Consider the following 288,358-nt stretch of genomic DNA (forward strand, 5'->3'; position numbering starts at 1 on the left):
ACCTAATCTCTTCGTAGCAACTTTTATAGCTTCGTCTCAAGTGTTTTGCGACTGTTTTATAAGCCAACAATATAGTCGTATCACAAGGAATAAGAAAATTTGTCGTCGGCTTATCTTGTCTAAATTGTCCAAAATATAGCAGTTAGCCATCGGAAATACATCTTCATTTGTTTGGAAAGAAAGTTGTAAGAAAATAAAATTCTCATTTAATAAGCGTTTGGCGAGACAATAAACACATCGCTATGAACACAAAAAATATAAGAATTGGGTAATTAATATTGTAGGCAGATTATTCAATTATAAATTTCACCTTCAATCCAAATTCACCACACGCGCTGGCTTAAAAGGTTATTTCTCAGGTTGTCGCAGCTACGTTTTAGGATGTTTCAAGTGGTAGTAAATAGGAAAGAATGTGGTTTAAAGTAAATAAGGTGCTGTTTGGGGTTCGTCCTATTAATTTCGTTTTAGCCCTTCGTTCTTTTGGGACAGCGATCAGAAGGAATTTTCTTCACTTGGATAACTTGTTAGGGGAACAAGGAACAAATGGTATCGAATTTTACATTTCAATAATTTCTTCAGGGCTGGGTGGAATTTACAGGTTTGGAGTCACGGATGTCCATGTAATCAATTTTGGATTCATGTAAATCATTTTAATGCAAAGTTTGGCAAAACGATTCGAAATAATATTAACAGTTCATGACTGGCTGAATGGACTGGAATTTTAGCATCCCTACTGAAATTATTCGGTCATTTCACTTGTCGTTTCAGTTCAAATATTCTGGCATATGACCAGAATATATGATTTGGTACCCGTGTCATAAGTGTGCTATAACTTTTTCACTTGCTTTATTGAAAACAAAAAAAAAAAAATACGCCAAGCGAAAGTATGTTATCTGCAATACATTCCTCAGTCGGTCGACGGTGCGCGTTGGTTGAAAACACCTGATTTCTTGTCCCGTCTGAGACGTGAAGAAGCTTTATCAAGACTTTTCATCTGAAAGTGAGTTAGCACCGGTCTTATATGGTGGTGAATGGTTTTTTTCCCAGAAAACACAAGTTTTCCATCCCGCAAAACAGACAAACCAGCAAGAAGAAGAAGAAGACACACAATTCATAGTCATAGCTCACTAAAGAAATAAGGATTAACCATTCCATTGATTCGGATTTGGTTTCGAAAACTTGCTTGGTGGGTTGGTTGGGGGAAGATCTACGCGTAAGTAAAACAGAACAGAGACCAGAATAGAACCGAACAGTACGTTTGATAAACATGATTTCGGTTAATTCAGTGTTATGATTATTCTATAATGCTATTACAAAGTGTCCGTTTTTATGATTGTCTGCAATTATTTTCTTACTTGTTATCCAAGTGTTTCTTGTTGGTCTACCTGTTTTGCAGGAAGAAAAAAGCCACGTAGTTTCCATCTCTATGACTTCGCCTTGAGTTGAAAAAGTCCTTACAATATTACCTCGCATTCTAGACGAGATTCGAACCGAAGTCTTTCCAACCGAAATAGGCCATGCGACAATCTATTTACTTCACCAACTTTTATTCGTGAAGATATCTGATCCATAAACCCATCTTCTGTTTAGCACTAACGATATTTGGTCCGTTATGAGGGATCAGTGAATTTTAAATTATGCATTAAAGAAATATTTCAAACAGGATCAGAGTTTACTGCATTTACTTTGAACTGAAGAGAGTCTCTCTTGCCATATAAGAAATAAACTACTCTTTTCTTTGGTGCAGAATTAAGATGTTCCTCTTAAAAATCCTTTTAAAAAGCAGAGACTAAATATGTCATCAGAAGATCGAAATCGCAACAAATAGAATTCTTTTCCTGCCCGTTTCCAAGAGGACTTATTCATCACATTTTCTTTCTACGATTATTCAAGGCATTCTAAAAATTTTCATGCATTTTTCTAACATTCTTTTGTCTCCATTTGGAGATGAAAGAATAATAATAATGTTAAGTCTGTTTTTAAGACCATAATTTACTTGCTCTGTCTGAAACTTTGTCATTTTTGGTCATGATTGATTGCCTAAATAAGTTCAAAAATCCATACCTAGTATAAAGCATGAAAGATCTACGTTATGTGTTTTGTATCTCAATTGGAAAGATCTAGGTTCGAGTCCCGTTGAGAAAAATTTATCTGACGGTGAATTAGGCCAGTCGCATACTAAATGGAAAGCTTTTCCTTCTGTAAAATCTCTTCGCTGCTTCCATTCCCCAAAACACTCAAACCAGCCCGAGATTACACTTAATCAATAGCAAAATGCATTGACCTCATAATCTTAGTTACGTAGGCCTCATAGCCGGACTTTATATCTTATACCAAATTTGATCAAATTATATTCTTTAGTTTATTATTATAAACTTAACATGCATTATGCAAGGAAAAATACTAAATAATAACGTTGGCGTATTGCTTTTTACATTGTTGCCGAAGTACAACAACTCATTCCCAACAATGCCGTAGATTGCTATATCATCTCATAAAAGTGATTTTTACATATGCAATATTCATGGAAGACCTGAGATGTTAAATCCCATCGTCAACAAAATAAATCCGTTGAATTTAACAGAAGAAATTCTCTCACTCCTTAGCACACTTTTAAATATTTCACAAAATAACGAAGAAGACACCATCAGAACAGCTTTGGATTTATTCAGCAGTTGGAAGGAAGAAATAAAAGCAGATGGTAGATGTTGGGAACTTGTAGAGAAACTGATCTTTCAAAATTCTTTCAGTTATTCCCTAGCTAAAGTGTGTTTCTGGAACAATATAGGTGACGTTAACCTCGTGACTAAAGTTCTACTATGCATGAGAGAGGCCGACCGTTGTTTGGAGCTTAAAAAGCAGGAGGATGTGTATCCACGAGAGATAATGGCGCCATGGAAGTGGCGTGGACATGATTTTAATACTAGAACACCGAAAGACTCACCCCTGTCGTATTTTCTCTATGCGGCCAATTCGACTAAGTTAGTTCTTAGTGATTGTCGAAAGTTAGGTATAGGGTATGTTTACCGGTTTGTTGATGTTTTCTGTACCGAGAGCAATATTTTTTATTGGTCTCTTTCATCTAATACAATGAAAACAATACTAAGATATGGCGCTAAACAACCGTTAGCAGATTTACCATGTACCGAATATTCAGTTCATGTAATATGTTCTTATATTATAACTTATTTATACGAGTTATTTCTGAGCGAAATGAAAGATTTTGATGGCGAACGCCTGAACCGTTTCCGGGACGAAGTGACGAGTGTTGAAATTGTTCTTCGGGTTTCTCCTCAACTGTCCATCAAACATTTCCAACGCCTTATAGAATCTGATGCGAATCCAAAGTTGTCTGTAAGGCAGTTCCTTTGTGGGACGTTCCCTTGGTTGCCACAGCTGAAACAACGATGTCTGGGTCCATCCGAACTCACTCATCTCTGCCGATGCGTCATCCGAGATTGTCTCAATGGAAACTGGGAACTTCCACGTGGTATTTGGAGCCTTCCCCTTCCTGAGCATCTTCGCAAATATCTTGATCTCCAGTGGGGATGATACTTTATTATATGTTTAAATTCAATTTCATAATAATAAACTCAGATCTTGACGCAATGTTATATTTCTTCCAACGTGCATCTTTTTGTTACTATTCTTTGCAAAACATCTGCTGCAATGTACCTTGATTCTCAATACCGAGTTTTACAATAAGGCAAAATAATTGTCTCTTGTTATATACATTATTTGGAAATAAGTTTCGCACCCCACTAGTGTTAGGATCCCACTTTAATAAATTGTCGGGGGCTCTCCTCTCCCTCCAGAATATCTTGCCACCTTCTTGATATTTATTTTCTATGTTCATACCAAAGTCTTACCATGATGCGATAACTAAAGCAACCCTACGGGACACATTTTCACAAACGCACTGCCGTCAATGGGAATTTTGGACCATTCTTCCTGTCGGCATGTAATGAGGTGCTTGGACGGCTGTGGGGCTGACGCCAACTTGACCTCAACCGACACTCCAGTTCATCCCATAGATGTTCAATAGAATTGAGATCAGGGCTCTGTGGAAGCCAGTAAAGTATGGTGACTTCATGTACACAAATCACGCAGCTTTATGGCACTGTGCATTGTCTTGCAGAAAGAGACAATGGTCAGTTTTGTAGAAACTACACAAAGTAGGAAGCACTGTATTGTCAAGAATGTTCAGATAGCCGCCGGAGTTCAACGTTCGTCGCATCATATGCAGGGATCCGAGGACAAACCAAGAAAAACATGACCATACCATCATGATGCCACCTTCGAATTTCATAGTTGATATTAAGCAATCTGGTAAGAACGTTCAGCGGGCATTGACCACACCCATATGCGTTCATCTGCTCGGTTGAGAGTGTATCGTGATTTGTCGCTACATAACCCAGCTTTCCAAGCTTCCACGTCCCACAGTACATGTTCTTAACAAGGAAACCCATGCTGTGAGCCTCGGTTCTGAATGTGTTTCTGCAGATTCGTGTTTCAGTCCATGCCCGGAACTCCTCATTCAACATGTAAGGTGAATAATGGTGATTGTTATATATTATCCTTCGTAGCATCCTACAGTCACGTTCGGTGAGCGTGGTAGGTCGTCCACTGCGGTTAGCACTTACAGTTGACTCCCTGCGCTTCGATATTAGTATGGTATCACTGATTGTTCATCTGGGATGGCCCAATTTGTCAGTAGGCCTCCAACATGGCATTTTATCGCGACGTTCTTTCTAACTCCGTCAATTTCCTTCTCGCAGCCATTTCACCCATACGCAGTTGCACTGACTTGGGAGTATCATATACCTGCAATTTATACAGGCTACAAATACATGACTTGTTACATGGCAAGATGCACCTTGCCCATTGGAGTGTCCCTTGGCTTCTTTCCAAGCAGCGTATTTCAACCATTGAAGAAAGGATCCTACTCGAAATCGGACCTTGTAGATGGTTATTAGTTATCATCATCATCGTCATCATTATCATTGGTAGTCACTGATGAATGAGTAGAATTATCTTCCGAACAGCTACCGGCAAATCCAGCGATTACTGATTGCTATCAAGGAAAGTATTCCAATTTGCACAGTAATAGGGTGTGGTTTTAGGAGACACTGATGATGGGGAGCATTTTCCCATGCGATTGGCCCTCTTTTCTTCTTCTCTTCTTCTGGACCTCTTTGGTATACCTTGCAACTTTATTGACTGTTTTCTTAAGACGTCGCTGCAATGGAGAAAGCTGCTTTAGTTGTGTGAACGGCAAGGGTTGTAAGATCGTATGCTATTTATTTATTTATTTTATTTTACTATGGTTCTTTTTAAGTTATCTCTCTTTTTAAAAACTTACTGTATGATATACAACCGATTTTTATCGATTGTATCTGATGGTTTCAGAAAACTAATTAAAACTGCGAAACTTTACCTAAAATTATTAGAGGATGCATACATAAACTAAAACAAACAAACGGAAATAATTACTAACTCGTGAACCTGACAAAAAAAGTTGTAAATAATGAGAAGCTACCATAATTTGCCTATCATGATTATAAAAAACAGACTTTTAAAAATAAATTCTGTTTTATTTCATACAACTGAGACAATCATTATTTGGATATTGGTTTCAGAGCGTATATTCAACTTTGGTTAATTTATTTTGTATATAATATAATGCCTGTTGCAGTTGCACAGAGGGAAGTTTTTGAGTGTAGCTTTCAGAACGACTTAACTGGTTGGTTAGAAATACCTCAAGTGATAGTGTTTATAAAGGCTTTAAAACTGAATATTATATATAATATTTATAAAGTTCTTTTAACAAGAATCTTTGATATGTTACTATCCAGAAATACTGGTAATTTATATTAAATATTTTTCCCATCTTAAGAATTTATTCGTACTTTGCTTGTTATATAGCACGACACGGATACTGAAACACTAAATGGTTAAAAAATCATTTTTTTTTGTCCTGTTTCATAGCTTTAACTATACTGCGGTAGATGATTTACGCCTTTTCAAAAATAAAATAATCCTTTAATTATAGGAAGTCATGGATGAGCAAAAATATGAACAATAATTCTATTAGTGTTTTCCAACAATACTGTAATACTGTTTCCTCACCGGTCTAAAAGAGAGTTCACCAATCCTAACAATGAATAAGTGCGAAAACAGAACAACCATGAGTTAGATACAACGAACACTGATTTATAATTCCCTAGTAAGTCCAAGATGGCTGAGCAGTCGACTTCGGTTAATTCCACCGAAGAGCTCTTTAGTTTATCTGAAGAAACTCTTTCAGTTCTTAACACACTACTAATTTCTCTAGTAATGCAAGAACTATCGCAGATCTAGAATTTAGAAACCACCATCAGAATTATTCTGGATTTATTTCGCAGGTGGAAGAAGGAGAACCGATCTTGATAGGTTTTGCATAAATGTGCAGACAGAATTATTTCCAAGATATGCAAGTTATTCTCTGGCCAAAGTGTGCTTTTGGAACAATATTGAAGATTTTCATCTGGTGAGAGAAATACTAATATTCATGATGACATTTCCCTGTGAATGGTACCGTACAGAAAAAAGCTTCTGGGAATGGCCCAGCTATGGCGATCGTAATAGAACAGCGTCAGAGATTCCTATCTCATATTTTCTGCGTGCTTCCAATTCTAGTAAGTTGGTGTTCAACAGTTGTTGGAGAATGGGAGTCGGTAATGTTCGCGATTTGTCGATGTTTTGTGCACAGAGTCTGCTTTGTTTTATTGGTCTGTTTCGTCTGTTATGATAAAGGCTGTGCTAAATTACGGAGTCAAAATTCTGTTGCACGAATCTGTTGTACGACCTTACTGCCGAGATTCAAGTGTCCACATATGCACTTACGTTTTGAAGTGTTTCATACTCGTCATTTGCGGATACGTCAGCTACGCTGGAGGCGAAGGCCTCGACTACTTACGCAGAACACAATGAAGTGTGCCGAATTCGCTCTTCGTGTTGCTCCCGAGTTGTGTCTCGAATCTCTTCGAAGAGCCATAGATTACGAGGTCTATTGGAAAGGAAACTTCGAACAACAGGTTTGGGAATTTTCAGCTGCACAATTCCTTGACACATCCTCCTGGTTGCCTTTGTTGAAACAACGAACCTGAATCCATCAGGGCTCACTCATCTTTGTCGGTGTAGAATCAGAAGCTGTCTGTATGAAAATTGGGAGCTTCCAGATGGTATCCAGCGGCTTTCCCTTCCTCGTAGTCTTCGTAATTATCTTAATCTACAGTGGTGATAATAATTCAAATCAATCACTTGAATTACTGATTTATATCCGCTTTTAATAAATACAGAAATGCTAGCATGTGTGTATTTGTATGTGTGATATAAATACTTATCATTTCTCTTTTATTTCAATACGCTCTACGCAGGAAAATTGCCATAAAATTATTTAAAAAAAGAATGAAATTCTTAGACCGTTCTCGTTGCACTCCCTCCTTCTCACTTCGCCACTAGGACAAACACGAGGAGGGTACAAAATATTGACACTCCGTATGGGTTTGTGTTCGATGCTTTTCAGAATACTTTTTGCTATCCGATTTCGCATCCGATTTGGGTCTCTAATGAAGAAGAGATTCCTTAACAGTGTAGAATGCCCATACACCTAATAGCTTTATTGTTCTTAATGATACTTTTTCCCTATTAAAAAGTAACTTCAGTTCTGCAGTAAATACTTCGCACAACTATTATTCTGTATTAACATTCCATCGGTGTTGACAGAATTATAATCAGCAGTGTTGGATTAAGACATATAATTACTATGCTTATAAATATAAGTATGTAACTCAATAGGCTGTGGAATTGACTTCTTAGCAGCCTTCCTTTGTGACTTTTGTGCTGTTTTGTAGACTATTTATTGATTAAAAATAATCAGTGAATGATATTTCAATTAACGTGTACTTGAAAAGGAATAATGTTGAAACAATAACTAAAATAAGTAATTCTCTAACCTCATCTATTTCCGAAGATGATAGGAAGCCGAATTTTATCATTCAATCATCACCGATAGTGAGGTCGAGGCCATCAATGAATTAAAGCCTTGAGGGCAGAGAATGGGACGGAAAAGTGCCTCCATGTATTGGTACTGGTAATCTAAATACGTATATATTTAGATTTAGGAAAATACGTATATATTTAGATTTAGGACTCATTATATCTGAAACAATTGAATTTTGTGGAGCTGAGGGATTAAAAAATCAGATGTGTAGCAATGAAAACTGTGTTTCATCTGCTAGAGTTCAGCTTCCTCAAGATTCGGTAAAAAAAAAAAAAAAAAAATTGTTCTTTACTAGATTGGATGACTAGATTCGAACTTACGGTGTTTCTTTTTTATGAGATGTTTAAAGCAGTGGACGGAAACGCCATTCCACCAGCGTTTCTCAGACAATATTTCAGAAGAAATGAACTTTAATAACAATGACGATACTTCATGAACATCATTAAATCTTACATTCTATGCCAGTCATTATGGCGACGGCTGGAAAACAAATGAAATATACGAGTACGTTAATGTGATCAATGTCGGATTTATCTAATTTTATTTAACTAACGAACTAAATCATTATTTCTTTAGCCAGTAAAAGATGTTCTTTTTTTTACAACAAAGAACTAAAATGTTGCTTCAAATTTGATAAACAAATCAACTGATGCTCATCGTACTCTATGAGAATGGTGGATTTAGGTTTATTTTATATGTATATATATATATATACAGGCCGGCGGAAGCGGGCATGCAGAGCAGGCGGGCGCCGCCGCCAGGGCACGGTTCATAGGTTCATTTTTAAGACACATAATTTTTACTATAAAAACAAAAATTCCTAGAATGATCAATATTAAAATAAATAAGGCCTGATACACCGAATAAAAATTTAAAAAAAAATTGTATATTGCCGCCTCTTTGATCAGCCGGCTGTTTACAATTTGCAGCGAGAGCAGGCTAAATGCTTGCCTGCAGAATGTTATGTCTACTACAGTCTATCTAAAGTGAAACGATGAACGGTTTTTATGGGCAGAAACGAATTTTCGTACAAAACATTTGTTGCTAGTTAACCAGTCATATGGTACTCATCTCAGTAGGCTATTGACAGTAGCGCAGTGCGAACTATTGTTTCGTCTCTGTGTCGTGTTGTGTAATAATTTCTTGTGGGTATAAAATAGAAATGGAATCAAAAATTTAAAAAAAAAGTTATCCGGTGCACAAAATTGTAAGTCATGCTGAAAAAAGCAGATATTAAGAAACAAACTTGGGCTCTTAATAAATTTGTTAAAATATTAAAATATTGTGATGCAGATTGTAAACAACTCGATACATCAGAAATCAGAGTTAAGAACCGTGCACATCTTTTAATTACCCTATATCATGAAAGACCTAATCTTTGGTTTGAATGTATGCTGTAGGAATAAACACTCTTTATAGACTTATCAAAAATTAATTTAAAGAACTTTCTGTTTTAAATTTGAAAACGTGGAAAGGAATACATTAAATCCAAGTAAACGTTTTACTCTTTTTTTTTTTAAAAGGTGTGAAAAAGTCGTGTATCGTTATTAAGTAATGGCATTGTGCTTTGTTGAATTCGTTAAGAGGAAAAAACTTATCATGTTTTTTTTTGTCAATCTTTATGCGTGACATTGCAATAACTACAAATAAATCATAATACCAATAAAATTAGCAACTTAAACACATATGACAAAGATACGTCAAACTCGTAAGCTAAATGATGTTCTCTGGAGCTTCTCTCACAATCCGCTTAATTATTCTGATACATGTGATATCAAAGTTTAACTATAATTAATACATTTGCTCAATCTGTAATGCATTACCGAACCACGATCAAGTTGTTCGTTCAGTAATGTATAAAAGCTTTCAATGTCTTCGATTCTACTATATGTCAGAGCACTTCATATTTTGTCCGCGGGATTAGCCTAGTGGCTATGCGCTTCGCAACCATATGCCTGGAGTAGGAGTGTCCTAGATTCGATTTCCGTCGGCGACGAGTTGAGCTTAAGGGTCTTCCTCAGCCATAGCAAGTTAGCCGGTCTTGGGCGCGGACAGCAGGGTTCTCCCCCCACCCCTAGTTTATCTGGGGTTTTTCATCCCGCAAGCAGGCAAACCGGTCCCGTGAACATACACGGATACAGTCAAGAATACTTAAGACAATCCCTCCAGCCATACGTCTGAATTGTCAGCTATGCCAGTCCCGAATCCGGATAAAAATAGGGGGATTAAGGTGGTGCCTTACCTCCCCGTAAAAGGGGCTCACGGCCGTTGAATCACCATATGAATGAATGAACTTCATACTTTGACATGCCACCGGGTTTAATGTGTCCACTCGTCTAAACTCACCATGTACCCCAAAAAGCTTAATTAATTCTTAAACTATCTCATTCACTCATTAATTATCATTCTTAAACTCTCTTAAACAGATCTATACTGACAGAACGAAAAAAAGAAAAGAAAAAAGAAAATACAAGTGCACACTTTTAATATTTATTGAATACACTCAGGCTTATTAGGTATGAACAGAAAACGCATAAAAATAACGTCATTATTAAATTTGGATAAAAATCAGTCGGCATAGACGAAACCCTTTGGTCTGAAAGCGTTTGGTTCGTCAGTGACGTGAGGAACCTTTATCTGGTCTCTTTCGAGTTTCGAGTAAAGGTGAGTTAGCCGGTCTCATGCGGAGGTAAAGGGTTTTTCCTTCGGAAACTCTGGTTTTTCGTCCTTCAGAACAGGCAAGCCGGTCAGTAGAACACACGCAATTTACAGGCAAGAATACTTAGAGGACTCTGTAGACCTATCACCTGCAAGTTCGAATTGAAAATGATTAAAAGATTTCAAACCTCAACACCGTAAAGGTAAAAGAGGAGGAGGATTAAGAAAAGAAATAAATAAAAATCACTTCTTTTAGCAACACTGCAAATTCAGAAAAAACTTTGCAGAGTTGAAAGACCAGTTTCTAATAGTGGGACATATTGCCTCGATAGAATCGGTGCAATTTTTGATTTGAGTGATGTTGGTATTTAAATGGTTGCTATGGGCATCACTCAAGAAAAAGTTCGATTGTTTTCCAAATTATCTTGGATTCTCCTGATTGTGATTTCTTTTAATACGGAAATATGATGCATCACAATAGCCACACCTGACCTTAATGCTTTACTAATGCAAGCGAAGATCAGTTGGGAGTCCCAGAATTGCTGCAGCGTTCAGATCATTGAAATAAGAATACTTTCCGTGCTATATTCAAATCACAAGGTCATCATTATCTTGACTCATAGGGTTGTCCTAACGAGGTACAAGATCAGACAGCGTTGCTTTCAAGATCATAAGAAGATATTTTCTTCTGCAGCACAAAGTCCATAGGAGAGGAAATGTATTGCTAAAAATAATGCCAATAAAAATGATAAATGATATAGCTAATTAAATTCCATTGTAAGCTTAAGGAATACCAATTATTTTTAGTGAAAACAACGCTTTAATAATTATATAAAAATCGATTGTTATTATAAGGTCATAGGTTGGACACTGTCCTAAAGTTGATTTTCTGAGGTCATCGCCTCATCTGGAATGTAATCGTCTATTTGCTATTCTAAACTTGATGAATTTGATAGAATTCTGAGCACATGCAGCTTTCTCTATTTGCAGCTTTTTAAGAAAGGTTTCATGAATTAAAAATCTACAAAGAATAAGTGATGCATAAGTTAAAGACAATTTGTTCATAGTGTGAACAAAATGCCTTTATTGTGTTGAAACTCGAGATGCTGCGAATAAAAACTGTGGCACATCTCATGACTGTGAGTGACAATTTTCAGGGATGTAAGAACCTACGAATAACTAGTTCAATTAACTGTAACATATAAAATCACGGGATGAAATAGTTTTCCATATCATAAGAAAAGTTTCTGCTCACTTTACTACCGCAATTCACCCTTTTATCGAAATTAAATATGATACAGATCAGTAAGAGTGATTGATAATTAGGACTTATATTCAGGCTTTTCTTCCAGAGATAAACAGAGCGCAGTTAAATTAGCAGTACGTTTTAATAATAATAATACAGTGGCATTTGCAGAGCAGCATGATTAGCGACTATTATTGTTAAGAAATGCTGCTAATAATGCTGATTTATAACGTTGTTAATAATGCTAATTTGCAACAATGGAATATTTATGAAAGGCAAATGTAACGAACGTTGTTTCAATAGTTTTTAGTCACACATTTGCTGTAAGGCACAATCATTTATCAGATGAAATTAGCCCGGCTCTTGAAGAACTTTTAAACTCTGCAGAAAATCACTGCCAACCTGAAACATAGTCTGCAGAGGACTCTATCAGGAATCTTTTGGATTTATAATTACAAATGGAATGATGAAAATCCTATTAACTGCGTGGAAGTTTTAATTTCTGATGAAAGAATAGATTCATGGTTATTTCCAGAATATTTAATTTATTCTCTAGCTAAATTGTGTTTCTGGAAGAATATCAGAGACATTCCCATCGCAGTAGAAGTTCTGATGTGTATGATGGATTTTGACAGTGGTGGCAGACTTTACGATCAGAAAACAATTTATCCCAGGACAATCACTGACGTGTGGGCATGGCCAAGAAATGATGATCCCAGTGATATAAGACAGTCGCCTCTTTCTTATTTTTTACGTGTGGCCAATTTTGTCAGGTTGCGAGTTCAACATGATTTAATGGGAATTGGTTATCTTCACCGGTTTGTCGATGTATTCTGTTCCAAAACGAGTGCGTTCTATTACCAATTTTCCTACAAAATATTGAGTTTAGTGTTAGGGTACGGAGGGACAATAATATTAGATGAATTACAAGACGTGTGTGATAATGTATGCACGTTTATTGTTAGATGCTTCTGTGGACTTATTTCAAATGAACTTAGGGATTTGGATGGCGAAGACCTCGACCATTTCCAGGAGAAAATCAAATGTGCTGAATTTTCCCTTCGTGATGCTCCTCCAGTTTCGCTTTAATTTCTACAAAATTCCATCGATTTTGAGACTCCTTTAGAAAGTGAATCAGAAAGCATTTGGGATTTCTCTGTTAGGCAGTTCCTTGATGTGACATTTCCCTGGGTGCCCTTTCTGAAACAGCGTTGTTTGAATCCAGCTCAACTCTCCCATCTCTGTCGATCTATAATCAGAAGTTGTCTATATGAAAACTGGCAGCTTCGAGACGGCATCCAAACACTTCCCATTCCTCGCTACCTTCAGCGTTATCATGATCTTCAATAGGGTTAATAACTGATTGGCAAAATTCAACAAAATTTCAACATTAACGTGAATCATCCAACATATTTTTCTACATTTATAGGGATTTCATTAAATACTTTTATAAAGTCAGTAAAGAAGTATAGTATTACGACAGTTCTGCTGGAACACATTTTGTCTGAAATGTTTATCTATTCAATGATTTTTATTAATGTAATAAATTCTCCTGAGTTTTTTTTATAGTTGTTCATGTCTTTGGTTTTTGCTAGGGTTTCCGTGGTTTCCGGGATAAGCTTCATTTCTTTGGAGTGAGGAGCGCATTTCATCTATAATCATCAGGTTGTTGGAGATTCAGATCCCACTGCAGGAATGGATGCTTTGTGTGTTTTGGTGGGAAATAATTTTCATGGTCAGTGTGAAACCACTTCTCTTAATAAAGTCATTTGAAAAGATTCGGCTTCAGCAAAGGCTGAAGTTGTTGACTTCACCCTTTGCAATCGACGTTGCCACACGACACTCGAGTTGCGGTTAATCATGGATCGAAAACTCAGGTCGAATTCTACTCAAGACGACTAGTTATAGTCTTGAGTATCTATATATATTATTATTATCATGGATGGTTTGAGAACAAGATAATCCTGAAACCTACTCTGTCAAACAGAAAATTTTCGAGCCACCTTAACTTCAATAAGCAGAACATTCACACCGGCCGATGAAAATCATCTAACATCTCCATTCATAAATAACCATACCGATTTAGAGGATTCAAATTTGCACTCTGTTTTGCAAGCTAAGCGAAGGAGACGCATTCCACTCAGTCAGCCAGGCTAGTGACAGGAAAGTTAATTATCTGATGTAATTAGGATAACTGGAAAACAAGGCAGTGAGCAATGGCCTATTTTGAGTAAAATTGACTTCCAAGATAGAAATATTAGTCATTAAAGATAATCTATCAATACTGTCTGTAGAATGCATCTGACATGAAAGAATCACGTGTTAGTTGAATAGTGAAAGAGAGAAGTTAGCAGCCACCACTTTTCAAAGTTTGTTCTAAATAATACTTCTAAGCTAAGTAAACATTTTCTGTTAAAATGCTTAAGACTTTTTTCTTTAATTTATAAATCATCGAAAGAAGAATTAAATTCAAGTAGTAAGTGGATTTTCATTACCAGGAGTGGGACCACCACCAATCTGCTCATTGTTGATCTGAATTCACTTGGTAAAAAAAAGTTTCATATTAGGAATATTGAGCAGTGTTCCTAATAATATAAACTTACTTGCCCATAGCAAAAAAGTTCTTTACGTTTCCAACCTACCATGAATGTTATTAACATAAAAATCACAAAACTTTATTGAATGCAATGTTTCATAAAATCATTTTAGTGATTGTTAAAAATTGCAATTCCAGCAATAATGCGTCCTCGTCAAAATGGTAGAAATTTATATTAAGTAGATACATCAGTGAACATTACTGTATCAGAAAGAAGAGAGTTCGCTTAGTTTAGCCTTTGGCGGAAAAGCGATAATATGACTTAAAACTAAACAAACAATATGCTCTTTGAACTTCTTATTGGAATTAATAGCATGTAAATCTATTGTTTTATAACTGGTTCAATTGATTTATTACCATAAAGAGATAGAGTTCATAGGAAAAATATAAATAAATCAGTAAAAAATGAAATAATATAAATAAATTAATAAAAATAAAATAATATAAATACATTTAAAATAATATAATATAAAAATCAATAAAAAGAAATCATATAAATAAAACTAATCTAAAGCTTTTCTTTTACATATTCTAGAAATGCTGCAGCTTTCTTAACCCGTAACTAATTTTTAGAAATTTGCGGACAGCCAAACTTTACCGGTTAGCTGCCATGAAGGCTATTTTGTTTATTTTCAACGCATCGGGACGAGAGTATAGACGGTTGCCAATGATGATCCTAAAGAACAAAAATTCGTATTGTTGTCTGAAACAGTGAGAGTCTAGTCAAGTTAACTCCGAGAAAGACGGCCGAGTAAAAAAATAAATAAATAAACAGGAAAGTTCCCTCGAGTCCGCGGAGGATAGAATCGATTATCATTTTTGCTGACAGTTTAGCATTATAAAATCAGAACCGTTACCAAAAAAAGGTATATCTACACTGACATTCGTAGTGTGTATAGTAGAAAAACTTTCCTTTACAATTTTATTAATGCCATCAATGGGAAATCTAATTCCCTAAAGCCATTTGCTTATTTACTCAAGATTTTATATCTAATGTATAAAAAATAAATATGAAACATCATCATCATCAAATTCCTGCCATGTACCCACAAGGGGTGAACAGGATATGATAGTACTACATGAAAAAATTACATCATTACTAACTTCCTATCTACAATTTTCTTCCAAATCAGTCTGTTACTTGTCAAGACTCCAACATTATCAGATTTTATATTTCTATCGTCTAAGGCACTTTGTACAGTATAAATCCACCTATATCTTGGTCTTCCTCTGGGTCGTTTTGCTGCCAACCTGGCAGAGAACACTTGTTTTGCTAATCATTCCTCGCCCATTTTGTTTAAGTGACCATAACACCCGAGATTAGCTAACACATTCTTAGATGCTGACAAGTTCTTTCGTAATATCCTCGTTTTTAATATGATATTGCCATTGATGCCAATTCTAAGGATTCTCATATCTGCGTTCTCTAGTCTTTGGTCAAGTGTTTTACTTCTGACCCAGCTCTCAGATCCATAAGTTAAAACTGGTTTGAACACTGTCTTGTATACAGCTAATTTAGTGTTAGGAATAATTTTGCTCTTATTCCATATGAATTTATTCAATTGACTTCCCACCATACCAGCTTTGCTGATTCTGTTGTCTATTTCCATATTTAATTTACCATCTTCAGTAAAAATCGTGCCTAAGTAGCTGAAATGTTTTACTTGTTCCACAGGTTCCCCGTTCACAACACAGTTGATATTTTCAACAATTCTACCTATTTTCATTGTGTTTGTCTTTTTATTGCTGACCTTCATACCATATCTATTACAACACTTACTGAATTTAGTCAGGGAATCTTGTAGACTTGTAGCAGATTTATTTAGAAGTATAACATCGTCCGCATAAAGCAAAGAGCTGATATTAACATCTTGTATATCAGGTTTAATACCACTTTCCTTCATAATGTGATCCATATATATAATGAATAACAAAGAGGATAATGCAGATCCTTGTCTCACACCAGATTTAACATTAAACCACCTTCCTGAACTTCCTTCAATTCTAACTGCTGACTTACAACTCAAATAAAGACTAAGTATTGCATTATATAATGTCCATTGACACCATATAACTGTAGAGTATTGAATAGCTTCTCTCCTTGCACCTTATCATATGCCATTTCCAGATCGACAAAACTTAAATATCAGATCTTTCTTAAATATATACCCATGATTTCTCGACTATTTGTCGTAAAGTGAAGATCTGATCCGGACAGCCTCTATTTGGCCTGAATCCAGCTTGTTCTTCACCAAGCTTTTCTTCCACAATTCTTCTCAACCGTTTCTCAAGTATATTAGCATAAATCTTACCAGGAATACTCAGCAGGGAAATACCTCTGTAATTCTCACATTCAGTTTTATTTCCCTTTTTATATATGGGTACTATGAAGGCTCTACTCCAAGCATTGGGAATTCGTCCATCTGTCCACCCCTTCTGAACTATGCAGTGCAGCAACTGTAAGACTTTTATACCACCATACTTAAGCATTTCTGGTCGAATATCATCTACTTCTGCTGCCTTTCCACATTTCAAGCATTTGATGGCTTTTTCTACTTCAAGAATGGATATGTATTCCTGCCAGTATGCCTGTTGAGTGTTTTTTACCATTGTATTATCACTGCTTGTTTTATTTAGCAATTTTTCGTACTAATTACTCCATACTTTGAGGATATCTTTTCTCCGGTTTTCAATTCACCTTTATCATATCTATTTCCGTGTACAGTACACTTTCCTCCATTTCCGAGCTTCTTCAACAACCTCAAGAATATCTTACCACCTTCTTGATATTTATTTTCTATGTTTTTATCAAAGTCTTGCCATGACATTTGCTTAGCCAGTTTTACACATTGTTTAGCTTTCTTACATTTGTCTCTGTATTCTCTAAGAGCACAAGCTGACTTATTTGCCAGGAACTTTTGATATGTTTTCTTCTTTTCCTTCACTGCCTCTTTAACTTTCTGTGTCTACCAGGGAGTTCTGATTTTTCTAACCTTGCAGACAACTTCACCACATGCCTCTCTAGCTGAATCAATCAGGGTTTTCTTCAGAGCTTGCCACTGAATCTCCAAGGTTTGATTCCTGTTCTCAAACTCTTTCATTTTTTCTTGAATAATGTTTGTATATTTTAGTCTGCAGTTCACATGTGAGAGCTGTTCAACTTTTATTCGTTTTCAAATTTTCTTACATTTTCTTCTTTTCACTATGAAATTCAATTTTATCCTCCTTAACACTAAATGATGATCACGTCCAATTTCAAATCTTCTGTACACTCTGGTGTCCTGCATCAGGGAGAAAACATCACTATCAACAATAACATAGTCAATGAGACTTTTCTTATTCCTTGTCTCTTCTCTCCATGTGAATTTGTGCACATTTTTATGTTTTAACATGGTGTTAGTAATAACCAGTCCATGTCCTGAGCAGAAATCCAACAGATATTTGCCATTATTACTAGCTTTGCTCTTTTCTTAAATTTTCCCAAAATATTTTTTATGTCCGACAATCACTTCCTACTCTGCTATTTAGATCCCCAACAAGGCCCAACTTTTCATTTCTCGTTGTGTCAGCAAAAAATTCCTTCACTTCTACCTTAGTAGAACCTTCTGTGGGAGCATAGGCACAACTAAGTCTCATTGTCCAATTCCCCATTCTGATATTTGCCCACATCACTCTACTCGAGACTGCCTGCCATTCAAGAAGATTAGCCCCGTATTTAGTGTTGAATACTATAGCTAATCCTTCTTTTCCTTGATTGTCATTGCCTGAATATAACATTTTGTATTTATTGCTCAGAAAATCTCACCAGTTTTGGTCTTTTTTGTTTCAGTCACCCCTATTATGTCGATCTGGTACTTATCTAATTCATCAGCTAGCTCCATTTCTTTGTCATTCAGGATTCGTATGTTGATAGTACCGATCTTTAACTCTGGTGATGTTGAGTTGGGTGTGTTTTCAGATTTGTTCCAGTAGCTGAGTTTTCGCTGTTCGCCCTGGTGCCCTTGGGAAAACAACGGGTGCCTTGTTTAACCAGGCGACACTACAACCGGCATGAAATATTTGGCATGTTGTACCATCATTTTCTGTATTGGTTTAAGCCAATAAGAATACAATTTGGTCGGCTAAATCCCAAATTGCCAGCCCATCCTCTTTCGTTCAGTATGCAGGTTGACACCCAACAGGGTGCACCACGAGAAGGTGAGGATTGGGCATTAGGTCAGAAGCTCTGGTCGGTTCTCCGCATTCTTTTAAAGGCTATGTGGACGTCTCCTCTCAGTTTTACATCCTTAATTTAATAGATCCTTTAAGCTATTCGTCCCATAAAACTGCCCGTTTTCTCTACTTTGCTCTAGAATAGGCAAATTTCCACTCGAGCTCTATCTATAAAAGGCATTTCGATATGTCTTTCTAAAATGTATGTAAGAATATATGGTGATTTTTCAATAACTGCATAAAGAATTTCCGAATGAGAATCCCCCCACCCTCCAATGAGAGGAATCATGTCCTCACGTATCTCTAAGTTATAGTGGTTTCTTGTGAAATTGTTTTGGCGACAATAAAATAAGCAACCTTATTTTATGAATTTTTCTTGTAATTAGAATTTATAAACATACTGCATGCCTGTGTTGCCTATTTCATCATTATGATAACGGATATAAACCATATTGGTCTGTTCCAGTCTCATTATCCATCTAATATCCTCTTTTATGGTCTACTCGACCTTTTCTCTCCAACTGGCTTATATTTTATTATTTGTTGAGGATATCGGATGTTGGCCGTTCACTTTACATGTTCTTCCATCGAATTTTGTTTGTAATTGTTTCGTTTTTCTTCTATTAATTTTATTTTTAGTTCTTTTAAAATAACTTGTACGTTTTTTGGTCTAATTTCACTTATTTTTATTCTTTGTTTAATTTGTTTGTTTACTGCCCAAATTTCGCTGCCTTATAATAACGTAGGCACTGCTAAAGTATTGCATGTTTTCAAGCGTGTTCCATTTATCAGGCCTACAATCTGTAAAAAGTTTGAAGTTTTTAATTTTCTATCTTTTTCTCCTTCATATGATATTTCACATCGAAGATAATTGAAAGCATTTTCTCTGCTATATATATTTTATAGCATATACAAATATAATATACAGTATATATATTTTATTATTAATAACTATTTTACTTTTGGCTGGAGTTTGTCCACAAAATGCCATTGTTTTAGTTTTATCAATCGATATTTTCATTCCAAACTGTTCTACTATAACGTATAAATCATACCTTGCTCTTGTAAATTGTCTTCTTTATCTGATATTATTACCTGCTATCTACAAATAACAGCGTATTTATTTTGTTATTCCGGGAAATCTCAATACCTTCATTGTTTAAGGCGTTTTCCACTGTATTAATAGTTCATTAATATAAATATTAAAAATGTTTGAGACAGAGAACACTGTTTTATCCCTTGATTGTTAGATTATTTTTCAGAACTATTTTGATTTCTTATTATTTTTATGTCATCATCTTTGTATATTGCATCTAGTAAAATAGTAGGCGTATTTATTCTTTTTAATATATCAAACAGTATATATCTTTTTAAATTTGTTAAATGATTTTTCATAATATATTAACGATAGATGAGTTTCTAAATTAAATTCTCTTCTTTTTTTCTATAAGTAGTTTTAAACAGAATGCTCCATCCATTGTAGAGCGTCCTTTTCTAAATCCATTTTGACTTTCTAATAATATTTTTTCACTGTATAGTTTCAGTTTTTCATTAAGTATTCTACTATATATTTTGTAGCATGTATTCAATAAACTAATACCTCTGTAATTAGGAAGTTTTGTTTTATCCTCCTTTTTAAAAGGTATTGCTATACTGGTTTTCCATTCTATTTGCATTTGTTCATTTCTATATGTTTTATTTAAAAATTTTAATAATCAGTGATGAATGTTTTCAAGCAAATGTATACAGTTCAAAGTTTATCCCAACTTCTCCTGCTGATTTATCATTTTTTTTTATTTTATTGTACTTAGGTTGTCCTTTGATTCTTTCATTGTCATTATAATTTAAAGCATTTTGTATGTTTTTGATGTATTTTTTATGTTAGTATTATCTGTCCAAAGATCTGTGAAGTAATCCAAGAATTCTTTTAAATATACTTCGCAATTGATACTTGCAGTTTCTTTTATATTTGTATTCATATGCTTTATTATTTTATGCGCATTGAATCTTATTTTATATATATCATTTTCTAGATATGAAAGTAATTTTTCCTAGCTTTTTCTGTGTCTCTTTCTGGTTTCTCTTTTGACTATTGCTTGCCTTTTTTTTATATTCAAATTCATCTTCTTTTTTTTTTACTTAATCATCTTTTAATGGCCATACTTTTATTTTCAATTATTCTTTTCATTTCATTTTCCATATATATAATTTTTTTATTTTTTTATTTTTTGTATGTCCCTAGACTACCTTATGTTGCTGATGTAATAGTTGGTTTTTATTCCATTCTTTCTCGATGTCTTAATTTTCTTGTATTTTTTTTCAAAAGTTATTAATCCTCGGTCGGTATAATTTTTTTTATACTTAAATTGTTTAGTAGTGTTACTCTGTAATTATATTTTATTTCTCTAATTTGTTTATTTTTTTCATATTTTTTATAGCCAATTTGGTGGAAACCTTAATTTTGCCTGCACTGATTTGTATATATTTCTTGTCCTCTCATGATCTTTGCTGTTTTTTCATTTGCTATAAACTAGTCTATTATTGATGTTTGTTCTCTTGTACACCCTGTATATTTTTATGTTTGTAGAATGTATATATTATTTTTAAATTATTATGTATTATATAATCAATGAGTCGTTTTCCATTTTTGTTTACTTTTGGTTTTCAAATCTCTATACACTCTTACTTTTGGATCTCGAAATTTTTCTATATTATTAATTTTTTCATTTCCATTCAGGCATTAAGATCTCAAGCTAGAATTGTGCGCTCTGTTTTATTCCATTTTTCATATACAAGCTGTATATAAAAGTCATTTTCTTCTCTTTTTCCTTCTTCGGCATACACTCCAACAACTGTTACATTTTTTTTTTTTTAATCGCACTTGTAATATTCTTTCATGTCAGAATGATGATGAGTTATTTTGCTAGCTTTTTCATGTACTTGTTCATCTACTCCCTATATGATATGATAATTAATTTCTTTTGTTCTTTTAAGTTTCTTTTTTGTTCTAATTCTTCTTCTTTATGTGCTATGCTTCTGTTTCATGTAGCATATTGCACCATGTTTTTATCTATTTCACACACACACACACACACACACACACACACACACACACACACACACACACACACACACACACACACACACACACACACACACACACACACACACACACACACACACACACACACACACACACACACACACACACACACACACTTTCAGGATAAATGTTTTTTCATCGGTATAAAGTCTGCGCGGTTAGCCTAGTGGCTGTGCGCTTCGCAACCACATGCCTGGGGGAAGGAGTGTCCCAGGTTCGATTCCCGTCGAAGACGTGAGGAATTTGAGGATCTTCCTCAGCCATAGCCAAGTTAGCCGGTCTTGGGCGCGGGCAGTAGGGTTTTTTCCGCCAGTTGATCTGACGTTTTTCATCCCGCAAGCAGACAAACCGGCCCCGGAACACATACGGATCTACAGCCATAAATACTTAACCTCCCATGAGGGGGCTCAACTCGCCCCAATAGGGACGGGGAAGAAAAAAGGGAGGAAACTCCATACGAATAAATAAAAATAAATCGGTATAAAAAATATTCCTCTGTGCCTCAGGATTTACTAGATTTACGTCTATATTTTCACCTTCGCGGGGATGTAACTGCTCTTTATTAAGCATCATGAAATAATTATTCTAGGAACTCCAAGGCATGTGGATGTTTGCCAAGTATTATCGGACTGCCTCTTATTCACGACTTCTCGAATCGCGTTAATATGCATTTTGTATTTAACGTTGCGTTAAGCTGCAACATTAAATGATTCAGTGTCATCCAAATGTCGGCGTATATCAATAAAAGTCTGTCCACTTGTTACGACACTGATAGCTATTATTGATGAATAACGACTATAAGCCTGGATATGAATCCGCGTTGCCATTACGAAAATGGATGGCAGCGTGCTTCTCGTTTGAAAGCTTGGGCTCCATCTTTTCATTAAAAGTCCACAATTAACCACGATCAACCCATTAATACTTAGAAAGCGGCTTAAAAAACTCTTGGAAGACAGCGTTGCATCACCAGAGGTGACAATTAGTGAGATGACATTATCTCTACCATCTCCCGAAATTGAGCGGATGTTCATTAAACTTTTTTTCCTTACAATGTTTAAAGGTTGATAAATGTAGGTTTATCACAAGCGGCAGTCTTTCCGTCCAGAATGCACAACGGAAAAATCTTTCTCTTTCCGTCCAGAACCATTGCAACAACCTGGAATAATTTGAAAGCAGCTTGAAATGCATTTGAGACACTCACCTCGATAAGTCTTAATACACCGCAGTGAGTGTTTCAGTCGAATAGATTTTACCTTTCTAAAAAAATATCAAATTTTAACTTCCGTAAACTATTTCTTTAATTGCATTTCTTCAAGCTTTATTAATAACCAACAGGCAATCAGTTCGAAACCTTCCACTACATGAAGTGGCTTCAAAGGTGCGCACCAGGACTTTTATCGTGCGTGATACATTAGATTTACGACATTCTTGAATTATTCCCATTAAACAAAAATAAATAAAAATAAAACGAGATTCATCTTCAGTCTGATTTTTGATTTCCAAATTTTGAAGGTAAATGCATATTTTTCTATTTACATTTCCGTATATTTGTAGATTAGGAAATTCTGATGAGTAGTTTTGTTTAGAAACTTTCATTTATTCCATTCATGCACGATTAGGAAACCAACTCCTAAAATAAACTCAATCTTTAAACAAAATTAAACTTTTGGTCATTCGAATTTATGTTATAAATTAATAGTAATTCACTACAATGAATCTTTGTATTTTAAGAAATATCTTCGAATATAAAATCTAATCCAAAATAGGATTTCCTGCTAGATAAATGTCCATGAGAAATTTTTATTTTCAAGAAGCACTAGCTCGTGATTGGCGCTGAGTACATAATTTATTGGTATAAACAGCAAGTTCTTACTCTTCGTGCTTTAAATAATGAATGTCAATATTCTGTTATCAGATCATCTCGTATGAGCCTAATGATCAAAAATGAAATGCTGAGAAAACGTATTAAAAAATTATGCCAACAGGATGCATGATAAGTATTCCCTCCCTCATACCTCCCATGCACATTGTGCATTTCACATGCTAAACAGTCTAACTGCACATAATTAGAGGTTAAAGCTGTATTCCTTGAAATCGAAATGGATGAGCAGTAGTCGTATAACGCTGGTTAGAGGAATCTAGCCATAGCGTTATACGGCTATGGTTCGATTCCTCTACCCAACATATGTTAACCTTATATAGATCCAAGGCCCAAACATCATCGAACTCCAGACATCATCAAAGTCAATCTCCTTTCCCGGAAGGCTATTAACATAACTATAAGCATCCCCTTAGTGGTTAAACATAGAAGCAAAACACATGCGCCCTCATCCTCATCCTCGTCCACTTGAAAATGCAGCACGAATTTCTTGAAGCAGTAGCAAAAAGAAAATCCACTGGACAAGACTCGAGCCAGTGTACTCCAGTATGTTAATTCATACTGTCGTTTACTGTTCCCTATCCTCGAGTTGCGACTAGTATCTCAAGCAAATTAGCTTTCCCTTTCTTACTGCCCTTTGAATACTAAATCGCATTTCAAGCAATATGATGAACCAAAATGACCTTATTTATAGGCAGGTTCTTTGTACATCACAATATATGACGTCATAATGTTTGAAAGGTTCTCTCTTTTTTGTATACTGTGTGATACATTGTTATGGACTAATTTTGTTACGCAACAATATTCGGTAGTTTCATTGTATGAAAATATGAGTGCCATAAATCTGTTGGTTGGTTGGTTTTATCTTTCTGCAACCTAGAAAAACATTTTTATTTCCATCAAAATATGTAAACCATCTTACAAGCCTTTAGAGGGAGTCAGTGAACATAGAAATAAATACTAGAGATAGTTAAAATATCTTATTCGAACGAGAAAAGTCATAATTAGGTTCAGTAAACAACTGTAATATAAATGATGGATAATGAAGATAATCAAGTTAACTGGAATAACGTTTGACGTACTTACTTGTTTGTACTTGGATAAGTTATATAAAAATCTGAAATTCTCAAACATTAAACTCTGTATTTAGAATATTACCATTCTCGATATCCCCAAAGCAATCTAGCAACCCTAAAGTAACTTTTGAATCTCCAGCATGAAATCCAAAGTGATAATGAGAGCTTATCGGATTTCCCATAATAAGTGATTCCAAAAATTACCATCCTGGTTGTTTTATTACTATGGTTGGTTTACGCAACTATCTATTCGTAAAGAATAGAAAGTTCCGTTCTTAGTGAAATTTTCTCGGCATTTGTTCTATTTTCATATGAAAATATGATTAGTGTCCAAGAATACATTTGGGTATTTTCCATATTACAATAGAAAAAAAAACAAAAAAACTCTGCATTAAAAAATCTGTTTATTTTCTCTAGCTAGTCCTGGAAGGGAGCGGATGTTTCCAAGGTCGCTCCTGCTTAAGGTGATTTTATTTTATTATTTTTCTGTATCTACATAAACGCAAACATCTGATCAATCGCGTATAAAATTCGTTCTTTTTATTTAATTATTTTAATTTATTTTTACACGTGAATGTAGCAGTTATTTTAGTTTTGGTCACTTTCTTTTGTCATCGCTACACCGGTGTACCTTCGAGTTCCAGGAAATAGTCATAACATACGCTTTTCCGAATCACCCGAAAGTCGAATAGCTAACAAAAGTTCAACCAGTACCAAAGTTTCAGCTTTAGCAACAGTCGTCCGCCCTAGTTTAGCAGGTGTTGTTCAGAGGTCGCAGGATTCTGACAGACATAGAAACAACTCCAGCCATAGCCTTACTCACAGTAACGGCAAAGGTCAGTGGTTCCTCCTTCTGATGCAAATATAGTTGCTTTAAATAACTCATGCGAATTTCTTCCGCTAGTACGGCTGCCGCACTTCAGATTAACGCTCATGCAAATAACCGCATTTCCCGAGACAGTAGAATACTTATTTTTGCCATTGACAAAACATCGCTAGAGCAATATCTCGAACTGGAACGAAAGAAGTTTCACCAAAAAGCATTAGTACAACACGCATCTGCACAAAAGCATTCAAAATCGAGGCTCAGAAAATGGGTTTCCATGATAGTACTGCAATATGCAAGCCCAACATTATCCAAACAAACGTGTAGCATCGTCTTCAGCGGTGCGAGGAGCGTGTAGCGTGGGATGCGGATGCTTGAAAAGCTGTGGTGACGAATCACGAGCGACGAATCACGCTACACCTCTCCCGAGCAGATCGACTGGTGTGAATATAGCGGATGCTCAATGAACATATTTTTACCAGAGTACGTAACCACAACTATGAAATTCGGAGGTGGCAGTGTGATGGCATGTTTATCTTGATTTGTCCTCGAACCTCTGTTTGTGGTGGCACGAATATTGAACTCCGAGAGGTATCTAAACATTCTGGACAATGCAATGCTTCCAACTTTGTGACGTTACATCAGGACTGATCATTGTCTCGTAGAAACGTGTATTTTTATAGCATTGTGCATCATAAGGCTGCTGCTGTAACTGCGTAGTTTGTGGATGTGGATATCACCACACTTGACTGGCCTCCACAGAACTCTGTTCTTCAACCTATTGAACATCTGTGGGTGAAGCATCGGTGAGGTCAAGAGACGTCACCCCCACAACAGTCCAGGACCTTATTATATGCCTACAGGAAGAATGGCCCAAAATTCCCATTGATTACTATCGTACGCTTGCGGAAAGTATGGCGTAGGATTGCTGCAGTCATCGAAGCGAAAGAAGGTTCTACATCTTATTAAGATGGTCGCCATGGATGTTTGTTCCTCGCACTATGGTGTCCGTTGACTTCCTTCCAAGCGGTGTGCTTGATCACTGTGCAGAAATAGTAATGCTGCAGGAAATTAACGTCCACTGCATAAAAAGATCTTCCTGTGGAAACATTGACCATGCAATTTACTATACTACCACAGAACTGCATGGATCAGGAGCCGCAACTGATACTCACCACAAAAGTTTAGAAAATTAACAAGTTATTGACACCTTTCCTAGATGTATAGCCTAGGTCTGCATCCAAAAGCGAAATAAGAAACCAGCCCACCTAATGAACATTTACTTACCACAGGATGAGCAGCTGGCACTTCACATTCTAGAATTCATACAAAGTCACCTTCACAACATCAACTACGATCACGTGATAGATGCAGGAGATTTTAACTGCACTCGAGTCCAACAATACCCGACATCAACGTCAAACAACATCTAAATTTAATCCAATTTCTACAAGAAATAATCAACAGCCATAAATTCACAGATATTCAGACAACAAAATCCACACAAAAAGGTGTGGATTTGCTGGCTTTCCGTTGGCTCTTCAGGAGTATATTCTACTGGAGAGCCAATGGACCGCGAAGCAAAGCACTATATCAAATGCGTCTTGAGAGATACTACACCTATAAGCACACCATACCCTTAGAAAGGCATCTCAAATTTTCCATGAAAGGTATCTGACCATGATTCTATCTTCAGTGATTGCATTCGTGGATAGCACAGCAGGTGGAGTATACTCGATGTTTAAAAATAACCTATTTCAGGATGTAAATTAATTGATAAGCAGAAGGAATTACATCAGCGCGCTCATAACTAACATGCCCATGAAACAACAAATCATTGCGTGGTGGGTGTTCCTCAAAACTAAACTCAAGATATTCGCTCAGAAGTCATGAGCTTTTAAATCTGAGCAACAGGCAGCATTACCTTAATTCAGCCGTCCCTGGAACTTTTTTCTGCACCGGGCCCAGACCAACAACATTTTTCTGTTTTGTGATTTTTCTCCCTTTACGGTAATTATGCCTATATTATTGTGTTATTATTCAACAATTGTTTACAGTTTTGAATGCATATATGAAGTAAATATCAACAGTCGCTGATTTCAACAAATATTGCAAAATTATATCGAAAGTTATTGCTAACAGGATGAAACCTGCACTAGAGGGGATAATAGAAACATACTAGAGTTACGCCATCCCAAACAGGGATCTAATAAGTCTTGCTCACGTGAGCAATGGGAACATGGTCATGTAACAATGAATCAATTTGGAAGCCTAGAAGCAAAGAAATTTAATGTCCACATATTGTATTGGGTTCACCCTTTATTAAACTACAATTCTGGTTAACAATTTGTATGATAAAAGACTTTAATATACACTGAAAATGTATTTTTTTAATCGTCAATTTTTTAGAATTTTGATTCTCAACCCATAATTTTTAAATTTAAGTTTTTATTCACGAAACAAAAGTATTTTAAGTCGATCCGATTATTTTTACCTATTTCACCGATTTTCAACAAATCCAGTATGAGTATCCAAAAGGACACTTATATTGGCTCTGCCAATTTCAGAACTTGAGTTCTGAGATTTTTCTTTTGCATGCTAAATTCAACTTATATTTTAATAATTAAAAACATAATTCATAATTTGGAATTAATTAATTCTAAATCATAATTAACATTAAATCAACTATTTTATACTTAAATTGAAATAAATATTTTATTTCAATTTCAATTTCAATTTCAATTTAATTAAATATAAACAATGTTTATATTTAATTAATAAATTTTTCTTGTTCAATTAATACATTTTTAATAATTCATTAATTAATATATTTAATTAAACATAAATTGTAAAATCATAAATAATTAATTATGTAATCTATAATTAATTTTATTATAAAATTATAATTCTAATTAAGATTATAAGAGCTAACTTTAAATGAGGATGTAAAGCGAGAGGCGTTCTTCCATTTCATTTTTGTATAATTTTATTTTTTAAATTTATTTTTGTATTCTTATGAGCACGGCATTCTGTTTCTTTCAGAAAGTTTTTGAAATGATGTCAGCAAAATGTATGCCTACAGCAGTATGCATACTATAAGAAGAAAACGCATTTTTGCACTGAATAATGCTCAAGATACCCATAAAAACTTCCTTTTACATTAGTGTTTAAAAAGCAACAAATTTTGAATGTTGTAGAATATCCAGAAAAAGCATTAACAAGTAATGAGTGAAAACTAGCATCTAATTGCCAAAAATACAATAATAATCTGGTACGACGCTTAATACTATATTAGACACAGAAGACAAGGCATCGAAGAAGTGTCACTGGGAAGGGAAGCTTATGAACATCGTTTGGAAGTTGGGGTTTTCATACAGGCAAGTTATGATGAGTTAGCTTAGATAGATAGAGATATCGATGTTTTAGTAAGGATGAATATTCAAGTGTCACATCAAGAAACTCCCTTGCAGTGATAACTATCTATTCACTTCGCCATCTTCTTCTTCTCAGAATCCATAATTACGATAACGCATTCAACAGATGACTACAACCAAGGCCCAAAGTGGACAGTTTGGACGCACGTGGCTCTTTTATGGAAGGGCAGTGATCAGAACTTCCTCCACCTTTACTACGAGTCGTCCTAGCCTGAACCAGTTGTTGGCTTACGCTTGGATCGGCCGAAACTTTTATAGTTTCCATATATTCGGCATGCACCTCTTAGAGTCTCTATCTTAGAGTTTCTATACTAGGCTTGGAAATAATGTTGGATTCAATATCCACTTAATTTGTATAATATAATTTTACATCGCCGAAGTAAAGCCTTTGTGGCTCTTTATTTCAGTATATTTTTTCTGTTTTTCATCGAGATTCTGCGGGTGTTCAAAGTGACATTTGAGATTTGATTCATGGCCAGGATTGTACCCACAAATAACTTGTCTTTATTATTTCCATATTTTAGAGACAGGAGAAGAAAACTGTCAACAGACTCCAAGGCTAGGAATATGCAATGCCATTAGGAATGATAATTAGAAATAAATGAAATGTGCATCGTCATCAGAAGCGATCCTCTTGAAGATTGCCGCTATAATAATAATAATACAGGGTGTCCCATAAGTTCTAGATATTTCAATAATTCATAAAAATCAGAAAAAATTGGTGTATTAGAGTGCGGTTTGCACGAAAGTGAATCGCAAGGAGGTTTTTTTTTTTTTGGAGGAGAGAAAAAATATACTTCACATTTTTAACGAAAGAGGCCGCTGCACCACATGCGTCATTTGCAAATACGTGCAAATGATGTTCAATTACGTGCAAAAGAGTTCTATAAAGCTGACAGCTCGTAATGAATGCGTGCAAATTCCCATCATTAGAGTGAACAGAATTGTGTTTGTGAAAAGAAAAATTTGTTGCTGTGATGCTTACTTTGATGGAAAAGATATTAGTGAAGTTGTCTTACGCAAGTGGGGAATCGGTAGCCGGAGTTTTACGAAAGTTTCGAACTCAGAAAAGAATGAAGAAAGGTCGAGGTCCTATCACTCCTGCCAGAATACCGTCTCTACTACGACGTTTCGAGAAAACTGGAAATTTGTCACATCGCCCTTGAACATGCAGACCAGTATTATCCAAAGCCCGTACCAGCGTTCGGGCTTTGAATAATACTGGTGACAGTAGGGCAAATGAATGCCCTACTGTCACAATCAACAAGCGGTGTAAGCAGTGCACAGGAAGCTGTGCACTGCTTACACCGAATCACAGGCATAGCGAAATTGTCACTATTCCGCATCCTTCAAGGATGCTTAATCATCCCACCACCACCAAAGTAATCATCACAGCAACAAATTTTTCTTTTCACAAAAATGATTCTGTTCACCCCCAGTGACGGGGAATTTGCACGCATTCATTACGAGCTGTCAGCAGTGCACCCTGCGTTTTATAGAACTCTAATTTGCAGGTATTTACAAATGATTCATGCGCACTCTATCGCACAAAAATTACTTCAAATGATGAAAATTTGAAGTAATTTTTTTCTCCACACCAAAAAATAATCCCCGTCCTTGGGATTCATTTTCGTGTAAACCACACTCTAATATACCAATTTTTTTGAATTATTGAAATATCTAGGAACGTATGAGACACCCTGTATATATAAAATAATTCGGACTCAGCAGATTCCTGCACTACTGTTTTATTAGGAATATCATGATGAGAACATTGTTGGAACTGAACTGTTAGAAATTTAGAATATAATTTCTCTTGTTCGCGAAGTCGAAGACAATAATCCCAGTGATACATACTGCTCAGAAAGTCGCCAATGAGGTTCGTATATCCAATATTCATCCAGCAGCAAACCTTGATATGCATTATGTTATATGATACTTTCTTAGAATTCATAATTATGATATATTTTTCCGTCTGTTACATGAATCCGAACATTTTGAATGTTACATTCTGAATGTAACACCGCCTCATGGCATTAGCTCTATATAATCATGATCCCGAATACCATGGTAACGTGCTTATGATTATGATATTGTCACTCTGACGAAGTCATCAAATCGGTTAATTAATTGGCTTGCTGGTTTACGGATGGATACTTTTTTTGTTATACTAAAATATTCAACAGTATTCAGTGTATAAATGCTGACTTCTCGCAATGATTATTGGTACTACTGTATCCAACAACGAATATGTCATTGGTATGCTGTTGTTATAGCGACACAATAATGCGAAGTCGTTTGGCTACATGAAACTTCAGTAAATTCTCCAAAATACTAAGACATGCTAAATGTCTTTCCCTCTGGAGTTCTTGGGGGTTAATTTAGAGGGGGATGGTCTCATAGAACGTTCGCCACCGCTGTTAATTTATATCTGGGAAACATGCTATGTTAGTGTGCTCACAGCCTTGCTCGAAGCGAACAAGCTATATGACCTTCGTAATGAGCGTCATCACATCCGAACGCTGTTTAGGGTGTGTGTGCGTTGTAAATGGAACCCCAGCATCGGGGACTATTCCGAGGCCTGTACACGCACGCGGGTGATTTATTCCCCGATAACATCACCATAATGGTCTACACACGCTAATCCAGGGCAATAAATTAGTTTAAATCTTCATTCACTCCCCAGAGAGAAAATTTCCCTGTGGCATCTCGTCCTGCATTCTGTGACAGTCAACATGGCTGCCTTTACTCACTATGAGCGCTGGCAAATTATATTCTACCTTCCTGCTTAGTCAATGAAAAATTATTAACATACCCTTACGTGGTAGTCGTAGTTCTACGTTGTCTTGGATCTCTGGTACCAATGGTCTGTTTACAAAACAGACCATAACGAACGCATCAAACATTATTATTATTATTATTATTATTATTATTATTATTATTATTATTATTATTATTATTATTATTATTATTATTATAGTGCAATTTTGAAAAACAAAATAACAGCATAAGTGATAAATCCACGAAGTAATGTTTATGAATTCACAGGTCTGACCTGCGGAAGGGTATTTTTAATCTGATGATTAATGCAAGTTTCTAAACTTTCCAGAAAGCATCTTATAGAATATACACGTATATGAAAAAAAAAAAAAAAAATCATCAAAATTCATGAAAATAGATCACAGCTTTACTGCTTCGATTCTGTTAGCGACTTTTTAAAATTTCTTGTAATATTTTTTCCATTTTTCATCCATACTCCGATATAGCACTCGATAAGAAATGACGATTTTGGAACTTTCTCGGTCCAAACCGAAGCTTGCGTGGTTTCCAGCACAAAGGTTGCTTCGTGTGGTTACCATGGAAACCACAGCGTGGAGCAGCGAAGAAAGTATGTGTGCAGAGTTCAAGACAGGAGTCTTTAGCCGGAGTTATGGGGCTGATGGTAAAAGACTGCAACCATTCCTCTCCTGTCATAGCCAGATGAGTGACGCTGCCGGCAGGTAGAGTCACACGTGTGTTTGACACCCCTCTGTGTAGCGCTGTGACAGCAAAATGAGTGGCTGTCAGAGAGAGCGATGATCTGCTGTGTCTCACTTACTTCATCGCGCGAGCTGTCTCCTTCGTCCCTTGATATGCGTTGTTTGTCTTACAGGGCTGTGTTTTGACAGAAAATTGAGGGGGTCGATCATTTCGGTCCGTTGTTAAAGACAGTGTGATTCATGGTTATGTCTTGTGCATATTATGAATTTATATTTTAATGTATTTATATATTATACAGTGCAGTATGTAAATTCTGCATGAAGACAAATCTTTCAAACTATCAATGTTAAATAACTATCTGTAGAAAAATATTCCCTTGCATTTTTTTGAGTTGGTCTAGATCTTCAAGGGAGTCTTTAGAATTCTAATCAATCGTAGAATTTCCTTACTTATGGGATTTTACCATTTATTTATTATCCCTCAACTTGGAATATGTTCTACTGTGCAGTTTCTAGTGCTTTCAAATGTGCGAAGAGAAGTATTCGAGCGAGCTTCATTGATTTTTCACAGTACAGTTATTCTCAATATGTTGCTTTCTAAAACTTTCGAAGCTGAATATGCAATAGAATCCATAAAAATGTTCAATTTATTCAACATATATTCAATATGTTCGCATATTCTAAAGCTTATGAATAAGTACTGGCATAATATCTTCAGTTCAGCTAAAATCTTTGAGGCTATAATAAATATTTATTTATTATTATAAATAAATAAAAAAATCGTCAGATTTTCTCTTTGTATACGTTATTAAGGATTTCTTAGAGAGATGATTTCCAATGGACGATACCACAGTATTCAGGCTTATCATCTAGAGTGAAGGACAAGTTACCATTCCCTTTCTAATTATAATATTGACCTTTCAATTTGTGACTTCAGTAATAAAAAAAATAGACAAAAATACAACCCGTAATGCCATCTATAATATTAGCCAATCAACTAATATTGTTTACTATGTGTAAGCGAATGCTAAATACGAAATTACCATTCATAAGTTTGTTCCCAATTCCCATTTTTCCTTGCGTGTTATGTTCCACCGTCAAATAGCTGTTTCTTTGGAAACCTGTTAAATGCTCTAATAGGGCGGCTAATCTTATCAACATAAGGAATTATGGCTGTTAGTTGCGTGTATTCTTCTGCCGATTTTCTTGTTTATCAAACCTAAGTTTCCGTGATATATCATTTATATACATATAATGTACAGAGATTTGAAAGATGGTCTATACTCTTGTAAAATCTTATTTATTAGCTTAATTCCAATAATTCAACGTTTTTAAACCACTATCATTAAAAATCGTGTTGCGGATTGAACAGCTGTGCAGTATTTTCAATATACATAATCGTAAGACAAAAAGAGATTTGAAAGGCCAAGATTCGAAGCTCATCAGGGAGGGGAGTAATATTTTATGTATAACTTTGAAGAGAGAAGCGGTCATTGAGTTAAGTGGAGGTTGGAAAGTTCTCCCCAGGAACAGGAAACTTGAGCCTCCTTTCGCGAAAGAGGCAGACCTGTTTACTCACACTTTCAAATGATTTCATAAATGCATTCGCATGAGTGCATGATTATAAATATCAAAATCATCATGATTTTAAGCAAACGAATTTAAGATTTATTGCTAATCACTATTGGTGAAACATTTTGCTTGCGACTCCCGCTGGTACAGTATATTTCATTCTTGACTCATGAAAACCTTGGGCTGAAGTTTTCTTGCATAGACGAAATTTAATACGGGAAGTGTATTTTATTTGGAATCTCTACACGAATATCAAAGTCGATAGAAGAAATGAAAGTTAGTACTCGGTGTATACACAAGATATATCCTTAAGACGTTTAGTATCAGTCACGCTTGCGTGAAAACCTAAAAATAGATGCGGTTATTACGATTCAAACGGCCCAGAAATCATCAGATGAGTAACAAAAGAAATGTTGCTAGAGGAGGGTAACACTCTGAAGTACTACTGGAAGTGTACGCAAGAAAGGTTTTCAGAGGGGTTTTCTTATTGGAGAGAAAAAAAAAGGATCTTGGCCAAGCGGATGTAAAAGTGCTGTCATTGCTTGTCAAGTATTCTTATAACGGCTATTTCGCGTCTTACAAATTCCATTAACCACACAACATTCGGGCTTTATCGTTTCTTTCCCTCTTCCTCCCCGTTTTAGTTTCCATGGAAATAATTAAACAGGCAGAGAGCATCTTCCGCGCTGTAATCGAGTTTTTCGCGAAGCACTTAAATACACAATTAAGCAGCTCATCGGAACGGTTCCTCCGAGGCATTTTCCGTTGCACTTGCAAAACCTTACACCGCTTTTAGACAACCTATTTTTATGGAGGATGAAGTGAAGGAAAAATCTATATTAAGCCTCAAGGAAGCGGTTGATTTCTTGGAAGAAATGAGTTTCTTTAAATTCCCTCCTGAGGCTTTGGGCGTCATAGAAGAGTATTTGTTAATATTTCAACGCGGTCTGTTCACGTTACCATAAAGAAACTGCGTTGAGTCTCGAATGTCGTTAGCGATAAGTGGTGGCGACTTTGATCTTCGTTTACACGCTATTTTCTTTGCACCATTTCTTCCCTCAACTCCTATTGGAATTCGGTCCAATCATCAGCAGCTGTAGCAATTCGGCAACAAGAAACCCAAAGGGTTGTGTGTGCTGTGAATAATAAATGGGGCATCATCGCGTCAAAGGAATCAAAAATTTTGACTTCGAAGATTTTTTCTTACTTTAAGCGCAGTTGGCAAGAAAAACAGATTACCCGAGAATAGTTTCTTGTTTATTTAATTTCTCTTCCAATGAGAAACCGAGTTATATGGAATATCATTAGAAATTGCTAATCTTGCTGTTAGGTTATCCATTAATTAAAAGCAGAATTAGCAGCCTTTTAATGGAAGAACTAAAACATTGAATAGAGAACGACCACAGAGAAAAACAAATGTGATATTTGGTGACAAATAAATGCCCTTAGAAATATATTTCCTTTGGTATTAGTGCTGTCAAAAATTAATAAGCGTTTTAAAATAAGTACTAATTCAATGTACAAATGCTGGATTAAGAGCTGTATTACTAAGTAAACAAATGCAGTAGAGACAACTTAATCCTTTGTCTTCATCTCTTTTACTTCTCTTCTCTTAATGCTCGGCAGATCAGCTCTTGACCGCACGTCATGATCATCCACAGTGCGTTCGTCAGGTAATCAGTTCCGTGTGTGGAGTCAGTTCACGAGAAGTTAATTACAGAGCTTCTTATTTGTGTTCTCGGTGGCGTGATGTTGACGCCTTTCCTCCGATGTGAATGAGATTAGTGGTGCGAGTCATTCGACAGCAAGGCGTAACGCTTTCGAAGTAATCTGAGAGTATCCGGCAGGCGACTTCCAATCCTCCACCCCGCTGCCAGTGATTGGTTTCGGGCATCGTTTTCTTTCTCGTTTAATTTTAGGCCACCAGGTGCCTTTCATGGCTTCCTATGATTCATATAAATTGCATCTGCACAACACACGATGAACATTCCACAAGCCGAGATGCAATATTGAACGAGGAAAACTCAGAGAAGTAAACATTAATTGAGAAAATTACAGCAATTTTATTCTAATATTAACAATCACTTCATAATACACTGCGTAGGAAGAGAGTTCTTTAGAAAGCAGAACAAAATTAAATATTCAGTAAATATTCACTAAAGCGGATATCAATATCTGTCTCTTCGTGGAGGATGCTGTTTTGAATGCACAGGTTTAAGGCACACAGATGTTTTAAAGCGTGGACTATACAAGAGTTTTTTTTTTTAACTTTATAAGGACTTTTGAAATAAAGATCAGATAGGCTGTCACATCCAGAGAAGTTTTTTTTTTTTTAACTTTTGGAAACTTCAATATTTCATTCATCCCACAAAAGAAAACTCGCATTAAACACACATGTTACGTTGACCTCATAGCTTAGTTGTTCCAAACGTAATTGAACAACAATTATTGTTGCTGTTGCCATTGTCATCTGTGTAATTTTTTTTAATGATGAAAATTGGTTTATTACAATCTATTTAGGTAAACTGATTAGTAAAATGTTTTATTCTTTAGGTCTTCATAAACTTTTTTTTAAAAAGCTATTCATCCTCAGGGGACTTTTCTTTAGTACTAGTATTTATACAGAGAAATGCATACAATTAAAAGTACTTTTCATAAATTTAAAATTTATTTTTTAAAAAAATATTAAATATGCTTTGTTTCTAAAATAAGATTTGGAAAACCACAAAATATTGCAGCATGGTAAGTGACCGTCGTTTATCGACTGAGAAAATCTTCATCATCATCAAAAACAAAAACAAAAACATATCTACGACAACGGATTCTCGTGATACAAGCCAAAAATTTGATAATATGAGACTATTATTCAGGAAAAACGTAAAATTGACTACAATTGTCGCTTGTTGTTTTTCCATAATCTAACGAAGCCAGTTATTCCGCTTTTGTAGTCAATTCTGGAATAATACAGAACAGTGAGACAAATAAATATCCATCTTTGTATGAGATTTTTAGCAGCCAAAACAATATAACAACAACAACAAAAAATAAGAGAATTTGATATTTATTTATATCTTCCAAATTTATAATCCATAACACGTACCTTTGCTGTTTTATCATTCAGTGAAAGTGATTGATTCATTCAAGAATTGATATATTTCTCACATGCAAGTAATTAAAAGATGTATTTTCGTTTTGTTAAAATACTCTAGATTGCCGTTATTCGAAGAAATATCTTTTTACTCGATGACAAAGAAATTTAAATTGTTACCTAGTAAAGGATTTTTTCCCTACTTCTTTGTGTTTTGTAGATAGGAAAACTATAATTTAATGATCTATTAGTCATATAATCAATATTATAGACTAATTTAAAACAAAATACATCAAACATTTACGGGAGTAAATCGAAACTTGAATCTCCCTTTAAATTACGTTTCTGCACTCTATCAAAACTATAAATTTATGAATTCAAATTGCAATTATAAACGACCAATGAGTTCTCATTTTATATTAACGAATTCAGCAAAATCCTGACTGTTCAAAATTAATCAGAAATGATCCTTAAAGAACTAAAATCCGAACTACGCTAAGTCGTGATCTTACATTGAACTAATTTATAAAATGCGAACTATGCCATTGCTTCAGAAAGCGAAGGCAAAAAGTCTTTCGTCGGAACACCCTTTCTTGACGAAAGGCTTTTATGTGTGGTTTATGTCATCATCAACGATTCCTAATATTTGCTTTGTGTCGAGTCTAATCAAGTTTCCCCTCCACCAGAAGGCATTGTCCGCATTCTCTTTTTCTACTTGAGACACGGGTTTATGGAAAGATTATCAGAGGGTAACAGCTGACAGTGAAAGCTTCGTCTCTGACTGAAGTCATTGTGTGGCTCCTGCACATCGCTACGGGCGGTTGACACATCGTTTCGTTTGACAAAAGCAGCATCCCCGCCCCCTTGGACTGTTCTTCATTTAATGCGATGCTCCTAGTTAAATTAAAAACTCTGATGGCAACACTCAGGGGAATCATTATTTTCATGAATATTTATGAAGCTATTTTAATTCTTAATATTCGTCTCAATCATTCTTGCACCGTTAATTACATTTTGGTGCATTGTGCCACAATCTATAAACCACTTTCTTTACCAAAACTCAAATTATAGGCCTGCAACTCCTATAGAAGAGCGCACGCAAACATTTAAATACAAATACATGTTAATTCGTACACATCGAAAAATTAAATATTAATTCACCTTAACTAACTCATATTAAGAGATTCATTATAGTTCTCTCTGTTCTATGGAGATGTTACCATGATACACGAGTCATGAGAGATCTCTTACCCGTCCTCACCATAGCATTACTATTGGTATCTATCAACCACCAAAGGTACAATATTCTGGTGCCAATGGTATAATATATCATTACAGAGTACAGAGGATGTGCAGTAATTGGAATTCTAAGGCAAGCTCATACTTGTGCTGAAAAGCTGAGGTTTCTACTTAAGTAATGTACCAAGCATACACGATCTGTTCCGCTGCATAATTTAGCAGATTTCGGCGTATTTAAAAATACATGGTATATCGTGTATCTTTCCACGATATAATCAGTGGTTTACGACAAATAAATAACAGTTACGGTAACTCCATCTGGAGGAAGGTTGAATTATTAAAGCAGGAATAAACGTCCGTTGATACGAATGTCTACTTCTGTTAGAAATACTTTTAATTTTCGGGTAATTTATTGTTTTGACTTTGATAATTTGTATGTCACTGAAATAACGTCGACAGTCAAGAGAGTTTCAATTAATCGGCTTGAGAAAACCTAGAAAAGCAATTCGGTGTATTTCAACCAACTACTTCTCACTCTTTCCTTTGCGTAAAATAAAGCTACACAATTAGTGATGGAAGCTGTGCATTCACTAAATGACAAGTTTTCGTACGTGAGAAGGATTGGATAATACCACAAATGGAAATTGATGGTGCTGGAGTGGTAGAAACTAATCTCATTAGCCAACCATTACTGTTAGCTGTAGTTTGAATATTATTTCTAATTTACGTGCACAGTGAGTCGCTGTGGTTGTTAATTCTCTTTTAATTCTCTCTAGTATTCCGAGATGAAATTATATTTATAGTTTGCGCCCTTCCAGTTTGGTCTTTCTGGTCTTAATGCGAAATTAACCTTCGAAATGCACATTGGTCACCAAGAAGTACTCTGTGCACCGAATATCGTAAAGACATCATTGAAAGAATCAAAATAATGATGAATCCCTGATTTGCAGTTAATATCAAAGTTTCGCTCCTTTCTATGAAGTCTTAGATGAGGATATTCAGGAAGAATAAGGCGAAATAATTGGATGATAAAAAAAAAAATGTAGCTAAAACTCAACTTGCACTCACAATTCTCATTTAATATTTTTGAGAGCAAGCCTTTCGTCTCCTCAAATGCAAGACGAACCATTAAATTTGAAATATTTTTAATCGAAAACACCTCGTCTTCATTTATACAAATAAAAATTAAAGCAATTAGAAATTCAAATACGACACTGCATTCGATGATTTGTAATTCCCTTAAGATCTTCTGGGAGGAAACTAGATTGGAAACCATTGAAACGTATAAGACAAAACACGGTCTTTGACTGAATACTGAAAAAAAAATCTAAAATAATACAGTTGGATATTTTCATAAATTTATTTAATATTCAAGATTTTGAAAAGTTTCCGAGCGCCTCTATACTGCTCCTACATGTAATAGGGCTTGCATATTTAAATTTCTAAATTAAGGATAGACGGAACAGTAACATCTAAAGAATTATCTGGAATGCTTTTAGCATGTTTACCATTTGTATGCTGAACGGATTCAATTGACATCATTATTGCTGATAACACAAACCTAAATATTTTTGAAATATTTTTTGGTGTTTTTTTCAGAAGTAGATCCCAGGGGTGGAAAGTGCCCCGTTTTTTCCCCAAGTGTCCCACAGAACCTTCCGCAGAACCCTTCATGAATCTGGAGAGCACACAGTGGAGAGACCAACCATCAGATTTTTGTAACTGAAATACATGAAATATACACAATGTTGACAAAATTATTTGGACACCTAGTTATGGTAAAAAATGCATTTTAATTACATTTCTAGTACCAAGTGGGACAACCTTTGACCTGAATGACAACAATTAGAATTCGAGGCATGTCCTCAACCAATTTCTGATACCTTGAAACAGGAATATTCTTCCATTCCTCGCGCAAATCTATCCCCCACTGTTGATGCTGATGGCGCCTGTTATGGTCTGGAGCGAATTCTGCGTTCAAATTCGCCCAAAGATGTTCTATGGCGTTGAGGTCTAGAGTGTGAACCAGCCAGTCCAACACTTCAACGTTGTTTTGTGGAAATTAGTCTAGGAGACACAGTGCAGTGTGGCATGGAGCAATGTTGTGCTGAAGCATGCAAGGGTCACTGTCGAAGTAATTCCACAGTGTCGGAAGTATGAATTTGTCCAGGTAGCCATCAGACGTCATGGTTTTGGACACGCTCACAAATGGATCAATCCCCATCAAACTGAAACACCCCAATACCATTATCGAGCCGCCTCCACCGAATTTGACAGTTCCTGAACCGTTCCACTTTCCACAGCAGATCCAAACACAATCATCAGAGTGAACTATTTGGATGCGTGATTCATCACTCCGCAGAACCCTTCAGGAACGGTGTAAAAGACACCAATCCAAAAGTCGTTTGGCGTTGAGGAGGAGGGTGATGTGTGGCTTGTTCGCAGTTGCTCTGCTGTGATAACCTATGTAACTTTGCGCACAGCTCTAGTGCAGACAGATGTCCCTGAATCATTTTCCAGGTTAACTGCAAGGTCCGCAGCTGATGACGTGTGGGATGCTCGAACATTCCGAGACACATCTCGTCGAGTGAGTGTCGATGGTCTCCCGGTGGGGGGGATTTCTGCTCTGATAGCACCATCAGCTTTCCATCTACGATGACATGAGCAACTGTGAATTTCGGTATACTGAGACGGATATCAATGTCACGGACAGAAAGACCACTGATGTGACACCCAATTACCATTCCACATTGGAAGTCTGTCAGTTCGTGTAAACGTGGCATGTTGACATCGACTACAATGCGAAACATGCAGCACTTTCCACCTTTTATTAACAGACTTACGCAGACACTCCCTGAATATTTACATGTGGTAGGATCCGAGATTTGCATTAAATATCCGAATTTAATTTCTTTTTATACGGTCTAGCGAAGTTAGGATTGCTGCTTTATGACATGGTGCTGTAGTCTTTGTTAATCTCGTAACAGGGATATAATTTCTGCATTGCAGAAGTTAGAAGAACCCTCACACTATTCGGTGATAACATTCTTGACATTTTACAATAGTAAAATGACATTAATAATCATAATATTCTTTTTCTGCGATACGTATCTCATTATGAAGTATTTCCTCCCGGAAAATTAGACCTTTTAACCTGCCAAACTCGAAGACTGGCAGAAGAATAGGGTAATTAACAAACACAATATACTAGCCTCATAGCCTTAGTTGCTTCACTAGTATTTCCAGTCAATCAGATCCAACTTCTCACTAACATCTTCCTTTCCTGCATCTTGTTAGCATCCTAACCTTGATTATTGTGTTGTTCTTTGACTAATTTTCAAAATTGTTACAGGCATGCATATACAGATTTACAGTATAGTTTTTCTATAATCATTCATATCATTATTTAGTTGAAAAGACAGATGAATAAAGCATTCACTTTTTTTTTGACGAAAAGATCCTAAGAAATACATGCATTTGAAAGATTATAAATAAATAATTAATCATCTGGCTAAACTATTGGCAATCTCGTGGACTGCATACAGCTTTTGAGTCTATTTTAATGAAGTAAACAAAAAATTTCAAACCAGTCTGGTTGAAGAAATGTCTTCCGAAAATTGCTTCTAGTTCTTTCCACTCACAAGTACTCACTACTCAGCAAATGGAGAGAATTCTTTAGGAATTGTTGAATGCTGAGGAGCATTTGTTGAATAAAATTTCGAAAACGATATTTATTTTTGGATGAACGGTCCTGGATCCTGGGAACACTTGTAGGATCTTTTTAACCGATTTATTGGATTTAAACAGTTGGTTACAGGTATTGAAAGGAATAATGTATACAGTTTTATAATGTAAAAAGATATAAAAAAATAAATCCTACTCAAACAAATGTACTTAAAATATTTTAGGTGTATGTTGTGCTATCAGAAACTTAATGTCTTTCTTCTGGCCAACACAGAGAATTTTAATTAATTTCTTTCTGAGGAGTCTTGGTGTATGAGTTTCTAAATTTAGACAAGAATGCAATCATATTGTACTGGTGTTTACATTTAGCACCCGATGTTCATTCTCATTTATCTGGTTCTCCTCCGACGTGTAAATATTGATTTTTTAATAAATATTAATTTAATGATGGAATAAATTAACAAAATTCTATTCATTTCCCATCGAAGAGTCTTTTTCGTCGATTTGTAGAATAGATCCAAAAGGGTTTCTGTCTTAAGCGATGTTAATGAGAGCCTTAGAATTAGATTAGTGAAGATGTCCAGATGGAAGGTATCAACGTACTTTCTTGTTGTACATTCTTGCGATTAAATGTCTTTTAACTTCGCTTTCATGAGGTGGTTTGATTTATGAAGAGAGTTAAATAAATTACCGTGAAAGGTGGGTCGTTAATGAGTTTCAGGTAATTAATTAAGAACGCCATGTTGGACTTTGATGTGGTTCACTAATGGTCTCAAATGATCTGGAAATTTTTTGTTTTTATCTGAGTAGGTTTATTCTTAAAGAGAAGCTTGGCTTGCTTGATGATGGTCCCATGGCAACAGCTATAAGAACATCTGTAGGTTTACATTACTGAGAGCTACAGTGAAAGAAGAGCCACTAATTTCAGTATGAGGTCGGAAGGAAAAGCAATTGCAGCTTTTTTTACACAAACGTGAACGCAACGTTTATTTGGATTACAGATCGGATAACAATATAATTGTTATCCAATGTGTACAAATTTCTGACTCTGAGCTTTGTTGTTTCTCTGTATAACCTTCTAATGCTTTTGTTGTTTGTTTATCAGCGATGATATTATTATCAGTTAACTGCATGTGTTCTAGGGTGGTTGACCTCTTCAGAGAGGTCAACAACCCTGGTTTCCTTGCTAATAAAAGCCTCCCCCCCACCTTCTACGAGACTACTATGCCTTCTTACTTAAGTTTTGAATACAATTTACAGCTAAGTGTTTCTAATCTTTCCAAGTCTTCTAATTCTTTAACAAAAGAATACGTCATACTTTTATTCATAAATACTAGAGTTACACACTAAAAAGGGATAAAGAATTCTTATACTTAAATCTGTTGAATGATGATATGTTGACTGACGCATGCGAAGAATAAGTATCAGAAACAAAGCATTTCGACAGAGAGAGAGAGAGAGAGAGAGAGAGAGAGAGAGATGCTAGTAGACACTGGTTATTCAATGTTTGATATCATTCCTGTTATTATAGATTTCATCATATTATTTTCTATTCCCTATTATCCTTAGTTCTAACCCTTTGTGTTAATTATTAAACACGTGACCAGGAGCGAAAATTAAAGGCTTCAAGAGAGCCAACAGTTCCGCCTTTTGTGGAAAGATGCTCCGCATCAGGGGGACTCTGCCCCCCTGACGCTACGGCGCCCAACCCCCGGAATTCCGGACTGGTAGGCCGGTTCTCCTTGAATCTTATGACTCGAATTTTGAAGACTCGAAAGGGGAGTTCCTCCCCCTGGCGCCTACGGCGCCCATCCCCCCGAGTTCTGGACTGGTAGGCCGGTTCTCCTTGAATCTGATGAATCGAAGTTTGAAGACTCGACACTCAGGGTAGCCCCTGAGTTTCAAAGCGTTTCAAATAACTTGTCAAAAAACGTGACACAAAAACGTTACAAAAAAAGCTTATCATTTTATATTATAGAGTAGATATATATAGTAAAACGAACAAAAACCCTGCACATCTTTAAAATGTTCAATGTGCTACCTAAATTACATAAGCTTAAGCATTAAAAGAATGTTTCCATTAACGTTCAGATTGTCACAAACTCTCATAAACAAAAGCTGTGTTTATCTGACATGCATTTTATACAAAATTTCAATACGATTTTGAAAGGAAAATGAGACATTTCTTTAGATATTCTAATCCAGCGCACCATCTGGTTGCCAACTAACAATGTTGCAAAATATGAAATTCAAATATTGAAACAAATACCACTGATTACTCAGACAAAACGTAATAGAAACAAAGATTATATTTCCTGGGGCAGAATGAATTTTAAACGGAATAAATTGGCCTTCGATATTAAACAGTAATTATAAAGACATTTACGTGTCATTTAATCTTCCACTGGGTGCATTTGGAATCCTTGAAGCAATTCCTTCAGATTAGCAGCAGATGGTCGATAATAACATTAAATGAATTAATTTAATGAATGCAGTGGAATATTCACATCTTTTTTGTTTTCTTCTTTACCCATTCAGAGAATGAGTAATGACGTTCGTTCTGCACTTATAGACAGCGAAGATTTTGTTTCTTTCACTTTTTTTCCAACTTAAATCTTTTAGAAAATTTCTCGAAGTCTTGGAAGATAAAAAAAACAACAACTTTCAATGCATCTCTAATGAAGAAAAACCATTTATTTCCAATGCTGACTTCAGATGTGGTTTACTTGCAATCTGCCAAGAAAGCTTTCTTTGGAGAATCTGTCATTGCCTATGAGATAATTACTTCAAGTAATTACGAGGATTAAAGTTGTTTTCATACAGTTCTAATTTTTTTAGTGTTCTTTAGATCCAAGTAATAGCTAATGGCCAACACAAGAGAAGTAAAAAATAACAAGAAAAAAAAAAAGTATTATTTTCTCCGGCTAAATAAGTCAACTATCATTAAGATGTTCATCAGGTTTTCATTACCGCAGAAATTGGCAAAACGTTAATCTAATGAAAGGAACTGCTGCTATATGGATTTTTGCCGTTGGAAAAAACTTCATGTTTTGATGTGATTCAAATCTGTTTATAGAAATCAAGAGAGGGCATTGTTTGCCTAATCCAGTGAGTGGATTTTTTTAATTCTGTCTTTCCTTCTTTTTCTTTTTTTGAGAAGTTTTTGGCAAGATTTCTTGTTTTCAGAAAAGAACTCCTTGCATGCAGAGGTCTCTCTACCTCTGCATTCCAAATACTTTCAAGTCACTGATTTAAAATTTTAATACAATAAATAAAGTAGATAATAATGTCCTCCGAGCATTGGCGCACCCAGGGGAGGGGGCCAGGGGACCCTGGTTCCCCCACCCCCCAAAAAAAAAGAAAAAGGAAAAAATACTAGAAAATTTTCAAAAAATCTTTTCCTAATTAAAATTCTTTATTTTTTTATTTATGTTGTGTCGTATCTTCTATTTCTGTATGAATTAGCGGTCACAACATAAGGGGAATACCCTCTGACTCTCGGGAATCACGGCCGTTGTGAACTCAAGGCGAACGAAGTAGTGCTCGGGCGATACTTTGCCCGAGCCGGGACAGAGATCACGAGTATCATGTATTTGCGATCACTACAATGCTCAGTCATAGGTCGTATGCAATGCGTTGTGTGTATTCTCAAATTGTCTACTCAACTCGGTCCCCCTCCAAGATTAAATCCTGAGTGCGCCACTGCCTCCGAGGCTCAAAGTGTGGCATAAAATCTCTTTAAATAAGACAATTCTATAGCGTACACTCTGTAGTGAACAGATTAAACATTTTGGAACTAGGACTAAAGAGTGGTTATTAAACCTATACAACCCTTGCCTCAGAACCCTAAGGATACCAACTATCTGGAGGCATACCAAAGTGGTGGCCTTTCTGAAACCAGGGAAAACTCCAACAGGAAGCAAAAAATTACAGACCTATATCACTACTCAGCAACCTCTTTAAACTCTATGAACGATTAATTTTGAATAGGCTACAACCCCTAATAGAATCCCATCTTACTGCTGAGCAGGCTGGCTTTAGACCAGGCAAATCCTGCACATCACAAATTCTCAACCTCACTCAATATATAGAAAATGGTTATGAGCAAAAACTAGCCACAGGAACAGTCTTTGTAGACCTAAATGCAGCATATGATACCATAAACCATCTCACACTCAGAAATAAATTATACAGAATAACTAGAGACTATCGCCTTATCCTCCTGATCCAATCACTCTTGGAACACAGACGCTTTTACATGGACCTTGGGGGTAGGAAGAGCCGCTGGCACCACCAAAAAAATGGCCTCCCCCAGGGAAGTGTGTTATCACTTTTCAATATCTACGTCAATGAACTCCCCATCTTTCCAGGAACTAGGAATTTTATCTATGCTGATGACCTTGCCATAGTACTCCGTCAAAAAATTTCAAATCCATTGAAACTATCTATCACTTGCCTTAAATAGTCTAACCACATACTATACCAGCAATCAACTAAAACCAAACCCCTTGAAAAACCCAGACTGGCCTTTACCACCTTAACAATAAAGAAGCCAACAGGAAGCTACACATTCCTTGGGAAGGCTCTAATATATAGAACATTCCTGGAAACCAATCTACCTCGGTGTGACTCTCGATTGCACCCTCTCCTATAAAACCTACATAGAAAAAACAAAGGCAAAAGTGAATGCAAGAAACAACATACTAAGGAAGCTTACTTCATCCAAATGGGGTGCATACCCTAGCACACTGAGATCTTCTGCCTTGGCCCTTTGCTATTCTTCTGCTGAATATGCCTCTCCAGTATGATCCAGATCCTGCCATGCTGAAAAACTTGATCCAGCATTGAATGAAAGCTGCCACTTAATTACAGGATGCCTGAAACCAACACCACTAAAAGACCTGTATACTTTGGTTGGTATTGCATCCCCTTCAATTTGAAGATGTGCATTCTCAGCTGATAAAAGAAGCAAACAAATGAATGATGAACGCTACCCACTATTCGGCCAGACCGCAGTGCCCCAAAGACTAAGATCCCGACATAGCTTCCTGGCAACTGCTGAACCACCTAAAAACTTCCGAGAGACAAGACTTCAACAATGGCTTGCACTATATCCTGAAAATAATACTGGTATTCCAACAGCCGAACATTTTCCACGTGGTGCCCACTTGGACTGGAATACTTGGAAAAGCCTGAACAGACTTCGAACGACAGGACGCTGCAAACAAAACCTCAATCAAATAGATCTACCTCACTGGCCCATACAAGTGTGAGTGTGGGACAACCCAGTACATGGAACACCTTCTTTCTTGCCCCTTTCTTCCATCACCTTGCACAAAGGAGGACCTTATATCCTGCACAGAAAGAGCAGTGCAAGATACTGGAGGAACATCTGACCATATTTATTGTATATAAGTTAGCTATAGTTTCCTTTTTTTCATATTTAATTATTATTTCCCTGTATAATTCAAAGACCTGTGTAGCTCAGTGGAAGTGACGCTTGCGTCCTCTGCGCTTGGTCGCTCGAAGTCAGACTTAAGTTCAAGTCTAGTCGCCGAATGGAGGAACTTTTTCTAAACCTTTCTTCGACCGATTCCCGAGTTAGTCGGGAATCGGTCGAAGAAAGGCACTGGCAAGCGGATTTTTCCTCCTGGAAACTTGGGTTTTTTATCCCGTAAACTCAAGAAAATCGACCGTAGTACCCACATTATTTCAGACAGTAACATATCCTGTTAGGGTTAGGTACCAAGAGATGGCAGCACTTGTTTGCCAGCCTCTCCATCGGCGGCTGCTATAATTAGTGATAGACATGGGCCAGCTATCTCTGATTGTCTACCGGTGGAGATTGAACTGCCCACTCAGTCTCCAAAAGCTAGATAGGGTATAAAGGCCTCGCCTACTTCCGGTAAGGGAATAAAAGGCGTTAGCTGATTTATTTATTTATTTTTATTTTATAATTCACCTACCAAATCTAAGCTGATCTCATTGTAATATATCCTAATTTGTTGTTAATCATGTTGCACCACTTACTTACTACTGTGCGGCTGTGCCACTCGTGTTTGGATACGAAATAAATAAATAGAGTACACGCCTATTAGTTGAACGTCTCTAGCGCATTTACGAAAATAAATCCCTTCGTTTGGAAAGATCTATGTTTGAATTCCGCCTACATTTTTAAGGGATCTTTAATTGATGGTAATTTTTGCCATTCTCACGAGGTATTGCCAGACACATTCTTTTCATACACTTGGTTTCTCCTTTTAGCATTTAAAAACATACATCTAAGGAATATATTTAATCACAAAAATTCATTGAAGATACTTATAGTAGTCTATATATAAAACTCAAGTTGGTCATACAGTTCATTTTTTTGGAGCATTAGTTAACTGAAAGAATTTCAGGCACTCTAAGACCACAAGATTCGCTTCAGGAATTAGGAAACGGAAACTAATTCAAATCACACATTGAATTAATCTACCTTCAAGAAACTCGAATATCCATGGAAGAAAATGGAAGAAAAACATGCAATTCTTGATAACATTATACCTCCTGATACGGTCGACTAATCAATGTCAGAATATTTATCAGGTGACCGACAATGTTTTATGTGTTGTTGAGTGCAAGAGGATGACGTAAAATGCTTTTTAATTTCCTGGAACGATGGAACAGCTGCCTCCAAGGGGGGGGGGGGCATTAGAAATTTATGGAGTCGTAAAGTTAATGGACGATAAAGAACTTCGATAATTACATGAAGTACTTGTTGGCTTGAAGTTGCTTCAACCTTAAGTCATTGAATAACTTCGCATCCGCGTACAACAATTTTATCTTTCATGCTTTTAGATCAGGGTAATGGGTTGTAAAAGTTGCTTATATCTTCCACCCTTCCACCTCCTGACATCCTTGCATTAGGACGGTTCCTTAATGTGTGTTAGTCAACCTATTAATACATTTTCATTTCTTTATGCGCAGAAGCATTCTTTGTGGCCATCAAAAAAGCTCCTGACTGTAATACAGGAAACAATAAGCATTTTTCACAGGTAAATTACCACTCCCTAACTGATTCACAATTTTCAGCACGAGTTGGAACACAAGAGTTTGGCATGATTGTTACGTCATGCAGGAATACTTTTGAAATCAATGCATATTATGCTCTTGAATGATGAATTTTTGATTGTACATATAATAAATGTTCTTCTATTGTCTTGGCGATAATTTCCAGTACCTTGGATGCGATGTTCCTTTCCAAGAATACTGTGATGGCACTGAATAGTCAAGGAAAGTAGGCGTCTACATTATTTGTATTCGAGTATTACTGAAGATTCTTTGCTTGCTTTTTTTGTCGGCTGAGCTAACGATAAATAAAATTTTATTCACGCGCATGTGTAAGTCACATCTTACTTATTTAATTCAATGCAGAGTTATAATTCTTACAGTTCAATTCCTTTAAAATAATTATTTTCTTTTAGTTATTGACGTTCCGTTCCTTTCAGTTCATGAGGTTTATATTAACATGCTTTCTGCAGTATTTTTCTTAATATTCTTTTTGTGTTCGTTGTACACATATCTATAGATTTATCGTTTTGCAAAGTTTAATATGGATCTATGGCGTCATTAGCAAGTGACGCAAAACGTATTTTTTAATTATTCAGTTTTAAAATGTCCACCTTTTTATTTTTTTAATACTGAGATTGAATTCCTTATTTTAAGCAAAAGCTGTTCAATTATCGTACAATATACACTTAATTCAGCTCATCAATGTCGATTAGAGCGCCATCTACCCAACTACCTGATTTGTACTATAACCTACTTAACCGAAAATCAACGTGGTAAGATCGGTAACATATTATTTTTATTTTATGTGTAAAGTGATATAAAGTATTTGGCTATGTAACAAATACGCACTCTTCGTTTCCAGAATGAAAGAAACAATTCAGTTTTTTTTTCTTTTAAAATAGTTAGAGAGTTTAATCTTCTAACAAACAAGAGATGTAGTGAAGGGGATTTAATCGACTAAAATGAAAGAATCTTTGTCTTTTTTGAATCCAAAGAGAGAATGAAATACTCTGCAAGGAGAGCATGTCTGTAAAAGTTTAACATGTTTAAATAGTTAATAGTTTTATGATGCTTGGGGAATTACGAAGGTCAACGATCGACTTCTATGCAGACTATGAGAAAATTCAAATGGGGTTGTCTTCTAATAGGAGCGTGTTGCACCGTATGTAGTGAATGTTGATCGTATAAACATTTCCCGTGCATTTTAAAAGTAAATATCCTAATTTCCAAAGGTAATAAGTCACCTGCTCTCTTAACGTGGCGTAGCATCGTGGGAAGGAACATCCAAGCGTGTTTTAATTCAGGTTTTGTATATCATGGAAGAATTTCAGCTTATGTAAGAGAATTCCTTAGAGAAGTATAAAGGGTGGAAGGAAAGTAGATTAAATATGGGGTTAATATGAGAGTAGTAAAACATGTAAGTTTCCTGCATGCTAGTAATTCCTGCTATGGTTCTCTGTGGACAGCTGTGATGTGTTTGTTTTATGATTCCCCCGAGACTTGACTCGCGATAGCGAGACTTTTAAGAGTACCCTTACATTATCTAAATGCAAGCAACCCTTCTGTCATTACCAGAGTTTTGTCATTTGATTAAGTATCACACTAGGGACAATTTTAACGGATTTTTCAGGAAGAGTACAGAATTCTGAACCAAGCGATATCTGAAGAATTGCAAATATAAGCAAATTCGGTGAACGAAGAGTCTTTTTACAAACACGACGCTGAAGATACTGTGGATATCAGATCGGATGCACAAAACAGTCAGGTGCCCTCATCGATTAAGCAGCGTTCTCTCTTCTCCTCTGGACCGCTTGGTAACAAAAGCAGTCTCTCCTCCAGTAATTTATTAAAATTTCCAAACTTTAATCATACCACATTTTGCTATTATTCCAAACTTATACATTCATATTCTGCACTGAAAGTACAGCATAATGCTTGTTAAGCAACATACGATAACGGAAAGAAAGTACTAACAAAATTGTTATGGTTGTGCAGAATATCCCCAGAGGGCAGCTGTGTGCGTGGTGATGAAAACTATATGTATGGAATAAACATCGACCCAGTTAACAGAACATGAAATGGTTAGCATATCCGTTCTCCAACCAAAAAACTGCAGTTCGAATCACGCCAGGGGGATGGACGTTTGTGATTATCCTACTAAAGGTATGGGAGTGACCAGACCTCACAGGGGTAGGGAGTGAAACCTGCTGCTTGAGGCAATATTAGGGTCACTTTCCGCATAGATTTATTAGGATAATCACAAACGTCCATCCCCTGGCGGGATTCGAACTGCAGTTTTTTGGTTGGAGAACGGATACGCTAACTACTCGGCCAACCAGGCTAGCAAATAAAGAGTTAGAATAAGTAATTTCATGTTTTAGGTATTTTTCTTCGTTATTGAGTCTTGAGAAAATTAAGAGTTTCTGAACTCCCTTTACGGAATACATTCAGAAACCTCAACCACAGGACCAATAATCCATGGATATCGTTCATTCTCGAAAACCACCGTAGGTCAGTCAGTAACGACGATGTCCTTGCGCTGGAAAGACATAACTTTTAATTCTGTCTAAGACGCGAAGACCATTATAAAGGTGTTTCAGCTGTGAGGTAGCCGATCGGAAACATCTCATCTTTACGAAGATGAAAATATGTTTCCTTCTCATTTCGCAGCAGAAATCTTCCAAGTTTCGCAAATTTAATTAAAAAACAAACAATAAAAAATTTCCAAATAATTTTGAACGGATTTGGAATAAAATTAGAATCATTAGAATAAAATTAGAATCTCTCTCTCTCTATCTCTCTCTCTCTCTCTCTCTCTCTCTCACACACACACACACACACACACACTACTATTCGTGATTTTCTTCGCTACTACTTAATATATAAAAGAATGACCTATTCAGAGCACCTTGTTTCGGTTTCAGTATTCTCAAAACAGTCATCATTTTTATTTCGAAAATCAGCATTTTCTGTTTGAACAGCACAAGTGTTAATTTTATTAATTACATAAAATCAATACGAAACCAATAGTTACACTGCGTAATTGAAAACTGCTTATTTAGTTAGATAGAATTGTGTTTTGTTTTAAGTTCGCTGCACGAAATTAAGCCAATGAATAATAGGCGTCCCCTAAATTAAATTTTATTGTTATATTAATTTTTTGGGAAGTAATTCGACTTTGACTAAATTTTTTCAATGTTTTCAATCTTTTTTAAAATCATTCTTAATGTCAAAAGAATCATATTCTGTTCAACATTCCACACAACATGCATAATATTCAACACATATTTCTGATGCAGTAGCATTCAGTACGAAGCGAATTTTATTTATTTTTTTATAGATTTTCCTTAGGTATTCCTAAAATGCCGGTTTGGGCATTTTAGGGATACTTAAGTTACGAAAAAATGAAGTTCTTATTACTGGTTTCGATTTTCTTAATAGCGAAAGATTTTTTTTTTCAATTTAACTATTACATTTATAGCACCTTTATCTTCGAAGTCCTGTCGATGGCAACTAAAATATAAATCCAAGGAATTTTTTTTTCTTTCTTCCTTGATAAACGCGCTTGTAGCGTCATCTAAGAACTGATGAGCTCTTTCAAGAGAAGAGACAGAGTGGCTGAAAAGTTGACACAAAGTAATTTTCACGAACCATTTTCAGATGCGTTTTTTCGGTAGCGCTGTGACCACTGGAGCAGTTTGTTTAGTTCCATTCTTCCGTTCACACACACATAACAGTAACGCAGTGCGTGGAAATAACAGTGTCCTATGCTTCCTCTCTCGCTCTCTCTCTCTCCACTTGTTTCTGGTTATGATAAGAAACTGAAGATTTCTTTCCTTGGTTGTATTTTTAGACTTTCGTAGCAATCTGATAATGTAAAAAAGTAATGAAATTGGATGTTTGTCTGCTCTTTTTCTAATCTACTTGTAGTGCCAACTTCCTCTCAAGTAAAGGATGTCCAGTTCGTTTCCATGGCAATGTTAAGCCCACAGCCACTTTCATTTGTAACTGAGAAAACACGTGGTTTATCTGAGTGCCCAAAGCAACTGTAATCATTTCACGTCCTTTGTTTTGAAGGCAAGCGGTGTTAATTTCCGAAATTGCTTACAGGAGCTAACTTCAATATAACGTTTGGGATTTAGAGAGTATAATATTAGAAAGTCTTTACAAATACAGCACTTTGATATAGTTTATTGTGGAACAAATATAATTTGAATACTCTATTTCAATGGTATAAGCTAATATTTACGGTTGTAATACATGTGAGCGAATGATTTGTTTGTCCTCTTCTGCACAAGATGGATTAAATTATGAAGATAAGTATTTCTCATTTTAACGCATTTCCCTTAATATTTTTCTAACTTCTGAGCTTAAATAAAGAAGTAAAACATAACGTCTTTCTGGTAAATTTTCTAATCCTACTTAGTCAAACTAAGCCAATTATTTTCTCACATTCTTGAGGTTTAAACAGTTTTTTTACAAAATCTTCAGGCGTTATTCTCTGATTCTTAAGCCTTGGTGAACTTATCCCGCCTAGGAAGCAAAGAAAAACCTTTATCACAACTTTTCAGCAAAAGATGAGTTAACAGGCCTTTATACGGAGCTGGAGCACCAGCAAACTTGGAATGTTTTATAAAAAAATATTTTAAAGTATAAACTAATAAACTAGAGAATTTTTTAAAGGGAATAGTTAGAAATTTACCTTTAAAACTAGCATGAAATTTTATAATTATATCCATTGGTATGCATCTCATTTCTTCCTTGGGATGTTCGCTCTGGTAATATATTATCGTCAAGTCACCAGGCTTTTCCGAAATCTAATTTGCACTATGATAGGATGGTTAATTCTTTCTCTGTAATCCACTATGTTTGCCAGTGATTCCCTGGAATCCCTGGAAAGGTTTTACCTATTTTTGAAGAGAATACTACCAGATTTTCGAGAGGGAAAACTCTGCCGCGAGTATGAGATCAACGTTCTCTCACGGTTCATTAAAAGTCCATTTTAATATACCTCTTGTCTTAGATTCATTCTGACTCAAGTAATTTCAATTATAACAAGAACAACGCAACGAAGGCAATTACATTGACATTAAACTTTCCAGTATATCTAAACATTATTTATTAGAAAAGCATGATTTGAAACGCAAATAATTCTTTAACAACGCATGATTGATGTTATCAAAAGCCAAACAATAACGGTACTGTTGAATTGAGAGTCAGTTTCTCTGGAGATCAAGATAGCTGCGAAGATGCTCAGGAACTGGAAGTGTCTGGATACCATCTGGAAGCTGCCAATTTAGGTAGAGACAACTTCTAATTTTATATCGACAAAGATGGGCGAGCTCGGATGGATTAAGACATCTCTCTTTTAGACGTGGTAGCCATGGAAACGTGATATCGAGAAACTGTCTTGCAGAAAACTCCCAAATTTGTACCAAGGAGCCTTGCCACCGAACCTCATAATCAATGGCATCTTGTAAAGATCCGAGGGACAACTGAGGAGCTACACGAAGGGCAAATTCAGCACACTTGACTTTATCCTGGAAGTATTTAATCCCCTGACCTCCATGATCTTCGATTTTATTCGTTAGGAGGTCTATAACGCATTTCATAATAAAAATGCAGATATCAACTCCTGTATTTTGATATTTATGTCGTAATTCGTCTAACACTACTTTGCCTCCATATCGTAGTACTTGTCTCAGCACTTTTGAGGATAAACAGAAATAGAACAAAGAGTTCTTGCAGCTAAAAAAGTCAACAAACCGATGACCATTACCTGTTTCAAAGCAGCGAATGCTGGCAAATACCAGTCTAGTGAAGTTAGCGACCCGCAGGAAATAGGACAAAGGGGTGTCTGTCCTTGTTTTAGTATTGGGATTGTCATGTCCAGTCCATGCCCAGAATTCAGTTATGACTGTTGGATACTGACGCTCTTGTTCATTGAGTCTAAAGCAGCCATCAAAATCTTTCATGCATGTTAGAACATTGGCCACGAGCTGCATGTCGCCAATATTCTCCCAAAAGCACACTTTAGCTATTGAATAAATTACATCTTCTGGAAATCGCCACACGTGTATTCCTCTCTCATTTCTTAAAAACCTTATAGAAACCCACGCAGTTCCATTTTTTTCCTTCCAGCTATAATACAAATTCAAGATATTTTGGATCATTTGTTCTATGGTTTGGTGAGAGTCTTCATTGGACTGTGGAAAATTTAAAAGTTCGTTAACAGCCGAGCGAATTTCGGATATAATTAACAGCTCACCATTAAGCTGCATTGAAGTTGGTGGATCAGCCATTCTGGTTAAATTAACAATTGTAACTATTAAATTTTGTTTGAGGTTCATTGTTAAGAATATTAATTGTCAATTGTTGGCATGCACATCAACAACAATTGAAATGTAATTTTCATCAATCTACTTTTACAGTACTTGCGGCAGGAATTGCATTAGAATCTAATGCAATTCCTGCTTTCCATTGTATCGAAATGGAAAGCAGATCAATCTAATCTAATGAGTAGATTGATATTCTTTCCATTTCGAGAAATAAAATAATCAGTTATCGCTTTTAAAGAGGTACATTTTAATTGATGCAAAGAATTGTTATAATTATTTGTTCGAAAAACTCTTGCATTGTATAAATATTGATAATTTTTAGGAATGTTACATCTCGCTTCTTGATTATTACTGTGTAATAGCTTAACAAAAATGTTAAAGAAGCTAGTTTACCGGTACTACGAATTGATAATTTGCACTTTCGGTGCAGGGTCAGAAATTAAATATTATAGTGAATGATCAAAACTCACACGTGAAGCAGTAGACTCTTAAGTCTGCGGTTATATTTCTGAAATGGAAGTTGGAAAAAAATATTTACCGATATTTCTATTTGTGTTCGACATTAGGCTTGTGTTGGATTGTTTGGGATTACAGTTTAAGCAACTAATGCTACGAATGGAAAACATTCGAAGGGAATCGTGAACACCGACTGACTAAGGAGGTTCGTTGTTAGAGATAATAAATTTAAGATCACTTTGGACGCGACAGTTATTGATATTATATTTAATTTTGCTAAAATAAAAAAACACCTTCTCTATTATTACAATGTGGCGCTCATAGGATTTATGAAAAGAATGAGATAAAGAGTGTAGTATAGTTTCGTGAAAGTATTGAAATACACGTTTATACTTGATCTTCTAGAGAATGCCATTATTTGAATTGATGAGGACGACCAGATCATAGAAATAATCTCTAAGTGATTATCTTATACTGAGAAAAGACACCTTTGGGGTGTGGCAGTTCTGTATAATGACCCATAAATCATTCTTATTGTATTAAGTAATATCAATTAGTCTACAATCTCCATTCAGTTAAATCGTTAAAGTTGATAATGAAGTCTCGTGATCTTTGTTAAAGGTAACAAGATATCAATTACTCTTGTAGGAATGCATAATGAAGCGATCCTCTACGATAGGTAAGGATTCATTTGCTAAAATAAAAGAAAAAATTATTTCCAAAAATTTCCTTCCGTTATTTCACATTAGCTTCATTCACTCATATGAAATTTGTTTAAAATGATCGTTTAAAATTCGCTTAGAATTTTATCAACTTGTAGAGGTCGCTCTACAAGTTAATAGAATTTTCGATCGGAAAATAAATCTGCATTTCATCCTCCCCGTGTTTCGTATCATTCTTCAAACTCCCACTGGCATATTTCTTGCTTAGGAATCCAATTCCTTGTAGAGAGCTAATTACTCACCATGGTTATCTTGGTAAGCAGACAATCATCCAGGCTAAAAGTATTGTCTCTTCTTTCATAAAAATGATCCTTTAAATCATCCTTTTTCAGTGCGATGTTAAAGCATTCTTTAAGTGTAATGCTATTTATTTTCACTACGCTCCCTTCTCTTTATCCTTTTTTTTCCCCAAAAGACAAATGGTTTAGATTTCCGCCCCTTTTTGAGTCAAAGCTCCAATGAGAAAACAGACGAGTATTATTTTTATTTGTCTTCAAGAAGAAGGAGAATGACACGACTCTTAAAACAGAATAATATTCGTTGTTTAAAGAATTGCCAAAATAATAGTTCCCATATCTGCGTTTAATTTACGATGTTATAATTTTCACATCTTTATTAAACACTTAATCTTTTGTGCAGTAGCATTGTGAATCAGATCATTCAATAGAACAAATAACTTTATTAATTAATTTACTCTCATTTAGCAACTCCTAGTTAAAGAACTACATTCATTGCCGATATCGTTCAGACAATAGTGGAAGCATGCAGTGGTTACTCAGCGCAAGAAGAACCTGTATGAATTACATCCATCTTACTCAACAACAAATAAACGAAACTATTTTCTCATACAGAGATAAATTAGAAACGCAGCGAAGGCCATCATTGGAATTATTTTTACAAACGTCACATTAAATGGGTGAAATTGTCACAGACCGATATTTTACAAAATATTTGTAGAGCAATCAGATTGCATTCCTGATACAAGGGGTCATCCTATTAAGCTCATTTTGATGTCAGGGCAAAGTAAGTAAACGGATTTACTTCGTAGGAACCTAATTAAAGCTCTAGAGGGATTATTTCTGTTTGCATAGGCTGATATATCTGTCGATAAGTGATCTGTACTCGGTTTGTAGAGGAACTCTTCTAGTTTTGTATGATGGAATGGTTTCCTCACTTCTAAGAAAACCGCCAGTGGCGTAGTTCGAGCTTTTGCCGCCGGGGGGTCCCTGAGTTTGTTCCTCCCTCAATACACACCAAAAATACTACTAAAAGTCAAAACGAGGTATAGGGTAAGGTTCAAAGTGCCCCTCGGGGGACTATCCCCCCTAGCTAAGCCACTGAGAACCGCTAACTCACTCCTAGTTTAAAAGGCTCCCTGAAGCCTCTTCACGTTCATGTCGGGCATCGAAAAAGTCTTTGCAACTAAAGGGCATCATTGACTTCCTCATGAGGGCTGATATACTGCAAAAACTGATATGTCTTACTTGGAAGGACACATATGATATGAATAAAATTTTTTTCTGAGAACAAAACTTGGATTTAAGACAGACATCCAAGAAATTTTGAAATTTCAATTTTAAAATTTCTTCACTTTCCCATTTAATAGTTTACGTTAAAATCTGCAATAACAACAATAATTTGGTAATTTTATTTCCTGCCGTGAAGCACATTCATTTAAAACCATATTATTACACGTTGAAATGATCATATGCTGACATTGCAAAGAAGCATTCATAGTTGCAGAAGTTTAAAGTCACGAAGAAGCTGGGCTCGCAAATCTGAACTTCGACTGTACCACATTCCTTGGAGATCGGAAATTCGGTGTAACATTCAGAAGCCACAAAAAACAGCAACAAACAAATTAAATAAATAAAATACGTGTAAATACACTGCCGTTTGTTATTTCTCTATCATGGATTCAGAAAAAATACTATATTTGGAATTTTGGTACAGCTAATACCACCTATTAGGAAAAAATACGGAGATCCTAAAATAGTCATCGCATTACAACATATCAATTAACATTTTTGACAAAAACTTGTGGATATACTCTCATTGGAAATACTTTACAATTTTGTTTAAAAGTACGTATACACGTCCATCTGCAGCAATACACATTAAAAAATAATTGACAAACATCCCTGTGCAACCACAAATCTTTTAAATGAAAACGGAAAAAATTTTGCACAAAGTGATAAGAACTTTTGCTTTTCTTATTTAAGCGTTACTTCGTTGTCAAACTAAGAGGGCGGCATTCTGTTTTGCATTTTACAAACAAAACAACAAACAAGCGAGCAAAAAACACAGTGAGGTTGTTACTAACGAATTCTATTCAGCTGATGGCTTGTCTTTATGACAAACCCATTGCGTTGTCAGTCTATGTGAAATCCGTGTAAGATGAAAGAGAAGATCTGTTAAGATGACATTCATTCCCCTCAATCCATGCATAATGTGTGCAGAATATATAAATGTATTTAGAAGAAAACATCTAGCATTAGTCGTGTCATGTCTTGTCATCTCGTTCATTTCAAAGGGAAAAAAAGACAAACATGCAAATTTGTGCTGTCTTTATATTCAGAGTTAAAGACATCGAGATATTATCTGATTAAATATTTAGTTCGCAAACATCACGATGAAAGTTCCTCCTATAAATTTTCATCAGGCTCTCTTGTTTAAGCTTGTCTGTTACTAAATGTTTGACATTGCAACGCCCTCTTCCTTATGGTAGAAATTTATAATTATGAATCTACCCAAACTGCTTAGCATTTTTCTGAGTTATCACAAAATCAGTAACACCATTACTTGTGACGCACTGTAAGAAAAATAAAAGAATGCGATATCGATTTGATTCATAAGTAAAAAACGCATGTTTTATTTTGAGATTTTTACATTAATTCTTAGAACACGCCATCTTCTCAAGGTATAAGTGCCTCCATAGCTAAGTTAGCAACACCAATGCCCGTTGGTTGAAAAGACTAAGGTTCGTTTACTAGCTTAGCTACCGGTCAGGAGGAAGCCAAGAAATATTATAACGGCTTTTTTTAACTGAAGGTGAATTACCGGTCTCATATGTGGATTGCTGGGTAGAGTCTCCGTAGTTCGGTCGGTGTAGACAAAGTTTGGTAGGAAAGACCTGAGTTCGATTCCCATCTATGACGTGAGGAACTTTTATTTGGTCTCTTTCGATAAAGGTGAGTTAGCCGAGCTCATACGGGGGCGTAAGGTTTTTTCTCCCAGAAACTCGGGTTTTTCGTCCCTCAGAACACACACTTCTGCAGAGAAATTCTACTGGCCCGTGAACACACACTTCTACAGACAACCCCCCCCCCCCCCTAACGTCAGGGTCTGCAATAAGTCTGTTGAGATCACGCGTAAAAGTCGCATCATGTAAAAGGTTGACCCCAAATAGATGGAATAAGGCAAAAGAAGAAGAAGGAGATATGTGGATTGCTGGATTTTTCAACCCGCAAACCATCGCGAAATAACATGCAACTAATTAACATATAGCACACGGGCCTCAGAACCCTTCTTGTTTTGGACGTAATTCTGAGCAACGCAACTGTAAAAATCAAGTGAATTTTAAAATAAATTCTGTTTCATATGAGCTTAAAAATTTGAAATGGGGATTTTAGATACAAAACCCATACAAAATAGGAATGATTCCTTTTTTTGTCTCTCGTGTTCACAAACTGTGTTGGGTTCGATTCCCGTCCATGACGTGAGGAACCTTTATCTGGTCTCTTTCGACTAAAGGTGAGTTAGACGGTCTCATACGACAATTTTGTAACTAGGGCCTTTTAACTAATAATTATATAGCTAAATATGCCCGTTAAATTGCATTTTTGGCTTTTCACGCGAATTATTTGACATAATGGTAAGATGGATTTATCTTTTTTTTTTTCATCCGCTCATGACTGTTTGTTTTTGATTGATTATACAGTATAAATATTTTTTTCATTTTTAATATCGTATTTTAAAAATCGGTAGTTAAAACAGATATTAAAAATTGATAGTAAAAACAACTGGTAGTAAAATCAGTAGTAACGACACGCTTAATTTATGAAATATATTCAGATGAATGCAACTAAAAAGGATTTTTTAAAGAAAAAGATGCACAGAGGGAGAGAAATATTGTCTTTTTGACACGAACAAAGAGCCTTAATTAATATGCATGTTGTTCACCATTTCAGAAATACTGCTCAGGACTAACGGTATTATTAGCACAAGAAATACTTCACAGATTCTTTCTTAAATTAAGAGAGCAAGAGCGTCACTAACATATGAAACCCAAAATTATACAATAATAAATTATTGAAAAAATTTCTCTAGTGGGCGGAGGCTAGTGGCAGCTAGCTTCTACTTTAGTCTCTTTAGTCAATCATAGAAATAGCTGGCCCGATACTATTAGTGATTTTAATTGGCATCTAGGGATGAGAATATGGCAGGCCACGACCACCATCTCGTGTTTCCTAACCTTAACACTGTATACTATTGCGTGAAATACTGTGAGTTATATAGTCCATTATCTTAAGTTTATAGAAAGAAAACCCACTTGGCCATGCCAAAGGCCGACCAACTCGGGAACCCTCGAATAAAGGCTAAGAAAAAGTTCTAGTCGCTGACTAGAATTAAACTTGAATGGTCTTTCTTTGGGTTGTCCTATACTATTGATACAAACTACTGATACACACTAATAAATACATACATACATACATCTTCAAGGCCCACCTTTCCTAATTGAGTTGTGGGGGGGGGGCAACAGCTGCAAGAGGAACTTCCAATGGTAACGATCCTCTGCCACCAAGCTCGGGTGTTCTGGTGGGATTCCCAAACGTGTCCACCTAAGGTTTTGGATATAATCTATCCTGCGAGTCTTGGCCTTCCACGTGGCCTCCCACCCTCTGGCTAGGCAAAGAGAGCCTGCTGAGGGAGCCTCTCTTGTGTCATTCTGACCAAGTGCCCGTACGAACTTATCTGTGATCTCTCAACACGGAGAAGCAGCGGTTGAGTATTGACGGTTTCCCGAATTGCAGAGCTTCTGATTCTGTCGAGCATTTTCAGCCCCGCAACTCCTCGAAGGAACCTCGTTTCAGCCGCTTGGTTTCATGTCCGCATTCTTTCGGTCATTACCCAACTCTCATGACCATAGGTGAGGATGGGGACATAGAATGTATTGAAGACAGCTAGCTTTGCCTTCTGGCTTAACTCCCGCTTCAATATTACCGAACGGCCAAGCTCCCGCAATATTGAGCTTGCTAAGCCAATTCGAGTATCTAGCTCTACGTCCCATTTTCCATCATTCGTGAATATGGACCCAAGGTATTTAAACTTCTCCACCTGCTTCTCAATGGGACTCCACTTACATGTAGAGTGCACTGGGATGGTTGTCTTGAGACCACAAATGTTTCAATTTTGGCCACACTGTTCTTCATTCCGGCATCTGCACCAACAGCTACAAACCTATCCAGGGTCCGCTGGAGGTCATCTATGGAAGAGCTAAGAAGAACTAGGTCATCTGCAAAAAGCAGACGTCCAATGCTACATCTTCCAATTCTGACACACTCACTGCCTCGGCCGTGCCTATCAATCCAGTCCATAAATATAATGAAAAGGAGGGGTGACAGAACACACCCTTGGCGGAGGCCAACGGAGACTGTGAAAGGTTCAAACTTTGTGCTATTTATCCCAACCCAAAACTTTGGGCATTCCTACAGGGACTTGATGGCAGCTAATAGTTGGACATCCACTCCATACTCCTGTACTACTTGCCAAAGCGTATCCTGAGGAACCCGGTCATATGCCTTCTCCAAGTCCGCCAAACATGTTTAGACATTCTTGGCATATTCCCAAGATTTCTCAAACACTTCCCTTAAAGTGAAGATTAGGTAAGTTGTGCTTCTACCAGGACGAAAGCCACATTGTTCTTCCTGGACCTTTGACTCAACTATGCTCCTGCACCGTCTTTCCAAGCACTTAGCATACACTTTCCCAGGCAGGCTGAGCAGAGAGATGCCACGATAGTTACTGCAATCCTGCTGGTCTCCCTTCTTGAAGACTGGTATTATTATGGCTGTCTGCAATTGCTTTGGTGCTCGCCCAGATATCCAGCAGCCTGACACACTTGAGTCATCCAGAGAACACCGTCTCGATTTAAGGCTTTTAGCATTTCGGGCCGAATTTCATCGAATCGAATTTCATGATATCGAATTTCACCTTGCCCGATTTTAGCGATTTTATTGCTAAATGGACCTCTTCTGCTGTGAGACTAGTCATTGCCCCGATCTGCACCTCTTGGATGTCCACAACTGCTGGGCCACCCTGGTTAAGAAGGCTCAAAGTATTCCCTCCATCTGTGGAGGATATCCTTCTCGGTTGTTAAAAGTGCACCATCAGAGGCCTTAATTGTCCTTGCTGTGCACGATTTCCTCCCTCGAAGGCGGCGGATGGTCTGCCAGAATACGTTGTTTTCATTTGCATAGGATGAGTCTAATCTTTCTCCAAAGGATTCCCAAGTCTTCTGCTTTGCTGTCTTTACTGCCTCAGCAGCAGCTTTTCCTGCCTCAGCATACCGCAAACGCATCTCAGGTGACCTGACCTTAAGCCATGTTAGGTAGGACTCCTTTTTGCCAGGCCAATTTTTTGGACTTCTTGGTTCCACTAAGGTGCCCTTTTCTCACTGCCCGTTGCCACGCCGAGCCGCTTTCTGCCACAGCATGAGAGTGCAGAGGCAGTGACAGCTGTTCTGAACAGCCTCCACTCCTCCTCAACATATGCAGTATGCTTGAGAATCTCTTTGAACACTAATAAATTGTTAACTTTATTCGATTGATAAAGTAAACAAAATTTCACTCCATCTATTCACAAGCGGTATAAAAGAAAATTTTAAAAATGTAAAACGTTAAGAGCTTAAAATATTGATTGCATTTAAAATTTTTTCTGAGAAATACTGAATTATTCAACTTGCATTAAAAAATATCTTTATATTCTTTATATATCCCATTAAACTAATCCTTTTTTTGAAAAGATTTATTTGTTCTTATTTTCATAGATTGACAAATACTACTAAGTATTACCAATTCTTTCTATTTATGTTGAATAGAATTTCTGTTCCTGCTGACTTCGTGTTGACAGTTCATTATCATTTGTATTTTGGTATTTGCAAACCATCTTGCCTAGTTGGATCTAAAAACGGTCTTGCTGAAGTCAAAATTAACATAACTCGACGCATTTCAGTAAACATTCCAAATATCAAATCTGAATTAAAAGTGCCGACTCACAGTGAGGTTATTATGCACATTCTCATGAAAGGATGACTGTGGAAAAAAAAAAAAATGAAAACTTGAATCTTAACAGATGCAACGTAAGAGGCGCACTGAAATACGCTATTGTTAAGAAAATGAATGAATGAATCATAATGAGTTCACTCTTTCACTGTTTCTAAATGGTTTCGGGATGTTTAAATATTTTAAAACTTTTATTTCCTTCATGTCTTCCTTTCTCCTACATTATTCTTTCTTTCTATGCCTGCATGCTCTATTCACAGCAGTGACTATAAATCTACAGTTACGAGTCACTGCTAGAAACAAGGAATCCCAATAGGCATAGGATCTTTGGCTTATAGAACTCCATAGATTAGCGCGCGCGCGCACGCACGCACGCACGCACACACACACACACACACACACACACACACACACACACACACACACACACACACACACACACACACACACACACACACACACACACACACACACACACAAATTTATCGTTGGCTTGAAGTGGCTTTAAAATAGAATATGTTTGTAATATCGTAGCACTAATTAAGGAAAGGAGTGTACAGTTTGTGAACATTTTCAGTATCCAATACCATTGGCATACCCTTTAAACAAAGCAGCCAGCCTGGTTAGCCTAGTGGATAGCGTATCCGATTTCTAATATTAAAGTCCTAGAATGACTGCAGAAAGATGTCTTTAGTCTGTAGAGCATGGTTTACGTTTATATAACGCTTGTCACAACTACTAGTAAACTAATGTTCTCTAGATTAATAGCCTTTTTTGACATATAAAATATATACACTTTATTTTTTATGAAAAATTACTGCTTTTAGAGATGCTCTGCTCTCCAGAACAGTCGTAGTTTCCGCTTCCATTTCCTATTCAACCCTGTGTAGACTGTTACTGTACATGCACTGAGGATATTTTCGATTAAAAATTTAAAATGCGTTACTAATAAACTCCCAATTTCAAATATTCAGTAAAGTAATTAATTTCTAAAAATTAAATTGTTCTCAAATATGAGCAACCATAAACCATTGCCAATGATACCGACAGAATAATACCAGTTGCTCCAATCACACGGAGCAGCTGGTATTATTCTATCGATCGGTGAGTATTGTCGCCACACTTAGTGATGTTGCCCATGCTTTGAGAAAGAGGGAATGAATATGTTAATAATGAAATCGTGATTTCTTAGACTGGGAACTTCGGGTCAGTGCCTTTCCCCCCCTCTCTCCCCCCGCCAAAGGATAAGCAGTACAGATAGCGCTAGTCAACTTATTCGTCTATATTCAGTGGCGCAGATATCAGCAAGCTTTTGTCCTGTAATATCTTCAACAAATGCTTTCTGTTTGTATCATATTCACTAACAAAATGATGTCTGCTATCACATGATTAACATAAACTTGACTACACTTTGTGAGTAGCAGAGAAAATGTTATCAAAATAATAGCTTGAATAATATCATTCAAATATTGGGAATATCTAAATGCTAAAACGCAATTGAAAATCCTTCATCACTAGAGTCTCAAAACAAAGTTAACTGACCGGGAAATATCAAAGTTGGAAGCTTCGTAACTCTGTCGATATCGATGATGCCCTTTCGTCGGTCAGACACTGGTTCAAATCTCGTATAGGATAAAAAAACCTCAAAAGGGGTTTTTCTTTCTTTTCTCAAAGTGAGTTAGCTGGTCTCATACAGACATGCGGAAAGTTTTTCCGCTAGAGAACTCTATTTTTAAATCCCCCAAGCACACATTGTTTACAAGCCTAATACATGCATGTAAACATGAAGCAACTAAGGTTTCGTGACGTCCGCCAAGCTTTAGCTGCTTGGCGTCATTACAAATAACAATAACAGCGACAATAATGCCACAAGCTGAATAAATTACAGAGTTTCGACACGAAATATCAAAGGCTAACTCTGCATTTAAATCGTCCCGATTGGTATCTTCACGAACGGGCAGTCGTCCATTAATATGTGACAAAAACGCGATGTGAAGGTTAATGCAACGAAGTCGATAGTGGTATGAGCATGGGGAAAGGATGTGAACCTCTCGATAATCTTTTAACCATGAGTATGCGCCTAGCAGAGCCTCCCTAGCTCAGTTAGTATAGACGAGCCCTTCGTTTGAAAAGATCCGGGTTCGAATCCCGTTTACGACAGGAGGAACCTTTGTGAGGTCTTTTCAATTAAATGGTGAGTTAGCTGGTTTCACATGGAGGAAGAGGTTTTTCTCCTGGAAACTAGGGTTTTTTCGTTTTTCAGCAAACCGGCCCAGTAAACACCCAGATGTGCATCCATAAATTACTTGCCCTTAGGAGCTGTATTAATTCGTCGTGACCCCTAATCAGGGGACTACCTGTCTTAATGAACAGATGGGTTGAAGAAGATGCATTTAACATTGAAAACACGGGAAAGATCCCTGTTAAAACCCAGCGAGACGTAAACTCAATATATGTCGAGTGGAAGAGAAACAGATTTGTCTCCTGATTATTTAGTAAGAGCGACTTTGTTCAGACTTCAGTAATGAAACAAATATGGTTAACGATAACAATTTGATAGAAACAAATTAATATTCACAATTCATGCATTGAATAAACTTAATCATGATTAATTCCAAGACAGCATGCACAGTTTAGAGACTGTACACCTGGTTGTCACGTTAGCTTATTTGCATTATTCACTTCTTCTTTCGAAAAAGAAATTGATGCACCGAAGTAGTGTCGATTACCTGTTTTAATAAAGAGTGTAATTAACTGCGAAGTCGGCTGTTACTTAGAATGTGAATCACAGAAGTTGCATTGAATACAGTGGGATAAACTTGGATTGAAGGGTTACTATGTCATATGTATGTTACAGTAAAATATTTTATAAAGAATGCTAATGGCAAACAAAAAATACACTGGGATAAACTCGGTGGCATCTCATAGAAGTAACAGAGCACTAGCTGGAAAAGAAGTTTTTGATTCAATATGCCACATATGAAACTAAAACTGCAGTAAACGCAGACTCCTTGTTCAAAATAGCGAAATCTGTTCCTTCCATTATTGCATTAAAAGGATTTCATTACATTTCTTTGCTTACGTGATCGATACTTTTTTTGAGATAGATGGATAAATGTTTGAAAGAGAACTTTCTAAAAAGAGATGCTGTAAATGTTGTAGATAATAACAACAACAACAAAAAGTTTTACTTAAGTCACTTTCGACTCAGGGCTGTTTGAACGCTTAATCCTCTCTCTGGCTATGGATTCCGAAAGCAAAAAAATATTTTCTCTTATCTTTAAAGTTCTTAGTAAAAGCGAAAAGCCGTGGAAACCACTGAAAATCATAAACATCCCTTTGTGAAGAAATTGGATAACAGATTAAAAAAAAAAACAGGAGAAATCACTTTGTTGAAAAATGTTATAAATTTTGGCCAGCCAGACAGTTGTCATAGCAACATTCGAAAATCGCAAAGAAATATTTTTGAAGGATCAACGAGATGAAAAGAAATAAGAAGGACATCTTCTGACCTCATTGGCTAGTTAGTAGAACCAAAAGTTTTAAAATAATGACAGAGATTAAGATCGTTTATTTTACCTCTTAAAATCTATTTAATTTTTGGTGTCGTGCCTAGTTTCTGTTTGGCAGTATGTTATGAGTGGAGGTACGTTTGTTAACATAAACATATAAATATTCTGGGAAAAGAATCCCTGTCACTTCCAGAGAGGCCTCTGTACATAGCCTCTCAAGATAAGCAGGAGGTAGTATTGTGCACATTTGGAAGCATAACTAAATATTAAAGATGAATCAGCTTATTTGTATCGACTGAATGTTTATATTTCATTTGTATCGTTTTCACTCTACCCAGACAAGTAAGAGTTGATCAACATGAGCGAAGAAATTCCCCGTGGGTTAAAATTTTGAGTCTGGACAATAACGAAGACCTAATGTTCCATAAGTGCAGATCTTTAAGAAATATTTCATTAGATTTCTTTGCTGACTACGCCAATACTTTCTTGAATCGGTTGATGAGCTCTGACAAATAACGAGTAATGTCTGCTAATGTCTGCATTAGTTTCAAATGTTCGTAGAAACTTAATGATATTCACGTGCACTTTCTACTCGCTAATGAGTTGCTGTGAACTAGGAAATGGAAGAAGGAGGAGAAGTTTAATGTTCGTGTCTTTTTAGATGGCTTTTGCAGCAGTTTATGTAAGTCATTTATATCTTACGCAAAAGAAGTTATCGAGATGTTATTTCAAGAAATGCTTCGTTCATAGTTTCTGCTAATGGTTCACCAGTTCAAGTGTCGCAACTTTCTTGATCGTTAAATTCAGGACAAAAACCTTGGGCTTGATTCATAGCAAAGGATCGCATACTGTAATCCAGGCACATGTCCTGGACGATGTGAAGGGCTATGAAAATCAGGTAACGTTGTGTAATACGGCATACCTCATAAATGCATACATCGATGCATGTATTTGTGTACTATAGTTTGTGTTTCAGGTTTCTGAAACATGTCTTCGAAGCCTTCAAAAACTTGAAACACTTTTCGGATTTCTGGAACCATATATTGCGCTGACTATAATAAAGGAGGAATCAGAAATACAAGCTATGATAAGTAAACATCCAATAAAAGTGGTTCCACTAACCAGGTGATCTTAACTCAATGCTGAAGCTAAATTTTTTCTGATATGTGACTTGCAAAGGTTAACACTGATCTGATGATTTTCAATTGACGGCAAACTAAGATTTACGGGAAACAAAAGAGAAAAAACTGTCCACAAACTTTACCTCATATTTCACTGAGGAATTTGTGAAGTTCTCATGATTGGTCAGAAAATGCAATTAAAGCACCCACTAAATTGCTTCTTGTTGACACAAATCATTGGATATTACTTCCATTGTCCTGCCAGGCAATCCTCAAAGCCGCACAATCACATACGTAGATGATTTATCGCAGGGTGGTATCCGACGCCATGTAAAGAGGGAGAACTGCACGCACGAGACGGGATAATAGTGATTCATTGAGGTGAAAGTTATTAAACTTGAACCTTCTCTACAGCCTCGAACAACATCTGTTTAAAATCCTTATAAGTGGGGGGGGGGGGTGCCAGCTCCACGTGAAAGTGTTCTTATGTTTTGTCACAAGGATTTATGCGGGAGAAAGTTGTCTACTAACCCTTAAATTCCCACCTGCGTTATTTTAGTCCTGAAAGTGAACTTTTATTTTGTTCGACACACACAATTGCGTTTGATTAAACAAAAGCGCCACCTACAAATTTTAGTTAGTATTTTATTAGACAGGGCGTTATTGAATGTTTTAGGTGGATTTGGAATTCAGCTTTTTTTTTGTCTTTTTAACAAACTAGTAAGAATTTAGAAGAAATGTTTCTGAACAGCCTTGACGATATAAATTTATGCATTTCTCAGCGTATGCGAAGGTCGAAAAACATGAAAAGCTGCCTTCCCACTTGAATTACTTTAATAAAATATTTCCGTTTCTCGGGAGGGCGCTACAGAGTATCAAAGCTTACAAGATACTGAAGAAATCTTGAATCCGTGCATGAAGACCGCACGCGCTTGGAAAACTTTCTCAGTGCGTGTATATTTTAATACTCACGAGAGAAAGGCCGTTGCAATCCCACCGCCCCTCTAGAGTATCCAGGCGGGGGATAGCAAGGAAACGTGCAGACGAAGCTGTTATCAGTATGAAGGATTCACGGCAAAAAAAAAATATTTCCTGGGGGTCTTGAATTCATCTGCAACGACATGAAGAATATTCCCAGCGGATGCTTCCCTGTTCCTTCAGTTCTTGCAGTCCTCTCAACCTAATTTTCTATCTCATTCGGACGGAACATTTCTTAAATCTCCTCTCTGTGTTTGGCGTCTGAATATGCGCCCAGTGTTCTATTGTAATCAGCATTGCAAACAGCGGTGCCTGTTTTTTCGGCTTATTGGTTGAAAACACGCAGAATATATTTCTTGCAACTAATGGGAAGGATCAGTGCTAAGCATTGAGTAGGCTTTTTTAAGCCACATCGATTTTTTTCCATCAGTTCCCATTCAAGGTTCTACACACTTAAAGAAAAGCTTCTGCTAATATTGGTTTGTATTTTGAGAATATTTTTTATGCATTCGGTATTTTTTTCATGTGTTATAAACAGCATTATAAACTAATATTTCAGATTTTGCTAGTTAAATGCTTGCAAATTTTCATTCTGAACAACGGAAATTGAAATCAACAGCGAATATTAATAAGTTCTGAAAACATTGTACACCACCTTTTTGTTCTCGTAAATAATAGTTTCGTGTTTATTTCAGTTTCGTAAAGTAATGAAGCACGTGCGCAATATAATGCGTGAGTGCACACCTTCTTTATTTTTGTTAGGATAAGGAGGAAACAATGAATATCGGCTACTTATATCGGAGCAATCTGTTTGGAATCTCCACTGCAATACAACGTATATTTCCGCTGCAAGTACCAATGCTTGCACTTCAAATGTAAGTTATACTGCTGTTCCGCTTCAAAATGTTGTGGAATTTTGTGGAAAAACAACATGTGTGTTAACAAAATCAACAGAACAAAATGTTTAGAATGAATATTTTTAAGCATCTCCGAAGTTGAATATTTGATGTAATAGACATTCTGGCATGAAAATTCAGAGTATCCAATAGAAAATGACTCCCACATAAAAGGTCCCCAAACAATGCAAATTACTCATGCCTATAACAAAAATTTGTGACCACATGACTTCATCTCGTTTTTTTTTTTTTTTTTTTGGCTTGCTCAGTGGATTAACTACATCTCGCATCTCCAGTACCTTCAGAATGGCTATTCATCATTGAATCTTTGAGATGGCATGCTATTGGAACACATGAAGACAGGCAGCAGCAGGAGCAGGTGACATGTTGGCTTAATGCGTCAAGGCGTGTCGTCTCAGCACTACGCACGTAATTTCTGGTGGCTGAGTCAACCAAAACTGACCTCTACCTATCTTTAACAGAAAGAAAGAACCCTACGATGGCCTGCCACCAACTAATCCTTGAGTTTGATGACAGGACATCGTAATAACATTTCCAATCTGATTGGTAAGATGGTCAGTTGAAGTAGACTCTACGCAAAAAAACTAGGAGTGCATATCTAGCTAGGAGAGCCAGTCTGAACTGGTGCCATATACAGGTGACCTGTCCATGGCCTGACAAGTGGGATTTAATTATTTTCACTAATGAATACCAATTTACCCTAAAAACGGATTTCAACTTTGTTTGCTGAAGGAACGAGAAGTGTAGTACCGTCCCTCTGACATCAGAGAAAAGGACACTGTCGGTGGAAGCAGTTCTCGTATGGGACAGAAGAATGATCAACATCCTCACGTCTCTCTTTTAATAAGCATAATGTAACTGCTCAAAGGTACCGAGAACAGATCCTCGGACTCAATGTGTGATTTTGTAAGGGCGCAGGTTGTCAAGATTTTCTTTTCATTCATGATAATGCCACTAACCACAGACTCAACTGATGGAAGAGTATATTGAAACCGAAGATATCCAACAACTACCATAATCAGCACGATCACTAGACTTAAATACGATAGAACGTGTGTGTGTGTGTGTGTGTACGTCTTAGCCGTTGCATTGAACACCAACAGCTACTGCCTCGGTTATTTGGTGGGCTAAAGGTTGCTCTAATGAAAGAATTAGATTGGTTGCTACAGAATCTTATGGACACCCTTATATCGAGCGTGGTCCACCGCTGTCAGGCCTATTTAGTAACGAGAGGGGGACAATACTGCTTTTCTGATATTATGTGAATATATTTTCGAGCATATTGTGCATGATCTTTTTTGATTATTCTTATATACCCCTATGTAAGTTTCCTTATACTTGTCTGAGATTTTTCGCTTCGTTGTTATTCTATTGTACCAAATATCTTGCTTACTGCTTGAGTTATACAGATCTTCAAAGTACTTTGTTAATTTCGTCAGGAAATGTACAACACGCATATAACAAGGACTTGTCTATTTAAACAATTCTTGATGACGTAATGAATAACTGAAACTTGAAAAGAAAAAGAAAAACGAACGTATACCCAGACAGAAAACATTTACTGTAACATACACTGGTGATGATTCTAGTACGTACTGTACTGTATATATTTCTTGTCAATTCTGGAATGTTCTATCATTAACATCTAAAGATCTATAGTATGAAGGAGAAATGATAAAATGTTACACTTTTAATATTTTTATTCGAATATCTAAAAGAGTTTGTGATATCTCTTGAAAAATGTGTGCATGATAGGAAAAGAGTTGTCATTTTCGTGTTTAGCCTGTATCGGCCTGTGTCATAGGAAAACAACAAAGAGATGAATACTGCACGATATCAACAATGCAAGACTAATCTAAGCCACAAATTATTACATTTAAAACGTTTTCCAGCCTTTTTAAATTGAGTTTACATTCAATATTCTGGAGATGCATAATTACAAGTGCGAAAATCATATAAGAAAACGTCATAAAAGAAATTTAATTAATGACCTATTTAATTAAACTGAATGACTAAAGAATGATCCGAGCATATTTCAAAAACGGATCTTTAAAAAATATAAGCAAACACCGGTGGCTTTTTTTTTCCTTTGGAAGTTCTTTAATCTGTTAATGGGTACAGAAGTACGTGCAAGTTAATCCTCGCCTGATCCACTGCTTGTGATTGATGAAACTATTTGGTGGCAGAAAACATTACTGAGAAAGGGCTTTGAATGATCGAACAACTGTGCTGTAATAAGAACCAAGAAGTTGCACATTGTTCAGCAAAGTAATTTTCTACGGAAGGCACGCGCGCGTGCTCATACAACCATTAATTAAAGCAGCTTATGAAAGTTTTTCAGAACTGAATTCCTAGAGAGAAAGTGAATGTTGAATAGTCTTTCATGTGCACGAAATGTAATTAATATTCATGAGTATTATTAGCCAATTAATTAATCTTCCTATTCCCTTATGCCGGACGTAAATTCCTTCGAAGCTCTTGGCCGTCTTTCAGTGCTATATTTCCGCCTCATTTTACATACAGCTTTGTAAACAACGCTTTAGCTTATAAATACAAAAATGGAGTATGGACCTTCTATAAAAAAGACATGCATATTTTTAAAATAAAATCTCATTTATAAATCCTGCTTTACAGACAGTTTGTTTAATCTTTAAACAAACTTAAAACAAGTTTGTAAAATCAAGGTCGAATATATAAATTGGTTATTATTTGTTGAAAGGGCACTAATCAATGTTTGTTGTACCTACAATAGAACAGAACACAAACGTTCAACAGTCAATAATTTCGAAACTTAGTGTCTACTTTGTTCAATGCGTCAAATGTCAAATAGTCATGGACATTGTCATGGATTCTGCCATGGTTTAATCCTGCAAGATAATACGTAAACCATCTAGAGGAATACACGAAATTAACTGGCATAATACGCTGGTCTCATAGATTTAGTTACAATGGTTGTAATTCCATCGAAACCAAACTAATCCAAAGTGCACCAATTGATAGATGTGTAATCCTACTTACGACCATTGATAATATTATTCAATACCATGAAAGCAGATTTTAAAAAAATAATAATTCGGAATATTGCATCCATAACTGAAAAAATTGCATAGCAATTACAATCGCGTGGTTTTCCATTCTTGCTACTGTAGGTTACATGTTGCTCGTGTAATAATTTAAATTACTGGAACTACCAATTAGCACTAGTATTGTGTTTTAATTAAGCATACGAGTGAGTGTTTTATGTGTAAAATTTCCACAGCAATAAAAAGTCATGTACAATGTATAATGCTTTAATTTTGAGAACAGAATATTTATCATCATCATCATGATTATTTGTCGGTATATAACGTGACTTGTTTCCAATTAACCATTCTGATTCCAACCTGGATCGGAAAGATCCAGGTTGGAATCTTCATGTATGACATGAATAACCTTACTAAGACTCTTCAATTAAAAGTAAGTTAGCTGGTCTCGGTACGGAGGTGGAGGTTTTTCTTCGGGAAACTCGGGATTTTTCTCCTTCAAAAGAGGCCCCGTGAACACACATACCAACATACAAAAAATACTTGCTTTTGGGGATGCAGAAGAGGAGTGACCAGCAGGCTGCATGAATTGGCTATAACATCGAATCAAGAGACTCAACCCGTCTCAGGCCGAGGGGAATTGGGGAAATGAGGAGATTTAAACAGCAATATCTGTTTTGGTATCTCCCTACCACATAAGAAAATATACGAGGAGGTCCGGAAAGTTTTGATAAACACTTAGAAAAAAAATGATATTAAAACAAATGATATAAACACAAGAAAGAACATAAGAGGGTATAAGAACATAAGTTACCTTCATAACTTTGCTACTGGTATGTTCTTTCTTGTGGTTATATCAGTTGCTTTAACATCATTTTGTTCTAAGTGTTTATCAGAACTTTCCAGATCCCACGGGTAGTTGTTGTTTTTAAGATAATTACAATATATTTCATTGCGTAAGTTTCTGTGGAGATAGGACATTGTCGAAATATTTTATCCAAAATGTTTTATTGTATGTTACTTATTTCATTCGTTTACCGAAATTCGGTTTTATTGGAATGTTTCTCATGCGAATATTGTACTCCTGTAGCATTCTTAGTTGGCCATTTTTTAACTGTATAATGAAGATTGGAAAGCGTTTCCAGTTCAAGTTATAACAGCCGCTGGATAAAAAATAAAGAAGAAACTAGATAAATGAAGGTCTTTCAAAAAATCAGCCTTCTTCTTCTTCTATAAAGATAAAAAGGCACTTACAACATCATATTAATTTGAATAAGCGTACGTTGTCGGCATAGTTAAGCCTGCCAAAAACTCTCCACGTAATATTCAGCAACGGTTAAGGCATCTATCACCGCATTAGACGCACGTGCAGACACGTAATGCTTATAAAAATGATTACAATGCTATCAAGAACCCATTAGCCTAATGAAGTTGTTTAGCTCCATCTCCTTAATGGGAGAATCATCTAACCCTAAAATGGCCGCTTAAGGGAAGCTAAAATAACCTTTGGGAACATTATCAACACTTTTCGGGATTAAAATTTATGTCTGCTTTATCGGCAACACACTCTCAATGCTATTTATGGAATTCATTATGAACCTTATGCATTAGCCTGATAAAACAATCTTAATTGTTATTTGTGTTTCAACGCTATTTATGGAATTCATTACTATTATAAACGATTCAAATTTGTTACTTTAAAACTACAAAAACTGCTTATTGAATTGTTAAACGCTAGATTTATAGCTACTGTCTATACTGAAGTAGATTAAACTTGATATTTTGAATGAGTTAATAATAAGCGACCTTTAAACCCTACATGTCGGTCAACCGAAGCGGAATTTATTTCCATGTGGTGGAGTTCCTTCTTGGCCCATGGCCCCCACAATGCAAATCAAGCAAGATACACCATTAAGAACTGAAAAGGTATCATTTACTTGTTAATGTATTTTGAAAACAATCTATTTTTATACATTGATTTTAGCACGCTTTATACACAGAGAAGAGAAATATAAATTATTATTATTATTATTGTTATTATTATTATTATTATTAAGAGAGACCTCTAGGTAATCAGGAACTCATCGAGGAAGGCCATACCAGCTGTCATACCTATTCTTGAATTCATTCACACTGCTTGCACACACAACATCCAATGGCAATTCATTCCAATCGCGCACTACTCTATGACAGAAAAAAATCTAGTCTTAACCTCCTTCTTGACAGCATTCATTCTCAACTTTCATGGATGCCCTCTCGTCCTTTCCCCACCCTCCATAAATCGAAAAATTCCATCAATTTAAATCCTGTATGACCCTTTCAGAAGTTTGTATGTCTCAATCATATCACTCCTCTTTTTCCTGTTTGCTAGTGTCTGCAGTCTACAAATTCTCGATCTGTCTTCATAATCAGTATTCCATAATCCTGATATCATTTTAACACTTTTCTTTGCACTCTCTCTCCAATATATCAGAATCACAACGGAAACCAGGAGACCAGACCTGCGCACAATAATCCAAGTAAGGTCTTATCAAAGCCTTGTAAAATGGCAAAATAACTTCCTTATCTTTGCATGTCAAGGTTCTTTTCAGCATTGCCATTTTTCTCTGAGTTGTAATTACAATTTTTGCTATACGATCCTTGAACTTGAACTTCCTGTCTACTAAAACTCCAAGATCCCTCTCAGAATGGAGAATGCTACTCATACACTGCATATGAGCAGCATTCCTGATTACCTTACCTATCTTTACATCATCAGTAAATCGATGTATGTCGCATGTCAAATCCTTCCCAATGTCATTAATGTACAGATTGAATAACAGTGGACCAAGGACTGATCCATAAGGCTCACCACTGATTACCTTGAATCTTGCATATTTAAACCCCCACATATACCGCTTTTTGATATCTCTCAGTCAGCTATCCTCTTGTTCACGTTAATGATTTATAATCCAAATCCATTTATGGAGCAGTCTTCAACGATGTACTCTGTTAAAAGCCTTAACAAAATCCAAAAGTACCACGGTGTATCCATTCCCCATGTCGAACTAAATATGGATATATTTAATTAACTAGCAGTAGTTATTTAAATATTACGCCAAGAATAATTATAAAGTGGCTAAATCATTTTCAAGGGATATAAATTGACAAACAAGTTAGCACAAACTGCAAAGGATGTTCAAATGTATGTTGGTATGCCTAAAACCATAATATGCACAATTAGCATAACTCGGTATGATTACCGGAGCTAGCGGTGTAGGCGTCCCAGTGGCACTCATTATAAACACAGAAAGAAGTAAAGCACTAGCACGTGCTTTACTTCTTTCTGTGTTTATAATGAGAATGGTGACTAGTAAGTTGCTTTATTAAAATATCGCTTAAGAAAACATGAAATCATTTAAAACGTGGATGGTTACGAGATCAGTTTAATGCATTCGATATATTGGTCAGTTAATTTTGTTTTGATTATTTCAATAAAATAGGAATGCAGATTTGCGTTGTGTTAATAAGATATTTGAATAATGGTTGCTGAACTTTGTTAAAGGCTTGTTGAGCTTCTTGCTCATTCGCGTCAGTAAATATATTACAACCTCTCTATCTTTAGCATGTGGAATTCCCATGCCTCCCCCATCAAATCCTCTTAAGTACTGGAAATAATCCTCTAGGGACCACAGGATACTATCTTCGCATGAAATAATTGCAACCACTTTGCTAATTTCAGCCTTGCACTCGTTTTGTTACACTTTTTCCACCTTTCGAGGACCTAACAATAAACGACCGCCACCAAACGTATCAGGAAAAAAACAACAGACAAACACGAGATACAGTGACGGAAGGGCATGTATTGCTGCAAATCACAAGCTAAAGCAACAGACACCAACCACGCTTGCCATTCCATAACCCATATGATGTCTTTTGCTTGGTTTAGGGTAATTAACACAGAAGTGTTTAATATTGTTGGATCGTAGCTTCTGCTCAATCATGTTTTATCGTCTTTTAACTCTCTCTCTCGTTGGTATTTATTGGTTGTAGGCTGATATATCAATCGAATATGAAGAAAATTTATATTATACTGCGCCACTCCATATTCATAAATTGCAAGAGCAACTTAGATAAATCAACCTTCAACTGTATCAGGTTATCATAAGTTGATTTTAGGCCGAGGTTTTATTTTTATTACATAGGGTTCCCGCTGAGATTCGAATTATTTTAATGGCGGTGCAATGAAACAATCAGGGAAATACAAGATTCAATTCAAACAAAATTATTTAATGCAGTGTCACATAAATTACATTATAACACAGTATTCCAACAGGGATATTACAATTAAACGAATATAAAACTCTCATTAAGATTCTAGTATACTAGTCAGCTGAGCTTAAACTTTATAATTAAAGATTATATTTAACAGATCTTATCCTTCTTGTTACAAAGGACTTCTATCATAACTTTACTCTGGTCAAGATTACGTTTCATAACATTTTAAATATCAAATCAGTTCAAGATATTCACAAAGAATACAACTCATGAACCATCAGACATTCATTTGTAATTCTCTGAGCTCAGTTAATCAATTTTAGTTCATGTAAGTTCGAGATTCCTAAATTACAACAAATAGGCTTCATAGTATTCTCATTCACTTAATGAACACTTAATTCAATAACATAGCGTTTATCATTTGAGGCGGGAAAAGTCTTAGCACATCACATTTTAAATCTTGACTCGCTGAATACTGCAGCTAGGAACAATTTACTTTCGGAGGAATTAATTTTCGTTACTTCTCAGTAAGTATAGTAGAGGTAATCTTACCAGGATATAGCTTCAACACATAAGTAGATTGAACAACAAATTTTAAATCCTTGCTGACTTTTACTTTCTAATAACGCAGACTTAAAAGAATCATCCACTTCCGCGACTGATTTATAGACTCGGGAGAATTATAACCTTTATGCACTTGGTTTAAATTATCATCTATTTCTTCTTTTTCTTATACGTATTATCCTATTTCCTGCACTATTCCACTGTTAGGCATTAGGAAGTTTTGGTATAAATCCAACTCAGAAAAAAGTAAGTTAATGTACCAAGCGAGTCCCGGTCCTTGAAATTCCGTTTTCGGCACACATCAAAATTCCCTTCCAGTCTCCAACTACCGTTCTCTATACTTCCCTACTCGATTCTCTTTTTATACTTTCGTTTTCGTATCCACTTCTTACTTTTTCCCGCTAAAAACTGGTTCTCACCGGTTAGGCTCACATCAAACTCGCCTTGTGCATAGTAGAGAGTAAACATGCGCTAACTAAAAATAACATAATTTCTCATAGCAACCAATCAAGTGATACCACAAAGAATCTTCTGGATATATCAAAATTACATATATTACAGTTTCTAACATTAAATTAAAGGAATTAAATTCACGAAATTAATTATATTTTAATACACAGCTTTTCATAACTGTAATTTATCCCAAACATATATAAATAAATACATATCGATTAACATAACTTGAAGAAATTACATAAATAGCAAATTATGAGCATGAGACTATTAGTTAAAAAAAAAAAATGTTGCTCAGGGAATGCTGTTGGAATGTTATGTTGGACTCTGAATGATATATTAACAATTTCCATTTCTCTTCATTCAGAATCCAACAATATAAATTTTATTATTATTAATATCCCTTAATGGGTTTAGGTTTGTAAAATATACGCAAAGTGTAATGTGTATTAACATCTGAACAGGATTAACCGGTCCGAAGGAATCCTTCCTGTGCATGCGCTTTGACTTCGAACATGACGAACATTATAGACGTGTAATACTGCTGTGATTAAGACTAAGCTATTGTACAAATGGATATGTTTATTTACAGTAATTTTGTGTGTTGATAATAGATGACGGGGTGGATAAGAATCCTATCTGTTATTCAGCAAATTAGGTAAATACTGAGCACTCGAATAACATTATACTGCTTCACTATCGGATTGCTTTGTTGTTGTTGATCTACTTGATGAGGAGAGTTCAAATCACAAACTTGGACATTTTTCATTTGCCCTTATCTCTGCCCTTTTTCCTTCGCATCATCACACGCACATCTTTTTGCAAAGTGTTCATTGTTATTCTCGAAAGCAGGGTTCCCGATTATGTTAAAAATAAATAAAAATGCAAACAAAAAATATAAAATTAATAAAAAAAAAAATTAGAAAATTCGCAGATTACCCGCTGTAAACTCCGTTTTCTGGAGAAATGAAATGTTTAATAAAATTAAAATTTGCATCAAATGAAAGCAGAGTTTTAAATTTTTAAAAAAGTACACAATTTTTAATTTAATTTCATTAAACTACTTGCTGTATGTTCAAGATGTTCAAAGCAATATCTGCACTCTGGGAGACAGAATATCTTTACTTTGTTTTGTAGGATCACTAGTAAAATATATCTAGTAAAAGAGTAGATTTTGGCTTGTATTGCGGAAAAAATTGGAAAAATGATAAACATTATGCTACAAATGACAGTAAATAAACCGTCTGCACTATATCAGTCCAAAACGGCCATATTTTTGGTTGTAATAATGAAAGAAGATTTATTGGTTGCATCTGCGAAATAGAATTTTTATAATTATCTCAGATCATTTCCCTACTTTTATATGTTTATCTTAGAGTTTAGAACCTTCATTTGTGTAAATGTGCAAAGCTTTTTCTTCTTTTCCCCTCAATCTTAAGATCATTTTTCATGAATTTAAATCTTTCAAACTGTTTACAAGAATATAGAAGATATTTATTCTGCAATGTATTTTGAGATAGACTAAATCAACTAAAAATAAACTCACGGAATCTTACCTTATTTAATCTATGTACACGCCAAGAATTCTTTAAGGATGTGTAGCTCCTTATCTTATTAGCGTGCATTCTCTAATCTGTCGATAATAATTAAAAAAGGGGTTGCCAGCTGAATTTTCGTTTGATTTTCATAGACAGTCCATCGCTCGAAGTTCAAAAAGAAATTCATTTCAGGTCCACGAATCAATTTTATATAATTAGTTTCTGTTTTCAGTAAAAATTAATTAACGAAAACCGCGAACTCTTAAACACGATATTTTTAATTAGTTGAGGGCTCTTGTTCAAACTGAACTCCTATTGGTTATTTCTATTTCTTCTGTTTCTCTCATAATCTGACGGCTCACTGCATATCTGTTTAATGCCAGCGGGTCCTAACAGAGGTCACCTTTGCTTTTTGAAAATCATGTACAAGTTTATGAAGGCTACAAGACACACTGAGGAGTTGGAATATGCAAGTTCTTCCTTGATTATCCTTTTATTATTTTAGTTTTGCAGCTGACACAATAACAACAATGCTTTTAGTTTCCATGGTTATTTTCTTCTTTCACAGAACTACTCAAATGCAAAACACTTTTTGTCTGCTTTTATAAAAAATTATTTCAAACGTCGATTTTATGGAAAACAGCGATTCATAAGAGTCGTTCTCTCCCAGCTTTTGCGTTTCCAAAGAGAACGAAAAGAAAATTTACTTATTTTTTTCATCTTCAATCAAGATCTTATTTACAGTTTCTTTTCCTGCCTTTGTTCCAAGTTTTTTTGTGGGCAAAGTGAAGTAATTCTTGTAAGACGCTTGCATTTGGAAGTCAAGATACTTTTAACAGAGATTTCTAACATATTTACCACTAGTGAACGCAACAAGCCGAACGTACTTTATTATGTTGGCATCGCATTATCCTTTGATTGTTTCAAGAATAGGTGGCTGTAAAACAGGTGAGATGGGAAAGCGAGAATGCAATACTTACGTTACTATCCTGTTTGTCTTTTTGTTTGTATATAAAAAAACTAGTAAATGCAGTCGATTCTCACCTATAGCAAACTCGTAAGGACACAACACACTAGTTCTTTTTTAGCTGATTGGATCGGGACTTTTCAGTGGTTTGTTATACTGAACGAATTTGATATAGTAGCGTTTTTTAAAGTGAGAATCAACTGCATAAAAAAATGCGATCACATAAGATCGTCTCACCTCCTTTTTAACTGCTCCTCTAGTTCTAGACGAGATTCGAACCCTGGTCTTTCTTAACAAACTGTTATTGTTGTTATTTTAAATTATTGCTAAAGCAACTCAGTCTATGAAACTAGACTATTCCCCCCCCCCTAAAAATTCCATTAAAAACAATAAATAGAATTTCTTGGGGCGGATAAACAAAGCTCAAGGAAGAGCGCTATAGAAAATAATTATAAGACCTCTGGTTGGCTGAGGGGTTAACGCAGTGTTTCTCAACGATTTTTGGATCATGTTCCACCTCAACACCTCAAAGATTTTGATGCTCCCCTCCCCGCTCTAGCACAATAGTCAGCCAAGTTATGAAAAAGTATAATATAAATATGTACTTTAAATAAAAAAGGTAAAATTGTTTTTAATTTGGCTTTCTTCAATTAATATATATTTTATATTACACTTTGTATATTATAAAACATAAATTGAACTGAACTCGGGAAAATAAAATTCAAGTTAATACGATCCTTGAGTTTGATGTCTGCTGCAAAGATATTTGAGGTACTAATTTAGTCATTTTAAATCTCAAATCCCCATGGTTTGTGATATCCACAGACGATTTCTTTTTTCAGTAGCAAGTCATTTAAAGCACTAAAGCCACGTTCAACTAAATATGATGACGGGAAGGCCAACAGTATTTTTTTTTGTTTTTGCAAAACTAGTTGAATTTCGGTATTTCGTTTCTGTCTCGTCAGAAAGCCATGCCATTATTCTTTTTATGTTGAATAAAGTTCTAATAGACTCATCATTTTGCTTTTCTGAGAATTCTTCTTCTTACTGTATTTATGTTGACTGCTGTACTAGTGATGTCAGCTTTTTTTTCTTGAAAAGTCAGGGCTGCAAAATCGACAATTTATCGTCGACAATGGTGAGTGTTTTGAGTATATATCGGTGATGAGATGAGGAATGCATTTCTAATTCTAATCATTTTCTAATTGCCCCCCCCAAAAATATTGAAATTGTCCCCCTGTGGGGGCGTACGTCCCACTTGGGAAACACTGGCTTAACGTATCCATTCTCCACCTAACAGGGCTACACGTTTGAATTTCAGTGTAGGTGTAGATGTTTTTGATCGCTTTTAGATGGGAGATGAACATTACTGTCCGGTGTGAGACCACCACTCTGCTTGCTGGAGACCTGAAATAGATCGACGAAAGTTCCATGTTTGGTCTCTAAGAGGTAAGGTTTGAGTTTCCGCACCAGCAATGGAATTGTATTTTCCCATCAAACGCAAAAATTCTAAAATGAATTAATAAAAAAAATTTAAAAAAAAAGAAAAATCCCAAATCCATATCTCACTGATATTAATGCACTATAGGCTTATAACCTTTCTGAATAAGAAACGGACCAATTGTAAGTCGGACTGAATTACAAAACGGTTAGATAAAAGAGAAAATAAACTTGATGGAGGTCAACGCTGCACTTGGAATAAAAATTAACCCATTTTCCTTCAGGATTTTGTCCTGAACATCTCTTGTATCTGGAACAGTTATCTACAATGAAGCTAGAGAGAGAGAGAGAGAGAGAGAGAGAGACGTTTTTCTGTAACTGTCTGACGGCTTCAAGGTGATTTGGAAATCCTTTGCTGACATAAGGATGAGATTCACATTTTAAAGAATAGAAGTTGCGCTTTAAATCTTTATTTATGAGAAGGGAATTCCTTTATTTATATGGATTTACCTTGCCATTATAGATCAGTTGATGGCGGCATAGGTATTAAGATGGAGTTGATTTTTAGAATAGCTGATAAAGAAAGACACCTTTAAAGGCGACTATACCATCTGCAGATTTCGACAGAAGAGAACTGTTCATAATTAATGAAGCAGTAGATGTTTAACTCTGCGTGCTTATGATACTATTTCTACTAGGTAGGCAGGCGAGTTGTAAGAGTGTTTAATTTTTGAAACACATTCTGTTGTTTAAAGTTTTCATTATTCCGTATTCTGTGAAATAGTATTCTCGACTGTCTGATAGCTGAAATATTTAAATATGGCTGTTTAAAAAAATTCTAAAACATAACCGTCTTCATTTATTTTTCAAATAATCCAGTAGTAAAAACAAACGTTTGTTTTCTGGAGTAATTCTGATATTCGTCAAGACATATGAGAATTATTGTGATTCTGCATTTTTTTAAGGCAAAGATATTCATGACTAAAACAATGGTCAGTTCGCATTCTCAGTTAGGGTAATCAGTTTTTAGAAATACTTCGAGCAAAACAGGAAGCCATCTTGTTTGAATTTTATGAAAAACTAGCAAAAATTGGTTTGTGCAAAGCTATCAGTGGCGAATTCTTCATGCTTGCTGTGCAAGCTCATTAATTGAGAAAGCAGTAATATTTGTTTGTTAATAAATGCATGCATTTATAAGCATTTCATTTAGGCTTTTATTTTTATAGACAGAAGACGTCTTAAGCTTGCGCGGCAATAATTGAGCTTAGCGTTGTGTATCGAAGGCCGATGCTTGCTCGTCTAGTCAAAGCTACCTTGGCTTGCTCGGTTGTAGGAGCTTCTAGGTCCTCGCAGCAGCACTGTGATCATGCGCGTGCATAGCCATTTCCGCTCCCTTCACGTCGTCTTAAACATAAGGCCATACGCAGTCAAAGTAGCTCTAGCCAGCGAGCTTCAGCCAGCCTTTACAAGTGTGCGTGTTGCTTGGGAAAATTAAGTTACAACCAACTTTTTTATGACGATGTTATTGACCAGTTCATAAAAAAGAACCGTAGGGTAGAATTTGTATTCAAGTAGATAAATTAGATAAATCAAGTAGATAAATGCACATAAATGTCTAAATATATAGGTTTCAATGGTCAGTAATTCATTATTCCGCTAATCAGACTTCACTCACACCTCTCGCTCCCTGAATGATAACAAGAGCAAGCGTGAATTTCAAGACCAGCATTCGTCCCTGAAAGCTATAAAAATTTCGAGAGAGCGATATCTACATACGACTGGCGAACTTGCTTACCTCCACAAGGTGCGGGGGGGGGGGACTATCCACGACGTATAATTAATTTTTATTACCATAAGCGGAACACATAATTCTTTATTAGTGCCACACTGCTAACAGTAGTAACATGCTTGCGACAAATAATATGATAAGAATATCAGACAATGTTATTGTATGGGAAATGTAGCAAAATATATGTTAATTACTGTGTAAAACAGTTCCAAATAAATAAATAAATAAAATAAATTGATGCACTTTGATGCACTCCTAGTTCAAGACGAAACCTGGCCATATAATGCCGATTTTATCCACAATCTCAGTCACTGGGGATGGAAGGTTATTCATCGCTTTCGTATACCAGATCTAACTGATAATAAATGTCACGCGATGTGACATTTTGGGGACACTAAAATCTCACAATGCTTCGTTATTTCTGTAGACAGAGATAACAAGCACAAACTCCATATTTGAAATTTCATGACAGCAGGTGCAGTGCAGCCACCTACAGAGAAAATGATAAGTAACATATTATGGATTCGTCTTTTATTCGCGTATTTGAAATATTTATAGCACTATAAAAATTCAAATGCATTTCGGCATGCTTTTAATAAGATTCGATGGGATTCATTTCACATTGAAAACAATACAGTAGTTCATTTCACACAATATTTTGTTCACCTTATTAAAATTAAGAAAGTCGTGTTCTGGTAATAACACTCGTAGACAGCACTTGTTTAAAAGAATTTGCTTAATAAACATCACATCCGAGAGGTTAGCCTAGTGACTATGCGCTTCGCAACCGTATTCCTGGGAAAGGAGTGTCCTGGGTTGGGTTCGATTCCCGTCGCTGACGTGAGGAGCTTGAGGATCTTTCTCAGGCATAGCCAAATTAGCCGATCTTGGGCGTGGACAGCAGGGTTTTTCTCTCCAGTTTATCTGGAGTTTTTCCTCTGGCAAGCAGGCAAACCAGCCCCGTGAACACACGCAGCTACAGCCATAGATTATACCGGGAGATATAGGGCTAGTCACTTTATCCTCGGGACGGGTACGACTTAGTAGGGCTAAGATAGCTGTGTAACAGGCCAGTAGGCCTAACACGCTGAACAGAGAAAAAGAAGAAGCATCACTATTTCTAGAAAACAATAACGATGCTTCACAAATTTTACCAGTAGTAATGTTTCGGGCAATAGATAATAATGTCGAGATTTGCTTTTAGTTCCTTTTGGCGAGTACAAGCCAAGTGATATTAATTAGAATACAGTGAGAGTTAATGACTTAATACAAAAACTACATGTAAATAAATGAACTAGAAGTACAATTAAAAAATTATATCTTATCCTACGGATAGGAATCGTCTAGGTTTGCCTTAACTGATGAGCCTTCCTCGAAAAGATCGGAACTGTCGAATGATTTGAATCCATAATTTTTGGAAGTGATCCTGCAAAAAATTCTATCGAAATCATTCTGATGATTTAGGCTCTATTACTAAATTACTGACAACAGCATAAGGATAGAAATAAATGGTTCTTTATGCGCCTTGTTTTAATTGGAAGGACACGTAATATTATTCAAATTCAATCAGGCAAGGTTTTAATTACTTTTAACCAATCGATATTTTGAAAAATTCTATTTAATTATATTAATTATTGACGATCGCAAACTACGCATTCGGATTCAACGATAAATTCAACCTCGTTTAGCTTCTTCTGCTTTAACCGGATAGAAACACATCGTTATTCAGATAGACGCGCACGAGACGAGAGCAGAAGATAATTTCACGAAGCATTTTAGGCTTGATCTGAGATATTTTTGGTGGAAATGAGTAAAGCGTCGTGCAATATTCATATCAACTGGAGAACGTTTTTTGGTCCGAATGCAGAGTAATACATTTATATTCATAAGGCAATTTATACTCTGTTTATAGAGTACATTTATTTTCCCTTTCTTTCTGTTCATTCTTTAAAAAGGTTGCGCGGTTTTTCATCTTCGTGCATTCATTGTATATTATGATCAGTTACAAAAACTGAAATCGCATTAAATCTTGTATATAAATGTCCGCATTTGCCAGTAAACTAAATCGAATCTTTTACTCTAAGGAAATGGAAGAATTCCGTAATTCAAGATGCACTTTAAGAAATGACGTCAAATGTAAGGCAATGATTACACGTAACTCTGATAGAAGTTTAGACTAACCTTTGATAAGAGGAAAGTAGATTTTCTGGTAAGTGGACGAGTAACGTAACGCTTTTCAATTCCTCGCCCACTTACTGCAACACTGAAGCGAAGTTTTCTCATTTTCAGCATCCATTATAGAAAAATGGAAAGCAAAAACAAGTTCTACTTCGTAATGGCGTCACTAAATTTAAGAAATCAAGAAAAAAACCTTTTTTTTTATTTTTGTCATTCGCTGCAAAATTCGTAAACGAATCATTATTTATGTTTAACATTAAAAAAAAAAAGACATTAATTAATGATTGCATTCGACAAACAAACATTATAATAATACGGACTTCCATAAATGTCGCTATACTCTTCACATACATCGTGTTCATCACTGGTAACATTAGCATCACAGAAATTAAAATCACAGAAAGCACTTAAAGATATTTCTGTTTTAATATTGCTCTTCAATTTCTTTTTCTTTTCAAGTATGCAAATATTTGTTTACCTTAAAAATATAATATATTGTTGCGTCAGATTTTGGAACGTGGAGCACTAACAATACTAGATCACAACCAATGTTGATTGCAATCAAGTATTGTTGGAAAATTTTATATTTCCAGTATTGTTATAATTGGAATTGTTTAGCACACCTAAAAAATAATTTGCTCGTTCAAAGCTTTAAAATTTATCATTCAAATTAATTTGTAAATAAAAATATATAAAAAATGTTTGTAGCATGGATTCATAGCTTAAAGATATGTCTACCCAAAGCTGTGAGCTATACCTTTAATAGCGTGAATTCTGTAGTTTTCTGTGATGCGGTAAAAAATCGCAGTTTCTGAGAGAAAAATTCTCTGTCAGAAATCGACTTACTTGGGAATTGGCTGATAAACGATCAAGAAAAAATTATTTTAGACGGCTACTACTACTGTAGAATCGAATGTATTTCTCCTGCCAGTCTGGTGTTACGGTACAAGAAGCCGAAAGTACGCTTTTAAATATGAATGTTCTAAAAGGTTAACTATAAGTGTTCTTCGAACCTAATTCTTGATTCTACTAATTCTACTATACTTGAGTTGTGTGATGTATTTTGAGAATGTTTCTATTATAAAAGAAGTGCGTTTTTGTTAAAAGGATACACAGTAGATTAGATTTTGATATCTCCTTTTCGCAAAGCTCCGCTTGATTTGTAATAAATAGATAACTGTCAAGAACACTTGAAATTAGTTTGAATGTTATTATTGCCCAAAACGTTTTACTGAGAACAAGAAGCAACAGCATTGCTTGTTTCCCAGAAACAGACACACTCATTAAAATGTCTTTACAGCAATAAGTCCCTGTAAAATGGTGAGACAAAAACATTTTGACAAAAGATTTCTGAGAAAAACATTTTACAGGAACTTGTCCCTGTAAAAACGCTTTACAAGACTTTAGGTTAGAAAGACATTTAAAAAACATTTTGCGGAGACATTCTAGGCAGTTAAAGTATGAAAATGATGGATTGAACTTATTTTGCAATAGTATTCAGTTAGGCTGAATACTATTGCAAACTTCCCCTTGAAGTTGACTGTTCTACTTCTCTTTATGCTGCCCACTTGTTTGCTTGCCTGATTCTTGTAATTCTCCATTGGCTCTTACGAAATATACCGTCTCTGCCAAAGAACGAATGGCTGGATTGATGTTTTTTGGTTGCAAGGTCATTCCTAGAACTGTGGACTGAAATTGCAACGAAACCTGCACGGGCATCTGGGCCCTACAATCATAACACTCAAAAACAGTAAGGGGATCCAAACGTAATGCGACGTACCTAATCAACTGCATTCTTTATTTATATTTTCTTACTCATGAAAACGAAAAAGTTAAGTATGTAAGCAAAAGGAACTATCAGGTAAACAGTGACTAGGATTGACAAACGATGGCCATCAGAGAAATACATTTTTAATATGATTGGAGGGAAAACCGAATGTATTTTCCATATCAAGAGAGAAAGCTAAAGCATACTTTTTTAAAATTTATTTCTTTATATTTATTGGAAAGGAAGTGAATTTAAAATATCCTGTGGCATATAAAAGGACCAGTTAATTCTGGCTTCGTTCACTAGATGGCTGCACTTTTGACTTTAGCGCGTAATATCAGAAAAAATCTATTTTTTAAATGTTTGTTTATTCAGTTGGTATATTTTACCATAATTTTCTTAGATCATTTGTCGAGGAAGAGATATTTTGTTGACGTTATCCTTCATCGTGGAGGCAGAAAGAGAGATATAAATGCTGGTTGCTACACGTTACGTAGATCGAGTCAGGCTTTTATTCACAGGATACACCTGTTGATCTAAGGGAATTGCAGGCGGTTCTGGTAAGTTTATCGTTTTCTTATAAACTTCACGACGTTGGTAGCCATCCATTTCTTGTGGCCATCGTGCAGGAGAATATTTCTGTTGTCATGGGACAGAGTACGTTAAACACTCCAGCGCAAACGACGAGTGGAGGATATCGCTGTCATGGCAACGCGTACAGCGGTCACTACAGCAGGCTTTCTATGAACGATTTACATGAGAAGCCGAGTTTGAGAGATGCACAAGGTAATCCACTTGTGTCCGCTACCCTCGCATGACGAACGACGCTCGTGGGAAAGATGCATCACTCAAATGCGATTGTGATAACCTTTTAGCATCAGACACTTTCTTCAAAGTCTCGCGCTTTCCAAAAACCCATCAATCTTGCAGCAATAGCGGATTACAATTTAAACGTGTTTGGGCGACCACGTAAACATTTACTTAGACGCTCTGACTTGACCTTCTTGCGAGACGTTTTTCAACAAGAAAAATAATTGCTTAACAGACGGTGGGATATGTTACCGATCATTTTTCAAATATTTTCTTAATCGTGTATTAACCCCACGTAATCCAACACATCCGTTCGTCAGGTATATAACAGGTAATCATCAGCTTTTTAATGAGAAATTAAGTCGTTCCCTAAAGAAGTGCGATGTCAACTTTGAGCTTGGACTTGTGTCTTAATCAACTCATTAGTGAAGAAAGAAATTCTTAATCGAGTACTTTTTCTGTAAACCAGAAAACAAGAGCGCAAGAAAACTTCAGACTCAGCCTTGGTACAACGAAGGTAACCCGAATTAAGAGATTTTACTGATTTAAGTGTTCATATTCATTCAAACTGGCACGCATTAGTTAAAGGATGCTTGCTGCAAACTCATAACTGCTTAAACAGAAAGAGAGATCATTATAAGTAACAATACGAAGGACGTCCAGAAGGTACGTTTCTTTTTTAAATATTTTCACTGCAGCGCTGCGATCGCAATGATGCGCATGAGTGCTGAGTTTGTTGATTCCTAAGCAAGGCGTTGGTGCCATTTTCAGACAATCTCGCAGTGCGTACGCTTCTTGGCGTGTGTTTATAATGTCTAAGAAAATCGAATCACCTACCGCATGTGAAATTAGGTCAATTACCCGTTTCTTGAATGCGAGGAACGTTAAAGCAGCTGAAATTTATCGGCAAATTATTGAGGTTTATGGAGAACACGCAATGAGTGATACAATGGTCGGCGTAACACAACAACTTCTAGCCACCTTCGGCTGGGAACAATTCCATCATCCCCCATATAGTCCTGACCTCGCGCCAAGCGACTTTCACCTTTTCAAACATCTGAAATTTTTCCTTGGTGGCCGGCGGTTTCAAGACGACAACGAGGTCAAAGAAGCAGTCAATACATGGCTTGCATCACAGGCGGCAACCTTCTATGACGAAGGTATACAACTCTTGGTGCCCCGTTATGATAAGTGCCTGAGCAATGGCGGAAATTGTATAGAAAAGTAGTGAAAGATGTCTACTTTAATTTCCAATAATTTTTTTTAAAGTATATTTTTGTTTTTCTGACAGCCAATTTCATTAATATATTTATGAAAAGGAATGGGCAGATGGATAATAATCAGTTGAATTATGAATTACGGATGAGGCAACTATGGCTTAAGGCCAATATTTGGTTTGGTTATCTTGTAAAAACACAAGTTTTCGATGGGAAAAATTTCACCACCTTCATATGAGACTGACTGACTTAATATTCAGTTCAAAATCTTTACAATGCTCATTCACGTCATCGATGGGACTTAAAACCAAGTCCTTCCATTCGAAGGAAAAATTACCCATAAAGCAGATTTGGTTTTAAGCTTTGTTTCTAATTCTTCCGTTTTTTACTCTTCTCTCTCTCTCTCTCTCCCTTTTTTTATGATTGTTGCACATCCTACAAATATGTACCTGTTTCTAGTTTAATCAGTGAGTAACCTCATCGAACTATTCTTTCAGGTGTAAGTGTGTGGGAAGCACTGCCGAGGCAATGCCTGGGAAGATCCTCTCGTTTTTCTTCCACATATGGCAAATCTAAAAATTAGTTCATTGCTAGCTACTTCCTAATGTTCAGATTTTCTATAAATCGAACACGGCAATACAACTGGATATCAACAAATATTCTGCAGGAATATTTGTTGATAAAACGAACCATTTGTTTGTAAAACGAACCATCTAACAGAAAAATCCACAACTCCAAGCGGTTCGCCCACCCCCATAAATTCCTCACAAACGGTAAACCAAGATTCTTCGTCTAAATTTCGACCTAAGAGAAATGTATTTTATTACCTCAAAACAATTTATTTTTCTTGACCCAAATCGAACTTTCTGTTAGTCTAGTAGCCGGACTTTTCATCGTTCTTAATGAATCTTTCCCATAAAAGAAGAAATATATCAGTAGGGTTTCTTCCGCTGTTACATATGTGAATATCCATCTCTCCAATTTTTAGGTCATGCTTTGCTCAAAATGCTGGTAACATTTTCTATGTCATCTTGTTTCTTTTATTTTGTTTTATCTCCTCGTAACTGAACAATCATTCAGAACAATGGAGTGCAAAGTGAGAAAGGGACAATCCAATTACAAAATACAGAAGACAGATCCTTGTGTATTGGGACTTTTATCCAAATGTGATCAAAACTTCAGAGATATCAGTATTAACCACTTTTGAGCTACTCTGAACTTTTCAATGACATTTGAAAGTTCAGAGTAGCTCAAAATCGATAATGCAAAATTGGACCAGCAATCATTTATTAGTTAATGAGGTCTTTGCGAGGTGTAGAAGTTAAAACTGATGGTGTGAATTTCTCCATGAAGTAATCTTCAATGATAAAGAATAATTGTGTTTCTCTGGAATACTGTAAAATGTTTTCCGTGTTCGATTTCCATCTCTCAGGAGCCGAATTTTCAGTTCCAGAGTCTAAACATGTGACTGTTTAAGTAAGTTCAGGCTGGGCGGTTGTGTTCGCATCATGCGATGATTATCTAGTATGTTATCCACTCGATGAGCTAGGCCGACCATTGACTAATATGGTGGGCCTAGCGACACAACAAATTTAATCCAAGAAAACAAGAGTGTCATCTGTAGAGCAGAAGTCTGAAGACTTCTAGCTGAACTAAAGTTTTTGATATTATCCAGAGTCTATTGGTCTCTTTCAGGCAAAAAACTGAAAAGTGGCATTGGGTGTCGTATATTGGAACAGAGGAATTGTCGGCTTTAGAAGATCCGTTAGTAATAATCTAACAGAATCATCTTTATTCAAAAAAGAGGTGAATACAGTTTGGTCAAAAGTCACATCAACTAATTAGCCATTTGTACATGAAGCAGTTTGCTGCTGTAAGTTTCCAAAATTAGTTTTCTATGTGATCCTAATTTGCATTAATTTTGCATTAATACAGACGACAAAGGAAGCTGAAAAGTTTGATGAATAGCAGTGGCAATGAGATCCATTCTTATCTTGGAAATGGGTACACATGCAAAACACAGCTTGCAGATTATTTACAGCGAAATTATTCTCATTTTAATTATAATTCATTTGGACGATTATTAAAGCTCTCTATTTGACCTGGTCCATACTTTCGGACTCCATTATCGACTTCGTGGTGATCTATCTTTTAGAACAGCAGTTTAACAAGAACTCTTTGACTGATTGGCTGATTAGATATTCCCACTCTCTATCTAATAAACTGTGGGTTTCCACTGCCGCATGGATGTTTTCCAAAGACTTTAGATGGTAGAAAACTTTCATCGCCAGGTATGAGACCACTGTCCAACTGGTTAGAGGACTTCTTTAAGATTCTAAAAGTGCTATGTTTTGTCTTTAGAAGAAGCGAACCAGATTATCTAATCTTATTTACTGACGATATTAAATGTACGACAGCATTACAACACGGGGTGGAATATTCAGTAGAAATCTTTAGACACTTAATTTTTTTTTAAAAGTTATCTGTTGACTCACTTTTATTTGTTCAAATGGGAACATACACAATGATTCAGCGTTTGGTTCAATGAGAGATTTTTTTTTTAACTTTTTTCATAATCACATATAAGTAGAGCTAAATATTAAATATAGTTTGCTAGTTGGCTAACAGCCCGCTAGAGATTACTTTCATTCTTAAATTGTAGTGTTTTCTTTCTAACTAAACAGAAAATTGGCAGACTTTCTGAATACATAGATGAGAAGGGAAATTAGAAAAGAAAAATCGGTGTACCTTCCTTAATGCCTGGGGTACCCTGAACACAACTAATATTATATAATTGAAGAACTGTAGATTAAAACAAAAAAACTATTTCAGACTTTCCTCTAGAGGTCTGCAGATTGTTTTAAAAGAGAAAGAAGCAAAGTGCTTGGTATACTCCAACTGATGAAAATTTCATCTTCGTCTAGTTGAAGACATCTCCACAAAAAAGGACAATAAATTGCCTCTCTGCAAGAGATAGATTGATTTTTTTAAAATTAAATCTTGGTTAAAATATATATTTGATTAGCTCGAAACGAACAATATATTTACACTTTAAAATGCATATTAATGCATGTTACGTATAATATAAAACCAACCATAGAATTAACATAAAACATAAATACACAAGCATAAGTCACAGGCCCAAGTCGGAAGGATGAGAACCTTTTCACATTACCACGAAAAGGTAGTACAGTTTTAAAGGCGGAGGGGGAGGACTGCAGTTCTCGTGTCGTTCAAAAGTACATAATTTTTATGATCCGTACACCCTTCGTTTATTTGTTTATTTATTTTTCTTCTACATACGGAGAGTCACGTAATCTTCTCCAGTCAGTCGAAGAGTACCTTCAGTTCCAGTTGAACTGGTTTAGAGATCCCTGTTCTTGGTGGTGGTGGTGATATTCCAGTAGCAGTCGGTTGTTCAGCTTCCTGCGTAGGCTGTGCATGAGATGTTGCTGGGATTCAGTAGCTGAGTGATAGATGAAACATGAAATATAGATAGGTAGTATGGAGAGGTAGCATGATAGATGGATAAAGTGAGAGAGAGAGAGAGAAATAACTTTTAAAATTTATTGTTTGCAGTGATAAGGTTTTAAACGTTTTAACAGCATTACCAATTAAAATTTAAGCTTTCCTTATTTTATCGGATTAAAGCAATTAAATCTTTTGAGCTATTGAAGCCAGGTATAATGAACAACAGTCATAGCTACGGAAGTAAAAAGAAGGCAGAATTGGTTGGAAGTTTGAGAGTAACCCGACACAGTTAAAGCGATTCGGAACACTCGAAAGATCCGGGTTGGGAACAACCTTCATTAAATGCTTCGGTCAGTTTGCTGCACACAGCAAACTCTGTTTGTCCGTATAAACCTTCTCGGACGACAGAAACGTTTCTAATTCTGTGGCTGGTATGTGTATATGAACTTCTTACATATTAACTATGATAATTAGCAATAATGGCGAGATAAATTGATGTGCAGGTAAATTGATGTGTTCATCTCAATATATGAGTAATCTGTACAAAAATTCAATATTCACTAACTTATATTTAAAACTGGAAAGTGATTCTTGAGATGCATGACAATACAAATCTTAGTTGGTGACACGAGACTGATTGTAAATCTCTTTACTCTAAAAATAACAGAAACTGTTAATAACCGGAGAGGTCCTTGGCAAGCTCTGTCTGTTTTGAAGATTACTTGAAAACACTGGAATTTTCCAGTATATGATAGAATTATTGGGAATTCTTCCTAAAGTAGGTAATAAAAGTCATTCAAAATTTGAGATTTCTCGTGTAATGTGTAGTTTGCTTCTATAGTTTTAACAAAAGATTGACATAACGTCATTGTGGTTGACATTCTTGGTGACATTCTTGAGTGAGATAATGATCTTTTTCTAATATATATATATATATATATATATATATATATATACATATATACAGGGTGTTCGGGATAAATTTGACATATTTATAATTAATTATATTTTTCCGTAAGTTACATGTATTAACACACACTTCTCTTCATTTAAAAGTTTGGACCCTTCTTCATTCATATACAAGATGTCAGAAAGGATGGATAGCTGGAACCCACCTGAATCATGGAAGAGAATAACTTGTATCATGATGATTCGTGCCCGCCATCAAAATAAGGATATTACGACTGCTGCCCAATGCTCCCTGAATACAGTAAAAACAATCAGGCATGAGAGACTTGCAATGGTGACTACGAGGATGTAGCAAGAAGAAAGATCCCTAGCAGACGATCTGATTGCGTTCGTACAGCAGAATTCCTCGCAAATCTGCAGGAACAGGTGTTGAAGAACCCTGGCATTGGAATTCGGGCTTTGTTCGTGGAGTTGCTAACTGTAGTCAAGCCCTGGATAACAAGGGTAGCCAATGGTAGGCCGTATGTATGGCAGCAGGATTCGGCCCCTTGCCACACCTCTGGGAAAAGTCAAAAATGGTTGTCTGAAAATTTCTACGACTTCACCAGTCCAAATGTTTGGCCTCCAAACTCCCCAGACCTTAACCCCATGGTTTATTTTGTATGGGGCGCAGTTGAAAAAGACACCAATCGCACTTCCAGTAATACAAAAGCCCAGTTAATGGATAAAATTAAAACAGTTTTTGCGGCCCTTCCCAGGGAGACTGTAGCATCAGCTTGTTCGAGGTTCCGAAGCAGAATTGAAGCTGTGATCGATGCTAATGGTGGTTATTTTGAGTAAATCTTGTTGATAGTATTGTGATTAACTCTGCCTGTAATGTTTTTTTGTCAATTCATTAAATTTAATAGATACAAAGAAGATTTTCTTTTTCCTTACGAAACTGTCAAATTTATCCCGAACACCCTGTATATACGTAGGCTGTTCAATAAGTAATAAGACTATCTTTATACAGAAAGCAGATTACCTTTAATCGTCATCATTTACATGGTCTTTTTCGAAGAAACTACTGTACGCGATGCATTTGTCCCAACGTTGCGTCCACTTCTTAAACACATGTGAGAGTCCGTTTTTTGAGAGTTCTTTCAAAACCGCCTCAGCAGCTTTTACACATGCTTTGTTGCTTTCGAAATGGCGGCCTCTGAGTGGTTTCTTGAGCTGAGGAAACAGCCAGAAATCGCACGGTGCGAGATCAGGACTGTTTAGAGGGTGTGGTAGGATATCTGTGTTGCTCTTCTGCAAAACGTCCACTACACAACCAGCAATATGTGGCCTTGCATTATCGTGGTACAATAAGAAGCCATTCTTCAGCAATGGACGCTTCATTTTGATGTGCTTGATGATAATCGCTGCTGTGTTGATCATTGTCTCTGTGATGGACGTTGAAGGTCTTCCCTCACTTTCAAGGTCTTCCACATTTTGCCTTCCTTCCTTAAAAGGTTTATTGCCAGCGAAAAACACTTGCCCTCGACATTGCTTCATAGTGGAAAGCTTCGCATATCATGTTAAAAGTGTGCGATGCCGATATTTGCAAACGAACACAAAATTTAATCGCATAACGCTGTTCCAAGGACGCTTCCATTTCGAAGACTGGTCCCACCTCGTAGGCGCGCCGATGAGCACTTGCGTTTAGTCACGTGACACTCTGGCACATCAGCCCGTATACGCCATCTATCAATCTCTTTTGTTAATACATACAGCAGCATTTCTTTATTCCACAGGAATTAATATTGTGATGAGTGGTTTCACCACAGCAAAATTAGTCTTGTTACTTATTGAACAGCCCACGTATATATATATAGCATGGCCTATATTCGGGCCTTAGAAGTCATCGTTGAATCGTTTAAGAGGACGTACTGGTTTTCTTTTTCCTAATGGCTTGTACTTGAAGGCTTGTTTTGGTAATCTTTCTATTTTCAAAGAATGAAAATAGAAAGATTACCATTTATGTTATATTTTTTAATTTTTTCTATTACTGGTTCTTGGTTTAATTCTTTCATAATTTCTCCGTTTCTTTTGTGATCAAATAAAGTATACTTTTCAGTTTTCTCATAAATTTCATTTCTGCTGTTGTTAATCTTTGTTTGTCTTTTTGTTTTATTGTCCAGATTTCGCTTCCATACATTAAGACTGGTAGGGCTAATGTATTGTATACTTTTAGCCTGGTTTGTTTTTGAACTAGGTTAGGTGTAAATGTAGAGTTAATTACACCTGTTATTTTTAAATATTTTGCAATTTTACGTTTATATCGTTTTCATTTTCATATGTGATCATACATCCTAGGTAGTTAAATGAATTCACCTGTTCTAAGATCTTGTTATCTATTATTATCTTAGTTCTTGCTGGATCTTGTCCTTTAAAGGCCATAGTGTTTGATTTTTCTGTTGATATTATCATTCTATAATCTTTGGCTATCTCATTTAGATTTAAAATAGCTTTCTGCAAGTTATCTTCAGCATTTGTAATTATTATTTGGTCGTCGGCAAAACGTAGAGTGTTTAAGTTCACTGTAGGAGAAAGTTTAATTCCTTGATGTAAATTTTTATTCCATTTTATTATTATTTCATTTAAGTAGATATTAAAAAGAGTTGCTGAGAGGGGACATCCCTGTCAGATTCCTTGGTTTATCTCTCTCGTATATGATAGCTCATGATTTAATCTTATTTGTATTTGATTATTTTCATATATACTTATGATAGCTTTTAGGATATTATTTGGTATTTGTCTTTCTTTTAATATGTTAAATAATATGTTTCTTTTAACTTTGTCAAATGCTTTTTCAATATATATATATATTACAGTTTTTATTCATTTTTTACTTAGTCCTGAAACTCTTGTCTGGAGATACATGAAACTTCTTCAAGCTGCTTCAGGCCTCCAATAAGCGGTGAGGGAGAGGGGATCCCGCTCTTGGCGATAAAATTCATCTACCACCTAAAGACAATCACAAACATCCACGCGCACTGCCGGATTCGAATCTGGAGCCTGTTGGTTGGAGAGCGGGTACGCTAACCAAGGTCAGGTGACTTGGTGGACAGCAAGTTTGTCATAAAAAGCAAGTCATGATGTATTCATATAATCTGAGAGTGCACACTGTCCACGTGATAGTTCATGGTGTCGCAGCGAAACATATCTTGAAAAGACTTCCGATTGGAATTTTCCGATGAATGCAAGTATCGTCGCTGTTCCAGGTGGTAGCTGCCCATAAAATGTTTTAAACAGAGGGCTCGATCTTTTATTACTCCTTGAAAATTTCAAATAAAACGTTCTACTTATTAATGTTAGAAGTAAAATGGACCCTTTGACTTGTATCTGTGTAACTGCATCAATCTTGTGACAGAGAACGTGATATATACTGTATGAATATTATATTTATATTATTGGACTACCTATTTGTAGAATAACTGATGGTATCATTTTTAATGAACAGAATACGCATTTCGAATTGGAGTTACCTTCTGTTTTTGTGTTATATTACAACTGCTTTACAAAAATCCTGTTTAAATGGTTCTTCCAAAACGCTCCTAGAAATAAGTTTACTAAATTGAGAGGCAGCATCCAAACAGGATGCAGTTTACATAAACTGTATACAGCTTAAATTTCAAAAGTCATTTAGTTTATTGACTTATGAAATTCTGCAACTGTAGAAATTCTCATCATATCTTCACAGATTGGAGATAAAAACGGAAATGAAGACTTCATCCTTGCTTTGTCACAGAAGATGAAGCCTGGCAACATTTGCAACAGCCTAGCTAGCACGACATCCTTGTTCGCGTATGTATGTATGTGCATGTGCGTGTATGCGAGCGAGCTCGCGAGCAGGAAACAAGAAGTCCATTACTTGGAGATTGGAAATCACGCTTCGCCGATAGCCTGTCCTTCTTATATCCGGTTCGGATCAAGGAGTTGTCGGAAACAAATTACGAGGATACTTCCCTTGCCTGGTACCAATCGAATCCATTGCAGTGCGTCATCCAGTATCAGATATTCAAGAAAAGGAACGAGAATCAGGCAGACACGTGTAACGCTGGCTGCATGCATGACAGCATCCCGAGGACACACCATACGTTCTACACCCACGGGGGATTGCTAAACAAGGAACGAAAGCCTAGCAACGATATACGCTTCGTCATCACCATCTCAAGCTTTGAGTCACTGCTTATATTTACTCATGAAAACATAGAAAATGAAGAGCCACTAGATGTCGCTGAAGTGTTACTTTTCATTTCAAAGGAAAACAAACAAAAAATCCTCTGAGGAATCAAATTAATTACACATATTTGAAAAGTAATAAATATAAACCACATTTTTATATGGCACTAATTTTCGCATGCTCTTGCATTTTTGTTAAATATTTATTTTGTACTTTTTATTGATATCTTGACAGAAATTCAAAAGAAGTGTTGCATTTTATAGTTTCAATTTTTTTGTGAAATTTACTCATTTTGAATTTTTTCAGATTCTAAGCACAGATTGCTTTGAATTAAAATTGCAATGACCGGAATATTTAAAAACACAGTTTTTAAAACACATATAATCAATACACGTGCATCTAGTTTTTTAACTTTGGACTAAATAATTATAAATTAATTTCTTGAATAATGAATGATTATTCTTGAATATTTTCTAGAAAGTAAAATTTGGATTTCCAATCCAGGTTCAGCAGATTTTGCCGACGAGGTATTTGTAATTTCGAAGTACTCTACACTTAAATATAATTTTGGAGAATAATATATCGTTCACTTCTAAAAAACAATGAGAATGGACTAAAATGTATAAATGCCACATCTATCAACAGATTTTCTTTTGCTAAGATATTTTATGTGAGACGAATCATAGTGATAACAATGATAAAAGCGGCTCGCTTAATGTTCTACATCCGCTTGCATCGAAGCTTGAAGAAAATTATGTTTTTCTTTTAGTCAAGCCAAGCTATTCTGCAGCGAATCATTTATAAACAAAAATGCTAGTTTTAAATTCAAGAATTCATGGTTTCCTTATTTTATAATTATGCTGACATCCAAAACACTTATTAAAATATTTTTCCTTTGATAAACACTCCCACAGTGCAACTGGAAGAATGACATTATCGTTGGCAAATACGACTCCCGTCTACTACGCGAGGAAAATAACAGCTTGTCTGCTGAAAGTTGTGAAGACAGTGGATTTTGTCTTTTTCTGATTTAAAGCACCAAAATCATCGGTAATTGTTTGTTGATTTTTGTTAATGAAGAGTTAAGGATTCTGAGAAAAAATAAAACTCAAAATTTGTAAATTTTTCTAAAAAAAGAAACAAAAAGACGGTACTACTACTACTACTACTACTACTAATAATAATAATAATTATTATTATTAAGAGAGACCTCCAGGGAGTCAGAGACTCATCGAGGGAGGCCACATACTACACGCATCAGCTCATACTTATTCTTGAATTCATTCACACTGTTTACACTCACAACATCGAAAGGCAATCCATTCCGACCACACACCACCCTCTGAGAGAAAAATCTAGCCCTCACACCCTTCTTGGCGGCCTTCATTCTCAGCTTCCAAGAAAAGTGACTTAGGAAAAGATTTAAGAAAAGTGAGCTGTTCTTTCTTTCGGACAACTGGTTAATGGTCACGTAATATGTGGTAGGTCTACAACAAAGTTAGGTTACGGTATTTGTTTGGTCCGAAGTAAAATTGCGGCAAAGTCAGTGAAAGTTGACCTTTTAAAGTCAGACAGCGCATAGCAGTACCACACATGAAGAATGAGAAACGTTGACACAAGAACCATTAGTACACTAAAAAGCAATCGTTAGTGTTCTGTTTCCGTGATATGCCAAACAGCAAATATTACCTTAATATTTGCTGTTTGGCAAATATTAAGGAAGAAGGATTTAAAGCTGTTTCTTGGCTCCTGTTTCTTTCATAAGAATTATTATTTCTTACTAAGAACCAGCAAAAAATGAACGACTTTTGTTCACTTTTAGTTAAAAGCTGCTAAAGTAAATTTCGAACCTCGAATTGCAAACCTCGAATTTCTGTGGAGAAAAAAGAAAAAACAAAAGGACACCACCATATGAGACTGGATATCTTCCCTTCAGTTGAAAAATGTGTGTAAATCATGTGGAAGTAGAATGTGCTTCTCCTGCAAAACAGGCAAACTGGACAAAGAACACACACACACACTGAACCGACAGACGTATAAGGTTACTGTAATAGTATTAACCATCCTGTCATATCCATAGAAACGCTTAAAACCAGATTCTTTGGCCGCGAACTCAAGAAATTCTTAGACGAATCCTGTTGGAAATTTAAAATAATATCGCGATTAGAACGAAAATCATTGCTGTTATTCTTTTACCGTCTGCATTTCGTTTTGCATTTCTGACAACGTGCCTCGTTTGTCGGTTGCCATTTAGCATTTCTTGTCCAATTTTCTCTGGATCACGGTATAGAATGAGATTTATCTACACATACCAACCGCTGAATTAGAAACCTTCATCCAGATATACGTAAACGTCACTTTATGCAGCATTAATGCAAAATACTTCTTCACGAGCGTCACCACGGGTTAGGCAACTAATTATGAAAACTGCAACGGGTTAGGCAACTAATTATGAAATCTAATAGTCAATAGTGACGATCGCAATGGGAAAAACAAAGATCTTTCGAAGTGCGATAAAATGCTTATTCTGGGTGCCGGTCTGGCCTGAGCTGCGATTTTGAAAAGAGCAGAGCTGACTGATTTCTCAAAAGGTGAGATATCCTGGGTGTTTAATCAGTGGAAAAATAACCCATTTGCTCGTTTAAGAGGCGTATCTGTGGCCCAAAGACAGTCTATCAGGAACAATACCGCCATCATCTGAAAAGGCTTGTACGGGCAAACACGACTTCCTGTATGCAGCAGTTGACCGAAGCATACTTAATGAAGGCTGTTTCCGACTTATATCTCACCAAACTATGCGCAGATAATTGAAGAGAGTATTTGCAGTCGCATGCGTATACGGAAACCACTGATTTCTGCAAAGAACCAGAATGTTCGCCTACAGTGATGTCAGGAACACCTTAACTAAACTCTGGAATACTTTAGAAACGTCATATAGTCCGACAGGTCAGGTCACGGTACACCTTTTCTATAACGACTGTGGGCAGAGATTTTGTCGGGAGCCCCATGCAGCAATGAACCCGGTTAGCCATGTAAGCCAAGTTCAATGTTCTGGAGGTGGTGTCATGGTTAGGAGCATATTCTGTTGACAAGGAACGTTACCCCTGATATTGCTGAAACTTCGGCTGTCCTTCAAGGACTATCTGAACATTGTTGGAGATCAAGTCCTTCCTGCAACGTTGACTTTTAATCTAGCAGGTAACGATTGTTTCATGGACTACAATGCTACTGTCTATTACGCAAGAATTGTTTAGCAGTGATTCAGAGCATGACAGCGACTTCCACCATCTTTCTTGGCTATCACAAACTCGAATCTGAATCCCATCGAGAATGCATATGTCAGTAAAGCAGATCCAGGATCAATGTCCTTTTCCGTGAAAACGGTGCCATTTAAAGAACTGTCTGGTGAATGCCTGATATGTTGTTGACGTAGATTCAATCCAGTACCTTGTGGAATCTTTGCCAAACCGCATATGTGCGGTAATTCGGGCTGAAGGAGGTCCAACACGATATTAAATAAAAGTTTCTAATTCATTGGCCTGTATGTGTAGTAATTAAATTAAACAGAACACGCAGTGAGACGGCTTGTTAATGTTGACAACACTTAAAAATGAAAGTGTAAAATTGCTATTTTGGTTCACGAAAACATCTTTCTAAATAGTTTCAAACTGCTATTAAGATTCCAGTTAAGTATTTGCTTCATTTCAAAGTTAAACACACCATTATATGAACAACGTCTTCATATCATTTCAGCGTACCCAAACCACGACTTTCAAACTATGTGTTTACCATTAACGTTTTCCTCACTCTCTCCTTCTGTCTCGCTGAACTTCCTTAGCTCAGCTGATATAGATGATGCATTTTAGTTTGAAAATCTTGACATCCCATCTAGGAAGTAAAGTGAAATATTTTCACCTGGAAGTGAGACAATGTTTTTCATACTCAAGTTTTCCTAAAGGTGTTTACGGTTTCTCATTCCATAAAACAATCCACCCGGGAAGAGAACACAATTAAGAGATATACAGTATGGCGCAAAAATAGTACTGAATAAGTACAAGGATATATGTTACGTAGCGAACGAGTTTATTAACAAAAAAAGTATGTTTACACCTGATGATATGTCCATCCACAACTATCGGCGGAATTTTGGTTGAATAAAGCAGTAATGATGGTACATTACGTGCTCGAAATGGACCCTTGTCTTTCAAAAACCGGTTTAGTAGTGCATGCGAAGGTTCTCTGCCATCTTGGAGAACAAGTGTTGGGGATATCTGTTGGACACATCGTGCATTTTATCCCTTAGTTCAAGGTTTGAAGTCTGGTCAATGGTGGTATACCCATTCCTCCAACATACCCACAAAGAAAGGCATCAAGTGATATGAGATCAGGAGAACCTGAAGGGTACGGGAATTCTCTGAACCTCGAAATGAGCCTCCAGGGGAAGTGTTCGGATAAATATGCTCTTGTTACACATTAGGTGGTTGTACATCACGCGGTCCGAGGTACCGGACCGTGTGATCTAGAACGGGAGTGTTCTGCCGCAATGCAACGGGCATTCAGGAAGACCACGAATTGTTAATATGAATGGGAATCACAGGCGTGTGTGTCAACACCGAACAGCGGTAAAAACTGGGATGCCGAGGGTCGCTACAGAGAATCCTTAAGGAGCTGGATGCCTTTTCGTACGTCATTCAGAAGGGACAGTGTTTAACAGCAATAGATTACGCTGCGTGGCGGAAATACTGTGCACACTTGCTGGCCAATATCTATGAACATCCGTCCTTCCTCCGATGAGGCGCGCAAAAAACATTCCATTTCGTGCACTGGTATTCCAACAGGACGAAATGAAATATTTTTTTGCACTAATCATCCTATGCAAATCCTGGGTGAACGGAATCAACACATTCTCGATGTAGCGTTCGCTATTCAAGGTCACGGTTACACCGCCGTCACATTGAAGTAAGCCTCAATTAAGCCATGGCCGGAAACGGCAAACCATGCGCGATCTTCTCGCTGTGAAGAGGTTTCTCTTGGGCAAATTAAGGTCTTGAGAAACCGAGGAACCTGTAGATTTATCTGTTTACATGACCGCTTAGATGGAAATGTACTTCGTCCGAGAACCAGACATTATAGGGGATGGATGGATGGATCTTCATAGGTATTGGCTAGCATGCGTGCACAGTATTTCTGCCTGTTGCTGTTAAACACTGACCCTCCCACCTGAATGACGTACGAAAAGGTACCAACTTCCTTAGGGATTCTCAGTAGTTACCTTCTCGGTATCACAAGTTTTGCCGGTGTTTGTAGTTGAATGCGTTTCTGAGACTGTTACACTTGCTGCAGCATACGCTCGTGATTCTCATTCCTGTTAACAGTTCGTGGTCTCCCCAATGCCCTTTGCATTGTGTTAGAACATTCCCAGCACCTCAGAACCTCTTTATTAAGGCAATGATGAAACTATTGCTTTGGGGATGCTTACGGAAACAACGAACAAGCTGCTCATAAACAGCTTGTTCGTAGAGCTGGACGATTTGCTCTACTAACTCCGTATGAACGAAAATGATTCCCAACAATAAACGTCTTTTATTACATCGTCAAAACAATTGCTACATCTAAATGTAATGGCGAACACTCTACACGTGCTCTACTGTTAATGTGCATGCAGTCGAACGGCATATCCCATAGCGCGTGTGCTGAAGGGGGGGGGGGTTGAAATTCAGTACTATATTTTTGTGCTATACCGCATTTCGTTGACTCATAGGTTTGACTGTAATGATGTCATTCCAGACAAGAACAGCAAGGCTTTCTCTTACTGCTCTGTAATGTTTGCATAATATTTGGTTTCATCATAAGATAACTATTATTATTAACAGAGAAATGAAATTCTTATAATACACAGCAAGCTATACTCTTTGGGAAGAAGTATAGCTTGCTGTGTAGAAAGTATTTCTTTTAGTATTTCTTTGCTTCTTTGCGAAAAGAAGCAAAGAAATACTCAAAGAACTACAATGTCAGTAAGTGGACAAAATATACAAATATCGAAAGAAGTGGATCGAACATGTGGGGAGAATGGGCAATTCAAAACTACCCAAATCCACACCATTCAGTTGAAGAACGTAGAAATCAGGAACGACTAAGGAAAAGACGGAATGTATAAATAACCATCTCTATTTTAACGTGATTAATAAAATACAAGAACCTCCCGGGATAAGTAAATATACTATTTTAATTCCTCGATAAATCGTTGAATAATCCGAAGGTACGAAATTCCAATCAGATTGGTCTCATTTATGAAAACGCTTCAGTTTAAGAAACAGCTACATTGCTTTATTTTCTGCAAAATACATTGGTAATAATTTTAACGGCGTAAATGCATAATTGTTAATAATAGAGAAGTGACTCCACTTCTAGGAAAGTGGGAGTCACTTGAAGACAGATAGTGGGTAAAAGTAAAATTCCACCTTTATTCCTGCCAGCACGATATATGAAAGGTGAAAGCTGTTGCTTTCCCACAAGTGATTTCACATTGAAAACGACCTTCTTTTCTAAGAGAAGATGATTGATTGACTGATTATCGTTTTAATCTGTTGATTGGCAGGGCGTGTCGTTACTTATATTTAAGAATTTGTTTTTGCAGCTCATCTTCACACACACACACACACACACACACACACACACACACACACACACACACACACACACACACACACACACACACACACACACACACACTATATCTGGAGGATGTTAACAGAAAAGCGGACAAGGAAAACAAATAGGAACGAATGGAGAGCTTCTTTGATTAACTTGTCTTCAGCACACATACGGAATGAATACTCAATTAGACTGTGAATTTATATCGAATCGAAATAACACCTGACTGCATCACTTCTTAATTGTTACCGATTTTATGAGTCGCAAATTATTTCAACAGTCGTACGGTTTGTATTTACCTGTGTCTATTATCACAACATCACGTGCACTCCGTCATCACGATCTGTTCAATAATTGGCCAATTACCTTTCCTATTTACGCTGTCGCTGAAATGTTTTATCGCAGGCATATCTCGTATAAACTGACGAGAGGTGAAAGGTCAATGCCGCACGCCACGTTACCCTTCTTCCTTGTGCACGCAATATCAGTAGTGCGTCTCACGCTACAGACATTTCAATAACGCTATTAAAAGCCCATTGTTCATCTCGTTACTTATCATTCTATAATGATTTCATAATTAAATCCGATCCATTAGAGATAATCGTTTATGCGTTCTTCCGAACTATCTGCGAATTCATCGTCGACAATTAATTCCCTATGTCTCTACTAATCAGGGATTTGACTGAATGTGCAATGAGTAGCGGTGATGACAGAGGTTTCATTTCCAGTAACTGAGGTTTTTTATACCGCAAAACAAACAAAAAAAACTGGAAGAATGCACGCTCTTGTTCTGAGAGAATACCATGTCAGAAGAACAACATAATACACGGCCAGAATTTGTTCGTCTGACATTAGACTCAGTTGTTTCAGCAGTAATTCCAAACAAGAAAAATAGTGCCCGTCAACTGTCGCTGTAGATATTAACGGACAGGTGGACAAATGAGACTGCATTCAATCGAATTTTTTTGGACATATTCTGTCCAAAGGAAAGCTGAACTTATTCCATAAAAATGATTCAAGAGTTTCTTATTGTTGGTTTTACTAACTATCCAGCTTTGTGTGGTTGTGAAAGCCACAAAGGATCGTCGCCTATAATTCTACAAAAAAAAACGACAAAGTGATCGATCATTAACGTAACTTAAGAAACGGCGTTCGAATCTCGCGCATATTACCTTCGCGGTTTTCTCATTCTTCTCCGGTAAGCTTCCACCATTTTTTATCCGTCTGACTTTCGTTACTGGGATTGACGATTGCTCTAATAATAGTGATTAAGTCCCTTCGTAAGAAAGACATCTCTCTCTTGAACAGCTAGCGTGGGGAAGGTGCAGCCATCCATCTTCATTACGTGTCACTAGGGGGTTGAGAACACAGGTAAAGAACTAATAAAAAGAAATCTGCACCCCTCGCCAGCTCAATACGTGTTGAAGAAATCGTTGCTTAGTCCTCATCGCACAGATCACGTGGGCGGTGTTCAGATGTCGACAATTACCGATGCTCACGTTCGCCTGATGTATGACGGGAAGTAATGGGAAACCGTCGTGTGCAGCCGATGGAAAAGGGATCCATAACGAAAGAAACTGTTACGTTACACTACACGCACTCTTCTTGCGACTGTAGTGAATCTTCAAAAGTGGTTAGCTAAGGCAGGTTTAAAAAGACAGATGAAGCAGGATGTATCAATGACTTTACAATTCTGAATCTCATTTGAAATGTTTTATTATTCTGAATTTTTTGAAATGCTTTTGTTATTCTAAGGTCTTTAAGAGTATTTTTAATTCTAAGGTCTTTAGAGAATTTTGCTATTCTGAAGTATCATTGGAGTGCTTTTGTTATTGTGAAGTATCATTCAGCAGATTACTTGTAGTATTTCGAATCTTCTTTGGAGTACTTTATATTCGGAATCATCCTTGAAATATTTTATTATTCTGAATCTCATTTGGAAGACTCAGAATTTCGACTTCTCATTTGTAATGTGTTTGTTATTCAGAAATCTCATCGTGTTACATTCTGTTTGGTATTTAATTTTCAATATTTTGATTGTTGCATCCTTAAATTATACAAACAGCAATAAAAGAAAAGTAAGCAGTAATTTGTGCGACAAATATTAACTTAGAAAGAGAAGAAAACTTGGCATTATCTCCCTCTCTGGGAATGCTTTTCCATGAATATACGATACGATAAAGCAATGGAAGTTATTTTTAAATTTTATCCATCGTTGTTTTATTTTTTTAAAGAACTATCTTACATTGATGTCATTCTCACATCAGCATACTTTAGAAATAATGTTGACCGTTTCTTTAGTTTTCCTATATATAAAACGTTTGTTTCATTTACTTCGCACTGTACAAGAGCCTAAGTAACAAATGACGGAGCTTCCTATCTCCGAACAGCCATAGTGAGGATGCGTCAAATCATTATCTTATCCACAACATTAAATTCGGTTATTAATTTCTTTATTCGTTCATTAAACAGCTCATTAATTCATTTTTTATTACAGAAGACATTAAACATCGTTGAACACCCGTTCGGTGGTTGTGACAAGGCATTTATTTAAGGCATCGATAATGTTTCATTGGACATTAATGATAAACCTGAATAATGAATTTTTAGAGGACAAAGAATGTGTGCTGCCAGCCTCCGGTCATTTAGCATTTGCACCGTACTTTCTTTTAGACACCAAACGAAATGACAAATGTAATGTGCAGCATAAAAAAAGAGGTAATTATAATTCGTTGTAGGAATTTAATATGTGCTTTAATAGAATTCGTGTAATATATTTGTTGATATTTTAGTACTTCCACAGCGCCGTAAGAAGCGATGATACCGTTGGACTTGAAAGATCCTAGTTCAATTTATGTTATATTATGAGTGAGACATTTTAAGGTCTTTTCAACTGAAGTTAAGTCGATGGTCTCATATAAAAACTTTGCGGAGATCTTTGTTCCGAACAGTCGGATTTTTATCCCCAAAACGAAGAGATATGCTCTCATTTCGTAGTATTTCGGAACAGTCTTAGAAAACAGCTAACCACTTCTTATGAGATTAAATAAAAGGATATATACCTCTTTATAATAATGCATTTTTAAAGGAACAAAATACAAGGAAAATATATATAGTAATGCGATTTGAGAGATGATTCTTACACAACTGAAGAAATAGTGGAAGTAACTGGCACTCCAACTGGAAACGTCGCTGTCCAGTTCGAGTGCCCATTTGTTCTAATGACGCTGTTGTTGAAAAGCTTAGTAGAAACAGCTAATCAAAATTGTTTTCCTAAAGAATCTTTGCTTGAGTCTTTATACGACATCCTTGAAAATAGTTATCTGATTATACTTTCTGTTTGTAGTAATTTGTTCTTGCTACAAATAATAACGACTTTCCTTTCCGTGTTCGTCTTTGTGTTCTATTGCTCTCTTTGCATCATCCGAACATCCCTTTATCTCATTACACACAAAGACCCAAGGAAACGCGTGTCAGTGGAAAGCTCGTTCTCCTTAATTACTCTCACCTCCAGTTACAAAGGTTTGTATTTGACAGGCTGATTGGAGCAATTACAGTTTGGAATGCTATTTCCGACAAGAAGACGCATCGTTTTTCGCAGTACACGGAAAAGGAAGATTCAAGTCAGCCAAGTGTACCATTTGCGCATGATCAGCTTTAATTTCGTTATGGAAGTAACAATCTACTAAGATTCTTATGCCATCCAAGCGAGTTCATTTTGACAGATTCGATACGAAGCAACTGCTGTACTAAGTTACAATCTGAGTGCCAGGTGACAGAGGAAGCAGGAAAAAAAGTAATTATAGAAAAACAGAAAAAAGAGAAAATTAAAAAAAAAAATCTGAAGTGAAATAATGAAAATATACTAAATGAAACTTCAAGTTCTGTTTATAATAGCTTTTAAAGTTAAGAGGAGTTAGCAGTTATTATAGAGGTGGCGAGGCGTTTCTTCCAGAAACTTGGATCACACACAAGCATTGTCAACAGGATATACTTGCATCACCGCCTACGTCACTTCTGAGTGATCCTAAACAACACATCTCACTAGATTCTCCAGTGGTATCCTAAATCAGATCTTTCGTATATTGAATAGGATTAAACGAGTGCTGTAAAGATCTGCAGCTTAAGAGACTCAAAGAAATGCAAGTATTTGCCTTGCATGATCTCTTTCAGCACGATATCCCTCCTTCCTTAAGCAGAGTACATTTTCTTCAAATAACTTAAATCTTTATTTAGCAGGGCATGTTAGGGAAATACCCTACCTTTGAACTGGTACATCTCCAACTGAGCTTCACTCTCGTAAAATTAATTTTTCTATAAGAAGCAAAAATCAAATTGTTGCAGTGTCAAAATTTACTCACTTTTGCTTACGTTTTCATATCACTGCAACTGACGGCGAAGAATCTAAACATCCGTAAGCATCAGACTCTCAATAAGATTAATATTAACAATAATAATAATATTATTATTATTAATATTAATAATACGAACAATGGACAAATTGATTTAGCCAATTGAACAGCTCAGTATTGAAGTTTATCTTTAAGTTTTTCAGATAAAAACACGCATTCAAATATATAGCAGTTGTCTTATAATTTTCAATTTCTTATTGTCCATACGTCTCTGTAACTAAAGTTTTTAAATGAACTTCTAGAAATGGTCATAACATAGCTAAAACGATGTTAAGGTAAAGTTGCTGGCATCTATTGGTCAGTGACTTATAGCATATGCATGTTGCGAATCTAAAACGAGTTTAACATGCTATTCACAAATGTTTATCATTTGATAAATGCTTTATCTATGACTGCTACATTTTTTCCGATCAGTAACTCATATTTATGAATATTTGGTTTCTTTCTTGTCAATCTATAGCAGATGTGTTTTGCGTCGTAAAAAAGACCAACTTATGTTAATTTTCATTTCAATATATTCTTTATTATTTTTGTCATTTTATTAGAATTGTCTTTTTGTGAGAAAAAGTAATTCTATGAAGCAAAATGTAAAAATAAAATGAAAATTGTCAGCTAAAGTGTCCATGTTTAAAAAGGAAAAAGAATAAATGAATTTAATCGCCAAGGATGCAAAATATTTATATTTCAGCAAGTGTACTTATGAACATCTGTACTTGAAGAGGTATTGGAATTTGTTTTTACGCATTATGAAGCGGCCGATATTTGTTTCTTTTCAATTTTCCTCTTTTTTTTATAAAGCAAACGAACAATAACATATGAAAATGAACATATTTAATTACTTGTTCCGTAAAACAGCGAGCATATTTTAATTAATGAATAATTTATAGAATAGGGAATTTATATTATTAATAAATTCCTACTTTCAGATTTTTAAGATTCTGTTGCCAAGAAATTAATAATCTCAGTCGAAGATTGAGTTTACAGCTACACAACTCTGAGGATAGATTAAGCTTTGTGATGATGGAAATTAGTAAAGAAATATTGGATTACTTGGCAAAGCAGGAATGACATCCGGTTGGTGTGTTAGTGTAAAATTAGGAAGCAGTGAGACTTTATCGCTTATGGACATTAAGAATTCGTTGCAATGTCTAATAACGATTCTAGCAGCACCCAAGTAAATGGTCTGGAGTGCGAGAATCACTTAAGAGGAAATATGTAGATCGTGGTGTTGCATGAAGGTAATAATTCTTAGTCCAACAAAATATATTGCTTGTTAGAAAAGCCATTTCCAAAGAAAATAAACAATTCTAAATGTCTCCTTACAGTTGGATGCTTAATTCAAAGCGCTTTAAATGTAATTGTATTCTCCGTCTCCTTTAATACACTTTCTGAGTGCTTGCTAGGATCGACTAATTACAATTCTTCTCCACTTTAATAGCTTTTCCCTGCAAACATCAATAAACAGCAAAGAGGAAGGGGAGACTGATGGTTTCAAGTTTCATTCCATTGTGCTTTCTTTTGTTCTAGTAATTGATTTCACATTTTGAATTCGTAGTAACATTGAAATAATAACCGAAGAAATAGAAACACGAAACGAAAATGTTACTTCTGCCTCACAAATCACAGGTAAAGAAACCCGATGGAGGCCACAAGACGTGACATGTTTAATTTAGTAGGTAAGAAAATATTTAAATCGTTTTCTATATTCAAAATCTGCGTTTAATGTTATACATTAAACGTAGAATTCAACTTCCTGTTTATACACATAAACTGGAAATATTTTATACGTTGTAGCAACAGGAAGTTGAATTCTGCGTTTAATGTATAACAAGAAAATTTAGTGTTTGAGTATTTATGAGATTAAGTACATCCAGTGGCTAGGAAAGAAAAAAAAAGCCTCTGATGGTTCATAGGAAAATTTACCGTAGAATTCCACATAACAGTTACACAACCATTCCATTCCACATAACAGTCACGTGATATGAGACTGTTTGGAAAGTAGGATGGCTGCTACATCAGCGGTTTCAATCATGTTTTCTATACTAAAAAACTACATAAGATGAAATATAATCGTTGCACTTGTTTACTTAAATCAAATAGCCTTCAATGAGGGTTAATAGTTCAAATGAGATAGCAATGGATTTACACTTGCAGCTATAATAATGACCTATTCTATGTTTGTTTGTATGTCTATATAAACTTTACAGGAACTTTACATTTTGTAGGCGATCATTTATTTATATTTGTGTCTTGCTCAAAAAGGCAAGATTGTCATCGCTCACCTTCGTTTTTTTATTTATTTTTTCCAAAACTGAAGTTGACACTACTGAAAAAGAAGAACAAGATTTAATAACATCATTAAAAGTAAAAAAAAATCTTAAGACTCTATTTGACAAGTTTAAATAGAGTCTTGAGTCACAACACAGGATGTCTACAGATATTTACAACAATGGCACAGACTTCGGGGTAGCCATGTAAAATCACAAAGAAAACATTTCGAACCTAAACGAATGAAAGCATGTAAATGGCATGGTTTTAGAGGAAAAAAAAAGCAATCTGGAAACGTTTGGTTTGCATCTCATACAGAATTTGAAAAACTGAAGGATTCATGCTTAGAAAAGGCATGCTTAGAAAAGGGAGTTTGTTCTGAAAATAGGACGATAGGTAGAAAGGAAGATGGATGAAAGAAAATTTTGTAATTTAAGTTTTTGGTGTTTAACTGTGAAATGGGTGATGATTAGGTGATACATGTATCTACTAAGTTGAGCAAAGAGGGTCGTCATCATGTGCCCCGTCAAAGGGTACATAGGATGATGACGATGATGAAGATAGTTGTTGGTAAATATGATTATACGCCGCATATTAAGTGTTGATAGAATAGTTTCAGTTAAATAAATTTAACTCTTTCATTTTTATTTAATTGGATTGGTAGCTAGTATCAGATACTAAAAGAATGGCGGTTTTAGTTATGTAGGATAAAAGTTTTGAGAAATATGACTTTACCACTAAATCATTCGGTTTCGGTAAATTATAATTATAATTAAAAAGTAAACACACATCAAATTTTTAATAATGATGGACTTCAGTTTATAAAGCGCAAAAGAGCGAGTAAGTCAGTTTCATACAATGAAGTAAAGATATTTTTAGCTAAAGAAGATTTAAAAAAGCACCACTATTGTAGGCTGGATATTTATTCCCTGATGTGGAATATTAACACAAATGCAAGAACAATTACACTTTTGATAGACAAATAAGTGGCATATGTAATGAAGAAAACTGAGCATAGTAGGATTTACGAAACAGATAGATGAGGATGAGTTTCTATTACAGTGGAATAGTGTTCGAAATGAGGAATAGATGTCACTGATGTTGGAATTCAGATCACATATTAGAAAGCAGATCTGAAAGATTTGGGGAGAGTTTCATTGTTTTGGTATAATTTTATGTGAATCCCACCGAAGAAAGGTCATAAATCTACGCTACATTATTACCATGGATTGGTTATGAGTAAGTTGATACGTGAACTTTACTCTAAACATAGTACAACATGACACCTTCTTAAAAAAATTAGCTTTCAATAAGTAAGGTGATAGTAGCAGAGAAAATGCATCCTATCACTTAAAGATATCTACAAAGTCCAGGACCTTAGTGGGATTCAAACCCACATCCTGTTAGCTAGAGAGCGGAGAAGTAACCCACTCCTCTAACAAGCAGGTACGTAACCTTTTCTAATTTTTTCCCTCTTGGCTGTCTCGGATAAGTTGCAGTTGAAAAGGATACAGAAGTTGTAGTGATGAATTCTTTATTATTTAGACAGCATAGACAGGTAAAAGTTTTACACATAATTTTATCAATTTCCTTCCATAATAGAAACTGGAGTGTAGGTAACTGTCATGATTTAATCTCTTGAAGCTTTCCTAGTAACCTAAATAGTCATCGTACAGAAGGAAAGATAAATGAACTTCCTTGGTGTACCTGGAAGAAGCTTGTTAAGAATGTTTTGTGGAAATTTTCTGTAGTAATTACTACAGAAAATTATTGAATGTTGAAATATATTTAACCATTCTGTTGTTATATGGAGACATTTCATTGGTTTCTTATTGAGAACGCGTTTAAATTACATTTTTATAATCTTTTTTTACAAGTATTACAAATACTTCAGTGACAATCCATTCTCTTTTAGAAATTTTTATTTACAAATGTTTCATCATGTGCATAATTATTCCTGTAATAAAAATGAGACTAAGTCAGATAGATAAATAACATAAATAACACTAAGTTTTCCAATAAAACTTTATTCAACATTTGTGAAAGAACAACCACCCACTTCATGATTCAGAAATCAAACAGTTATAACATTTTTTTTTCTTTCGGAGGTGCAGATCATATGACATCTGTCTGGATGTTCGTGTGGAAGATGAGTAGAAAGATCATCCCATGATATCGTTTAAAAAATGAAATGGTTCATGCCATTTATGATCTAAATGCTGTCCAATGAAAATTACACTAAAACGTATAGAAACATGAATAACAGATGTGAAATTCAATTCACCCCCATCATAATCGTCACAGTCTATCAGCAGTGAAAAGATGCATACAAAAATGTGTGTGTTTTCTTATGAATTGGTTTTCTTTTTTTGGATTGCCTTAGTTAAATATATATTAATAAATAAACTGAGTTGCTATTATTAATTGTATTATTATTATACAATACAAGTGTATATAACATTATGTTTACTTATATATCGAGCGGATTCGTATCTTAAAAAAAGTTCTAATGATGGGTAAAAATAGTGATTCGTATTTATTTATATTTTTATTATTCTTTTTTTATCAACTAGAATAAATGTTTCCCATTTTAGCTGCGTAACTACTTTATTTCTGTATCTTCTTCATAGATAGCATTAAAAGGCGAATTTAAAATGCATTAAAAACTCTAAACTCTGTTGACTCCTTAAAACGTTAACACACGAGTGTGTGTGGGTGGGGGACAGAGAGAGAGAGAGAGAGATTTGATTTTGTAAAACTCAAATTTATAAAATCACTTATTGCAGTTAAATAACATACGGACTAATTTTAGAAATATGGCGGTTTTGGAAATTCAGAAATAAATATTTGCATAATTATTTTTTAATTATCACGAAACTCTTGGGAAAATTAAAATTAAATAAAACGATTTTGATTTAGTTCTTTTGAATTAATTTGACAAATTTGGTTGTAATCTAAAATGTATAAGCATAATTGAAATTATCATGATTTCAGTAAAAAAAATTAAATCATTCATTACTATTCTGTTAACGATACACTATTTTTATTATTGTCATGAAAATAATTTGAACATTTTGATTATCTTCGTTTATTGTTTGCATCAGGAAATGTTTAGTCAATTATTTTATACAGAATATTGTATAGTTTTTATTTATTATTTCGAATGAAAGCACTTAAGGCTGAATTCTCCTATTTCTACGATCAAGTTTCATGTAACTTTTTCATTATAGAAACCGATTTTATCGAGTTTAATTTTAAGATTACAAGGTCCGGTGAGAGTATTTTAGTGCACTTTTCAATTTACAGGAATAACAATTATAAGTAATTTATATCATACATAATAATAATTAATAAAATGCATTCTTTATCATTTATTATACTTATAATAAATTATAAATTACACTAAAGATGATCTTTTTAAATGCAGTCATTTATTTAGTTCATAGTTTGTATCCGTAAATACGACACTTAATACACTGGTGTATTTTAGTATATACAGCGAATAATCAAGAAACAAAATCACGCCTTTTGATATTTTTTTTATTTTTACACAATATACCATTCACTAAGGAATGCCTTGGTGAATAATTTTATTACTTTCTAAGGAACGTTAAATAAATATATTTAATATGAATTTATTTCAATGGATGGTTATTATTCAATAGATTTAAATTAGGATTTTATCACATTTATAAACTAATTCATTAAAGCCAATAATTATCCTACGAATAAATACTATCAGAATTAAATGTCCGATTTTTAAGTAATTTTTGCTAATATTGCGCACTATCTCGCGATTTTAAATTTAAAGGTTGATTACTGTTTTCTCCAAAGTGGTGCACACAGCATTTTAATTATGCATGCATGAAAAATATTTTTTCGCGTTATAGCTGAGTAGTATTGAATGAAATGGCAGCTGATCCTAGCAATGAAAAACTGACAGAAATGATTCAGTAGTAGAGTCTGCTAATAGAATGAGATCGCTTCCATGTTCTTGAATGATTTAGAACAGAATGGCCGAACTGAGTCCATGTTGTTCTTGATTGTTCGAAGACATTCTCGCTTGGAAAACTACACCAAACAAAATCTTTTACATGAAGTGAGTTCGGACTACCTTTTAAAGTGCTATCAATTATGGGCAACCAACTCAGTGAGAAATGATTCGAACATCTCTTTCATTTCACATAAGCTCAACAATCAATGAAAAAATGCTAATCCCGACATGCTGGTAATGAGACGGGATGTGCATGCGAAAGAATCCAGAAACATGTAACGATAAGGGGAGGGTTTACACGAAAACATTTGTAAGAATCTGGAACTGAAGTCCTTCTCGATTTCTGGCAAAGAGGTCTGTACAAGTAGAAGAAATAGATGTTGTGTAGCAATCACAGAGAAAATGATTAAACTCTTCCATATTTAGCCATCGTAGAAATATAAAGAGGACAGTGAAAGACTCTGCTGGTCCCTTTTTTCCTAAGGGTCCTTCAGGGAATGGCCGGCTCCGTTTCTAGACTGATTTTCTTTCACTCTATGTACAAGATCGACCTGAGTCACACAATTCAGTCTTCATTGTAGGCACTGAACGAAGGGTCCTCGTCATTGTCACCGCACGAAATACAAACAAACTAAGACCATCATCAGTAGGATGACCAGACAATAGTGTCTTCTGGATCCTTTGCTCATCAAGTCTTCACATTCGCCTAAACATGAAAAGAAGGTTGAAATCTATGACAAGAAAGAGCAAATGCTAAAATATAAATGCAACGTGAGTTAAAATCATTCATCAGAATTTTTTGCTCCTAGAGAACTTGTCTCTAGGAGACTAGTTGTCACCTGTCAAAACAGATATGTTAACAGAAATAGCAAAAGGAAAACTGTCTTACCTGCAGCAGTTATATTAAATGTAAGATTTCCATGCACTCCTGGGAGGATATTTCTCTGACAAGTGTCGGAAAACCCAGACAGACTTGTCACTTTTGGAATTGAAAAATAAACCTGTTAACAGAAACACCATTAGGTTTTTCGTTTGTTTGTTCCATAGCATCAACAATTTCATAGAAAAAAAAGTTTTCCTAAAATGTGATAAAACTCTTAATAAAAGGATAATTTCGTGAAATGACTCTCAGGCAGGTATACAAGTATGTTATAAATTGGATCGTGCACTAATAGTAAGTATAAATCATCACTACTAGAAAATGACTGAAAAAGAAGAGGAAAGAAACTAAATGATTTTATACTTTGCTACATCATCCGTCGCAGTAGTCAGATATTAAAAAAATCCTTGATCAGTTTAATTTGACCACTAGACAAGGATAAATCCATTCATGATTAGTTTCATAAGAAGTCAATATCGACTTTACGTTCATTTGAGAATGCGATCCTAATTTAGAAGTTTTGGCCACAGGAAGTAGAGTTATACGATACTCGATGTGTCCATTCAACATCCTCGATTGTCTGGTCAGTTTAGGTTACCATGACAATGTGAATCATTATATGGATATAGATTGGCTAGTAAGAGGACATCCTCTTCCTCTACTTCCGTAATATCTAGAATCGTTTTTTTTTTATTCATGTATGAAGACAGCGTTGAAAGGTCAGTAAAATAAGGAAGATTGCCCTACTCCTAGAATAAATTCATAGAAAATATACCGGTGTTTGCAATTTTAGTATTAACTGCTTATTGCTAGTTGAGCTACATCATATGTCAAAAATATAAACGGCACCTAAAGATTTCACAAACCCTTTTTGCTTATTTATTCATACTCAGTCTACTTAGATAATCTTTAACGGAGAGCGATCGCATGCTTCTGTTCGGAGCAGACTTTCCACTAACTGTTGAACGGACACTTATTCTGGCAGGTCGTCCATTAAAGTCACAGTCATTTCCTGCAGCAAAGTTAGAAATGTTGTCTTGCCCTCAGCTGGAGTTCTAAGTCATCCTAATAACTATTCTTTAGCATAGGGACAATATACTCATCAACTTAATCTTTTTACTTTGAGTTCGGCATAGTATACGGTCTTTGCAGTTTAATTTGCTGTAAGAAAAGCAGCAGCAGCACATTGGTTACAGATTGCACTAACGTCCAGTGATGGTGACGATGGCGACCAAACGATTTTCCAAAAGTTTGCAATAGAGAAGACTGCTTATTTTCTTTGGAGAGCGACAAGACGTACAAGATTTATTTATTTATTATTTTAATGGATATAATAAGATTACAGTTTTCACTATTACAAGATTTCTTATTTATGAGAAGAATTCGAGTATTGTACTGTTTTGTCAATATTATATGGGAATTTTCCTGAAGGTCACCACATTCTAAGAATCGGCTGGGTGCGGTTGGCTAGAATTAAGATCAAAGCAATGAAATCTATAAGACTAGTGTATCACAGCTGTTAACAGCACGTGCTCTTCTGGGATGAAAAAAAAACGGGCTTCCGGAAAAAAACTTTGTAACTTCCTCATTGGACTCGCTAATTCACTTGCACTTGGAAAGTCCTTGTACGGATTCCTCGCATCCTGAAAGAGATTCAAACACATCTCCCCAAAAGAAGGGCATATGTCGCGACATCATCTTGATTGCGGCTTCTAAGAAGTGATTAGCTTTTTTGTTAACGAAACTAGATGTTGTTATGTTAAGAATCGTATCTTTATAGTTATCATTATAACTATACCTGAAATATTCCAAATCATTCATTAAACTTTTGAAGTTTTAAAGTTTGTTTAAAATTTTTTGAAGTGATTTTTATAATTTGTGACCCAAAAGTACATGAGAAATTTTAATGCAAATAACTGCACACGAGAGAGAGAGAGAGAGAGAGAGAGAGAGAGAGAGAGAGAGAGAGAAAGAGAGAGAGAGAGAGAGAGAGAGAGAGAGAGAGAGAAAGAGAGAGAGAGAGAGAGAGCAATTATGTCCGTGGATTTCGCTTATTATAGCGGATTATTGATTCCCTGCTGCAAGAAGTAGTTGTATGTGAAATGTTGAATCACTAAGATGGAAGGATAATTGATAATTGATTTTTGTAAATTTACTTGAACTCTACATAAAACTTATTCCCTTTCTAAATAATTGTACGCGGAATTGGTTTCAGAAGTGCACAAGCCTTTTTTTTTTACTTATAAATGTTTCTCTTCGTTCCTGGTGGTCAAGTCATATTTATAATTCTATAATTTTGATAATGAAAATGAAAATTCAATGATGAATCAAACTTAGCTAGCAGAAAGTAAAGAGAGGATAAAATAAATGCATTCACAGTTATAATTACCCTAATCTTCTTTCCTTTGATGATAATACATTGAAATAAATACCCACGCATTTGCCAATACGTTTTCTACATCCACTTCAGTTTTTTTTTTTTTAATGAAAGTTCTTTGTTGTAAACATTCTGACATTTTATTAATCCATTTTATTTGAGGATTATATTTTATTGCAAAATGTACATTCTTAATATGTAAACTCTCTCGGCAATTTATAAAATAAACGATTTTTGCCATTATAGTGAAAATGTAATACTAAAAATTTGCAAAAGAAATTATACTTTATAAAGAAAGAATTGTACATTCGGAAGAACATCTTAGGCATGAATATTTTTTATTATAATCCTTAATTAAGATATTGCCCCAGTAAAAAGAAAGCATTACTGACAAAAGAGCGCTTCGTAATGGATCTCTTATATGAACTTATGATAGCAAAATAGAAACGTTTTGAAGCATTTAATGGCAGTAAACTATGTTAATTTTGAAGTTATTGCAAATTGAAATACTTAATTGCACAACATATCACAAATAGTGGATAACTAAATACCACTTTCACTGCAAACACACCTTCTGCATAGTCTGAGAATGGCAGGACAGAAGTTGGCCATTAATTCGTACTCCACACAGACACAGACCGAGATGACCGAATAATGTTTCCTGTGAATGTTCCAACAGAGAATAATGCGAACATTTCATCCTGTTTAAGTGTGATTCATGATCGCTGGGTGATCATTTCAAAGGGAAACTTAGCGCTATATATGTTTTGTAATGTAAATCTATTTATGCTCAGACCAGGGTACGAGATTACACCAATATGTGCTCAGCCAGGCGTTTAGTGTGCAGCACTCCAGTTAATGTGACCACTTCAGTTCTATCTTCCCCCCAAAATTGTCGCACGCGAGGACCATTATGTTGGGTTAAGCGTAGTTTGTAGCCGTAATTTGTTTATATCCTTCCTTAGCATTCATCATGTGTCCGAATATAGTCAATATTCTCATAATCTCAGTCATAAGGGACATGCTACGTGCTTCTAGTTGAATTATTATTGCATGCTACAATATATTTCTTTCATAAGGATATGACGAGTCATGATTGATAAGCGTAATAGCTCCTTGCTATAGAGACAAGCTATTAACTGGCGCAAAACTTTCTGTCCCTTTCACACAAATTAAAAATTCGAGGTAGAAAAACTTTGTAGAAAGGGACTATCGTTTTCTACATTGCATATCTTCAATAATAATAATAAAAAAAACATTATATGGGACATGTTTCAGTGGACACTCAAGAAAAGGTAGTTTGATCTCTTTTCTTCTTTTCTCTTTTCATGTCAGTCTCAATTGGTCTTTCAGGGATAAGTACTGTACGCCCACAGATGCGAGAACCTTCGACACTTCTGCGCATGTCGGAAGAAGGAGAATCCATTGCGATAATAGGGTAATCAATCCATGAGTTGTTTATTATTACACGTCGGAAAACTTTCCTTTTATGAATATTGCAGTTTATAAAGTGGTAACTATTTTGCTTGTATAACAGTTCCAAACTTTTACGTATAAAGCACGTGATCTCGCGTGTTAGTGACCAATTCGTACATCGTCTTATTTCTTTCTCTCCTTCAACATGAATTGACTCTTCTTGGCACCCAGCCAACTGTGCTTCTCGTATCTGTGGGCGGACAGTAACTTGTCTTCTTAGAAACACAATACTAGTTATGTTAGGATGGTTAATCCTAACTAACTACATTTGCGCTATGACTGAATATCGGGTGTGCTCTTCTGGCCTGTTTGAAGGATAAAAAAACAGAATTTCCAGAAGAAAAATCCTGCCATCTTCGTATGAAACCAGCGAACTTACCTTGAATTGAAAAGGTCCTTGATAAATGTTCTTCGCATCTTAGACAGGATTTGAATCCAGGTCTTTCCAACCAAAGGACTTCGTCTAGCTATTGAGCTACGGAGCATGAAAAGGCAGCTTCTATTTAAGAAATAAACGCATATTATAAGAATCGAAATATCCAGCACACTATTACCTAATAACAGAAACAGTCAAATAACGAAGAGCATTTTTTAGAATACTTACAAAACAAAATTTGGCCATCGAGCCTTTAAGACCGGCGATGAGGTAATTTCTTCCGTTTTCTTCCCAAACACCTTGACAGTGGAATGCTTGAAAGTAAAGTTTAAAATTTTTGAATGTATTCAGAAATAATCATAATAATTATAGTCAAATGTGAAAGGAAAGAAAAACCAAAACACCCAGATAATTAAAGAATAAAGCGAATCGTTTTACAAGAAAGTCATCTATTTCAGTGTCCAAAATACAAATTTTTTAATAAATCATTTAGATGTGTATAAATATTAGCTAGTTTTAAATGAATCTTGAGGAAAGGAATTAACAGCACTCTAAGACGACTAATATAAACTCAATAAAAATAAATTTGTCATAAAAATACTCACTCATGCGCTCTCTAACGGCAGAACATATAACTAGAAAGTCCAATGTCTCTTCGCTCCTACATCCCATGACCAGAGCTTCATTGTCTACACATAGTTCGGATCTTATCCGTACGTTACCTGACTGGATCCTGAGTCCTTCTGTATGTACCAGCTCTGGGCACAGGTTCGACGGGACGGACGGAGCTGGCAGAGCAAATTCAAGAAAATACATTACACTATTATTTCTGTAAATCATTACTTTCACTTTTCATAATGTGAATAGCATCGTTTGTAAGATAAAAATGAGAGAAAGAGATAGAGAGCTTTAAATAAATATTTACACAGTATGTAGCGATGCAATTATTTAGATCTAATAATTAAAGCGTTGCAGTTTAAAAGTATGTACAGTGGAGTTTAAATAAAAACTCAAATCCGGAGATTTAGATTTCCGGATTTGAGTTTTTATTTAAACTCAAATACGGAGTTTGAAAGTTAACTTATAATTAGGTTAACTTTCAAGGGTTACATTCTTGTAATTTTGACTGAATGAAATTATCATTATTACTCTTTGCAATTTTCAATGATAGATATTTTTGTAAAAACAATAAAGGAACATTGTCTCACTTATATTTAAAGCAGTATATATTTAAGCAGATAAAAAATCTTCCGTGAAAGAAGTTGATTAAAAGCTGTTTTTGACATCATTTCAGTAAAAAAGCACATTTTAATTCTATCATGGATATCACTTTGACTGAATTATAAGAAAGGAAAATTTAGGGAAGAATTTTTGGCATACCTCTACGGTAAGTTCATTTCTTAGCACGTACGTATGTATATTACTTAATCACAAAATATAAACAAATAAAATTAAAAGTTTTTATATGGGCAAGTGCCCATAGAAAAATGAACTTGTTTGGCTCATCACCCTCGACACTAAGAGTTTCGTTAAATATCAAACATATCCTGGTATTGGCAAATTTTTATTTTTTAATTTTTTTCTATGAGGTCCAGTCACGTTGCTATTTCAGGATTCCGATATTTCACACATCGTAATTACAGGTTATCAAAATGTTCCCCTAGATTGCATTTCCTTTATCTTCTCGTCGTCCAAATGGTATCCGGAGAGTTCATCGAAAAACAGTTAATCAAAAGACAATTCATCGAAAAGGCAATTAATCGAATAAACAATTCATCGAAAGACAATTCGTCGAAAATGCAATTCACCGAAAAATTTAACTTTTCGAAAATGTTATGATAAAAGTGATCCATTGAGAACAAATACTGACCTTGCAGAGTGAGGTAGCAATGCTACTTTAATATGGAATAATTATAGAACAATATGGTTTTTATTGTCTTTCTTGTCCGATAACTGTTTCACGTCTGTTCATGGGACTGATTTGTTTGATCAGCTATATTCCGGGCAACAAAGAAATAACGTGTCCAAATTATGTATTACAATAACTCTCTGATTTAGCGGAATTAGTAGAAGTTGTCTGTACAAAAGGTACCGACAGCTTCTCCTAATTTTTTTACAAAAACTGAACCGTGCAGACAGCAAGAAGCTGTCTGTACGGTTCAGTTTTGTTCTAAATGGATCACTTTTATCATAACATTTTCGAGAAAATTTTCAAAATTATATTAACAATTCCGCATTGGCTGGATCAATTTAATGAAATTTTAGTTAAAATTTTCTTGAATTGTTTTTTCGATGAATTCCATTTTCGACGAATTTTCTTTTGATTAACTGTTTATCGATGAATTTTCATGGAACCTCTCCAAACCTATGCCCTCCCTTAAGCATCCTCATTAGAATTATATCTCAGATCCCGTCTTCCTTCTCCTTTCACATATGTTAGGCCTAGTAGCCCGTTACATTCCTATTAGGCATGGTCTGTTATGATTTGAAACCGCCACCGCTTCGAGGGTAAGGTGGTTAACCCTATGCCTCCCGGAGTGTCCTGTATCTGTAGATGCGTGTGTTCAAAAGTTCAAGAGGGAATAAAAAATCCGAGTCGCCGGGTGAAAAAAATCCCCTATATCCCCGTATGAGACCGGCTAACTGACCTTTCGTCAAAAGAGACCAAATAAATGTTCCTCACATCATGGACGGGAATCAAACCCAGGTCTTTCCGACCAAAGGACTTCGTCTATACCGATTGAGGTACGGAGGCTCCTCAGATCTCTTAAATTATATGACCAGTTCCCTGCAATCAAGTCATTCTACACTCAGCTGTTTTCAATAGAATTCTCGATATATATATATATATATATATATATATATATATATCGAGAATTCTGAATTTATAAAATAAAATTTGAATAATATACCGGCGTCGTAGTTTCTTCGACCGTATTTTAACAAAACCAAACCATTCAGACGTATTTTTCTTGTTTGCGGGATGAAAACTCCCGGGGCAACACTATTCTGTATGAGTCCAGTTCACAGACCTTCAAGAGAAAACACTAATGTATTTCATAAAATTATTCCTCATTTCAGCGACGAGAATCGAACCCAATCTCTTGAGTCATCCTTTCAACTGTGCTATGGAGAGACATGCAATTGCAGTGCACATCTGTGTACTGCAATTGCATGTCCCTCCAGGAAGACGCCAGAAAACTAAAACCAAGGAACAAAAGGGTGCTGGATGGAAAGGGTTGTACTTAAATGGAGTCCGATATGAAAACACCAACAAGCACTTCAAAGAATCTTCAGGAATTCAGGTAACAAACTAATGGTAACAATCTACGCCAAGCGCTCCTCAGTCTCGTGAGCATGAATAAACTAATCGATAATGCAGACGAAACCGTGTGAAGAATATTCTCGCTGTTCTTCGGAGGGTTAAAAGTACTGTGCAGGAAAGAATTAATATAGTCCACTTTTTATAAAAAAAAATTACAAGCTTTATAAACTCAAGGAGCTAATACAAGCTCCTCAAGAGCAGGCTTTTACCACCACCCACCCATGCCCACTGTGGGATTCGAACCTACAGCCTGTTGGTTGAAGAGTGGGCATGTTATTCATTAGGATAACTAGATACATTTCATAAAAACGTGAGTGTTAATGATACCTTATGTCGAGTTCATCATTCCAGCTGTGAAATTTGGTGGAGAGAGAGAGAGAGAGAGAGAGAGAGAGAGAGAGAGAGAGAGAGAGAGAGAGAGAGAGAGAGAGAGAGAGAGAGAGAGGGAGAGAATGAATAATCTTTCTCCTGCTATTAGATAGGAGCTGTGATTGTAGTACTTGGAAGGATGAAATACTAATGAATAACCAATCGTCTGGATATGTCATTCATTCTATATTGTGGCAGTTTAACCAAACAGATTCGTGTCTCTTTCAAAATTACGAATATGACAAATCGCTGGTGTTAATGAGACGTTCTTCCAGCACGAAAAACATAAATTACACAAGTTTCAATATCGTGTGGACCTCCTTCATAACACTTTTAGCAGTTTTTACTATTTACCAGTTCGTGATAATATGATTGAGGAGTTTTTTTGTTCATTCATTCTTCAAGCCTTTCCAATCAAGTGATCTGGAAGCTCCTGGCGTTCTGATTTATTCCAAGGATGTTTTTCGATTAGGTAGAGTTTGAATGGGGCTAGGTCACTGAGTGCACAACAGCACATGGACTAGAGGTCAGCTTGAAAACTGAATGGGCAAATCTTCATAAATCATATTATCGTGAATTGGCAAAGAGTATATCGAGAACGGTGAAATGTGCTATTAGGACTAAAGTAAAGGGTTCACATAATCAACCTTGTGCACTTTAGACCTCTCTGAAATATAGAGATTTTTCAACAAGTATTTCCGCACAGTGTATGTACCTGTTACAATATTGCTGATGTTGTTTACTTTTGCAACGCCTTTTCAGTTGTGTTGAGATTAGAATTACGCTCGAGTCCTAAGAATTTCTGTTTTAATCCTTCCATTATTGCCTAAAAGCTTCACTCAGGAACTTCATGGTCCTCAAAATGTCATCACTGTTTTAACTAAGTTTGTGAACGGAACATTATTCTGAGTAATATCGGAGATTCGAGTTGCGTTTTGATTTCTGTTTCTTTATTTTGAGACAATACCTGCTAAAAGATAGCAATTATTTTAGCTATAGAATTGTTTATGTTTATAATACATTATTCATCACCGAAACTTTCTCCGCATTTACGTCTTTCCGATCCAGCTCTTCCTTGATTTAAAGCTAAACGGTATTCCATATGACGATAAAAATTAATCTGTTTTCGTTGTTTAAAAAGGACCATAAAATTAGCTGCACTATTAGGGTGGTTGTAAAATAAAACTCTAAATTTTTGCCACCGTTAACTGTGTAAAACTTAAGTATTTAAATGTGAAGCTGTTCTAATCCTCTCTGAAGAGGAAATTAGCATTTTAGAGAACAAAAGATGTTCGTTTAGGGGAAAATGATGCTTGCTCTGCAGATGGCGTGTCTTCTTACTTGAAGAGAAAATTGACTTCTAAATTGGAGTTTACTTAGTAAGAGTTTCCAAAGGAGTACCCTGAGGTAGTGTACTCTATTAGATTCAAAATAAGAAAGAATACCAAAAAAAAAAAAAAAACACGACAGGTGAATTAGACGGGAAATTTATTTGTTATGGTGTGTGTTTGATGAGAAAGTAAATGGCTATTTTTGAAGAAAAATAAAACGGTGGGGGTGGAGGTAACTTGTTTCCTGTAAGAAACTTCAAACTAATTGCATCTGAGAATGATTGGATTTTTTTCTTCATTGCTTGTTGTTGTTGGAAATAACGATACAAGCCAATCTGTAAATGGCGAGTGAATTACAGCGTGCAACAGAATTCAGGTGCACGTGTTTTGTTAATTACGCACGAAATTTGACATATGAGGAATTTTTATAGATTATATTTAATTAGATTACTTATTCTTTCTTTTGATGCATACCAAATTGTTATTTTATTGCCAAAATTAGCGGAATTATAACAATATAAAAACTATTCAGTTAATTATCATTGTCATGTTATCCTGCTTCATTATTGTTTCAGGTTTAACATTAATTTTGCAAATGCTCCAAGAGATAACGAAAAATGCTTAATTTAATTTTGTGCGAGCATTTTTTTTTGATGAAATATCTTATACCTTTTCTTCTTTTGTTCTGTTCGGAACCCTAAATTCTGAGGAAGGAAGGGATAAAATATTATTTCAAGTTGTCTACAATATTGTCAAATCAGTTACAGTGCCATCTTACAACCGGTAATTTCTTTTTTATTCTTCCATTGCATGTTATATTAATATAGAACCTATCTTTATGAAGTCAATTTATGACTTTGTATAATCAAACCCTGAAGCAGTATACGAGTATATAATATATAACTACGTGGACTATTCTGCATCTGATATATAATTCTAAAGCATACGTTGCAATGAACTCAGGCACTTTATATTAAAAACGACCCGTATTCCATTCTCCATACAGCGAGAGTAACACACACAATTAACAGACAAATATGCTATTAATGTTAGGTAGATGTGTAGCATAGATGATGAGTTATGTAATATGCAAATTATAGATTGACGGAGTGGGTTTATTTGATATACAGGGCTGTCCTACGATGAGCCCTTGGACGCCATGGAGGTATTCACATTCTAAATATCAGAACATTTTTTTAAATTATCCATATATATCTCACTTTAATAGTGTCAAAGTTATGCATTTTACGTAAAAGGTTAGTTTAGATTTATTTCTTCTACTTACCTACTAGGGTTACAAAATCCAGTGAATGTTCGTCATAGTTTGGAGTGTGACAGGCTTCTTGAAGTTTCCTGACAAAATTTCCTATAACGGAACAAGAGAAATTTAGAGAAATATATTTGTATGTACGCACGCACGCACGCACACGCGCACGCGCGCGCGCGCGCGCGCACACACACACACACACACACACACACACACACACACACACACACACACACACACACACACACACACACACACACACAAAATGATATTAATGCAACTAATATAACCACAAGAAAGAACAGACGTGGATTTAAGAATATATGAACATATCTTCATAACTCTGCTACTAGCATGTTCTTTCTTGTGGTTATATCAGTTGCTTTAACATCATTTTTTCTGGATGTTTAACTATCGAGACCCCCCCCCCTCGTATTTGTGTGTGTGTTTCATAGATTATTGTTGTTACATTTGAATTGAGGGTGAGTACACACATACACGGAATGTGCTCTGTGTTAGAATAAATATTCGGTAGACATATTTTCAGAGAAATCTAGATTTCACATGCCTCTGTGGCACGTTAGCTTTCTTTGACCTGATGACACTTTACATCCTTCTTCAATACCTTTCGCCAATTTACAATAATATGATTCGGATATTGTGCACCATTCTCACTTCATCAACAATACCAGGATCACAGGCCATATAATATTCATGACGGACGCAGTCATGTGACCTTCACTCAACATTTCACTTCGTTCGAAATTTATCATGCTAGACCAAGTTAGGAATCCTTTCAATTCCAGGCATATTTTTCCTAAACTACATATTAATGGAACCTGTAGTATGACGTGGCGCATTGAGGTAATGAAAGGAGCATTCTGTTCAACTGCCAGAGAGTGGAAACTATTGCATTATCCAGAAGCGTTAGGATCGGCGTTTATCCTTCCGGGCACTACAGTTAGATCTCAGGCCATTCCAGCAACATCAGTCCCAGTCCATTATGCCTCCGCTACCAATCTTCACAGTTGGGGTAATGTGATGCAGATGAATATAAAATTTTCCCTGGGGCATCTGCCCACCCAAACTGGCCCATCTAATCGCAAAAAGATATAGAGTGATTAGTGCTTTATGTCACTGACTTCAAATGCTCTACGGACGTTTATGATGCTCGTTGTATCAATTTAGTTTGATTTCCTGGTATCGAATTGATGTGTGCCTTACGAGCAGCTACCCTTCCGTAAACACAAAGACTGCAAGAATCGAATCTCTGCAGAATCACTGAGCTCCGGAATAATCATTTCCACATCGGACTACCGAATTTATGCATACCAACCTTCAGCGCACTCTTTAATCTGTTAGCGTCCTGGGCTTCCTTCGTATTTTCTTGCCTAATTGGTAACCCCACATTTCCGTCATCTGAGGATGTTGAATACAGTTGATTTTGGGTGATGAAGTAATTTACTAATTTCATAAAATGATAGGCCGATGAAATGCAACCTATGATATTTTCCATGCACTCGTGGTGTATTTGCCAATTTAAAGAGTATATCTGGTAGTCTTAGGTAACAGTATAGGCAGTATAGCACACGTGTGTGAAGAGGGGAGTTTCATTGCATATTTTTCCTCTTCTTATGGTGCTATCTTCTATCGAAGGTCAGCGACCATCTTGGCGAACAAACCGCGCTCCTGCGCCAATCGGAGCAGTTGTGCGCTGCTCTTTCCTCTCAACGGTGTTGTCAAACCATGATATTCGTTTTCTTCCTCTAGTTCCTTTGCCATCAATTCTTCCTATCAAAATAGTTTGTAGAAGTTGGTATTTGCTATTTCTCATGATGCGCCCAAGATATGATGTTTTTCGTTTCTTGATTATTTGTACAAGATCTTTAGCTTTGCCAATGGATTTTAAGACATCTTCATTGGTAATTTTTTTTGTCCATGATATCTTTAGCATTCTTCTGTATAGCCACACCTCAAAGGCTTCAATTTTCTTGATGGTTGTTGCCTTCAATGCTCATGTTTCAACTCCATAGAGCAGAATAGACTACACGTCGCATTTCAGCATTCAGCATCTGACTTCCATGTTCAGGTTTTTATTGCAGAATAATGTTCTGATTTTCATGAAGGACTGCCGTGCAATATGAATCCTTGTCTTTATATCTATTTCAGGATCCCACCTTTCATTAAGCCAGCAACCAAGATATTTATATCTTGACACTTGATCGACATTTTTTACATTGATTGTCAGTTTTATTGATGAGGTTGGATGTTTGCTGATGACCATGTATTTTGTTTTGTTGATGTTTATATTTATTCCCATTCTTTGGCTTTCTATGTATACTCTGTCAACGAGTTTTTGGAGATCCATAATGTTATCTGTAATTAGCACGGTGTCATCTGCATATCGTAGGTGTTAACAATCTTTCCACTGGAAAGATTGTTAACATTGCATATTAGTATGCGTTATTCTAAAACAGAGATTGTTTAATACTTATTTCAGCACAGTAAGGTTCTAAATTTCATTTTGATTCAAGATTTCTTCCATTATAACATGGCAATATTAGGTGTGTTAGGTTTTAGTTATTAGTTTATAAGAGTAGAAGAGCAGTAAAGGAAATATTAAGAAAATTTTAGCTTCTATTTACTATTTATGCACTTGTTTGAACTTTAAAGTTTTATAGACATGGAATTGCACCTCAGAATATAACTTAATTTTTTTCTTAGATCAATATATATTATTCTTGTCATTTATATAATTAAATTTGGAGAATAAAAATATTACTTCATTTTCGGCTAGCTAATTTCATGATTCGACAGTGTGCAAAAATATATAAAAAAGAGTACAAATTCTACAAGTAATCGATAAATATTTAATGTAATTATCCAGAATTTATTTATAGAGCAATGTGTTTTAGAATAAGTACATTGAACGCTCTTGATTATCCTAATATGACGATGCAACTTAAAAGGATAGTGTTTTAATACGCTCGTTATTCATTTTTAGAGCAAATGCTATAAAAATTTCATACCAGTCAAGCGAATTATTATATCAGTATTCTAACCGATACCTCAATCTAGATATTGAATATACTCCTTTCCAGTTTTTAATTTAATCGCTCGAAATGCATCTCCAAAATTACACAAAGTTTTATGAAGCCATTTACAATTTTTCTTTGAAACCTGAACTGAAATCTAACTTTCTAGGCTTAATTTTATCATAAAATTTGATGGTTCTTTTATGATAAGTTCTTCATCGACTAACGTAGCTTCTGAAAAGGTGAACCAAAGTTGTTTGAAGCGACTTATCCACCTATTGCATATTTTATATTTTTATTGCTTCATTGAATAAGCATTTGATTAAATTCGAAATCTTTTGTTTCCGTAGAGATGAGGTAATCTTCTTTTATAATGCCCGATTTTATTAGTTTTTCCTCTGTATGCTAAACAAAGGGAAAACCAACGAGATCAACAGATATTTGGCAATGGGTTGCCATAGTTACAAAATGAAAAAAACAATGAGATCGACTGATATTTGACAACTGGTTGCCATAGTTACAAACTCAGAAAGAGCATCAGTACTCTCTTGAAATTATTTACTCAGAGACATCAGATGGAAATTATCTAGAAATAGGAATTCTTTTCTGCATCTTATAATCACATCTAGCAGTTCTGCTCGAGGATCTTTTGCACTGCGTTGTTGCATTAACAAAATATTGCAAAATGCACTCACCCGTTTGGATCTCCACAATGTGTCGGTCTCTCCGTACAAACGTCAGACACACGAACCCACTTGAACTGTAAGAAAAATTCGTTATGCGAGAATGAATTATGTGAAATTGTAGAAATGAGATAATCAGTTAATTGTAGCTTAAATTTCACTGCCGCCTAGTTGACACATAAATTATGAACAGGAGACAATAATACGATGCAAATGACATACTCACTAAAATGAAAAACATTCAATTACGGCAAATGTGTTACAATTCATACACTAGTGGGCACCAGACACATTTAAATACGATTATGAAATTAGATAACGTTTCAGATAAAGTACGTTCAAATTTACAGCTGAAAATTCATTTTAAGCATTTAATGTAATAGTGATGAACGAGTGTAAATTAAGTTGATTTATGTTCAATTAGATAAAGAATTGCTTTCTTTTGCTTTAAATTCAATGGAGAATATATTATCATAATTGAAATATTGCTATTGAATATGTCAGTTTGATATTAAAATGCGATTACATTTAAAGTAAAAATTAAGTTTATATTAATTTAAAAAAATTCAATTTGCTTGCGTAGCCTTGTGGTAGGTTTCATGAAGCTAGATCCGCAGAAAAAAACGTTCCGCTTTAGTCACCGATTAAGAGAATTTTTTGCTTAAGCCATTTTTCAGCTGATATTAGAAAGTTGACCTTTGAAGCATGTAAGTACATAAAAATAAATGACAGAATTAGAAGCATCAGCTAGCATGCTGCAGAAATGCATCTCAACTGCGGTGATGACGCTAGAGGTTTCATAATAGGATTAAAAGCCAGAGTTATGAGTACTACTTACTGCTTTTAGGGAATTAATTACAGGAATTATTTTTTATTTTATTAAAGTAACACAGTATTAAAATTCAAATTAAACTTTACATAATGTTGATATTAAAATTAAAACTGACATTAAAATGACCTTTTATTTATTTTTTAAAGCTGCCACGTACCATCCCTGCATGCTGTGTACAACAAATGTCGTTTGATTGGCATATGACGTAACCTCTTCTATACAGGAAACTTTGGTATCGGGAAGGCCAGGATGAGAGTGGACGATATGGAAAGTGGTATTTATAGGGCCGAAGAAGTAGGATGTCTTCCCATCTAGCGTGTGCCATCGATGTGGTCCCGACACCCAAGAGGGAAATTGGCAACCCACACTCGGTTGTTTACCTATGTTAAAACAGAGGGATGAAATTTTTTAAGAATAGACAATCAATTCCAGTTATTGATATTAATATTTATTAATGCATAAAAGGCATCACGTACTATAACATGAAGATTACAGTGTTGTAAGAATTAGAAATTGATACAGGGGAGGTGAAATTTGTCTTACGTTAGAAGCAAGGCAAAAATATACAAAAAGCATTGTTTCTGGTAAAAGAATAATTAAGAGCAGCAAGTTTCGATATCTGCAGTATATAGTTTAAGTAGATTTAGCAAACGAAATATCTCAGCCAATCCCAGTATGAGTTGTTTTTCTTCTTTCTACACATTCATATTCTTGTAGATAAAAATTTTGTCATATTTAGCATAGGACTGCTTTTTTTTCTCTTCAACTCTTTACAGCTTAAAAAAACTGAATCCTGTGTTTAATTACTAGGAAGGCTAAATATTTCTGATAAACACATAGAAGAAAATTAGTGCTTTGTGCAACAAGGGAAATACTTTTTTCCCTCAGAGGATTGCAATTGATGCAACAGCATTGTAACAAGTTTACAGCATTTCCTGGGGAATATGTAGAATAATGTGTAAGTTACATGGTTCTACCTCAATTACTTCATGGTGATTAACACAACATTTTAGCCCCCCCCCTTGTAGCATTTACCTGCATAGATTCTAAATCTACGCATATCACTTGAGTTTATGCACATAGTTTGTTTTAAACATATGAACGTAGTTTGTTTTAAAGATACATCGCTCTCTTGCGTTAGTGCTTCCTTGAGATTGGCTGCTCTGGCCCTTGGTTCCACTGAGGAACCAAGGGCCAGAGCAGCCAATTTCGGCTATAAAACTGTAAGAGAGCGACGTGTCGTGCAATCAGCGTCCAGGAGGAGATTAACTTGTTATTAGTGTTCTGACGTAGAATATCTTAGCTTGTTTTTGTGTTAACACGTTTCGCATACGCGTAAAACAATTTCATGATCGAAGTTCCAACATTGATTTTTAAGTTGATACTATGTTTCTCTAAGTTGCATAAAGGAGCGTTACTAAGCCTCTGATATGCAGTCAGTGGAATGCGCTAATGATAAGGTGAGATTCATCCTTTAGTTAGAAAAATCTTGGAGTGGTTCGGATCCTGTTGGGACGGAGAATCCTTATATAAGGACATTTCAGCTTGGAAGGAATTAGTCGGATATGTAGACAGCGATATTTATGTTTTTCACTACGATAGGTTAATAGTGGAATAGTTTCAGAACATTTGTGGAGTACTCTCCCACGATCCAGGATACAGCCTCACCATGCTACAATCACTGATACCTACTTTATCTTCTGATAATAAAACCATAATGAATAATACATTTAAAAAATATTTTTACTAGAATGAAACATTTTTTTCACTCAGGTCAGAGACCATGAGAGCATTATCACTTTAATTTTCCATTAACACTGAAGTATCTCATTCAGTTACTTTCCTTTCACACCCATGTTTTATATTCTAATGTTGTATTTCTTTGTATTTCTTATGCGTTTAATATATCCGTCTTCACTAAGTCATAAACCATGCACTAGATAGATAACCAATTTTTTTTTTATCGTTTAATTTCAGATCTTTAAACTCAAATGATCACATGACGTCAGTTGGATGCACAGTTTGATTTAAAATATTATTCGAATCCAATTCAGTATAAATAAAGACCTCTCTGTAATGTGTTATTATTGTTATTCTTCTTCTTATTATTAAAACCTCCATGGAGTCAAAAGGCTCATCGCGGGAGGTCCCATTATTATACACACAGTTCATCATACCGCGCCTTGAATATGTTCACTGTCTCCGCGCTCACCGCACTCTCGGGCATGCATTCCAATCACTCACCACTCTCCATGCAAAACCAAAACTGCTCCTGACCCCCTTTCTTACACTCTCCTTATACAGCTTCCAGGGATGACTTCTTGTTCTCTCACTATCTTCACCCATTCTATGCCAAACCTTCCTGACATTAATCAGGTAATAACCTATTAACATGTGTCGATCACATTCACTCTCCTCCTTCTATCCACCAATTTCTTCATATTCCATTCTCTCAATCTGTCTTCATACCAAATACTCCAAAGACCATAAACCACCTTAGTCAATCGTCTCTGGACCTTTTCCAACACATCTGCATCTTTTTGAAAACCAGATGACCAAAGCTTTAAAAATATCTTTGTAAATTACCTTTGTATAACTTCGATATATTTCAGAACTAGAATATAGCGAGAAAATTAACTATTCATTTTCACAAAGTAATTGAATCTATCTGAAAATGTAGCTCATAGGAATACAAATACACAGTGCGCATTATTTTCCTAAAGTGTGGATGTGTTTTTTTCGTAATTCGTTTTTTTTTTTTTTTGCTTCTCTGGCTGGCTGTTGGCAGAATAATACCTACCAATTATTAACTAAATGAAACTTAAATAACGAAGAAATACGCTACTGACAGCGATTTTTCAGCACGCCTCGTTCCATTTTGGTGTAGACAGGATGACTATTCAAAAACATCCGGAGGAGTATTCTTTGTAAGGAAACTACTAATAGCATCAAAGTGGAAACTCGTGTAAGGCATCCAACAACATCTCCTGAAGTTGCCAGCCGGAAAATAAGGTGGCGACTTAAGACAGTCGTGAATTAGCTGTAAGCATAGTTTTCTCTTTCTTCCACATAAACATTCCATACGTTTATTTGGACGAATGTTAACAAGCATTCAGAGATAACGCACATCTTTTAACTCACAAAAAAGAATAGATTAAATAGCGCTATTTATTTAATTCATTAAGCTGAGCATATTTCGCTGGTTTCAAACCAACATTATCGAAAAATAAAAGCACTTGTTACAGAAACCTTGGGGCTGCAAGGTTACTAGTAAATACAGTCAGATCGTAATGGAAAAAGGGAGAGCCATAGCATCAGTCCTCTAGAACGGTGTGTGTGTGTGTGTGTGTGTGCACGCGCGTGCGTGTGTGTTATTTATTTTATATTTTAAGACAAAGATTTAGTAAAATAGCGGTATCCCAAATTTAGGTAAATCAGCCATACCTAGAAATTAGGGAAGTGCTCCATCTTCATCAGCAATGAATCCATTAGCAAAGCCGGTCTGATCTTGTAGAATCCGGCCTACAGACCATTATTAAACAGCTTCATGTTGTAGGTTTTCAGAAATTGACTCAATCATACTCTTCTGTCTTCTGACATAACACGATAACATGTCATGCAATTAAGCCTAATATCCAGGAATTTTTGTAAAACGCACCTTAACCTATTGTTACTAACCTTTCTCTCTACATTTTTCCAATTCCGACTATTTCTTCTTCTTGTTCTTCTTTCATAGACGGAAAAGCACTCTAATGGGGAATACATTTTGTGTCGTCGCATATACAGCTGGATACAATATTGTGGGTCATTTCCAAATCGGCTTACTGATATATATAAGGATTACAGAAATTAGTGAAAATGATCAGGAGGATCTCACATACAAGTCAGAAAAGTCATTTATATAGCTCAGAATAACTTACATGTGGTCTAATTGCTTTAAACGTTTTCTTGCAGAATATTTTGGACCAACTTAATAGAGGCATGTATCCACTTTGAGGGGGTTAATCCGAGCATCATGTATACTCCCTCAATATGCTGCATACATTTGCATACATTTTAATGTATATGTATATATATATATATATATAAAATGTATATATGAATATGACAAAACTGAAACTTAATAACAACCAATCTCTATCTGTAAGTCAGATCAGCCAAGTCGTTAGCTTATCCATTTTCTGCAACCAGCAGACTGCAGGTTCGCCACTGTAGGCATGGATATTTGTGAATGATTTAGGTGGAAGGTGAATTTCATTGCCCAATGTGAGACTATTACTCTGTTTATTCGAAGACTGAACTTATCTGGAAGAGTTCCATGTTTGATCTTTAGAGTAGCATTCCATATTATGTAATCCTTGAAATTTTTAGAGGATACTCAAACTTATTCTATTTAAAAAAGGAATCAAAATTTCAAAATTAAAAATGATATGTGATTCTGTTGCAAGAACTGCAATGAAAGTACTGTTGTATTTGATATTTGTTCTGTGGATTATGCAGTAATTATTAAACGTTGTAATCGTTGATATCAGCAACATAGAAGTAAACTTTATTTTCAGCTCGATATCATCTCTTCTTCTTATTATTATTAAGAGAGACCTCCAGGGATCAGAGACTTATTGAGGGAGGCCACATAATACACTCACCAGCTATCATACTTATTCTTGAATTCATTCACACTGCTTGCACTCAAAACATCCAATGGCAATCCATTCCAATCACGCACTCTCTGAGAGAAAAATCTAACCCTCATCCCTTGGAACAAACGACCTTCGTTCTCAGAATCCAAGGATGCCCTCTCGTCCTTTCCCCACCCTCCATAAATTACGAAAAATTCCATCAACTGAAATCCTGTATGACCCTTTCAGAAGGTTGTAAGTCTTAATGATATCACCCCTCTTTCTCCTGTTTGCTAGTGTCTGCAGTATACAAATTCTCAATCTGTCTTCGTAATCAATATTCCACAATCCTGAAATCATTTTAAACACTCACCTTTGTACTCTCTCTCTCTCTCTCTCTCTCTCTCTCCCCAATATATCAGAATCACAACGAAGAAACCAGAAGACAAGACCCGCGCACAATAGTTCAAGTAAGGTCGTATCAAGGCCTTGTAAAGAGGCAAAATGACATCCTTATCTTTACATACGAACGTTCGTTTCAGCATTGCAATTATCTTTTGAGTTGTCTGTGTGATATTTTCCTACTCAGATTTTACTTTCCGTACAACAGTTGTGACTATTCTAGTCTACTGCTTATAATTTTCATAACAGACACCATTCTTATTCAAATGATATTCCTTGCACATCATCCGTTTCTTAGGAATCTCTTGCTTAGTAAGATTGCACATCAATTTGACTCCTACCCTATTTATTCTTCGAACTCTCGGAACACATTCTGATATCGCATCATTTAAGTATTGTTTAAATGCTTTCCATGCACTGTTGATATTCTTTCCATCCAGCACCTGATCCCATTAAACTGAACTCAGTATACTCCTCAGTTGGTCATAATTTCCTGCTTTGTAGTTCAGCATGTAACCTTTTCTGAATGAAACATTCATAAAATTATCATTTCCCAAGTGAGTACCGCATGTCACGGTCACCAACCGGAGGCAGAATAGTTACGTCTTTAACTGAAACGTCCTCTGACACTATAATCAAATCTAACACTCTTTGACTTCGAGTTCTTTCTGTTTGAGGAAGTTGTCCGACAAATTCCTTCCTGATTCTAATAGCCAGGTCTCACTGATGCCGACAATCTGAGGTCGCAACAAACTCTACCCCTTTATTTCTGATTCGTGTACAGACATAATAGTGTGATAGCATTCGTGTACAGACATAATAATCTACCTGAATGTTCTTTTGTATACTTACTTTTGGTTAATTTCATAATGCGAGAACCTTCCCAAGTGGTTTGCAGGCCATCACAAGTGGCATCAGCCGACTCAGAAAGGTGGTAAGTGACTTTGTCGAATTGCTGAGTGTATACCTGAAACATGAAAAATTTGATTGGTTAATCAGCGGTAGAAGTAATACGTTATAATTCAATAAAAATTCCGAATATCTCATATTTTTTAAACTTTTTTTAATTCATTCGTTCACAAGCAACATTTCTAGAAGATTTATCAGAGTGTAATCTGTTGCATGTAAAATAAATGCAACAGAACAGATAGAAACTCATTTAATCTGTTTTGCATTTATTTGAAATTTCATAAATCATTCTGTGCATAAACTTAAATCACGATTTCACTCAAGCACTAAAAGATGTCTCTCCGTTCTTTCTCCCTTAAATATTCCATCGACACAATGATATATTTTAGTCGCATACTGCTGCGATACTCACAAAGCATCGGTAGAAATGTTCATCTTCCAACTGCATCGCGTTGCTTTTTTTCGGCCGCATCTTTCCGACCAGGTAATGCGATGATCCTTCTTTCCACTGGGCGAGACACGTCAGCTCCTCCACTGCAATGAAAAGAAAAATGCGCCGTTTTATACAATAAATGAAATCTGTACTCGAGGTGGGGACGATCCCGGATGTAATGATCCTAAATATATTCTCAGAAGACATCAAGGAAATAATACGAAGCTCGCATGCTGTTTAGGAAGATGACACTGTGAGTGCTACAACATGTTATTTTGATGGAAAGCTGTGGAATTCGAATGAACCAAGAATCCTCATGTGGGTGTTAAAGTACCACCTCTTATGTAATAAATGCATTTATAGAAATGGGTTGAAGGATAACAAAATTTTTCTATCCCTTCTAAATGGCTAAATAGATGGAAACAAATGGAAAATAGAAAATGGCAGATTAGTTAGCATTAGAATTGGACCATACAATACTTCAAAAAAAAAAAAAAAACGTTAAATCTTTATTTATAAAAATGAAATGCGAGAAATGCATTAGAATGCAAATGGCATATTGATATGCTAATATATTTACTACTGTATTGCTTTACAGTGTTTTACAACACAGACAACAGAATTCTTCTGCTACTCAAATATTCTTAAAAATCTTAGAAAGAGTGTGTGCACTCTTTCTGAATCGGCACCGGAACTGAATGCTGAACCGGAACTGGCAGAGTAATCAATACTAAATTAGTTACTAAAAATGAAGATATTTAATTTCGGATTCGAAAATTATATTTTTTCCCTTAAGTTTTCTTGCCACTTCACTGTTCTTCTTGGTCATTTCGTACGTTCTGTGAAAATTCGTCGAAAGCCGTTCGTCGAAAGACAGGTTGCTGCATAGCAATTAATCGAACGACAATTTAACGAATAACAATTCATCTAAGAAGCAATTTATCGAATGAACAATTTGTCAAACGACAGTTCATTTCAAATGTAATTGATCGAAAAAATAATTTACCGATAAGTTTTTGATGAATTCTTTCATAATTCATCGAAAGATGAATATTTTGGATAACCTATTGTTTTCAAGTGTTTGGTAAGAATACCTAACGTCACTTCCCTACATATAAACAACAAAAGGTTCAAATACCAAATCGAAGTAAAATTCATCCCATATAACTGTTGTGATCATTGAGATGTTATCATTATTTTGTTGCTTTGGAGAACATTAGCTTACCTGCAACTTCATTGTGTAGATAGTGATTTATATCTTGACAATAAAGTTCGTTCTGCCTAATGTTTTCGAAACAATAGTGATCAGATTAAAATCAAAACTTACAAATTTTAATATAGATCTTAACTATAAAATTTCATTAAATTTCATCCAGCCAGAGCGCAATTATTAATATCATGTCGAAACTTCTTTAACAAATTTTCTAATAAAAGTGATCCGGTTGGAACTAAAACTGAATCATACCGGATTCTTGTGCATTTTACAAATTCCGACGTCTGCGCGTATTACACTGTCAGAAACTTATTGCAGTATAAAATGTCAGCTTGTTACCCATTTGTAGTCCCCACATATAGTTGAACGGAAAACTAGAACTATTCGACAAATTTTTGTAAAAGGTTCAAATACCAAATCGGAGTAAAATTCATTCCATATAACTATTCTATGTGCGGACGTCACACATTAATACTACTATTACTACTAATCATAATAATGGAGCCTCCGTAGTTTAGTTAGTATAAATAAATAAATAAATAAATAAATTCCCTGTGATGATGCAGCGCTCCCCCTTTTTACGGGAGTTCACGGTACCATCTAGTCACCCCCCCAAAATTTTATCCGGGCTTCGGAATCGGCATAGGCTGACGAATCAGACCTATAGCTGGGTCAGTATTCCTGACTGTAATCCGTGTGTGTTCTCGGACCGGTTTGTCTGCTTGCGGGATGAAAATACCCCCGTTAAACTGGCGGAAAAACCATGCTGTCCACGCCCAAGTCCGGCTAACTTGGCTATGGCTGAAGAAGATCCTTCAGCTTCTCACGTCTCCGACGGGAATCGAACCTGGGACACTCCTTCCCCAGGCATATGGTTGCGAAACGCAAAGCCACTAGGCTAACCGCGCGGACTTCCGTTAGTATAAAGAAAACCAATTAGTTAGAATAATCTGAGTTCGAATCTCGTACATGACGCGAGGAATTTTATCAGTCCTCTTCACCTGAAGGTTAGTTATCCGATCTCATATGGAGAATGCACAGTTTTACTCCCGAAAACTCCGGCGTTTCATCCAGCAAACCTGTCCCTATGAACACACATAAAACACTTTCTGGAAAAGGAAGACAATTGGAAGCCATCTTGTTCTCGAATTATTCCCTAGTAAAATAGCATTGCTACCCCACGAATCATTCGGATGAGAAGAAAGGAGAAGGGGAATAATAATTATTATAATAATTAAGATATCTTTACAAAATCTTTTCCAGATTGTGTAAAACACACATAAAATACACAAACCGCATATTGACTGAAAGGAATATCCCCCCAAAATTGCCATATATGTCTACATAATATATATAAAGGGAATATCATGCTAACCTTCAATTACATCACAAGTTAATCTATTAAAAACTGCAGTTCTTTTTGATAAATACACTTCGCATGTTTTATAGTTAATTTTTCGATGAACCGCTCACGGCGAATTGTGATTTTTCGTTGAATTGTTGGTTTTTGACGAATTGCTTTTCGATAAATTGTGTTTCAATTAATTGCAGTTCGATTAATTGATTTTTCGAGGAACGAACTGTATTTCAATTAATTGTTTTTTTTCGATTAATTGCCTTTCGGTAATTTGTCGCTGGATAAATTGTCATTCGATGAATTGTTTTCGGTGAGTTTTCTGGGTACCATTGCGTACTACCATTATGGTTGTTTATTTTTGATGAACAGGAAAATTCAAGAATAAAGCCCTCTTCTACATACTCAGACTGCAAATTTTCTATGATATGTTGAACAACGTTTGCTAATTAGCACTGCCATATTCTTAATTAACATTTATTTAACAAGACTAGCACTTAAGTGAGGAGGTTATATATACTAAAACAGATAGAGAGAGATTTAATTCTCAGTCATCGTGATCACACACACACACACACACACACACACACACACACACACACACACACACACACACACACACACACACACACACACACACACACACACACACACACACACACACACACACACACACACACACACACTTCCTAGTTTCCGTGTTTTTTCTGTTTAATGTCTAACTTGTGATAGGAGTTGATTTTATTTAGATAAATAATCATATTTAATTGAAAATTAAACAATTAAAACGATTTTTAAAGTTAAAGAACATCGTTTTACAATAAAAATGTACGAATAAATCATTTTGAACAATTTATTTACCGTTATATTTATATCGTAGAAAAAAAAATAGAGGTTTATAAAAATTAGTATTACGACTGGCGTACTGTAAGCTACTTTTAAATGTATGGTAAAGTTTAACTGTTTATTTTTCTCAAATGACATCATAAAACAAAAAAGATTATATAACAAAGCCTTATTCATATAATTATATAAATACAAGTCCACGAGTAAGCTAAGCCCAACCAGACATGATGAAGAGAAATTAAAGAAAACATCATTTCACATCATGAAAGTTCCACAACGACAATGAGAAAGGGCCAATATTAAAAAATAAAAAAAAATAAAAAATAGAGATTCAGTATGTTAGTAGGAACGTAAGAATTTACTATTCTGACAAATTAATGTTTAACTTTGTATCATTAAATGCTAATAAAAACTTTTTAATTATTTTCTTTTTAAATTTATATCTGACATTAGAAAAAGAAATGCAATTATGGACATCAATGTTAGGAATTCAGGTGCTCTCGCGATTCTTTGAATACAGAAAATTAGGAATAGAAATCCAAAAACTTCAGAGCAGTTTGTAAATGGAGAAACAACTAATTAAGCAACCCTGTGATGACAACTTTGTTGTATTAAATAAATGCAAAAGAGGAAATTATATATATATATATATATATATGTTAAAGATACCAAGCTATTTTAAACCTGGTTTTACTCCATTTCCCAAGTAAGCAAACAGACAAACAAGTCAAGTTTGCGCCTGCACGTAATGCAAGTCTAGCTAACCCTGCAGGTAGTGCAAGACCAAGGTAACTCATGGTAAAAGTAGAATAAGCTCTGATCACTAATCTTAATATTTACCCATAATGCAAAGCACATCTCTTGGAGGAGATGTATGATGCTTTGTATTAAAGGCAAGGGGCCACTACCCAGCCCGGTTTCGACCTTTATTGAGGTCTCATCAGTGGGAGCCAGGCTAGAAATATCAAGATTTTAGTAATGCAGAGCTTATAAGTATTTTACCAGAACAAGTTACCATAAGGTGTTTTAACCTCATTAAATAAAATTCTCAGGAGGAGATATAAATGTAGAAAGTATTTTTACCTTGGGTATATAAATGTTAAAGATACCAAGCCTTTAATACAAAGCATCAAAATTTGTATTATACTGCACCACTCTATGTTTGCAATCACACAATTATTATGAAGGAATCAATCATTAAATATCACAACAGCAATGTGAACTTACTACAGGCCGAAATTTTCTTACTTATACATAGGGTTTACTGCAAGATTCGTATTTTAATGAGCGGTGCAATTAAACTGAAATTAGGCAAGCACAAGAATCAAGTTAAACAAGATATTTAATTCTCTCACAAAATTATTCTTAATAAGAAACAAGAACTCTATTAAGATTAATAGATTCACATCTATTAATCTTAATAGATTCACATCTCACGACCTTCCTACACTCTCTCCCTTTTCCTTCTCGTTCTTTCTTCCTCTCTCATAAATCCTCTCTCTTTTTCCCGCCCAAACTTGTTTTTCTCCGCTCTTTCAGTTTACAACGAAATTCCCACGTGATCGTTGTACAGTTCCCAACGCTAAGGCACGCGCTATCTCAAAATAACTTAATTTTCTGACAGCAGCCAATCAAATCGCATTAGCAGAGTTCCTTAGAAATATTTTCACTTTCAGTAACAACAAATAAAATGCATATATTAGAGATCGCTTAGGATAGATTTACAAGTTAATATATTGAATTTATATAAGATAAATAACTAAAAAAAATAAATTACAATTATTATTATTTCAATGAACAAATAACAGTAAGTGTTTAAATTACAATTTACTTAGGAGCAAACTTAGCTCAGGGAATGCAATTCATGTTAAATCATGAATGAAGTATTAATAATTATAAAATTCTTCACTTACAATTTAACAATATATATATAATGTATGTATGAGCTCGCGCTTTATCTATTCAATTGTTTTTATCTCTTCAACTATTCTCCTTCATTGAGCGCTTTTTTATGGTCATTACTTCGGATCCAGACAATCAGATTTTATATCATTAGTATGATCTTTGAAATCTTTTGCGCAATGTTTTAGTATTTATTGCATACTTTGATGGCTTTTTTATCTTCTTGAGATCACCGTTCAGGGTTCAATTTTATTTGTTTCAAACTCTTTAATTTTATCAGCAATGATATTTGCATACATTTCTGCGCTTCACATGGCAATACGCATGTTTATCGTGTTCAGAAATAATGTTGGAAATTTTGAATTAAATTATGCATATCCTCATGCTGGAATGTTACTAATATCGGATATTCTATGCTCACAGTACACTGGTGTCCAAAAGCTAATGACAAAATAGAGTTTAACCTACTGTATATATGAAACAATTTTTATGACTACAGCCAAATGTGGACATAATTTTATTGTCAGCATACTAATAAATTATATTACACAAATATGTATAAATGTCGTACACAAAAAAAAATTCCAATGAGTTTTTGCCAAAATTTACAAATTTGCTAAGGACGTAGTTAAGGAATTAATGCACAGTGCTTGCATAAAATTATGCGGAGAGACATTTCAGTATGGATTATGTGCACCCAGAACTGCGATGCAGCTATCGCAACGTCGCACAATGCTCAGCACCAAGTAATTCAGGAGTTCTTGAAGCAAACTAGCCTACTTCTCCTTCAGAGCAAGAATAAAACCTTGTTTGTTTTCTGCATGGAAATTTCGAGCAGCAGTAGATCTCCCTATTACGCCCCAAACCTCTTCTATGGGGTAGAGATCTGGGGAGCGTGCTGGCCACCCGATTCGATTAATATCATCGGTTTCCAGAATTATCTCCACTGCCTGTGTACGATGTGGTGCGATATTATCATCCATGAAAATGAATTCTTCGCAATATTCAAATAATTGAATACGACGTTAAAGAACTTCGTTGCAATATCGCTCACCAGTCATAGTCCCTTTTTCCAGCACTTGTAGATTTGTGTGTTCATTAAGCATGATGCCTCCCGACAACATGACCCCAGCACCGCCGTATCTATCCCTTTAAATAATATTATCGCGATGGTAAGCAGGACCACTTTCACGCCCGTCTAGAATCGGAGGAAAGACTAAAATGACCCTCATAAGTAAAGAGTACATTAGCCCACTGGTGTCCTGACCAATTTTTACGGATACCACATCACTGAAAACATGCTCTACGATGAGCTGTGGATAAAAGGACGCAGACTACAGGCCTTCGGGAATATAGGCCTACTTGTTTCAGACATCATGCTACAGATTGTCGAGATATCCACACACCTGACCTGTTCGTCGATTACATTTTGTTTTTATAACCGAAAATCTGCCTTCATTCTCCGTGGTAGAGCGAGGGTAACCTCTTAGCAAACTTCTGGAACACTTTCCATTGGTTTGAAACGCTGTCTAGAGCTTGGATACAATGCTATGTGAGATTTCAAACCCTCTAGCAATATGAGTTCTGCTGCCTTCTTCAAGCTTTTCAGTAATTCTAATCCGCGTAAAATAATCTGGATGGTATCTTTGACGTATTACAAGACATTCGAGTTTGCAACTTGATTCTTTCACCAAAAGAGCTTCCTTCAAATATCTCGCTTCGCGCAGTCTTTTATCTTGTTGAGTGGCACCAACGGAATGCGTACCCGCTTTCTACTCAAAATCGTTAGTCATACAAATTACCACAAGCTTATTTGTCTGAATTTTCGGTTGTAATCGTCAGAAATAGTGCTCACCCTTAGTTTTTGACACCAGCGAAATATAAACTAACGTTTTTGTGGGTAGTATTAGTTCAATTCCTTTCTCTTCGTATACTGTATTTTAATACTTTCTGAGTTATTGAAATTAACAGCTTCGCCGTACTACTCTATACAGTAAGTATTATTTTCAAATATTAAATGCATTTTCTAATAGTAATATATATAACGAGTGTAATGGCAAAGAAAACTTTATCTTTCATTTTTTATCATCCATTTCTCCATTTTGTCTCAAAATTCAACTAGTTTCATAAGTTGCAAAATTGTCTTCATATTTTGTTTTACGCAAGTTGTTCTTTCTCTAAGTACTCAAATAATTTTCCTTAATTATTTACTATTGTTGATAACAATGAACTCTAAAAGCATAAATTTCAGTCTCATCCGTTTTGCGTTTCAAATTTGCGTATTTTTTCTACGTTTCATTCAATAAGTTGGATTCCATCTCATCTGAAAATTGTAATTGAAATATATTTGAATAAAGATTCAACGTACTGAATACATTCCTCATAGAAGTATATTGAATGAGTACTTGATCTAGTAATTACTGAACAGCCAACAGTTTAAAAGTTAACTAAACAATTCATCAAACATATAGGATATTACGATTGGATCTTATTTTATGATTTCGTGCTGTAAGGGGAATGCGTTGCCAGTTTTACCTTACCACTGCTCTCCGTGGGTGAATTGTCTGGACAGGCCTGAAACCAAAAGAGAAGACGATAATCTTCTGTGCATGCATCAACAGTAGACTGTGGATATTTACATTCTCCGTGCCCTCTGGTGTAGGTTAACATGAAGGGACCTTTGAAAGGACAACTGACGGGGGTGGCGTTCACTGAAAAATATAAACACATCTAAGACAGAAGACTGAGAGCGAGAGAGAGACAGGATTACTTGAGATAAATTTTATTTAACCAGTTTAAGTTTAGTAATTTAATTCTAGATGAGAAAGAGCTCTAATAATAATAATAATAATAATAATAATAAAAATAATAATAATAATAATAATAATAATAATAATAATAATAATAATAATCCTTCCAAGGCTGTGCAAGAAGGTTGTTGCAATTCAATAGATTTTTTAAGCAGATCTTGGAATTTCAATTTCTTTATTTCCTTTGCCAGATGTTCCAGACTTCAAATGGCTGAATTTTTTTCTAAAGTTTTTAAACGTAGTTTAGAATTAAAAATTAGAGAATTTATTAGATTTCCAGAACTTCTAATATAATTCCTTTTATCATTATATAATAATCCTTTTTAACATAATTAATTGCTGTTTTCAATTAAATATTAATCATTTTAAATAACTCCTAATATTTTTTTAATAAATAGATAAATACTTTATTTGACTTTTCTTTAAGTAAAGGTAGAAAGACATGTTTGTCGTTGTTCCGTCTTTGAAATAGCTGTTAATCAAATACGCAGAATTAAAGAGAATTAAATTAACTCAATTAAATATTAATCGGTCTTTTTGATGATGTTTCTTTAAAGTTCAGGTCTTTGTTGTTCCCTAGAATTTTAGATATCAACTTACGCTGGAAGTGGATTTTTTATGTCACTTCTACCCACGAAAAAAGTTGTAATTCTGTAATACATTTAGCGCAATTGAGTGGAATAGAGATTTTTCCCTATTTGTATTAACTTTTTATATTTTTATTTATTTTTACATTGTCCATAAATCCTGTTCTAGCGAAGAAACGTGGAACCTTTTCAAACTATTTCAGGCCTTCAATAAGGAGGGAGGTGGTCTCATACCGGAAGATGACATTTTCGCGGAATCACTGACATCTATGTTTGTGGCGGATTCCTGTCTGCAGTCTTCTAAGTTAAACAATCGGTCAAGCAGGAGGAGTTTTTGTTAACAGTGAAACAGTAGCTTGAACCTGGAGGAAAGATTTGTTGTTAACAGTGAAACAGTAGCTTGATCCTGAATAAAAGATTTGTTGTTAACAGCAAACAGTAGGTTGCTCCAGAACGAAAGATTTTGTTGTTAACAATGAAACAGTAGCTTGATCCTGAATGGAAGGTTTTTTGGATAATCCCATCGGAGAAGATTATTTATGCCATTTTAAACGCCAGTGTGAATAGACTGAAGGTTTCCATCTTTGCTTTTTGCTTTCCAAATTAAAGCTAAAACTTTTTACATTTCATATATAGGTTGCCGTTTCTAGAAAAAACAACATATATAAGGAGATTGTTTTTAAGAAGTGTCAAATTCTCACTTGAATAAACAGGAAGTAATTCAAAACTTCAATCTGGCGCGTTTTTATTGCGTATGGATGGTAGCATTGTACGTGTTTTTACATGAATATCTATAGAAACTGCATATTACAGAAAGAAAGTGTGATAACCGATAAGAAGTGTAATGAATCACTAACGTAACGGGGATAAAAGGAGAGAGAGAGAGAGAGAGAGAGAGAGAGAGAGAGAGAGAGAGAGAGAGAGAGAGAGAGATCATTAATCAAACTAATTGCTTTTCTTGTACATGTCAAGAATTTTAGGAAGCTTTTAGAAGCACCACCCAAAATGTGTTTGCATTCTGTCATCGAACACAGCGATGATATCAGTTGAAAATTAAGAAATGACTAGAATAAAAGTTAGATTCGGATTACTAAATTATAAGATAGCTCTTACGTTGTGAGAGATCATTCTTAGAAGGCTATTTGTTATATGCGAACAAAAAATTCCCGTTGTTCTAAGAAGTGGGATTCTATTGAAGTGATTTCCTATTTTATGTTGGCATTATGAAAAGATAGCCACAAAATTACTGAAGGTACAGTTGGAATACATAATCTTCTGCTAATGAATTTCATTCTTTGTCAATAAACGAATGTTGTATCAATCGATATTTTGACCGGAAATGCGTTAAAGAAATTTCAAATTTATAACAACTTTTTGATTTGCTCTTTAATATGACAGAACGTCGCATACGCTAATCAGTGATTAGAAACTAATTATGAGCGTTTCACTTAGACTTCAGTTTAGGGCCTTCAGGCCCTAAGTTGAAGCCTAATTTTTTTGTGTTTCATTTATGCATGTAATAGAATACGTATGTCCAAATTCTTCTGTATTTAAAGAAATTAAATACAGAAGAATTTTGATTCTTCTGTATTTAAAGAAAAACCTTAAACCTCGCTAAAAATTAAAACTGCTGAATTTGAACCAGAGTAGATTAATAATAATAATAATAATAATTTATTTTTATTATTTTTTTTTAATAAGTGAGTTTGTTATGATATCTATTATAGGGAGAGTCAATTGTATTTTTACTACTACTATTACTACTACTACTAATAATGATGTCAATCATATAATTGGTTCTAACTTTAATAATAATAATACATTATATGTTTCCGCGCGGTTAGCCTAGTGGCTATGCGCTTCGCACCCATATGCCTGGGGAAGGAGTGTCCAGGTTCGATTCTCGTCGATGATGTGAGAAGCTGAAGGAACTTCCTCAGCCATAGCCAAGTTAGTCGGCCTTGGGCATGGACAGTAGGGATTTTTCCCCAGTTTATCCTGGGATTTTTCATCCCGCAAAGCAGGGCAAACTGGCCTTGAGAACTCAACAGCACTGCGGACATAGGATACAACAGGACGTAGGGCTGACCACCTCATCCTGTGAACGGTTTGAGGTCCGATGATTATCCAACCCTCAACACCGCAAGGTAAAAGAGAATAAAAGGAAAATGGGATGAGATGAAATACATTATATGTACATAATGATGATTATTTAAATTTCGAGTGTTGCATGGATATCTATTTCCATTATTTTGTGGAGGTGGGAAGTAAAATGTGGAACTGCAGTTTCTTCGCCTAGAAGTTAAAATAACTTACGCTGGGCGAGTCATAGCAACTATGCCATATAGGGAATGCTTCTTCTTCTTCTTCTTCTTCTTTTCTAGCTTCATTCCAGCTCAAGTGGGACCGCTGAAGCAGATCAACCTCCTCCATTCAGTTCTGTATGAGGGATATTCTTCCCTCATAAGATATTCTTTTGTCCGATAGCTTCATCTCATTCAAGTTTCTTCCCATATAGTCTCCGTCAGGCTGCATAACATACCCAAACCACCTCAGCCTTAATTCCCTAATCTTCCCAGATACTTGGGTTACTTTATTATCCACTAGATTAGTAAGTGTTTGATCTTATCCAGTCTTTCCAATTTCAAGTCTCGGCATTCTCATTTCACGTACGTCCATTCTCTTGTACCATCCCAGGTCGTCTGTCAGGTCTCATTGCTATACATCAGTGCTGGTCTTACTACCCTTACTTAGATCTTATCTTTTAACTTGCTAAACATTATTTTCTATCACACAAGGTACCTGAAGCCCTTTTCCAGTTTATCCACCCTGATTGGATACTCCTATTGAGTTCTGATTCTGGGTATCCAACACTTCAGACAGATGATGTAATTTCATATAAACCGATATAGCTTGATATAACAAGAAACATTTAGTAACCACATGATAACTGCAATGTTTAGCATTATACTTGTATTAACAAATAATATTGACAAATTCGTTAGATCATTTTTATTACGCGTTTATTTTTATTTATTTATTTATTATATACGCTGTTTACTATCATGCACCTTGCTGGTTGATCGAGTGACCAGCCTCTCAGCTCCCCAGTCGAGAAGATGTGGATTCAAATTCCACTATAGCAATCAGGAGGTAGATGATTTCCATCCTTCTGAGTGAGATCATCAACTTATTTATTTATTGGCGACTTGAAGTGGCTTTATAAAGCAAAGATTTAGTTCCCCAATTATCTAACCCGACTATTCATTCTACTAAAGTGAATCACGGATTTACGAAGTGTGATTGGAATCATATAAAAATATAGATCTAAATAGCATTCTGTTATTCTACAAAATGCACAGTGATTACTATCTACCTCTAATTAAGCTAAATAATTATAAGAAATGTAGTTTTGTAGCAACTGCATTCCTCTTCTTACCTCTAAACATGGAGTAGAGATGAGCGTCAACTGTTAGCCTGTAGCAGGCTTGTTCCAGTGTTCGATACTCATCACAGTACGCTGAAAAATGGACAAACATTATATTACACAATCTTGAAATATTAAAGTATTGTCTTAGGGTTGTTTAATGTTCAGGAGTTTAAAAATGAGTTAATTAATGATAATCACTATTAGATCGGAAATGGAAAAATACTTACTTTCTCTGTATTGCAGGACGTTGGGATGCTTTTCATATATCACCACACAACGATAGCACTTTACCTTACTGGAATAGCAAACAAATTGGTTGAATTAGAGTTCTCTGTGCGGAGTAATTCTGATGATTATGCTACGAAAAATCGCCTAATTATACAGAAGTATTTTAGGTTGTTGATTATGAATATAATCAGGAAAACCGGGTCAAATTTTCATCCTCTTTATAGTGTAGCTTAGCGGATGATCTCCTTAGACGCATTCATCAGTGAAGCACATAAAAATGATTTTTCACTACATTACAGTTAAAGGAATGATTTATTCTTTCCAACTTTAATAGCGACACAATTGTGCCAGCTGCTCGTGTCGAACTTGTTCAACAATGGTTTTATTGTTAGGAGCATCGCAGCCGTCTTGTCAGTAAGTTATCAATTTCATCCATGCATGAAAGAAAGAGATGAAACTTTTTTCGAGAATAAATATGTCAGAGAAGACCATAATGTAGATTTCACAAAGAAAGAATTCTTTTTCCCATTTTCTGTGCTGCTGTTGGTTACAAAACATGAAAATTATCACGAACGCCACCTATGTATACGAGAAGTGAAGAAGTGGAATAGAATATTCAGTAGAGCGTGGTGGAATGCAGAAAATATAGTAGAATTTGTAACACTGTACCCGGATGTTGAAAGTATTGCGCTTTCTTTCTTTGGTGTCCTTACCATATATCTCTCCTACAGAGAAAAGAAGGATGAGAGAAAGAAATGTGAGAGGGTTGAAAAATTCTTTCATGCAATTCAGAAAGGCTCACATGCCAACCAACGTGGTGAATGAATAGAAAAATACTTTCACTTTCTTTTAGTGAGATTTTCTTTGCATTTTTTTAAGATTCGGATCTCAAGTACGAACCCGTAGAATTCCGCCAAAGACTCTTGTGTGTGTGTGTGGGGGGGGGGGGGGTAAATACTGGCGCGTCATATTGGGAGATATCGTGGAGGGGATAAAATCTTCGTTTAAGAGGACTGCATACGTCAATATGTCCGAATGACAGCTGGTCAAATGTCATCACTTATTACTTATTGGATTTCTTTATTCTCATCACTTGATAGCCAGTTACAAATGAATGTATAAAAAAGTTAATTTAAAAAGGTCATACCGTCCCTCATCTCATAAGAAACTTCTTTTAACCAATACTAAATATCGTTTGTGTCATTAATTTTGTCTACCTCTATTTTTCTGCACACGTAAAGTCGGTTCGGTGTTGCGGACATTGCTTTTGAAGCCAATGGAGGGATATTTATGCTTCTTATTGAGTTTATTATGTCTAGAGCTGATCATGGCTATCGAGTTTGTTTCTATCTGGCATGGGCAAGCGAATTTTTAAGACATAGAAAACTTAAGAGAATCGACTGTAGAACTCACACTATTTCAAACAACACAGTGGGCCACCAGATGGACCCCGTTGTTCGCCATATCGCCTGTTCCTAATTCTGCTCTCCGTGTGCCAGTTAAAATCAGTAATATTAGATGGCCAGCAATTTTGCGATTGCCTAATGGAGGCACGTGGGCCAATAATTTTGTCATAGAAAATTTTGGGGGATTAAGTCACTGATATTTGCTTGTTTGTTAAAATTCTTTGAATTTCTTATATTAAATATATTTCTTATATTAAATTTGAAAAGAAACAACGACTGATGTTTAAATTAAATCATTATAATTTTTATTAATTTGATATCTTATTTACACACGGTGTCTAAATGTAAATCATGTAAATCAAACGCAAACCTTTTTCTAATATCGAGTACTTTGCGTAAAGAAGGAAAAATGTGTTGCTAATTATTACAAGATGTTTGTCAAACCATGATATTATTAATAGTCTTATTTATTCGCGAGGTATAAATTAGACATCAGTAATTTACTATGCAAGGAAGTATTTCTTAAATGTTTATATTATTATTATTTTTAGTTTTATTTGAAGATGTCGAAAATCATTATACTTTTGATTATTTGGATAGGTACCGTGAGAGTTTCAATGATTAGTATTCTCCTACATATAAGAAAGCAACTATCATCATAGATACGTTTCTTTCTATCTCAGTTCTCTGCATCACTTATCAATACCGAGATTCCTTGTCATACAAGCCTAGCGAAAATATTTTTTTCATGGGAAAAATTGGTATGAAATAGAACGCTTTGCATCTTAACGGAAATATGAGATGCGATATGTGCGTCTAGAAATTATTTTATCGTGAATTTTTGATATATTTCTTTCCAGTTACATTTACTATCACTGTAGCGCAACCAAATCATAACAGGGGTGAAGCAAATAGGAATAGCATTATATAAATTTCTCTTCTGCGAGCAAAAGATAATATCATATCACCGATTAATAATAATAATGGTATTAATTGTTAACATTTCACCTCATAGGTTTTCTTTGGTGCATGCAGTTCTTATGGTCCAATGATCACTTTGAATTAATAAGAATTTTCTTGTGCAGGGAAGAGTTTATTTCTGCAGATTTATATTTTCTGAATAAACGCTTGTTGATTTTTTTTCATAAGAAATATCTAGCGGTTGATGTGTTGAATACTTTGACTTCACTTTTCAATACTATTCAGCATCAGTATTCAATACGAGTACAACGATGAAGCACGGTGCTGCATTAGCTCATCACTCCTGGTTCAAAAAACCCAAAACAAAAAAAAAACTTGACGAAGTTTCCTTAGAAACATCTAAGCCGCCTGCCGCCAATTCCGACAGAGTTTATATCATAATCCTATAACAAATGGGTTTCGGGTCAGAAGTACGCAGAACTGTCAAGAGCTTCCTTTACTAGCAGGAAAAATATCTTCACTTATGTCTCTTCATAAATCACTTGCGAGAAAGAAATGCAAGAATTTCGCTCAATTAGAATGTCTGTCTAATCATCAGAGATATTCATCATAGAAATACTGATAATAAGAGGGGGGAATGCATTGAGGTCATAGAACACGAGTTTCAATATCATGAAATACTATTATTTTGCGAACAGCTTCTAGAGAAAATTTCTCTACATGAATGAATAGTATTTTATAAGTGAATTGTTTTGATTTTTTTTATCAATTGCATGTAGAGCTCGAGCTTTTTTTCGCCTTTTTATTTTTTGTTATTCAAGTCAAAACTCTATTTTGATATTTTATATTAAGTCATTCATATTAACATAAATCTTACATTACCCTAGAAACCGTAGGAATGTGTTTATAATTTACAAAACTTATAATCAGAATTTTTAATTTACGACATTAGAGGACTGATACATTTCTGATGTGTGGTTTTATAATTTGCACGTCATAGTTAATGTAATACTAAATAATCCTAAAGACAGGGAATAACTTAAACGACATAATTTGCTTCCGTTGCAATATTAGAAACCAATCAATAGAAATGATAAAAAACATAAATAGTTATGTACTTTGTAAGTCAGTTTATTTTAAAAAGAAATCAAAAATAAAATCGAAATATTTTTGTTTTAAAAAATGTAAAACCATCTTAAATGTAGAAATGATAAAAAATGTAAAAACATTTTCAAAACTAATACGTTTTCTTACACGCATATATTTACATGGGATGCACGCAGTTGAAATAATCATCAGAATGATGAAAGCGGACTTACCTGTCTTCAATGAGGAATAGGTCACCGTCAGAGTCAAGGCATTCTCCTTTGATTGAAACGCTCTTCCTGTCTATAGTTATTGGGGTCATAATCCCTTTCTGGAACCATGTACCGGACCATTTTTCTGGAAATCGACAACTGGTATGTACTGTAAAGAAAGAAACACTATAATATTATTGCGTTTCATTATGCGTACATCTTTAGAATAAAAATAGTGAGCTTGAACTTTAGTAGAACGTAGGCTGAGTGCTAATCAAAACCTTCGCTCTAGAGATCAAACATGGAACTTTTTTTCGAAATCAGTTCAGACCTTCAGTAAGCACGGATGCTCTCAAACCAGTGATGAAATTTATTTACATATAATAAGATAAAATAGGTTAAATGTTTCTTCGCGAATTAATATTTGATTTTGCAACAAAAAATGATCAGTAGTTTTCAGTGATGCTCGTGGATATAAGACGTGGGTTTGAATGCGTTAACTGAAGGTGAGTTAACCAGTCTCAGGCGGAGTTAAGGGTTTCCCCCCCCCAGAAACGCGTTTTGTTTTTTTAATCCGCAACTTTTAATAGGCATAAACGACACGCATATACACACACGTAGAAGACTAGCAGAATAAGGAATAATCAACCTATTCTGTCTTTTATTTGGTTTCCTAATGTCTGCATGATACGGCGTGGGTCCATGCTCAGCGTAAACCAGATCAGAGAACAGAACACAAACTTCAGAGAAACAATGGAAGAACACAGTGATTCAAAGCTATAATATTGTTGGTTGAAACCATTAATCCACATGATAAGATTCCGTATACATTATTCATTAGTCATTTCTTTACAGTTGCAGTTTGTTTCTTGTATTTATCAGGTTGATATTTTTTAAGTAGCTTCGAAAGGTATCCTTTTAGTATAATAATTAAACAATGAAACAATAACATAAAATGTCTCTCAGATATGTAAAAAGTCCCTGCCTTTTTTTTATATGCAAAGATTTTTTAACTATACCTGAAGAAAGTTTAAGACTATATGGACGTGGTATTATATCTGCGTATGTTCTTCTCGATGGTTAGTCTGTTTTAACAGAAGAAGAATCCTGGCACCTCCTTATGAAACCTTGCTTTTTATAAACGCAAGGTTTCATAAGGAGGGTTCGCCTTCCATTTAGGAAGTTCGCCTTCCTAAATGGAAGGCGAAAATCGGTTCGCCTTCCTAAATGGAATTCTAACCAATTTTCCTCCCGACAAAAAGAGGAAATACTTCATCGTCATCACAATTGTGATAGCAAGGTCGAAGATGCTGTTATGTGTGAAGAATGTACAGTAAACGTAAAAGCCTAAACATTGTACCTTTATAATAAAAGCGTGAGAACTTTATTTCGAAGTAAAGTTTAATGAACAAGATAACTACTAAGTTCCTCGCGAGTGTGTTTCAGAAATTGTGATAGATGTCATCCAGTATGGCCCAAGGTACGCACTCCTTTTTTTATATTTTCTGCATGGCAAGTTGCAAATAGAGAGCTGGCTCTTTATTTTTATTTGACAACATATCTGAATTTCTGAGCATAATAATCGAAGTGTTCGACACATAATACTAATTTAATGTCAACCATCGCATTTGGACTAAACAACAATAACCAGAAACACTTAATTGGAAAGACAATCCCTAACCTTCTATTTTCTATGTATTGTATCTACGCATGCAAACATTGATCCCTCTCTCTATATATCAATTATTCATTCTAATATAGAATTTTATAGAAACAACAAGCCTAGGTTCGAAATGAAGTCAAACAGTAGATTGACTTCAGTAACTTCTTATTATTTTCCAAATCTCATGTTCTGATATTATGCAAGGATAACTGAATGATCTTTCTTAATAGAGCACAGTGACCTTGATAAATAGCGAATGTTCACAGATTCGACACATGAGACCGAAAGGCAATACCGCTGCAGAATGAAATGCTTCTTTTTCCCTAAAAATATGAAGGAATATTTGGAACATTAGTTCTAAATATTCCTGCATACGTGTGTGAGTGAATAAGATACAGCACTTAATCTAGGAAGTGCAAAGGAATTACATCAAATACTCGTGTGTGTGTATGTGTGTGTGTGTGCGCGCGTACGCGCGCGCAAGTAAAATATAGAGCCAAGCGGAAATCAATCGTTATGTTGTTCAAAGAATGGCTTTTAAGACAAACTTGTCTTAGAAGTAAAATATAGGAAAAAAAAAACTCTTCGTGAGGCCGCATAGAAAAAAAACATTTTCTTTACTATCGCTTCAGATCATTTGGGAAAGCATAAAAATTCTTAAAGAAATGAACCAGAAAGAACAAGAATTCATTTACTGGAGGAACAAGTTTCCAAGATTATTCATTTGCTTGAAAGGGAAATGGAATCGCAGAAAAAGTGATTGAAAAAATGTTCGGTAAAAATGATTTCTTATTTTTACAAAATGGATTTTTTACTATTTTCTTTAGAGAAGCTGTAAAGATGAGCTCCATTGTCGGTATACTTTCTAAGATATGAATTATTAGAAAATGAAACGATGGTCCAAAAGCGACTTGACACAATACCGAAGAGTAGTCAGTGGCAATGCCAGGAATTTATTGCTCGCCATTATCACTGTCTGTTTCCCCGTGCTCTTCTGCAGTTACTTTGAGAAGAAATGACAACCGCAGAAAGGCTATTTGTGTTGGCCTTTCTCCCTTGCAATTTTGGAAGGAAGCTAACTTGGTATTGCCAAAATAAGCGAAGCTTCCTAAGGGATCAGTGGGTTCTGTCGTAGGTTTACAGCACAAGAAAAGTCTTATCGTACCACGAGAAATATTACGCTATCCTTTATAACGTTTCAAGAAAAAACTAACTTACTACCACTTTCAGGTGACGACTTCTATATCAGGTCTTAACTACTCCCGGCTTCCTTGCGAAGATATTTTAGTTGTTCATTCTTTGTCTTGTTGTGGCGAGCAGGGGAGGAGGCACTGCACCAACACTGCTTTTTTCTGTTATATTTTTTGTGACTTTTTGGTAGAAAGAAAGGTTTATTTTTCTCCCAATCAGGTGACACTTGTTTATTGATGAAATGAAACTAAAACTTTTAATTTTAAAGGCGGTGGGATTATCATTTACTTCGCACTAGAAAAACAAACGACTGTTGCTATGGTTGTAATTATTTCTAATCCTTTTACCATCAACTAACCTGTTTTCAATCTGGCTGTTGAACTTCATTTGTATAATTCCAGACAACACGTCAAAACCAGTTTTATTTTAAAATTAGTAACTACTTAAATCTTAGTCTAATGTGAAACGTATATTCAAAGATTCTTTCTTAATTTAAATTAAATTTTAAAAATTTAATTAAAATTTATTTCTAGCGAGAAAAAAAAAAGTTTTGAGCTTTTTATCCCTATCGACTGAAAAAAAATGAAGAAATCGCTCTCTGTCTCTCTCTTTGGAAAATTCTATTTATATGTTTAAGAAGCACATAAAAGGAGCATCTCACTCTCTCTATCTCTAAACTAAGTTTTAGTTTACAATTTTACAAGATAGTTATTAAGATGTTATGTTAAAGCTCCTTGATAATGTTCATGTTGCATAAACGAAAATAAATATTGTTTTATTTTTAATAATGTTATGTCCGCGCGGTTATCCCAGTGGCTGTGCGCTTCGCAACCATATGCCTGGGGAAGGAGTATCCCAGGTTCGATTCCCTCGAAAACGTGAGGAATTTGAGGATCTTCCTCAGGCATAGCCAAGTTAGCCGGTCTTGGGCCCTGGCAGTAGGGCTTTTTCCGCCAGTTTATCTGGCGTTTTTCATCCCGCAAGCAGGAAAACTGTGAACATATAGATCTACAGCCATAAATACTTACCCCCCCCCCATGAGAGCGCTCAACTCTTCCCAATAGGGACGGGGGAGAAAAAGGGAGGAAACTCCACGAATAAATAAATAAAAGTAATGTTATCTGTTTTAACACGTAAAGATCATATATAAAACACAAACCACTATCAAAAACATCGAATGTACAATCTCACTAAGCTCAAAATAGTTTCATATGAAACAAATCCACTGAACACTAGCGTAGGTACTGATTACAAGCACAAGAACTGCATTTGTTGCCCTCTGAGCTCCCCTTCTGCGACTGAAAGTAGCAAATACGTTTTTCAGATTTTTGCTAAGGGTCCTCCACTTTCTCAAAAAAAACGTATTTTGTCGCTGTCATAAATACTCCAGAGGATGCTTTGAAACTGCGCTTCGACCTAATTTCAGAGATCGAAATGTCGATGTTGTGACAAATAAAATGATAAATTCCGTTCAGCAGTTAGGAAAACTTGGAGAAACTCCAAATGTTCCGTCGAATGGTTGGTAATCAGACATTCGACAGAATGTCTGAGTGACATTGTTAGCTCCATAAAGGACGAAATCTCTGGTGGACGGTGAGCTCAACAGTCTTTCAAAGACTCGCTGTAGGAACAGTGACAAGTTCTGGAAGCAAACCGTACTCGGACAATGAATATCACTGTAGGTCATGGTTTGCATCAAGAAGTTCGTTGTTTGCGAACAAGGAGTTCATTCCCGAAGGTACATCTGTAAATGAGGAACGATGCCTCTGTGTTACGTCATATACGAGACGTACTATTCCCAAAACGGCATAAAGGAACTTCGAGTTCCTGTATGTTTGTACTATAATGTTTGCACATTTCCTGCATTCCTTTATAACGAATTATTCCTTAGAGACACTTATTCTGTTCCTCATCTCCGTGGTCAGTAATGCTGAACGGATTGTTTTCCATTTTCCTTCAAAACAAGTAACACCCCCCCTTTCCAAGATCTCTACTCCCACTTGCAGAAGTGTATTACAGCGAAGAAAACTATTTCGGCGTAAGGACCGCTTCCTCCCTATATATATATATAATGTTAAAAAAAGATTCCAATCCAGGAATTTTTACTGCACTATGGAAATAACGATTCATAATGATACAAATGCATCAGTTTTCAAAACATCGAACAGACTCAATGTGTAAAAACAGCTTCCGATATGTATTTTGAGTGCTACCACCACCATTTCTTGTTTCCAGTAGTGCACACCAATTTCTTTCACTTCACGCTGTGTGCACTAGTAGCTAGCTAACCATTTGCCGATAAATTTCTGAGATTCTTGAGTTACAGGAAATCCGTTGTCAGAGACAGGAAAAAAACACATATCTGTCAGAAAATCACGGGTGTTTTCTTTCGACAAATTCTCCTTGCTAAAATTTCCTTCATGATGGAACCCTTGTGCACGGGAGCATGGCTACGTAATCTCTTTCTTGTAGCTGGAGTTGTTTTTCATATTTCATAGTTGGAGCATCGCACTCCGTCTTGTGGACATGAGCTGGATGAGTTATTTTGCTATTTCTAACAGTTCCGGTTGAAAACCTCAGAATTATGATTTGTCTGGCAAAAGTTCCTTCCAATCATTCAAGTTTTTTTTCCTACTTGTATGGCTTGGATTTTTTTACTTTTTTATTACCGAACTTTATTCATTTGCTACCAGTTGCTAAAGACCAACATTAAAAGTAGTTTTGTTATCAGCAACACACGCGCGCACGCACACATAACAATAAGTTGCATTTATTTAGACATCATAAGAAAAAATGTAGCCTAAAAAGATTAAAATATTATAAATAAAATCGAAAATAAAGAAAGATGAACGTAGACCATAAAAAGCCACAATCAATAAACCCAAAAGATATTTCATTACTTAGACACGAAGACACAGATGATTCCGTTCTTCCCTCTGGAAAGAAATAGGTTCGATTCCCTACTAGAGTATGAGAAACTTTTGTAGAGATTTTACACTGAAAATAAGTTAGGAAGTTTCATATGCACGCGAAAACGTTTCCTCGGCTAATCGGGTTTTTAATCCCGCTGGAACATGCAAACTAACTAGCGAACACATGAGTCTATAGTGGGCACGGAATTGACCATCACCAAGCAGCATTCCCTCACTGACGACAGACTTATCTCCATCTTCCACACCATGGAGCCAGGACAACAGCCTCCACACCTGATATTTGATTAAATGCCGATGCGCGTATACTATACGCATGATCTTTCTCTGCCATAGAAATTAATGCACGTTTATTGCAAATATTTGTTATAAGATAATTTTTAGTTATTTTTAGTCATCGTTTATTAGGTGGTCTTCTTCAAAGTAAGATGCCGTAATCCTTGAGCAAAATTCTCAGTATATGCTGATATATTTAAAAGCAATTTATTTTTTAAATATTTATTTAAATTGAAAATTTTAAATATTTTGTCCGTTGAGCGAAACGTTCAGCATATATTGCCATGTTTAAAATCGTTTTAACGAGTAAAATCCAATAGTCTTTCAATCGCATTTATGTCTCGGAAAGGAATCGATTTATCCAACTTACACGAACATTCTTCAGCTATAACGCTTTGAAATTTTCTTCTTATTAAAACCGTTAACGCTTACCGATTGCGTTGTTTCAATGTAAATAAGCAACATTCGATTAATGTGGCATATAGAAGTCATTACAAGCAATTGTCGAGTACTGCGATATGCAGAATAAAAGCCTGTCGAGTAATGTGCTGTTTCCAATATCGAGCTCTCAAATTTCCATCAGAGAAATTGTTTTCTTAAAAACAATTTCTCTTCAATGTCCTTCAACAATTTTGAAGAACAGACCACGACGCTTCTTAACGTCGTGGTCTGTTCTCGTTTTATTCTTCTATGATTTCCTGGAAAAGTATATTGATCGAGGAGAACAAAGACTTATATCAGTCTACCGCACTATCGATAGCCAAGCATTTCTGTGCCTTGAAAACCCTAAGCCCGTTGAAGAGCATTTCCCATAACTCTTTAAGCCTACTTTACAGTGGCTAGTTAATTTGGTTTAGTGGATCCCCTTGGAAATGTCATGATCGCCGTTGTGAGTATGTGCGTAGATAGCCAGAGAGAAAAAAAGAGATAGATATTTAGTAAGAGTATTATGCCGCTGATACCCTCGTTAAACTGCACACGTAAATAAACATCAAAGAATCGTTTAAGAGTGAATTTATCTAAAAGCACGTTTTCAAAAAATGAGGCGTGTTTGGCATCATGATCGACTACGAGTCTACTGTATTATGCCGGTTAACTGCATTGTACTTGTCTGTTTACTGGGTTCAAAACCCCGAGAGAGAAAGACTAACTAATCTTTAGTTGAAAATCTTTAATAATGGTTTCTATCGACTGGGATTTGGTCTTTGCAACAGAAGAGCGAATGTCATGATGCCCTTGCGACTGCTGTACGGAGCCTAACAAATGATCCGAAATAAATGCCGTAAGTCCTCGCGAATGAACTACGTAGCCTAACAAATGATCGCTGAAGCTAACTATGCATTCTGCACTTATATGTTGATGTTTTGTAATTACCTTTAACCACGCCAAAACATGTTAATCGCGCATATAATTAAGAATTCTAGTTCCTCTAATAGTAATTATATTACTATCTACTCGAAGTCGTTTAGTACTCATTTTACTCGAATTACTCTAGAAATGACCAGTTTTAACACTATAAACCAAAATAGCTCTTTCATTTTCTTTTCATCGTCCATTAGCACTCTGGTGGAATGAGAATTTCAAGCTATTCCACGCCTTCAACAAGCAGGGTCGTTGTTTTTTTCTCATGGGTGTATGAAATTCATCTCCCATCCCAAGACACTCGCAAACATTCATACCCATAGTTGAATTTCGAACGCGGATTTTCCATCTCTCAAAACAGAAGAACGGGTCAGACATCATGTTCTTCGATGTTTGACCTTAGACATCGAAGAATAGGATGAACTCCGTCTGTGAAATAATCAGATAACGCTGTGTTTAGTTGAATCAATCTCATTTTTTGAGAGTTTTATTATTAATGAAAATGTTTAATTTGAAAAGTGAGAATATAATACCAAGTTTTCCTCTCTCTCTCCCTCTCTCTCATTCTCTTCCGCTCGCTCCCATGAGAACGATTGAAAATCACGTGTTATATCCGATTAAAATGCCTCTTAATATGACATGCGCTTAAAGAAATGTATTATTCGAAATAGTATCAGAGGTTCTCAATAAAAGTGAGAAGTGAACTGCCAGTTGTTCCAAGTATGTCAGCAACGTGCTCTACATTTCGCCTTCATAAAGCGGTTAGCTGTCACTTCCACCTGAAGAAGACGACTCCGAACAGGATGCCAGCAGACTCACGCAACGTTTCATAGGCGAGTGCGCGATCGCATTTCTTTATCAGTTCACTGTTGGCAATCAGGTGAGGACTGGCAAGTGGAATTAAATTGCATCAAACAAGAAATTTAATTATCCCACTTTTCCTTCGTCGTTGGTAAACGATTTCATCAACATTTTAATGATCATTCACCATCACTTAAGGGCATTTCATAATTAAAATCTCTGTCTTAACTATTCAGCCCTACAAAATGATGCCAAGTACTAGCATAACAACTCATTGAAGAAGACTGTCTTACAGAATGATTTCCGTTTGCTTTTCACTCAATTTTCCCTGAATGTTTATCCTAATGTGTCTCACTTTTACGTCAACATTCTCATAATTCTTCTCCACAAATAAAATATCTAATTAATTTTTCCCTAACTCTCTCTTTTTTCTCTCTGAACATTATCCGAGTATGGTGTAAGGTTTTATATGAGACTAATCAAAATAATTAAAATATCAGAATATTTGTAAAACATCCTGGATAAATTTACCCAGATTGTATTCACTGGCATTTTAATATTTCATTTCACTTGAACCGGTGAAAGAATTTCAAATTTAACTGGAAATCATAATACTTTTTTTTCGAGCATATCCGATTCCGTCATTATTTTCTCCCGTATATGGAACGATATTGTCCAAATAAAAATAAATTGTGACAGTTGTGTAATCATAAGCATAGATGTACACTATCTTGCAAATGTAGATGGAGGTAATATGATCAAACTGTTTAGTAAATATCCATTTTACCTAAGTTTCTCTATATTTCATTCACTCTCTCCTAATACCTTCATACCCTAATATTTCTTATTCTAAAGTTCCAATTTTTCCTTTACTGAGAAGTCGGTAAACTTTCTCTTGATCGGAAAGACCTGGTCAGTTTAAACGCAATTAAATATCTTCTTCTTAGATCTTAATCATTGGTGAGATGTTTTCAAGCGGAAAATTCCATGCTTTCCTCTTATCGATTGCTTAAAGAAAATGATCTCAAGACATGTGCAACTACATAATTCATGAAAAATATATAAATTCTTTAGCTGCCTTGACATTAGTCATAAAAGTTACAGCTATGGAATGTTTTTCTCTCAGTGTTTTCTATGTCTACCTGGAATGTTTGTATTGGTCTTTCTGCCATCCTTTCGTACCAATTGTTTCCACTTACATTTTATCCTCCCAAGATGTCATATCTATGTGTATTTTCTATCTTTGCAGTTAATGATGGATCAAGTTCATATGTAATAGAATCTATGAATTTTCCACATCACTCATCCAGTTTAATCAATGTTTCCTCCTATCTTCTTTTTTTATCGTAATATATAAAAAACGAAAAATACGAATAAGGGTATATATTACACATGTAAAATAAGTTTTAAACTTTTTCTGAATAAATTACCACTAAGAGTAGATAGAATTCTAATTAATATTTACACTATAATACTAATCGATATATTCTATTCAGAATATTAGAATTATAATTAGAAATATCCTAATTAGAATTCAGAATATTTAAGTAAATATTTTAGTCTTAATTTATAAGTGAATTTTAAAATTTCGAAATTATATGAATATGCGCTTCAGTTCTTTTAAGAAATGCATTTAAGTATTATAAATACGCTGAGAAATTAAAATTATTACAAATTTAATTTGTATTTTCTATCAACTTTTCTTTGCTTAGAGATGCTGAAATTTCCATTACTGCCTTGAACAATGTACACACCTTCCGTATGATTATTTTGCGTGTGTGTGTGTGTGTGTGTGTGTGTGTGTGTGTGTGTGTGTGTGTGTGGTGCCGAATTTTGCTTCGTTTACTGATGTCAGCTCAACACAGTACGCGCATAAAAGCATATCGGAAAGTTGTTCCCGCCAGGCAAATGGTTTGTATGGAAAGGTCTCATTACAAGTAGCTTCTAAACACGTTTTCCGTCTACGGACTCTTAAATTCAGAATCACAAGTTGGCTCAGCTGGCGATGCGGTTCGGCAAAGCGGAAGTGTGCCGGTGTGAAGCGGCTTCTTTTGATCAACTAATTTTATCAGGAATTTACAAAGTAGTTCTGTCTGACGGATCATGGGAAAAGAGCAAAAGGATCAATACCTGAAAGAAGAGCTGAAAATGTGGGCAGAAAAGAAAAGTCAGACTGCTTTCTCAATAGTTATCTTTGTAGAGACAGAAATATTTTTTTTGGAGTTGGGGGAGCTTTAGAGAATTATGCTAATGCTAACAGATGGAAATATTTTTATGGCCGTATATGCAGAAAGTTTGAATGTTTCGGTTGAAATAGTGCTGATGAATAATGTCCACACAAATATATACCGAATTCTTAAGTGGTAAACCTACTAAGCAGTAGTAGATCCGCAATAGATGACATGCGGATTATACTAATGCTTCACTAGGAAGAGGCTACAAACGAAAGAATAAAAAATAGCAGTTTTGTGTACTTTTGTTTTAGTAGAAAAGACATTTTGTGATGAACTCATAACCAAACAAGATTCAACTTACATTTATTTGCTGAAAAAGAGCAGTTTCATTTTCCTTTCTTATCTGTTATTCTAATATCTAAAGGAGAAATATATATTTTGAAAACAAAAACGCTTTCGATAGTTGATAAGGTTTTTTTTTTCTGAGCAACCTACTTTTTCTATTTCTTTCTGTCTGTTCATATCGAGATTGCTGTCAGCTGCGCTTTTTAGAATGAATGCATACACGATGATGGAAAATAAAAGTTCTGGAGGCACTTTCTTTTCTATTGCTCAAGACCGAAAAAACAGCAAACCTCTCTTCCAGTCAATAGCAGAAATTGAAGCGCATTCTATGTCTGTCGTTCCAAAGCGAAAGAGAGAGAGAGAGAGAGAGAGCGTCACTCTGCTCTCTCAAGAATACAGAGCGCAGAGAATATAGAATACTCTAAGAATACTACCATGGAATCTAGCAAGACTAGGTGACAACAGCGACAGATAAAAAAGGTTTGGCCACATGATACGTTAAGCAGGGTACATATAGTGTATAATCGTAAAAGAAACTATTGCTCGCTCAACATACTTCCAGATAGTAATAAATATCTGAAGAGAAACGTACATGCTCATATGCTAATAAGGTAAATAAGTCGTAAGAAAGATTGAGATGGCTGACAGTGAGATCCAATTAAATGTTGGATTTTGACACGAATCTACCTTCAGTGTAGAATATGAAACAATGTAGAACAACACGTTTTACGATGTGCTACACGTTTGTAATTAAGATCTCACACACACACACACACACACACACAAATTTCACAGAAATTAAGTACTAAGTAAGTCTACTTTATTTTTTTTATAATCTCATCCACCAAAAAATTGTCAACATATAGTCCACATTAGTAGAATGGAAGAGTCGAGTCGATTCTGAAATTCGTCGTCCTTATCATATTCTTTCAAAAAAAAAAAAAAAAAAATCCAAGAGAGAATATAGATTTTATCCTCGTCAAACAAATGAAATGAAAATTCTGCCAATTTAAGAAAAGGGCATGCATTTAGTTAGCAGTCATTTGATGACAACAGAACTGACGGTCATCACCCTTAATTAAGTGTTCTGCTTTGCCAGCCTAACAAGGCTGACGTCGTTAAGAAGGTCGGTCCAACTTTCCCGTGAAGCATAATGAGACAGTTCTTGTTAGTGACGAAGTCTATTAACAAGTAGTTTCGAAATTCTGGTGTTCTGTTCACGGAAATACATTATTAATTTTTCCTAGAATGAGAAACAAAACAAATGTGGGCAGCGTTAATATGCCTGCTGTAAAATGCATCGTCGACAAAAAAAAAAAAAAAAAAAAAAAAAAAAATGATGCAAATGCGAAAATTAATTCTGCATTATTTGATTTAGAGTTCAGTAAAAATAGGATTTAATTCACATGAATTCAGTGAATATAAGAATGAAGCTGATCATGGAAAACTCTTGAATACACTAGCTACGTTAAACAGTGGACGGAAGTTGAAATCTTTTGAAATTGAATAGCCAATCCTTGATCCTATTTGTGATTTAAATTCATTGCATTTGAATCACTGAAGTTAAGGAATGCTGTCGAGTTTTATTGTTTGTTTGTTTTTCTTACTGAGGTCTTTTGTTGTGAAATGTGTTATAAAAGTGAAAGTTTATATTTCTTGGAATTGCGTAAATGAATATGAGCTGTAACCCACTCAAGGCAAGTATTAATTTGCCTTGAGTGGGTTATAGAAGCGTTTATTAATAAAACCACGTGTGGTCCTTTAGGAAAATTTTTAAAAAAAGTTTATTTTTAATTTTGGTTCTGTTAGTGCGGCACTTAATTTAGAGTAATAAAAAAGCTGCAAAGTAAACTGATTAAGAGAGAAGAGGTCGCTACACTTCGTCCTCTTGGGAACTTTCTGGGCGAAAGCCTTCGTAGAAGTTGAGCATACTGACACACCACGTGGTTTGCTGATAACAAATGATGTACGTTATTTCAGAACGATACACTAAGAGGGAATTTCGCTCACGCGATAAAAGGATGTTATCTTCGGCGCGGCATTCAATAGACGCCAGTTTATCCCAGCTGCGAGATTTGATTTATGGAAATTTCAAAGTTTGGAGAGTGTCACCCCGAAGTGCGTTAATAGGCCATTCTTCTCGCGCCACTTTCCCCCACATTAAACGCATCGCAGCACATTAAAGGCACTTCCCAGCCTCGTAGTGCCACAGTAAATCGCTTCCTGCTGTATTATAAGAAGAAAGAGCGAGCCTGGTTGAAATGCAAATGAGTGAAGAAGTTTTCTATCGTTGCCTTCATATTTCAATAAAGTGCGTATAATGGGATGGCTCTATAGCTCCTGTATTGATTATCGGCAGGAGATGGGCAACCAGGAGACTGTATACAATCCTTGTAAATTGAGAGATTATGCGACAGCTGTTTGGTGAATGCAAACCGGACGACTCGAACGCAAATCGCCTCAAAATGCCTTCGCTCTACTGTCGTTGGCTAAACGTTATGCAAATGGTATAATTGACCTTTGTTTCGTTAGGTTCCCAAGCAATTACGTTCCCGTGCAAATCCACTCCTCCCACTATTTAACATTGCTCCTCTCTCTCTCTCTCCTAGTCTCCGTGGACTGCATATTAACTGCTCACTTAATTTTAATCCTCGATAGTATGCAGTGAATTGCAAATTAACCATCATGCATCGCACGGGGCACAAAAGAAAGTATATTTTCCATTCTAATACGTACTTGACTACACAATTACAAGAATATGGCCGTCTCGCTGGAAAAGCATTTAGACCTGAAGACATATCTGTACCAACCAAAGGATATGGTTAAGACTGGCACTATAAGAAAGAAGTGAGGATATACATACAATTGTGTGTGCATGTAAAGTATATTCACAGTCGGGGTTTGACTTACTTGATTGTATTTTAACTTCTCCGATTAGAATCAGCGTGAACCAAATGCTATCAGTGGATAGAAGCATTATCATATAAAAATTGACCAGTCAAGCTGTTTATAAAAACTCATAATAGTGACATTATATGACAAGGATGATTCTATTGATCTCTATCTCGCGCACGCACAAACAAACACACATACACTTTATGGCAAATCCGCCCACGAAAATAAAAAGCTTCACGGGCGGAGGGAGTAGCCATAAAAATATGAAATCTTGGCTACCATAAGCGAGCAAAAGATTAGATCAACAACAGCTGCTGTTTAGGAGCCGAAATTTAGGTTTTATTACACTTCAGACCATCAATAAGCAGGGCATTGTGGCAATGGTAGGGTGTGTACATGCTAAGAAATTGCCTGGAATCTCGGTTTCCTTTGAAAATCCGTAACCAATTTCCAAATTTATCAGTTTATTTTCTCAAATATATCTTAAAATGTGTAGGATTGATGACTAGTTGCCTACAGAAACAAATATTTATTTACCAGTTCTGCACAGTGAATCTTCTTATGAAAAAAAAACTAAAAGTAAGTAAGCCAGTCTGATACAGAGGTGGAGGTTTTTGCCTACAAACCTGATTAGGGTTGTAGGCAATTAATGCGGGAGTTTATTATCCTTCCATGTTAGAGATAAATATATTTAAATTCTAGAAAAGTTGGAGAAACTATATTTGTCTTGAATCCAAAAAAATTAAATCTGGCTTCGAGAAATAATTGGTGATCGATACAAAGATTATTATTAATGGTCGATCAAAGATTTTTTGAAACAATTATATTTATGGTTTTTGTACATTTTCAGGTATATTCTTTCCACATATTCCTTCCATTTCCGCCTATAGTTTACAAAAGTGATGAAATGCATAAGCAGATGTATTGTATAACTACTAAGAAAATACCAAGCAGCGGAGTAAGGTTGCTGTATCAGTTAAGACAATAAACCGGATGAAATACAAGCAATATAGTTGCTTATGTTTCATTTGGACTACTGTTATGATTGCGTCTATTTCATTAGGCTATCGCTTGTATTTCATTTGCGCTATGAAGTTATGAAGAGAACTGCATGATAATTCCATTTTTTTTTCTGACCAACATTTCTCGAAACGCATTTCACATGTCGAATGCAATTTCATTCTCTTCAAGTTCTCTATTAATAGACTATTCACAAACTGAATAATAAATATACAGTATTTATTATTCAGTATTTTTATACATGGTACAATGAACTTTAAAAATGTTACCACGTAACATTTAATCTTTTTGGTTTCATATACTTCAATTGCTTCTTTTTCTACCGAAAACTTGAGTTTTTCATTCCTCAAAAATAGGCAAACCATCCACACACACACACACACACACACACACACACACACACCTATCTACAGGCATAGAATATTATTAGAAAAGGAAGGCAAACTGGAAACCATCTAGTTCTATAATAGTTCCCCTAGTAAAGTAGCGTCCTCGGGGTTAGCCTATTGGTTACGCGCTTCGCAACCATATGCCTGAGGAAGGAGTGTCCTAGGTTCGATTCCCGTCGACGACGTGAGGACCTTAAGCTTCTTCTTAATCCATAGCCAAGTTAGCCGGCCTTGGGCGTGGATAGCAGTTCCCCCCCCCCCACACACACACCCAGTTTATCTAGGGGGAAACAAACCCTGCTGTCCACGGTTATCTGGGGTTTTTCATCCCGCAAGCAGCCAAACCGGCCCCGTGAACACACAGATCTACAGCCATAAATACTTAACCTGTCCCTATTAGGGGCTCCACTCGCCCTAATAGGGACGGGGGAGAAAAGGGAGGAAACTCCATATGAATAAATAAAATCGGTAACGGAAGCTTACGCGGTAAAATGTTAAGGCCTGAGCGAAAGCGTAACATACGATGAGGAGTAAAGTAGCACTAACCGAGCAACCATTAGCTGAAGGAGAAACACCCAAACTTTATAATGTCCTACGGAATTTTCTTTGCAAAATTATTTGAAATATGAAAAACATCTACCAAATTATTTATTCTTTTCTGAAAAAATTTGCAATTTCTGATATTGGAGAAAGCTTGGGAGCTGTTCTTTAGATTGTTTTGATCTGTAAAAAGTTTTCTAAACTTCGAGTTTTGTCGAGTATTTCTTCGTTCTTGCTCAGAGACGTGTATCTCTTAGGGGATGTAACTATAAATGCATTAATATTGAGGCGGCAATGTATTTTGAAAAAATCATGTGGCAAAAGCAGAAGTTATATAAATATAGCGTTAGGAAAACTGAAATATAATTAAGAGCAAAAAATTCCAAAACTTTGAAAAAAATCTTAATTTTTTTATACAAAATTTAAACATCGAGAGCCAGGTAAGGCATAAAAAATGTCTGAGGAAAGTTTTGAGCTATACAACTTGGCAATAATAATTTCAAGAAGATCACTGAAATGACAGACTTTTTGTTAAACAAATACTGCTGTCCATTCAAAAATGTGCACAGTGACATTTTGCGTAGTCCTTGACATTTGACACTAAATTCAGTTATGTGTTTTTAACGTAACGCTCTTTATCAACGGTATTAATTATTTTCTTTATTAGTAAAGATGCGGTCTTTATTAGTAAAGATGCGATTTATAGTAATGAGATGCCGTGTGCATAAAACGCAAGCTATGTTAAGGTAGTAGAAACAGTTCCTTTCCCTCTACACTTTGTCACTGCCTAAATAGAACACAAATGGAGTTTTTTACAGTATCATGGGATTTCAAAGAATGTTTTCTTAAATCGTCATTAGCTGACATTTCCCATGAGAATTATAAAAACGTTACGCTCTCTCAGATCAAGGTAAACCTGTGTTGCTGTCGTTATGTAGAGGTGAATACGATCATTGAAGCATTTCTTAGTTTATATTCTTAGAAGAATACTAAAGAGGACGCCCTTGTTAGCTGAAATGTTTTGTTACATCGTTGAACATGACCTTCTGTTGAAAAGAAACATATACATAGAAAAAAGTAAAGAAAAACATCGATAATTCTCGTCGCTGTTCAACTCAAAATCAGTCTTGATTACCATGATCGATTTCTGGTTTTTCCTCTCAGGTACCGACTTCCTGTCACACTGCTGCCTTTCCGTTATAAAACTTTCCGAACAACTCGCTGACACATGTCGCATCCGGAGACGTCTTGTGACCAGCTCACCACAAACAAGTAATGTTACTTTCCCGGCAAGAGTAGACGACTTGTCTAGAAGAAAGCGAAAAAAAAAGCCACTGTTTGCATGGCATCAAACTCTGAAAATAAACAGTTTGAAACTAAAACAGTCATTGCGTTTTCGCGATATTCAGTATATCTCAAGAAAATACGTATAAAAAAGAAATCAAGGAATGAACATATGCTGTAGATAATTCCTATTACTTGGCATATCTACGAGAGGGATGACGTGATTTTTCGTGCATCTTGTGACAATAAAACAGGCCCTACTTGTTTCTGGTATTTTAAATGTTATCCTTAGTGCGGAAAACCGGAATTTTTCATTTAGTCTAATTTAGTCGATTTCAGATGAAGAGTGAATTTTTTCCCCTTGTAATGAGCAACATAATTTCTTTTCTTGAAATGATTTATCAGTAGCTTATTTGCATGCATGTGACAGAACTCAACTGCTTGGACTTATACGGTAAAATTTCCTGGATATTCGTTTTCTGATTGATAACTCTAAATAATCTTATTTAAAACAACTCCATCTCCGAGTGTTGGAAGCTCCACAACATAAAACTTAGGTCACAACTGCGATAACACGAACACTTCAAAGGCAGAAACACCAAGCCGACATGTCATAGCATCCACTTCCTCCATGAGCTCAGACGGCGATCCAAGCTGTTGAAACGGCTCGCACCCTGTCAACCCTATCTCTGGTCCCCTTTCCAATAAACTCTTCTCCTAAAAAAACAGTTTCTAATTACAGCCCCCTTTTTCCTCTTTTCCCGCCCTACAAAAAAGCGCTCTGCCATCCTTAAATATAATATATATAAAAAAAAAACAGGTTTTTTCAAATTAATTCTCCCACATTGCCAACCCCCCACTCCCCTTTTCACAGCAGAAATATGCACACCGCAGAAAGGAGACAGGCAACAACATCCAAGAAAAGGTAAGTGCGAATTTTCTATTATGCTACATATATTTGTCTCTAAAAATACATCTGCAATGCCCTAAGAATTCTTGAGTAAAAATCCACTGGCATTAAAAAAGGGGCTCCCAAACAGAAGCAGGCAAAATATCCGTAAAAATAACAGTTTTTAAGAGGAGTAACATGGGAGTTTTCCCAGAAAAAATAACTTATTTAAAACAGTTTGTATTTCTACATTAAAGTAGAGCTACTTAGAGTTGTCAAACTAATCTTGAAATAATCTAGAGGGAGTTGATTATTATTATATTTTCTCCTGCCTAAGTGTAGTTTTTCTTGGTATTTTTATTTACTAAATAAAGAGCCAAAAGTCTTCAGTTCGACAACGCAAAGTGATATAAATCAAGTGGATATTAAATCCAGCATTATTTCAAAGCCGAATGTAGAAACTATGAAAGTTTCGCAAAAACGTTGACCAGAGAGCTTACGGGGATACTGGATTTAATATCCAGTATCCCCATAAGCATAAGTATCCCCATTTAATATCTAGTATTCCCGTAAGCTCTTGATTCATGTAATTTTGCGTCGCCGAACTGAATCTTTTGGGCCTTTATTTTAGTAAATACTTTACGCACCGACCGAGAGTTCGCCTACGAAAAATACACCTCTCCGACACTTGAAGTTCCTTAGTACTGAAAGAGTTTTTGCTCTCTTAAGGTTTCTGCCTGGTCTCTGAAGAGAACCAGGCATCAAAATGGAAGAGAACTTTATCAAAATGGACCAATAAAAGGCGAATATATGGAAGCTTGGGCAAGCGCTCATGTCTTCTATATGGTCCGCGCTAGGGCAACTCGTAAATGCCGGCGAGTGTATTCCCGTAAGCTCTCTGGGTCATATTTCATACGAAACTTTTATATCTTCTATATCTATATTAGTCTTTGAAATAATTCTGGATTTAATATCCACTTGATTTATATAATTTTGGTATTTTTATATTAATATTGACAGAATCCATTGTAAATGCAGTTGTTTTTTCTCCAGTGTATATATATGCGCATCCCCCACCTCTTCAAATCTGAAGCTACTTAGAGAAGATCTACACGCATCTATTGGTTAGAAAACTTTGGAATTCAAACTTGGGCTTTAATACTTTCGTATTTCTTTCCTCATTCAGGAAATTCGATTTTGTTCTCGAAGAGTACAGTCAGTTTCCACCAACATGTGTGATCAATGGTTTTACTTTCCAATCAGTAGTATTTTCAAAAAAAAGTAATAAATAAAATTGATACGCATTCATGCAGTTTATCTCTAATATAAAGGTAAATGCAAATTTTATATGGAAAATTCTGAATTAATCATATAAAGAATATCAGATAGTATCAATGCAAAAACTGTTAGGTTTCGTAAATGTCTCTAAATAATACTCATTTGCTCTTTCTTTCCATATGTTTTCTTTTTATTATGTAAATCTCACTTGAAAAGGCAAGGCTGTTAGCTTATAGTACATTAGTATTAATAAGTGATGTAGTACTTGATGCAATTAGATAAATGATGTAGCACCTTCATTAAATCATGAGTCCGTTACACGACTCTTCGGGCTTCCTAGTCATGATACTATCGTTGATTTTCTGACGTCGGCAGTCAAGAATTTCACCAATGTAGGTCTCTGCAAACCTTGATGAGGATCATGATAAAAATGTCTTCTGAATCAAAAGCTCTAAAGTTATTAAGGTTCCGAAATTGCCTGCACAGCAAGTATCATTACTCACACTTTTAGTATCTTCTGTTTGGTGGAATTTCTTCAACGATATGACAGTTCTTTAAGGACCTGTTATTCTTAAAAATCTCTTCTTGAAGAAACTAGTAATGAATCAAAGATTCCGTGGTACGACGTCATCTTTGAGAGCGTTTGGTAATTGTTTCTGCAGAAGCATGGTCTATTAAGCCATTATTGGTAAAAACAATATTCACGATGTCATGTAATTTAGTCTTTAAGCCTTTAAGGGAACTCTCAGTATGCTCATATGTTTCAGTATGCTAGAACATTGATAGCAATAAAGGAAGAGTCACAAGGCGTAAAGCAATCTCAATAAAGCAGCAATCCGTCACTGTATCTGATCCCTCTTCATTCGACACTAGGATTTGAAAGTGTAAAGGTTATTTGAGTTTACTGTAGTTGCTATTACATGGCTTTACTCGCAAAAAAATGTTTTTGGTGTTCGCTAATATAATCAGTAATAGCTATTCAATTTTATTCACGGAATCATTGTAAATCACCTGATTAACTCGAGTTGGATGGTTATTTGGAATTACATCGAACCTTCTTCTGTGATGAACATGAAACATCGCCAGAATTGTTATTAAAAGGAAAAAGGTAATTTAAAAAGATTCGCTTGTACGAGGGATTCGCATTCATCTTTGCATTTACCTTACGTAGCTCAATAATTAAATTCATTGTTGTAAGAGTTACAGTAATCGAGAACAGATTTTAAACAGGATATACTGCCAAAAGTAAAAATGATCAAAATAAAAACTGCAACAATGATTGCAAAAAGGGAATAAAAAGTCTTTTTATGGCGAGTCGGTAAAGCATTATTTATGAGCAATACCAGCTGCTTTATGTTAGACATGAGAATCGATTTAGTTTCATATTTCTTTTCATGAAGTCTCGCTAAACCAATTCATTTGAGACTACGTGGCAACGTGAAACTGAGCTAGATTGCAACTGAATAAGTAAAGAAAAAATATATATATCATAAACAGAAAGCCGCATATTACCTGATCAACTGAGGCGAAAAGACATTTACAGAAGTCAAGTAAGTGAGAAGAATCAAGAATTGTCGAGAATTAGCGGTTTATAGAAAGAAAAAGGCTAAATAAAAATCTTCATGCATATCGGATGGTTTTGTAACTTTCAGTATTGTTGATATTCATAACATTGCTCTTCCATTGTGACAGGCGCAACAATTGAAAGAACTTGAATTATTTCTGCCTGATAAAATCTTTTTGTTAGTTATCAAGCTACCAGAAGTTCACTGCAGAGAAAGAGAGAGAGAGTTGTTTATTGGATTTAGTATTGCCCATTTTAGCTGCTTCAAGTTTTTTTTTGCATAGTTGTTCTGTCTTTTGCTTCCCCCTTTCCTCTTCTAATTAACAGGAATATAATTAACGTCTTTCTAATAGTTTCAATAAAAAAAGCATTGTAGTTAAATGAACGCTTTTATTAGAATCAACCTAACAATAAATAGTCAATAAACGTGATGTATTTTTGAAGATTTAATCGTCGAAGCGCTTTGATTCTTTTCATTCAGGCGTATATCTATCACCAGAATATTGGGATTAGAAGAACAAGAGTAAAAATATTTTCTTCAGACGAATCTTGTGATTCATTCCGCCTGAAGGGAACGGTGATGCCTCAAGCTCCGATATGATCAGTTCTGATGCGGTGCCATTCAGTGTTTCACAATTTATTCACGCTACTTTTCGAAAGCCCGGCCACGTTTTTCATGTTTGTAACTGGAGCATGACGACGGTTGAATTGCTGATATCGTTGGTGGTCTGAGATCGAGACTATTTGTTGTTTATAATGGTGGTTGCAAGGGAAAGATCGGAATTATTAATCTTTGTTTCTGACAACAGTTTCGTAAGAATCGGTCATGTGTTTAGTTTTTCTCAACCGATTACGCCGCTTTCAGACTCTGCGGAGCCAGAAAAAAAGTCGGCGAGCTCTCTGCCGTTGTTGCTTTATTCATTTAATATGAGTTCAACCGAGTGTGACGATGTTGTTCATAAAGAGGATGTCGACCATGTACGCGAAAACTAATGTTTCTATGGAGATGGTATTAAGAGAAGAGAAAGCAAGTGTAGTTTTCTGTTATTTAGTTCATGTTCACAAGAAACCTTTTCTCTTACATGCAGACCATTTCTTATCACGGTAATTACGGGGGAGGGAAGAGTTAAAAGAAATTTAGTGGGTGGAAGGGAGATTGCATACGACAACTTAGGTGTCTTTGGAATTAACTTTTTGCCAATGGATTTCGGAGATTTCAGCACTTGTGGAAGTTCCACAAGTGTGAAACGTCTACACGTCTGCGAACTTACAAGAATAAGCTTTTGAGAATATCAAAGATAGAAAATAAAACAACATTTTGTGTCCTTGCTTTTTAGGTTTCCAAAATTCAGAGATAAACCATGGATGATTTGATGGAATGAATGTGAAGACAGCTATTTAAATTATGTATATTGAATATTGCTTATAACAGCAGTGAAACTAGCATAATACTGATATTTTTATTACGTTTTCCTCCAATTTGTAGCAATAAGAAATAAGGGGATTTAAAAATGAGCTCCTCTATAGAGTACTCGGAAGGAACAACACTCTTGGATAGAAATGGGCTCGAATCCTATCTGGGCAGTAAAATATCTTTTATAAGGGCTTTCAGCTGAATTATCTCACTTGTGAGAAGGTGGAAGGAGTTTCTAATGTAAGCTCGTTTTGCTATTGTTGTTTTTCTGCGAAGCAAACCATCTTTGTCACGCGCATTGTCGCTCATAGTGCATTAAGTGATAAGATTAACCTCGATATCATAACATTACTTTGGTTTATCTGAAGTAAAGTTACTTGTCCAATTGAGTCTGACATATTAAGGAAAAGAGATGAGATGAGATTTAAACATCAGCTTAGGAATACAGCAAAATGTATTACGAATAGCGAGATTCGTGATCATTTACATTCTCTACTGCAATATTATGTTATAAAAATTCATAGGAAATGACTGCGGAAGTGTATAAAGGAGAATCACACTTCCTTGGTAAGTCATTTCGATTCTTTGAATGCAGAAGGATTAGTACCCGAAAAGAGCAGCAGTATTTCAAAGGAGAAATGAAAATCTGATGTCTTTTTTGGGAGGGAAGTGGGGGGGAGGAGGATGTCCGTACTTCACATTGCGTAGCAAATAAAAATTTTAATCTCCAAGTTTACAAGATCGTGAGAAAATCGAAGTCCACAGATGACATTGAGTTCGAAATACGACCAATCAAAATAAAGCTAATTGACACAAGCCAACATTCCTAAAGAAAGTGATTATCCCAACTAGCTAATTGGTTGCTAGAGAATATGCGTTGGGAATGCGAAGTTTTTCCACGATTCGTAGAGAATACTTCTCACGAAATTTAACTGAAAAATTGAGCTGAACTGTAGTCTACAAGCTTTCGTCATAAGAATATACATCGTTAGTTAGCATGGGTCGAGACACCGAGACTAGATGGTGGAGTGACGAGTCACGGTTCCAGTCTGAAGGACACGTTTAGGCATGGGCGTCTGCAGAACATTTTCCAGGGGGCGCAAAGCTTGGAGACAAATAATTACATCAATACATTTTTAATTGTTTAATTTTTTTTTCACAAGTAGATCCCGGGGGGGACAAGGGCCCCGTTTGCCCTCCCCTCCTCTGCGGACGCCAATGCGTTTAGGTAATGTAGTGCTCCTTATAGAACTCTTTTGACTTGAGCATATTGTCCCAACGATGGAGTTTAAGTGCAATGTAATGCTGTGAGGATTACTAGTCGTGCAGTAAACTCAGATGTTCTAAGTTATTGCAACAAAGTACGGTTTATCATTAATAACAGCAGGAATTATAATTAATATGAAAATATAATTAATTTCTGTTAATAAAGATATTTTGATTATATCTGGGTCTGTCCATTGACTTTTGGAAGGACCACGTATATTCACTGACATGATTAAGCAGTTAACTCGAAATGCTTTTAAACAAATAGTGTTTATTTCATAGAGATAAAATCATAATAAACCAAATATTAAAAACTTCTATTAAATGAGAACAATTTAAACTTTTTCCAAACAGCACGGAATTCCTACAAACGAACATTAACATGACGACATGAAGAATCCCATCGTTTTCCTTCTCTCTCTCTCTCGTTCATTGAAACTACCTTTACTTCAACAAGAGAAAAAAACATTAAAACAGAAACAGACTATAATAATACGTGAAGGCAATGATATCCAATTTCAGATATTAATAAGTCCGCGCGGTTAGCCTAGTGGCTTTGCGCTTCGCAACCATATGCCTGGGGGAATGTCCTAGGTTCGATTCCCGTCGGTGACGAAGAGCTGTAGGATCTTCCTCAGCCATAACCAAGTTAGCTGGTCTTGGGCGTGGAAAGCAGCGTTTATCCACCAGTTTATCTGGGTTTTTCATCCGCAAGCAGGCAAACCGTCCCCCTGAACCCATAGAGATACAGTCAGGAATACTTAGATGCATAGGGCTGACCATCTTATCCTCGTATTTGGTTACGAAATTTAAGCATGCTTGGAAGGTTGCGGGCCTTAAAGGCCTGTTATCTATCCTATCCATTGGGATAGGATAGATAGATATTAATAAAAAGACATATTTTCAAATAATTACAGCATATGTGTGTATAAAGTAGAGATTGGGGTGCGTGCTGATTTCCATTTGTGAAATTATCATTTAATTTCTTACGATTAAATATAAATAATATCGGTTGACTATATTGCCCTACTAATGACAGTGGAAAAATATACTGACTACTCATTATCCGTCTCGTGCAGAGCTACTAAGGACAAAAACCGGACAAAAGAACACGGCTATTAATAGACATAATACTACTAATGTATAGTAAGAGACATAACGCCATAAAAACTCATTGCGTTAGCTAATTCGTTCGAAAATTAAATAACAACAGCAACAGATGACTACTCTCCCACCTAGTAGACTCGCGCAGAAACCATTGTTGTCATGGTAACGTGGAAGTACAGCACATAAGATAATTTCGTTATACGCAGCATCTCGATTATGAGTTAAACAAAACCAAAAAGCGCATTAGGATGACGCGATGACACTTTGTCTTCAGCTGGAAAGAATAGGATTCGAATCTTCTCAAATATTTCTGTTCTTCTCCCAGAGCTAAACAGGAAAACATGCAGACATCACGCAATTAACAGATATACCCCGTAAACATAATACCAAGGCCTACCCGAAGAGGCTTGAACATCGTGTAGAGCATGCAAAATTATACGTTAACTTCTGCCATGGACAAGCTAATCGTCTCTTTGTTTATAGGGTTTGGCTTAAAATAAATTGGAACACAGAAGGAAGGATGATGAATGACTATTTAGAACTATTAATCTTCTTCTGTAGTGGCAACGCAAATATTCTCACTGTACCACAAATGTTCCTGCTGATCGCATTTAAAAGATTAGACATAAAAATGCATTAATGCCGGAGTCAAACAACCTTTTTAATTCGATGAAATCCAAAACTCCCAAATTACTATTATTTTGAAACGAACTGATTTACGCAATCAGTTCGTTTTAATTTGACAGTTGCATATAATTGGAAATTATATGCAACTTTCATATAACTGTCATGTGCACTTTATTTAATCAGTAGATGACAGTTAACTATTAAGATTATCGTCTTCACGCGTAACTTGAAAGACAAAATTAGAACTTATTTTCTCTTCATTAAATTTGTCGCTTACAATAAAGCACAAGCAGGTCTAATTAAGCCATGACAAAAAATACGGTTTTTGACAGTTTAGCAGGGAGAGAAAACAATCTCAGAATTTCGATTTTCATTCAAGTTAAAACCTTGACTATTTCACAAGAGGCAGAACGAAAGAATTTTTGTGTAGTCTAAACTAAGAAGTAGTTTTGGGGAGAAATCCTACATTTGGATTTTCTTAAAGGTGAATTCTTCAGAGGTAGGATTCGTTCATCTTTGAACAAAGTCTATGAATCTATTTCACAGAATGAATGCTTCGCTGATCAGTTGACCAAAACATATCAGATGTAAACCTAAGAAGAAAAAAAAGACGTTGCGATGCGAAGGAAAGTTAAGACTTTCCTTCGACTATCTCCGGTAATGTCAGTCGGAAACTCAGATGACGATGACTTTCTTGCAGGACTGAAAAATGCGTTTCTGTTTCTCCAAACTCTTTCAAACTTCGCATCGCTTCTGATTGCTTTTCTTTCTAACTCGCACTTTCTTTCACGCTGTCTGCCTTCATCTCCACTAAGGAACAGAACTTGAAGTCCGTGCCATCGGTGCGTGTTACGAACTAACGATTTCTCGTCCGAGTGAGGTTCATCATGTACCGAAACACGTCATGTGTCTGCCTCATTCCACTTGTAGCTGCTGAATTATTTAACCGTCCGTCTTTCTCTCTCTCTCCTTCTCTCCCTCTGGTGGCTTGTTTACCGTTGTAAATGTCCTAATTGTATTTGCAGAGGGGAGGGAGGCAAACAGGCGCGAGACGTCGGCAAAATGAATTACCCTTCAGATTTTATTTGCCGTTTGCAGTGCGCGACACCGCAAATTACTCATCTGACTGTCTGTAGGGTGCACATCCCGTACGTCGGCAATATTCCGTAGGTACGAACGCGCTGACTCGTCAATTAGCAGACACCTGACAGCCATTTTCCACCGTCAGTTCACCCACTGATAATTGAGCTGCTTTGTTTTGAGCATCTGCATAAAATTCAAATACGGTAGGGAGAAAGAGAATGTATGTGTGAGAGAGATGCGTTAATATGAACGTGCAGCGGGAGTTCCTCACAGGCGAATTCGACTTAATGCGAAATTTCGATGTTATTCAGCATTTGATAGAAGACCATTGTTATAGCAGGGGGCACAATACCCTCTGTGCAGGCCAGCACAACAGAAACGCAACAAACTTCCGCATAAACAGAAAATAACTAACCCGAAAGCGGCATTCATTTACATAGGAGTATAAAAGTCCTTTTACGGTCTGCGATGAAATACAAATGGCATTTTCATCTGTTGACGAACCTGCTTTTCGAATGTAAAACGGATAAAGCCCAAATTTATTTACAGAATTAAAATACTAATAATATTTTAAATCTATATTTAGGGTTTGTTATTGCCTAAGAAGACCGCAAAATATTAAATGTAAATATTTAATTATCCATAAATTGCCACTGTTTCACTGATGTTCCCAGGGGACACCTAAATATAAAGAGATACGTCTGTTAATGAAAGCTTTAGAATTATTAGTAACGGTAATGAGCAAGCAGTTAACAGAGTAATGGAATTTCTCTTGGTACGCTGTGTAAATGTATGGCGATAATTTAGTATTTAACTGTAGTTCGTATTTCGGAGTAGCAAGATATAGAATATGTAAGTAAGCATTTCATCTTTAGTTTGAACATTTTAAAAATCATTCTAATAGGCAGTATCAGTATCCAATCTAATTGATTTTTGTGACAATCACAAAAAACATGTTTTTGTTTTATTCTTATATTTATATTCCTTTCACTCTGATCAAGATAGTTAAGAACGCAGTCTCTGAGGAATTTTATAAACACCTGGAAAGGATGGTAGTTTATGATGATCTTCCATAGTTCCGTTAGGCAGATACTTTTCTTCCAAGAGTGGAAATGCAATTAAGCTAACTTCTAACAAACTTGAGGACTGCAAAAAAGTTAAGATAAAAATCATGTGTAATCACATATCATGAAATAGCCATCAAATTTTTCCTTAACAACACAGATAAAGCAGCAGGTTCAAAAGTGATTATACATGCTTTTTATCCTCGTTTTTGTACCTGCTGTTATCTCTGTTGTTAAGGCAGACAGTTTTGATGGCTTTTTTTCATTGTACGTTAAAGAATATAGTTCTTGTGGAATGTGCCTAGCTCTGTTTAAACATGCGCCTAGCTGTGTCTATTCGCTTAACGATATTAGTGTTTTGGGAATGACTGTGACGGGATGTGTGAAGCCGTATCTTTATTTGTAAAGGTTTTCGGAGTAGGAAAATAAGTGAGTGCGCTCGTAAGCATTTTGCTGATTAAGGGATCCAAGAACAGGCTAAACATTCTTCTCAATTTCTACTGCAAATTGGATTTGTGACAGATACGGTTCAAGTAGCTTATAGGTTAAAGTAGTGGGTTCTTTCCAAAGGGCTGAATTGGAAAAAATGTCATTAAATACCATAGCTAAGAACTGGATTCGTAGTGCACGAAGAGTAATTGCACTCTTCTAAATTGCTCTATAAATAGAGCAGCTCCTGGATAGAAGGATATCAGAGAGACCATCGCTATGCTTTCGTTGGTTTGTGCAGCTACCCGGTCCATAATATAATACCATAATCGGAGTGATAAGAAATTAAAGTCGGATTAGAGAATAAAATTTTCTTATAATAAAGTGAGAGAACCTCTTCATTCGGGACATCTGAGGAAAATGATTTGGCAAGTTCATCGTTTTAATACCTGCCTCGAGTAAAAGTGGCGGAGCGATAATTTATCAATTCAGAACGAGAGATTTAAAAAACATGGAATTTTCTAATCATACAGAGAACTCAATATGTTAACAATGTTTTTATGTTAAAACTCCACCTAATTACATGTGGTATTTCACTAGGTGATAATTGCCATGACAGATTGTTCAACTGTACTTGACCTTATTTTTTAACAAGCCCATAGCATGTTTTACATTCAGAAGTTTAATGTGTACCTTTATTTGTAATATGATGTCGAAATCAAAGGAAATGATTAATAAGGAGAAATAAAATATTCTTCAGAAGAGAAGAAAATCAAAGTGAAGAACTCTGCAATATATATTTCAAGTTTTATTTTTTATTTAGAGTTGTATTTAAACATAAGGACTAATTCATTTCCGCCACAAATTAAAATTCATTCCCAGAATAGCGGTGATTCCGTACCAATGACCTTTTGGCTAGACAGGCCTTGGTTCACATTCCATCGAGGACGTTAAACATTCAACTTCAGTTGAATCTTTAACTCAGCTTTATGAAGACAAGTTTGCTGATCTGTAGGGCGAGTAGTTAGCATATTTATCTCTCCAGCCAGTAGGCTGTTCTAATCCCACGGCGTTGCCACCATGGCAACGCGGGAGATGAATTTCATCTCCCAGTTCGAGTTCCTCATCCTACATACGGAAAGCCTGAAGTGGATCGAAGAGTTCTATGGTCACTAGAACATGGCTTCCGGATTATCTAACAATTACCACCCATGGTAATGATACTAATATTATAGGCTAATAACCTTACATGTGTGGGATTCGCATAAAGAATTGCGGGGCGCATAGGAAGACATCTGTTCCCATCCTTTAAAACTTCGGTTTTTCATCGTGCATAAGCCGGTCTCGAGTATACGCAGTTACCAAACTTCATAGACTGGACAGAGTCTTAGCCATAGTCGTCTTCTACCATAATTCCAAACCAAATCACACAACTACCCAATAATACAAAATCTTGTTTAACAAAAATATTCCACTATGAAATTAGAGTACTTCGAAATAAAGATTTTGCTTTGCATAATAAATATTTAAATATCACCAAAAAAAATCGTCGAAAAAAAAAGGCTTTACAAACTACAGTAACAGTTTTGTTGAGGCCGCTGTTAGAGAAAGCATGCATAAAGAATAATTACCTACGTTCTCAAGTATGCATGCATACATAAATACGAGATGGTCTGAAAAGTTCTCGGCCTCAAGTATAAGTGGCAACACTATCGGCAAGATTTTTTTTTCTAATTTGGTACATCTGTCATAAGCATCTATGTGAAATTGCAGTTATTCTATCAAGTAGTTTGTTTTATACAGCTGTCTGAAGCAAAAGTGTAGTCTGTATCCCTCGAAATGGATAAAATCGAGTAGTGTGCAGTTATAAAATTCTTTGTAAAAGAAGGTTTAACTCCAATTCATTCGAAGTTAATAAACGTTTATGGGCACTCTTCTCCTTCTTTTTCGACAATTAAGAAATTGGCTGCCGAGTATAAACGTGGCCGTACAAGCCTTGAAGATGATCCACGTGCAGGACGTCCAGAAAGTGTAACAACACCAGAAATCATTGATCATGTGCACGATATGGTATGTATTGGATGACTGGCGAGTCAAAGTGAGTGAAATTGCTGAGACTATAGGCATTTCAAAAGAACGTGTAGGATATATTTTGCGTGAAGAATTGCATATGAGAAAGCTCACAGCAGATCAAAAACGCACTCGCATGAAAATCTACGAACAGTGCTTGGAGCGTTTTAACAAGAATAAAATTGATTTTGTGCATCGATTTATTATTATGGATGAGACTTGGATTCACCATCACGCATCAGAATCCAAACAGCAATCAAAACAGTGGACAGAAGCCGGTTGTTCAGCGCCAAAAAAGAAAAGATCGGTTCCATCGGCAGGAAAGGTCATAGCATCGGTGTTTTAGGATGCTAAAGGCATTTTGTTATTTATCTTGAAAAGGGTAAACCAATAACTGGGGAATATTATTCTGATCGTTTAACCAGACTAGACGAAAAACTTCGTGAGAAAAGACCCGGTTTGCAGAAGAAAAAAACGATTTTTCATTAGGACAATGCACCTGCCCACAAAGGTGTTTTGACAATGTGAAAATTAAATGATCTGCACTATGAACTGTTGGAACATCTACCCTGTTCCCCAGGTTTGGCTCCCTATGACTTCTATCTCCTCTCAAATCTAATACTCTTCCTCACTGGCCAGCATTTTTCTTCGAATCAAGAGGTGATTGCAGCTGTAGAGGGGTATTTTGCAGATCTTACTGAGAACCACTACAGGGACAGGATAATGGCGCTGGAGCATCGCTGGAATAAATGTGTTAGTCTTAAGGAAGATTATTTTAAAAAAATAAAAATAATTATGAAATTAAATTATAAATTCGTTTTTTTATTGTTATGCCGAGAGCCTTTCAGACTACCCTCGTATGTTCTCAAGTACGAATAAAGCTGAAGAAATATGTTGTTCATTACATAGAACAAACTCTTCTCGAAAGATGTTGTTCTACGTTATGTAGACCTTTCCTCCCCGATTATTTTCATACCAAAGAGCTTAACTTTTCGGAGATCACAAAAAATAGAGGAACTTCGTGTAATACGAAACACCATCTTACAAACAAAATGTTATTTCGTATTACTGGAACTGCCTCTGTGCTTGATTTCTGTACCTTATTTGTCTTTGCAAAACCCTTAACAACAACTTGTCTGATTCTCGATGCAAATACTGGTATTTGCATTGAGAAAAAATAAAATGTGAAACTCAGGACTTTGTCATGTAACATAATATTTTAGAGACAAACATAGCAATAGCATAGTTTGACTGATGGAAAGAATTTGAATCCTGGGATATTCCTGAATCACTTTTATTTCTCAGTACAGCCAAAGAATACATCATGCAACCTCGGAATGCATTCATGCGTCTCTACTTCAGCTTTGGTCAGCCATAAATTTCATCTCTTCAGTTGATATACTTAGCTATTCGATTCCCTCGATGTTTGTATTTTGTTCTAAATAACCAGTTGTGCTTACCAAAAAGAGCGAACCGATTTTCTGAATCAATAAAACCATATTTTCAATTGGTCGTGTTTAAGTGGTTCTTCAGTTAGGATCGGGTATCTTCTGCCCAAGGAGGATACTCTTAGAAACTTTAGCAATTTCTATAGGCTTCTAGCTCAGTGAGCCGTGTACATGCAAAGAGTTCATCCTCTTCAAAGAATAGAGTGAATATTTTAACAAAGTGGTTGGCAACAAAAGTATTATTATTTCCAGATTTGGTCAACTGAAGTGGATTGGTAGAGGAAGGCTGTCTCTTTCCTTTATACGCACAAATGCACTCTTCAGAGCAGTATTGACTCCAAAATATCATCACAGGAGATATAAAACTGAAAATACGTTCCGGCATCTTGAACTATTGATAAACAGTTCTTTTGTATGTCACACTCACGGAAAGATGAACATCAAGAGCAATGGAAACGGGGTAGCTTTCAAGTGTTCACTAGCAACGCTGCTCAGTTACAGTTGAGTCAGGAACATGTCTTTTCAATGCTATTTTCCCAGCTGAAAACTGTCTGAAGGCAAGATTCTCTCTCTCTCTCTCTCTCTCTCTCTCTGTGTGTGTGTGAAGCCTAACTGTATCGTGTTATTTGTTATTGCACTATAAAAGCTGTAGTCTATTACACAGAAAAAAATATTTAAAAATCCCCATAGGTTACTGCACAAAAACTTGGAAGCATAATATAACTTGATTTAAGATTCTATATCGATGTGACATATAATTCTCATTACATACATTACGGATTTCATTTATTTCTGCTTTTCGAAGTAATTCTTCTGCCTGGTACGTAACAAGCTAACGGTTACTCCTCTCACACGAACTTCTATCATACTGTTAGATGGCGCTACCACACTTGAATAGAAAAGCATAGTCTATGTTCATGCAAGCGAAGCGTTAAGATTAAATTGTGGTAGTTTTCTAACCAGAGAATCATTACAATTCAAAATGCATTAATCGTTTCTCCTACTATTTGATGTTGATGTTCAGATCCTTTTTGATTAGACATAAAACACCGGATTAGACATAAAACACCGAATCTGTTAAGCGAAGCCAACACAGAACAAGTTATTCATGTAATAAAATAGCTATTTTAGACTAAACGGATGTGACGCTATGCGTAACATCCGTTAACATCCATTTGTGGAGGCCTTTCATGTTTCCATAGCAATAATAGATTCCACGTATACCGAGAGAAGGAGTGATATATAGATTTCTTGAAAATAAGTCAACGGACACCCTAGTAAGAGGATAAACAGCCATAGATCCAGCCAACCCTTAATAAGATGTAGCACTTCCTTTCGCTATGATCACTGCAGCACTCCTACTGGTAATACATTCCACAAGAGTAAGATAGCGATCAATGGGAATTTTGGACAATTTTTGCTGTAGGCATGTAAGGAGGTCATGGACTGTTGTGGGGTGAACGTCCTTTAATTTAACATCATCCGACGCGCCAGTTCATCCCATAGATGTTCGATAGGTTTGAGATCATGTCTTTGTGGAGGCCAATCAAGAGTGGCGACGTACATGTCAACAAACAACGCAGTTACAGCAGCAGCCTTCTGACACAGTGCATTGCCTTGCTGAAAGAGACAATGGTCAGCTCCGTAGAAATACCACAACGTAGGAAGCATAGCATTGTCAAGAATGTTTTAGATACATCTTGGAGTTGAATGTTCGTGGAAACGCAAACAGAGGTCCTAGACGAAAGAAGAAAAATCAGGACCATACCATCAAACTGCAACCTCCGAATTTCATAGGGTTGCGCAGTCTGGTAGGAGACGTTCACTGAGAATCCACCACACACGTCCATCTGCTGGGTGTAGTGTGGTCCGTCATTATTTAGCGCAGTCTTCCAAGCTGACACATCCCACCCTATATGCTCTTTGCACCACCGAAGACGACATTGCATGTTGGCACCGTGGAAACCCGTGCCGTGAAGCTCTGTTCTGAATGTTTTTGTGCAGATTCGTGGTCCAATCGATGACCGGAACTTCGCATTCAACTGTCGGCTACGAATGGTGGTTTTTACATATTATCCTTTGTACCAGCCTACGGTCACGTTTACTGAGTATAGTGAGGGTAGCAATTGCAGTTAACTCCCTGCGCATCCATCTTAGTATGGTATCACTGAATGTTGAGCTAGGATCAATGTGTCAACAGTTGACCGAATAAATGTGCCTGCAATGTCCCTCTTCCAAACTCTGTCAGTTCTCTTCTCGCAGCTATTTCATCCGAACACAGTCGTACTGACTTGGGAGCATCATATCTCCCAAGTCTCTCTCTCTCTCTCTCTCTCTCTCTCTATATATATATATATATATATATATATATATATAAATAAATATATATATATATTAGAACCGAAAAGGAGTAGAATAGAAAAGACAGCGCGAGAATGGAACCATTGCATTTATTATGTATTTGCGCTCGGACTTTTTCTGTGAAAACAACAAATAAGTGAGGTTTTGTATTATGAATGTTGGTCATAAACCACTTCCAATGAAAGAAAATTTGTATAACGGCAGCTAAGTATAGGTATCATTCTTCGTACTCAGAAAAATTTAATTTTGAATCACATAAACACATAAACAGAAAATATAAATTATGTAGTATTATACTCAGTTGTTTAGAATTGAGTTGCTTTTACGCCTTTTGATTCCAAACTGCTTATTTAAAGAGGCTGAATGCAACTTACATTTAATAAACTTAAACTCCGCTAAACAGCCACAACTGTTTGGAGTATACTATTTTATCATATTCCGCCAGGGAGAGAGAGCTTACAATGTGTGAATCCAAAGAGCAATATTGCTTAATTTGCAATTTGATGCCAGCATTTCAAAACACCCTTTTAGTTGCTTATTTCATATTCGAGCAGATGAAATGAATTTGTTGGACCGTCTCTGCTAATATGTTGTTGAAAGAGAAACCGCAGGCTGAAGTAGTTGCGCATTTAGCAGACATGCTGCATTCTTGATCGTTATTAAATGCTGACTCCAGAGGCCTTCATTTCAGAGGCGACTGTCAAGTATATAATTTTCTTTTTATTTCGTACTTAATGTTTTTTTCTAAAATAGTTTTTAAATGAGCTTCCATCTGAAGTTGTAAAAATGAAAGAAATTCTAGATGAATTCTTTCAGCATTAACACACACCCACACACACATATAAAATGAAAAACTTCATACAAGTTTTGGCTATTTAGATTTCCTGCCGAAGCGAATAACTCTAAGAAGCTAGTATAGTTATGTTTGTTAACTGTGCGTGCGTTCTCTCTCCGGCCGGTTTGTTTGTTTGTTTTGCGGGATTAAAAAACTAAATCGTCCTAACTATATATAACATGTGCTAATCGACCTTTATTTGAAGATGAGTTCTTTATTAAAACTTCAGAAATTAATTACAAATAGATGATGGATGAACAGATGAAATTCTTATTTGAATTTGGTTCCATTCTGGTAAGAAACGGGCTAAATAATCTTTAGTAGAAAAGCGAGATATTTAAAGTTTAACTACTACATACCCTTCTGGTTGTTGTTCTTCTTCTTGTACATCTCATGTTTGTTTTCTTCATCTTGGAGTTATTCAAACCAAAATGGTTCGGACGTCTATCGCATAACCGCTTGATCTTTCACTTTCCGAGATATGCAGTTGCATTTTCAATTGTTTTTTTCTTTTTCAAGCCAATTTGCTGAAGAAATTGTTACTACGCACGTTGCCTTCCTTGAACTTAAGAAATGAATGTTGAATAGATGAAATTATATTTTTAATTTTGCTTCTTTGCATGATATATGTATAAAGTACAATTTGAGGAGTCACCTAAGTGCTTTGCTAAGTGTTTTCCTTCTTAATGGTGTTCATTACTGATATGGTCATTTACTATGAATATCATAGAGGTCGCCCCCTCTACCAATAACTTGTCTTCTATGATGATGGCAAGATTTTTTCCTACCTGAAAGAATGAATATTTCCTCTCTTGAAGGGATTAACTAGTCAGAGGAAGCAAATAATTCATAAATTAATTTGTTCCTAAACGACTATTATTAATTTTTGACGTTAACTCTGACGAATTCCAACTTAATTGTTATCTGCTGAAAGAAAATTATTGTTATTATTAAGTGACACCTCCAGGGAGTTCAGAGACTCATCGAGGGAGGGCACCTACTCTACACCCACCAATACACCAACGCCATCTACCGCCTACCACAACCACCACTGGTATTTTCACAGACAACCACAAACATCCATGCTCACAGCGGGATTCGAACTCGCAACCTATAACTGCGAACCCTATGGAAATATCAAATGTGACCAACCCTAGAAAGCTGCACAAACATTTGGGATCGTGAATAAATTTGCTGCAATCTTTCCATATCCTTCCATCCTGTTAATTGACGATTCCTCTCTCACAGACCCACTCCAGTAACTTTCTCATAGATTCTCTTATCTCATTATGCAATTCGTCTAGTTATTTTCATGGGAGTTGCCCAACTGAACACACACACACCCAGAATTATTATTGTTGTTGGGTGTTCATAATTCTGGCACTATTCTCAAAGAATAAAATCACGAGAAGCTGGGTATCAACGAATTCTGATCCATTTTTTTTTATTCGAAGTACCCTTTCTGTTTTGGAACAGCGTTCCTAATATTGTGTTCCTGAAAGATAATAAATCTTTAGCTGTTCAAGAAAACATCAGCTAGTTCCTTCTTTCATGTTGATCGTTGATCATTTCTCACTTGACATTTTATAGGTTTTACAAATCCTCGTGAATGAAACCGAACATAAAAAAATCTCCTGAAAGAGCTTAATGGAAAGCGTATTTAGTGCAAAAAGGTGTTTTATGATAAAATTGTATTACTGCACCAAATTCGACTCTAATAAGAAAGAAAAGAAAGCAAGGGAATTCAGCCAAAGAGCGACAACGGGGACATATTCCTCAACAAGGCTTTTAAATCACGGTTTTTACTCAAGCTGCTACATCAGTTAAAACAACTGAATCAAATTATCCTCTGTAATCTTCGATCTGCTTCATTAGCTCTTATTCCCTTGTGTGTGTGTGTGTGTGTGTGTGTGGTTTTACCTTTATAATGCACGAGACTGCAGGAATTTTTTCTTTTTTTCTTTTCTTTTTGTTTCAAGGTTCTGATGTCAAGACAATGTGAAACATACTGTATAATAATAACCTTGGAGCCATAGGAACATTGTTTGATCAAACAATGTTCCTTTCTGTATCTGAAGACATAGTCAATTATCCTGGCGCACGAGGTAAAAGAAGCAAAAATAATTGGATTTCAGATTTTCATCTGCTTGTGTAGATGTCAGCTGCTAATCAAATGGCTTAAATCATTTCATATGGTCTGCGAAAATGTATTCTGTTACCTGAGACAATTCTATTTTCTTGAATTAATCGTTTGGTTTATTACTTATTTTCCTACACGTACATAAAGCATTCTGTGAACATCTGGGAGGATTTACGTAGACCTGACAGGCCATTCCGTCGAAATTTTTTTTTTTAATTTCTAAGCGGATTTTGTCAGATGAAAACTTTATCACTCGACACCAGATCGGGTTATTTGAGAAACTTCGGATAAACCATCTAAGATCTTCTATGCAGAATTTCGAATACAATTTCGGTAGACCACCGAGTTGAGAAGTTCCGTTCTAATGTGTATCTGCAGTTGACTGCGCCATTTAGTTTTGAATGAGGTATGAGTATTAGCATATTTACGTTTTAAATTCCTGCTTTATCCCATAAAAACTACTGTGAGAGTAATACAGTTATCCTAGAAACGCAATAAGCATTTATTTAATTAACTAGAAATGCACTTAGCAAAATAAAGCATGTAACTGATTTTATTAATAGTCCTTATCGCTTTTTCCGTGATATTCCTGATCATGCGTTTGTCTCTTTTATGGAATCTACGGCATATTCTCTTCTAACCTGTTACGATCAACCCAGTTTTTTATATATTCTTGACTCATTTTGTTATTGTATATCTCAAATAGAGTCTGTCTGATTTTGATTGTCTGCTTGATATTCTATCCTGGATTTGTTTATTTTCCCTCTGATGGCTTTCAACTGTTTGCATGGGTTCAAATCCCTCAAGGACACGAAAAGAATTTTTCTAACTTTTACAGTTGAAGGTAAGGTAAAAGAAAAGCGAGACAGTCTTTCACAGTGCGGGAGAGAGAAAAATATTTATTTCTTGTTTTCTAAGAACTCTTTCCTTTTTTTTCATACATTTTCTGACTTAACTTGGAAACGCTACTTAAAACTGAAGATCGGATGCTGACCAAATCCATTCATACGCACACATTCCCGAAGAATTCATTTCCTAACGGAGAGCGTTAATTTTGATAATGAACTGAAACGAATTTTTCTAAATGACTTCGAAATGAATGAGGATACCGCAATGCGACGATGAGCAAAAATTCTGAAAGCGCTAGCACTATAAAATTGTGCCGTATATCAATATAGCTCTAACGAGCTGTTTTATTTAGTTTCTCTTCTTTATCCGAGTTCATATTTCTTTATCTCTGAATTAATTAGGAAGGATTATTAATATTCAGCGTTTTTAACAACGGGAGGTGGTTCAGTAAAATGCTGTAATTAATCAGGGAATCCATTACGGATAGCATCGACTGTTTTTGTCCACCGTACGATTATAATTATGGCATCGATCAGACAGCCCTGAATAATACGCGATATTTATTGGTCTCTTGGCAGACTTGAGGTCGTTATCCACACCGTGCCATTAAAATGCACGAAAAGCAAGGCTACAATCTCTATAAAGCCCTCTTCTATAAATTTTCTTTATCTTCCTGCGTGTGAAGGGTTTTATAAGGGGAGTTTTATCGCTTTTAGGAGACCACTCTTGGACTTCTATTGTGGCTGATGTGGTGTATTGTTTAGCTCTCACCATTGTGTCGATATTGTTCTCTAACAAGCAAGTATCGGTGATCAACCCTTTGTCCGTCATCGTGCAACCTCATTTAAAGACACCGTCATAAAAGAAATTTTAAAATGTTGTCTTGTTCAAAACTGACTGACTGATAGCTCGCGATGTTTTTCAACGAAGACAGCAACTCAATGAAATCAGAAACACTGATCGATGGTGTAATTGATGAGAACAAAAATATTGAGTTGTAGTAGAAAGCACGGAAAAGATTAAAAATTAAAGAGCTTTAAATAAAGCAGTATATACTTATAGGAAAATGTCTGGGTATAATTCTAGATACAATTAACAATATATAAAAAGTTTAAAAAATTTAAAAGGGAGTGCAAATTATAAAATGAACACCTTCCAAACTAGGGAAAATTCACAGGTGCAGAACAGCCGAACTGCTATCACTGTGCTTATTGCAAAGAATAACATAGAGAAGGCAGTACAGTTCACTGCACCAAAGTTCGTAGGCGAATAGAGCTACCAATTTCAGCAATTGAAATTACATTAATCTGATTGGCTAGCTCCCCTCTTACAATGGAGTGTTTTTTGGCGTCTACAATTTGCTGTTTCCATTACTATTGTGATTCTGGCTGACTGCATGGGAACATTTCAGATGGATTTGGTGTTTACTTTTTCCCTCAATAGATCTGGACACGTGTGAAATAAAACAGACACCAAACAGAGATAACACGCTACCAAAGCTGGTGAATACTTCGTTCAATACTTGGATCAACTAGTTTATCTCTCTTCTAGTTGTCTTCTAAGCAAAAAATAGCTACCATACTTTTATTAGGAAAGCAATCAGCTACTGCCGCTGTAACTGCTTTACTTTGTGTAGTGTTGATCTAATGTTTTTTGGCATGTAACAAGAATAAGTCAAAAAAGATTTGAAATTTAAAATTTATAGTTTACTTTTCTTTATTGAAAAGTACTGAACAAATATTTCTCGTTACATTGAAAGACATCCTTCCTTACCGTGTGATGGTATAGTAGCTGTGAGTCCCTTTATATATATATATATACACGAAATTCTGTCTGTTCGCGATTCCTGTCTTTGTTTTTGATACTGTCAAAATTCACTCCCTTATTTTACTATTTTCAGATATTTCCAAATTTATTTATAAATTGCCTGACGCACTGCGGAACTCTAGAACTTGGTAGATCGAGGTAATACTCTGTGGGACACCCAAAACACTCCCAATTGCAAAGGATACATTAAACCTTGGTGTGAGGGCGTGGGCGGTGGATTTTTCAGATAAGTGCATGTACCGCTGAGCTTCAGATTCCTTCTCATTGTCACATCACAAATAAAAAAAACGTTTACCAAATCATACTTTGACCTTTAAATTTCCCAGATGATTTTTCTACTTTTTTTAATTTCCGTTTTATTTATAAGCTTTACGATTCACTAATTAAATAAAGTGATATGCATCCAGACATTAAGCTTATTTTAGTTTTCTTTTTCTTGCGATGCAGGCGATGTTATCTGCTTTATATGTTTACAAGAAGCCGCCTTCAATTTAAAATTGTTGCGACATATCTAACATAAAAATCCTCATTAAAGACCAAAACGATGAAAACTGGCAGGGAAATAGCAAACATCAGGCGATTTTTCATCAGTGAATCTATGAAATACGCAACATATTTGAGCTACTTAGATTCAATATTTTGCGTAGGTCGCAAATTAAGCATGAACGTAAACATGATAACACGTACACCTTTTACATTTGGAAGCAAGTTAAATAAATAAAAAAGAACAAGAGAAAAATCAACCTGAACAGTAAGCTAAAATTATACAAGCCAGTGCACACACAAAATTTTATGGATTCAAGAGTCTAGTTAGAAATCAAACAGTTGATCGAAGATTGCATGCACTTATATTACAATTATGATAATAACTGGGGAAGAAATTATAGCATAAATTCATAACCCATTTAGGAGTTGTGGATATGATTGAAATTAAAAGTACCATATAAGGTACTTTTTCGATTTGAAGCAAAAGTAAGATCACGAGACATATTTCAGTATTCATATTACATTCCGAATTCCAATTATATTTCATAAATTGGGAGTAGAATTATTAATTATGAACAGTTTTGACTAATCTCTGTAAATGATTCCACAAATTAAACAAAAATATGCACCGTCCTCACAAAATTTTGTTCATGCATGAAAAAAGTTTTGCCAAGATTTCAGTCCCAATATTTTATTAAAATCTCTCCACTCAGATTGGAGTTATTTGAAAATAGGTTGTCAAAATGAAATCTAATGGATGTCTCCCCATTTTGTGAAAAACGCAGTTAGGAAAAATACCAGAAAGTAATTTGGCTTTATTAGCATTCATGAAATGTAACAAGGACTAAAATGAGTTGGTGTGATGACTTAAATAGAATTGAGAGATGAAAGATTAACGTAACAAGTGTTTGAAACAAACAAAAATCCCATAGAGGATGGGCCATCGTAAGGCACTAAGCAACTATGACAATGACTAGGAGCGGCAGGTTTGGAGGACGATAAAAATCGGCAATCTTGTATCTTAGTCATAAAAATACCGTTTTCATTATAAATATTTTCTTAGGCAAAATAGTTCTGCCTAAGGGCGACATATGGCCTAACAACGATTGTTAGGCCATATGTTATGGCCTAACAATCGTTCCTTATGCAGGAAACAATCGATTCTCGATTGTTTCCTGCATAAGGAAACAATCGAGAAGGATGCAGTTAGTTTTGCTGTTGAAGACAAACATGAAAGAGCAGTTATAATGGAAGCTTGGGTAAATACATCAGTTGGAAGAAAGTGAATGACAATGTATTTGTAATGAACTGATAGTGCACGCACCTCTTAAGGATATATGATAGAAAATGATGATGACTCAAATATAATAAACTAGAATTTGTTTGTATTTGCAATTATTGGACGAGCATAAAGAATTTTGTTCGAATATTTTAAGAAACATACCTGGAAAATTCAAAATTTTTAAGCTTCCAAAAAATTCAAATGTTGGACTTCAGTGTGAAAACAGATCCTTTTTCCATCACACATATGGCACTGTTTAGAATTTTCAAAACCATAAAAGCGTGAATGTTATTCAAGGATTCTCCCTTTTGTCAAATATGCACAACACTTGATTATTCAATGCTTCACAGTGCAGACACAAAACAGCTCTGTAAACACATTAAAAATATTAAAGTTAGAGCCAAAAATCGAGTGAAAGAAAAGAGTTATATAAAGGAAAGGGTGGAATGCTCCTAACAAGAAGAGACTTCGTAGTTTTATTTGTCCACTAATTGTCTCTCCCTGCCGTAAATACACCATTTACTGAAATTGATTATTACATCAAGAATAGTGCGTCCGCATTGCACCCGTTGCTCCATAAAACACGACTTCCTGTTTCATTTGTGTTATAAAACCGGTTAATTACCGGGGGACTGGTAATACAGTTTGCAGTGTGGTCCGTTTATTGCTTATCCACTAAGAATTATTGTCTCTCCTAGAAGGAGACAGGACAAGAAAATGCAAGACATGCAGCGGACAGCGCAGTGTTTTATGGATCCGTAAACGCCATCAAATTCACTATGGAAACCAGATGGCTTTCAGACATCAAATGACAAGCGCCCAGAGTGTCATTAAACGTGTAAATAACGATAAAAGTTTAGCACGACTTTGTGCGTGTGCACGTGTGTCTGTGAACTGGAAAGTTTGATCAGATACCCTAAACACAACAGCAATTATGGTTTCACAGTAATAGAGTCGTTTTCAATTATTCAGATAACAGCAACCATTTGGACCCAACTTTACAGCATTTCTCATGGTCCCACGGAAATACAACTTGGCAAAATGCCCCAAGCAGAGAGCGTGTTGCAGGCTGTTAGAGAGAGAAAGTCGTTTGGAAAAATGAACAGAACGCATGACTAGTTGGCTTATTTAGCATTACGAGGAAAGCATCATCACACGCTCCTGGATGAGAAAAAGTAATTGAAGCTGCTAGTAAAACGATTCTAAGAGTCTGAAGCTATCCATGAAGTTCTGCCATGTAATAGCATAGTGTCGGAAGATTAAAAAGAAACGTGCTATTGTGAATGCTTGGAATTCTCAACAATGTAAATTAAGCTATTATACGCCAAGAGTTTATTGGACGTTCATTGTTGAGAGTCATTTCTTTCTACAAGGTCTCGATGTTTTAACAATATTTCTTTTAACTGTTATTGAAAGCAAGCTAAAAGTTGGAATTCTCAACAATGTAAATTAGCTATCATGCGCCAAGAGTTTATTGGACGTTCATTGTTGAGTCATTTCTGTCTACAAGGTCTCGATGTTTTAACAATATTTCTTTTAACTGTTATTGAAAGTAGGAAAAGTCCAAGTAATAAAACAAATTTTGCAATACGATAAATCTTATCTAGCTGCTTTTGTTTTCCGAATTGGTTTCAAGATAAATGCAATTCCTACGGATTTCTTGATTACTGAATTAGCACTTCTCGAATATACGGTAGCAGAGTTGTAAGAGCTGGCACATGAAGTGCTGCTCTTGGCGCCAGAGTCAGTAATTCCGCGCCTATCGATCGAGTAGCGTGACAGAGTGGATATTTAAAAGGCCACTTTTAACAAAGGACCACCGGATGTGAAACAGGCGAGAACACGATGTATTATTCTGGTGGCAGAATTAGCCCTAATACACAACACGCCTTGCCGCCAGCTGTGAAAATAGATGGCACGTACCGTATTCATTGAAAAAAAGAAAAAAGAAAAAAAAAAGAAAACGAAGTTTGCTAAACAAATTTGAATATGAAACAAACAGCTGGGCAAAATCTTTTCATGGATTCGCTACAATCTCCTACTCGTAATATTAATGAGTATTAATAATTCATAAATATTAATTAAATTAAGATACGCTGAAAAAAGGAGTGAATAGAGTTTATTCGTTTACATTCTGATACAGCCTCTTCGGGAAAGATTAGATTGATATCCAGCTAGTTAGACTAACTCATTTGTTTATTTATATTTTTTGAATCCCAACAAACGGTTGCTTGTATTATGTATATTTTATTATTGTTATGTATATTTTATGACTGTTTGTTATCAGTTGGTTATTATGAAAAAAATCACAATAAAAGATGCGGCATTGTTCCCATTTGGCTTGCAATGAAAAGTTTTATTGGTTACGTTTGCGTTGATTACAATGATAATGTTTCATCTTTTGCTACTACAAAAAATGTTGCATTGAAGTAGAAGTAAATTAAGACATGGAAGATATTTCTTTCAATAACATACAAAAGACGTGTTAGAATTTTATGCGGAGGAGCGATAGGGGTTCACCAGCATAAAAATCCAAATGGGTAGGATAAGAACGATTCCCCTTTAAGTCAAAAAAGTTCACTTTCAATTAAATAAAAAAAAAAATTAAATTATCTATATATTTAAATTATCATATAGATAAAAATGTAAATGTTACCAGTAGAAAGTTTAAGTTATATTAATTCAAGACGTTAAAAAACCTTAATAAAAATTATTGCTATACCCTCAAGGTACGAATACACCACTCAGGTCTGTTAACACATATACAGATTTAGAAATTCAATGAACAATTCGAGTCTAACTGTTTAATAATTTGGTTTGAGAAATCTGTAAAAACAGCAACAACAACAATAATAAAAAAAACACGCAGTTCTTTACCAAGCGACATCTGTTTGCTGTCTACCTAATACGTGAGACTCATGATGATTCCAGTTTTTTTAAAAAAACTGGGATCAAATTCTACCTTGGACTTCATGAACTTTTGTAAGTTTTTTCAGCCTTCTCATGCAGATTTTTCCTTTTGAAAGAATTCGACATTTTTAGTCTGCAAAAGGAAAACAGTGAAATTATAGTCATGTCACACTGCCCTTATACCTGTTAGTGTCTTCTCTTGTATTATGAACCAGACAGCAACTCAAAATAAAGCACACACACACATGACAGCAATAAACTGTACATAGCAATCGCAATCAACCTTAAATCGGCCAGAATAAACTTACATAAGGAGTAAATTAAACTTGCCAAGAAATTATATTCTGATTTATTCCTTTATCTAAGTGTAAGCAAACAAAATTTGCTCGTAAAGTATCATCATGACTAGGCTACTTGTATATAAAGGCTAATGACCAGATGAATTGCCTTAGTATTCCATAATATAAATCATATTCGGGTGCGTATAACGATATGAATTACGAGGAGGGCCACTGCCCGAGCCACTTCATGATTGACTACTGTATGAGACCTCAAAGGTCAAAGTCAGTCTAGGTAGTGACCCTACCCATTACGCACAAATTATACACAGCCGAAAGGATGTATGCTTTGCATTATGGGATACTAAGGCAATTCATGTGAAGTCATTAGATGCTATATACAAGTAGCCTAGTCTTAAAGACACTTCATGAAACTTTGTTTGTTTGTTTACACTTGGATGAAGGATTAAACAAAGGTATGCGTTCTTCCTATCCTATCCTTCTCATCCGTCTAGAACGGGTTGAGTCCCCTCGTAATGAGGGGTTACTGGCGGATTAATGCAGCCGGTTCTCAACTCCTCTGCTGCATCCCCTAAGGACGATATTCATGACTGTATCCGTGTGTGTTTACGTAGCCAGTTTGCCTACTCGAAGGATGAAAAACCTCACATAAACTGGGGTGAAACACCCTGATGTCAACGCCCAAGACCGGCTAACTTGACCATGGCTGAGGAACATCGTTAAGCTCCTCACGTCGTCGACGGGAATCGAACGTAGGACACTCCTTTCACAGACATACTGTATGGTTGCGAAGCCCATAGCTAACCGCGCGCGGATACTTTCTTGTCATTTATAATTTAATATATGCATGAGTTTACAATACATGAGAAATTACCATAAAAATGGTTACTGTAAAATACCATAAAAATGGTTACTCGTTAATGTAACATTAAAGAGTTGGCAAGACTTCATAGTAACAGTTAAAATGAATAGGTAACGGTCTTTTATTATACATTCGTCTCATTATTGATTGTTCTTATTGCTTGATCATTTTGGCGCATCCATAGTGATCGTTTGATTGAAAAGACCTACTTTCTCCCATCCTGGAAAGAAAGGCTGATTGGGCTTTTCAAATGAGCTGCAGTTAGAAAATAAAAATGAACAACAGATTTCCTCTATGAAATTTGTTGTTTATTTCTCTCAATGCACGCTTCCTCTCTGGCAAGTTCGTTTTGTCAGAGAACAAGAACCACGAGATTAAATAGACCGCGCTATTATTATTGAAATAAGGTTTATAAGATGCCAACTTATTAGTTGGAACATACCACGATGCGTAATACATACAGAAAGAGGGATCGAATAATCATTACTACCACTAATATTTGTCATTATTGTAGTATTATCTTTACTAAGCCTGGACTGTTTTTGCTTACTTATTTTCTTTTCTGACAATTATTTATTAAATGTTAAAATGGACATTTAAAATTTTTGCAAACTAGGGACATGGGCTTACTTCAGACAATAAATAAATATTTCAAGAATTACTTAGAAAACTCCCGAAAGGAGGGGCGAATTAAGTAGAGATTCTCGAAGAGATCAGAATAGAAGCACGAAAAGGGAGTAGAAGGTAATAGCCACTCTGACTTCTAAGTACTTGAACGTCCAATTATTATAATTAGGATTCGTCATTATCACTGAATGGCCAATCATTATCTCTTAATGATAATCCTAATATTAGTGATTGGGACTATTAATACACAGCGCTGCATTTTCCCTTCATTCTAGTAAGCGTAAACAGAAAATTGAGGGCGAAAAATCAAAAGATGTAATTCTCATGAGAACCACTTCCTAATATACAGTAAACTTTAGCCGAGTTTGGCTCAGTATTTTCAAATGGAAGTAAGGCCATGCAAGATACATTACGTTGTTGAGCTTCTTATGATGACGTCATCTGTTATAGCAACTATTAACGGCCGTTTCTAGGGAAACCGTATGTAAAAGCCTCTCCAATTAGCAATTAGCTATCAGATGCATTCCTGAGCCTATTAGCATTTCATATTGCTATCGTTAACTATACGAACCTGAGAGAGAGAGGCATTTACTGATGGATACTACGAAAGTTAATGGATGAATAAGCAACAACTTGACTGCGGAGGTCAACAGCTCAGGGAGTTAAGTACGGGGGATTGAGTTGAAATGTCATTCATGGCTCTTCTGAATCTCTTCTGAGATATTTTATCAATTCTCGTGTCAGTCTGGATATTTTAATGGCATACTTATGTTACACAGTATTATATATCTGCAGTATTTATTCCGAAAATCTGGGTTCAATTGTAGTGATACACTATAGACGAAAGCGTTTATGAAACGTAACATCATGATCAGTTATCTACTTTCGTAAACTGCTAGTACATGATGTCCTTTCAGTCATATAACTGCATTTAATTAAATTTTTCTCTTGTACTATATCCTCTGAATATCACTGTTTAATTTTCCGTGTTAGATCATTAAAACACGTAAAATCATTAAACATCTTCATTTATTCTACACAACGATTTTTTCCTTTTTAAATTTGAAAAAGCGAGTGCCCATAGTGATAGTACTGGTGTTTCTAGTGTGCCATTATGGCTTATTGAAGCAAACATTGAAAAGGAAAAATGACGAGAGAGTAAAGTTGGTGTTTATGGAGGTTGAGTTTACATAGCGCTGATCTATTTACGTCGACATGGAAATTCAATAGACCATTCAGGTGTAGCTGTCAATCGCAGACTGGAGACTTTAGCCGCCGCTCATTGGTCCATAAAAATTCAATACGAAAAGTGACTCAGAATAATTATTTATGAATATCATCCCAGAATTTATCTTCAACAAATTTCATCTACAAAAGATGTACCGAAGCGATATGCAAAACATTATAGGAAGTGATATATAGAAGATATGCATTCTTCGAATATGTTATATTTCCTTATGGAATATCTCACTTGTTATTTACCGAAATAACACAAAAGTCGTTATTTGGTTGAATAAGTAAAATAAGTCCTTAAGGAGAAATAAATAACTTCCTGAGCATCAGAACTTGTAGGCTTCCGCGCAGTAAATTAAGTTAACGTAATAGAAGTTCTTGAGAAATGGAGTAATCTTATTATAAATTTACAAAATTTCAAAGTATTACAATACCGTCCTTATCTCTTTAACCCAACTGGAGCCGAAGGTTATTTTCCTGAAGGTTTTTTTTTTTCCAGTATTCATTTCACAGAAGTACACAATGCAAATGAGATATTAAATTAAGGCAACATAAGAACCCTCTAATTAAATATTAATGACAGATCTCAAGACGGCACAGGAATCCAAACAGCCACAGTAGAACACATCCTACCGACTCATAAGAAAGTGTAAGTCGCTGAATAATTTATACGAATGACTGAATAATATTATCATCTCTCTCTCTCGCCTGTAGAACAAAAGAAATAAGAAGAGAAAGAAATATTATATTACCATCTACAATGAAGATAAACAAAGAAACAACTCCAGGTAGCCGTTTTACGTGATCCGAGAGCAGAATTAGGCTTGAGTGTCTGGAAGTGTTCGCAAATTTAATGAGAATAACCGAAAGCATTGTCCTGGGTTGAGGAAATTTGCACAAGTCTGCTGATTAATCGACAAATGTCTATAAATATGATAACAATTTTGTTGTTTGATTGGCAAGATGATGTTGATTGTATGATTGCATATTACATATAAACTTGATTTATGTAATATATCAAGTATACATGTAATACTTGACAGGAAACTATTCTTGGTTAATCATTTACCGAAGTGTAAGCGAACAAAATTTGCACGTGAGTATCTTCTGATGACTTCACCTTAGTTGCCTCATTATTCATTATCCAGACAGGTTTCTACTTTCGTTGAGGTCTCATCTCTCATCAACAGGAGCCAAATCCAGAAGTTACGATGGTTAAAGCAATGCAAAAATCATATATTTTCTATATATAAGTAGCAAAGAGGTGTATTACCATATTATTAAGCACATCAGATCAAAATTAGTTGCAGAAAATTGTAAATATATACATAACCCACCGATACAATAATAATAATTCTACAGATGTGTGGTATGTTTCCATGGAAACTATAAGTACTCCTTTTGACTGCTAGACTTTGACTAATTAAAATTTGATGAAATTTGGTAGTTGTTTTTTTAGTGAAATTTCAGAAGCCATTTTAATTTTCATTGATGTCAAACTGAGATTTCGGCCAAAATTAAAATTATTTGATTTCATTGAAAAATAGAAATGATGTAATGCACTGCTAAACAAGTTGAGGAGAATAATGTCGATTAAAAAAAAAACAACAAAAAAAAACCGAATTCATCTTACCTGTTAAGGAACGAGAGCGTCCATAAGGTCTCGTGCGTCTATTTATCGAATATGAATTATAACCGAATTTTGGATGGATTTTTCCGATATTAAAGTTTGATGTAATTTACGTGGTCATTAGGAAATCGTATAGTTTCTTTACTGCTGTATTTGCATTGCCTGTATCGTTGTTTTGATTCTCTAGTTGAGAAAAAGGGTATCCAATTTTTCTTTAGAGATAAGTGTAAGCCTGTTATTTAAACTGCTAGACTGCAATGTAAGTTATTTCATTGATAAGTATAGTGTATACACTAAGAAAAAACTGTTACATCATTTCTATGTATAGTCTGAGTTTCTGTAGTGTGTAACTGAGGTTGACTTAATGCATTCAGCCGAAAAACTCTTATAACGTGAGTTCAAAGCCCCACCCCCCCAAACCCAAAGAGGATTTCTAATCTTGGCGATGAAGTTCTGCAATGGCATACCCGTAAAATGCGAAGACTGGATCAAGCCGTGCACTTCTACGCATGACAATTTTTCAATCGCGCAAACGATCACCTTACAATTGATTATCCAACTGCACGATGCCCATGTGATACCATCAACGAGATCGAAGATTCTCATGGATATCATATGATATACAATGGAATAGAGCGTTTTACATGAGTTTTTAAGACTAAAATAACTCGGAATAAGAAGAGCTTTTTATTATTCATTCTAAATATTTGAAACTTAGACAAATGTTTCGGCTCACGCACAACTGGTGGCTTTTTTGTGTTATAAAAAGCACATAAAAATAAATAATTACTTAGTTGTTCAACTCTGAAAAAATCGTTACAATGGATATGAATAAATTCATCATAACAAGGATGTAAAGTCGCGTGTCATGCGTTGGCTGTCACATTGTAATGATGGAAGATAATTGTTGGTAAAACTGAAATCCGACACGCTAAAGGATCTCACGAGAGATTTCTAGATTTCGTTTAAGATAAATCCTTAGTTTCTGTTAAGAGACACGTGTAAATTGATCGCTAATAGATTATACGAAAAGAAGTTTCATTGTAAGTAGGTGGCATGGTGGAAATATTCCAGTCAGGTGTATGGCTAGTAGTTGAACTATAGTGGGCCAGACAAGATCTTTCATTTCTTCTGTGATCAGCATTTCATTTCTTCTGTTGAAAAACTCTGTAGTTGTTTGCGAAAATGACGCGACTCTGCCGCTTTGATAAGAAAGACTGGTTCGATTTTCTTACAGAACGCGAAGAATCTGTTTATACGCCCTTTTCAACTGAAATTGAGTTAATCTGTTCTCATACCCGAAGACAGTTTTCCATCTACTGTGCTCAAGCCTGGTCCTCTGGGTTTCTTTGCGATGAGGAAGCGATGGAGAGGATTCACAGGCAAGTGACCAGGATGTTGAATGTCCTGTGGAATGTTCGCTGTGAGGATAGATTGAAGGTGTGTTTGGATTGCAGAAGCTGGTTGATAGGAGAAAAAGATAATGGGATATGATAGAAACAATTAAGTTGTTTAACACTTTCATTGACAAGCTCAAAATTGGAATTTCGTGTGGTGGGCAAATTTTTTTTATTTTTTTATTTAGCTAGCGACGTCCACGCGATAACGCGTGATCGGCCGTTTGGCGAGGGCTCGCATCGCGCGATATCGCGTGATTGGTAATGAACGTGTTAAAGAATTTTATAGGATACATGCAGGGGAAATGTTTCAGCATTTGGCTAGACGGACCAGAACAAGGGGTCATCTCTGGAAGTTGAATAAAGGTGTGGTCAGTAGGGGTGTGAGGGCTAATTGTTTTGCTTGGAGAGTAGTGAATGAGTGGAATGAGTTGCCAGAGTCAGTTGTAAGTGCTCTGCCTTGTCAGTTAATGGGTTCAAGGAGAGGTATGTTAGGGGTTGCGAGAACAGATTGGGTCTCCCGCGATGAGTCTTCGGACTCCATAGAGGTGTCCGTATAATAATAATAATAATAATAAGAAGATGATGAAGAAGAATATACGTTATAATAATAAAGGCATATTATAGTATTATAATAATAATATACCTTTTCTAATATACGTTGTTCATAGAATTTTGTAAATTTTTTGAGAGAAGAGAGAGAGAATAGTGCAGCAAAAAATAATTAAAAGCAAATTCTTTGATTCTTTTGTGCCGCACTGTTCAGGCAGATCAAAAACCGTATGAGTACTGTGCTACCAATTTCACATAGTTGGTTAAAAAGCAGTAATCATTGTGGCATGTTGATATCAGCAACAACAATAACACTAATAAAACTAACTTAAAAAACAGAACTTTTAAAATGCTGCCAAACCTTTACACCCATTATAGTACCAGAGTGTTTTTTCTTCTTTTTTTGTATTTGGGATTACTGAGTAGAATATTCACGTTAATATTATCTAATAACATTCGAGTCATATAATCCTTTAACCTTCTAAATTATAAATGCGTTAATGTATTCGCTTTTAAAATATTTTAAAAATCTAATCCATTGTTTAATAACAAAGTATTTATATTTCATGCACATTGCATCGATCATGGAAGCCTTCTTTGATGCCAATGTACTATCATTGAATTGAAAGGAATTCGTCTAGCTGTCTTTCTAATGAACCTAGGATTTTGAAGGGTGTGTTTTTTGGATCGTGCAATATAATAACGTTTTTTTTTTTAAAAATTTGGGCATTAAAAAAACTATGGAAAGAAGTGAGAAAATCCTTACAGAAAAAACAATAACATGAAAGAAAAGAATGGAAAAGTAAGTTGCATTCGTCAGTCGGATTAGCCAGTATAACCAAAATCTTAACTGATTCTCCTGTGTCAGTCTTGTTTGTCTATTTTAAGGAAGCAAACTGAAGTCTGGGGTCTTCAGATTGCAGTCGGTACCACCGTTTGAGTTAGATTGGCTCATTTGGTTAAAAAAAAAAACGACTCAAACGAATATTCGTCACCTTCATTTGCGCACCGAATTCCAGCACGGAATGTCAGCAGTATACGTTGGATTTAATAGAATTATAGAAATAATTATAGCAATTATTTCTTCACGTATATTGCAACGCGTTTGCTATAATCAATCCAGTTAAATCTATCAGCGAAATCCATTATATTTAATGTATTATATTAAGAATATTAATTAAACATCATCATATAACGTTGCGTTATTATTGTAGATAACTAACTTATTGTTATAGCTATTAAAATTGAAAGCAGAGCCGAAGTAATATTCAAGAAACGGTCTCTAATAGTACAGAAAGACATATTAGATTATTAAAGTATTTTTAATGATGTCTGCAGGTCTTTCAGTTTTCCTGCCACTCTTGTTTACGTTTTGCAATAAAAGAAAACTATAATATACACAAATCATTGATTTTGGAAATCTAGTTATGATCGTAATCGTATAATGCATTAGATACGACTGAAAACAAATCTCTCAGTTTTGTAAATTTCTCATGTTTCACATTTTTTACTGCTTGAAATCTGATTTGATTTGGCTTAGTTAGAATTACCTGGAAGATGCAACTGGCAGACAACGGTGTGAAATCAACCCACCACCCTACATATTGGAGGCCTGAAGTGGCTTGAAAATAAGTTTCATATTTGGTCTTCGCAACAGTATTTCTTAAACTCTTTGCGACTTCGAAACCTGACATAAAAATTTTTTTTCGTAGATGAAAATATTCATTAAAATTATCCGAATGACACTAAGCTCTCAAAATAAAGATTATTATTATCTGAGACCACCATGGAGTCAAGGAAGGTTATAAGAGAAAGAGAGAGAGAGAGAGCGATTATAAATCGCCCAAACTAGCTATCATAACTTCCCTTAAATTCATTCCCACTCGATGCACTCACTACCCTTAAGAGCAAATTATTCCACTCACTCACTGCTCTCTGGGAGAAAAATTCAGCTCTTATCCCTTTCTTGACTGTGAACAAACTTGACCTCCACGGATGCCCCCGTGTTCTCTCCCCACCTTCCATGCAACGAAAAATTTCATCAGTTGATATCTTTATAACACCCATTCAAAGGTTTACAGACCTCTATCATATCTCCCCTCTTTCTCCTGTTAACTAGACTCTGTAATCCATATACTCGCATCATAATCTAAATCCCATAATCCGGATATAATCTTTGTAACCCTTCTTTGCATCCTTCCACAGATTCTTTATCCCCCTTGGAACCCGGCAGACGAAATCTGTGCACAATAATCGAGGTACAGTATTATCAAGTCTTTATAAAGAGGCAAAATGACGTCCTTGTTCTTGCATGCCAAGGTACGCTTCAACATCGCAATTATCATCTGAGTTTTGTTTGCAATTTTTGCTATGTGACTTTTAAACTTCAGATATCTATCCAGCATTACACCAATAGCTTCATCAATTTCTTTGAGAGTAACTCCCGCTAATGTAATATGAAGCTGGAAATCTCATCATACCAAAGTGCATAACTTTACATTTGATAACATTAAACTGATAGCCATTTTCATTGCCAAAATTTCCAGTCTATTCAAATCATTTTGCAATTGCTGTATATCAGTAGCATCCCTGATTGCCCTGCCTATCTTCACATCACAGGCAAAGGCAAAAAATTGCACATCACCTGTTATACCTTTCCTAATGTTAATGATTGAACAACACTGGCCAAATGACTGAATCCAGAGGTACACCACTGTCACCTTAAATCTGACACATTCACACCTACCGTATACCACTTTTTGGTATGTCTGTCAACTATCCACTAATCCAAGTTTTTGTTTATTTCATACGGTATCCTATGAAATGGCTTAGCAAAATTCAACATTATCATAGTCTACCCATTTCCTTTATCCAACTCGGCCTTAGGATTGTTATAAAATATGATCAAATTGCTACAACATAACCTTCCTTTAGTAAATCCGTGATGCCCTTTGCAGATTATAGCACGTTTGTCTACCCATTTCTGGATGCCACTTCTTACCAATTTCTCTAAAATCTTTACTACCACACAAGAGATACTGACAGATCGGTAGTTAGACATTGGTGTGTCTAACTACCGATAGATAGTACAATGGAACTATTATACATGCCTTCCATTCCTGTGGTATTGGTATCATTCCTGAGCTGAGACTCAAGTTATACAAACATGTGAAAGTCATAGCCAATTCGGGTGAACATTCTTTTAGCAAACGAGCTGACATTCCATCTATCCATATCGAAAAATTCTTATCCAGGTTATGCAAATAATTTAAAGTTCAAATTATTTACAGGAGTTCAGGTTAGAATTAGAACACTGGGGTAAGAAATGAACAGTCTTGATTTCAGAAGGGCAGCTGAACATATGCAAAAACATTAACAATGCAATCAAATGACTACATTTATTTTAAAATAACACACACGAGTAGCTGGAGTATTCAGTCCATAATGATATAGAGTAAAACATCGCACCACATCCTCTTCCATTCGGGGATTTAGAGCAAGTCTGAGAAATTCTTTATACCCGAGAACAACGTCGCGACTATAAGGTTGATGGCCGAAGTGTATTGGTCTTGGACTTGGATATTTGGTTGTAGCAGCAGAAAGAATGAATGCCGACCGTTATGCAACACACTTGTGGTTAACCAATGCTTCCTACATTTTGGTCATTTTAAGGAGCAGGTCTCATTCTACACAGCAAAGATCACATCATGATGCATCTGTTATTTCCACAAGGCTTCAGAAAAATAATACGAAAAAAATCCGATGTCAGCCCAAGAGAATGAACTAGAAAATCGATTGTGGGCCAGATCAGAGTCCAATAATACACGAACTGGTAGCCATGCTGAAGGAAGAATGATCGACTAGTGGGATGCATGCCTACAAAGGCGGAAGTGTGACCAAGCCAAAGGTAGATACATATGCTCTTCAGGCTTAAGCGGTTTAAGTTTCTCTGACATAAAGTGATGTTCTAATGTACTTATATCAACATAAGCTTACCTTAGAGATATTTTTAAAAACTTACCGTAGAGACATTTTTAAAAAATCGGTTAATTCTTATCATTCTTAATAGTGGAGTAACACATTTAGCAAAATTTTACACTGGAAAGCTTTAGTGAGGACATCTGTGCTTAATTCCTAGTAAAGAGATTCAATTAGTTTTACGTTCACAAAAGAGCACATCTGGATGTTTTTGCTTTCGAGAGTAAACTTTGCTAATTTTGATTTCGCTTAATCTATTGGCAGCGGGTGCTTATTATGAATTGATAAGAAGCGAACGACAGCATAAATTCCACTAAATTAAGTATAGTGGAATTATATTAATGTAACGAATGAAAATTTTGGAACGTAATCAACCAAGCAGAACTAATTATTTGGTAAAAAGTATCACTGAGTTAAATTAACGAGTATTTACTCATATTTATTTCCGATTTAAGTCTCTTAAGATTTTCAAAATCAACTTTGCGAGTAGTTCTCGGTCTTTTCAATTTTTCAATATTACAGATTTATTTTAAATCTTTTTGTTTACTGTTTTTCTGTTTTATAAATAAGAATTTAAAAAATAATTAAGTTTGTGTGGTGTGAATGAGATGAGTGTGGCTTTTTGTTTCTTAATAATACGAATACAATTAAAAAAAATGACATCGGCTCTTTGTCAATCAAGCTAAGGATGAACGACTATGAAAAAATACGTTTGCATTTTTTTTTTCAAAATACATTTTTGTAAAGAAAGATTTTATAAAAAAAAATATTTAAAAACAACAACAAAAAAAACCCACCAAAGTGTGAAGTGTCTCATCTCTGGCGGGATGAGTCACACACATTTCAAAACGAACAAGATAAAACGATTTAAATGGCTGTAATTTTTAAAAGACTAGAATAACATCAGTTCTTTTCTTCCGTTCACATTCATTTGATCACGTTTTTTTTCCGTATAAATGTGCTCACGCAATAACATTCTCTTTTCGCGTAATGAATATAACGGATTTTTTCATTCTTAGGGTTAGTGACCTATCAAAAGTAATGAGCTTTGTAGCCCTCAGAAACATTTCTTGGACATTCCGTAGGTCGATATAGCGGAAAGATTCTTTAATAAATAAATAAATGTGTGTTTTTGTTTATTTTTATGTTTATTTAAAAATTCAACGGGAGTTCGAAAACAAACGATGATATCAGTTAGTTTTCTACTTTTTTATCTACTAATATGTGGATTTTCTTATTTATATCCTGGTTAACGTCATATTGTAGACAAACACCTTCATTTGGAAAACGTAAAAATGATCATTTAAAGTCATTACTTTAAATCAGGACACAAATGCACTTTATGTTCACTAAAATTAATCTTAAGAATGTTTTACTAAGTCGCAACCACATGAGAACTGGAGATTACATACTTTAACTACACTCAGTTTTAGAGATAATGAAAATTTTTACGAAATAAACTCGAGTCTTCTAAGTATTCTATTAATTAGTAGCTTAGAAAATATCTTCTCGTTCCTTCGAACTCTTCAAGTGATTTTCGAATCGTCCCCGAAAGATGGCGATAACACGACTTAGTTTTCATCTTTCGCTGAGAAACTAATTTTTAAAACAGTTTCTCGGTGAGGGTCCGAAGTAATTTTCATTACAGCTTAAAAACGTTTAAATACCTATTTAAAATACATAAATTTGTGAAATACAGATTGAAACATGACTAAAGATATATCTGATAAGAAGGGCAAATAAATATATGTTTGAAATCTCATATCGTGCTGAATTATGAAATAAGTTGGCAATCTTCATACTCACTCCCAATTATGAATAAGATACTTCATCTTTCTTTGTTTTTTAGTTTAACATATGACACTTTCAGGAGAAGCAATATAATCCAGCTTTACATGAGTTTTAATTCGGGATGATATAGAGTTCCTGCTACTATTAATCATATAACGTACGTATATTTTTTTATTTCCTTTTGACCTGAATAACATGAATGTCCATTACAGTGTGCCATGTTTTCATGTAAACTCAGTCTTAGAGCTTGGTTGTGCATAAGCTTTTAAATTTGGGAAATTGAAGATGTGAAAGTAAACGCAGTACTGCAATTAACGGTATTTCTTAAGTGTCTTTAAGCGTTCAAGGCGGGATGTTTGTAGAAAACAACCCGAAAATTGAAGCTCACAGAAAACTGACCCATGAATTCAACACAGCAATGTTCTGGCATACACCGCGTTTATCCATTCTCCGAACATCATTTGAAGACGTTTCAGAGATCTGAATGACTAAAGGAACAATAAAAGAACCCAATAACAATCATTCACCAAGTTTATCTTCCACTTTGTTTTCCTCGAATATTCTCTATATGGCATATAATATTCGATATTCTGAGAGTTATTAGAAGATAAACGTCTCCTTTCACTCAAAAGAGAGAGGAAGAACATCTTCTTATATGCATTTCCTTTATCCTTTATGATGTTTTATCAAAATGCTAACTGATGCTTTCAATGTGAAAGAAGCTGTAAAAAGTCCAAGGGTCGTAACGTTTTTCAAGGTGAATATTCTTGTGTAAGGAATGAGGAGAGTAAACACAGGTCTTCTGAATACATTTTCAAAGCACTCCTGCTCGTGCAAGATTGAAAACCTTGTACACGAGTATGTATCAGGGGACTTGACAGTAAAATTTTAGATAGTAAAGTTTGGTTTCTCATCTCCTCTAGACTGGCTCACTGCAAAGGGGATTTACAATTAAATATGCAGATATATTTAAAATAAATAAATCTTTTGCATGACAAAAAACATCCAATTTGAATATTTATTATAAAAATATCTTACTCGTTTTTTAAGAACGAAGTCTTAACCGCACTGTTTTTTTTCTTTACTTGAATATACTCAATTGATATTCCTTCACTATCTTGCTGGGCGTATGCTGTAGCATTTCCCCATTCTCTCAGCTCATGGTTAAAATCATCATCATCACGAACCATGGGCTCACTGCCCGTTGATGTCTGATGGCTGTTTCACTATCTTCTTCCACCTTTCTTTGTCCAGTGCACAGTGTCGCAGTTTTTGTACACCTAGTCCACACCAGTCTTTTATATCGTCTATCCATTCTCTGTATCGTCTACCTCTGCTGTTTAAACCATCCAAAATACCACACATAAATGTCTTTATCTTCCGGTCCTCACTCATTCTACAGATGTGTCCAAATAATTGCAGCTTCCATTTTATAATCTTCTGTATTAGATTCTGTTTTGGTTCTATCTTCTGATAGAGCTCTTCACTGGGATTTTCTGTACCCATCCTATTCTTAGAATGTTCCTGTAACAAGTTCTTTTAAATGCCAAAATTCTTTTTCTTGATTTCTTATTTATTACCCACGTTTAAAGTTTTGTTTTAGTTTTGTTTGCAGACTGATCACTTTACTTTTCCAGATGTTATCCATGGCCTTCAAATTTGTTCTTCCCTTTGCAATCCTGATCTTTATTTCTTTTTTTACAGTCCAAGTCATATGTCAGTTTACTTACCAAATATGTGAATTGTTCTACATTTTCTATATCAGTTCCATCCACTTGTATCTTTTGTTTCATGTTCTTCTCAACAAATGCCATTGTGTTTGCTTTTTCCAGGTTCATAACAAGTATATATCTCTTCCCTTCCTCATTTAACAGTTTCAGTGTTTTTCGTAGTTCTCTTTCGTCTTCTTCAATAATAACAATGTCATCTGCAAATCTCAGATTGTTAATTCTCATTCCGTGTACAGATATTCCTTTGGCATCTTCCTTCAATTTGTCCATTTCTCTTTCTAAATGTGTGATGAAAATGCTTGGTGATATTGGGTCGCGCTATCTAGTACCTCTGCTTGTTTTAAACCATTTCCCCAAATCATCACCTATTCTAACTGCTGCTGCTGCAACTGCATTATGATAAACATCTTTTAATATAGCTATTCATTTTTTATCAATTCCATAGGATTCCAGAACTGCTAATGTCACTTTCTGATCAATACTGTTAAATGCTTTCTGAAAATCAACAAAGCAAGTATATATGTTTTTGCTTTTTCTCCTAGCTTTCTCTGCTATTAACCTCATTGTCAAAATCTGTTGAATTATAGTTCTATCCTTCCTAAATCTTGCTTGCTCGTCTGCAAGGTATACTTCCAATTGTGTTCTCAATCTTTCTGTTAATATGATCATCATCATCATCACTTTACCAAGGTGACTTATCAAGGCAATTGTTCGATAATGTTTACATTCTAGCTTATTTCCTTTCTTGTATAATGTTACTAATATCGATTTCACCCACTCCTCTGGCATTTTCCCTTCTTTCCATCCATATTACATAGTTGGTGCATTTCTGTAACCATACTTTCACCTCCATATTTAATAATTTCTCCAGTAATGTTATCGTTACCAGGACTCTTGTTGTGTTTTAGCCGTCCTATTGCTTTTTCTACCTCTCCTCTTAAAATGTCCATATCATGCTCATTACCTGGTGGTGATATCTGCTTCAATTCTTCAGTCAGTTTCCCAATGCTATCTGAATCTAGTTTTTCTTCATATAACTCACTACATTATCTTGTCCACGGCTGTACAATTTTTTCTTTATTCATCAAAAACTTGCCTTTTTCATCTTTAATTGTGGTCTGTTTTGGTTGCCACTTTCTATTAATGATTGTGATCATTTTGTATACCTCCCTTGTTTTATGCCCTCCATAATACTGTTCTACAGTGTTGCATTGGGCTTCTAACCATTTCATCTTATCCATTCTGACTGCTTTTTTCACCTCATTACACTTTCTTCTATATTGCTCTTCTATTTGTTCTGATGTATCCCTTCTTATCTTCAACATTCTTTTCTCCTGTACTAACTTCAGTGTTTCTTGTCTCATCCATTTCTTCTTGATCTTCTATTCTTCTGGTACTGTTTCTTCAACTGCATCTTCTATCGCCTTCATTACTCGTTTCACTCTTAAATTCGAGTTTTTTTCTTTCTCCACACTTTTAAGCTTTTCTTCTAACACTGTTCTGTACCTTCTTCCTATTTCTGCTTCACTTATTCGTGCTGTATGTCTTTTATTCTGATGTTGGGGTTTATATTTCTTTTTTAATTTCAACTTGATGTTTACAATCACTAAACTATGGTCTGAGTCTATATCCGCTCCTTGAAAAGTTCGACATTGCTTTACTGATGTTATCCATCTTCTTTTAATCATAATCATATGGTTGAAATGCTTCACTTTAAATCCCAGATAATAATCAAAATGAAATATTAAATAAAAATACTCAAAGTCCCGCGCATTAACCACTGCATTCTACAGAACAGCATGCCAAATAAGAACATCCTCCCCGCTATTGATGACGATCAGAATCATCATGAACATACTATAGATCACTGACCAATTAACCAAGATATCATTATACTGAGTACCATTTCCGTTTTTTACTTTATTTTATTTTTTGATTTGTCTTTATTTTATCTTTTTACAATAAATTAATACTTTTAGCGCAGTTTAATACCTCATAGGCAAGTGATGTTTAGAATATCGCTGGGAAGTTATAGTCATAAGTATTATACAGTATGAATTACGGTCGATTCTGTGGTGAATAGGTTCTATTAACTATTTGCGAAATTGAAGATGTGAAAGTAAACGCAGTACTGCAACTAACAGTATTCCTTAAGTGTCTTTAAGCGTTCAAGGCAGGATGTTTGCCCGAAAATTGAAGCTCGCAGAAAACCCCATGAATTCAATACAGCAATGTTCTATATTGAATTCATGGGGTTTTCTGCGTTTATCCATTCACCGAACATCATTTGAAGGGTTTCAGAGATGTCATTGACTAAAGGAACAATAACAGAACCAATAACAATCATTCACCAAGTTTATCTTCCACTTTGTTTTCCTCGAATATTCTCTATATGGCATATAATATTCGATATTCTGAGAGTTATTAGAAGATAAACGTCTCCTTCCACTCAAAAGAGGAAGAACATCTTCTTATATGCATTTCCTTTATCCTTTATGTTTTATCAAAATGCTAACTGATGCTTTAAATGTGAAAGAAGCTGTATAAAGTCCAAGGGTCGTAACTTTTTTTAAGGTGAATATGTTTTGTTTTTGTTTTGTTTTGCAAGGAATGGAATAAATTTAACTTTGTTCAAATTACCAAAAAGAAATCTCATACATAGAAATAAAGGAATTACAAAAAGTATCCTATTAAATTTAAACTATTTCACTTATTGTAAGAAGGTCTCGGCTCTTGTAATAGAAGTAACCACTGTCGTGATAGCAAATTAGAAATATTTCTTATGTTCTCCGCATTCATGTACGGTGGTATGTCGTTATTGGTAATCTTTGCGAGCGACCTATTCGTAAGGGAGAAACTACACACGCTCTGGAAGCTTTCGTATTGCGTGGCTTAGCGATATTAGCCACTCTTCGCATGTCGTGAGTGAAACACAATACGGTTATCGTGGATAAACATCCAAGGACATCTGGAATGCCGTTTATGACACGCCAGCTATAAATCATACGTTCTTCCTTTTCTTTAAAGGTCTGAAAGCATTAAAACACACACACACACACACACACACACACACACACACAGAGAGAGAGAGAGAAATAAACACCGAGTATATGAGAGCAACTGCATCTTTAGTGTTTTGGTTTGTCATGAAATTGAGCCATTGATAGATTACTCACGTGAATGAAATGTACAAATGTGTATGTCATTTGGAAAACTTATCACTCCTTTATAAATTTATTAATGACCATTAAATTTATCCACTTTGCAATTCCTACAATGATAAATTTTGTTAACTTGTGTGAGAGTACTAGCTAATTAATTGGAGGACCGCACTGGAAAAAAGTGTTCCATTTTTGTCTCTATAACAGGTTTTTGAATTATATAACCCTAGTCCACTAATGTTGTGCTTGTAACCTTTCGTGAATGTGATTCACATCCACAAAATGTTGTGCCATCTTATAGATCACGCTACGGAGGCAGCACTTCAATTTATGGGGAGAAAACGCAAACGTTGCTATGCTATCAACATATGTAATAGCATTTTTCTTCAAAAGTTAGTTTTGGCATGAAGCATTATGCAAAACGATACTTAATGTTAACGTAAGAAAATCTGAACCCTTTTATCACGATATACTTGTCACGCGACGCCTCTTGGCAACTCCAGTTTAAAATTGTAGTCTCCAGTAAGCATTGTGCTTGTTTAAAATCAACACTAATAACGATTTTTTTCATTAATTTCTTTCTCGACAACTTCTTTCACAACATGACGCCATGTTGTGAAAGAAGTTGTCGTATACTGCCGAAGTGGCTAAAGACACGAGTTCAATGGATTGTGTCATGTTTCTCCATCCTTCTTGTCGAAAACCCAAATGAAAACCCAAATTTCAGAAAAGAGAAACCAATGCTACCTCCGTATGAGATTGGTTAAATCACCTCATATGAATATCTTAAATGTGTAATAGTAAGTCTGTAAACTGTATATCGAATCTTCTATGAGCAGGATTGTTTTCTTCGAAATAAGGAACGACAAGCTTTTTTTACCAAAAATGCAGGAAAAACTCAATAAACACACACACTTCTTAATTACTCCTACTTTGTAAACGGCTTGTGTGGTTACTCTATTCGTTCTTTGTATTTAATTTTTTTTAATTACCTAATATTTCTTTATAAGAATACAATTAATATTTAGGAGTGATTTGTAAGATAATAAAATTTTTCTCATTCTTATTAGCCTGTTGGGACAAAGAATCCCTTGATATATTGAATGAGATTTGCATGCCTTTGTGATGTCATGCAAATGGATAAGTATCACGATAAGAACATTAACTTGTAAATACTATAATTAATGCAATTATTATTAACGCTTTATGGAAAGGGACATTTCATAATAGGTAGAAATTAAAGGCGAAATTAACAAAAAAAAACACGAAAGGACAGCATTGTATGAAGCATTAAAAAACGATTTTTAATGCTTCATAGTTAAGACAATTCACTGCCATTGAATGTGAAAGGGCAGTCGAAGGTTAATCTTCAAGTGGAAAGGCTAGAAATGCGTTTTTTCTTAAAAAAGAATAAAGCTCTACAGAACATAAAGAAACATTAATATAAATATAATTATTAATAATATAATAAAACACAGTTTTCAATGTTGTCGACTACAATTAAATCATTTGAAAGATCCAAAATATAAATAAAATAATAAAATAAATTTAATAATACCCATGACACACTGGAAGGAAAGACAAATACATCTTTTTATATATATTTTTAAAAGTTACTACCTTATTCAAAGCACCTTTAGAGATATTTGATAGTAAAATAGTTCAGGAACGTATTAACGTACTCTATATTAACGTGGTTGCTTCGCCATTTTGACAATCGTAAAAAAGGGCAATGTTTATATAACGGGGTTCATAAGAAGACTCTGTATAAGACTAGACCGTATTATAAGTATTGATGACATAGTTTACAGCTGATTTTCATTTTGCACAGATGTCTTTCTAGGTGGAAGAAATAATCTATAGACCAAATGGTGGATAGAATACACAAGGCCTCTCTAATTATGGCATTAGCACTTACATTAATTTCATACAAAATCAAATATGACATCACAAAAGAATTATATAAAAATGGTAGGAATCATCCTCTCGCTTATCCCTAAAGGATAAGCGAGAAGGAAAATACATGTGATCCTTCGAGAATGCAATGAAGAAATGATTGCATTTTTACTCAAATTTAATGACAGCAAATTAACAATGTTTGAAAGAAATGAGAGTAGATGGCGATGAATGGTATTAGATGGCTTTAGAGTATCGTAATCACCAAAACTGCGGATATATTTTCAAGACGAGGAGGATAAACAGAAAAATCTCTTGTGTACATTTTTTCGGATAATTTGTGAATATTTTGTTAATTTTTAATGTCGAAGATCCCGTTTTTCCATATTCCTAAACCTGATCTGTTTGTTATTTATATTGGGACTCTTTGAGGATGAGGAATCTAATGGATATCTTCCTAAAACATTTTCTTAAATTCTACACATACGCTCGCACGCGCGCAAGCATACCCACATACGTCTGAAGGAAGGAGTGGTCGTTGTTGCTTTGGAATTAATCCGAAGCAATGAGCGTTATGAGGCTCGTGCATTACGCCTTTTCATTATGTGTTCTTTGGCTGATTTGTCTCTTCTCTGGAATGAAACACACTAGTTTCCGGGATAGAAAGAGAGAGAGAGAGAAACTCCTCCATCATCTTAAGAGATCGAAAAACTACCTTTCAGATTAAAACCATATTAAAGTTTTTCTAGTCTTAGAAACCAGGTCTTTTAACTGAAACCCATTTTCAATTCCACTTAAGGTATGTGGAGGCTCCCAAAAAGTTGCATTTGGAATTTGAAATAAGATTAGAAAAGGTACGATCCTTGGTTTGAGAATCCGTTCTTTGATGGCATAAAATCCGAAGAAATTTCTAATCCTTTTCCGGGTGCTCTATACGAATTATCCATCGTAAAAGTTACTTTATTTTATTGCATTGTTTTTCTTATAATAGTTTTTAATAGTAGCGATAAAACTGCTTAACCGTTATGAAGTTATTTTTTTATAATTCTGAAGGTTTATAGCAGGTTTATAGTAAAAAACCCATAGGTTTTAATAGGTTCTTAAACACCATCCTCGGTGTAAGCACACACACTTCCATTGTACACCATATTGCATTGCGTATTAGGGCTGCCCCTTATTACGGGCTGCAGAATCCAAAGTGAGATCTGGAAATGCATGTCGTTTCCACTTATTTTGGGGCGCCATTTCTTTCATCCACCACATCGAGGAAAATCATAGAAGAAGCCATATCGATGTAAGCAGTGATTGACATCGAGCCAATTACGAAATTCCTGCCATTGATCTTAATGTTCGCTGTGCTTAACGCGCGGTGCATAGAATCGAGAGAAGTCTTTTTGGAAATCCTTCGCATACTTACATAAGAACCCCGCTGCACCGCCGCAATAATGCTTTCTCGTTCGGACACATTTTATCCAACTGCACTCTTCCATGGAATGCGGACGCTAGGATATGTTCCGCCTTCTTACGATTTCAGGAAAATTCCGAATTCTCGTGGAAAATGTCGCTCGTATTCAACGGCTGTGACAACACTATTTTCCTCGCAAAATTCATTAACATATAAAATTCCTGTTCGACATTACAAAGCTGAATGACATGTAGAATTCATCATTCAAAACAAGAACTATGTTGTGAAACACAACAATAAATTACAACAGTTGGTTGCAGCGAGTAAGCAAAATTTAATTTGTTTCATGATTGACAGAGCTTCATGTACGAAACTTGACGACTCGCTGTGTATTTTCCTGAGAATGGAATATTTGAGAATCTGCGTAAACAGGAGTTGTAGATTCTTGAATCTGCAACTTACCACATAGGCGTTAATTCATTTATTTAAACTACAGTGCTTTTTAACAAAATAAATAAAAAACCACTACTGCGTAACCTTCTACATTGGACCTCTGCTCATACGAAGGCTTTTTTTTACTCAAAATGACATCTTTTATAAATGACTGAAATCAATCTTCTTGACTCGTTGTGTGTGTGCGTGCGCAGTACAGAATAAAAAGTTTTTTTTTTTTTTCCCCCGCATTTCTGAAATGGATTAGCTAGTCTGTATTTGAATTGCACTTTTTGGACTACATTATTAATCATAAAAAAAAAAAAAACGGGAAGGCATATTTTTCATTTAAAACAGCGCATGTATATGTATGTTCATGTGTGTGTATTTTTTGAAAATTAATTTCCTACTATTATAAGATGGCGATTGTTTTTCAGTGTTTATCAGACACATACTTTCGAAATGTACATACAAGGCAATGTTTCTTTGCTTTTCGTGCTACTGGAAACTTGGATTTCTAGCTGTTTCTTTCCTTATATCAGTGCACTTTATGATCGTGACTAGACCATGCTACTGATCGTAGAAACTCCCAGTAGTAATCCATCTGAAAGAGATGCTAGCTGTGGTGATCTTCTAAGTTGGTTCTTTTGATGTTGTTCGCTACATATTTATAGAACCTTCCTGAGTACACTTACTCGATGCAACTTTTTATCTGAACATATCAATGCAATGACTTTTGATATCAACTTGGTTTAGTGTTTCTTCCATTGTGAAACTTCAGGAGTCACTGAATCGAATCTATCCTTTCTTCTATGTCCTAGTTTTGAGATTGGATATTGTATTGTGAAAGAAAGTAAACCCAAAATAATACAAATAACGTATCTACTGATTTTCACACAGAAAGGTTATACTTTTCCAATCTCCATCACTCTGTCACCCAGAGTCATTAATTAGGTTATGTAATATATTACTAAAATAAAATCAAAGTCAACCGAAACAATGAACAAGAAAATGCATTATTATTATTTCTGTATATTTGCAGACGAAGGTTCACACTCATTAACGATTCAAATTAACATTTTTCAATGAAATACGTTTTTAAAGACAGTACCATACAGCACTAAAATTATTCAACACTTATGAAAGGAATTCATCTTCAGTCTATTCGAATTATCTTTTTATCTGAAGTTTGAACTTCAGATAAAAAGAAAAGAATTTATTGATTGTTGAGACACTCATCTGGTTTCAGAAACAGGAACTTTTATTTCATATTTTTAGCCCACTTCATACCAGTATATTGGCTATTACGATATGGACATCAACTATATTTAAGACTCAGGTTTCCTGTTAGGAAAGAACATCATTCTTCATCATAGTAATTGTTTTCATATTTTAAGACATGATATGTTGCTTCCCGAATATAAATGCTCACAATAACTGGAAAATATAAGATTTTCTAATAGCAGGACATAAGATCTGATACTTTTCGTACTTTTGTTTCATAATTTTCGCCTATCCGTTTTTTTAATCCTTCTTCTCCTTCTTCTTCTAAAGCCATTTCATTTTTATAGTTCTTCTGAAGAAAAATTTCAGTTTTTAGTTCTTCTACACTCGTTTCATTTTTTAGTTTTGTTTTCTAGAGCAGTTGCATTTTTTCCTATCTTTCTTGCACTAATTTTCTTTTCGATAAAAGTGTTTCTCTTTTTTTGTTGTCATCTTACTGATCAGTGTATACCCTCGCCAGAATGAGCAACGTTTCCTTTTATTTTTCCATTTTCTAATTCTAGGTTACCCGATTTTATGTAACCTCAAAGTTGAACGAGAATTCACTAAAATTTAATACTTTATTGATGGCAAAAACGCTTACTTATGGCAAGCTAGACCTTATAAATAGCCTAATGGATAGCGGAAATAATGAAACCTAAGATACCCACCGGGATTCGTCTTAAAAAATAATCGATTAATTGTCAGAATAAGAAAATATCACAAAGAGTTTCACAAGCCAAAAGAGATGTGGTAAAAGTAGAGAAAATTCCATTATTCTGTCAAAAATATTCACTGGAATTTGTCGCTATTTGTCCTTAAAAGAATTATTTCATTATTTTATATATTATTTTATAATATAATTCATTTTATATTAATTACTAGAATAGATCGTCATATACTAAAAGTTTTTTTTTAATCTAGCCAAAGCGCGAGAACGAATGCCAAAATCAATTTCAGTTGTCTTTGATCGATTATCTACGGTTTTTAGAAGTACCAGGATTTGTTTTTTCTTTTCGGAGGCTGAAAAAAGCTTGATAATTTCAGACGACAAATTCAAACAACAAAAATAAATAAATAAAAATAAAAGCAATAACCTTAATACGAATAGACACAATTGAGAGAATCATACAAAGGTGTATAGCTAACTTCGAAGTGACATGTCCGGCCCATCACTTAAGACTGTCTGGTTGTAAACATTTTGGTAAACTTCATTAACATTTCATAAACGTCCCTAAATGATATTTTTAGAACACTACATTGCCTAAAAGTATTCCATTCCGAAATAGCACATATTAAAGGCATCATCCTAAGAAAGAAAATAAGTATCACTTTTAGAAAAACTTAATACGACAAAAGCAAACGTGTTATTATTTACTCTGATAACATTCAATCTAAAATATTATCTCACATCGCTCTCCCTGGGACTCCGTTACATTCAGATATATAGATCATAAGAACATACTAGTTTTCGAGAGTTCACGCCAGGGTGCTCTGTCATCAGCATATATGATGACAAAGTCATTGGAACTAAAATATTCCAAAATGCAGCAAGTAAGCAGTTTCCTTACTTTCAAAAATGGAGCACTTCAAACGAGCATCTCGCATTCAGCTGTTATAGCTATGCCAAACTGTCCTCGATGAAGGAACTTTGAGTGCGTGGCATGAAATCCATGTTTTTGCTAGGACGAAATGCCCTTTAACCTACAAATGCACCAACTTCATGTAGAGAAATTTATTCTGTTATATCTCACGATGCCGATGCTGTTTTTTTCTGCTCTGTTATTACAGCCAGAAGTTTAACTCAGCATTTCGCAAATGGGAATTCAACACATGAGAGAGAGAGTATGGAGATATGGGCCTACGATACACCATTACCGAAGGCAAGTAAAGATATGCAAGAAATGCGATATACATATTAGTATGGGTAGAGATCATTCCATAATGTATTTTATACATAATGGTAAAGTTAAAAATACTAATATTTCAATTGCTCTTTCGCGAACCTTGTGTGTACCAAGCAGGTTTCATTAAATAACTCACATATTATGATACATAATGTTCTCTCTCTCTCACTCACTCACTCACTCACACACACACACACACACACACACACACACACACACACACACACACACACAAACTCCAATATTCCCAAGAAAGCCTAATGAATTGAAGGAACGCATTCACGAAGCATTTGCATCGATGATTGCCGATATATTACGTTGGTAGATGAAGACAGAATATTTGCCATGTCTGTAAAAGTACACATATGGAATTCACGAAGTTTTGTACTTTCGCTCTACTAAACAGTGTTTGATTGGTTACGTTTCCTGAACTGGCTTTAGAGAAATAAGCATTTATAATCGACAGATGTTTGTGAAATATAAGTAATGGAATGTTTCTACTTCAATAAGAAGAAAGCTGAACGTTGTCAAATAAAACTTCATAGCCAAGATAATTAGTATCAACTAATTATCAAGGTAATGTGCGGAAAATGTGCGAAATGATAAATATTAGTCAGCATTGGATAATTATTTTCGTTTACCTGAAAAACATCGTATGGTATGCAGTGTACGTAATGATCTCACAAATGCAAAAGTCTTGGTTTCATCGTCCGAGCGGTTAGCCTAGTGCCTATGCAACCATATGCCTGAGGAAGGGTGTCGTAGGTTCGAGCGCGGACAGCAGGGTTTTTCCCCCAATTTATCCAGGGTTTTTCATCCCACAAGCAGGCAAACCGGCCCAGTGAACACACGGAGTACAGTCAGGAATACTGACCCAGCCATAGGTCTGATTCGTCAGCTATGCCGGTTCCGAAGCCCGGATAAAATTTGGGGGGACTGAGATGGTGCCGTATCTCCCCGTAAAGGGGTCTCACGGTCGTGTATCATCATACGATTATTATTATTATTGGTTTCATCATCACCATGATGAGTGGTTGTAACAGGCACTGAAGTGACCACAACATTCCAATTGCTTTTGAATTTCGAAACCATAATCTGAGAAGAAGAAGAATATGAGAATAAGGTGGTTAGCCCTATTCCTATACGTATTCTTTGTATATAAATTGTTATTCTGGACGGTTTGTCTGATTGCATGGTGAAAAAAAAAACCTACGTTTCTGCAAGAAAACCTTGCCACATTCGAATGAGACCGGTTAACTCACCTTCACTTGAAAATGCTTTATAAAGTTTTTTTGAGTCCCAGGTGGGATTCTATTCCAGATGTTTCTAACTAAACGGCTTCGTCTATACCGACAAAATTACGGAGGCTCTAAAATCCTGGTTTCAACCGGCTTAATTTGGAATCTTTGCCAAAAAAAAAAAAAAAACCGTTTACTTCTGAATAGTACGACGACAGTTGGTATGCTAGTCATACAATCTACTTAAAACTGGGGTTTGTGTCTATTTTTGTGGAATCGTACTAAACTCCGTTTGACTACTTCGCCAGATGTTTGTGAAATCAGACAAACATCTGGAGAATCAGACTTCCACGTAGCGAGTAACGAACGTGTACATTACTAATCGGTATTTCAGAGTCACGTATTATCATCAGTCTTAACAGACGTACTTATCTACAATTTTCCATTCCATTTTGATTTATTAATATTATTATACCCTCCATGGAGTGGACAGGCTCATCATTTTATTCCACTTTATTTCGTACATCTAACAAAACATCACCAATTCCTGAACTCAGTATCCGATTAATTGATGGGATGATATACTGTGCAATGTCCAGAATATTCTGGTTTTTCATTTACATTTCGAAGTATGATATCCATTTTTTTATAAACACGTGCCTCATTTTAATGAGAATAAACAGTCGTAGTGTCACAAAATAACGGACGTACGTTAAATAGCAGGAATTAAATACATATTAGACGTTTCGCATTCACTCATTTAGAAAACCAAATGTGAGCGCTAAAGTAATAGAACGCAGAGAACGTTTTGAAGTACGTCTCATTTTTGGTTTTTCTTTCTTTCTTTTTTTATTTTTGAATGCAATTAAATCAGAAACAAGTTTCATAATTTAGCAGACTCTTGTGAAGATTCGGAAAGAAGGAAGAATCATTACAGAATAGCAGTGAAACAAAGTAACGAAGAACAGACTAGATTAAGATTCTTAAGCGCAGCATTTTGTAAATGACTCAATGAATAATACACTAAAAGAAAGGCCTTCAGTCACACTGGAATCACTCTGATTTCTCCTGTTATTTAGTAATGATAACGTGTTAAGTTGATGACGATTCAACTGATTTCAAGAGTCCGTTAACCTCCGGCCCACCCAGAAGTGTGCTACGGTAACGAACAGTTCACTTACCAGCTGCTTGCGCTATGAGCAGAGTGACGTACAGAACCAGCTGTTGGCCATTCCATCCACGCACAGATCTTGAGAGGAATCCGAGAGTCCCAACCACTCCAAAGGAAGACATAGTCGAGGATTTTGTTTTTGGCAACGGCAGGATGAACACGGTTGAATGTCAGCCAGAAATAAGGGAACACATGCCGAGGAAGAGGAGGAATGCCGCCTATATCCGTTGTAGTGTTCGGCACATGGCATACACCGCGTTCTCAGTAACCGTGGGCGCGGGAATAGAGAAGGGAACCATCCCACACATCATTTCAATGAATATCCAGTACTCTGATTACGTAACGAGGTCCACATGCCTTCGAAACATCGTCATTACCGTGGCGGATCCTCCGAGATCGTAAACCGTGCTGCGGAACAACTTCTCAGTGGGAACGTTCAAGAACAGTGACGCGAATTCCGCTCTTTCTAACGACCTCTTTCTCCACTCTCATGCCGGAAGTGACGTAATGATATCGGTTGGTGCCCAGCGCACGTGAGGGGGAAGGGGGTAGCGATGCTGTGCGCACCCGAGAACACCGGTCGATAGAACAGTATCCGCAGCTGATGAGTTGGAGACGACAGTAATGCTTGAGAGCGGGCGTTTGTTTCTGCAGAGTTGGCTTCGCCTTCTATCACCCGATGTCGTGCGGCCAAGCGCACCCCACCTCTCTCTATATTATTCACATGACAGTATACACATTCTGCGAAATTATTTTGTTGTAAGGGGATAGGCCTACTGGATATCATGAAAAACGACATTTTGCTGGTCATGTTATTCACAACATAAGTAACAGATGGATTCTTCTTTTCTTTACAAAGTTGATCAAATCGTGACGGCAGTGGCGTCACGAGTACATTAAAGTGTAGGGTTCGGAGACTTTTTGGCTGCACACACAGTTTTTAAGTGGGTGTGGCCTTTACCTAAAATAAGCACTTATTGTTGGTTTTTTTCTTATTTTACAGCAGTGTGTGTCTACGCTTAACTTTAATGTCTCGAAAGTGTGCCAATATCGTCCGGTGACCTCGCTGGGTAATAGTATCTTCTCTACAATCCATTTCAGGATAAACAGAGTATCCATTACCTTCCATATACAAAGACATATTAAAAATCATCACATTGAGAATATTATAGAATATAAACGGTTATGACAATTTCTGAATGACTCCTTTAGCTTCTTCAGAGTTTTTAGAGATACCGGAAGCTACATAAGCATCGTATTTCGATTCCAAATTTTATCTGAATTATATTCAATCTAAATTCGAACTGAATTTTAAACTAGTAAAATCTTAGGGAGCTGATTTATTGGAAAGATCAGTGAAATACGCTTTCGTAAATTGTGAAATTATCCATCCAAATGCATACGTGGCGAAACCCATCATCTTCATTCAAAACATAATAATTTATTTATTTTTAATTCAACTCTTCTCTAACTAATATATAAACATTATTTGCACTGAATAATCCGAAGCGTATGTTTCTGACTTTGGGAAGGCAATTCTTCAGATATTGGAACAAATGTTTCATATATATGAGGTTATATCGAAAATTCTTTTCGAACATTTTAAATTGGCACATAGTTGTTTACGAGTATTTCAGAATATACAAATAAAAGATTAATATTTGTGAGTTTTCTGGGGTTTTTTTTCGAGCAGATAAAGACACTGCAGTGGCTGTTATGACATATCGAGTATGGTTTCCTTCCTGTTCGCTACAACACAGTCAGGCGATTTGAGAGATGTTCAGTAATATCTGAAAAACTCTCAAATTCCTCACGGTGCATATGTACATGACGGATGTCCGTCATGTACATCTTCTATATATGTATACGAATAAATATTTCTCATGCTGAATGATGATAAACCGATTCAATTCAAACTTGTCATTGATGCGAAAGGTATGGTCGAAAGAGAATTTTTGCCACTTCGAAGTCAGTGCCGCGTTAGATACTGCCATTCATGGCAACAGACATCTAAAAATCAAGTACGTGCTAGGTCGTACATTTCACCAGGAACCGTCTAAGATATCAAACAGTTTTGCCTTCATTATAAAGAGATGGTAGAACAGCTGCTATCGAAAAACGTTCGGTAAGGATAATATGACTATACATGCTCTATTCACCCGGCAACATATATAATATTATAGGCTCTGAGGACTGGATTTTTGGCTTAGATCGCTACAGAAGATAAATGCTGTAGTCATCATTACAAACGAAAAAGCAAAACTATAACAGGTTGTTACATTCAAAGAGTGTCACTGAGGAATTCATGAACATCTGAAGCGACTGTGTAAATGTCTCAATGAACATCCGTTTCCATAAATTAAGGACCAAAGAAGAATCACGATAACTCAAAAACTGTATGTTGAATTATTATGCAATTCCATGAAAAGCCGTACGAGATGAGATATGAAAGAAACATCCACACGAATTATAAATAATTTAATTCTATAACAAATTGGTACATGAAGATAATAGTCAAAAACAAAAGGTCAAAGTGAGATTGTTAAATTGCCTCAATTTAACAACGCTACTAAACATTTAGCAACGCTAATGCTACTGCAAAGCTCTCCTAAGTCCCTCAGGATTTTGGAGAAGAGGGTTAAGAGCAGCAAAACGTCTTCCTAGAACTTTCTGGACATATTCAATAGGATTAGGGTTAGGTGATTTGGCTGGCTAGCCCATACGTTCGACAGTATCTTCTTGAAGATATTGATTCACGAGATTCGCTCGATTAGAACGAGCATGATCGTCTTGCAGAAGAAAGGTCTCTTCTACCGCATCCGCATATAGACGAACATAGGGACTGAAAACTTTTTCTATAAATTGCTGCATTCATGGTTCAGCTAGGAAGCACATATAGGTCGGTGGGTCTACCCAAAGAGATGCCTCTCTAAAGCATCACACTAACTTTACCATAATTATCCCATTCACAGATTTTAGAGGGGCAATATCTACTTTTCCTAGTGTCCCTGGTTCTCTCTCTCTCCATATCGGAGGAGCGCCTAGTTTCGCTTTGTAGAGTAAATCGTAACTTGTCTGTAAACAATACCGTCCCCTATTGGTGTTGCGGTGTCTCTCCCTTTTGAAACGTTCTTTCCCGTAGTGTGGGGATAAGAGGTCGCAGAATACCGATTGCCTAACATACAGAAAACTTACGCGAAACTTTCCCTTCTGCACAATGAAAGCAAAGCAGATATCAATGTTCTGGTAGCTGACGCGAGGTCAGATCGTAGCTGATTCTGGATAACACTCCTTTTGAGCGAGCAGATAATCAGAGATATTTGACACCCACTGCTGATGTAGCTCGTGGCCTTCCTTCACTGTAGCCGTCCTGGTTGGCCCATTGGTTAGCGTAGTTAGTCGAGGACACAGTACTTGGAGCGGCCTGCGGCTACGCAGCTCTAATTTCAGCAGGGTGGCATGTTCTGAAATATTACACAAATTACAGGTGATTCTCGAGGTGAGCGAAGGCATCCGGGATGGCCTTCGCTCACTTCGAGCATTGATGAATCGTGGTCGGCCCACACCTTGCCGGCGGTTTCGTAGTTTTTCCCTTCTCAGACCACTTTTTGAAGATACTCACCACGCTTGACTGTGAGAACCCGACAAGCTTTGCCGTCTCGTAAATGCTCTGACCAAGTCGTCTGGCCATCACAAGTTGGCTTTTGTCAAACTCATTTAAGTCCGCTGCCTTTCGCATCTGAAGAACAACACTAATAGAACAAGACAAACAGTTGAGCACAGTGTCAGGTGTCATTTATACCGTTTCATGACGTGCACACCCGGCGTCGTTTCCCTGCATTTGCTTCGATTGGCATGAAGACTCGCCTTTATAATGTTTTGGCTCTTTTTCTATACGATAACCGGAACTCAGCTAATGTACCTGACTATCACATCCCCCCCCCTTTCCTCTGTGTTATCGCGATTTTTCTCTTTGTTTCTTTATTGATGGAAACCAGTGAAATTTGAGTTATGTTGGGAAAATGCTATAACAATAATTTCACGTGGAAAATTTTATTCTGAAAGAAACTCATTCATGTGTGCGTCATACACCAGGAAATTTTGGTACTCATTACTTTTTGTACACGATCGTCGAAGGTACTTCTGCATCTGTTCTAGATTGGTGCCAAATAATCGACCGGAAATACAGTAAATCCCTGTCAATTGTTTTTTTAGTTGGAAGAACTAGGGTTTGAATCCTATCTATGAGATGTAAAGTACCTTCATACGAACGTTTCGAAAGTAATTTAGACAACCTCGTAACTAGGTGGAAGGGTTTCCTCTCTCGTATGCTTTGGTTTTTCTTGCTGCCAAACTGGTATTAAGAAAAAACAAACCAATATTTAATAGACGCAACGGTCCCTCCCCAATCTGCCATTTGAGCATCGTAAACACTCGTTTTCTGACCTCGGATATCATGCAAAGGAAACACGCTCAACCTATGTCAATGAAATGTAAACTAATTTCCTTTTCATATCCCCAACGATGTTTTCATGTACGATATTCGGCTTCTTTATTTGCTGATCAAAATAGAATGCTAAATAAACTTTGGCAATGACTTTTGATCAGTTTGTATTTGTCAGCCGAATTGTTACGTAAACAGTTGATTTCTGCGAATTATTTTTCTCATAGTAAAACGTCCGTATTTTGTATTTTCTGTCCTTCATCCATTTTTGAATTGTTAGAATCTTGTCTAAAATGCTTTAAAAATGTAGGTTAGTTGTTAGAATCGCAGCTGAATCAACCAACTAAGGCTATTAAACAGTATAGCCATATTCCTTTCTGCAGTTTTTTCCTTTTTTGTGGATTTCCATTTGAGGCAGACTGACTTACCTTCAGTTTCCAAAACTTTGAACTAAAGTCTTTCCAAGTCAAACGTGTCGCCTTCTTCTTCTCCTGACTGCGCTACTGAGGCGCTATTCAACCTTTGTAAGAGCTTTTCATCTGAAGCGTATTTAGGTATCATGTTGTTCATCCAACAAAAAAAATTTGCCAAGCATTCACACGTTAATTAACAGGCTGATATATAAACTAGGGCTGCTTGCATTAGTTTACTGTGCATTAGTTTAAATGATATAAGTTAAAACATAAATAAATAAGTAAAATGGTGCTCAGCAGCATCTATATTGATTTTAACGTATATTTCAGATTCTGTGTTAGCATAAAATTTTTCTTGATTTCTTTTCATTTTCTTGTAAGCAAAACAAATATTCTTTAAATGTATTTCCAATAATGGCATAATAACGACAACCGTTTTGTTCCAATATTTCGAGTTCCAGCTGAAATGCAACAGGGAATTAAGGAAAACCAATGATTCGAAATTCTTCTCACACTTTCAAAGTGCAAGCATGTACGTTGTTTTAAATGGCATCGTCTCCTCAGTTATAGCAAGAGGGAAAAGAGGTTTTAAGTCTTGACGATTTGCCGTATATCCAGATTCCATGAAACGGAATTCATTTTTGGGAATAAGCCGTAATTCAATTAATATTAGATTCAGGTATAAAGGAAAAATTACGGAATATTAGAGGACAAATAGCCCATCAAATATAGAAGTGTATTTGGTAGTAGAGAGAATAGGCTATTTTTTTAAATATGAATCAAAGTTAGTATTATTATTGGCTCTAATGTGGGCTTTGCTAAAATCGTAAGTACTTTTCTACAACTTTTGGTTGTATTACAATACTTTTGATACTGCCCTTCTGTTCGAAATGTTTTTCACGATTTAGATTTATTTCAGAAGCTACTCAACAACATCAGCTGCTTAATGGGTATCTGTTAGGCCGTATATGTTTTCATTATGAAAAATATAAACAATAATTAATAATTTGGGATGAAGATGTTGTTTACTGCAATACAATTTTCAGTCTTCTAGTCCAGGATAGGCAAATTTAAGGTAGATAATCCATTTCCGAAACACACACACACACACACACACACACACACACACACACACACACACACACACACACACACACACACACACACACACACACACACACACACACACACACACACACACACACACACACACACACACACACACACACACAGAAAAGCCGTTTGTTCAAAATTATGCGGAGCACTCAAACCCATCTCTCTCTCGACCGAACTTTAGTTCAAAACTATCCATCGTTTTCCATTGCAACAATTTAAAAGTCATGTATTTTCCATTGTTCATATTAAATTGTTTAATTGATATTAAACACTTAAAATTTATCAGTGATATTAACCAATGTATCCAATAAAGCAGTTATTGTTTTCAGATTAATATTTAAAGTCATTTTCTAAATGGTTTTCGGATGTCTATGTAATTTTATAGCTCTGGTAGTTCATTGCTTTGTTGTTTACTAAAACGACAAACATTATTTTTTGATTATCACAGAATTATAGATTGTTTCTATGTAAACATGGAAAGGGTGGAATAAAAAGATATTAGAAACACACAGAAATCCTCTAAAATATCTGTTCCTTAATACAATAAATTAGAAACGAAAGAATGACATATTTTAGTGCTTGAAGAAGTTCTAATTTCTTATAGAAGATGTGTATAATAAGCAAGCATTGCATTTTTTTAAAGGAAGAAAGAAATTAACTGCAGAGTTAATTATGTTTGGGAACGCTGCTACCGTTTTTCATATTTCTAGAGGGGGTTTAATGCGGAGCGAGGAAGAAAACGCTTTTTTATGCAGTAAATAATAATATATTTCCTGCTTCTTTCTGTTTTCCGTTTCAATGAACGTAAAAGACTCCCACAGATAAGGCAATATAAATTTCTCCCGACTTCATTATCGCCATCCTGTCTTTTTAAGTGTCTGAAAGGAAAGCCATAACCGTATTTTATTTGAACATTTGGAAGTCGCACCATCAATACTTTTCCGCTTACAGCAGGTAAAACGGCTGTTTGAATTTTTCCAGCTTCAATTCTTAATTATTACATTTAACTTTGACAAAATGACGGGATCTGTGCAAGTTTCCTGCCGCTGGAACACAAAACTCGCACGTAAATCTTGATAAGCATACGTTACAGTAAAGAGCTGCGAGTCTGCTCTTATTTAGTGGACTCTGTTGGAGTAATAAAAAAGGCAAGCGTGCAAACATTCAGATAAGACTGAACTACGCGCGGCATGCGCATAACAATCATTATTGCAGTTGTCTGTAGTTTGAAAGCAACCAATCATATGCATAAATAAATCCATGTACAATGAATGGAGAAACCAACATATCAATAACTGCGTTGTTCTTTCGCTTATCTGCCAATATCCTCCAAAAGTAACATTGCTCTTAATAAAGCAGTGAACTGAATGCATGCATTATCTGCAATAAAGAATCGAATGGACGGAACAAAGCCATTCGTGGTTTAGAAGCAACTGATCCAGCAGAACCAGATCGTCTCTATTATGTGCACACTTTATGCATCCTGAGTGAAAGTCTGTTAAATTATTTATTTTTGAATTTAACAGAAAGAAAACTTTAATCATCCACCAATGGCAGTGAATTTTACAGCTTTACAAGAAATCAACATTCTTTTGTATGTTTACACTTCGACAACACCTTCATTTAAAATTTATTTCAGTTATTCGATCGGCTTCGATAAATAAATGATAAATAAAATGAACTTTTAATTTATTTTTAACTAGCGGAACTTTACGTCATCAATAATTCACCATGTCTTCAACATTCCGTTATCAATTAAGTCTTTAATTTATCAGACAAGTTCAAAAAGTGGACAAATTTAACACTCCACGCCTTCATACACAATCCGTATTATCTAAAGCTTATTTAATCGAATTACGAGTCACTTTATTTCTCTCTCTATCTGAAGAAAATGAATAAACTGAATTACAGTTAAATTAACTTGTAGACGACAAAAGTAATGATATTTTCTGTGAATGGTTTTCAAAATAAAAACTCTGATGTTTTAGGATGTCGGCTAACTTAGCCTCAGTTGTAAAAGACCTATGCAATGCTTTCTCGCTTTTATTACTGAGACATCGTCTGATCGCACCAACAATGCAATGCATAAAATAAAATAATAAATTGGAAAAAAAAAACAAAAAAAAACAACTAAAATACTGAGTCGAAATGCTTCTATTTTAGTATAATTAAAGAACTGATTAATAATCCAATGTCAGAAAGTTAAATTCATTTTAAGTGAACTCTCAATAGATACATTAACAAATTACTAAAATATCAAGCGTAAAGGCTTAAATTTGGCACAATTAAGGATTAAATTATAGATCCAACATATAACAATATTTTTTAGCCTGATATAAAAAGAAATTTAAGAAAGGTTCGAAACTTTACCTCAGCACTTATGAGAATATAACCTTTGGTATCGAGAGTTCTCATTATATACCTATTTGAAAGACAAGCTCTGCACAACAGCCCGTATGCTTGTGTCTTTTACGTGTTGCATACTATTTGAGCTCTCTCGTGAATTTTCGAAACTTTCTTACGTTTCTTTTTATATTTGGCTATAAAATAAGGTTGGATCCATAATATACTCCATTATAATATAATAATTACAAATATGAAAATAACCGCAGACAATAATCGATTCGTAATAGCTTTTCGGGCAGTGCACAATTCATTATCACAACAATGTTGCATTTTTGTTGAGCAAAATGAACCTGTTTTCCTGAATTAACCATTACGATTATTCGGTAAACGAAATTTGAAATTTTCAAATACCTCCAAATTTAAATAGAGATACTAAATACCAAATTTCATGAAATTCCATCTTAATAAGAAAAAAAAATCCTTTTTGTTACCATTAGGAATCGTTTCGGAAATGAAGAGAATAAACCTACTCACACATAATGATCATTCATCAACCAGTCTTGAACTCATGAACTAAAAACTACTGTATTTAGCATATGAACACACAAGAGATCAAGTTAGGAGGCATTTGTAATTCTTTATGTATACACTCAACGGACAAACCATTAGAGACACCTACCTAATAGCGTGTCAGTGCTCTTCTAGAGTGAATAACAGCCTGCACTCTACGAGGCATTGACTCCAATGATGCCGGTGGTAATTCTAGCTATGACTGTTGCAGCATTGTCCACAACTGCGCTTAGACGTCGGTCACCAATACATGAATGTCTCGCTCTACGGCATCATACAGAGATTCGATCGGATTTAAATCTTGAAACCTTGGGGACATTGGATACTCGCAAACTTAGATGAGTGTTCCTCGCGCCATGCCTGAATGGTTGCGGCCCGTTGGAGCATCGGTTTGTCTTCTGAAACAGACCATCGGCTACAGGATCCACGAAGGCCATGAAAGAGTGTAGGTGATCAGCCAGCACATTCTGGTAGCTTGAAACGTTTAATGAACTCTCCAGACACACTAAGGGACCTAATGTATTATATGAGAAGGCTCCCCAAACCATCACAGACCCACCACCTCCTTGAACATAGTCTACCAAGCACGACGGGGTCATGACTTCATGCTCTCGACGCGACACCCTCCGTCAGCTAGGTACAACTGATAACGGGATTCATCAGACTACACAATTCTGGTCAACTCTGCAGAGATTCAGTTTTACAGATCTGTAAGAGCCTGGTCCCGACACCAGGCGATGCTCAATGCCAGATGATGAGCTGTTAACAGTGATACACGATTAGGGCCTCGGCTCCCGTAATCCATGGAATGCAGGGTACGCCGTACCGTTCATTCGCTGACGCTGCTTGGACCTCTGACATTGAAACTGGGTGTGATTTGTGCCGCTGTTACCATGCGATTGGTCTGTAGGAGCCTGGAAAGTCTACGTCGACCCCGTTCGGCAACCAATTTCTTGCTGGGCGCTGGTACGTTTGTTGATGCTATATAATCGTGGTAGATCCTTGATGCGGTTGCTCTCGAGAACCCTAGGGTTCTTACCACTTGGGAAATAGTATATTTGTTATATATTGGATTTATAAGCTAGAAACCTTAAGAGAGCAAAAACGCTTGTTCAGGACTAAACGAGAGAACATGGCTAGAGAACGAATGCATATATTCCTACTCTCCAGTATAACAGTGCATGACGGCATGACATCATCAATGGAAGATTCCCTAAAAGTTTCCGCGAGTTCTAGAGAGGATTTCAAGATAGGTTTTCCAGCGAGTGAGCAAATATCAAGCCATCCTTGTGATGAGCTTATCTTATCGAGCTTTTCCTACATAGTTTGGGTTCATTAGAATCACGACCGGAGTAACTAAGACTATAAGAGCAGCTCACTATATATATCAACGGCATGCTTTCGTTTGCCTGTTTTTGCAGAAAATGAGTTTCTCTATCAGGAAAAAACGACATCTCAGTATGAAACTAGCTAACTAATATTCACTTGAAAGGCTTTCATAAATTCGGTGAGCCTTTGAAAGTTTTTAACCAAAGGTAAACGTCTTTATCCTCCAGCAGACCAAATTCGCTACAAAGGCACCGTCATGATGCCTTTGTAGAGAATTATAAATATTATAAATATTCATAAGAATTATAAATATTCATATGACTAATATAAGGGAAGTTTTAGCACTTATTCTACCCACCATAGTTTCTAAACCTATCGTGCATTGGTGACAGGGTCACCTGAGAGCCAGATAATTCGGAAGTGCTGCCCTTAAAGCCAATCATGGAACTTTTTCGATCAACTTCAGATCTCCAATAAGAACTTTATTCATATACTCACATATTCCGCAATGAAATTCATCTTGAACTTAAGGACATTCACAAAACATTCAATTCATTCAATTCTCAAATGAATTGAAAGGGATTTCAATTCATTTGAGAGAGCAGAAACGCTTTCCACTGGGCAAACCAAGCGGTTAATGGGGGATGAATTTGAAACAAATTAGGTCTGAAAACATAGAAAAGAAATAATATAAGGTTAACATTACGAATAGCAAATAGCTTAAATTAAAAAAAATAGATTTTTTTGTCTTTGCCATATTAGTAGATTCATTACATTTACATGCTTTCCTGATCTGATTTTCCCTTTTCAGTCTTTTCCGACCGACTTGGTAGACATTGCCAAAGTACTCCTAGTGAGATTTTTACAGGGTAGTTCCCCATTGCTTTCCCCAACCCCCCAATTTTATCCGAACTCAGGTCCGGCATATGGCCAGGACGTATTCATGACTGTAATCCGTGTGTGTTCACGGTGTCGGTTTACCTGTTCTGGGGGACGAAAAACTGACGGGAATCAAAACCAGGTCTTTCCGACCAAAGGGCTTCGTCTATACTGATTGAGGCTCTACATACTTCCAAGAGGACTTATAAGCAATTTTTTTCAGAAGATGTTGTTTATTTGTTTAAAAATTATGGCTACCAGTAAAAGAAAACGCTTAGGAAAAGTTTGCAGCCCTTACCAGTTATTAAAATAATTAGTAAACGTAACATAGCGATTATTAACCCAAGTGTTTCATGAGCATATGCTAAGAATGAGCACAGCGAAAATTTATCAAAATATTCATATTTTTACGTAAATAATCCAGTAATTAAAAATCAGAGATTAGGGCATCTTGTACACGGATTGTGCATCATCTTCGTTCGTATCTAATTCCCTATTCTTTCCCCAATTTGTATTTTAATTTGCTTTAATCATTCTTTCACTTACCTTTGTTTCTCCATCCAACCTCATCTCTTCTGTTACGTTTTAATCTTGATTACCAGTATACCTATCTAATAAATCTTTCAAGGTTTTCTTAACAAAGCGATCTTTATCTTCTCTTGTTACAGATTAGAGCGCACAAGGTTTGAAAGTTTCCGTGAGTAGTCTGAAGTTAAATTCCCTGATTGATTTTAAACATTTCTCTCCTAAAATATTTAAGCAAAAATATTTGCAAATGATCAGTAAAACATTAGTTCCGAAAATTATTGAAATTATTTTTCATAATTTGTTCGAAAATAAAAAAAAGTAAAACATATTTTTTTATTGAAGTCATGAGTAATTACTACAATGCAGAACAAACTTCCTTATTTTTTTTAACAAATTTATTCGAGTTAAGCATATTGATTTTTATAAAGCTAAGCGAAACCCGGCTTTTGACCACTTTTATTATTTAATTAGAATTTCAGTAATTCAAGTATATTTCCTGCTTTCCGTCTACTATAAATTAATTATAATAGACATAAATCATTTTATACATATATAATGAAATTTTAGTTTCATTTATTCTGTAATTCAAACCATAACTCAATTATTATTGCTGTAGCTGATTTGAGTGTAACTGGTCGATGTAATGTATTTTCTTTTATTTTACTATAAAAAACAAGTCAAAGAGTAATAAAATTTTAAATCGATGTCAGTCCCATTTAGAAATCATAGCACATAAATACTGTGAGTGGACTAAGATAATCCGGATCTCTGTTTTACAGACCCAAAACGAAAAATGGATTTTTTTTAAATAATTTCGTGACGTCGACAAGCTGAGTGGAAGATGTAATTCATCTGCTGTTTGAAGTTAAGATAACACAGTGCCAATCATCGCTCTTTATAAAAAATAATCTGATGTTTAAATGAACCATCAGAAAAGATGCTGCCAGTGTCGTCTGTAGGAAATGCAATATTGAGTTTTCACGCAAAATAATTCTGAATCATTTTTATTTAATTAAGTCAGAAAAGTTTTGCAAGGCCTCATACGGTTTGTGATTTCGATTGTAAGTTGATTATTCCTTCAGTCGGTAAACAAGTGTATTATTTCACTCTGGTTGTTTCGTTTCTATAGTGATATGCAAAATTTCCGAAAATTCTGGTTATTGTTCAATAATAATTTTGCATATAATATATAGCAATAGACAGTTGTCTGCACTGAAAAATATATCTGTATTCTTCTCCAGATAGTTTAATGCTTTTTTTTTCATTCTTCAACTATTTTTTTCTGTTTCTCTTCAAATTGTTTCGATAAATATTTCTAATATTTTTTTTTCGTAGACAGGTCTTGTTTATATGAATGCAGCCAGACAGTTGTGGTTGCAACTTCTGGAAAGTGACTGATCAGCTCATGCTACATCTCGCTGCTGACCCACTAAGGACACAATTTAATGAATTACCCAATGCTCATGGGTTTTATGTCTCCTATGGGTTACACAGTCTCCAGCAGATCTAATTCTCCATCACCTGCTAACAGTACTTCTTGGTAATGCTCTCCGTTCACTCAGAAGGTCGTAACTTATCGAACAAAGAATCAAACCCAACAGGTCAGGAAATTGAAAACCACGTTCTAGAAGAAATTGTGATTGTGATGCGGGTGAAAATTGAAACGATAAACTCAACTGCTGGATTGCTATTTGGACATCTTTACGTCTTTTCAGTCTTTACTAGCATGGGCTGGGTGGAGAGGATGGGCAGGTCAAGGCTGTCTGAAATAAAGTCATGCACCTCAAATGAAAGTGTAGGATAGGAGTTTGCATTAAATTGCTATACACCTAAAGACGGTCATTGACTAGGAATCATGTGATAATGAAAGGACTGACCGATTAAGTGACTGAGAGAGAGAGAGAGTATTAAGTGGCAGTAACAAACAACAGTTTATTTGGCGTAATGTCAATACCTCATTATAGTTGGATTAATTTTATTTAAAGAGACGTCTTAATTCCAGTCTGAATTATACTGATTGTCTATTAATTCATATAATACTTTTATTTATTAATTAATCCCACTGAAAAGATTTTTCGCATTGAAAGAACGCCTAGTTCATTTCTTAATACTTCGAATAAGACGTTAATGCTTTTTTTGTAATCTTAAAAGCAATCTTCTTATTTCTATCTCTGTTTCGACTCTTTTTTCTCTTGGGGATGTCAGATGCATTAACATATATTAGATGTTTGTTTAACCATATCAGTCTTTTTTTTCACTGTTCGTCTTTGTTTCTATTTTCGACATTAGTTTATTTTTTCCCCCATGAAAGTTAATACTTTCATAAATTTTTATACGTTTTTTATAAGATAAATTAAAACTAGTTTGGTGAAATACCTTCAACACTTAGGAGTGAGATTATTATATTTTATGTGTAAAATTTTTAGCATAATATTTTTTATTCATCATAACTGATCATTGTCAAAGATCAAATGTCCTGGATCTTTAACGCGGCTGCATTTCGTTATTTTGGGAATCGCGATCAAAAATAAGGAAATAAGTGAACAACTTAATTACATTTCAAAATCTTATTTTCTATTAAAATTATTAGTTTTTTCTTTCCTTTTTATGTTTATACCGAATTTATTACCAGTACAAATCATGTTAAATTTTACACATTACTTTGATTATTGAGAATTATTCAGCGATCAGTAGCGAATATTTTCGATCCAGCACTGGTTAGACCAACTACCAAATCTCTGTAGCACTCTTTACAAAATACTAATAAGAATTATAGCAATTCTTATTACTATTCCTATAGAATTTCTATAGAATTATAGAAACTAAATTATTGGCTCCAAAATATCCGTTATGGATAAATTACAGCCAAGATTCCGGATTCATATAAAATAAGACATGGCCAGGAACAGGAATTTTCTGAACAATTTCTCGAACAATCTTGCTTATGGCCTTAGTGAATTTGTTGTAATCCTGACAAAGTTGATTTCGATGAATGTCTATAATCACAATGAAATTATGATGAACAACATCACAATTTTAACAAATGTTTTCTGAAAAGATGATAATCAACAGATTTTGCTGTCGCATATAATCAAGATTTGCGGTTTCAAAGAAGAAGAAAAGAATGACCCAGGCTGTGCCTCCCGCTGAACGAATTCTAATGTTATTTAGTTAAAAATCTTCACCGCAGTGTTGCAAATTGTATGATGATGGCTTCTAACTGACTTCTAAAAAATAAATCGGTCAACTTCGAAGCCAGCTGCAAAGCCAACATTACAATAATGCATTTTTATGGAACAAAAAAAATGCAAAAATTCATTTTAACTGGGTGAACTGATTATACGTTTCTGATATCCTTGTTTCTGATCTGTATGATAACACTGTTTTAACATATGTTATTCTTGGCGTGTGTGTGTTCTTGTTGATTGTCCCTCCAGAGTTATTAGGACTAATTATATACTATGTTGTTGTTGTCCATGTATAGTTCATACTGTTATTGGGCTTTAAGGATCGGTTCGGTAAATATTCTTTACTTTTCTATCATACTTTATATAAACATAAAAGTTTCCTTTTATAAAATACACAATTACTATTTACGCAAATACCTTCCATGGTTTCTGCCACAAGTTTCTACGACATGGTTTCTACGAACAGTTAAACTAAGATAAACCAAGCATATATTATTTACTTGGGCAGTTCAAATAGGATAATTGCATTTTTCGTGAAATAGTTTATGTCAATATGATGAATAATATATTCGTAAGAAATAAAAATTCATTGAAATCTTCATTTTCAAACCGCAATTTGTTTAGAGTGGATGACGAGAAATGGCTATACTCAGAGTAATCTGAAGACTTTGATAGTAAAGAAAGTAGCACAGCTCAAGAACTGTTGCTTCTTGCATGATTAATATCCGATTCTCTCTCTCTCTCTCTCTCTCTCTCTCTCTGCTGTATGATTTATGAAACAGATTGTCTTTCCTATTCAGCCTCCAGACATTCAACAGGAACTTTCTCTGAACAGTTTCCATGGAGACCGACAGAAATATAAGAATGAAATTTTCTTCTCTCTACCCTTTACAAGAATCAGGTTACAAATGGATAGTCATATCTATTTTGTGATTTCTTCCATACACTGCTACTAAATAATAATTTCATATATAAAATCCGTAAATTCCAAATTTCGCCCACTCATTTATTGCATTGATCATCAAAAAAGTCACATGTTTAAATCACAGAAACATTCGGTGAATTCAGAAACTGAGATCGTTTCAAACATGCATTCGCATTTCAACAGGAAAATGCAATCTTACCCCTACTCAACATAAAGCAGATAGAAAGTATAAGGTCCAAATACGATTTTCATATGAAAAATAAAACCGATCTTTATTTAATCAAATAATAAAGATATTGTTAATAAGATCAGGTACTGATGAAGATTCTTATTGTTTATATAAAAGCACTTTATGCCACACAAATAAATGTTCCACCTAAATATCAGCATGCGCCGAAATACTAGATTAGAGATTGCAGATGCTTCTTACTTCCATCTTAATAAATTTAATATAAAAAGTACTGATGACGGTGATTAATTTTGCGCTATAATCATAGATTAATTATAATATCTGCACACTAACGCACCTACAGGTTTACGAAGACTGTACCTTTGTTAGTTGCACTGTAATTCGAGGCGGATGGTTGGTTTGTTGCTTAGATTAGATCAAAGCCACCAAGATTATAATACGAATGGTTCATCTCTAAATTATTCGAGTTTTCAGGTCGGCTTGCCTGTATGCGAAATAAAATGACAACAAAACTGTGTAAAATTCGCACGGGATATGCTACCTCACTTATAACTGAAAATCACTTATAATTTTTCTTCATCTGTTGTGGTGTGCCTTTTCATTTTCGTCGAGTGTGCAATGAGCAGGTGGTCTAATTCCAAGTGAGCATAAACAATCCAAAAAGGCACAGTGTGAAGTAAAAAAAACAAAACAAAATATATTGTTGTTTGAAATAATCAGAACAACAATGGATTCGCAGTTAAAGTGTTGGTTCCGATACAGACTTTAAATATCAAAAATTTGATGTCTGATTTCTGAAAGACTATTGAAAGTTAAGAAGGCTTACTCTTCGATTTCTCACGAATTCACTGTTATAAAGTTTACTTAAAAATAGCTGATTTTTTGTGATCATTTGAGACTTTCCTACATAATTTTCATCAAACGTCACGAATTATTTCTCAAAGATTTTAAAATAAAAAGGGTCATTTAAAATCTCTTTTTAAACTTAGCAGAGTTTCCGTATCTCAGTCGGTTTCGATGATGCCTTTAGTTGGAGTGAACTGGGTTTCAATCCCATCTAGCATACGAAGAACTTTTATTTTCAATTGAAGGTGAGTTAGCAAGTCTCATACGAAGGTGGAAGGTTTCTTCTCGCATTCGGGCAAACTGAACAGGAGAACACACGCATTACAACCAATGGGACTATGTTGGTTTTATAAGATGGTGGCGTCCCCGCTTCCTATGGGCCTCACGGCCATTCTATCTTCATATGCTAACTAGTGAACTTTCAACCTTACTCGGTAATGCACTCTCCACTCGGGGATCCAAACATAGAATGTCTTAAGCAGCATTTGTTTCATCATATTTCGATATCTTAATCACAATAACGAATTTTTCCCTTTAAATTCCGTTACATATATATATTAGGAAATATTCATAACAGAAATTAAAGCGCTGGTTTCTTTGAAATCGTTTCAATTGAAATTCATAAAGCATATCGAACAGCTGGAGAAGAAGAAGAAGAGAAAAATAAAACATTCTCTAGAACAGGAGTTTACAAACTAAGACAGGGTTTTTCAGTTACAGATCGAAATTGACGATGAGCCATATTTTTAGCTGCATGCCTGAAATATCTCTTACTACATTTATAAAGATCCTTCAAAACAGTTAATGAAATCGAATGGAGATCTCACAAAGCCATGGAAATGACAAGTTTGCGATCCTGATCTGAAGGACGAGTATGCAAGAGAAGATGAGACTGTTGATTCTTGTTTATCTTACAATATTTTTGCCGCCAGTTATAATATCATACTGTTAATAAACTCAGAAATTATTAGACCTCAGGAGGTTCTGCCCTTTAACAACCCGTTAAGTTTTGTGAGCAAAGTATTTTCACGTTTATTATGACAAATACGCACGCACACATTATTTTTTATTATTTTTTGTGGGAACGTATGGCGTCATCGTGCTCGGAGGCCATTTACTAGCCAACAGTTTCCCTGCATACTCGCATGTTCCTCCTTTTGTTATGGCCCTGTCTTGGCGAGAAAAATTTACGATGGGGATGGACAATGACCGGTTTGATGTGGCCTGTGACAGACTGATTTATGGTGATGATCTTATCAATATGTCTTTATTCGTTGATATTCTTGTTGGTCGATAGCTAACAGCTGTTTTTGACTTTCAACTTTTGTATGATTTTTTTAGGGTGAGTTGTAGCGTTTGCGAATGCCGACTTTGTGTTTGATGGTTTAGCGCTTGAGCATGGTCTGAGACGATTTTTGTCTGGAAATGCACGTGCCAGTGGTGTGCTTATGGTACTTATCATTTGAACTGGAAACCTGTAGTGCTACATTGGTGCTACATCTGAACTGCATATTGAATGTTAGAAAACGAAGTCATGCCATACATTTTAAGTTAAAACGAATACTCATGATATCTGTGAAAAGTACAAACATTGTTAATCATACGTGAAAATATTAGATCAAAATGGTCAATGATTATATACATGAAAATTTAGGTTATAATTTTTTTACAGAAATTATCTGAAAATTTAAGTAAAAAATGCGAGGGGTCATAATAGAATGAATGTGAAAAATTTTAGATTATAAAAATTATTCATAAGGTCTGTGCAAATTTTAGATTAGTCATAATATCTGTGAAAATATTGGCAAAAATAAAACGAATAGTCTTTATATCTGTGCCAAAAATTCTGTACTAAAAAAAAAAATATCTGTGAAAAACGGTGTTAAAAATAAGGTGTTACATAATTGTAGAAGTGACAAAAAGTGAAACTGCAATTACAAATAGGTAGCATTTATTCCGTTCTCTCAAACAGAGAAATATGATATTCTGTACATTTGAGTTACAATTAGAGATAGTTGAGAAAATAATGCATTCGTATCAGATGTGGTTCAGTGTTTACGAATGTAAGACAAACTTTCAAAACCTTTATTCTATAACGATATCTGAAAGGTGGATCGTTATCCAGACATTCGCTCTTTGGAAAATATGGATTTATGTTACAGTCACTGAGGAAAATTGAAATATATGACCACACACTGATGGAGGCAAAAACGAATAAAAAAAACGAATAAAAAAAGAAACGGCCATTTTACCCTTTGGAAGGTTTGCATGAAAATGTGATAAAAACGTTCCGAGGGAGATTGTGCATTCGCTAAAGTACAAAGCTGAATTGATGCGTTCCTCGGATAGAATAAGATGAGATATTGTGGGATTTTCTCTTGACAGCTTTCAGTGATCTTCGCTATTTGTCAGTCTTGGTTAGACCTGTTTTCTTTGAAAATCGATGCGTGTTTGGATCTTTTACGACCTCCCCCCCCCTCCTCTCACGGAGACAGAACAAGTATAAGAAGTTCAAGGAAAACTGAAAGATAAAATCGTTTAGAGAGATCACGATATTTGCAGTACAATCATAACTTTAAATGTTTCTAATGACGTTCTTTACAAACGTAACATTTCGCATTTTTGCTTATCTTACTAAGAAGTTTTGATATGCTATTTCTTCGTCTTACTTTTAATATGATAAAAACTGAAATTTTAATTTGCTTTTTCTTTGTTTAATATCGTACACACGCGCGCGCGCGCACACACACACACACACACACACACACACACACACACACACACACACACACACACACACACACACACACACACACACACACACACACACACACACACACACACACACACACACACACACACACACACACACACACACACACACACACACACACACACAGGATGATTATGAAATGTACGATGTACGTACTGACTTTCTTAGAGAGAGTTTCATTTAATAAAACAAATGCAGTATATACTTTTCAAACAAATACGCGGACAAACATTCTGCGTTATTAATCCTCAAAAGTGCAGAATTCCTAGGTTAAACTTTCATAAAATGCACATCACAAATATATCGTTAATTAAATTCATGAGAATGGCAATGGATCATCACATGCGCTGGTAGTGATGATGAGAGTTAGTTATTGTCACGTTCTCCATTCATGAGGTGGATAGCACCACATTTTACAGGAATGCAACCTGGCTAAAGAACGATTTCTAATTTCCAGCTGGACCAGATTATCTTTTTGATCAAGTTTCAAAACATAAACGATCTATTGGCTCAACGAAGATCTAAACCAACATTCCCATTTAACAAAATGGTCTGTCAAAATAGAAGAATCTGGTTTTGTATTGCTTATGAATCAATGTGTTCTAAGACATTTGCAAATTCAAAAATTTAATGATGATGCTTATATCACTGTGTATTTCCCAACATATATTTTAACACGAAAGTTTAGGCAGTTGAATCTTGAATAATTTTTCATTGCATATGATGAACCTTCTTTTGTAAAGTTTCAATCATGGCTTTTTTATGCTCTCTTTCTACTTCGTGATTATGTGTGCAAATATCTCTCATGAGTTTCCTTTCTATATATGCCGTAAGGTCCAATATGCCGTCTTGTTTGCGTGAGTTGGGATTCTCCATAAATTATGCAGATTTTCTTTAATTTCAATGTAAATCTGATAGCTAGTTTCCTTCTTTGCGGACGACCAGATATTTTCATTTCTTATACGATGAAAAAATGTGACACATGTAACAGAAGCCGCCCACCCGCTCCACCAATTTCATGTGTTGAAGCCAAATCATTTTCATATGACGCATCCTTTCGGGTAAGAATTGTATCTTCACAGAGGCAATTCATCAATCTAGAACGACGATCGTGGAGAAACAGGGCATATTACTTTGAGAAAATAGGCTTATCTATTGGACGTGCACATATGCGACTCTCTACCACAGCAACAAATTTAGTGGATTTGTCAGAAAAGTAATGTGGACCAGCAGCAAACCTGAAAGAGAAAGTCTAATTAGGGCTTTAAAAGACAAGGAAAAGAAGAAGAGAAGGGCAGTAGGAGCAGAAGCAGCAGCAACATCAACAGCAGTTTAAAAAAGGTATTAAATCAGATATATTTTTAAAAAAACCGCCCTTATTATTTGTCTCTGCATGACGATTTAAAAATCTCTTTTATTGGAATTTTAGTAGTGGAAGTTGCAGGAAACTACTTGCAGCAGGAATTAAAGTTACACTACTGTAATAGTGTGATGAACCCATATTTTGAATTGATGACTAATTTTGTAAAATCCTGTTCTGTAAAAAAAAAAAAAAAGGAGTAGGCAAGGCCTTCTTGACACAGAGAGGCAGTTAATCTCCATCGGTAGGCAATCTGAACATGCTGGTTTAAGCCTGTTATCACCAATAATGGCATCTGGTGAAGAGAGTATGGCAGACAAGTGCCACCATCTCGTGGTTCCTAACCACCACGCAATATTTATAAGGTGTTCAAAATTAAATTATTCCTGTTTAATTCCTTGAGAAGCGCCACCAGTGGTCCAGATGCGGAGAAACTTTGCAGGAATGCATTGTGCATCATGTGGAAGCGATATCTGAGAACATTCACCACCAGAGTCGCTGTATGATGTACCGAATGTAGACATATTAATTTTTATGTATGTGTAAGTAGGAGAAAAACGACACAAGCATAAATACATTTTTATTCACTTCCATTATGCATTCACTGACTGTACTGTCCAATACACTTCCCACCCGGTGTACTACGAACTGTATTCTTTGTGCAGTGTGTTCAACGCAGAAAGCAGCTGATCGGGACTGTTGTTGCAGACATGCTGCGTTATGTTATCTTTCAGTGCTGGTAAGTTATTGGGATGATCCCTATAAACCCCATCTTTGAGAAATCTCCAGAGATAGAAGTCACAGGGAGTCAGATTAGGTAAACTAAATGGCCATGCATGCAGTGGGAAACACAACACAACACACGGCTGATTGCTCTAGCTTCCCTGAAATGTTCTCGAAGAACCTCCTGTATAGATCGACCAATGTGTGGAGGATCCCATCCTGCCTAAAAATAAATAAATTCATGCACAGGCGCTGCAGTATCTGTGACACAACAAAATGGTTAATCATGATCGTGATACCTCCCAGCAATAAATTAGCAGGTCACAGGGATCCAACTGGTGAATGTCCTCAAAGAAGAATGGTCCAATCATGAACGAAGCTAAACCCTCACCAAACAGTACCTTTGGGTGAATGTAAAGGAATTTGTTGGATTGCATGCAGGTTTTGCGTAGCCCATACCCGGCAATTGTGGCTATTCACAGTTCCGTTCAGTTGAAAGCGAGCCTCATCTCCCCACAATATTATCCACTGACACGCAGTGTCCAACTCCACCCGAGCAAGGAATGTTAAAGCGAATGGCAGTCGACTTTCAAAGTTACCCTGCAAGTCCTGTATCACGGTTACTTAAATGGAATTTTGGCAACAGTTGTGTAAGGCACATCCATGTGTTTTGATAAAGTACATGCACTACAGGAACCAACTCTGTTATTCATGGCCTGCTCCACAACGGCAATAGCAACTTTATTCACTTGCTCCATGTGTTCTGCGATGAATGACTAATCATTCATCGCAGAACATATGGAGATAGTGGGCCTCCACGGCATTTTTTCAGGTGATGAAATTTGCGGAGTGCAGCAACAACATTTTAATTCTTTAGGTAGTACAGCTTCACGAGCAAAGCACATTGGGCAAGTTTAGTGCTCACGACTGTGGATGGTATTAACAACTATAATGAAGGAAACATGCCGTGTCCATCTTTTTAAACTCTTCTGGTACCTACCGTGTTGCGTGATATGCAAATTACATTGCATTTGGTGTTTATAGCATCCCCTGGTGTGAATTGTAGGACTACATTTTTTTTCAGATATCGCTTACGTATGAGCATAATGTATTCCTACAAAGTTTCCCAGCATTTGAATCACTCGATGACATTCCACAAGGCCTTAAACAGGGATACTTTAATTTTGATCGCCCTGAGTTCTTCTGTCAAGTTTCTTAAGTTTATTGGTCGAAAAACCGAGGTAAGGGAAAAAAGAACCCGCTCGGCCTTTCCGGATATCGACATACTCGGGATCTGGTCGAAGAAACGGTTTCTCTAGTCGGCAACCAGAATTGAATTTACGATGTCTTTCTTGGAGAGGCGTAGCCCTTTGGATACATAAATATTTCCACAGGGCTACACAGGCTTTAAGCTTATTTTGTTGGTCACCAAAATTCCTACTAATGTTAAGATGATCTTATGCAAAAAGTGTGGTGATGAAATAAAAGAGCGTCTTAATTGTTACATTACGTTCAGCGTCAGAAGCCGGTGGTAAATTTGAAAGGTCATTTGTTGAGAGGACAATATTGTGCAAAGATTCATAATGGTGGTATAATCATGATAATATCTACTACGTATTTAAAGTTTATAGTACAAAACTCCTTTTTTCTTTAGGCGATGGAGTCTTCCAGTATAGAATTTCATCAAGGGATTAAATTACTGGCAACGTTTTTAAATCTAGACTACCAAGTCAGGTTTGAATTTTATTTTAAAATAAATTATCTAATACTTTGGTATCTTCTCATACATAAAGAAAATATACTTGGCGAAAAGAAATAAAGAAAAACGTGCATGGTATTTCTTCATATCTTCTATGTCAATATTCTTAATAATGATGACTTATTCCATATTTTACAATAACTTATTTGTATTCCAAAGAACTCAACAAATACAATGCATCAATATTTGGCTTGTCGGCTTAGAATCTTATCTCTCCCAGTTAAAGGAACTGCCGACAACAGTAGCTTTGTTAGCATCATACTCCTGTGTATTTTTTTGAAGCACCCTGATGATTCATGTGGTGCGAACATAAAAAAGTAACTCTTATTGAATTTTACTTTTTTAAAAAATTGCTACAAAAGGTAGAAGAGCAAAATAGTAGTGTGGAAGCAGGACGTTTGTTCTATTTCAAGGTCCGCACAATGGAAAAACAAATATTATTGCAATATCTTGGGTAGTTTTTGAGTTAAAAAGAAAAGGTATTTTGGAGGAAATTCAAAACTCAAAAACTCCAACATTATGTTTTCGACATTTTCTCATCCACTTATTGGCTACATTTCAAAAAGATGCAGTTCTGCCAAATTTTAAATGAAGATGCCTAACGTTTATTTTACCACTAGATAGAATTATATGTTGTTGTTTTTTTTGAATAAAATAAATTGGCGCTGGTTAATGTTGCGGATTTGGCAAGGGTGCAGTTATCTCTTTTATGTTTTCAACTTAACAAGACTCATTATGTATTATTATGATTTTTTTAGTTGTTCGTCTATTCTCTCCAGAAGAGTAATAAAAACATAATTTTTTTCATCTAGCTCCCACGTACGAAATTTATTTGTAAACTTATAGTATATTTTTAGAGTGGCCAGTCTAAGGATTTGTTCCTTATTTTTTTATTGATTTTATATATATTTCTGTATTTTTACTTATTTTTACATAGTCCGGAAACTTTGCTCCAGAGACCAAACACGGAACTTTTTCCAGTCATTTCACGTTCCTATTAAGCGGGACGGTGACCTAACACTGGACGATGAAATTCACCTCCCACCTGAAGACATTCATAACCGTCCATGCGTACAGTAGGATTCGAACCACAGTTGGTTGTAGAGGAGATACGCCAACCACTTGCACATCCATGTTTCCACCTTTAAAATATGCATAGGGAAAATATGACCGGGAAAGTAAGAGAAACGTGAGATCGTAGTTACAGATCTTCAACATAGTAAAGATATCCTAAAGATATTCTAAATTTAATCTTGAATGAGGTTAAAGAAAGGCATCCATCTTTATCCTTCTGGAGATCTTTAAAAAGAGTAGTTAAAGATATCTAGGCATAGTAAATGTCTGTTAAGATCTTTAATCCAGTTAAAATACTTTAATGCTACTTAACTCAATTTTCTGATGTTTATTTATTAAAGCTACGCCAGAGTCTTTTTTATTGTAATTATCTCACCTTCCGTTTTGAGGAGCACAGAGTTATCGTAAGAGCATACTGTTGATCTCCAGAGAGATCCCTGGCGTTGTCGACAGGACTACGGTTTATGTAAAGGCTTACCTGACAAAGAGGTGCAATAAGTTTGATTTTGGTACATATTTGAAGAAAACGAACAAAATGGATGCTTGCTTATTGCACATTCTGTAATTCTGCCATTGTATTAAAGAAAAAAAAAAAGAGAAAAGTGCTTCGTGGCTTTGAGATAATCTAGCCAGATCATTATGGCCTAATAATTATCCTTTATTGTCAATAGACGGTTTTAACATTCCTTTTTTTCCTAAATGAACCATAAAAAGTGAAATAAAAAGTTATTACGGATGCTTTAAAGTCCATAAAGCGACTAATGAGATTGCTGTACACACAAAATTAACGGCCAAGAAAGAAAAGAAAGAAGGATCATTAAGGTGTATTACGGTCTACTCTTCTAATTAAAGACATTACTCATTAAAAGTTTCAAAAGAAGACTTAGTTTTAATTTATACGATCCATAACATATATTTTACTGTAACATATGTTTTTCTTAGCTTCTTCACATTTTAAGCTGAAAGTTTCCTTTTCTTTTGTTGAATATCTTCATTTAATATTTTAAGCATCCCCTAATTGCATTTAAGATAAGAAATGATTCTGACGATCTCTATAAGTTTTTATGTGGGTTTCCTTTTTCTGGAACTGATGCGTAACAGAAAACCCACTTCCAAGACAAAAAAAAAAAAACCTGATTCAGTTCCGCGCATGCGAAATGTGCAGTACTATTTTTGTACAACTTTATTAACAGTCCGTAAAGATCTAATTAAATCCAATAAATCCCATTCAATTAATATTAAGTTCTGTAAGGAGAAGAAGAATGTACATTGATTGACTTTTCTCTTGCAGTTAAGTGGAAGTTTTATTAATTATTACATTTGAAAAAAATCATTTGTAGCACATAACATTCAATCAAGCCATGATATTTAAATCGTTTTCAAAAAAAAAAATCGTTTAAGCCAAATATCTTCATAGGTCTTTGGTCCATACGTCTTTAGGAACGTAATACTTTACATGAAGTTTTGAGTTTTGTCCCTTTCTATTCCAAGGTATTTAACGGTGGTTCTTTTTAGTGACTGAGTTGAGCTTTGTTTTATGTCTCTCGTAGGCTCAGAGATTTTTTAAAATTTACATAACACAGAAACTCTGCTCCAGACCAATCATGAACTTTTTCAAGCCACTTTACACCGAGCGATGAGACCCCCCCCCCTATTGAAAGGTATTCACAAGCATGCATGTCCACGAGATTAGACCACTCGGCCAAGCTAAGTTGGTCAATCATTGTTTCAAAGATCAAACATTGTTTTAAGTTTTTTTATAATTATATTGAAATCAAAATTATTACTGCAATGGAAATGATTTTAACCAATCATAAAAATGTTCGTTTCGCAAGAGAATAAGTAATAATCATTGCAGTTGAAACGAGTGCTGATTTTTGATATTTACTCTAGACAGTTCATTTAATAATTTAATAAATGGGGTGCTTAAGGGTGAAAGTTGTATAACTGAGAGGAGACCTCCAGATAGCCTTTAAAGGAATGTGGAGAACCGACCAGGCCTTCTGACCTAATGTCCAATCCTCACCTTCTCGTGGTGCACCCTGTTGAGTATCTACCTGGATACCGAACAGACGAGGATGGGCTGGCAATTTGGGTTTAGCCAACCAAATTTTATTCTTATTGGCTTAAATCACAATATTAAATGATGATACAACATGATAGAATTTCATGCCGGCTGGGGCGTTGTCCGGTTAAACAAGGCCCCCGTTGGTTTTGCCAGGGAACCAGGGCGAACAGCGAAAAGTTAGCTACTGGAACAAATCTGAAAACACACCCCAACTCAACATCACCAGAGTTCAAGATCGGTACTATCAACATAAGAAGCCTGAATGGCAAAGAAATGGAGCTAGCTGAAGAATTAGATAAGTACCGTACCAGATCGACATAATAGGGGTGACTGAAACAAAAAAGACCAAAACTGGTGAGATCTTTCTGAACAATAAGCAAAAAATGTTATATTCAGGAAATGACAATCAAGGAAAAGAAGGAGTGGCCATAGTATTCAACACAAAATACGAGGCTAGTCTTCTTGGATGGCAGGCAGTCGCAAGTAGAGTGATGTGGGAAATATATGGAATGGGGAACTGACAATGAAACTTATTTGTGTCCATGGTCTCAAAGAAGGTTCTACTAAGGTAAAAGTGGAGGAATATTTTGAGGCTTTCGAAAAAGCAACTGGCACAATGAAAAGTTGGTCCTTGTTTGGGATCTAAATAGCAGAGTAGGAAGTGATTGTCAGACATAAAAAAATATTTTGGGAAAATTTGGAGAAAAGAGCAAAGCTAATAATAATGACAAATAATTGTTGGATTTCTGCTAAGGACATGGACTTGTTATTACTAACATCATGTTCCAACATAAAAATATGCACAAATTCATATGGAGAGAAGAGACAAAGAATACGAAAAGTCTCATTGACTATGTTATTGTGGATAGTGATGTTTTCTCTCTGGTGCAGGACACCAGAGTGTACAGAGGATTTGAAATTGGAAGTGATCACCATTTAGTCTTAAGCAGGATAAAATTGAATTTCATATTGAAAAGAAGAAAATGTAAGAAAGTTTTAAAACGATTAAAAATTGAGAAGCTCTCAGATGTGAACTGCAGACTAAAATATGCAAACATTATTGAAGAAAAATGAAAGTGTTTGAGAACAGGAATCAAACCTTGGAGATTTAGTGGCAAGCTCTGAAGAAAACATTGATTGATTCTGCCAGGGAGGCATGTGGTGGGGTTGTCTGCAAGGATAGAAAAATCGGAACTCCCTGGTGGACACAGGAAGTTAAAGAGGCATTGAACGAAAAGAAGAAAGCATATCAAAAGTTATTGGCAAATAAGTCAGCTTGTGCTCTTAGAGAATACAGAGACAAATGTAAGAATGCTAAACACTGTGTAAAACTCGCTAAACAAAAATAATGGGAAGACTTTGGTAAGAACATAGAAAATAAATATCAAGAAGGTGGCAAGATATTCTTGAGGTTGTTGAAGAAGTTCAGAAATGAAGAAGAGAGTGCTGTAAAAGGAATTAGAGATGATAAATGTGATATGAAAACTGGAGAAAAATATATCCTTGAAGTATGAAGTAATTACTTCGAAAAATTTCTAAATTAAACTAGCAGTGATGAGAGCACAGTGGTAAGAAACACTCCACAGGCACGCAATCAGGAATACATATCCATGCTAGAAGTAGCAAATGCCATTAAAAGGCTGAAATGTGGAAAGGCAGCTGGAGTAGACGATATTAGACCAGAAATGCTTAAGTATGGAGGTATAAACGTTTTACAGTGGTTACACTGCATAGTTCAGAGGGCCTGGACAGAAGGACGAATTCCAGATGATTGGAGTAGAGCTCGCATAGTACCCGTATATAAAAAGGGAAATAAAACTAATTGTGAGAATTACAGAGGTATATCTCTACTGAGTGTTCCTGGTACGATTTATGCCAGTATACTTGAGAAAAAGTTGAGAAGGATTGTGGAAGAGAAGCTTGGTGAGGAACAAGCTGGATTCAGGCCAAATAGAGGCTGTCAGGATCAGATCTTCACTTTACGACAAATAGTCGAAAGCATGGGAATATAACAGAGATCTGTATTTAAGTTTTGTCAATTTGGAAAAGGAATATGACAAGGTGCCAAGAGAGAAGCTATTCAATACGCTACAGTTATATGGTGTCAATGGGGCATTATATCAAGCAATACTTAGTCTTTATTTGAGTTGTAAGTCAGCAGTTAGAATTTAAGGAAGTACACGAAGATGGTTTAATGTTAAATCTGGTGCATTATCAATATGGATTACATTATGAAAGAAAGTGGTATTAAACCTGATATCAAAATTGGAGATGTTAATATCAGCTCCTTGCTTTATGCTGACGATGTTATACTTCTAAATAAATCCGCTACAAGTCTGTAAGATTCCCTGACTAAATTGAATAACTGTTGTGATAGATATGGTATGAAGGTCAGCAATAACAAGACAAAGATAATGAAAATAAGCAGAAACATTGAAAATATCAGCTGCATTGTGAATGGAGAACCTGTGGAACAAGTAAAACATTTCAGCTACTTAGGCACGATTTTTAGTGAAGATGGTAAATTAAATATGGAAATAGACAACAGAATCAACAAAGCTGTTAGGGTAGGAAGTCAATTGAATAAATTCATATGGAATAAGAGAGGAATTAGTCGGAACACTAAATTAGCTGTATACAAGACAGTGTTCAAACCAGTTTTAATTTATGGATCTGAGAGAAGGTCAGAAGTAAAACACTTGACCAAAGACTAGAGACCGCAGATACGAGAGTTCTGAGAAAGATTAGAGGCGTGAACAGATGGCATCAATGGCAATATCATATTAAAAACGAGGATATTAGGAAAGAACTTGACATTGTCAGCATCCAGGAATGCGTTAGCAGAGCTAATCTCAGGTGGTTTGCTCACTTAAACAGAATGGGAGAGGAAAGATTAGCAAAACAAGTGCTCTCTTCCAGGTTGGCAGGAAAAAAAAAAGACACAGAGTAAGACCAAGATATAGGTGGATTGATACGGTAAAAATTGCTTTAGAAGATAGAAATATAAGATCTGATAATGTGGCAACTTTCACAGGTAACAGATTGATTTGGCAGAAAATTGTAGGTAGGAAGTTAGTAATGATGTAAATTTTTCATGTATTACTATCATATCCTGTACACCCCTTGCGGGTAAATGTCAGGAATTTGATGATGATGATGAGTTCATTTAATCATTTTTAACATGCAATTTTGTTTCGTTGCTTACAATGAGACGGCAAAATAAAGTAATATATATCAATGTCATACGGAGATGGGCAAGATTTTCTCTTCCTAGAAGCTACGAAAAACAGTCAAACTACCCAGAAGAATATTTCATTATGGTGTGATTCCAAACAACTCCTTATCCCCAACTCCTTAATCCAAATCGTATTAAATTCTTTTTATTTAAATTCAAATATAAGTTATGATTTACGTACATACGCGGAAGTAGAACCAACGCTTGTGTAATGTTTGAAATGCACGTAAAAAAAACTATATACTAGAAAGCAAAAACAAACTTGATTTGCATACTTTGAATAATGTGGTGATTTATTCCTATGGGATCCATTTTGAAAATATTTTATTACCACAAGGCATTGATATTAAATGACGATTTTAATGCTTTCAGTAAATCAAATTACGAAACAGTTTAACTGACACAGTAATGCAGGTTTATTAAAATTCAGATGAAACATTTTGGACTGATTAAAATGAGAAGTAATAATAAAAGCAGTTAATTGCGTTACCTTCGGGCGATTGAATTATACCACTTGACGAAAAAACCGTTAAACAATCCGTGCAGGATCGTGAACGATGTTATTATCCGACAATACCCATTAAGCCAATATTTCATGTCTCTCTTTCATTTGCTAATGGAATATCTGTTACAATTACTGTCTGGCGTTAAAAATTTCTGGCAGTGGCTTTAATTTCTTAATGGGCTTATGTAAAGAGCGATCGTTTTAGCTCACCGATGGGTTCATATTTGCGCCGAGTCTCATCGCCGCTATTTCCGGAACGACTGCGAGCAGCCATTTCTGGGACTATTCGAAATATCTTCATGAAATAGAAACATTTGCTACTCTTTAGAAGCAATCACATGTCTTAGATGATCGCTGAATTACACGTAGAATGAATGGCTCAAAGCTGAAGCAAACATCAATGTTTGAACATGGCTCGGATTGACAAACAGATCTCACAATGTCAACTAGATTGAAATCACATTTTCTTTTTGGAACGGGTGGGGGTGGGGTTCGTAAACATCGTGTATAAATAAAATAAGTGGTTTCGAATAGTGTCTATATCTACTATCGGATGATAAATTGAACTTGAACTGCCTAATAAACATAGATGAAGAAAGATATAAGGATGCTTTGCGATAGTTCCTGCATGCATCCTGGGATTTTAGGAAGTAAACTCCTTTCGGTTTCAGTAAGGCAGAGCTCTTATTAAACCGGTAGTTTTGGTAATTCCGAACTTCAATCTGACTTTCTATTTTCTTTCATTCCAATAGTTCCATCATCACCATTGTTTTAAATGAATTCTAATTTTTACAGATTACAGGACGTGCTGTTTTTAATATCTGGATTTGTAGAGTTTTACTGAGTATTTAGAAAAGGAAATCTAACTTTGTTTGTTGATTCAAACTTGCTACATTTCGTTATAGAATTGGTACGATCTTACAGAATCTCTCGCTTGGATAGTCTACTGGTTTTCTATGGTCAAAGTACGAACGAGAGAACTAAATTCATGAAGCTAGAATATTACCTATTAGATGCATGTGTTCTTCGAAGGGTTTGTTTGTTTTGGAGAAGTAAAATCTCAATATCGAAAAGGAAAAATCAGACAGTTTCCATAGAGACCGTAAAACGACTCTTCAGTTGAAAGCCCTTCATAAGGGTTCATTGACTCCTGGTCGAGATTCGGAAATTTAAAATTGGATCTTTCAACCGAAGTTTCGAAATATACGTGATATGCTCTATGAAAGGGAAGAGGATTTCTTTCTAACTTCTCTTTTTATACTGGGATAGGGTAAATTCTTCTTTCTAGTTAATGTTTTTCTCTTACTGCTGCTGCTACTTACTGCGATGGCGACGACTGCTGAAAGATATAATAGCAGAGCTGCAGTAACCTACTAAGCAACTAATGCAATGTCTAGAAGCGACGTTTGGAGACCTGCATAAGCAAACAAATTGCATCTCACCCAAAAATATACTTTTTTTCCTTGAATTTAGGGTCGGCAAACTAATACTTGCCTGGGGTGATATATACGTTATCGTGAGTGGCAGGTCTCTTTCTAGTTAAGGTAGAGTTTTCGAGTTTAGTAAAACAAGTTATTGTTTTACTAAATAGAATAACCTTAATTTTATTCTTGCATTTCCTAAATGTTTTTCCTCTGTCCAAAACCTACTAGAAATCATTTCCAATTTCCCAGTAATACTGTTTTTCACGTAGTTGATTACAATGATAAATACAAATATGAGATTTTTCCCCTCAAGGGACAATTCTTGTGAAAACATATTTAAGAAAAAGGAATGTAAAGACTACCATCTTTAAAGCTGGATATTTATTTGAATGCCTCAAAGTAATCAAATTGCCCTACGGGATAAAATAGCAGGAAGGAGAAACCAATTATGTTAGAGCAAAGCGGTGTCAGGGTAGTATTACGAGGTGGTGTCATCGATACGGTCAATTAGACGAACTCGCGGAGTGCATTTCAATGCAGTTTTATATCTTGAAGCGCTGCAACGTATCTGCAGTTGATAACTATAGCTGAGATCTGGTTAATCATTCAGTAAGCGAAAGAAAGAAAGAAAGAGAGAGAGAGAGAGAGAGAGAGAGAGAGATTGCTTGGATGCTGTAAAATCTCTTCTTCCTGCATAGCAATATGATTGACAAAAGAAAAGGTTTTTCTTTGATTATATTTTATATTAAAAAAAGTTCCCTTCAGTGGAAAGGATAATACTGGAAGTGGGAAAATCCGTTCAAAAACGAACTTTGCTGAAATCTAATTAAAACAGCACCCCACTGTACACAGGACAATCCATTTTCGTGATATGCTACTGTCTTCACCTCGCGCCGCGTCTTTTATGATCTAGCTGTTATCTCAAGTAGCGTTGTAAGTGTCCACTGGGTGGAGATTATTAGAGGAGTTCTAGGAAGAGATGATCGATGAAAAGGACTGTAGAGTTATTGACAAGGCAGCAGGGCGACATCTTTATCAGCCCTCTTACTTCAGAAAGTACCCACTAAAAGTGCCAACCTACTTTAGAAAGTATGACATAAGAATATCATTTCATTCACCGAGCAGTTCTGTCATTTTCTTACAAATTTAGCTGAAAAAGAATAACTCATTCTTATTAAAGAGAGCCTTAGCTAAATTGCATAATTAAGTCTTACTCGAATTAATTTGAAAAAGAAAATGTACATTAATGATATCAATACATGCTATGATTTGTGCATGCGAATAGCATACCATATATCATCAATCCAGAACCGAACATTGAACTTACTTTTTTTATTATTTTATTTTTAATACGTTTTCCGATCGAGGTTAGTTTCAATTTCAGAAGTAGATGAATGGATATTTGGTTCAATATTCAGAAGTGGACCAGAAAAAAATAATAATAAATTAAAAAAAAATTCCAAGACTGCATAAACTCATTTCTTATTAAAATACTACTCCTTGATTCTTTTTTAAATTAGACGACCTCGTATGTCGTTTCTAATGATTTATTATCTTATCACATATCCACTCATCTTTCCTTCTCTCTCTTTTTTTTTTCTTTAACTTGGAAATCTTTCGCTTAAAGCGCACGTGATTGCCAGCCACGCCTACAAATGTCCTACATTCGGGTATTTCATAACATCTTCATCGGTCTAAAGAAAGAATATCTTTAATTTCCTGATATCAACTACCAAAGTTCCCCCACCTCTTGAAGAACCGCTTTTTTTTCCTGTCAACAAAATTGTATGCTTAGCTCTAGAAAACTTGCATGTATGGTTCCTTAGAAAAGCAATTCCAGAGGTGGGGGCGGTCTGTTTCACATTGTTGAAAGGGTTTAAAAGATGCTGTAGGAGAAATAAATCGAAGATCCAATATTCCTTCTCCATTATGTATGTGAGGAAGGCTATCTCAGTTCCGAGTCAATATATCTGTGCACTCACAGCATATATTACAACCGTTCAGAATTTCTTTAGAAACAAAATGAATTAGTCTGAATGTGGTGAATGGTAAAGCATGGTGTGAATTTTTGGACCACAAAATTATTTTAGCGTGAATTTTACGGTTTGATTAGAAGGTGAGTGTGAAACATGTTCTTAAATTCCTCCACATTGTATTCCAAAAACCAAGAAAGAACTAAATGAAAATAAAACATCTGGAATGGATATAGGACGCATTCTGAGGAGTATTGCAAAGTCAGAATTATCCACTACTTAATAGTGAAAACTTTGATGAGAGGGAAAGAAAGTAGTAATTATTTACATTATGAAGTTTTTGTGTTAAATGAAGTCTTTGTTTTTAAGTGACTTTTTAGGAGTGTAGTATATTTGAAAAACCTGTTTTATTAAAATATATGTGTTTTAATCATTCTCTGAAACAACATCACCTCTAGCGTTTCATATACTAAATATTCCAGCTGTTTAAAAAGAACATAAAGAGATTCCATTTCTCTTCTCAATCTCTAGTTCACACAAAGCGTTAATATGTTGTAGGTTATACAGCCTTTTTTTTTGTGTGTGTGTGTGTGTGTGTGTGTGTGTGTGTGTGTGTGTGTGTGTGTGTGTGTGTGTGTGTGTGTGTGTGTGTGTGTGTGTGTGTGTGTGTGTGTGTGTGTGTGTGTGTTTCGCAAACAGTTATTTATTCTCTGGTTACTAAGCATTTTGGTGAACAATGCTGTGGCAATTAGAAGGACGAACTTCCAAGTATGCACGTAGATCAGAGCGACCTGTGTTTATACCTGAAATTTTCAGTTTTATTAATGAGAAAAGCCAATTAGTCACTTGCATCACGTTTGCAGTCCACATATATCTAGATAATCAGCAGACGACTGCGAAAGGTCAAGGGTGATCTCTAAGAGGTAGAGATAATGATCACGCTTTCTGCTACAGTCTTATAGGGAACATTTTGCTAGCTCAGTGGTGATGGCGAAAGTTCATTCTCTCTCCCATGGCGACCACGTGACGAGACTTAATGAACAGACAACAGTGGCCCAGGACCCCCGAGCGATGATAATTTGTCTCCCAAGTATTCCCTCGGAGGGTAGCCATGGGAGAAATTAGTTCTTTTTAATCATAGCGAAGCAAATTTCCAGTGTGGCGCGCTTCGGATTCATCTGTAAGATGAGCTTTTCCGGTAGAGATCTTTGTGTTTAATCCCCACCCCGTTCTTCCCAAGTGGAACGAACTAAAAGATTAATTTAACAGAGAGGAAGTCTCAATTAATAAGCCCACGCAGATATTCGTTGTTTTCTTTGAAGACTTATTTTTTCGTACTTATGTGACTATCCGCTTACAACCCATTTCTGTTCATTTATTATCAAAATTGGCTTCAATTTTCAGAAAGTACATTTCTGTTTTCTGTTCTGATTAAACTGACATTCCATTATATCTAAAACGAAATTCAAACGCTTCGTTTATCTTTTCTGTTTGAATATGTATAAACAAAACGGCAGAGACAAATGAAAGAAATAATACAACGTTAGACTTTGTTTAATTTTATCAGTCATAAAAATAATTATTTTTGTTATTAAATGTCTAAATTTTAGCACGATATTTCTACTAGTTCTGTTAATAAAACGGCACTTCAAATTCACCCCTCCACACACACACACACACACACACACACACACACACACACACACACACACACACACACACACACACACACACACACACACACACTTTCAGTGTGTTTCCTGAATGCAGATGGGCCTCAGAGTTGTCACAGAGATGAAGCAACATTTATCATTCGGTTAGAAAGACCTCTCGGTTCGAGGATTTAAGGACTCTTTAAATGAATGGGAATTAACAGTTTCTGACGGAAGAGAAAGGACATTGTCCTGCAAAACTTGTTTTCCTCTTCTTCCATAAAATAAACCGGCTGGAGAAGAAAAACTATTGAGAGATACTGTATACTGGAACCATATCTCTAATTGCTCCTGCCTTAATTCCATTCGGCCCTAATACCTGAAACTAGAGTGATTTATCACGCTCGGTTAACTACACATCGAGTACTTAGAGAACCAGTGCAATACGAACCAGTTCTAAGATGTACTTCGGGTCTAAGTACGACAAGAGAAGATATAAGGTGACACCATAAACTTTCAGACTGCATTTTGTTCCGTATAACATATCTGTTCATGCTGTTCTCTTCAGTGCAGCTCATCGGCATGTGATACAGGAAACCCCGCATTTGCGTCACTGTTGAAAACATTTGCAGAAGCTGTACGTTTTGAATGTGTCAAAGTGTAATTGGCGATTTCTTTTTTCTTATTTTATTTATTTGTTCTCTAATATCTTTCTTTCGCTCCTTTGAAGAAAAAAAAAAAAAAAAGAAAAACCGTGATGCATATGTGATGTATGTTCTTCGAAGCCTGCAATTTTTAGTCGAAATCGCAAACGTCACGACGTACGCTATTATTTCTCAATAACGCTGGGTACCACTGCTAAAAAAAACAGCAGACGATAGCTTATCGTACTCTACCTACACTTACCATATGAACTTCAGTAATATTAGATGACTGTCAGCCCATATCCCCTCCCCACCATTAATTCGTATACGTGCTGAAATACCTCAAGAAATTTTAATTATTAAATTAATTATTAAATTATTTTAATAATTAAATATTTTAATTATTAAATTAATTCGTATACGTGCTGAAATACCTCAAGAAATTTTAATTCTCTTTATGAGCATAAAGTTGCTCATAAAGAGAATTATGTTAAGTATAACATACTTAACATAATTCTTAAGTACTAGTATAGTACTTAAGAATTAAGTTAAGTACTAGTTAAGTATAACATACTTAACATAATTCTTAAGTACTTAACATACTTAAGTACTAGACATATGTTAAGTACCTGACATACTTCCAAGTATGTCAGGTACTTAACATATGTCTAGTACTTAATGAACGATACTTTATTCTGGAATATACCAACCATGATGATGAAAGACGCAATGTTATCATGTGAGACAAAACTTTCTTGAGGGTATGGTGTACATATATTTTTGCTAACACGGATAAGAGTTCAATAATATGCGACAAGATTTGGATGATATTATTCAAGTAAAAATTGTTTTGCTTGGGTGAGCAGTATGATCAGTCTTAATATTTTTAAAGAACTCTAATGCAAAGACATTTCCTCAGTTTGTTAGCATAAATTATTCTTAAACTTCTTATTAAAACACTCCTAGCACTGGGTATTTTTCTCACTATGGGTCCACCCTTTCTTTCCTGAAGGCTTTAGAAAGTGATGCAATTTAGCTTAAGTGCTCCTGGCTGTAAACAGAGAAAATACAGCTTCCCTAAAGGACGATAAATTAAACAAGACAGTAGATAGGGTGAAGGGAAGTGTATTCTGCTTCTTTTAGATAAAATTATCTTCCACTCTGGTGATTCTGTCGCTTGTTTGGATTCAACTTGTAAAATATGCTGTGTTTTGAACAGGAATAAATAAATTGGGATGAACAAGAAAGCACACACAAACGCTACGTGTTCATGTATATTTTGGAGGGTTAAACCTTATACGAACTCTATCGTGGGAGTGGATGCGGGAACTGAATATTAAAATCGGAGAGAAAAACGGTACAGATAAATAAACTAGTCCCGTCGGGAGCTAACACGCTCACTAGACATTGCCAGCGATAAGAGCCGCACTATCAGTGTAAGATGGATGCATGTATACATACATCCCCTTTACAGACCCTCCCCTTATGAATATTTGAGTCCCTCTTGCATGCATTGATAACAACATGGAGTTTTTTTACGACATCGGCAATTTCCAGAAGAAATACTATGTACACAGAGAGTTAATATTTCTGTAAGGCTTTCTTGGAGGAGTTTCTAGTGCTCTTAGAGGGGTGGGTGATGTAGCGTTGCCCTCAGATATCGGAAAAAACCATAGTACATCACTCAGACGAATTTCACATAGTTTTACAAATTACAAACAGACTGCAAAAACGACGCACCAATTGCAAATGGTGTTTGAAGATTTATATTTCATTCAAAACTTACTGTATTGTAAATTTTCCGTAGTGCATAAAATGCTTAGTTCATTTATCAATGCCTCCTAACGGCAAAAAAAAAAAAAACTTTTTTTCTGAATGCGGTCTTCTGTGTAATAAAATTCAAATACATAGTTTACAAAAACGATTCACTGGTATCTTGACTTGAATTTGACGATACGAAATAGCATAAGTCAAACCACTATCGGAAGTCATAAAAACAACAATGCAAAAGTTATATCATGAAAAAGGACTAATTTCTTGCCAAATTTATAAAGGCTTTATGAAGTCATTGAACATACTCATTTGAGTATAAAAACGCTTATGGAAACAAACAGTCATGTTTTAACAAGAGCCTCTATAGTTCAGTCGATTCTGACGAAGCCCATTGATTGGAAAAATCTGGGTTCGAATCTCCCTTAGTCGGGGAGATTCGATCCCAGATCTTTCCAAGCAATGAACCCAGATCTACGGTAACCAATACTTTTTTTGAGAGCGATTTGTCATAATATTATTACAACATGATATGGTGCTTTTAAAAAGCACGCACTTTTTATGCGAATTACACTTACAAACGATTACGACCATGTAACAAATGAATACCTTCCATGGATATAGGATAAATAACCGTAATTTTTCAAAGTAGTGCAGTTCTCTAATAAGCGGAAGCCGTAGCTTCAGACCTGACTATGACGCTTACTTCAAATATTTACAAGCATCCATGACACTGTGGAATTCGATTCGCAGTCAGTGGAGTAACATTTGAAATGTCAAATTATAGATAAGTCTGGCTAGAATAAGAACATAAACACTGTTATGTAAGCGTATAAAATATTATTATTTACAAGAGAAATAAATTACATTGCGTAGTTAAATAAATCTAAAAAAATTCAGAAAGTAGACTTCATGATGTCACTTCCGTTTAAAAGAAACTATGGAAGAAAAAGCTATTTTTGGCGCATAGAAATATATGCAAACATTATTTTAGTCGGAAGGAAAAACTAACGCCATCTGAAGATAATCGTTATACACGAAATACTTATTCTGAATATCCATTAAAGGGAATGTAAAACGGAGGAATATCTCTGAGATGACTTTAGAAAAGGATTTCTTGAAGAGGTTGGCCAAAATATTTTAAGAACGTAGTTCTTACTGGTTATTCCTTTAAAATTTAGAGAACATAGAAACGAAGATTAAGATTTAAATGGTAATTCCTGACGTTGTTACATCTTCAGATTACTTTGGCAGGTCTCAGATTTCCACAGTATGGATGACTTTTTATTATCAGTGACGTCATAATGACAGGTGATGAAGACGGATGACCTGATGGGAAGCTGTGATCTCAGTCTGGCTAGAAGAACATAATCACTGTTATTTAGCCGAGTCATCATCGGTTGGGTGAAAAGAAGGTTTAATTAAAAAATCGTGTGGTTTCGCAAAAAGAAGACTTTGTGAAGAAGATTGAAGGAATAAGACGAGAGGATTGGATATATCTTCGAGATGCAATATCCCTTAAGTGTCTTTAGTAATTAATGTTAGAGCTGTTTTTATTTTCCTTCCTTTCTTCTCTTTTTTCCTTCTCTTAAGAATAGAGTAGATGAGTTAATGTTTTGAAAATAGATCACATGACTGACAAGCAAAGTTTGATGTTGTATCATTCCTGACTTCACAGTTTAAAAATCCCTCTGTTATTTCGATTAAACTCCCTTCTACTGTTAGATCTTTGAGAAAGACTGAGAATCCGTTGGCGTGTATGAACAGAAAAATTTAAAGTATGTTTCCTTATGGTCTTATTAGCGATCGTTGCTAATGCATGCAAAATATTGCGATTATCGCGTATCACAATACCGTATCTACGACTGATTTTTTGAAACGTCTGTTTAGATTTCACTGGCACAAATAATAATTTGCCTGTGAGTATAACGTATTGTTGATAACAGCAGCTTTTCGTAAAGGATTTTATGTTATAAAAAGCCTTTTAAGATTGTGAACTGTGCAGTCAAGCAACTAGAACCTTGAATTAAAGCAACAGTAAAATACAACAACGGGGAAGCATTGGAAATTGTCTTTAAAGTAGTGCAATATCGCTGCAACTCATTCCCAACGTTGAGCTTTACATTTAATCAATTACTTTTCTAAACTCTTTCTGATGCTTCAGTATCTTGAACATCTTGGTAAAGTGCAAACAGGAGGACAAATCCTTCGTCAAGTAAATTTTAACATCAAACTAACCGCCTTATAACTGATTAGATTAATTTTAAAATAACACGCAGTTATAATAGCATGCGCATGTGCTATAAAGAAATAGTGATACATTTAAAGTTTGTTAAATTTGAATTAAAACAACAACAGAATAAAACACCATGAAAATAAGGCTCCCCCATATATCTCAGTCGCTAGGATAACATCTTAATTGGAAAGATCTGTGAGTGCGCGTGTAGTCAAGAACAAGAGAATATAAGCTATTTTCACAGGAACTAAAGTTAGCCGGTCATAACAGAAATGATATTTTTTGCCCCTAAAAGCTCGTCTTTTTTCCTTGGCCTGAAAACATATAATTATAAGACTGAAATAACTATATTCTGGGGGACTTCGACGTTTCGTAGATAATTATAGTTTCGTTCTGTTAAAAAACCTTTCATGTCAATATAAATGAATTTGCTTTCTTCTTCTTCATCTTTCAGATCTCAAAATTTCTAAAGAAGAAGCAAACGTTAATTAGGAAGGACGGACACATTTTAAGGCAGTAATGATTTCTCCCAAACAAATAAGTTTATTACAAAAGAGCAAGGAATTGAGCGAGTTTTGAGATATTTTAATGTATTGCGACCACTTGTAATAATTCAACTCACACCTACTCAACGAAGTAGTTTAAAAAGTAATTACACATTTAAGAAAATAGTATGTTTAGTTTTAAATGAACTTTAATAATAAATATTCAGATTGGATTCTCTCTCTCTCTCTCTCTCTCTCTCTCTCTCTCTAACTTCGTTTGATTTCCGGTTACCACCGAAGAAGCGGGAAGGCTTTCACTGAGGTTCCCATCTGTACCTTCCTGTCATATACGATGGGAAACAAGAGGCTGTCCACGAAAAGTGGAGAATCCCCGCATTGAGACACCCATAAATCTAAGGGATCGATTCCATAAAAAATGCATCAGCAGTCCAACCTCCTCGCTTGGTGGGAAACGGATGTAAATATGCCCCGAAAGGCGGCGTTAGCAAGTAAAATCAGTTGCTGAAGAACGTGCTTCCCGCCTTTTATATTTTATGTATACAGACAGCATTTGTCACTCCGCTACATCGGCTACACAAACTCACCCGGACTTCAAGGGAAACAAAATGGCTTCTGCACATTTTTGTTGCCCATACTCCTAAAAACAGACTCCTGAAAAGGTCAAGTATAAACTAGTGCTAAGCAAATAACGTTAGTAGTTTAATCTACAAGATGTATTTCAAAATAAAAAAAGATCGTTTCCTTTTTAAATTTTACTGCAAAACATGAATACAGTAGTTAGGATGAAACAAAACACACCTCGCGACTCAGCCGAGAATATGAGCCCTATTTATAAAAACAATTAACTAGTCTCGTGCAGAGGGACGCAAAACAGGCAATCCAGTCACACGATTTACACACTGACAGACATAACAGAATTGTAGATAGGATAAGTACTTTCTCATTACAAATTAGGCTTACGAAAAGCAGCATTACTTGGCCGTAAATGGTCACGGTACTTAGTCTGTAAAGTAAGGTGAAATGGAGTCAGATCTTCCATTCCATCTTACTTATACTCAAATTTCTATTGTTCTTGTAATACATTACACAAACCGTCTAAGACAATTGAGCATATCCTTTATAATAATTCTACGTGTTCCCCTAATTAAGGTTTGGATTTCACTATCTGAGATTTCACGGAAGAGAGCTTTGCTACTGGATCTGTTTTTCTAGCATATTATATACATGTATTTCAGAAAACCATGCAGGTATTCAGAAATACGTAGAATAGTAATGATCCCTGTATGTATTTCCGGGAGTGTTCAATTACTTTTGGTGAAATAGAGTAGAAATATTCCTCTCGTTCTAAGTGGGATTCCAAGCAGTTGTATTCAACCGAATGGTCTGCTCATATAAATTAGAAGCACATAGCAGGATCTCGTTAAGAAACTGAACAGTTTCCATCAGATTAGGATTTCAGGTTGATGAGGTAGGGTGTTTATTTCCTAGAATTTTCGCTTAATGCAGACATTGAGAATACCGACAATACATACATTGGACGCACTGTGGCGTTAATTTCCATGTTACTGACTTTAAGAAAGCGAGTTTCAGTAGGAAAAAATGCCATATACATTATACATTATTATTAGCGAGAGAGAGAGAGAGAGAGAAAGAGAGAGAGAGAGAGTGTGTACTTTTAGATCGTGATGATCACCATAGAGTAGCATCTTGCTGACTTCAGCCGAGTCTTTTTATTCTTCTCAGCGTAAATATAGCAGCAGGCAGTTTCTTTGAATGATAAGCAAGAGTGGATTGGATGGATAAATATAGCTATATTGTCTCACTGAATATTGGTAGACGGGTGACCTGATCTTTATAGAGCACTCAGTTTCTATGTTTCGCCTAACATTCGTCGGTCAGTTCTAAAACATTGCGAGCGAAGTTATTTATGGAGCTAGTTGCCTCTTTCAATTACGAAAGAGGCAACCAAAGGTGGAACTGTTTAGAACCAATTCTGATATTCAATTAGCAAGGTGATGCTGTCTGCGCCTAAAGACTAAATGCATAAAGACATCAGAAACATACATGTCCATAGTGGACATGTATGTTTGGAAAGGGGAGACAGAGAAAGAGACCAGCCAACCAGACGGAGAACACATGCCAACCAGATAGTACGGGTTCTCTGGTTTGTTGGTCTATTATGCAGAAAGTTCGAATTTTCATAGGAAGGAGTCCTAGAGGGCTGGCTTCCAGGTTATGTAAAAAATAAATGAAAAAAAAATACAAAATTTATATATAAAATAAATAGAAAGAGAAAAACAAAATCCTTAGCCCACGAAAGGCATTATCTACTATACGTTTACAACCTTTCGTGGGTGGGGTCACATAAAAAAGTAACGGATGTTTCTTTATTAAAATTTATTAAAATAAACCACATTCGTTTTTTTAGAGGTGGCAAGTATTCTGATAAAGAAACTCAGAACATCAATGACATTTATTCATTTATTTTTTAAAGTACTATGCAAATTTCGCAGCGATCTCGGTGATCAAGACAAGTCTCGACTTCTCACGTAGCATGTATGATTTGTGTTATAGCATTAAGGTTATGGAATCAAACAAAGAAAGAAGAAAAATCTGCCTTTGACATTCCTATGGCGCGAATCACACATCCATACTGACAAATACCACTTCTGTCATGCAACGTAAACGCGCACAACACTAAAAATAAACACATGATCTCTTAGGAGGAAACACTGCATCTTCAATATGACTGTTACTAATAACATGGACTTAAGACTGCTGTTTCTCCATTCATGGAATACAATGATTCCAGTGAATTGTATTTTGATGAGAAGAAAGGAGACATAAGAATATACAGCAGTGCCGCACTTGTTACGAACTAATCGATTTAATAATATATTTTTCGATATAATAGACATGTAATAAATAATTATTAAATTATTAAAATCTGTTGGAAGATTTTCTGGGAAACAGTAAGCCTCTGATTTTGTAAATGCTAAATGAAGTCATATTAAATAGTTTTAGTAGCATAAGGTAACATGAGCTTAAAGGATCATTTTTAATATTTGCTTGAGCAATTTCCGAAGGGCCTTGAAAGCGGAAGTGAAGAGCAGGTAGCAAAAAAGGTCCCCATTAAGGCAATAATGATATGGAAAGAGGATATCAGTGTAGACGGAACTCATGTATGATGCGAGACAACTGTTGTACATTAGGAAGGGTAATCGAGAAAGAAAGTTTTTAAAACGAAAGGTACGAAAAACGACAATTTTATGAAATATAATCATATAATACCAGATAAAACTGGATTTTGTGTTAATCAACTTTTCTTAGTAAAAATTTAATATAAACATAGATAGTGATTGATTTTTAATTCACATTGTTATTACAATTCGGAATGTGTTTTTTTTAAAGAGTTCTTGCTTGTGAAATATTTTCACGTGATAGAAGAAAATGAATGTTATGTTTTCCCAAAACAACACCTTCATATGGAATAAATAGTCATTATATTCAAAATATCGCATTTTATCATTTTTAAACTGTTATTGTTGTCGATATTAGAATTACATGATGACAATAACGAGAGATTTACTCTTCAAAAGTGTTTATCTAAATCAGAAAAATAAAAACAACAGAAGTTTAATTCCTCTGCAGGATGCATCAGCCATAGTTGACTGCGAGTTATCTATTTATAGTGATACACATGTGTGTGTGTGTGTGCGTGATTGTGTGCATTCGTGAACATATAGTGCTAACTGGACAGTGTATACGTATTTGTGATGTATTATTCTTATGTTATGATAGCATACAAACTTCTTTCTTCCCTAGTGGTACGGGAAACGATTACATGCACCACATTGGCTATTTGCCAGCTCGGTGACAACGCTAACCAACTTCTGAACAGACAGCTTTCGACATTGCCGACAGCCCTGGCAACTGTTCATCTGAGATGTCTGCTTACTTTCCATTAGCCAGTCTATCACCCTGGCATGTTTGCCGTTATTAGCACATCGTTCTTCAGGATGCTTTCCAATAGAGAATACGCTTCCGTCTTTGATCGCTAAATTAAACTCAGAAGTTAACAAAAACGGTTTGATCTTCCAATAACGGAGGACTAATAAGATATGTAGATCGAAAATCCTAATAAAACAAGAACGAAAATTCTATTATTTTGCGATAGAACAAACGAAATGGTGTGCTCAGTAGCATAAACATGGACAATATCGAGTGCTATTAGTTTAAGTTTTTTGAGAAAATAATAAGGAGAAAGTCTTAACGAAAACATTCTCTGTAAACAAATTGATTTATGAACCTATCTTTCAACCCATAGATATTTTTCCCAACTAGGACAGTTTTAATGATCATTAACCAGTCTCGGAGTTCTCATATAGAATTCATAGCCAATTAAAGTAAATACCCACACTAAAGAGAAACTATGTAGTATCAGCGATAGAAGGAGAGAATAAAAAAAGCAGGCTCGTCATCAGAAAATAATAATTGATTGTTTCTATAACGATGATGTGAAATTGGATATCAGATGTTTTATTATGCAGAGTAAAACCAGCTGGCTGATCCTAGACAAAATTTAACACATTCAATATTCGAAGTCCTCCCTAATAACACGGTAATTTTATTTAGTTCTTTATAGAGCGCTTGGAAATTGTTGAGAACAAGTTAATTCAGCAGGAGATAATTTAAGTTGGTAAATCAATAAATATTTATTTAAAGACAACAGAATTAAGTTCGCTTAATATGTTCTCATTAATGTTCAGCATCGGAAGTCGCTAATGCTCGTGTTTTATTTGTGTTATTATTTAAAGTATTTTTCTGCATTTAATAACTGCAGCTCAACTACGGAAGTTAAAAATAACTAAATTCTTACTAACATTGTTAGTAATAACCAAATAAATTACTAATTTAGTAATAACTAAATAAATATTCACACAGTTAACTGTTTAGTTTGATATAAGTTGTTGATTTTAAAAAGATATTAAAAAAATTAATATTCCTACCGACACTGGGAGAAAGTTTGTAGTCTTGAGACCTTGCTGTTTAGTTTTAAGTGTGTGCTGCTAAATAAGAATGAATACGTAAATAGTTGTTTTATCAAATAACAAAAATTCTTAGGATCCTTCAATTTTAATGTGCTGGTAACAGCTGCTTTATAGTAAATGATTCTTGTGACATTAGCCAAAAACCGTAAAATCGATAAATTTAAAAACACGGCTGTTTCTCTTGAAGTCAAACTGAGTGTAAAAATAAATGTTCTTTAGCAAGTGCGGATTATCCGTGTATGATTTCTTTAATTTACAGAAGCAAGTAAATTTCATAAAATACGCACTATATGTACAAAGAAGATTTGGAACGTAGAAACGGATATATCGTTGTGTTACTCATCGCCTGGCCTGCAGTCCAGGCACATGGGAATAGGAGGTATGTGAACAGAGAACTTTTCTCAATCTACTCTGGCTAAGGAATTGGTGGGTGTATTTTTTAATGCGATAATTTAGCGATGTAATGTTTTGGTATACGTAAGTTTTCAGAATCATACCCCAGGATAACCACGGAAACAAGTGCAAATTACAGATTATGCAATTACATAATGTATAAAAATATAAATCAAGAGTCACTATAGGTAAAAAAAAATTTGAGCCTGAATGGCTCAAAATTTGATGGTGATAAGCATAGTGGTGCAAATTTGTAGAGCCGACATAAAAAATGACAAATTACATGAGAAAGAAATATGATAAAGTTGTATCATTGACTTGCTCTGAAGGAATTTGACTCAGGAACAATTGTGATTATCTGTTTAGTCCTGTGTAATGAGTATACTTCCATGGCGCTAGATTACCTTATTTCGATTCTAGTCGCTAACTAAACGAACTTTTCTTGGCCTCCTTTCGCATTGTTCAAGAGTTATTCGATCTTGGGCTCAAGTAAGTACGGTTTTGTTTTATCTTGTAAACTCGGGTTTCTAACTCTTATCTCAAAAACTCCACCTTGGAACTTACTATTACTGACAAGAATGCTCGACTTTTTCAAGGTATTTGACAGAATACCGAATGAAAAACTATTAGAAAAACTGGAAAGGATGGGAATGGATGTGAGGCTAGTAGTATGGATAGGGGATGACTGACGGACGGATACCAGAGAGTAGTATATGGTGGAGTGGATCTAGGAGAATGATGGCGACTAGTGGAGTACTTCAGGGTTCGGTACTAGGGTTACTACTCTTTAATTTGCATATCAATGACACAGGGAAAGATTTAAGAGGAGATATACAGTTGTTTGCTGATGATGCAAAATTGGGGCGAGCAATAAAGGTGATGTAGATAAAGGTGATAAAGGTGTTGATAAAGGTGACGTAGATATCCTGCAGGATGATTTAAATAAATTTAAATAGATCAATTTAATTTTGCAAAATGTAAGGTTATGCGCTTCGGGTTGAAGAGGTCGCATATGGTGTATCATTAAGCATTAGCATTGTTTGCAATGTCTGCGAAGCATTGGTTTGCGGTAAATTGATCAGGCTAGGGACTTGGGGATAACGGTGGACAAAGAGTTAAATTTCAGAGGGCATATTGCAAAAGTTAGTAAAATTCAATGAATTACTTGGATGTTGAAAAACACACTAACAAGTAAAGATAAGGAAGTTATTATCCATCTTTATAAGGCTAACATCCGGCCACATCTTGAATACTGCGCACAGATTGGGTCACCTGGGTTTCTTGGGGACTAGGAGATGGTCGGAAAATGATTCAAAAACGAGTGACCAAGATGGTGACAGGTCTGTGGAATACTCCCTACGAGGATAGGTTGATGGTTTGTGGGTTACAACGTTTAGTTGATAGGCGGAAAAGAGGGGACGTGATAGAAACTTTTAAGACATTAAAGGGCTTTATAAAATTGACGCAAGCGAAATTTTTCAATATATGAGAAATAGTCAGAGGGGCCATCCGTGGAAGTTGTGTAAGAATGTGGTTGGTAGGGGTGCGCTGACCAGATTTTTTTGCGTGGAGAGTGGTAAGTGAGTGAGTGGAACGGATTGCCAGAATTGGTTGTGAGTTCTCTGACGGTGAATGGATTTAAGAATAGGTATGATGGTTGATTTGGATCTCTCTCGATGAGTGTCGGACTCCATGGAGATGGCATAAATAATAATAATAATAATGTGTTAAGGTTTATGCTCACTAGATGGGGAACTTGTGTGATGTATTCTCTCTCTCTCTCTCACGTTTCCTGTTTTGAATTGCTTCGTTGATAGCTTGGGCTCTATATCAGCGAAGGCTGCAAGATGAAGACTGGCTGCCACTTCCACCTGTCTTTCAAACGTTTTGGCTCAAGGAGCTCTGCATACTCTCTTTGAGAATAAAAGGTATTAGAAGAAGAAAGAAACGACTGTGATGACTAAGTAAAGACCGGATTCTTAATAATGCGCCGATAGTGTAGAGATTAGCCCATGCGAATATTCCTAGAATTTCAGACAACATAGCTAATAACGCTTGCTTATATAACTTCTGGTAGTTATTCTAATCTAGTAATCAGGTGTCACGTACTTCCCACCATTTAAACGCTCTTCAGATATGAAAGGTCAACAACTTCTATCAAGGTGAAGTAACTTGGACAACCATTTAAACTTATCAATTTAAAGAATTATATTAATTTTTGCATGGAGTTTCAAAGGAGATAAGTTCAAATATTTATTATTGGAATAGAATTTATACTTTTCTGGGAATGAGTCACACTATAGGACGGCGAAATCTTATCTTCCCATTTATGCTAAGATCAAAGGCATGTCTAAACAAACATAAGTAATGCAATGATGTAGCTATTAGTTATCTGTTTATTCCGGTATGTTTGTTAGTTGCATTCATATTTGGTACATTTGCCTGTTTTTACGGATGCAAAATTTGTTTATAAGAAGAAACAAATTTTCTAACAAGAAACGAATTCGAACTAGAACATTCATAAGTGATCGTGGCTAATAATGATCAAGATACAAAGTTCATTTAAAATCAATAAACCTAATGCCAAAATCATCCAATATGGCTATTTAAGGAAAAAAAGCTTTCTAATAAATATTAACATAATGGAATAATTTATGTTTCAGTTTTTATATGGATTCACATCCATTGTCTATCGAGATTCTGATTATTGTTAACTGACTTACATTCCGCACTGCATATTTTCAATTCTCCTTTTGCATCATTTAAAGGAAATGCTTTTGGTTTCCTTATGTGACTCTCTTCCAAGCCCCTTCAGGCTTTTACTAAGGGACACGGTGGTCTCGCACCGGATGACACTCATCTCCCTCTAAAGACAATCACAAACATTTATTCCCACAGCGGGTTTCCCACGCAGTCTGTTAGTAGGAGAGCAGGTGCCTTAACCACTCAGCCAATCAGGTCAACGATTAATACTTAATAAATAATAAATTAATTAATAAATTAAAGAGATAATGATGCATAATTGGCTAATCCTACATTGAAACTTGTCGGAAGGTTTGCATTGATCAGAACACAAAGTCGATATTTAGAATTTTTACCATCAGATCACTTTAAACAAAGCGTTGACCAAAGTTGGATCCCTCCATAATAAGTTAGTCGAATATCAACGGTTTCTATTTTAAAATTTCAAGCATTATTGCAAGGGAAAAAATCCTAATTTTTCCTCTTTTTCTCTTCCGTCTAAGACGGGTTGAGTCTTAGACGGAAGGCAGGAACTTCCAGTCTTCTCTATTCCTTGCTGTTCGAAAAAGTTCCTTATATATTCTGCATCCCGAGATGTTCTTTATTAATTTCTTCCAGGTAATTCTTGGTCTTCCGAGTCTTCATTTTTCAGTTGGAAAAGTATTGATTAGGACGTTAGGAAGTCTGTCTCCATCCATGCGTACATTGTGGCCATTGAGGGCCTGAAGTGGCTTGAAAAAGTTCCATGCTTGGCCTCTAGAGCGGGTTCCTGGGCCATCTAATAAAATACTTAATCCAAAAGAATAATTTAACAATAGAGCAGCATTCTAGTATGTTATATTATGCTGTCATTTCAGAGATCTTTTATTCATAGATAGACAGGCAGACATCAAAACCAGTCAAACAGATAATTCTACATCACTGTGAAGTCACCTAAAACTGAATACCACAAACATTCAGAACAATTATTCTTTAAAGAATCTTAAATTTAGGAAGGTTTACAGTTATTTAAAAAAAATACTAATAAGTTGTAATATATTTTGATGATAAGTCGATAATCTGATATGTACAGAAAAGTGTTCTGAACGTTTTATCAATTTAAAGAATACTAATATTTGTTATACGACAATCGTATGATCAAAAATTAAGAGCAAACGCTCATAAGAATGCAGAGACATTTACTTTACTGATACATGATCAGTAAATATCTGATCATGTATCAGTAATTGAAAATTGAAAATAATGAGAAAATTGAAAATTCCCCATAAAAGAACTATTTTCTGTTGAAGTCTATGTTCATACTTATTTCTTGATATTTTGTGATGGAAAGCAGCTAAAAATATGTCAGTAGAAATCTACTCAGATTGTACTTTAGCATGTTTGGAAATACACATGACTTCTGGAAGTGGCGTCATTTTTAAATATGGTGTATATGCACGTTGCATAGAGCTAGGTGAATATAAATTACTAAGATAACTTCTTGAAGGTATAATTTGACAATGGCAAAGAAAAGTTTAAAAGAGAGTTAGTCGAGTATTTGTGTGTCCTAGATGGTCTTGAATTAGAGCACTTCAGTTACTGCGTAGGGGAGGTCATCTGTGGTAACATTAAGGCCAATATCGTATGTCGTAAACGATCTCTTTAATGTCACAGAATGAAGATCTTCAGTCTGGACAAATACACTTAGCCACATTTAAAGATCCTTCTGTGGTTCTGTAATGGCTAATAGAAGATCGTTCCTAGTTTTCTCAGTTGTTTCAAATGTCAACATTCTCATAAAGAGTCGCTTTCGAAAATTTGAAAACCAGTCACGCTAGATGGCGCAACTTTGAACAGCGTTCACGTTGCATTTAAATCGATTTTGATTTTTTTCTTGGTCTCATTTTATGTGCTCTTGTCATTCATTTTTTTTTTCATGTGGAAACTTTTCTCTCGTTTCTATTTTCCCTGTTTTTATTATCTTATTTCAGTTTTCTGAATAAAGATGTGTTATGTTGTCTATTTCCTTTTTGGGGGATCTTCCTATGATCATGTCATCTATACAACATCAATGTCATATATAGCAGCGCAGTGTTTGCCTTCTTTTAAGAAAGAGCAACTCATATTAAAAATATACTTGATTCCATCTTTTAAGTTACTCATACATGAATTTTTTACGTTTTGCAGATAATTATACTACCAAACTTTTTTAAAGATATAATTACACAAAACTACTAATGATACTGATGTCATACTTAAAGTAAACACAGTTGAATATCAGTTTCTCCTTTTTTCTTTGTCTGTGGTAAATATCGCCAAATCTGTTAAAGCTAATTACTTCAAGAATAATTTCGAAGTGAATTCCATCGGGAATTTTACAAAAAAATATTGTTGACACAAAACATTTATTTACTTTCAAAACAACCAGTTCCAGGTATCTATGCAGTATACTTTCATTATAGATGTAAATCTAATTACGTTCTAATTATTTTAGAGAGTAAAATTAAACCGAAATAAACACACTGATTCTCCGATATTTAAATTTGCAAACACATAACATCCTTTAAAATTCTCAGAACGTCATTCATATGTATATTTCATTAGATCACCTACACGTTTTCTCATATCGTGCGACAGCGAGATTTTTGATTATTTTCAAGTCCAAAGAAGTGTACGCAGACATTTTAAAACTGGTTTGATTCCAGTTTGCTATAAAGATATTCCAGGTTATTTTGTATTACTATGCAAATGACATGAACTAATTAATGGTTTGGAATGATTACATCTGAGATTTCATATAAAATAAAACAACACGGTATATGATTTTCGTTAACGAGTATAAGATGTTTATCAGAAACTTGAAATGACTTTTAGAAAATGTCATGTTTAATCCTGAAAGAATGTTTCTTCAAGATTATCGAATCCTATCCCAGACACGGTACTAATATACTATAAGTTTATAACTTATTGTTGATCACAATATAATAAAATAAAATTAAAATAAATCAGTGAAAGGAGCTTGCAAATTATTGCATCATGGTAATACGCCATATTAAAATTAAATCTGAATTATAATTTTGAGAGAATATGATTTTTAATTTCCATTTCATACATTTCGGGTATGGTTTCCGTTATTCACTGTTATGATATAATAAACTGTATAACTATTAAATAAAAAAATATTTAACTAGTTTCCTATGCACTGCAGCAAGCTACATCAAAAATAAAGTATTTTTCAATATAGAAGCATAGCAGCAGAATGAGTTTTAATGCATAAAACAAAGTAAAGGAACTCGTTACATTTTCTCAAGGTCATGAACATACCTAGTAAGGGTAACAAAAAAGGAGCAAGAAATGGATTACTTTTGATAAGTGCTTGTAAAGAATGCCTTCGCTCTGAATTTATTAATAATATTCTAAAGGATCACCAAATATCTTCGCAAGCACGCAAGAAAACATAAACTATAAAGGTTGCAGTCACTTCACCACACATCAAAAAGCATCCCACATAAAACAGCTACTTTATTAAAACACACACCCTCTTCACACCTACGAAAAAATGTTTTTGATGCTTACACAGGTCATTCAAACTACGTCATGTGCCTCTCAACAAGCCATATGTTTATAAAATGTTCTACTCATGTATTTTCTTCTGAAAATCCCATTCGTGATTTTCAGAAGAAATTCGCGTGAAAGAACATGTCCAGACCTTAAAAATAGGCCCCACTTTTCATAGTATAATCGAATATGACGTCGTGTTGTGCTTCTTATGGTTTTGCTGGCACTCTCTCTCGTGTGTATAAAAGATGTAAAATTCAGTTGATGCAGACGTTACACGGCACACATCAACAATGAAGCACGTGTGTCTCAACACAATATTCACCGATTAACGTCAATTTATTGATTAAAATTATTATTTCTACCATATGTTTTCAAATTAAAAATAACTTTGTTCCCGAAACACGTCATAGTGGAGTGGGAACTAGACGAATAAATAAATAATTTTTACTTATATAAATATGTCATGATTACACTGGACTCATTATAATGAACTGACCTTCATTTTAAAGAACACAAATGGTATTGTTGTTTGGTGACATACCGAATAATGTCATGTATCATTATTTTTCTCATGCAAAACTGTTCCCCCCGCTTCGGGGGCTCGACATTACTGTCATTTTATGTGCATATTTTATAAAATGAAAAGCGCCTGGATGCTCTGAATCCGTCCTGGTGTAATATAAGAACAGCACACTAGACAAAATACTTTATTCCAACTTTTGATATTTGTTGAAATGTTATTGAAGTATATGATTGCTAAAATTGCGATCAGTTTCGGTTTCAAAACGATCATTAGGAGTTGCCAAATTAGGCAAAATGATTCAAAGTAGTTCAAAATTATATGAAATTGGTTAAAAAAAACCTCGTTCAATTGTTATAATAACGAATGACATCGCAGTTCCAAAATATCCCGAGATTTTTATGATTGTCTCAGATCATGTGCTTATCAGAAACAAATTTAAAATTTAGGCTGATACTATTCTCATTCCAATTAATCTTCTTAGCAACTTGTTAATTTTTGTGGCGTTTGGCTTGTTAATTATTGTGAAATGATGCAATCACTTTACATTAGTTTACAGTTTTAGATTAGTTTATGTTAATTTTCGATTCTCACAACAATCACAATGATTACCAGCAGCGCCATCTCACGGAGGAGTATTTGTACGTCATGCTGATATAATAATAATTTAAATTATTTTTTGAATATTTTTTGCTCAGGCAGTTGGGGAAAAATTTCTTTAATATTCTCCCCCCCCCCTTCCTTAATCTATCAGTTTAAACGATTTTCTTATTTCATCAAGTATCTAGTTTTCAAAATAACCCATTACAGATTAGAAACTGAATTTCTCTTCTCTGCAACACTGATCACGTTTCACTGATTAGCTTTCCGCTGTTACAGATCTCCTAAACTATTTCTTACGTTGTACTTTCTTACTTCTCCAGTTTCTTTACTTGGATCTCAGCCCTTTTTTGATTTCCTCGCTACTTGAACGCATTATGACCACCGCAGTTACAAGGTTAGCTTTAAACCACAGTGATATACGTTCCAAGTCCAATTTTGAAATCCAATTTACAATATCCCTTTAAAAAGCACTTTACTTTCACGATTCAATCTTTACGGCAGTATCCCATTTAACGATCTCTGTAAACATATTATATAACATTGTTTTTGTACTTTCTAAGACGTCAGTATTACTTAAGTTTCTTTTAACTTTCTTTCTCTCTGTCTCTTTTCGTGCATGATGGTCGTAGTCATCATTTGATGTTAAAAGGTTGGAATACTGATAACCGTTTCTCTTTATCTTCATTGTCATTCATCATTACTTTCTTACAAGTGATTTTAAGGACCAGTTTCTACCACTAGAAGATTCATATACTTTCATGTCCTTCATTGATCGTGCTGTTTTTGCTTGTTGTATTTGCAAACCTTCTCACTCTTCAGCTTTGGACATTCAAGATTCGTTTTGAGAGACAAAGGTGAGTTTGAGGTTTCATATGAATGTGTTAGCGTTTTTCGTCCGGTAACTACGGTTTCATCTCGAAGAAACTGGCAACATGGCTAGAAGAACGCACGCAATTTGCGAACATAATATACTGGAAGTCATAATAATGCTGCGGCCGTAATTGAAGACAAGCGTTGATGCAAAAAATCTGACGCAAATCAGTGTAATTAATGCGTATATAAATCACTCTCGTTTATATTTTTCTGAAGGCAATTATCCTTTTAATGTTCTCTTTTAAACTAGTCTGGAAAGAGCAGTCAAACGTCAGTGATATTGTGAATGATCAACATAGAAGGCATAAGAGTAATCTTAGAAGAATTTTACATAGGCACATGAAATATTCGGGATTCTATTGATGAGTACTCTTGAGATTGTCTGTAAAGAGATGGACACGTATAAAATTGACATCCTGTAAATTACAGAGACCAAATGGAATGGAGTGCATTCCATGGAATGATGGAATGCAATTCGTGAAATCCTCAATACTCAATCGCTGCTTCTCCGTGTTGAGAGATCACAGTTATGATCGTACGGGCACCTGGTCTCTGTTTCTTTAATGCCACAAGAGACGCTCCCCCTAGCAGGCCCTCTTTGCCAAGTCAGAGGGCGGGAGGCCATGCGGAAGGCCAAGGACTCGCTGGATAGATTATATACAAATCCAAAATCTTGCGTGAACACGTCTGGGAGTCCCACCAGAACTTGGTGCTTGGTAGCGGAGGATCGTGACCATTGGAAGTCCCTCTTGCAGCTGCTACCCCCCACAACCCAATTAGGAATGGTGGGCCTTGAAGGTGGACGGATAAATTAGATATTTTTTGGTTCCGATTTGTAAATTTATATTTATGAAAGGTTTCAAATCTCCAGTTGTTTTTCCTGGGACTGGAGATAAGAAAAATTAGAAAATTTCTTCAGATTTCGTCTCCTGACTTCCTATGCAGAAACCCTGTTCTTGACTCATTTTACTTTCTTAAGTCGCTAACCGTTAACAATGGAGACGTTCTTTGTTCTTCTATTTGTTGCTCACTGTCCACACCTGAACTTTTAACACACATCATTTGAAGACCGCTTGAATGGTTTCGGTAATTTAAACGTCAACGTCCTCTTGCATACTTACACAGTGACCTCGGATGGCATTTTCAAGTTGGAGCAATACGGCAGTTGTGTTTCTAGCCTAGTCTTCTCATGTGCTATACTAACGTTTAGGTATTTCGCTTAATTCTGGATACTAGCTATTTAAAATATATCATTAAAGGGAGAGATTTGGCCCTTTGTCCAATGATTGCATTTGTTACACCTTAATTAGCAAATGTCACTAAAGAAAATGTTTTAATGAGAGTACGAATACTTATTGACTTATTGCTATAATATTATTTATTATGATTATGATTACAGATTTAGGTTACATTTGATTACATATATATATATATATATATATTTAATTCAATCCTTTTTTATTATTAAAATTATGATCACATACTTAATACAAAGTCTCACGTAAAGGTTCACAATGTGCTTTACATTCAAATCAGCGCATTTGAAAACCTCAGATTTATGGGGGACGAAGCATTGTTTTTTAAGGGAATTGGATTAAGTTTACCTACATTGTGTGATAATTTTTTCACTGCAAAATGAGGAGTGGAGTATAGGAATTACAGTGAAAAGTACGAATGTAAAATGATTTAAATGGCCCTTAACAGGCATGTAAAGAAATGACAATAAACATTCAGCACATAATTGTTGCAAGTGTGGTGTTTTGATTTTAAGGTTTCGTTCTATGGATAAGTGTTTCCATCTCTGGTTCTCAGCGACGATTAGTCAAGTCCTACAATAGCCATGTTAGAAAATTCTTTAACGTTGGTTATTAAGTTTTGATTAAATCATGGATATTGAAAAAAAAAAATCCCCCAATATCCCCCATCTTAATTTCGAAAATTGTTAAAAGAAAGGATAACAAATACTTGAAAATGTTTTTTAAACAAAAAAATAATAAATAAATTCAGGATACGTATAGTTCTATTTTTTTTAATATCACAAATTTGTAGTGGAAAAACAAGTCAACTGTTTAAAAGTTGCGAGTTATCCTCGTGACCTTTAACATAGTAATTATTTTGTCACTTCTCTGAACCAACAGTTATAAATAGCTATCAGCTCTGTGAAATTCCAGTTTATGCTTTGAATAAGTATGATAATAAAGTCAAATCATGATGAAAGTTTATAATTCCATAAGTTTTCTGAATATTTTCGAAGCATTTAAAACAGCAAATGGGAATCTCGGCGATGCCTTTTGGTTGGACAGACGTAGGTTCGAATCCCGTGATGAAGAAACTTCATCAGTGCTTTTCAACCAGCCAGAAAAATACAACCGCTTGACAGCCATAATACACATTGCTCATGGATTTAACTACCCCCATCAGAGCATTAAAAAGGTTTCAAAAATTCCAAGTTGTTTCGCCGTAAAAAGTCATTGGACTTAATACGCATTCAGAAATGAGAATCGGAAAACGGCAATCATCTTTTGCTTACTTATTATAAAACAATATTTATTTTAATTTCTTTAATAATTTTCTGTTGAACTATTTCAGGCTCTCTCTCTCTCTCTCTCTTTAAATACGCTGTGTAGTTATCTAAAATTAAAATGCAGTTACTTTTTTTTTTCACTGATGAATGTGTTTAATAAGAAAAGAAGCGAATTTATCTGAAGAAAGCCATCTAAAACTTAAAAAAAAAAAAAAACTGTAGTAATGCACAAACATTGTCGGTAATGGCAAATTTCCTGTTAGGTCGGTAACGAAACCATTAATTCGAAAGACATATAATGACTATTTCAATTACTTACTTTCTCAAACCAGCTTGTTTCTTTTCAGAAGGAAATAAAGGATTGAAGTATACAGTTTCCGTCTCCACTCAAGATCATCTAATTAGCATCGATTGAAAACATAAAAAAATTCATCGCGTCTTTGGCGTCTAAGTTTTTATTTCAAGCAATACATCTTCAGATCACAGTGTGAAGACTTCGTTTAGCAGGTGAAATCTCTAGTAAGAGACTGGAATTTCAATGTCAGTTTCAAGAATAAAACTGCACTCACTTTAAATGTACGTGTAGAGCTGATACGGATATTTTTGCATGGATGGTAAAAGAAAGAAGCACTTCAATACACCCATGGAGAAATCTTTTATGGAATCTACTCCTGCGTAACACGTTTTCATATTGCACATATACACACACACACACACACATATATATATATGTGTGTGTGTGTGTGTGTGTGTGTGTGTGTGTGTGTGTGTGTGTGTGTGTTTAATTACTTGGGATTAGGAGTAAAATAACCAAGTTTATATAATTAGTTGGTAACCCTAATATATATATATATATATATATATATATGTACTATTTCTCTATCTCCCTCTTTCTGAGAATATGAAAGGGTATATATATATATATATATATATATATATATATATATACAGAGAGAGAGAGAGAGAGAGAGAGAGAGAGAAAGCGCAACATTAAACATGTCCTGAGCTGTAGCTTAATGGTAAGTCTGTGGTGATATTTCTGTTTGATTCCCTCAAGTGTTCAAGTGTAGCTTAAGCAAGGGCTGTCACTCTGAGAGAGATGAAAGAAAATAAGTAAGTGGAACACCTTGTAGCTGTCTGCGAGATGTTGTTCGTGTATTCCTCGCATTCCTTATTGGCAGGAGAAAGTTTTTAGCTTCGGTCGAACTTCTGCGAGGCGAATGCGCTGGATGTAATTTGTTTCAAAGTACTGTTTGATCAAAGTCGTGTAAAACGGAGATGCTGTCCCTGGTGCTTAATGTAATGGACCTACTTCATGCGGTACCTTGCAGTAATGAAGTATATGCTTCCAGCGCCATCTAGTGTTTAGGACTATTCCTAGACATTTTGCTCGATAGGTTTTTTAAGAGTAAAATAAACCCGCTTCTTTGTAATCTGCAAAGCTAATGGATATTTAACTTTCACCTATAAAATATTTAACTTTCACCTATAAAATATTTAACTTTCACCTGTAAAATGACAGTTAAAAAGTTAAGAAATAAATTATGATCCGTGAAATATATCTTAATAACGATTTTAATGCATTTAATCTCTTTATTTCACGTAAAGAAAAATCCCTAACCATAATCCTGCATATTAGTTTAAAAGGAAAGATCGGATATTAAATACTATTTACTCAAACACCCTTGAGGATTTAGAAAAAAAGGATTAACAGTGATATGTTGAAACTATCCAAATGGTTTAGCAATAATGACTTTAAAATTTATACCGATTAAACTAAATATATATATTTCGCCTTAACAGATAAGCTAGATTACGATTTAACTATAAAATGCATGAACCAAATTGTACTGGTATTCAAAATTGCGACTGTAGTTTTAATAAATAAATAAATCAGTAAGTTCTTGGGCCTCCATATTGACAGCAATTTGAAATGGAACTCTTATATCACATTTTTAAACAGACAAGTTGAGGTTTGTAATTAACAGAATATATTATGTAAAAGATTGTGAATTTAGGATTTGTAAAATGCTTATATTATTCATGGGTAAATTCTTCACTGCAATAAGGTATCACCTGTTGGGGTAGGGATTACTACAACATCTGCTTCGTTTGATTCGAATAGAAAATAGAATAATCAGAGCTATAGCATTACTAATATGTTCGCATGTTCAACTAGTGCCCAGTTTGCCATTCTTAACATTTTGACAATGCAGAGACTTCATCTATAAAATATGCTTTTATATACTTTATGTAAGAAATAACATTGTAAATATTTCTATATATAATAAACTATTGTTTATATTTTGGCCGGAACTCGGTGGTGGTTCCCAAGGCAATCAAATTAATTTTTCACAAATCGCTTGAGCACTTAGCAACAAGGAGCTACAATAAACTGCCGAAGAAATAAAGTCAATAACCCCAGAATATGCTTTCAGAAAAATATTGAGATAATTATATTTATTTAGTCCTAATGGGGCTAAATAATGTTGACTTTCGTTTTAAATAGATATTATAGAAAATTATTCTAACTATTATATATTATGTTATGTTAATAATTATGTAGCATTACTTTTTTTACTAATTTCTTATTTCCACTTGTACGGCTCTAAATACTTGCTGCATCTATTGTATTGCATTTTCATTTGTATTACGTATTCAGTGTTTTATTAATAATAATTTATTAAAATTTTCAACGCATTCGTCAACGTATGTTGAAGAATGCGTTGAAAATATGGAACCTTAATTAAGTACTTTGTCGAAGAATATGTTTAATATGTTTAAATCAGGATATAAGGGCAGTCCATTATGTCTGTGAACTGTGTGTGTGTGTGTGTGTGTGTGTGTGTGTGTGTGTGTGTGTGTGTGTGTGTGTGTGTGTGTGTGTGTGTGTGTGTGTGTGTGTGTGTGTGTGTTTCATCATGTTGTTTATCTGTTCTGTAGAAAGAGAAACAGTTTCTAGGAGGAACGTACGGAATGCCCCTGATATGACACTTCCTTATGAATACGAAGTACATAAGATAAGAATGCATTGTGATTATGAAAGAAACAGCGAAGATATGTGCAAATTCAAATTTATGTCAGACCCTACTGAACCAGAACATACAACATGCTTGTAATTCCCAGAAAATAGAAAAAGGTTACATTCAGTGAGTCGCCTAAGGAGAACATATGTTCTTGACGTGAAATGTCTAGAAGAAAGTTATTTTATTTTTGCCCCTTTCTCTCTCTCTAAAATTGCATGCTATTGGGTTTCTTTGTGTTTCTAATATTTTTACGCCGCTAGGTAGGACTTGAATTTTTTTTCTTGCTTTTTTTTAATTCTTGGTTTGCTATTATAAAGTTTAAAACTTTCCGCGTACTGTTTTTTACAGAAGGAAAAAAATTTGAGTATCGAACATTGGAATTTACTAAATGTTAAGCAGTTGAACGTAGCATAGAACTAGTGAGGTACATTAAATGACATTCCAGGAAACAAGAGTGCTATTTACAGCACTTCATTGAAGTTTGTGATCGAGCAACACGCAACTGCAGAAATTCCTTTGAACGAAAAATTATTATCACGTTACACCTCCAAGTGGTCCAGTACTTATCGCGGGAGGACACACATAACCCACCGTCTAAACTGCATCCGCTATCTACATGCTGCACGATCCACAGTCTGTGCATCTGTTGTCCACGAAAGGTAAGATCATTACGTGTTTTTGTCTATTCGCCTATATGATGGATGAAAAACTCAAGTTTTTTCATCCATCTGCGCTGCGAAGCGCTCATCGATGGATAACAGAAATCTAGCATTCTGAAATCCAAGAAATATTTTATCTCTAAGTACCAACTTCATGCCGGGGGAGGAATTAATTTGCAATAAGGGAATTGTTGGTCTCTTAATTAATTTTGTTGCAGGATAAGTTAGAATCTGAAGAGGAAAAAACTGACATTGCCAGGGATAGACAATATGATTGCTCTCAGTTCAAGTAGGAAAACTTAATTAACAGAAAAAGGTGTCTTGAAAGGTGTTCTTGGGGAGATTCCTGAAGACACTCGCTAAATGTTAATTACGCCCACTGCTTAATTAACTAATTAAGTCAGCTGCGTGAAGTATCTACGCTCTTGTTTTGTGTGCGTGGTCTCCATGCAGGATTCGTGTTCAGAAACTGTGGATAAGTCTTTTATAAAGACAATGGCTTGGCTAAGTAAAGAAGGGCTAAGTCAGACAAGTTCTTCCTTAGGAGTTAAAGTAAGAGTTCGGAAGACAAACTAAACAGTTTTGTATTAATGCGATGCAGACCAGTCGTCTTAGAAGGTTTAGATTAAATAAACACATGCATAAGAAAGTATGCCAGATAAGAATGATGTTAATTTAAATAAATTAATAATTAAATAATAAGAAAAGTAAAACATAAAAAAGAAAACAAATTTTCTGATTCATTATACGAAACATCTGGTAAAGATAGATTACGTAAATTATTTATTTTCTGAAATCGTGATATATAGTTTCATTTTAGTCGATTTTTTGTATCAATAAAATAAATAAATCTCATAAAAAAGGATTTTATTTTCTGAATAAAATAAAATATGCAAAACATAATTTTGTGGACAAATTCCAAATTTTCTCAGATCACTGGAAAATATGTTTTAAGTAATATTCAATTTACATTTTTTATCTATTTTCAGTTCTTGCACAATACTTCACAGTCACCATATATTTCCAATTTATTACATATTTATTTCATGTTTAAAGTAAATAAAACGAGAACTTGCATTATATAAACTTGACCTGTTCACGCCAAGGTCCATGTGGATGAAATGAGATTTATCAACCACCTTACACTTCGTATCCTTGTTATTTCAATGATACTATAGCATTGCAATTTCAACAGAGACTTCGCATCCATGTTTGGGTTGATATAAATAAACGTTATAGCCCATTGGGATGAGCTTAAATACACGTTCATACTGGAAACGCAGCACTTTCCAACCAGCAGGCTATGAGTTCGAATTCAGAAGTCGGCAAGGATCCTTTTTTAATTCTTATAGATAGGAGATGAATTTTCATCTCCTTGTGTAAGACCATCATCCTGCTAATTAGAGGCTTGAAAAAAAGTTATACGTTAGTTTTTCTAGAGCAGGGTTTCTGAATGTGTATAAAATAAATAAATACTACAAATATATATATATAACATAAAACACAAAAATTTTGAAGAAATCTTTGTGTTTTATGTTATATATTACGTTACGTTCGAGACCCAAAAGAATTACTCCTCATATCAAAAATGCTTCTGCATTGCAGTAGCATGTAGCAGAGGACTGAGATAAACGTGTTAGACATGCTATGCATTTTGTTCTGTGAATATTTTTAATATATTGACTTTTGAAACTAATGTTCAAATGTGCTTCGCTATTTATCAAATACTTCCTACATGATCGATAGAACAATAGCAGAAACTAGTTTTGAAAGGTATTCAGCAACCTTCTTCTTGACTGGTATAGACTGACAGATGTATTAATTACTGCCAAATATTACATCACTTAGAAGATAGTCACGAACATGTCTAGCTATAATTTTGTTGATTATAGATTCATGAGAGCTCATTCATCACATTAATTGAATGATATCCTTTACCTTACGAGGCATGTTTAATAGTGATTTTAATCATATACTGGAATTCGATTTGCAATCATTTAAATCATAATTTAATATAAAAACACAAAATTCTGCCACATACGAAACCTTCAAACTGTGTAATATTGCGAATAAATAGAAAGCATATTCATATGTGTAACTAAGCACAGTAGCCATCCTGCTTACCGTACTGTACACTGAGGATAAACATATTATAATTGATATTCACTTGTTTATATCTATGATCATTACAGTTGCATAAATTATTTTTGTAACTGCATGCAGTTATTGTTTCTATTTGACAACACTTATATCGTGAGTTTGAAATGTGCTTGAACGTCATTTAGTTTCATGGCATAATTTCTGGAAGTCTTTTTTTAATATATAAACAGAGGATACAAATTTAGTATCTTCAGATAGTTCATTATAGCCATTAGCAGCTGTACATTGAAAGGATTTATGGAATATCCTTCTGATAGCTTTCAGTGCCACTAACAAATTTCTCTAACAGCGCATTTCATGAGCCAAGGTTCACATGAGAAATGTTTGAAAAGGTGCCTAATTATTAAGTCAATTGTAACAGTTCTTCACATGTGTATAATTTTAAGTGTAAATACTTCGCTATAGAAGTATAGCAGGGCCTGTTTTCAGAGAAAATCTTAAGCGATTCTATCATTGCTCAGATTTCTTTCTTTCTTTAATTTTTTTTTATAATTTCATTTGTATCATCTCACACATTTTTGCATACCAGAAAATACCACTCTTAGTATTTGAGACATCAAACACTAAGAGTGGTATCAAATTGCCAGATCTTTTCGAATAGCATGACATAAACTGAGAGGTTGTTTTTCATTTCAAATAAAGATGCTTTCCGCTTACTTCCCACCACTGCTCT

At 35.4% G+C, this 288,358-nt stretch overlaps 1 protein-coding gene across 1 annotated transcript; it reads right to left on the reverse strand.

Moving 5' to 3' along the window:
• Nucleotides 1-82,684: 82,684 nt before the first annotated feature.
• On the reverse strand, nucleotides 82,685-225,240 carry LOC150095469 (uncharacterized). Its single transcript, XM_090410684.1, has 13 exons — nucleotides 225,129-225,240; nucleotides 154,769-154,916; nucleotides 151,122-151,189; nucleotides 150,904-150,984; nucleotides 146,608-146,778; nucleotides 138,732-138,853; nucleotides 138,263-138,377; nucleotides 132,547-132,769; nucleotides 131,570-131,634; nucleotides 127,858-127,938; nucleotides 121,776-121,861; nucleotides 117,328-117,439; nucleotides 82,685-82,827 (listed from the first exon to the last, which is right to left on the reverse strand). The coding sequence occupies exons 1-13, from the start codon at nucleotides 225,238-225,240 to the stop codon at nucleotides 82,685-82,687; spliced, it is 1,527 nt and encodes a 508-aa protein (XP_090266810.1).
• Nucleotides 225,241-288,358: the final 63,118 nt, after the last annotated feature.

Source organism: Typopeltis vanoorti, chromosome 20, assembly GCF_054136105.1.
Source record: "Typopeltis vanoorti isolate ZY-2024b chromosome 20, IOZ_Tvanoo_1.0, whole genome shotgun sequence".
NCBI lineage: Eukaryota > Metazoa > Arthropoda > Arachnida > Uropygi > Thelyphonidae > Typopeltis > Typopeltis vanoorti.

Bases quoted from the DNA above. Each gene is read 5' to 3' on its own strand.
- LOC150095469 (XM_090410684.1), bottom strand. From the start codon at position 225,240: ATGTCTTCCTTTGGAGTGGTTGGGACTCTCGGATTCCTCTCAAGATCT. The intron at 121,862-127,857 runs GTAAGTAGAAGA...TTTACTTTCAAG, and splicing joins GGATTTTGTAACCCTAGTAG to CATTCCACTGTCAAGGTGTT. The intron at 117,440-121,775 runs GTAAGTATTCTA...TTCTGTTAACAG, and splicing joins CGATGGCCAAATTTTGTTTT to GTTTATTTTTCAATTCCAAA.